Source organism: Bos indicus x Bos taurus, chromosome 4 (genome assembly GCF_003369695.1).
Source record: "Bos indicus x Bos taurus breed Angus x Brahman F1 hybrid chromosome 4, Bos_hybrid_MaternalHap_v2.0, whole genome shotgun sequence".
NCBI lineage: Eukaryota > Metazoa > Chordata > Mammalia > Artiodactyla > Bovidae > Bos > Bos indicus x Bos taurus.
The window spans coordinates 87,851,554-88,139,911 of record NC_040079.1 but is presented as its reverse complement, the minus strand read 5'-3'; the positions used below and the strand labels follow the sequence as shown (position 1 = coordinate 88,139,911).

The window sequence follows — 288,358 nt, the reverse complement described above, 5'->3', positions numbered from 1 at the left end:
GAACTTGAACAATTAACCCATGAGTAAACTGAAAATTAAAGAAATTAGGTCACTTAGAACAAATTATTCTAACTCCTGTCTCAGTACTTTCTATCACATCCCACTATCGGAACAACAGTATTAATATCCATTTTTATGACTAAAATATTGACAGGGATGAGAGGGGAAGCACAGAGCACAAAGTACAGTGACAGCTCAATACTTATTCTGTGCCAGACACACAGTTCTAAGCCTTCTGTACATATTCATCTCACTTAATCTTCACAATGCCAAGGAGTCCACAGCATCTCCCTTTTATGAATTAGGAAATGGAGACATAAAGAAGTGAAATTATTTAAGGTCACAGAAAAGGTAAACAGTGGAGCTGAGATTCAAACCCAGGCAGTCTCACCCCAAAGTTTATTCTCTTAACTATTCTACCATCATTAAAGAACGTATTTGCAAGATGATTTTTAAAATTAGAATAAATTAAACAAACTTTAAATCTGAATCTATGGCCTTGCAGACACAGCCACCCCGGAACCTCTCTTGCTGTCTAGCCATGGTCAACCCCACTGTGTTCTTCAACATCGCTGTCGACGGCGAGCCCTTGGGCCGCGTCTCTTTTGAGCTGTTTGCAGACAAAGTTCCAAAGACAGCAGAAAACGTTCATGCTCTGCGCACTGGAGAGAAAGGATTTGGTTATAAAGGTTCCTGCTTTCACAGAATAATCCCGGGATTTATGTGCCAGGGTGGTGACTCCACATGCCATAATGGTACTGGTGGCAAGTCCATCTATGGCGAGAAATTTGATGATGAGAATTTCATTCTGAAGCATACAGGTCCTGGCATCTTGTCCACGGCAAATGCTGGCCCCAACACAAATGGTTCCCAGTTTTTCACCTGCACTGCCAAGACTGAGTGGTTGGACGGCAAGCATGTGGTCTTTGGCAAGGTAAAAGAGGGCATGGATGTTGTGGAAGCCATGGAGCGCTTTGGGTCCAGGAATGGCAAGACCAGCAAGAAGATCACCATTGCTGACTGTGGACAAATCTAATAAATTTGACTTGTGTTTTACTTAACCACCAGACCGTTCCTTCTGTAGCCCAGGAGAGCACCCCTTCACCCCCATCTGCTCGAAATATCCTATAATCTTTGTGCTCTTGCTACAGTTCTTTGGGTTCCATATTTTCCTTATCCCCCTTCAAGGTTAGCTGGATTGCAAAGTTAAATTTATGATTATGAAATAAAAACTAAACAATTAAAAAATAAGTAAATAAATCTGAATCTATGCTTTATTTAGATTTCTTTAAAAACTAATTAACAGCAAGTAGGAAGATTTTCTTTACCCAAAGACAGGACACTTTCAATAGCATGTCACCCAGCTTTTAACCACACAGTTGTTTTATTTTGAGTGTTGTTATTTAAACCACAGCACATCCAAATAAGTGTAGTTTAGAAGAAAACATGATTATAAGGGGCTTCTACACTTTGTAAGAAGTACATTTTAATAGTGTCCTTTGTAATAGCTTCCTTTATCTTGGCTATCAACATTCAAGAACGTTTTCTAGCGAGAGTACCAATTGCACAAATACAGGGTAGGACAAGATCTCCAGCTTTAGGTTGGCAATTTGAATATCCCCTGAGGAAAATGATCCAAGTTTTATAAATGGAAGAAAAAATAAAGAAGATGCCAGATTCTTCAACTTAGCTATCTCTCCCTATCAGTGATTAGGTAATAATCAACAGTCACATTTGGGGATGAATTTTCTAAGTAAAGCAGAAGCATATCACTGACTAGAATTACGAAATCTTTCCACTGCTTCAAGATGCTTTTTATTGATAAAGAAATTTTAAGGAAATTTAAAAAGAGAAATCTTTCAATTCCCTTATTTTTCCAAGTCTAAAATGATCAAAGAACCTCTGTAATAATATATTCAGAGGTGTTTCTCTCCCAAAAGTACAGCCTATATATCCTTATGATAATAATGGTCTGATCCATTTCTTATGTGCTTTCTATGTACAGATATAGTGTTAAATGCTTTACAAATCCTGTATCTCACAGAAGCCTTCCCAAAACTGAACTGGTGGCAAGGTGTGTGTGTGTGGGGGGGGGTGTCGTAATTTCTCCCATTCTACAGACGAGGAAAATAAAGTCCAGAGAAGTTAAGTAATTTGCAGCTGGTAAGAGCTACAGCTAGTCTTAGCTGCATTCAAATCCAGTTTCTTTGACTTCAAACACCTTCTCTCTCTCTCTCTCTTTTTATTTTAATATTTATTTGTTTATTTGGCTGTGTCAGGTCTTAGTTGCAGCATGTGGGTTCAGCACATAGGCTTAGTAGCTCTTTGGCATGTGGGATCTTAGTTCCCCAACCAGGCATTGAACCCACATTCCCTGCATTGCAAGGTGGAATCTTAACCACTGGATCACCAGAGAAGTCCCAAAACACCTCTTCTTAAAGGCTACTCTACTGCCTCTCTCAAAGACCCAACTGTCTCATCAGTTGTGTTCACTAAGCCAGGACAACTTCTCAGCAGATTAGAGACCCGTGGTGATCCATTATGTCTTGATCCATTATGTCACCAGCCAGCTGGCCTCTGCTCACCTATGAGGCTCACAAACCATCCCTCTAAATGGTGATGGTCAGTACTGTGCTGGCTAGGTTCATCAAGGCTGCCAGGGTGGCCACAGCTGCAAAGTAGACCACCTACAGAAGGAAGAGAAAGGGAGTTTGGAACCCAAGAATGAACTGTCTTAGCTCATTGTAATTCATACAGTTATTTATCTGATAGCTTGAAGAACATCTAAATAAACCTGAAGACTTTTGAGAGAAAGCGTTTCAAGGCAGGTTTGAAGCCAAATGTTGCATTTATTCTAAGCATTTTCTTCTTCCACCCCAGTGGCACCAGATCCGGTGCTAATTTGTACCTTGCAGACAGACTCTGCTGTTCTATTGCCTTCATCCCTGGGGTATGTAGACTCTGATTCACAAATTAGGGGTGAGGAGAACACTAGTTAAAGTTTAGCTAGATCCCACATCAGTAGGCAGGGCCATCCACTGATGACTCACCAAAGGGCATGCAGTCTCATCTGTGACTTTCACACTCATGGCACCAGGGGGAGACAGTGACACACTTGGGGTGAGCCAGCCATGCCACACTTGCTCCATCTCCCTTCTGTAGGAGAATACCAGCATCAGGACGACATAGCAGATGGGGACAGAGGCATTCTAAGTGAAGAGCAAGGTGTGAGCAACTGCAGAGAGAAGCGATATTTCCTCTTCATTTTAAGAGACAGGTTACAAATATATCATTGTTTAATGCAGAATAACTGCATTTGACCAAATCCCCATGCCAACCAGGGCTCTTATTTCCATCAGCTATCACAGGCTGAGTAGGAGGCAAGGAGCAGGCTTGTGTGCTCACTAAAGGCAAAGCCTTTACAACCAAAAGAAGGAAAGAAAAGAAAAAAGCTGGGCTTTTCAAATAAATGAAAACATGCTTTGAGAGAAAGATGACATGAAAAGCAGGATGTTCAATAAATCAAAGCTTAAATTTTTCTGATTTACTTAAAATTTACTGATATATCACTCTTCTGGATTTAATCATGACTCAAATTATCAATATGGCCTAAGGACCAACAGTCCAAATTTTAAATAAGTTAACCTGTTCAATGCAATGGCTTCAGAGACTGCTTTATGAAGCCTCCTAGGTGGAATGAAAACAATCAGGCTGACTGGTAATCACAAGAATTGGAAAAATTTAGGAAATCCTATATTCTTCTTCAGTAAAAGAAGGTTAAAGATATATTAGAGGCAAAAGCTAAAAATAGATTGGCATTTGAACAAATAAGTCTCCAGATATTAGTTCCCAGTTCAGATAGATTACTTGGTACAAAAGATATCTTTTACACGCAGAAATTGTCTTTAATAAAAATAACATGACTATTATACACAGGTAATACCAGAGTATTAAAAAGAAAATATATTTTCAGGAATTTAATATTAAAAATCTGTGGTGGATAAAAAAATCTAAAAACCGTAATAAAATATTCTAAATATAGTACCAGGGAATGACAGGAAGCTGGATAAATCTTTTTCTAGCTCTTATAAGTTGTGCCCTATTGCTATTAAGTTCATATCTGTATTTTACTTTGCTAAACAAAAAATTCAAGTGCGGCCATAATTTACCATATAATTATTTATGTACTACCCTTTTATCCTTGGTTTCCTGTCAATCCAATCATTAAAACCCCAAATATTAATACAGATCCAGCACCACTAAGCCAAACACTGCTATTAGTAGAAGATGGTATCCATATAACTCTACCAGGAACACAGATATGGCAAAAGTGCCATATGTGGTCTCCCTGCAAGGCAGTATAAGCAAAACATGCTTTAATCATTGATCTAAAAGATGAAACAAAGTTAAAATCCAGAAAGATGCATTTCTCCCAAAGGACATGTATCAATATTATGCAGGATTTAAAACCTGAGTGTCCAAAATTATATTCTTATGCAGTACAGATATAACATTTTTAATGCAATACAGTTACACTTTAAAAAGCTGGATGTGCTAAGTGCATTCTAAGTAGCTTCAGTTGTGTCTGACTCTTTGGGACTCTATGGACTGCAGCCCACCAGGCTTCTCTGTCCATGAGATTCTCTAGCCAAGAATACTGGAGTGGGTTGTCCTACCCTTCTCCAGATCTTTCCAACCCAGGGATTGAACCCATATCTCTTACATCTCCTGCATTGGCAGGCGGGTTCTTTACCATTAGTGCCAACTGGTAAGCCAAAAAAGCAGGACAGAATATATTTTAAAATCTCAAAACACCAAAGAGCCAAGAAGCCCATGAGAAAATATCAAATGAATACTTGGAGAATTAGAATTCCAAGAATTAAGCCCAGGGGACACTGAGATATCTGCCGATTCAGAAGAAACAGCTGTGAAACAGAACTGCAGTTTTAGTGCCTTAGAAAGTCAGATGATGGAAGTCTATGCTCACCAAAAGACAAAGATAAAATAGTTCCTACTTTAAGCTGAGCTATAATTCTATCCTCAGGGTAAATTAGAGTAAACTAACCATTGCCTCAACTCTTAGTCCAGCTTTACTCCATCGGATGGTCTAAAAAACCTCAAGTCTTGAACTTGAGGCTTGAGATTCAAACCTCAAATTTAAACTGGTTCCAAGCTGGTCATGCCAATAGATTTCAGATATTTAAATTATCAGATACAGACTGCAAAACAATAATGCTTAATATATTTAATAAATGCAAAGTCTGACAATCTGAGCAAGGAATTGGAAACTATAAAAAGTGACAGAGGCAGTTTAAAAAGGAACTAAATACAAATTCTAGAACTGAAAAATATTGCAACAGAAAGTAAAAATTCAATCAATAAGTCCTATAGTAGATTACAACTAAAGAGCAATTAACTAACTACAGATATATCTGAAGAAAAACCCAATATAAAACACAGAAAGACAAATGCAGGGAAACATGGTAGGAATGAAAATGAAAAAGGAGAAAAAGAAATATAATGGATCAAACGGAAGACACAAAATAACATGGTAGGTTTAGCGTAACTATATCATGAGTTACCAGTAAGTACCAGTTCAGTTCAGTTCAGTTCAGTTGCTCAGTCGTGTCCGACTCTTTGCAACCCCATGAATCGAAGCACGCCAGGCCTCCCTGTCCATCACCAACTCCTGGAGTTCACTGAGACTCATGTCCATCGCATCAGTGATTCCAGTCAAGTGGGCCTTAGAAAGCATCACTACGAACAAAGCTATTGGAGGTGATGGAATTCTAGTTGAGCTATTTCAAATCCTGAAAGATGATGCTGTGAAAGTGCTGCACTCAATATGCCAGCACATTTGGAAAACTCAGCAGTGGCCACAGGACTGGAAAAGGTCAGTTTTCATTCCAATCCCAAAGAAAGGCAATGCCAAAGAATGCTCAAACTACCGCACAATTGCACTCATCTCACATGCTAGTAAAGTAATGCTCAAAATTCTCCAAGCCAGGCTTCAGCAATACGTGAACCGTGAACTTCCTGACTTCCAAGCTGGTTTTAGAAAAGGCAGAGGAACCAGAGATCAAATTGCCAACATCCGCTGGATCATGGAAAAAGGAAGGGAGTTCCAGAAAAACATCTATTTCTGCTTTATTGACTATGCCAAAGCCTTTGACTGTGTGGATCACAATAAACTGGAAAATTCTGAAAGAGATGGGAATACCAGAACACCTGACCTGCCTCTTGAGAAACCTGTATGCAGGTCAGGAAGCAACAGTTAGAACTGGACACGGAACAACAGACCGGTTACAAATAGGAAAAGGAGTACGTAAAGGTTGTATATTGTCACCCTGCTTATTTAACTTATACGCAGAGTACATCATGAGAAACGCTGGACTGGAAGAAACACAAGCCGGAATCAAGATTGCCAGGAGAAATATCTATAACCTCAGATATGCAGATGACACCACCCTTATAGCAGAAAGTGAAGAGGAACTAAAAAGCCTCTTGATGAAAGTGAAAGAGGAGAGTGAAAAAGTTGGCTTAAAGCTCAACATTCAGAAAACGAAGATCATGGCATCCGGTCCCATCACTTCATGGGAAATAGATGGGGAAACAGTGGAAACAGTGTCCGACTTTATTTTTTTGGGCTCCAAAATCACTGCAGATGGTGATGGTGACTGCAGCCATGAAATTAAAAGACGCTTACTCCTTGGAAGGAAAGTTATGACCAACCTAGATAGCATATTCAAAAGCAGAGACATTACTTTGCCAACAAAGGTCCATCTAGTCAAAGCTATGGTTTTTCCTGTGGTCATGTATGGATGTGAGAGTTGGACTGTGAAGAAGGCTGAGCGCTGAAGAATTGATGCTTTTGAACTGTGGTGTTGGAGAAGACTCTTGAGAGAGTCCCTTGGACTGCAAGGAGATCTAACCAGTCCATTCTGAAGGAGATAAGCCCTGGGATTTCTTTGGAAGGACTGATGCTAAAGCTGAAACTCCAGTACTTTGGCCACCTCATGTGAAGAGTTGACTCATTGGAAAAGACTCTGATGCTGGGAGGGATTGGGGGCAGGAGGAGAAGGGGATGACAGAGGATGAGATGGCTTGATGGCATCACTGACTTGATGGACATGAGTCTGAGTGAGTCTAAATGTTCAAATTAAAGGATAAAGAGTGACAAATTGGATTTTATAATACAACTAAATGCTTCTTACAAGAGATACATTAAAACAAGAGAATAAGAAAGATTAAAGAAAAGGACATATAATAACATCCATGCAAACACTAACTGAAAGAATCCATGTCACTAAATTGATATCAGACAAAGTAGACTTCAAGGCAAAAAAAGCATTACTTGAAATAAAAAGAATCACTTCATAATGATAAAGGCTCAATTCATCAGGAAGATATAAAAATTCTAATTTTGTATGTACCAAATAACAACGGATCAAAATACATGACTTGAAAATTGTGCAGAATTAAAAGAAGAAACAGACAATCATTGTGGGAGATTTTAACTTACCTCCTCCCTCTTGGTAACTGATAGAACAAGCCAAAAATAAATACATACTAAGAATATGTACTTCTTATTGTTTGTTGTTTAGTTGCTAAGTTGTGTCCAACTCTTTGTGACCCCATGGACTGTAGCCCACCAGGGTCCTCTGTCCACAGGATTTCCAGGCAAGAATACTGGTGTGGGTTACTGTTTCCTCCTCCAGAGGATTTTCCTGACCCAGGGATTGAACCTATGTCTCCTGCATTGCAGGTGAATTCTTTACTGCTGAGCCACCAGAGAAGCCCATATATTTATGTCATGTTTTATATATATGTATAATATATATTTGTGTATGTGTTTATGAGTGTGTGTGTGTGTGTGTGTGTGTATTCTACATGAAGGTTATGTTAAAAACAGTGTACTTGACAACTTCAGAATATACATGCTATGGTTTGAGGGTGGATCTAGCTTGGTCCACCATGGTCAGGAAAACCATGGGTTCGAAGGTCTTGAGAAAAGAGATCGCAAACTGCAAACAAGAAAATCCAGGGGTTGGGGTACAAAGTACTGAAGAGAGAGTAGGTAGTGGGAAGGATGAAGCAAGTCCAGTGGAGATTCTTTTTTTCCAGAAAGAACAGGAAAGAGAGGTGGATAATTGAAGCCACTGGGCTCCTCTGTGGATTACCAGCTACAGGGGCCTCATATCATATCCATCACATCCACTACACCCACTGAGGTGTGGGTCTGTCTCAGCTTGTCATCCAAGAACCCTCTCTTGCTTCCCTCCTGCCCACCTTGACCATCATCCCTTATTCTCACCTTCCTGACATCCTCATCAAAATAGCCCCTGATCCCGTATGTGCCAGCCACTGATGCCCCAGTCTTCCTGGCCTCCCCCATGCGACCTCCAGTGTGTCTTCCACATTTTAAAGAGCCCCATTGAAAGCCCTTTTCATCAGTTCCCACCAGCTTCCACTACTTAGCTGCATTGCCATGTCTTCTATAGAGGGTACTGCCAATTCAGATTCATCTTTGCAAACCTCATTCAGAATATCCCTAACAGAGTAGCAGGGATTCCTTCCTTCCTCCCTCTCTCTATCCTTCTCTCTCTCTCCTTTCTTCCCTCCCTCCCTCCCTTCCATCCCTCTTTCCTGCCAGCCCTCTTTTATATACTCATGCATTCAAAATTTAATGAGCATCTACTATCTTTCAGGAATTTTACCAGGCACTGGGGATAAAATGGTTAAAAAAAAAAAAAAGAAAAAAGTTCAACAGGGTTCTTGCTCTTCTGTTTTCCAGGGATAACGAACAATAGACAAGGCTTTATAACCTGGTATGATGAGTTTCTTGGATGGGGTTGGGTGTCATGCAGTCAACCCCACAAGGCAGGCATGGAGAAACTATGGCAGGTCACTTAGGAGGTTCTCTGGGACCCAAAGGGCAGCACAAAGCTCTGAGGAAGGACATTAAATTTGGACATACCTTCTCCTGACACAGGAGCACCACCCAGCCACCCACCACTGGAAGGAGGACTCAAGGAAGACTAAGACCTTGAGTCCTTCACACCTGTGGAGACCACCAACCCTGTGCCCTTCCCCCAGGTGCACCCACTCTGCTGCCCACATCACAGCCCAGCCCTGGACAAATCTTCCAGTGATGGCTATAGCATTGAAGAGCAAGGTCTTTGGCCAGTAGCACAGTCTGCTCCAGGCCGGCCCCACTAGCTCCCAGCTACTAGCATGAACTTGTTGGGAGCTGACCTCTCACGTGGGTCTTCCATCTGGCCCAGCCAGGGGATAGGGTCTAGCTAGGGGTATATTACCTGCCACTGGCTGATCTCACTTCAAATGCATATCACTAATTGTCCTTGGGGCCTTCGGGTGTCCTACCCTCGTACTGTTTTTCTTGTTCATTTACTTTCCAACTCTCCTGATTTCTCTTCTCTCTTGCAACATTTCCTACCCTCACTCTGAGCTAATAGCTTTGTTTACTAAGTCACTAAAGACGTTTACTCCTTGGAAGGAAAGTTATGACCAACCTAGATAGCATATTCAAAAGCAGAGACATTACATTGCCAACAAAGGTCCATCTAGTCAAAGCTATGGTTTTTCCAGTGGTCATGTGTGGATGTGAGAGTTGGACTGTCAAGAAAGCTGAGCGCTGAAGAATTGATGCTTTTGAACTGTGGTGTTGGAGAAGACTCTTGAGAGTCCCTTGGCCTGCAAGGAGATCCAACCAGTCCATTCTGAAGGAGATCAGCCCTGGGATTTCTTTGGAAGGAAAGATGCTAAAGCTGAAACTCCAGTACTCTGGCCACCTCATGCAAAGAGTTGACTCATTGGAAAAGACTCTGATGCTGGGAGGGATTGGGGGCAGGAGGAGAAGGGGACGACAGAGGATGAGATGTCTGGATGGCATCACCGACTCCATGGACGTGAGTTTGAGTGAACTCTAGGAGTTGGTGATGGACAGGGAGGCCTGGCGTGCTGCGATTCATGGGGTCGCAAAGAGTCAGACATGACTGAGGGACTGAACTGAACTGAACTGAAAGATATAAAAGCAGTGGAAGAGGACTTCCTTTAGTTCCGATCACCACAACTTCCCACCTGTCCACACCTGTGGCTCCAGCTTTACCTCCTGTTTCTACGGGCACCAGCAAAGCTGGCTCCTCACTCTCTCTCTCTCTCTCTCCCATTTCCCAGGACATTGATCCTTTTTTTTTTTTTTTTTAAGTGCTGTGTCCTTACTATAGTAAAGTTAAAATCACAAAGAGATGTTTCTTATAGAACACTGGAGAGGGATGCCCTTGGTGATCCAGTCATTAAGACTCCAGGCTTCCATTTCCAGGCACAGGTTTGATCCTTGTTCAGTGAACTAAGGGGCTTCCCAACTGGTTCAGTGTTTAAGAATCCACCCACCAATGCGGTAGACATGGGTTTGATCCTTGGGTCAGGAAGATCCCCTGGAGAAAGAAATGGGAACCCACTCCGGTATTCTTGTCTGAAAAGTCCCATGGACAGAGAAGCCTGAGTCAGATATGACTGAGCAACTGAGTAAGCACAGGGAACCAAGATCCCCTAAGCCATGTGGTGTGGCCAAAACACAAAAAACAACAACAGGAAAAATGGGGAGAATCACTCAAAATATTTATCCTAAGGGTTAAATGTAAGTTTGGAGGTAAAATAGTCACAAGGCTTCTATCAGCAATGGGACATCTCCCTGGGGTCACACAAGGAGACAGGCAAGCCATAGACTACAGTGCACCCCCAGTAAGATACTTGAATCAGGGGGCCTGGGGATGTTGCAGGTTGACATAGAGAAGAGGGGCTCTTGGGCCTGCTCTAAGCCAGCTCTGCTACAGAGCCTCTGTGTAGCAGTCAGTGTGACAGTCAGCCACATCCCAGAGGTTACCAAGAAACAGGGGCCAGCCAGCATTGATATACTTCAACACAGTACCAGCCATCAACACCAAATACTAAGTCATCAGACAAATGTGCGATTATGGTGGTGAGGGACTTTTAGACACTTACAGACTTTCTGGCCCAGGCCATTCAATTCTAGGCCTGCCTCCAAGGGCACGTGACTATGAATCCCAGTGATTGTTAGGTGGCTATTGTTAGTCTGGGAATTCATTTCAATCCATCCGCAACGAGCATGCAGCATTCTTTCTAAAAGAAAGCCTACTATGGGGCCAAGGCCTAGGGAAGGGGACAGGAGGAACTCTAGTAATGACCATCACTTGCTATGATCAACAAATGGGCTTCCATTTAAACAGCCCAGATGTCAAGATTATCTTATATTGGTTGGGAGAAAGCAGACATTAGAACAATTGCTGAAAGCTCTGAAGGCATTTTCTTTCTTTATTAAGTCTGATAACTCAGACTGAACTGGGGCTTTTTGTAATAGGCAGGCAGATCCTTATACAAATAAGAGAACATGTAATCACCTATTACAGAGCCTTGCAAACAGAGGACACTTGCTCAACTGTGGCTAAAAATACATTGAATGGTAGCATATATTCTATTCTGCTGCATAATGTCCATCACAGTGAGAACAATCTCTAAAAGTAAACTGTATATTGAAATGTACTACCAAACTCGAAAGGGAAAAAAAACCTAGTTTAAGGATGGTTAGAGTTTCTGTTTCACTGTGCAGACAGACAAGAAACCTGAAGTCTCTTTTGGGCACCATTTACCTTCTTGTTAAACAGCAACAGGATACAGTGAAGAATGAGTTTTAGCTCTACTCTCACTTAAAATCATTTTTGTCACCTAGTAAAAACAGAACCGTATCTTCTCTAGAGAAAAGGGGCATCTGTTTAGCAAATGGAAAGTAGCTGGCGTTCTCCCTTTTTCTCGTTAACAGAACATCAATCTTGTTCTAGGAGACAGCACATCCCTAGCCCCAGGGGATGAATCATAACTGATGTAGTCACTTATTGTGATGGCACGCCCCAGACTCCCTGCAGCTAGGATTGGCCTCTGTCTGTTCTAGCCCCTCAAGTGGAAATAGAAATCTGCAGTCTTCTGGCAAAGATTTTGCTTTTTCTTTTTTTGCCAACATCCATTATTATTTTTTAAATGATACACATACGAACAGGTGTGAGGTGACATTTCATTCTGTTTTTTTAATTTTTATTTTTCAATTGAAGTCCAGTTGATTTACAGTGTTTCAGGTATACAACAAAGTGAGTTAGCTCTCTCCATATATAAACGTATAAGTGTATATATATATATATATATATTATATTCTTTTCGATTATAGCTTATGAGAAGATATTCAATATAGTTCCCTATGCTATACACTAGGTCCTTGTTGTTTATCTATTTTACATATGAAAAGTGAAAGTGTTAGACTCTCAGTCCTGTCTGACTCTTTGCAACCCCATGGACTGTAGCCTTTGACTAAAGCCCTTGATTGTGCGGATCACAACAAACTGTGGAATATTCTTAAGGAGATGAGAATACCAGACCACATTACCTGCCTCCCGAGAAACCTGTAAGCAGGACAAGAAGTGACAGTTAGAACTGGACATGGAACAACAGACTGGTTCAAAATTGAGAAAGGAGTATGTCAAGACTGTATATTGTCACCCTATTATTTAACTTATATGCTGAGAACATCATGGGAAATGCTGGGCTGGATGAAGCACAAGCTGGAATCAAGATTGCCAGAGGAAATATCAACAACCTTGGATATGTAGATGATACGACTTTAATTGCAGAAAGTGAAGAGGAACTAAAGAGCCTCTTGATGAAAGTGAAAGAGGAGAGTGAAAAAGCTGGCTTAAAACTCAACATTCAAAAAACTAAGATCGTGGCATTCAGTCTTATTACTTCATAGCAAATAGATGGGGGAAAGGTGGAATTAGTGTCAGATTTCATTTCCTTGGGCTCCAAAATCAATGCAGACAGTGACTGCAGCCATGAAATTAAAAGACACTTGCTCCTTGAAAGGATAGCTATGACAAACCTAGACAGTGTATTAAAAAGCAGAGACATCACTTTGCCAACCAAGGTCTGTCTAGTCAGAGCTATGGTTTTTCCAGTAGTCATGTATGGATGTGAGTTGGACCATAAAGAAGGCTGAATGCCAAATAATTGACGCTTTCAAACTGTGGTACTTGAAAAGACTCTTAAGAGTCTCTTGGACTGCAAGGAAATCAAACCAGTCAATCCTAAAGGAAATCAGTCCTGTATATTCATTGGAAGGACTGTTGCTAAAGCTGACACTCCAATACTCTGTCACCTGATGCGAAGAACGGACTCACTGGAAGACCCTGATGCTGGGAAAGATTGAGGAGGAGAAGGGAGTGACAAAGGATGAGATGGTTGGATGGCATCACTGAGGTTGAGCAAGTGGACATGAGTTTGAGCAAACTCAGGGAGATAGTGAAGGACACAGAAGTCTGTCCTGCTGCAGTCCACGGGGTTGCAAAGAGTCAGACAGGACTTAGCGACTGAACAACAACAACAATGGACTGCAGCCCACTAGGCTCCTCTGTCCATGGGATTTCCCAGGCAAGAATACTGGAGTGGGTTGCCATTCCTTTCTCCAGGGTATCTTTCCAACCCAGGGACTGAACCTGGGTCTTTTGCATTGCACGCAGATTCTTTACTGTCTGAGTACCATATAGTAGTCAGTTTTTGTAAATCTCAAATTCCAAATTTATCCTTTTCCTACCAACTCCAAGATTTCGCTTCCTGATAAAAGAAGCAAGCAAAGAAGGAGAGCTGGCTTTTGTTATTCCTTGCCCACCCCCTTGGTTTTGAATGTGGCCACGATGCCTAGAGCTGCAGCAGCAGCCTTGCAATGATGAACTGATGCTGTCAGAAGCTGATGGGCTGAGGGTGACCAGACAGAGGGGCAGAACAGCCAGGACCTTGCTGCTGCTGCTGCTAAATCGCTTCAGTCGTGTCTGACTCTGTGCGATCCCACAGACGGCAGCCCACCAGGCTCCCCCGTCCCTGGGATTCTCCAGGCAAGAACACTGGAGTGGGTTGCCATTTCCTTCTCCAATGCATGAAAGTGAAAGTGAAGTCGCTCAGTGCTGGGAGCCAGCGTAAGGAACTCCACCTGTGGCAAAGGTCATGAGGAAGGAGGCTCGGCATACGCAAAGGCGGGATCGAGCCTCAGGAGTCCCCCTGGAAATTCTCGAGCATCTACCCCCAAAACCAGAGTCTGCCTACTTTCTGCTTTGTGCTCTCACCTACACCTCTGACTTTACGGGGGGCTGTCCCCCACTACCTCTCTCTGAAAAAAGAGTTAACTTACAGCTCCAGTTAATAAAGTTCCTGGGTGTGACAGTGTTTCAACCTACAAACTCCTTTGGAAGTCCTGTAGCCTGTCTGAATAGGTTTTTCCGGCCACATGTTATTGTTCAGAGCCTCCCAACTGTGAGAGGCATGAGATGTTCTAAACTGTCTAAATACAGATTCCTTTGAGCAATTAAAAGATTGATTAGAAATTGTATTGGTGAAGAGTTTTTCACTTGTTGGGCCAATGTTTGCTGCTAAGTCTCCATATCCCTTACCTGCTGTGTCCCTGGCAGTGTATTGATTGATATAATTGGTGTATAGAAATGTAAGTAGTAGCTTTAATGTTTGTAACCTTGGACCCTTGAGTTAATTCTTTTTATTGTTATAGCCCACCACACATTTGCCCTGTAGGAATGCAACTTTATCTAATGCTTTTGGAGGGTGGTGCCTGACTAATCACCTTTAGAGAAAAATAAGTTTTCTGAAGAAAGGGTCTTAAAATGTTAACAGGCCTCTGGGCAAGAAGATGATGCAAGCTTACTGCATGACTCTACCCCCTTCCCCCATTATCCTCTATGCATAACTTAAGGTATAAAAACTACTTTGGAAAATAAAGTGCAGGCCTTGTTCACTGAAGCTTGGTCTCCCCATGTCGTTCTTTCTCTCATCTTCTGGCTGAATTATTCAGCCTCTTTTCTCCACTGAATTTCCTGCTGAGCTATCCTTATTCTACTACTCTTTATATCCTTAATTAATGTTTAATTAAGCAATTGTTTCCTGATCCTCACAGATGCCGTCTCCCCTTCGAAACCCCTGACTCCACCGGGGCTGGACCTCAGCAGCTCAGTCGTGTCTGACTCTTCTCGACCCCATGCAGCCTACAAGGCTCCTCTGTCCATGGGATTTTCCAGGTAAGAGTGCTGGAGTGGGATGCCATTCCTTCTCTGGCCAGGACCTTGAGGGCATGACTAACTTGCTGGACCAACCCCAAATGGAAAACTTGTACGCTTCTTGTTTAGTAAGTAATGAAGGTTCTTTGAGATTCAGCCATTGTTGGCTGAGCTTTCTCTTGCTAGCAGCCAGAAACATTTCCAAATGATACACAGACACTTAATGACTGGTTCCATGACTGCCCATATGACAAAGGTCTGTCAAGTCAAAGCTATGGTTTTTCCAGTCGTCATGTATGGATGTGAGATTTGGACCATAAAGAAAGTTGAGTGCTGAAGAATTGATGGTTTTGAACTGTGGTGTTGGAGAAGACTATTGAGAGTCTCTTGGACTGCAAGGAGATTAAACCAGTCAATCCTAAAGGAAATCAGTCCTGAATATTCATTGGAAGGGCTGATGCTGAAGCTGAAACTCCAATGCTTTGGCCATTTGATGCGAAGAACTGACTCATTGGAAAAGTTGCAACTACTGAAGCCTGCTCACTGAGAGCCCATGTCCCACAGCAGGAGAAGCCACCGCAATGAGAAGCCTATGCACCTCTACTAGAGAATAGCACCCCTGCTCGCTTCAACAACTAGAGAAAAGCCTGCACAGCAACAAAGACCCAGCACAGCCAAAACTAAATAAAATTATCAAATTTAATTACTGCTTATATTTACCATATTTGCTTTATCTCTCTGCATATGTCTTTTCAGTATATATTGAAATTAAGTTGTCAATATCATTACTCACTCCTTCAGCATTTACTTCTAAAAGTAACCAAATTTTCCTTCATGACTACAATGCCACTCACTCTCCTAAAAATATTACTAATTCTCTGATAGTATCCGAGAATTAGTCCATATTCAGTTTCCTCTATTATACCCCAAATATCTTTCCATGCTGCTGCTGCTGCTGAGTCACTTCAGTCGTGTCTGACTCTGTGTGACCCCATAGACAGCAGCTCACCAGGCTCCCCCGTCCCTGGGATTCTCCAGGCAAGAATACTGGAGTGGGTTGCCATTTCCTTCTCCAATGCATGAAAGTGAAAAGTGAAAGTGAAGTCACTCAGTCATGTCCGACCCTCAGCGACCCCATGGACTGCAGCCTACCAGGCTCCTCTGTCCATGGGATTTTCCAGGCAAGAGTACTGGAGTGGGGTGCCATTGCCTTCTCCAATATCTTTCCATAGATGGTGAAAAATTCCATTTGAATGGTACAAATGGGACTTGGGGTTTTGTTTTACTTTATCTTCTTCTTTGAATCGATAAGGAAGATTCACCAACCCCTCCTCCTGCAACAACAGAGATTCATTGTCCAGCCCATGATGGTTTCTGAGCCCAGGAGATCCTGGCAAGACTTGAATAAGGCTTTGGAGTTAAGACTGTACCAAATAACCTTGGGCACACATCTTTCATTTGGAAACTAATTTGGGCTTGGGCTTCTGATGGCCTAACACTCTTCTCAATCAGATATGGAGGCAAAGGACTCTGGACACTGAGTGTGTTGTAAAGCTGTCGATGAGGCAAGCTGCTTGGTTTGGGGATCTACCTAACTTTATTCCCCTTTCCCCAAATGACACTCCACATCCCACTCCACAATTTACATGTAGCAGTGGGACAAAATGAACAAGGAGATGACATGTTTTACCCATAGTTGTAGTAACTACAATGCTAATTGTGCATTTTAAATAGTCAACTCCCTTTGTAGCTGCACTCTTTATAAACATAATTAGGATAGAATTTAGATGCACCTACACTCTGAGAGAGATGGGTAAACAAAGCTAATTGCTCTGTGACATGTAAATTAATGAAATCAAATGAGATTTTTGTAGCACATTCTTGCATAAGGGACGAATGCTGCTTAATTATCTTTGCTTATTTTTTTAGCTTCCTATTTTACTTAATTAAAACCATTATGCTCAGAGGAACTAGACAATTTCACATTGCTGATGTCAATGTGGCAGTTATTGCCTCCACAGGGGCAATGTGTCCCCGTCTCAAGTAGAGCTTACTAGAATAATGTCTAATTGGAGACCTACCTTAATGACTCTTCTCTCTCTTCATGTGCCTGGTGCTTGCAGTCCTAATCTGTTTCTCTTGATTTCCAGAATTTTCAGTGTCATTTAATTCTCTCACCATTAGTATATGCTGAGAGAAAAAGATTTCAAATAATGAAAAATGTATTTAAACTACTATAGTATGAACATAAAGTGGAAGAAGTCAATGTGTTTTAACTTAATTCCAATCAGATTTCTCAAAAACCATTAATATCTCATTCATTTCAACTGCAGAAAGTTAATCGTGTAATCCATTAGAAGTGCTTTATTGCACATGAAGAAAGTCATAGCAACTGCTGTTGAAAGCTATCGGTTTATGATTAATGCCCCAAACCCCATTATTTGGGGGTAAACCTTCAGCCAGCTATAATCAGAGACTCAAAAACTTATCACACACAAAAAATAGAGATACGTTTTGACTAAATTATCTGTGTCACCATTCAACCCAGGAACAATAGTATAATTTCTCCATCTTTAACAAGTTATTTTTTTTCAACTTTTTCAAAGGCCACGTTTCTTAAGCTTGAAATAATGAATGAAACTCATAAATAAAGGCTTTGTTATGTTTTCACAAACATATCCCCAAGAAGCAAATGTGCTTCTGCTAACGACTGTTTTACCTCTAGGTGGAGTGAAAGCAAGGCATTTCTAAAACCTTGACATTCTGCTTACCGAACAGGGACAGCAGGAAGCTGTGGTTCCCCCGCTGGACTCCCAGAGGCTGTGCAGAAAGATGAACCACAGAGCAGTGCCGTGAACAGCACGGGGACCACATGCCAGCATTGCTACCATGGGCTGCTTTGTGTGGAAAGTGCTAGATGTACAAATGTGTCTTGTGGGCTACGGAAAGAGAGGCCAGCAGGTTCTACTACCCTGGACCTCCCAGCACTGTATGCTCTGACAAGGCCCTTCTAAGCCTATAGGGTGCTACACCTCACCTCTCCTGCCTCAGGGGCAAGGACAGGAGATGTCCAACACCCTGTCTTAGAAAAAACTTAGGACACACGCAGGAACATTCGTTAAGATTCTTTTTGTTTTTGGTCTTGCTGAATGGCATGTGGGATCTTAGTTCCCTCAATAGGGATGGAACCCCTGCTCCCTGCAGTGGAATCGAGGGGTCCTAGCCACTGGACCACCAAAGAAATCCCTCGTTAAGATTCTGAAAGAAGAAAGTTTGATTTTGTGCTTTAAAACATATCAGAAATCACTTAATAGGGTGGGGAGTGGGAGGTAGGAGGGATGTTCAAGAGGGAGGGGACATAGGTATACCTATGGCTAATTCATATTGATGTGTGGCAGAAACCAACACAATATTGTAACCAATTATCCTTCAATTAAAAATAAATAAAGAAAAAAATCAGATAAAAAACAAGAACTGACTTTGTATAGAGCTGAGCAGCAACCTGTCTCCAGATGCTGTGCCTCTGTGTTCAGAGTGCTCTCTCGGGGCTGTGGCCCTCCGAGTCTCTCCAAATGAGGCTGCCCAGCATCTTTCTCTCTCTCCCTCCAGGCTTTCAAACAGTGATGCTCACCTGCGGTGCCTCATTCCCTGGCTTGGACCTGCACATATGAATCTTACAAAAGGTTAATGCCAAGCCCAAGTTTAGGGCTGGCTCTCCTAGATTGACAGGCCCTCTTTCCAAGAGCAATGCTAAGCTAACCGAAAGGATTCCATTTTTTTTAATGGGAATTTCAGGACTCAGTGCTTTTTCTTGGGTGGAGGTGGGTGGGATCAGGGGTGTTTCCAGCTCTTAGGTTCAGAATAGGTAACGTTTAGTAGCAGCTGTGGCCCAGCAAAGCCTCTTCTTTTTTTTTGTTATTTCTGTCCCAAGATCTTTGAGCATTGAGTAAAAAAATACTTGAGGTCCTGATTCACTTTGATAATGACCTATATAACACTTCTCTCAGACAGGTGCAGATTCTTGGCCCCATCTTCCTGTTTAGTTCATACATCTAGCTTGAAGAGTTAGTTGAAAAAAATCTAAGATGACAAAGCTTTTATTGAATAAATGTGCTACTGAAGAAAACCAAAAAGATATCACAAAGTGTTCAATCTGACACAATCCAGATAAATTATTTAAATTTTGCTGCAAATGCTTCAGCCTAAAATAAATGGCTTTGTTTGCAGAATGGAGCATGATACTGCACATTCGTTAGAACTTCTTAACGCATCTGAAAGTGCTGTTGCCCTGGTAACTGGGGACCTGAGTGATCCCGCTGGCAGCAGAGGTAACATAAGCTCCATGAGGGCAGGGCTCACATCCACTGTATTCACCACCCTCTCTCAGGTCCCAGGCACAGGGTCAGGCACAGAGCAGGCACTCGAGAAATGAACCTCTTTGCTGCATTTACAAGTGTAAGAACGGCAATCGGACCAGGCCCTGAGCTTGTAGGGCAAAGAATAAAAAGGACGTGTCACCACTTTACCTTTGATGCACACGTGTGTGACACCACATGGATGAGAAGGGGGCAGGGGGAGTTGTTCTATTTTGAGTGGAAAATATTCACAAGTATATGGAAATAGTAACACAACTTTGAGACCACAGGTGGTTTCCCTAAACAGGATTTGGCAGGAATCAGAAAAGCCAATTTAGCTCTCTTGGCAGAAACTTGATGGCACTTGGAAATGGGAGAAGAATTTTACAGCACTTCATCAAGTAGCATACCCATACATACTGTATTATTGATGTATACAAACACATAAGTATATGTTTGTATATTTCCAATAAAGGTCCCTGTGATCCACCTCAGACTTTTCATGAAGAATTGAGATGCTTTGGTCATCAACAGAGAAGTAACAAAACCATCCCTAAAGTCTGGGGAGAAATGGAGGGTGGAGAGAAAACCGTTCCTTATTTAGCAGAAGAAGACCAGTTTCCTAAAAATTACCTTTTTCTACATAAACTATAAGAATCATTTCAAAATTTACCACTTCATGCTTTCCACACCTTTAACAAAATTGACATATCCAAAGTCAATATTGGAAGAGAAAAGGGATTATTTACTCATCCCCAGGGAAGCAGCTTTTCTCTTTTAAAAGATGTTTCTTCTTATTGTTGTTGTTGTTAAGTAAAGGGAAAGGGTAATTGGGAAATCATTGTGAGATGGGTCTTTACTCCCCAAAGGAGAATATTTTCCCGTCACTGCTCATTGCTGATAGAATGATGCACCTGATTTAGTGACCCATTGGCAACTGAAGCCTTAAACGTTCAGCGGTGAACTCATAGAGGACAATTTAAAAAAATTGTAGCTTTACTCTTTTAAGGGAAAGGGAAGTCGCTCAGTCGTGTCCGACTCTTAGCAACCCCATGGACTGCAGCCCACCAGACTTCTCCATCCATGGGATTTTCCAGGCAAGAGTACTGGAGTGGGGTGCCATTGCCTAATTCTTAAATAATTAACCCATAAGTAGATTCTCCTCATAAAGCTACAAACAATACACGTAAGGACAAACTCCCCTTTGACTACTACCCCTAGATCTAGAGGCCTCTCCAGAGGTAAACACTGTTATCAGGGTGCAATGCAACTTCAGACTTGGCCCATGGAAAATGCACATGATTCATTTTGGTTTACATAAATGCCTTCATTCTCTCTGTACTGTTTGTCAACTCCTGTTTGAATTCATGTGCCTGGAATGTTGTCATGTTTGTGTGTGTATATATATGTAAATAGTTTTACCTTATTAATTCTCTTCAGTGCATGTCTATTCCCTATAACTGAGTGGATAGCTTACATGCATCTGAGGAGAACCCCTTACCCCTTCTGTCTTTTGCAGAAAGTTATCTTGTGGGAGGAAATGTCACTAGTTTGAGAGTTTGGAGAATGTTCTTTTGTTCTACCACTTCTGACTAGAAGTAGACCAGGAGAACTCAGTCTCCTTATCTATTAAATAGGAGAACTGGATCACATAGTATCTAAAGCTAAAAGGGAGAGCTACAATAATCAGTGTTTGGATATTGTGACAGCAAAACCACTTCTCTCCCAGCTATCGGAATGAGGAAAATTGTGTGAGTAGGCAAAAGCTGATGATTCCTGAAGAGGTTCTTCCTGCAAAGAGGTATATGCTTTCTATGAAGTTCAGCCCATTTATAAACAAAAGTCTGGCTTACCTCATTCTTTTTATGTTCTCAAAGTATTCAATAGTATGTGGGCTTCATTTGAAATTACAAGAGTCAAGATACTTTTGAATAGTCACAGATATGGAAATGTTTCTAGAAGAATTTAGTTGAAAAGAATTGCATCTGGGCTGTCCACTGGGTAAGGAGTTAGGATATTAGATGGAAGATTTGGGCAAATCTAAAAGGGAGAGATTTCAGTGCCCTAAGAAGGCTCATTCAATTGAATGAACATGCACTATGTCCAGCGGTGAACTCCGGGAGTTGGTGATGGACAGGGAGGCCTGGCGTGCTGCAATTCATGGGCTCGCAAAGAGTCGGACATGACTGAATGACTGAACTGAACTGAACTGAGGATACTAAAGAACAAAGACAACCAGCTTTTGTATTTCCAAATATTAGCCATTGTCTGTTCTCCGCTCAAAAGGTGTCTGCATTCTGGAGTTGTTCTCTTGTTCCAGTCCATTCCCCAGGTACTTTGCTACTGGAGATTTCAGAGGAAGCCCTGAAGAACTATTTGTCAGCATGTCAATATCGCCACCAGGAATGTTTTATTAGTAAAGGAGAGAGGGGTGGTTGACAGTAACCATTTCATGGCTCTCATTATTTTATTATTTTATCTAGAATGTATCTTAAAATGATCATTACTGACACCAGAAAGAAATATTCTTCAACCAGAAAACAGAAAACAGGGACCTATTATGGTGTGGATGAGAGTGATAAAATTTGGAGTGTGTGGGAGGTTGAATGTGAAGATTGCAGTGTGCGATGAGAAAGAGGGGGAGACCCCAGCAAACTGTCACCTACCTCCTTTCCTTTACCCTCAGAACTGCAGTAGGTGGTAAAGACTTGGGGAGTCTGTACTGTGACTGCCCACAGTCCCTGTTGCTAAGCCCTCAGCGAAGTTCTGCCCCTCTGCCCACACCCCTTCATTCTGTTAGACCAGTTCACATCCCCATCAGTTCAGTTCAGTCGCTCAGTCCGACTCTTCGCAACCCCATGAATCGCAGCACGCCAGGCCTCCCTGTCCATCACCAACTCCCAGAGTTCACGCAGACTCACGTCCATCGAGTCCGTGATGCCATCCAGCCATCTCATCCTCTGTCGTCCCCTTCTCCTCCTGCCCCCAATCCCTCCCAGCATGAGTCTTTTCCAATGAGTCAACCCTTCGCATGAGGTGGCCAAAGTACTGGAGTTTCAGCTTTAGCATCATTCCCTCCAAAGAAATCCCAGGGCTGATCTCCTTCAGAATGGACTGGTTAGATCTCCTTGCAGTCCAAGGGACTCTCAAGAGTCTTCTCCAACACCACAGTTCAAAAGCATCAATTCTTCGGCACTCAGCCTTCTTCACAGTCCAACTCTCACATCCATACATGACCACTGGAAAAACCATAGCCTTGACTAGACGGACTTTTGTTGGCAAAGTAATGTCTCTGCTTTTGAATATGCTATCTAGGTTGGTCATAACTTTCCTACCAAGGAGTAAGTGTCTTTTAATTTCATGGCTGCAGTCACCATCACCATCTGCAGTGATTTTGGAGCCCAAAAAAATAAAGTCGGACACTGTTTCCACTGTTTCCCCCTCTATTTCCCATGAAGTGATGGGACCAGATGCCATGATCTTCGTTTTCTGAATGTTGAGCTTTAAGCCAACTTTTTCACTCTCCTCTTTCACTTTCATCAAGAGGCTTTTTAGTGCCTCTTCACTTTCTGCCATAAGAGTGGTGTCATCTGCATATCTGAGGTTATTGATATTTCTCCCAGCAATCTTTATTCCAGCTTGTATTTCTTCCAGTCCAGCATTTCTCATGATGTACTCTGCATATAAGTTAAATAAGCAGGGTGATAATATACAGCCTTGACGTACTCCTTTTCCTATTTGGAACCAGTCTGTTCCATGTCCAGTTCTAACTGTTGCTTCCTGACGTGCATACAGATTTCTCAAGAGGCAGGTCAGGTGGTCTGGTATTCCCATCTCTTTCAGAATCTTCCACAGTTTATTGTGATCCACACAGTCAAAGGCTTTGGCATAGTCAATAAAGCAGAAATAGATGTTTTTCTGGAACTCTCTTGCTTTTTCAGTGATCCAGAGGATGTTGGTAATTTGATCTCTGGTTCCTCTGCCTTTTCTAAAACCAGCTTGAACATCAGGAAGTTCACAGTTCACATATTGCTGAAGCCTGGCTTGGAGAATTTTGAGCATTACTTTACTAGCATGTGAGATGAGTGCAATTGTGTGGTAGTTTGAGCATTCTTTGGCATTGCCTTTCTTTGGGCTTGGAATGAAAACTGACCTTTTCCAGTCCTGTGGCTACTGCTGAGTTTTCCAAATGTGCTGGCATATTGAATGCAGCACTTTCACAGCATCATCTTTCAGGATTTGAAATAGCTCAACTGGAATTCCATCACCTCCACTAGCTTTGTTCGTAGTGATGCTTTCTAAGGCCCACTTGACTTCACATTCCAGGATGTTTGGCTCTAGGTCAGTGATCACACCATTGTGATTATCTGGGTCGTGAAGATCTTTTTTGTACAGTTCTTCTGTGTATTCTTGCCACCTCTTCTTAATATCTTCTGCTTCTGTTAGGTCCATACCATTTCTGTCCTTTATCGAACCCATCTTTGCATGAAATTTCAAGAAAATCTCTAATTTTCTTGAAGAGATCTCTAGTCTTTCCCATTCTGTTGTTTTCCTCTATTTCTTTGCATTGATCACCTAGGAAGGCTTTCTTATCTCTTCTTGCTATTCACATCTGCATACCTGCTCCCTAATAGTAGTCCTAGGGCTCCAACGTTGAGGGGCTCCAGAAATAATTTATTTCATTCCCAGGATCAGCCTTGTCTATGGAGTTAGATATACAAGCACAGAACCTGCCAATCCCATCTGGCTCTCCAAGTTGACTAGAGAAGTCCATTTTTAGTCTTCAGTGCTTAGACTCCCTGCCTGCCTGCGTCAAAAATGGTTACAGTAAAGTAGGTATTGGAAAACCCTAGTGTTCTTTCATAGAATGTTAAACATAAATCCATGAAGGGCTTAAGCAAATCTCCTCACCCACAATCTCCCACCACCTTCCCCCAGTCTTTCCACACTAATCACAACAGTTTAGAGCCTACAGAAACCAGGATGAGTGGTCCTAAGGACAACTGTAATGCAGTTCCCTCGGTTTCCTTGCAGGTCCCTTTTCCTCGGCAGTGACTTCCCTCTGTGCCTTCCCACTGCCTCTGAGGCTAAGGGTCCTGATTCTGGGAATCCCCACAGCAGGAGAACCTTCTCAGTTTCACTACTCTTCACAGCGCCCCTTCCCAGGGTTGTTGTTAATGGTCTAGACCACAAAGAATAAGATGGTGTAAATATACACATCCTCATCTCTGAGCCTCAGGACCAGATGCCTGCCCTATACCTCCCAAAGAAATGACTTTGTATAAGATGGCTCCTGAGGGTAACAATGTTTTTTTTAAATTTGATTTTAATAATATATTTTCAAGCTCTATTAGATGAAAGGAGGTTGGTGATTTTCAGGTGGTTAAGTTTTTCCTACAGCACCCCAAATCACCCCCACATTACCCTGCTAATAACAGAAACTCATTATTCTATTTTCCTTAATATCTCTTTCATTCTGAACATTTGAGGCCTGAAATCAGGGGATGAAATTGCTGTATGCTTCCAATTCAGAGAGATAGAACAGATTACAAGTTATAAATCAACTTTTATGTAAAACAAGTTTAAATCATCAGTACATTAAAATTGGATTATATGGGCACTTTGGCAAAAACACTTTGGACTTTAAAAAGCAATCATTAAAACTACTATATCTGTGTTTGGCTGAAATTCTCAAAAATATTCCATGTATGCTGTTCGTGTATATATACACTCCTTTTCTCACGAATCATCCCACACATATTAATTGATTTCAGAAAAAGCATGACTAGAATCTTGAAATTACCCTTTTAAGTGAAAATATTTGAGTTATCAAAAAATCCATTCTAAATTTCATTTTAGATAGAGATTAGAATGACAATGTGTATTGTATACGGGTATGAATTTAATAAAGTAATTTCTTTCGAATTATAATTTGTTTCCATTGTGACCAACAGCCTTCTAGGTGTGGTGAAAAGATGAATAAGTGAAATTGAATTAGAAGGTCTAACATTCTTTCTTTCTCATCTTCATTCATGTGTAACCCTTTTCAGTAGTGGGCTCTATTAAAAATGTAGTTCTAATAGAGTTGTTTATTTGTAAATGCTAGTGTGTGGAGACATCCCCAGAGGTTTCAGGACCAGCAAGTCAGTCCCAACAAGTGCTGAAACCAGCTCATCCCTCTGGGAGCCCAAGCCCCAGAAGCCCGCAGGCATGAGGGATATCTCAAGTTAAAGGCCTCTCTTCCATCTGTACCTCTCCCCTGTGAACTGTTTTGCCTTCATTTTTGTTTTAATCAGTCTGTGAATTTCAGGCATTCTTATCACTTTTTTGTTGTCCTCACATAAGCCTTATTTCGGCCCAATAGAGGCAAATAATCCTGAAAAGTTCTGGAAGCATCATTTCTACATTGTAAGGAATCATCATATTTCTTCTCCTCAAATCCATTCATCACTACTTAGCTAGTCACCATGATTTAATTTTCCACCCCTGTAGAACTCTTTATTGCTATTCCTCTAATCAATAACACACAGGAAATGGTGCAGGGCAAAGAGAGCACCCAACACCCAAGGAAGAGAGGCTGTTTTTATTACTGTGATTTCCTTATGTTGAACACACTGTGATATCCTGCTAGCTGAGCTCTGTGGTTTCTACTATAATTGAAATGAAAAAAAAGATTCCAAGTTCTTCAAAATTTGCATTCTCAAAGGCTGTCTTCTTGAATTTCTACATTTAAAAAACAATCTTCTGACAAATAAGATCGTACTTAAATTGGCTTTGCAAATTCCAACAAGAAATTTGAGTCCATATCACTTGAGGATCTACTCTGTTAACTTCCCTTGCTTCCTCCTAGTCAAAAAGACAAACCATTTAAAAATTTGATATTATTAAAAAATATTATAAGGGTTCAACATACAGCAAGCTAGGCTCCCTGGGAGTTTTGGTACAGAAGGAGAAAGGGACGAAAGGAAACAATACTAAGAGCTGGAAGAGGAAAATGTCTATATTGAATACATGCCTGTAAAGCAAAGAAGCAAAGCAAGAATTAGCAGATGGACTGCAGTTCTGGTTTAGCAGTATGGCTCCTGTGGTAGCACTCTGTTACAGAAGATGGTTGTCCAGATAGTCCCAAACAAGTGTGTATTTTTTTAGACTATGAACAAAAGTAAAACATAAAATTTAAAATGTGATGAAAGAAAACGTGCAGTTTCCTCCCTCAAGAATACGTCCTTGAAAGCAGCCAAATTTGAGAAACCTTGTCCTGAGGGATTTTCTCCCTCTTTTGTTTTTCTCCACCCTGTGAAAACTTAATTCTTACTGTGAAGTTTGTTCTAGAATTGCAAGATGAAGTTCCATTCCTTCTGCAGTCTCTCTAGTGTGAATAGATAACTTCTTTCCTAATAAAAAGTACCCAAAGATGACACAGTGATTTTCTCAAGATTTTAAGAAATGGTAGTAAGTGCAAAACATACCAAATTATTGTTTGTTCCCTACCATTAGAAATGAACTAACTCTGAATTAATTTGTTCATAATGACCTCTACAGAGCTATTTTAAGGTCACATATTCAAGGTTGCATGAATTTCTTTCATATGAAAATTAAGTGTCCGGGCTAAGGCATGGAACCATCTGGCAAAACTTGTACTCCAGGAAGAGAAGTGGACTTTGGTTGCAGTTTACCTGCATACTCCTGACTTGAAGTCTCTGAACATGTTTGCACCTTAACTCTTCCTTTTGTACAATTCTCTTTAGTTACTGCATGTATTAAAAAAAAAAGTTACACTGAACATTTCCTGGCAGAAAAGAGAAAGAAAGACCTGTCTCATTCCCATCTCCTGTCCTAAGCTTCTCTGCCATCTATATATTTTTTCTTCTCAAAGAGTAGTCTTCTCTGACAGTCTGGGAGTTCAAAGTACAAATCTACCATTTGCTAGCTCTGAACATTAGGCAAATGACTTAACTTCTCTATGCCACAAGTATTCAACAAATATTGAATCAGTGTGTGCCAAGCCATTTCCTAAGGGGTGAGGAAGACAAAGCCCTTACTAAGCTCTCATTACTATGAAAGGAGAAATAATGAACAGATGGATAAACAGGCATTTAATAATGTCAGGTGGCCCTAAGTACTGTGCAGAAAAGTAAAGCATGGTGAAGGGAAGAGGGAGAAAGGGAAGCTATTTTAGACAGAGCCATTGGGAAGCACTGTCTGGGGTGTGAGGCAGGGTCAGAAACTAAATGAAGTAAGGGATTAAGTCTGACTTAAAGGAGAGAACAGTGACTGCAGACGGCAGCCAGCGGGAAGCCAGTGTGACTACAGTGATGCCATACTGGGCAGAGTAGGAGATGAGGTCAGGCAGGTACATGTGGCCAGGGCGTGTCTGCTTTGTGGCCACTGTGGGACTTCAGAATTTACTCAGTGTCACCAAGTAGTTGGAAAGTTATCAGAAGAGTGACATGGTCGGATTTCGCATTATAAAAATGGCTCAGGTTGATTTCAAGAAGAATGGACTATATGGGGGTAACCATGGAAGCAGCAAGACCAGAAGGGAACTTATGGCTGTGACAAGGGATGATGGTCGCTCACTACTCTACACCACGAGGTAATGGTGCTATAGTGAGAATAAAATGGGACAATACATGTAGGTGGCGTAACCTAGCACCTAGCGTGTAGTGATAACTCAGTGTTACCATCATCACTATTGTTATCATCACGATTTTGAGATGATTCTTCTCCCCCAACTGGTAGCTACTTTTCCAAGCGTTGGCACTCCCCTTGCTCAGGGGTACCATATACTCCTTAATCTCCCCTAAACATTTCTTTCTGCATTCTAGAGCAGACTTGCATATGAAAAGACATGGGTTTGGTCAAAGATGTTCAGAATGCATTGTCAAAACTATTGGGGCATTGTCAAAACTATTGTCAAAACTAAAAGCTAGTAATGGGGGTGCATTTCTGGATGTTGCAATGACTGGGGGCCAGTGCCAGTACATAGTGGGTGAGATCTGGGAATGCTAAGTGAATGATTAGTGCACAGTGAATGATTTCCTATCCCAACTGCCCATGTTAGTCCTCTGGAAAACATCTAGGTGGCAGGAAAGTCTTCATGCAAATTGTATATGGCTAACTCCAGGGAGGTGGTATACCAGCAGATGGGAGACCTGGGGATGCTGGGGCAGAAGAAAGAGCCTCAGGTTGAGGGGTGGCTCTGTTTCAACTCTAAAAATACAAGTCATGTGAATTTTGATCATTCATTCATTGTTGTCCAGGCTCAGCATCCTAATCCATAAACTGGAAGAATTTTTAGTACCTCCTTGGAAAGTTAAAAGAATTCAATAAGATAATGCCTGTGTATGCATTTATTAAACTGCAAATCATCATGAGGCTAAACAACCAGTCTCTCTGCACACACAAGATGCTAATACATTCTCTGCCCTGGAGAATTTATAACCCAATCATTATTAAAGGAGAGCTACAAGCTCCCATTAGAGAAGAAAGTAGGAAAAGTGCTTTCAAAATCACAGGCTGGGTTTTCATAAGGCAAACCTTTTAAATGTAATTAAGCTTTGTAAATGCCAATTATTTTTCCCTTAATGAGGCATATTTTCCAAGAATATCTATGGTGTGCTAAAACATATTAAGTGAAACATACTCAAATGCTACTCAGACTTTTTAAAACAAAATTACAAGTAACAATTGTTTATCACACTTACCATTTTTAAAAATGGAAAACAACCCAATAGCATAAATTAAGCTTTTTACTTTTCTGTTTTGATTTTAATTAAGATTCTCTCTTTTATGACAAAATAATTCTGCTAGAATAAAACTGAATTCTTTTATCAAATTTGATTTTTCAGTCAGAAAATAGCAATTTTAATGCATTCATTAATTATTCACTTACTCACTAATACATTATAATTATTACTACTGTAGACCCATTTTGTAAATAATAAAACGGAAATAAGAGGCATAGGGGAACAAACACTAAAAGCTAGACTTTATGTAGTTTTTTGAAGGGAATAGCTTTCATTGGTAAAATAAATTATTAATGACAAAAAAATGAAAAAACAAAAAGAATTATGCTAAAATATACTGAGGATGTGACAGGTGATGGAAGTAAAATCTGATGCTGTAAAGAGCAATACTGCATAGGAACCTGGAATGTTAGGTCCATGAATCAAGGCAAATTGGAAGTGGTCAAACAGGAGATGGCAAGAGTGAACATTGACATTTTAGGAATCAGCGAACTAAGATGGACTGGAATGGGTGAATTTAACTCAAATGACCATTATATCTACTACTGTGGGCAAAAATCCCTTAGAAGAAATGGAGTAGCCATCATAGTCAACAAAAGAGTCCAAAATGCAGTACGTGGATGCAATCTCAAAAACAACAGAATGATCTCTGTTCATTTCCAAGGCAAACCATTGAATATTACAGTAATCTAAGTCTATGCCCCAACCAGTAATGCTAAAGAAGCAGAAGTTGAACAGTTCTACGAAGACCTAAAACCTTCTAGAACTAACAACCAAAAAAGATGTCCTTTTCATTATAGGGGACTGGAATGCAAAAGTAGGAAGTCAAGAGATACCTGGAGTAACAGGCAAATTTAGCCGTGGAGTACAAAACGAAGCAGGTCAAAGGCTAACAGAATTTTGCCAAGAGAATGCACTGGTCATAGCAAACACACTCTTCCAACAACACAAGAGACGACTATACATGGACATCACCAGATGGTCAACACCTAAACCAGATTGATTATATTCTTTGCAGCCAAAGATGGAGAAGCTCTATACAGTCAGCAAAAACAAGACCAGGAGCTTACTGTGGCTCATATCATGAACTCCTTATTGCCAAATTCAGACTTAAATTGAAGAAAGCAGGGAAAACTACTAGACCATTCAAATATGACCTGAATCAAATCCCTTTTGATTCTACAGTAGAAGTTACAAATAGATTCAAGGGATTAGATCTGATAGACAGAGTGCTTTAAGAACTATGGACGGAGGTTTGTGACATTGGAGGCAGTAATCAAGACCATCCCCAAGAAAAAGAAATGCAAAAAGGCAAAATGGTTGTCTGAGGAGGCCTTACAAATAGCTGAGAAAAGAAGAGAAGCTAAATGCAAAGCAGAAAAGGAAAGATATAACCATTTGAATGCAGAGTTCCAAAGAATAGCAAGGAGAGATAAGAAAGCCTTCCTAAGTGATCAATGCAAAGAAATAGAGGAAAACAATAGAATGAGAAAGACTAGAGATCTCCTCAAGAAAATTAGAGATACCAAGGGAACATTGCATGCAAAGATGAGCACAATAAAGGACAGAAATGCTATGGACCTAACAGAAACAGAAGATACTAAGAAGAGGTGGCAAGAATACACAGAAGAACTATACAAAAAAGATTTTCATGACCCAGATAACCATGATGGTGTGATCACTCACCTAGAGCCAGATATCCTGGAATGCAAAGTCAAGTGGGCCTTAGGAAGCATCGCTACGAACAAAGCTAGTGGAGGTGATGGAATTCCAGTTGAGCTATTTCAAATCCTAACAGATGATGCTGTGAAAGTGCTGCACTCAATATGCCAGCACATTTGGAAAACTCAGCAGTGGCCACAGGACTGGAAAAGGTCAGTTTTCATTCCAATCCCAAAGAAAAGCAATGTCAAAGAATGTTCAAATGACTGCACAATTGCACTCATCTCACACGCTAGCAAAGTAATGCTCAAGATCCTCCAAGCCAGGCTTCAACAGTATATGAACCATGAACTTCCAGATGTTCAAGCCAGATTTAGAAAAGGCAGAGGAACCAGAGATCAAATTGCCAACATCTGTTGGATCATGGAAAAAGCAAGAGAGTTCCAGAAAAACATCTACTTTTGCTTTAATGACTATGCCAAAGCCTTTGACTGTGTGGATCACAATAAACTGTGGAAAATTCTTCAAGAGATGGGAATACTAGACCACCTGACCTGCCTCCTGATAAATCTATATGCAGGTCAAGAAGCAACAGTTAGAACTGGACATGGAACAATGGACTGGTTCCAAATTGGGAAAGGAGTACGTCAAGGCTGTATATTGTCACCCTGCTTATTTAACTTATATGCAGAGTGCATCATGTGAAATGCTGGGCTGGATGAAGTACAAGCTGGAATCAAGATTGTCGGGAGAAATATCAATAACCTCAGATATGCAGATCATACCACCCTTATGGCAGAAAGTGAAGAGGAACTAAAAAGCCTCTTGATGAAAAGAAAGAGGAGAGTGAAAAAGTTGGCTTAAAACTCAACATTCAGAAAACGAAGATCATGGCATCCGGTTCCATCACTTCATGGCAAATAGATGGGAAAACAATGGAAACAGTGACAGACTTTATTTTCCCAGGCTCCAAAATCACTGCAGATGGTGACTGCAGCCATGCAATTAAAAGATGCTTGCTCCCTGGGAAGAAAAGCTATGATCAACCTAGACAGCCTATTAAAAAGTAGAGACATTACTTTGCCGACAAAGGTCCAGTAGTCATGTATGGATGTGAGAGTTGGACTAAAAAGAATGCTGAGAGCTGAAGAACTGATGCTTTTGAACTGTGGTGTTGGAGGAGACTCTTGAGAGTCCCTTGGACTGCAAGGAGATCCAACCTGTCATTCCTAAAGGAAATCAGTCTTGAATATTCATTGGAAGGACTGATGCTGAAGCTGAAACTCCAATACTTTTGGCCACCTGATGTGAAGAACTGACTCATTGGAAAAGACCCTGATGCTGGGAAAGATTGAAGGTGGGAGGAGGAGGAGACAACAGAGGATGAGATGGCTGGATGGCATCACCGACGTGATGGACATGAGTTTGAGTAGGCTCCAGGAGATGGTGATGGACAGAGAAGCCAGCTTGCTGCATTCCATGGAGTCACAGCTTCTGACACGACTGAGTAACTGAACTGAGCTGATACTGATGTTAAAGTCTTGGTAAAGAATAATAGATAAAATTAATTACTGCCACAGACACTGATTCTTGTTTACCCTAATATTCAAACCCCTTCTTTGCTATAACAAATTATTGACTTATTCAGGTAGCAAGCAGAGCCCCTCTATTTTACTGCAGATGGATTTCTCCACCATTTCCAGAATATGAATCTTAATTTGTCTAACTTAGTCAGTGCCTGTGGACAACACTGCAATAAAGGTATGATGAGACACAGTTTGAGCCGACAAGATGGTAATAAACATCTGCTAGATATGCTCCAGAATAGCTTTTGATGTACTGAATTAAAAAGACATGTTCTGATTAGGAATGAACTCTTTAATTCCTAGAGCAGCCACTAAAAATAATAATAATATAAAGAGGTTACTAAAATACCAACAATTAAAATGCAATAGTAAGAAACATTTTTTAAGCAAAAAAGTGGGAACAGAAGAACAAAAAATGGAACAAATTATAAGAATGATATTATAGACCTAAATCTAACCATAGCAATATCATATCAGGTTAATGATCTCAACATTTTATTTAAAAGGCAAAGATTATTAGAGTGGAAAAGAAAGCAAGATCCAAATATATATTCCCTACATGTCATGGTTTATTTTATTTATTTTTTTGGCCACACTGCATGGCATATGGGATCTTGTTTCCCCAACCAGGGACTGAATTCAGGCCCTCAGCAGTGAAAGCATCAAGTCATAACCACTGGACCACCAGGGATTTCCCCAAAAGGCACAATTTACACAAAAAGACATATATGGATTTGAAAGAAAATGGAATTTTAAAAATGCCATGAATTCTGAAACAATGTTTAAGCAACCCAGACAAAGCCAGAAAAAAGAAAATGAAACAAACCAGAAGGAACTAATAGATAACACTGTCTACAGTGGATGTGGACCACTGGATAAAGGCCAGGAATGCTGCTGAACATCTTACAATGCACAGGATAACTCTTACCTATCCAACGAACAATTATTGGAGCCAAAATTTCACTAGTGCTGAGGTTGAGAAGCCCTCAGCTACAGGAATCAAGACAAAATGGTACTGGTAAAAAGTAGACATGTAGACCAATAGAAGAGAATACAGTCTAGAAACAGCATACATATATGGTTAACTAATTTTTTTTTTAAGTCCCAAGGGAATTCAATGGGAAAAGAAAATTTTTTTCAACACATGGTGCTGGAATAATTACATATATGAATGGGAAAAAATAAGTATCAGCTCTTTCTTCAAAGTAAAGTCAAACTGTATCACAGACATAAATGTAAAATCTAAAACTATAAAGCTTCTAGAAGAGAACAAAGGAGAAGATCTTTGTAATTTGGGGTAAAACAAAGTTTCTTGGATAAGAACACTAAAATGTGAATCACAAAAGGAAAAATGACAAATTGTACTTCAACAACTAAAGACATATAAGTGGTCAATAAGCACATAAAAAGATGCTCAGTATCATTAGTCAACAAGGAAAGGCAAATAAAAACCATAATAAGATACCATTTCACACATACTAGAATGAATGGCTGGACAAAAAAAAAAAAAAAAACAGAAAATAACAAGTATTGGTAAGGAAGTAAAGAAATTGCAACACTCATGAACTATACTGGAGGGTGTATAAAATAGTGCAGCCATCATAGAAAATAGTTTCTCAAAAGATTAAACATAGAGTTACCAAACAACTCAGCAATACTACTTCGCTATGGCCTGAATGTTTGTGTCCCCTCCCACCCCAATTCATACATTGAAATCTTAATGCCATGTGATGATATTAGAACAGAGATATACTCTGGAAGATCTTGGATCAAGAGGGTGGAACGCTCACGAATGGGATTAGTGTTCTTATAAAAGAGACCCCACAGAGCTCCCAGCCCCTTCCACCAGGTGAGGACACAAAGAGAAGTCTGAGACCATGAAGAGAGCCTTCAAATGACTATGCCAGTGTCCTGATCTCACAATTCCAGCTTCTAGGACTGCAAGAAATGAATTTTTGTTATTTATAAATTACCCAACCTGCGGTATTTTATTATAGCAGCCAAGGCTAAAACACACTCCTAGGCATGTATCAAAGAGAAATGAAAACATATTTGCACATAAAAATTTGTACACAAACGCTTATTCTGAGTTTTATTTATAGCATCCCCAAACTGAAAACAACCTAAATGTCTATCAACAAGTGAATGGATAAACACATTGTGGTATTTCCATATACTAGAATATTATTTAGCTATCCTGACTACAAAAAGAACAGACTATTGATTCAAAAGCTATGACAAACCTAGACAGCATATTCAAAAGCAGAGACATTACTTTGCCAACAAAGGTCCCTCTAGTCAAAGATATGGTTTTTCCAGTAGTTATGAATGGATGTGAAAGTTGGACCATAAAGAAAGTTGAGTGCTGAAGAATTGATGCTTCTGAACTGCGGTGTTGGAGAAGACTCTTGAGACTCCCTTGGACTGCAAGGAGATCCAACCAGTCCATCCAAAAGGAAATCAGTCCTGAATATTCATTGGAAGGACTGATGCTGAAGCTGAAGCTCCAATACTTGGCCACCTGATGTGAAGGGCTGATTCATTAGAAAAGATCCTGATGCTGGGAAAGATTAAAGGCAGGAGGAGAGGGGACAACAGAAGATGACATGGTTGGATGGCATCACTGATTGGATGGACATGAGTTTGCACAAGCTCCAGGAGTTGGTGATGGACAGGGAAGCCTGGTGGGCTGCAGTCCATGGGGATGCAAAGAGTTGAACATGATTTAACTGAACTGAACTGAATTTAATTGAACTGAATTGATTCACACCATAACATGGATAAATCGCAAATTAATTATGCTGAAAGATGCCAGGCCAAAAAAAAAGTATTATTTTATAATCCCATTTATATAATATTAGAAAATGGAAAAACCAATATTTAGTAAAGAAAACAGACAGTGATTGCCTAAAAATCAAATTGAAGGGAGGCATAGATTTTAGAAAGGCACAAGAAAACTGGTTTAGTTTTCCTTTAAGGAAAAGAAAAAGTACAACAACATAGCAACAATATTTAAGCTTATATAGGAATGTAATAATATGAATGCAGAGAAATTGATTAAAATAATAAATGTGATTTGGCTAAGCCTTTTAAAAAATGATAAATATCTGGATTGAAAAAGAAATCTAACAAATCTGATCCTTTCAAGGAGCATCTTAAGCACCAGAATACACACGAGTTTTTAAAAAAAAAACAGAATTGTATTATTTCAGAGGTTTCCAGTACTAAGAAGTAAAAAGAAACATCAACTGTGTTCCTACTTTAGATAAAAAAATAAATAAATAACTAGCAAGCCAAGAGAAAGTAAGAAAAGGGAAATAATAAAACTAAGAGTAAATATATACTAGGGAGAAGAAAAAATAAAATTAATTAACACCAATAGTTGATTCTGCAAAATCAAAACAGCTATTAGCACAAATAGTGAAAAGGGAAAAAGAAAATATTAATTAGTAGAATTTACTGATGCATAATAGATATTTGTTGAAGAACATGTTATTGAAAATAGAGAAAAATATGAGTTCAAAAACAGAACTATAATTTAGATGTGTAATATACATAAAGTAAACATGGCAAAATATTAAAAATTGTTGATTCTCCAAGTCAATATTTCTAAAATATTTAAAATTTTTACTTTAAAGTATTGAAGAAAAATTAGGGAAATATAATTTTCTTCTATTTCAACAAATTTTATTACTACCTAGGAGACAGCTATAAAAATACTAAAAATATGAAAACTGATAAAACAAAGGCAAAAAAATACATAATATAGTAAGATTAATAAGATATAAAATGTAAAAATTATAAAATTATAAAGAAAACTTAGTAATTCAAACTTTAAACAAACTTATCTTTGGGATCCCAAGTGCTTACTACTGGATGGTAAAGTAAAATTGGGCATACCCAGTATGATTTCAAGAGGAAAAGGGATTTACCCACATCTTAAAAGAAAATATTTTATGTAAGTCACCATCTTTAATTTCTTCACATAAGTATTAAGTAATATCTTTAAAGAAAATTTGCCAAAAAGGAAAAAAGAAACATAATCTTATGTCTTTATTTTATATAACTCTTTCTAATCTTTTTCCAGATGCAGCTATATTTTTATTGCATTATATGTTCTGGTTTTACACATAGGATATCAAATATGTTTCATTTCTATGTTTACATAATAAAAATAAAATTAGTTATGTAGGATTTTTTAACATGATTTTTTAACATTTTTACCACCTAACAGAAGAAATTTATTTATGGGGAAATTAAACTAATATAGGGGGGAATATAAATTTATGAAGACGTATACTTTGTTTCTGTCTGAAAAGACTCAAGTAAAACATTAACACTGTTCACTAAGTTAGATTAAATTAAATACTAGCTTCAGTCTCCAGCCCAATCTCTTGATAAATAGCGTTATTTGGAAAAATTAGTGAACAAGACCACCATACAATGCCTTTATTATTACTTGGTGATGATGACGAAGAATAGTAGAAGCAGTAATAGTATCATCATCATAATCTTAATACTGCCACTGTTTTTTTCAAGAATGATTCACTGACTTAGCTCAATTAATACTTCCATTTCTGCTGACTTCTTAGTCATGAAGAGAAAGTTCACATATCAGTGTAAACAAAGAAGCAGAGTGGGACAGGAATAAACCAGGAGGATGGGTGTGAGATTTCTAATACATCAGAATCTGATACATTAACTGTGAAAGTACAGCTGATCCTTGAACAACATGGAGGTTGCGGTGCTGACTCGTAAGTTGAAAATCCATGTATAATTTTAGTCTACCTTGTAGTACATATATATTGAAAAAAATTCACCTGTAAGTGGACATGTGCTGTTCAAGGGTCAAATGTAATTCCAAATGAACACTGAACATTATTTTAAGAGCTAGAAAAAATGGACTGCCATATTTATCTCAGTTATAGATTGATACATGACACAATGGACACACATATAAAGTATTAAAAGCAAAGCAATAAAGAGAGAAATAGATAATAAACTATTAATCATCGACAAACTATTTACACATGCAGACTTGCAAATATCAAATTACCAAAATGAAAAATGCACAGCCTTGCTAGGCTTCTTTGATATGAAAATGGACATTGTGGGGCACAATTACACAACAATTAAAACTTTTAAATAAATTAAGGCTCAAAATTAGAAGCACTGGTTGGTGGCAGTTGGGGTTGGAGGGCAGGGAGAGTAATACATAATTTGCAGCAGTGCAATTTTTATTTGATTGTTCAGAAAATCTACCTAGCAATGGGCCATTAAAGAATTAATGTCTTTAAATTGGTAATTCCATTTAGAGGACTATAGAAGAAATAATTTAAACCCGTATGTTCAAAGTATTGATACTACCTTGGAGAAATCATTTAACTGGTCTTGATTTTGTTGCTCTATGTGTGATGGTTTGGCTAAAGCCCGTGGTTCTCACATTCAGCGTGTAAGTAATACACCCGACCAAGGTTGGTCCAATCTCCCATCAAAGAATAAGATGTTTAGGAGAGGTGGGGAAAATTTCCTTTTCTCCTTACTTATTGTTAATTAGTTCAGGTAAGATACGCCTGGATTTAAAAAAAAAAAAAAAAAACACCTTTATTATGAAACAAAGATTAAAAATAACAAAAAAAAATCATTCCATAGAGACACCTAGCTGACGACTGGCTGAGGCTGCCATATAACCCTAGTTCCCTCCATGTATCCTCAGCACAGAGAACCCTCAATCTCTGCAATTAAACTCTTGAATCTAGCTGATATGTTGGAACAGGAGAATCAAAGACTACTTGAAAAATATTTATTGAGGGCTTTCTAGGTGTCAAGACACATCATTGAAACAAAAGTTTTCCTGCAGTTAATGTAAACAAATCATTGTAAGGAAATCATTGTGTATGCAAAACATTCTGGAGAAGGCAAAGTAGATACAGAGGGCTGTGCTTGCTTATTAAAATACAGATTTCTGTGCTCCACATGCCTCATCAACTGAACCAAAATTGCTTTGATGTGGCTGAGAAATCGGTCCAGAAAAGTTCTCATGCAGGCAGTTTGGGGGGCTATCCTTATGATAAAATGTGGACTTAAAGGAGTTTTAAGATCATTCTTGCTCCCAAATTTTGAGTCTGTAATTTTGTTTCTAATAATTTAAAGTGGAAATAATTTAAAATATTCTAAGTAATGAAAAGTGGGAAATGAGTCAGGCAGATTAGTGTACAATGGAGTAGCAGAAAGGTCCATTTGACAAATTTCTTTTGGAGAATTTGGTTTTCTTCATTAGATAACAAGAGCCTTAATAACCATAGTTTCCTCTTTGTTGTGACTTCCATTGCGTACTCAATTTAAGCAGCTTTCTTTGGTTAGTTATTCTGGTGTGGCACTGTTGAAAATGCATACCCCAGTGCTCCAGGACACAGACACAACTTGGCTCTGTTTTTTTGTTTTTGTTTTTTTTCCTTATGATTTTGGTTTTGTTACATCTTATCGTGGTCCTCCTGGTACAATGTGGAGGGAAGTAATGATAAAAACCACATTCCCTAAACCTGCTGGTTAATTCCATGCATGTCTTAGGTCTATATCTTCTGCTAATGACTTTAACTCCTTCTCCACTGTCACTGTATCAGTGATTCTCTTTTCTGCCACTAGCCACATTTTCAGCTTCAAATACATTTTGTACCCAAGCCAGAATCCAATCTTCATGCCTTGGGTAGTAAAGAATTGATCTCACCCACAAGAAAGGTCTGGTTTTTGCCCTGAGCTGCTGGGAGGTGATATCTAAGCCAGTGGAATGCCCTACCTAATGAGTGTCTTTGTTTACCTGGGCACCTTGGACCACACTGACAGGCTAATAGAAAGATTTTGGGTAGGAGCTTCTGGCCATGCATCATCAGCTTGGCTTCCAGAGGGACTGGAGACTAGAAGTTAGTCATGGTAGTGGTCCAACACATCTCCATGACTGAGCCCTAATAAAATCACCATACCAAGGCTCAGGTATGGCTTCCCTGGTTGGCAGCACTCCATCTGTGTTGTTATACATCATCACTTGGAGAAGCTGGTGTTATCCAGGACTCCACTAGGAGAGGACAACTGAAAATCCCACATGTGGAATTCTCTTGGACTCTGCCCCATGCCCTTTCAGAAGATTAGATACAGATGAAGATAACCTGTATCCTTTTCCTGTAATAAACTATGAGTTGAACAGCTTCTAGTGAGTTCTGTAAGTCCTTTTACTGAATTGCTGAGCCTTAAAATGGTCTACATGCTGTGTGCATGCATGCTAAGTCACTTCAGTTGTGTCCAACTCTGTGCGACCCCATGGACTGTAGCCAGACAGGTTCCTCTGTCCATGGGATTCTCCGGGCAAGAATACTGGAGAGGGTTGTGATTTCTTCCTCCAGGGGATCTTCCCAACCCAGGGATCAAACCTATATGAGCACTACTGCACAGTATGCTGGGATGAGTTAGAGGTAACTGTGGCACTACAGCCCCACTCAGCAATGGTGGTGGGGGACAGTTAGGAGAGGAACTCTTTACAGGGAGAATAAATCTGAGCAGTATCTGTTCTTCACAGATGGTAAAGATATCCCAAGGTGCAGATCTGCCCCCATTTTATGACTCATAGTTGGCCAGGAGGTGGACATGAAAGTAACAAGTTTAGAGGATGAGTGATAATAATTGGGCACTAAAATTATGGTCGGACTTGTCCCAGTGGGCTCAGATTGTAGGAATATTTCTTTCCTACATAAATACTCAACCAAGGCCCCATTTGAAGGAGATGCTAAGTAATCAGATGGTCAAGATAATTCTGAGGATGTCAGTTGATCTTTCTTTCATATCCCAGTTCTTGTTCTATCAGCTTATGAACAAAGTGGCTATACTGGAAGCATGAAGGGTATATATATGGACCTCAACAATATGGCCTTCCTTTCATCAAGGCTATCCTGATTACTGCCACTACTAAGAGTCCAATCTGCCAGGAGGAGTGACAAAGCCTAACATTTTATCCCCTAGGTTGACCAGGTAACTTCAGAAGAAATCTCTGAGAGCTTCTGTAGAACCCTAAGAAGTCATTAAAGACATGTCAATACACTATATTCATAGTACTGACTTACAATCTTTGAAGGGGGAGAGGAAAACAGACCTGAAACCATCAGTGTCAATATGGCTTAGATAAGACTGTAGCCCATCAACTCAATATGAGTTAATTGTTTATTCCAATAAACCTTTGCCCAGGAAAGGTGATAAACAAAACAAACCAAAAGACAGGAACAATCTAATTTTTTGCTTACGTAAGTAACTTTCTATGGGATGGAGACAATGATCTGCCTACCTGGCAAAGAGCTGGGTATCAAACAACAGTTTTACTTATGAAGACTCTTAAAGGCCCTTGTTTGCTGTGCCCACCAATCCTAAACCATTTTGTTAACTTTACCAAATCCAATCAATTCCCTATTTTGACAGATATGCCTTAAACCATTTGTGCATAGGTCCCAAAGCAATCAAATCACTTTGGGAAATAAAATATATCATTACATTTTCCTGTTGCTTTCCTAGCCAACTAATTTTAGCTAACTTCTAGTGAGTTACTGTAACAAAATATTTCAGAGGTATGCCTGTTCTCTCCAAAGTATGTTCACTCGGAAAAAAATCTGCGAAAGTCAACAGAAATTATGTTGCTCTCATTTTTTCATGTTAGTATTTATATTTTATCATTTTAAAGTAGCTACTTAATTAGGGCTTACCTGTTTAGACTTCACTTTTGAGTACCTGAGGTTTAATTTAATCAAAGACTACACCTGCTAACTTCTCATGGCAAAGCTAAAGTATTAATAGTAAGCATGCAACGTGCTTGTTTGCATGGATTTCGGCTTCTGGAACAGAGGGAGAATTTCATGACCCTTTGGCTTTTTAGGATAGCATGTGTGCTAAGTTGCTTCAGTCGTATTCATCTCTTTGTGACCCCGTACGCTATAGCCCACCAGGCTCCTCTGTCCATGGGGAGCCCAAAACTCAACAAATGGCTAATTTTCTGGTTCTGAGACACAGGTAAGTTTATGAAGATGGTGGGTGTGATGTCTTACTGCAATAAGTTTCAGTACTTAATTTTGTTTTATTAGGTCATCAGAGGATAGAGTCCAACAATAACAAAATTTGTTTTTTTGTTTTTAAGGATGTCTCATTTAATTGGCATGTACTATTCAGAAAATGAAGATCATGGCATCTGGTCCCATCACTTCATGGCAAATAGATGGGGAAACAGTGGAAACAGTGTCAGACTTTCTTTTTTTGGGCTCCAAAATCACTGCAGATTGTGATTGCAGCCATGAAATTAAAAGACGCTTACTCCTTGGAAGGAAAGTTATGACCAATCTAGATAGCATATTGAAAAGCAGAGACATTACTTTGCCAACAAAGGTCCATCTAGTCAAGGCTATGGTTTTTCCAGTGGTCATGTATGGATGTGAGAGTTGGACTGTCAAGAAAGCTGAGTGCCGAAGAATTGATGCTTTTGAACTGTGGTGTTGGAGAAGACTCTTGAGAGTCCCTTGGACTGCAAGGAGATCAACCAGTCCATTCTAAAGGAGATCAGTCCTGGGTGTTCCTTGGAAGGACTGATGCTTAAGCTGAAACTCCAGTACTTTGGCCACCTCATGTGAAGAGGTGACTCATTGGAAAAGACTCTGATGCTGGGAGGGATTGGGGGCAGGAGGAGAAGGGGACGACAGAGGATGAGATGGCTGGATGGCATCACGGACTCAATGGACGTGAGTTTGAGTGAACTCCAGGAGTTGGTGATGGACATGGAGGCCTGGCCTGCTACAATTCATGGGGTCGCAAAGAGTCGGACACGACTGAGCGACTGAACTGAACTGATACAAAAGAATCATTTTTCTATGTCAGGCCAATTTACTTTTCACTAACAGGTCTATGTTAATAATGTTAATCAATGTTAACTGGCTTTATCTTAGGGGAAGCCTCATCTAGAACACAAGATCTGTTCAAGAAATTTGTCCTTTCTGAAACAACCTAAGTGTCCATTAATAGATGAATGGATAAAGAAAATGAGGTATATACTATACACACACACACACACACACACACACACACACACACACGTGCACATAGGAATATCATTCAGTCATAGAAAAGCTGAAATACTTGTCATTTGTGATAACATGGTTGGATATTAGGGGCATTATATTAAGTGAAATAAGTCAGAGGCAGGGGTGGAGAGGTGGTAAAACAGGTGAAGGGAGTCAAAAGGTATAAGCTTGCAGTTATAAAAGTCATGAGGATGTAATGTACAGCATGATCACTGTAGTTAATACTGCATTGCTTATTTGAAAATTGCTAAGAGAGTAAATCTTAAAAGTTCTCATCACAAAAGAAGAAACTATGTATTGTGATGAATGTTAACTACACTTACCTTTGGTGATCATTTTGCAGTATATACAAATATTCAACCATTATGTTGTATACCTGAAACTAACTTAACATTATGTGTAAACTACACCTCAATTTAACAATTAACGTTTTAAAATATTTGTTTTTCCTAACTACAGACTAATAGCAGAAAGATAATCAATTCACTGCTGTTAGCTAGTAGACCAAATGTTAAGGTTGAATAAGAATCAACTGAGGAACTTGTTACAAATAAAGGTTTTCATGCTTGACTCCATGATTCTGATTTAGAGGGTTCAGCACAAGGTCTGAGAATCTCTATTTTTAAAAGCACCATTTTTTCCATGATGCAGGCTACCATTAGATCACACTTACAGAAATAATGCTTTTCTCCCCACATACCAGCAAACACACATGTGCTGTACATATGTACATGTATGTATATATAAATACATATATATCCACATTAAATGTTCTACACAAGTCTTCTAAAAATGAAATTGTTCTATGACATTTTTTCCCATGGAACATTATAATTAAATAATCTTTCTGAATCATCACATACAAATCTGCATTGTTTTTCACAGCTACATCATTTTCCACTATATGTATGTATGCACCATAATTTATCCAGTCCTCTATTAATGATTATTTAGACTGATTTTTTTTTTTTTTTGCTATTACAGGCAATGCTGCAATGAATACCTTTACACATTTATACTAAAATTTCCAAAAAATATAGAAAAATAAACATAGAAGAGTGGGGTTGCTAGCTCAGAAGACATATGCACTTTAAAGTTTGATAGATCCTGCTGAGTTGCTCATTATTTTAGTTGTACCAATTTAAGTCCTGCCAATGGACTTAAATTTTCCAACTCCTATATCAATACTAGTCTCAATCTTTTAAATCCTTATTTGACAGGTAAAAAAATAAACAAAATCTTAATTTATATTTTACTATGTTTTTAATATCTGACTGACTAGCATTCAGTTTACCACTGAAGGAAACACAATTACCTAAAGTTCTACAAAAATATCATAATTTATTTTTAGAAAACTTTTATTTTCACCTTAAAACTTAACTGTCACTTATGGAATGAATGAATATCAAATATATGTCTGTTATATAGTATCACTTAGTATCTTCTTTTACCAGGTGATAGAAAAATGAGTCACAAGACCTAGCTTTCCACCCAGCAGCTCTGTGACTTTGGGCAAGTCATTTGTCCTTTTGAGAGCTTCAGTTTCCTCTTTTTAAAATGGGGATTCTAATCATTTTATAGGAATGTTTTGAAGATTAAATGAGATCACAATTTTAATTACAAATATTAGCTATTACTACTACCACAGTAACAATACAAGGGAAATTACCAAGTGACTAGAATTATCTGTCAAAGCCTTTCTTAATAATTATAAAATAATTATGCTGGTATTACAGATTCTATGGAGTCAACTATTTATGGTGATTGTTAAGTCACTAGATGAGTTTCTCTTCCATAGGGCTAACATGTGATTTACAAAAATCACTTCTCTTGTTTTCTGTGAATGCTCCTCTAATAGTAGTTTAGAAAATATTTCCAAAATTACTCAGTTCCTTAGATGAAGTGGAATTATCCAAATATATAATCAACTATAAAACAGGACTTTTTTTTCAAGTTTCTAAGAGGGTTTTGTTTCTAAGCACACACAGTAATACTATTCAAGGTAATGTCATGAAGATTTCCTAGAGTCATTAAATGGAATTTTAAAATTTTACTGTAATATAATACATTGGAGAACTTATCCTTGATTCTTTCCCAACACTAACGTCAACCTAACTCACATATTCATTAAGTGTCTCAATATCTACAATGCACAAAGTCCTATCCTAGAGGCATATAATCTCTGCATTCAAGAGATAAAGACTCATACAACAGATAAAAGGGCAAAGCATTGTTATCTAAAGTTGCCTGTACTCTTGGTATGACAAATGTCAGTGGTGCATGACTCATGGAGCTCATCTTCTTTTTGATGAATACTAATGAATTTGTCACACATCTCATCCATAGGCCATGTAAAACATAAAGCCAAGAATGAAATGTCATTGTCCTATGGCTTACTCCCAAAAGCTCTCAATGACTCAACTCACCTAAGTCTTCTCCTTTAATTTCTTCCTCCACATGACTTTTGCAAAATTTTATGATGGTTTTTTAATGAGTAAAGTGATCTGGAAAAAAATTTTTTTTCTGTTTTTATTTCAATAAAACAAGAGGCAGCACTGTTGTAAAAAGTATTATATATGGAGAACAATTACACAAATATACAAAACGTCAAAAAACTAAACTCCAGTTTATTTCCATAACCTTAAACAGGTAGGGAGCACATAAAAATATCCAAAGTCATAATTTATTCTTTAGGAATGTAAACTCTAGGAATACAATTAGAAACAAGTATATTTACTATGAAAAGATTAGTACCACTACATACTTAGAAGTAAAGATTAGAGGTACACAATAACAGTATGTGAAACAAGATCTTGAGTTTACTAGTAGAAACTTTATATCAAGACATTAATATTCTAGACCTCTACTATTAAAAAACACAAAAGCATCTTCTAAAATGTTCACTGTTAGTCTCTTTAGATATGCACAAGTTACAAAATACAGAAGACAATATACTTATATTCTCTGATGAAGAATTTATCAATATTAAATATAAATGTGAATAACTCAAAGCATTATATATAATTTTACTAAGCAATTAATCTAAAAGTATAAATTCATGCTAATCAAAGGACTAGAGAGTTAATTTTTTTTATCCAAAGATTGGGAAGACACTATTAATACACTAATTTTTATCTACAATGCTTAAGTACCCATCAAATTATTCTTTTTAAATGGCTTTTCAAAAAATTTTTTTTGCAGTTACATTATTTAACATACATATTTTCTTGATGTGCTTCCCTTTAATAAAGTGTAGACTTACAGTGCCTATAGACTCAAATGTTAAATAGCCTTATTTTAAATATTTGCTGAAAATTAAGTCTGAGTGTATTTTTCTTTATAATTTAAATGTAAAGGTTTCAACACTTTAATTTTATTCTTCCAAACAGGCAAAATCCCCTAAAAATGGGAACATTTTTATCTATTTTGGTTTAAAATTTTTATTTCCCTTTATTTCAACTCTTTTGTCTTTAAATGAATAATCTTCGCTAAGCAGTTACTTCATAATTGAAGAGAACAATGAAATATTGCTTTTTCAAAAACCACTGAAATCATTTAAGGACTAAGAATTTCTACTCTTCAAATCTACAGAGTTGCCTTTAAAAACTCCATGGTGGTATAACAAGGGATTCCAGGGTGCTCACCTGCCCTAGACAATCCCCTTAAGTCTTTGTTTCTCTCTCCACTTGGATTCCAAAAGGCAAAATCTGGCATCCAGCTTCACTAGAATATCCTAGGTAGTTGGGTATTTGAAGAGTGAGAGGTTGGGTAATTCGAAGAATCTTTTAGAGGTTTAAAATGTGGAATGGGACTACAGGGTCTACTGAGATCCTCTGAGCTATGGGGTACAAGGCCCCAGTTTTGTGCAGACTCCTTCTTGTGATAAAAGATATTACTCTGAATATATAGAGGTCTGTGATCAAATGGTCACGTCAGCATCTTCAGAAGAAAATGACCTACAAAAGCCACCCCAACTTTCAAATTTGGAAAAGTAAGAGGGACAAGACTAGTAGAGACAATTACAATTGTTAGTTAGCATTACCCAGTATTTATAATTGCTATAAAAATTTTCAAATGTATAATCCTTACTTGAAATAGCATCAAAGATACTACAAAAGAATTTTCTCATTAACACAACTCCATATAATCCCACATTCCAAAAAATCAACTGGTGAAAATTACTTGGAGCAAAAATTCAGAACCATTCCTTTGAGTAATCCTTCAGGGTTTTTAAAAGAATAAACACATGCAGATTTGCTGTGCACTGTATAAAAGGGTGGTACCCTTTTCATACTTAAAACTGTAGAGCTCTGATTCCATTTTTAGTTATCAAAAAATACAAAATGTTAACCATTTTTATTGTAAAAACAAATGGGATTCATTAAAGATTTAGAATTAGGGGACTTAAGTGAGTCAACACTATAAAAAATTAATTAGCTGTTAAAAACAGTGAAGATTATAGTATCCAACATATTTGATCTAGGGTTGTGAGACCACTGAGAATTCTAAATATTAGGTAAGTAATTTGTTTGCGCTTTGATACTGTCTTTTCAAACTTTAATGTGCATAATAATCACTTGAGATCTTATTAAAAGGCAGGTTATGATTCAGTAGATCTAAGGTGGCTCTGAAATTCTGCCAATGCTCCTTACTGCTCCTCAGATCACAATGATCTAGAATAATACCAAAATGAGGTTCCATTACAACAGCTGAACATTAAAACCTGATCTCTTATTTGTGCTGGCTAATGTGTCCTCAAACTAATGTTTCCCAAAAACCTTCTACATTTCCTAAGCACCTTAACTTGCTTCCAATGCCAATCTTTTAAATTAGTTCTTAAGACTATTAAAGACTATTAAGATTGTTAGCAGCTATGCCTAGGAAAAATTCTTTGTTAAAGAATTACAAAAAGACAACACGAAATTCACAGTGATTGTACACAGGATTTAAATTGAACACAGGATTCTCAGTACATTAATATTTTGTCAACTTTCACTGTCCAGTTGACTTGACTTTTTTTTTTTAACTATAATGTATGCCAATAGATCTTACTTCATTTCTACCACTGGAACTAAAAATATCAAGTTCACTTATGTTAAAAACCATATTTTATTTAGGATTACTCAATGAAAACTAGTTAATGATTTTTGAAAAATTAGATTTAAAACAACAGCCAAAGTAGTTACAGTCAAAACTGTATTCATACTGTAAATACTTTAGCAGTCTTCAAGACATACAACTTTTTCACATATTTGAGCTCTGCATAAACAGGTACAAGATGAAAACTAGCATTTTCTGTGTGGCTATAGCTAAGGACTATGAATAAGGAAAACTGTGTACTAACCACTGAAAAAGGGACAGCTTCCTAGGTCTTCCTCCCCAGTAAACTTACTCTCTCATTCTCAACCCTGCTTTTTTCTCTCTTACTCTAGATTATAACTAAGCCTACTTGATTTAAAAGGAACCTCACCATAGCTGAAATTATCACCACTAGCAAATATCAAAATTTTTACATCCATCTGGAGGTCACATGATCCTCTATAGCTACATACAAGTTTGTTCAGCTTCTGTTAAATTAGCTTTTTGTTTTTGTTTTTTGGCTGGGGGCAACTATACTGATTATTCTTCGTATCTTAACAAGAACATTTAAAATAGGCCTGTTCAAAAAACAAGAAACACATTCAATATTTTTCATATTTAAAAATTTAAATTTAAGAACACAAACATAAATGACCTAAATTAGTTAGTACATAAATGTCTTTAGTCCATGTTTCACTATTTTTATTTTCTTTCAATGATATTTAATAGATGAAAAATTTACCTAATTTCCTTCATTTGTAGACAAACCATTCAATATGGTGAACACTGCTATCTTTAGAGCTGAGGTACAAAATTTACAGTGAAGTCTTCAATGATGTGTGCTCTCAATTATGGGAATCCAAACTAAGCAGTATTTCCAAAATCCAGCATCAGGGTAAGCCAGCTTTATGGCCTATTACACCTTAGGAACTGAAAAGGATTTTCACCTGCTAAATCCAGATCAAACACTTCAAAATAACACATCTACTTGCAACCTGATTTTTTATATAAAATGTTCCAAATAAATGACGGCAATTCCTCTTCCCTTTCCCTGGAATCACATAATATTTTAGGGTACTGAGTTATGAGGCATTTTCCAGTGCTTTATATTACTGTTCTACTAATCTTCAAGATGATCTGGCTACAAACATTTTTATCAGGCACTTTTCATAGGAATCATTTTTGTTTTTTCACATGCCTGTTTTTCAGAGTGGCTTCCTAAACAGCCAGCTGTAAAATTCTTGGAGTTGTACCTAGCCTCATTCTTGAAAAAACAGTTTCCATACATGGATTCCCTTTACATTGAAGGCCAAACATATAGCTACCAAAACAGGAGTTATTAAAGAAAAAGATTCACAACCTTACAGGAGATGTAACCAACCTGATCACACAACCTGTCAAAATGTACTATCACAATGTCAATCTTAGGGCAACAGAAACAAGATTAAAAAAAAAAAGACTCAAGCCAAGGGGAAAAAATACAACCCAAGAAATAGCAAAAACATATTTCAACTTACTACAACCTAGACATTATTCCCTTCATAAAGTCAAGGCAGCCATCAGAATTTAAGACATCAGGGCTCCCGTCAGGAGCAGGGATGAAAGACGACCCTGGGAACTTGCGTGAAGAAGCCAAGTTGTATTTCCAGATTCACTGCTTACATGAGGAAACCCTTACAAATTAATCTGTGGACAAAGTAATGCTAATACTAGGAGGTCTCTGCTGACCTGCTTGATGCTTCATTGGAAGTTCAGTCCTTTCAGAAGTGTATATCAGCTTTTCTTCTTGGAGACTACAAGCAGAAAACCTATTGGCATCTGTCCCAGCCCCACAGCCGACAGCAGATGACGGGTTATGCGGGACTGAGACACCACTGACTTGTTCAAAGGATTTACTGAAAACACTGGCGGCAGTCTTAGCCAAACCATGACTGCAAGGTTTAGGCAGAGATTGGCTGGTTGTCAGCGTAAGTCTCTTTAAGGAGAGAAGCTCAAGATTCTCACTTTGGGCTCTCTGCGTTTGTTTTCGAACAAAGTGATCTTTGCAAGACTCCCCTGTAGTTTCTTTCTCTTTTCCTCCAGTTTTGTTTCCTCCTGACCGTCTCTGAGTCTTTCCTATACTTGTCTTGTTACTACAATTTTGACTAATGTTTGATAAACCCGATTGGCTGGTACTAGAGGCAGCCCTGGAATAAAATCCCTCGTCAACTTCGGATATCTCCATCAGTTCTTCTTGACCTGTTAATTCTGTATTTTCTAAACAAAGAAATAACAAGGGTTAATTAATATTAAACATTTTCAGTAATTCTTTTTTTTCATGATTAATACCAAATCAAATATACTTTAAATAAATTTTAGAATAATTTTAGCATAATATGTAAAGCAACAGACTACTGACCAAAATCAAAGGATAAATCAAAACATTCTATAAAATGTCAATAGTTTATCATTAAAATTAGAATAATTTAAAGTATATTAAATAAAAAAGCATGCCATAAGCCACACCCCACTGTGTTTTTAGAAAAGTTTTATTACTATTCATGCAAAGATCAGAGACAATTAGAAAAATACCACACAGTAAAACTAGGGCGTAAACTCTCCCCTAATAGCAAAGCAGTGTAAAGTCAAAGATTATACCAAAACACTTAAAAAAAAAGTTATTAAAATAGTTTAAAGACTTTTTTTCAAGGTTGCACTGCATATTCTAGATTTTCTTACTAAAAGAAAAATATATAGACATAAATATAACTACAAACTTGTTAAAATTCTTTATACATTATCTTCTATATCAAAGATGGCAAAAATACAAGGATAAAAAAGTAATTTTAGATCTCAAAACACAAGCAGTAAATTATTCTGGAAGCCATTTTCTGCCTCATTTTCATAACAATTTACTCAGAGACAGTATAGATATGACCATTCCAAAGAGCATTAAGTCATTGAGAAACTGTAGTACATAATTCATGCATTTAGATTAGACGACATGCAAAATTTTTGTGGCTGTGCAACTGTTGCCTAAAACATGCAGCAGTGACCCTTTGCCATGAATACCTTGGAGTGCAGCTATAAAGTGCTCTGCTAAAACTGCACTCTGCCAGGTGAGTTTATTCCATCCTCCATCATTTTTCTTACAGATTTTTGCCTCCTGATCTCTGGCAAGCCTTTGCTCTCAGTTCTAGGATCTGTGGCTGTTTCCTGTACACCCTGTATATGCTGGGCATCAATCTCTCCTAGTGTTCTGCCTTTTTCCCCATTCCCGGTTCTCTCTCCGGCCACATTTGTGACACTAATCTCAGGAATGACAAGGATGCCCAATTCAGTAGTATCATTATTGTTGTCAGGTTGCTCTAGAATTGAAGATGATAAGACAAAATGATGGCTGAAAACAAAACAAAACAAAAATGCAAAGCAAGAAAAGCAAACGATCCAAAACAAAAATTGGACGACTGAATTTTAAGTATTAAGCCAAATATATGCCCTGATGGAACTCCCATAATTTACAATACTCTGACAGTACTGGAGAAATGGGGTCATGTTCTTTAATTTCAAATGACAATGAAAAAACTCAGAGCATCATTTTATGTTCTGTATTTTTTCACACACACATTTGACATGGACTGTGAAACAGAAATTTTTTTATAACTTAAAATAGAATTTTTACTATTTTAAGATAATATTGTGACCACTTGAACTTATGTCAAGCCTTACGCAAGTTTTCAAGGATTTACAGCCAAAACTCTAGTTCCTTCCTGTCAACATGAGGAACCAAGCCATTTAGGAATTCTCCTTGCATAATCATTTTAATTAGATTATACTAAGTCTGCCTTAATAAACCATGACGTTGGAAAAATGCTTATTCACTTATATCATGGTTAGTACTATAGGTAAAGTTTTTGTTTCACACACCAATCATCTTGTATATTAGTAAATATTAATGCAGGTGTGATATAATTAAAATCTATTCCTTCAGACATACTAATTCCATAAATTTAGGCTAACTTGTAACAGTTCGTTACTAAACTGGAAATAAATAAAAATGGATTTGTAAAATCAAAGTGGCTATTGGTCCGTTATTCTGAAAATGGTAATCTGTAATTGAAACAATGAAACTCCTAAATAGTTAAAACTTGTAGACATTGTTTTGTGTCTCAAATCACAAAGCCATGGTTCATTTAAAGTTGTCAAGGAAATATCTGTAACAGATGGAAAAAAATAACATGAATATATCTACCATGGACCAGTAATGAAAGTTAAAGTTCAAAACAACATAAGACTATGTAAAACAGTATGCACTCTTTAAAAATGTAGAACACAAATCTGAGTGAGTGATGTTACCCAATACTTTCAAATATGTTTCATGATAGAACATCGAGCTCTGTGAATGGTGCTACAGCATGTGAAACAATAACAGGTAGAAGAATGGAGGCCGAGCCACATATTCCTATGGGTCCCCACTTTGCTGAGCATCTTGAAGAACTACTGATGCCTGGCTTTCACCCTTAACATTCTGATTTAAACAGTATGAGCTATGACCTGGGCATTAGGGTTTTATAAATTTCCCACATGACCAATGTGTGGCAAATTCTGAAAGATGGATGCCCTGAGTACTCCATTACCGAGCAGCAATATGCACCTCCAAGGGTTTTCAAAGCTTCATGTTGCCCTGGGCTGGTAGGTCAATATGTTGGCATATTAATTTTCCAATTACCTCGTGCTTCATACGGAGAAGGCAATGGCACCCCACTCCAGTACTCTTGCCTGGAAAACCCCATGGACAGAGGAGCCTGGTGGGCTGCCGTCCATGGGGTTGCTGAGCGACTTCACTTTCACTTTTCACTTTCATGCATTGGAGAAGGAAATGGCAACCCACTCCAGTGTTCTTGCCTGGAGAATCCCAGGGACGGGGAGCCTGGTGGGCTGCCATCTCTGGGGTCGCACAGAGTCGGACACGACTGAAGTGACTTAGCAGCAGCAGCGCTTCATAAACTTTTGACTGCATATACCCTAAATGAAATCCTTTCCTAAACTGGCCAGAGGATATCAGTGAGGTATTAATGTTTAACACACTGCTGCTTCAGCTTCCCTGACAGAATTCCTAAATAAGCCCATTCCCCATTGCTAAAAGCTGTCTTCAAAGTGAGGGCAAGTAAGATCTAATTGAAGTAAATGCCAGAGGCCACTGCAACTGAGAGTAAAATCAGCATGGCACTTGGTCACTTGGATGACAACCAAGACTTGTCCATTTATGTTGTAGAAGCAGTTTCACAACGAAGATCTATTAACAGGATCATTGCTGCTGCTGCTGCTAAGTTGCTTCAGTTGTGTCCGTGTCCGACTCTGTGCGACCCCAGAGACGGCAGCCCACCAGACTCCCCCGTCCCTGGGATTCTCCAGGCAAGAACACTGGAGTGGGTTGCCATCTCCTTCTCCAATGCATGAAAGTGAAAAGTGAAAGTGAAGTCGCTCAGTCGTGTCTGACTCTTAGCGACCCCATGGACTGCAGCCTACCAGGCTCCTCCATCCATGGGATTTGGAAAATCCCTGGGGTCGCACAGAGTCGGACACGACTGAAGTGACTTAGCAGCAGCAGCAGCAGTGATCTTGTTAATAGTTCTTTGTGAAACTGCTTCTACAACATAAATGGACAAGTCTTGGTTGTCACCCAAGTGACCAAGTGCCATGCTGATTTTACTCTCAGTTGCAGTGGCCTCTGGCATTTACCTCAGTTAGATTTTACTAGTCCAAAATAATTATAAATTGGTTTCTTATCCAAATTTTAACAAAGCCAATGATTACTAAAATTTAACAAAACTTTAAAAGATAACCATAAGTGACCTAACAGAATAGAAAACAAAGCTACCACACTGATTGGCACTTAATAGTTTTCTTGAAAGCATTCACATGTATTATTCAATTATATTCTCAAAACAATGTGCTGGTGTGCCTCTGGAAGCAGGCATTTTGATTCCCATTTACAGACAAGGAAACTGAAGATCAGAAACAGTTACAACAACTACTGTTTGGAGGACCTAGACCGTAGAATCTTTTGTTGACATCAAATGTCCATTCTAACATACTATAAATACTAACTCTTCAATTCATTAATGTCAATTTGAGTTAAATATTCTCTGACAAACATTTTTTAATTAAAAAAAAATCTTATTTGCCTAGATTCCTGGTCATTTCATAGAAAGCAAACAATTTACTTTGAACACAGAGCAAGATAAAATAAATCTCTAAGAAAACCTAAAGAAGTCAGAGTCTTCAAGGTTAATTTATGTTTTAAATTGGTTTTATTTTTTAAAAGACATCAGTGAAAATGCTGCTGCAATGGTGAAAATTTAGAATTTTGCAAGAAAAACTAGAAATGACAAGAATATTATATAAAATAGCACAAGGCAGTTGGGTTAGTAATCACATTTACTGGGGAAATGTAAAGATCTGCAGGCTAAGAAACAGTAATACTAATTTTTAAAAATCATCTAATTAAATGCTAAGTGGTAAGTGAGATATGTTCTTCCACAGGCAAAAATCTTTAATAGATTTATGTGTGCTTAGTCACACAGTCATGTCCGACTCTCTGTGGCCTCATGGACTGTAGCCTGCCAGGCTTCTCTGTCCATGGAATTTTCCAGGCAGGAATACTGGAAAACTTCCTACTCCAGGAGATTTCTCTGACCCAGGGATTGAAACCCACGTCTTGCATCTCCTGTACTGGTTGGCAGATTCTTTACCACTAGTGTCATCTGGGAAGCCCCAATTTATGTATATTATCACTCAAAAATGGTAAAAACCACAAAATTTATAAACTGTTTATTAAAGTAAATTCACAGAAAGAAAACCTAGGAATAAAAGAAGTATATTTCTCAGGACAATTATAGGATAAAGAAAGATAATTACAAAAAAAACAAACATCTGTTACATGATCTTTCTCTTATTTCTCCAACTTCTTCCCTATATAATTCTGTGACCCACTCCTCCTACACACAACTACTTATTGGTCTTGTTATTCCCTAGGCCTGGAACGCTCTTCCCCACATAGCTACATAGCTCACCTTCTTACTTCCTTCAGGTCTTTTTTCAAAACTACCCTTCTCAATGAAATCTCCCCTGATCATCCCATCGAGTTTCAATATTACCCATGTTTCATACACTCTCTTCCCTACTTTGTTTTTCTTCTTAGCACTTCATCACTTTCTAACCTACAATTATTTATTTATTGTATCTACCAGATGGAAGCTCCAAGACGTCAGGGATTCTTGTTTGGTCACTGCTGTATACCTTGTTCCCAGGAAAGTACCTTGCATTAAGTAAGTGCCCAATAAAATTTGTTTGATAAGTTGAACGAATCTCCAGTTATGAGATGAAATTATTATTAGAATAAATCAAGGTGTGGTGGTGGTGGTTTAGTCACTAAGTCATGTCTGACTCTTGCGACCTCATGGACTGTAGCACGCCAAGCTGCTCTGTCCATGGGATTGCCAGGCAAGAAACCAAGTGGAGTGGGTTGTCATTTCCTTCTCCAGGGGATTTTCCTAACCCAGGGATTGAATCCACATCCACATCTCCTGCACTGCAGGCAGATTCTTTACTGCTGAGCCACTAGGGAAGCCCTAAATAAAGTTGAAAGAACACAGAAAAGACATGAGAAAGGTGAGAATGTGTTACTTGACTTGATAAAACAAAAAAATATCATACAGCTTAAAAGAATTTTTAGATGGCAAAGAAAAACATAGGCTCTTTGTTTTAGAAAAGTGTTGTATCTGCCTCTAAAGGTAGGTTTAAAAAAATGATTGTTCACATCAGAAAGTTATTTTTAAGTCTATAGTTTTAAGTCTATCCAGAGGATAACATAGATAGTTAAGAATTATTCTTTTTTGAAAAAGACTATAAAGGAGATGTTTTAAGGGAATACAAATGCATAAGAAAATAGAATCTGCTTAAAAGCCCAGAACTTAAAATTTTATGCAAAATGTGTCATGACTGTTCTATACCTATAAAAAACAATACTTACATTTGACTTCAAATAATTCGAAAAGTTCAAAAAACATCCAAATAAAAACTTCTCAGAGAATATTTTATTTGTATAACCTCTATAAATAGGTCACCTTCTCTCCATATACAGAAATGAGGAGAGTTAAGGGCATCGTTTCTCCCTACAAAATGTCTTCTGGCTTTGAGAGGGGGAAAAAGGTAAAAAAAATTGCAAATATCATTAAAGCTGATTATGAAAAGTTGTGATTTCTCTCATATACAGTTTTAGAATCTCAAATATCTATTCCATTATGTTGCTCATGAAACTCTTCATTTGAGCTTTAGGTTTTATTTTTTCATAGTTCCCCTTTTTACTGAAAGTGATAATTTAAATAAATGAACAATTTATTATTCACAGAATTTACACAAATCTATACCCAGACTGATTCACAAGTCTAAAGGAATCTGGAAAAAAACAAAAAAAAGAATCTGGTTATGCCCTAAGGCACTTGCAAATTTATTTGCAAAATCAATCAAAATCTGTACCTCAAATATCTGTATCATACAATTATTGACATCAATAAAGACAAGTATTTTAGAGTAGACCCCAGAAGAAAGTTATACACATTCTTTTATAAGATATATTTTAAGAGTCATAAAATACCTGAACAATTGCATACTATCCTGTCAGTTTAAAGTTTAAAATGTATTCTATTCAATGGAAGACAAATGTTTTCTATATTCATTAAGCTATTCATTGCAGTGTTATCTATAATAGCAAAAAGCTAGAAACAAATTATTTAGCATATTAAGGAAATGGTTAAGTAAATGATGGAATATCAGCTCAATGTAATATTATGTAGCCATTTAAATAACGGGACTCACTAGGAGAACTTGGGAAAATATTGGACAAGCCTAACTGAAGAAAGCAAAATATAAAAAATAATTTAAAGAGTATAACTATGAAAAATACATATACATATGGAAAAAAACTGTAAAACGTCAATTTTTTAAGTACCAGGACTATAAGTGAATATTCCTCTACCCAGTTTACTATCATGTTATTGCACTGTTTTTCAATAAAATAAGGAAAAAAGAAATTGCTCAGTCTACAGTATAAATTTATCATTTATTCACTCATTCATGCATTCAACAATTTACTGAGCCCCTATTATGTACCAGACACTGTTTTAGACTCTGGGGATACAGTGGCCAACCAGACAAAGACACTGCCCTCACAAACGGGAATTAAGCAAACAAGAGAATTTTAGATAGTGGAAAATACAATGAAGACATGAATAATGGAAAAGAGTAAGCAGGGTAGTAAAGAAGAAAGTCTACTTTAGATGGACAGTCTGGGAAGAACTTTTTGAGGAAGGGATGTTTGAGCTGAGATCCGAATGATGAAAAAGCACTGACTACACAATAATCTTGGTGCTGGCAGTAAAAAATCTGTCTCCCAACACAGGAGACGTAATAGATGCAGGTTCGATCCCTGGATCAGAAAGATCCCCTGAAGGAGGGCATGGCAACCCACTCCAGTATTCAATTTGCCTGGAGAATTCCATGGACAGAGGAGCCTGGCGGGCTATAGTCCATAAGGTGGCAAAGAGTCAGACAAAACTGAAGAGATTTAGCAGGCACACAACAGTCTGGAGGAAGACAGTTTAAGCTGACTCTTCTCAAAATCATCAAAGCTCAGCTCAAACGTCCCCAATTGCTACTATAAAGCCCCCAAGGTAGAAATGTCTTAGTGGGTTGAAAGGTTAGAAGGAAAGGTGAGAGTGGTCTTCAAGTGAGGTCACAGTGGGAGGTAAGGTGTCACTAGGGCCACCTATGCCATAATGTTAGAGCTTAGACTTTGTTCTGACTGCAATAGATAGCTATTGACAAGTATAGAGATAAATTACTTGGGTACTCTATTAGCATTCTTTATTAAAGAAGTCACATTTTACACAAAATATTGAGCACAAAGTGTGTCCTGGTTTAGAAAAAACAGCAATGTAAAAATCCACAGATTTGCAAGGCAGATTAGAGGAAAGGAGAGCACTGACATAGAACCACAGAATAAGGTGCTGGCAGTTAAGAAGGTGCTGCACTCTGAGCACGGACATGAATGAAGACTGAGATTTAGTAATCTTAGTCCTGAAGCCAGAAGAATTTCCAGATAAGAGAGCAGCCTGGGTTACACAGAAAAACACAGTCTGGACCACAACAATTTATTTATGGACACACTGGTTAGGAAATATTATCCACTTTCTTAAGTAAAGAATAGTCAAGTCTTTAACTTGTTTTTATAATTCTCCTTATCGAGGTAGATTCAATCACTCTCAGTAACTTTTTCTGTCATCTTTATTAAGTCTCAAGTATTAAAACAAAAAAACTCTGTGAGAAATGCAATACTGCTGCTGGATCAGGTGAGTCCTTCATGATTAAAGTTCCTCATAACCAGACAGGCCAAAAACAGATAAGGAATATCTACTACGAAACTACCTATAAAATCTTATTTCTTTCTCCATGTACTGCTTCTGCTGCTGCTGCTAAGTTGCTTCAGTTGTGTCCGACTCTGTGCAACCCCATAGACAGCAGCCCACCAGGCTCCCGTCCCTGGGATTCGCCAGGCAAGAATACTGGAGTGGGTTGCCATTTCCTTCTCCAACACGTGAAAGTGAAAAGTCAAAGTAAAGTCGCTCGGTCGTGTCCGACTCTTAGCGACCTCATGGACTGCAGCCTACCAGGCTCCTCCGTCCATGGGATTTTCCAGGCAAGAGTACTGGAGTGTGCACCAAATGCTACTTAAAAGGTGGGGGGAAGAGGTAGAGCTCAATAATAAATAACAAAATAAAAAATAAGTTCCTTAACTACAACAAGAATTATATAAGGCCTCCTTAGTAAAAAATGTAGAACATAATCGTTTACAAACAACCGTTTCTGTCTCATAAGACCAATAATTTTAAATACCCTGCTTCTCTGTATAGAAAATTATTTTACTTTATTTTATCTAGAAATAAATTAAGATTTTTTTGTTTTCATCTAAAGTTGGCCAGGATTCTAAGACTACTATCTTTCTCTTTAAGTCTAATTTCACATATGTCAATTGTTTTTCAGTTCTCTGGTTAATATGTCCTTTTTCCTTGTGTCACCTAATATTGCCCAATATGTTATTTTGTCTTTCATGAATAGAAGGTCAATATCAAAAATGTCAGTTAAAATTCATGCAATGCTAAGTCTGGTCAGAAGGAAATGCTTATTTTTGGTCCAAATGTTTTACCATCTACATCAGGAAAGCAAAGTTTGCTCCTCAAATAGCATTTTAGAATCTAAAAATAATAGAGTTTCTCAAAATGATTTCTTTTCTAAATTTCTTTAATAAGTATAAACAACTTTTAAAATAAAAACATAAGTATTATAAATATCTAACTGCAAATGCAGAATTCCAATAGCCAATTCATTAAAGTTTGCTACTTTTGAATTTAAAATTACCATTTCTGCATTTTTCAAAATGCTTTTATAATTATCAGCAACTTTGTTTTTCCCCAAATGATTTACACATAAAATCATAAAATCTGATTCACAAAATAAATGTTTCATTCCAAGATTTATGGCATTTACCTTCTGCACTATCTAGAAAGACCAGCTTAAATGTTTTAAATAATTTTTAATGATATTTAACTAAAGTATATCTTTTATAATTATTCAGATTTGTTCATTAGAAAGTTATTACTCTATTTTTATTAATATATAATAGAAATTTATTAACATTTTAAAAATCAATAACCAGGTTTTAAAAATAAATGGTTTTAAATAAACTATTTTCCAACATGAACTGCATCTTTTCTATTATTCCATTTCTTTTCTCATCTAATAAGTTAGTACTAAACCTCTGAGCAAATTGAAATGAATCACATTTTTTTGGTCATTTAAAAAAACATAATCATAGTTTATCTTTGAATTCTGGCATAATTTAAACTCATTTAAATACCTTAATATCCTTTAAATAGAAACTTAATGCTGGAAATGTAACAACATGAAACTTCACTTTCTTTAGATCCAATCTATGTGAACTGTATTGTGCTTCATTTTTCACATAAACATTCCATGTGTGTGTGTGAAGTCGCTCAGTCGTGTCTGACTCTTTGCGACCCCGTGGACTGTAGCCCACCAGACTCCTCTGTCCATGGGATTCTCCAGGCAAGAATACTGGAGTGGGTTGCCATTTCCTTCTCCAGGGGATCTTCCCAACCCAGAGATCGAACCCAGGTATCCCTCATTGCAGGCAGACTATTTATCCTCTGAGCCACCAGGGAAGCCATATAATAAACATTCCATATAATTAACTAAATACTCTAAAATTCTCAGGGTACTGATTTGATATCACTAAGAAGGCTTAAAAATAGACATCGTTCTTTCAGGTTTTTTTGATGTGGACCATTTTTAAAGTCTTTATTGAATTTGTTTCAATATTGCTTCTGTTTTATGTTTTGAAGGATTTCTTTTGGCCACAAGGCATTTGCAATCTTAGCTCCCTGAACAGGGCTTGAACCTGCACCCCCTGCATTGGAAGGTGAAGTCTTACCTACTGGACCACCAGGGAAGTCCCTCAATTCTTTTTTACTATCTAAAGCTTTGTACTCTTGGATCTCCTAAGTCAAAATAATGAAATTCAATATTATAAAAATAAATCACTTAACATGTGCCAGGACCAAAAGTAGGACAAAATTGAAAGAATCTAGACTATAAATATCACTTTTACTGTTATACTTACTTGTTGCAAACAGCTCTAATTGTACATAAATGAGAATATAAGTTCAATATATTCTATTTACATGTGAATTTGGAATGCAGACAGCAGGTATTGAAACAACATTCTAAAAAATCCTTACTGTAATGTGATATATTTCTGTAATGGTGATATAAATGTCAGATAATATGAGTTTGAGTACTAAACTTCAGGGTTATAGAAATTTAAAAAATATCATTAAACTGATTGTTACTATTATATCAGATATGTATCACATATTGTATCATATATGTATCACATATTTTTTGTCTGATAAACTCAACATGTTTGTCTCAAATTGAGGAAAGTCAATGAAAGAGTTAATCAATCACAGGATCATTTGAATAGCAAGCTTGCTAATAAAAGCTTATCAAGAATACTATTGTGCAGTTAATAAAATAAAGCAAATAGTTTTTAATTAATAAACAATCAGGCTTTATGTAGTGTTTTAAAACATACCAAAATGCTTTTCACTGACTTGTCTCATTTATATCACAAATGTACTAGTGGAAAATGGTAGGAAGTAATAAAAAATTAGGATTTCACTAGATAAGACTTCAGCTGATAACAAGCTGGCAAAAATTATAAGTACTCATTATTTGCAACTATAACTTAGTTAGGGGACTTCTATGAATGGGTATTTCAATACCATTTTAAAAGAAAGGAGGAAAGTTGATTGCATTGTTCCAAGTATAGATAATTTTAAAAAATGGAAGAGTGAGTCATAATGGTGGTGGTGGGGAAACAGACAAAAAAAAAAAGAAATTAAATTTGCTCTGGAAGAGGAGAAGGAATGGAAAAGTACAAGGAAATAAATAAGTATAAATTGTAGAGAATTATTCAGGGATTTAAGAAATAGGACTCATAGCTGAAATGGTAGACAATGAAAACAGCTTCAGAAGCAACATTTAAGAATAACTATAGACAAGAAGCATTATTATAAAGAAATACCTTCAGCTTTTCTTTTAGCTCTGTTTTTTAAAAGTAATAAGCATTTAAGAAAATAAAACTGCATTTTTATTATTAATTTAAAAAATTAATTATTTCACAGTTTTACCTTTATTACTGGAATTTTCATTTGACTCTTGTTATGCTCATAATCTACTCACATTCTTCTCTTACCTTACTTAATGCTTTTAAAAATCTTTTTTCTGTTATTATCATTCTCTAATTGCATTTTACTTTCAAATTATGACTTCTAAATAGCCCTCAATCTGTAAGTGGCTTGAAAATATAGGTTTAAAAATTACACACTAAGTAAAACACAGTATGTTTGAAAGAATGAATAATATATATAAATAAAGCTATTAATTATGAAACTATGACCCTTGAACGTCAAAAGCAGCAATTCTACATTATAATTTTAGTTTCCAAACATATGTATTGACATGGAATTATAAATTCATTAAAACTTTCTCAAAAATTTATACACAGAATTTCAAAAGTCTGAAAACACAGCATTAAGTTATGCCTCATCAGTACAATATCAAAGAAACTAAATGAAAAGTGGGGAAAATCAGGCAAAGATGCCAATGGTCAAACATGGTCTCTCCAAAATAATACATCAGCAGAAACTAACTTTTCTTTAAAAATCATTCTCTTTAATCACTGTCTCATCAAAATTAGAGTGACAGGGCCTTGCAACATCTCTCTTGCTTGGAGTGTTGATTGTTGGGAGGATAAAGAATGTTGATAAAGGGTAGTGGTCAGAGGGTATACAGGAACCTGTACTTTCTACTCAATTTTGTTGTGAACCTAAAACTGCTCTTGAAAAAATAAAATCTATTAATAATAATAATAATTTAAAAATTGAAATTGCCAAAATATAACTCTAGAAATTTGGGTTGTTATTTAACAATAATAAGGTCATGGCAAGAGATATATGTTCTGAAATGTGTGGAAATGCTAAAGCTAAAGCAATTTTTTGTTTTCCAAAAGAATGCTTTCCATTAATATATATATAAATTATAGATAAATTCTTAACTTTGGGAAGCTTCAGAGAATACTGAAATACATTCAAAAAGAGTGCAGAAAAAAACTTTTGAATGCAAATGATTAAAAATGTTCAAACTTAATGTCATACTAAAATATGAATTGGTTTTAGCTGTAAAGATACTTTTTATTTGTTGTTACAAACAAGAAAAAGAAAATATGTGATTAAGTGCTCCAATTTAATGTATTTGTTTGCATGAGCAATTTTTGGTGACTCAGCTATGCAAACAAACAAATACATTTATATGGCTTAATTACCTATATTTTTTAATGAAATAGGGAGATGTAAAAAAAAAAAAAAAAGAAAATTCTGACTGACCACTTCGGAAACCTTATTCACTCCTGCCCCTTTTCTCCCCAGCTAGGATGGAAAATGGAGAAAAAAGAAGAGAGGCAATAAAGAAAGACATAAATATGGAAGCAACCTAAACATCCATCAACAAATGAATAAATAATGAAAATGTGATAGGTTATTTATTCATAAAAAAGAAGGAACTCCTGTCATTTGCAACAATATGGATAGACCTTAAGGGAATTATGCTAAGAAATAAGTCAGAGAGAGAAAGACAAATACCATGTGAGCTTCCTAATATGTGAAATATAAAAAACAAACAAAAACTCTGAACTAGATACAGAGAACAGAGGTGGGAAATGGTAGTGGGTGAAATGGGTGAAAATGATCAACAGATACAAACTTCAAGTTATAAAAACATAAGTCATGGGATGTAATGTACAGCATAGTGATTATTCGTTAAAAATAATACTGTATGGTGTATTTTAAAAGTTGCTTAGAGAGTAGATCCTACAAGTTCTCATTATGATAGGGCAAAAGGTAATTATGTGTGGAAATGCATATTAACTAGATTTACTTTACTGATCAGTTCACAATGTATTCATATATTGATGCCTGTCTGTATACCTGAAACTATGTTACATGTCAATTTTATCTCATTTTTAAAATAAGAAGAAAAAGGGAAGAGATCCAAGAAAAGAAAAAAGAAAAAGAACAACTGCTTTCTTCTTTCCCAGCATTGGCAATAACAAGGGAAGAAGCAAGGAGAAAAAAAAATATTCCTTAACATTCATGTTTCATGTCCCTTCTCCTACCCCAACCCTCATCATCACTGAGTTAAAGTTGCATTCCATGTTCCTACCATGTGATACAGTTCAGGGTCTGAGAAGAAATCCTTCCTTCTGGGAGGGTTGGTGTTGGAAGGGAATGATACAGATATAGGTGGAACACAAAACACATTTAGCGTTCTAGAAACAAACTCTGAATGTGTTTTCACATAGTCATAAACTAACCTTACAGTCTACAGTGCTATGCTTTAGAACCATTATGAGACAGAAAGTCTTTTGTGGATCACCCTGGAATCCACAGGCCCTTTTACATTGTTTCTGTAAAAATTAATGTATAAATAAAATTCATTATAATTTATATATAACTCATATGTGAATATAATAAACATAATCTATATAAACACATTTAATTTAAAAATCCATTTACAAATTGAGAATTATCTACATATTTAATAACTATAGTAAAGATACCTATCTTCCCAACAAGAAGCCAGTATCAGCTAGAGCCAGAACAATGATGAGGTGTTCAGATAGGAATCAGGACCATGGTGATAGAAAACAGAAAGGCTTTCAACTCAGCAAAACAATGAAAAATACTGCTCTAGGAAGGAAAGCCAAGACTGCTCTAAAAAGGGAGAATGTAATCTACCTGTGGAGATAAACAAGGACCTTGGCCTAGGAATATTTTAGAGTCCACTGGATAAACAGAATTCACACTGAAGATGAATGGTCAACAAGACTAAGCTATATTGTTTCTGCTACATGCATCTGACTTGCTTTTCATAGTGCATTCTCTTCTAAATCCTCATCCTTGACTTTTTTGTTATCATAAATAGGAGTTGCCCAAGTGCTAGAGTTGTAAAGGTTGAATAAATGTAGTAAGAAAGGCTGGAGCCTATGAGGCTGGAGCCTTAAGACACTGTGCCAACCCTTCAAGTGGTAGCCAAAATAAAATCTGGAAGATATGTAAGAATCTAGTGCATACAATATATTCAAGTAGTCTTTTCTTGTTTTGGTAATTTACTGCTATACAATATTTCTGAAAAAATGGTTTCTATTTTATTGCTGGGTATACATCTTATTTCGTTAAATGCATTTATGGACACATATGCAAATCTTCTCTTTCACATGTACATATATACAAATACAATTAAGCATTAAAACTTCAATATTTCACATTTTTAACTACAAGACCTATATTTTTCCCCCCTAGTTCCCAATATGTCCACCTAAATAGAAAGAAGCAACAGTGGAAAAGGAATTAAAATTCATCCTTGTATTTCCTGTAGTGGTAGTTTTTGAGCAATTATGGCCACAATGGATCCATATGATCTGGTTCATCGCCTCTGTGCCTATTTTCACCTATTAGTGCCCAAACAAAAAACTGACCTCTAGGGTAACATGGTGATATCTAATTAAATGACTTTCTATTTGTAATCTAGTCAAACTGTAGCATAAATTTCACTGAAGAAACTGATGTATGTTTAGACCCTATATTTTAAACAACAGCAGAATTTGCCTTGATAATGGCAAACATATTTCCACTTTTTTGTGCCTTCCTAAAGGACCTTCAGGAATTTATCACACTACTTTAAAAAAAGAAAAGATTGAAAATGATCATTGGTTAAGTTGGAGAATTCCATCATCTTTTTTTTTTTTTTTTGGACATACAGCCTTCTAGATTCCCTGCATAGAACAATGGTGACTGCTATCAACTTTCTATTTCATAGTGAATCATGGCACTTTTGCATTTTCTCTATAGATATCATAGAGACAACTGGAACTATCAAATATACTAAAGGAGCTACCATTTTCATTGCAGTTTGTAGGAAGAAGAAAACAGAGAGTGGATTTTGTTTTACACCAATACATATGCTTGCTTGGGGCAAAGAAGCAGCTTTTTGTTTCCCATTCTGTGGTTAACTTCTAGGTAGGAGGAGGGTTATAAAAAGAACAAGAAATCAAATAAAAAATAAGGTATGAGAGAAAGTAGAGTGATGGAAAGCACTGAGAAGGTCATGGTAAATAGAATTAACTTCCAGTAGAATTTTTAAAGAATAAAATGAAGCAGTCAAGAACGAATACTAAAACAAATAATCTTGCAAGAAAATTAACTTCCAGAATATAGAAATATCTAGAGTTGGATCAATACCATAGGATTCTTTACTAAGACTTTCAGAAGAAAATGTTTAAGTCCCTATATTATAATTGTTCTATTCTAGTATAGAAGTATACCTGCTAAAGAGTTCAAAAATCAAGAACATTAAGGAATATTTGCAAGCAGTTGTGAATAGAAACCCAAAATATATTAATAATTGAAACATGTATTTCCTACCATCCTATTGTGTTGAAATAAAATTTAAAGCCAAGTCAACATTTAAATAAATTTTCATCCATACATGTAACATAAGGGGCTCTATTTTCTTACTGACTGCCATTCACGGATAGTAAATGAAAAGTTAAAGGTCAACAGCTCTTTCTTCCATGCCACCATAATATTATTTACTAAATTTAGAAGTTACAGCACCTTAAGTACAGAGAAGAAGAGGATAGTACTAACAATCCTCTAATCTGAAGAGTGTTTTATTTCTTACCATGTCTTTTCCACCTGTGACCTCTTATTGACATGCTGGTTACTGCATTTCTTGATATTCTAGAGGAAGTTGGTGTGATCTCAACTTGAATACACCTTGTACCCTCCTTACTAGATCTCATGGCACCGTGAGGCAACGAAGCTTGTATTGCATTGGCAACCTAAGAAGGAAAAATATAGTTTAAGACTGTCATTGAATAGATGTATTATTATACTCAGATAAAACAAGATGCTAAATTTTATTAGGTTTTTAAAAAGAATAACTCCTCCAAGATATATCATGATACATAAATCCTCTAAATTAAGGAGTAAGAACAAAATTCACAGTTAAAAATGTATGTGATGAAATTTAAAATTCCAAAATATTACATTATATTTCCTAATGCTAATTAATAAATGCAGCTCTAGCATGTTAAAGAAAGCATTCTTACATATATGAAAAGAACTATCAGGCTAAGAAGTTAGCTTAACGAAAATTTCAAATTATATATACCTTTTTCAAGTATAAAAGTTCTCTATTACAACAGAAGCATGAATCATTGAGTATTAATAATGTATTAATGCACTACAAATGGCTTCTTAATTTATAGTTTTAAGCTGAGAAATTTTAAATTATGAAATTTACATAAGTAAGTGAGGCACCTACCAGCAATGGCTCTGGATATAATTCTAGCTGGGCTCTGTATATAATATCATCCAATGCTTTTTGAGCTAGATCCCATTCTCCATTGTAACTATAAAATTAAGTAAAGTATAATTATTTTAAATTAATTCTATATGAATTAAGATATAATGAGAAACTTTATCTTTAATGAGGAAAATAATTGATCATATTAGTACACTTCTTAGCATTCTACCCTCATTAAAAATGTTTGTTTAATCTTTGAATTCCTTTCAATTATATCTGAAAGTCTATTAACAGAAAATTTTATAGATGTACATTTCTTCTCTAAAGAACATGTCTATTTATAGAACATGTACCCAAAAAGCTAGGCATTTCAAAGCATTTCATGCTTTCAACGCAAGTCAGAGCATAATAAATTATATACCTTGGAATAATGTTCAGAACACTTTATGGTCAAATTACTCTGTAACTCCCACAGTTTTTAATGAAAATCTACAACTACTGTGGCTTGCAGAATCCTAAGTAGTTACTTCTTTGCATTCACATAGTCAGTTAAAAGTGTATATGATATATGCTACATGTATCACAGAGATACTAGGGGGAAAAGTGTGTGCGGATTAATTTTCAGATATGGTGAAACCATTTCTAAAAATTGGCTCAATGATGGAATGGACAGGGAAATAATGGCTTCCTCATATGATAACAAAATAAGAGTGTGAATTACATCAAGAGTACAAGTGAGGCCTAAAAAATGGAAGGAGCATTGCTCTCACCCTAAACACAAGATACAGCCAAGTAATCTAAAAAATCATAACTTCTCATGAATGCAACAAGGAGCTATGGTCACAGGGCAACCAAGTAGCCCAACACTCAACAGCAGTCAAGTGCCCCTGAGGAGAGTCAGGCCACAAATGCAGGTGGGTAAGAGAAATCCAGCTAAACTTTTCAACAAATTCCTAAAAGCCAGGTGTGGGCCAGACAAGAATACAGAAACTCTGGAAGTAGATACAAGAGGATTCATACCCACTCATTAGCTCTTCTCCAAAAATCACATTTAGGCACTCATAAGAAAAGCTAAGCACAAAGCAGGGAACCAGAGAACGCTGCTCTTGGCAGTGTAGGCCTGAAGGAAAAGAATGGCCACCACAGTCGAAAAGGCACTAAGGGCCAGCCAGACCCTTTCAGTAGAACAAAAGTTTAAAGCCTTTAGGGAAGACCAGCAAACCATTTCACCCCAAGGGCAGAGGCAAAGACCAACTCTGGCTGTGAAGGGGAGAAAAAGAAAAAAACTCTACCTGCAGGGGAGAGTCAGGACCACTGAGGATCTCCTACCCTGATAAGCAAGGACTTAAGGCCTGCTTAGAAATGAGACTAGACCAAAACACCAGAAAATACCACTTCCTCCTCCCCACCGAACAGGCTAGTACATATTTAGAAACATGCAACAGCACTCTGCTGCTAAAGGAGAGGCAAGAACATGGAGAGAGACCCTCTCTGAGGTACAGACATACCGGGAAAGCTGAAAGGATAGAGCAAGAATATTAAGGAGAAACTCTCCAGCTGTAAGTACCAGGTAACATAAAAGGAATCTGAAGTAGATGGTACGATATAGGTAACCATGCTGCTGCTGCTGCTGCTAAGCAACAATGAAATCCAGTCCCAGCTCATTCCTGTCTATAATAACTCTACTAATATACTAGAAAAGAGGCATATCCATTTCTAGGCATAAATAATATTTACCTCAGTCTCTACTGTTCTACTCGTGAACAAAATGATGGTCAAATAGTACAAAGCACACAAAAAGCCAAAAGCAAAACAACCCACTGTCAAGAGACAAAGAACAACAGAACCGAATTCAAATGCTACAGTTACTGGGGGAAATGAAATAACTAAGATTAATATATTAAAGTCTCTAGTGGAAAAGAGGGGCAACATGCATGAATAGATGGATAGTTTAGCAGAGAGAGGAACTATAAGAAAAAGCCAAATGAAAAGGCTAGAAATAAAGAATGCGCTCAGTGGGCTTATTAGTAGATTTAACACAGTCAAGGAAAGAATCAAGGAACATGAAGACATATCAACAGAAATTACTCAATCAGAAACACAGCCAAAAAGAGAAAAAGTAAAATAGATCAGAACATCCAAGAGCTTTGGAACAATATTACCGGTCTAACACAAGTCAACAAAATTTTTCCTAAAGGGCCAGATAATAAATGTTTTAGGTTCGTGGGGTCAGCTCTGTCACTGTAACACAAAAGCAGCCACAGACAATACATAAACGAATGTCACTGCATTTCAATAAAACTTTTTTCTTTAAAGGGAGCAGATCAGATTTGGTCCAAAGATCATAAATTCTTCCTTCAGTTACGAAGCTCATAACCAGGACTTCCCTGACAGTCCAGTGGTTAAGACTCCATGCTTCCCCAACACAGGGGACGTGGGTTAGATTCCTGGTCAGGGCACTAAGGTTCCACAAGCTGTGTCGTGTGGCCAAACGGAAAAAAAAAAAAAGGAAGAAGTTTATAATCTACTGGGGAAAATTAGGGTATCAAGTGAATATAACATATATAGTAAGAGAATTATAAAGTAAAAGATCAGGTTCAAGGAAAAGTATTAACACCTAAAGCAACAAACAAGATATCGTTGATTTTAAAAATCAGCAGCATATTCATAATAAACTTTGTGATAAAAAAGACTTTAAGATGTCAATAATTAAAATTTTCTGGAAATGGAAAAAAGATATTCATTAGGGAAAATAATTAAAATTAATTTCTGGAAATGGAAAAAAGATATTCATTAGGGAAAAATGCTATTTGGAAATTACAGCAAAAAAAAAAGTAATGACGAAAGAAATTGTGAGTGTATTTAGGTATCAATAATTTTCATTCTGTCCTTTAATTAAAGACAACAAAGTGTTTAGTTGGTTACAAATTCTTTAGAATATTAAAAGATTTATTTTAAATAATAAAACTTATTAGGATATTGATTCATATTTTCACAAAAATATGCTGATTATTGAGATTATAATACAGTAACAATAAAATAAGACTATAGTTTTCCAAAGAGATTAAAGGTTAACTTTGTATATGAAATAAACTTACAAGGCAAAATAAATTCCTGTTAACATTTGCACCATGAATCCTGAAGAAACAGGTACCCTGCTACTTATACCTTTGTATTTTCTTACATGTTGCCGAGGATATCCACAAACACAGATTCTAGAAAGACCAAAATAAATATATTTGCAAAATTAGTAAAAATATAGATAATATATTTTTTAACATCTGTAAGTTAACAATGTACAAGGTATGCTCTCATTACAAACCAAATAGCAATGAAACAAGGAATCTTTCAAAACAGAACATTTGTCTAGAACATTTTCCTGAGGAAGTAAGACTAGAAAAAAGTGTAGAAAGCTAGGGGTATGTTAAAATATAAGTGAACTAGATTCTCAGAGTTAGTTCACTAATTCTGTTCAATCATTATTATTGATCATATTATTAATGATTTTTGGTTATCATAAAAAACATGAAACTCAGTGCTATTTAGCATGAATAGATCAGTGATAAGATCCTCTCTATTCCTGACAAAGTTCTTGACACAAACTGCAGGCTCCAAAAAATTATTCTAAAATTATACTCAAACTTCATACAGTACATCTTAATAAATTTCAGATGGACTGAAATTTGTTAAAATACCATAAATAAAACATAAAATACTAGTTTTCACATGTCTAAACATGACACCAAAGGTAGAATCTTACAGACCAATAGATTTTACTAACATTTTTGAAAGAATCTACAATAAGCATTAGTCTTTAGTAAAGAATACTTAAAGAGTATTTAGTTTAGTAAATACGCAGCCACCTCAAAGTCTAACCCTGGGGACAGAGAATAAACATGTTTTGAAAGTCAATTTAAATGACAGGGAAAAAATTATAAACACATGTATCCTATCCCATTTTGTAACAAACAAGTAGGTGAAAGGCATGTATCACTGTAAAATAATCATATACAAGGACACAGAGTTTTCTATTTTCTTCTCTATATTTTTATGTATTTTCTAATTCTATAATCCACATGCACTGCTTTTAAATAAACACTAAGCTTCTATCTCTAATAAAATTGGAAACCAGTTGTTTTCTCATAATATGGTGTGACTGATACAACACAGCCCTCACTTTTTTTTTTTTGCTTTATTATCTGATTTAATATTTACTTTATTATTCTTTCTTGAGATATAGCCATATTATTTCAAAGATATACCATAAAATGTTTGGATATTTGTATATATGGCATACTGATCACATAATAAGTCTAGTTAACATCCATCACACACAGTTACAAATTTTTTCCTGTGGTAAGAACTTTTAAGATTTATTCTCTTTGCAACTTTTAAACATGCAGTACAGTATTAACTGTAGTCACTATGATGTATATTACATACCCGGACTTACTTATTTCAAAACTAGAAGTGTGTACATTTTCACTCCCTTTACTCATTTTTGCCCACCTCTCAACACCACCCCATCACCTCGTCAACCACCAGCACAACCTTCACTTAATACAGTACTAGAAAACAGCCTGTAATTTACCCCTCCACTCAATTACTACTTGGAACTTAATATTCCGTCTACTCAATAAATCTAAGCCTTCACTTAAACATGTCCAAGTATACTACAGACAACTTCAAAAAATGCCCCCTTGACGATATCATTTATTCAAAGCAACTTTAAAGAATAAATATAAATTCATTTGATATTGACAGGATCTTAAAATTCTTTAGAACCAAGTGTAGGAGGGAGCAGGGATACTTAAAAATGGAATGTTTCCTTTCCCTCAAAATTTGTATGTTGAAGCCCTAATTCCCCAGTATGATGGTTTTGAACATGGGACACCCTGAGAGTAACTAGGTCATGAGGGTGGGGACCATTACTGGATTAGTGACCTTATAAAAAGAGTGAGAGAGGCCAGAGAATGCTCAGCCATGTGAAGGTGGTTGGTCACCTGTAAGGTAGGAACAGGGCCTTTGCCTGGAACCAAATCTGGCATCTTCACCTTGGATTTCCCAGCCTCCAGAACTATTGTTTAAGCCACTCAATCTTCAGTATTTTGTTATAGCAGCCTGAGATAAGCTCAGAAAAATCAACTCTACATGAAATAAAACAACTCAAATTTTGTTTTATATTATAAAAACAGATATGCAGATGACACCACCCTTATGGCAGAAAGTGAAGAGGAACTAAAAAGCCTTTTTTTTTTTTAAAGCCTCTTGATGAAAGTGAAAGTGGAGAGTGAAAAAGTTGGCTTAAAGCTCAACATTCAGAAAACGAACATCACGGCATCTGGTCCCATCACTTCATGGCAAATAGATGGGGAAACAGTGGAAACAGTGTCAGACTTTCTTTTTTTGGGCTCCCAAATCACTGCAGATGGTGACTGCAGCCATGAAATTAAAAGACACTTACTCCTTGGAAGGAAAGTTATGACCAACCTAGATAGCATATTCAAAAGCAGAGACATTACTTTGCCAACAAAGATCCGTCTAATCAAGGCTATGGTTTTTCCAGTGGTCATGTATGGATGTGAGAGCTGGACTGTGAAGAAGGCTGAGCGCTGAAGAATTGATGCTTTTGATCTGTGGTGTTGGAGAAGACTCTTGAGAGTCCCTTGGACTGCAAGGAGATCCAACCAGTCCATTCTGAAGGAGATCAGCCCTGGGATTTCTTTGGAGGGAATGATGCTGAAGCTGAAATTCCAGTACTTTGGCCACCTCATGCAAAGAGTTGACTCATTGGGAAAGACTCTGATGCTGGGAGGGATTGGGGGCAGGAGGAGAAGGGGATGACAGAGGATGAGATGGCTGGATGGTATCACTGACTCTACGGACGTGAGTCTGAGTGAACTCCGGGAGTTGGTGATGGACAGGGAGGCCTGGCGTGCTGCGATTCATGGGGTCGCAAAGAGTCAGACATGACTGAGCGACTGAACTGAACTGAACTAATAGGCAAATTAGAAAAGAGACTCCTCCTACTCTTATTACCTAAAGAAGCAAACTTAGAACAATTTCTTCTTACACTTTACTCCTTTACGATAGGGATGGTAGTAAATAACTGAGAACCACTATGTGAAAGATAAGATTTCTCAATTCATTTATTCATTCAATAAATACTTATTAAGGATTTATATTGTGTCAGACACTAGGGATATAGATAAAAGATATAGTTCCCACAGGGATTCATAATCAAATGAAAAAGACTGTAGTAAACAAATATTTGCAATGACTAAGTGACAGAGGTAGAAAAAGGAGAGAGAAGTAAATGCTAGTGGAAGAAGTAGAGGGTCAGAGAAAGCTTTCCAAAAAGAGATTTCTTTGAACTACATGTGTACTTAGTTGCTCAGTCACTTCCAACTCTTTGCAACCCCAGGGATTGCAGCCTGCCAGGCTCCTCTGTCCATGGGGATTCTCCAGGCAAGAATACTGGACTGGTTGCCATGCCCTCCTCCAGGGGATCTTCCCAACTCAGGGACTGAACCCAAGTCTCCCAATGCAGGCGGATTCTTCATCATCTGAGCCACCAGGGAAGCCCCTTGAAGAAAAAGCGGTATTTGGATTTCCCAGGAAAGAATACTGAAGTGGGTTGCCATTTCCTTCTCCAGGGGATCTTCCCAACCCAGGGACTGGACCCATGTCTCTGGCATTGGAGGCAGATTCTTTACCACTGAGCCACCAGGGAAGCCCTAGGTGAAAATACAGTAAAGGGCAAAACCAGAGAAAGATGAAACACTGTGATACTGAGGAGACTGGTAGAATTTTAGTAGGAATAGAATGCTAGGACACTAAAAAGTAAGAGAAGCTAGCTGGTTAGGAGTCAGAGCATTTTATAATTTGCTGCGCTTTATCATGAAGGCAAAGGGAAGCAACTAAGATTTTTGTTTTGTTGTTTTAAGCAAGGGTTTGACGTGATCAGACTGGTCTTTTGATATCACCCAGGCTATCTTGGGAGACTAGAGAGGAGAGTGTCAAAATACCCCATGAGTGGGAGAAAGGGAGCCTGAACTAAAGAAGTAATTGTGGGGAGAAGGAGAATCGGTGGGACTGGACTCACATCAATTAAGTATCAACAGGGATTGAGAAGGAAAGAATAAGAGAAATGTGTAATTAATTAGCCCTACATTTAGTTTGGATAGCTGACTGGCTGGCAGCCATTAAATCAATTTGGACAAATATCACATACTGTTTGGGAAGATGCTAAGTTTCAGATATGTTTATTTTTAGGTATATGATACAGGTGTCACTTTTGTCTGTCATGTTCTCTCCTCCACCTCCAGTATCTTCCATTAATAATCCCTTTTCCCTCTTACCTTTAGGAACTAGTCCTCCCCTATAAAATCAAGTATAGCCATGTGATTATGGTGAGGCTGCCAATAACACTGCCTGTGACAAGAGATCGCTACTCTAAGATCGTTCCCTTCTTCCTTCTAACAACGTATATAAAGGCACACACCCCTCCGCACTCCCCAGCCAGTTTTAGCTAGAACAACGGCTACCTGATGGAACCCATATTCTCTAGCCTTCCTAGCATAAGTCTGATCATGTGACTAGTTCTAGACAGTGGTTTGTTAACTGAAGTGGTGCGACTTCTGGGTTGTACCCTTAAAAAGCAGCTGCTTGCCTTCCACTCTCTCCCTACTTTCAGGATAGAAGGCAGATGTAATAGCAGTGAGCCATCACCATACAGACAAGAGGGACAGTGGAGAGAATGTAGAATCCCAAGAAAGAAGGAGCATGAACACTTTAGAAACAGAGCCAATCTGTCCTCAGACCATCTATTAGCTTGGGATTTTATGTGAAAGAAAGTGAATAGCTACTTTAAGTTACTGTTATTTCTGTTAAAACAGTCAAACCAATATTTAAACTGATACATATTCTTCCAACGATACTGCTACACAACTTGGCCCTAGAAGGGTTTACTCAAGCCTCAGACAGCAAGATCAGAAGCTTGGGCTGGACTGTTTTTCACAGTGAACCTGGGAGAGACGTTCTTTTTTCTGAGTTCACTAAAGGTAGACAATGTCAGTTTTTAGCTGCCTGTAGTCACTGCTCTTACCACACAAAAGAAGCCTATCGTCAGAAAAAAAAAAAAAAATGTACAATCCAACAGATGATAACTTAACATCATTTGAGCCTCTGAATCTAGTTGACCCTGAGGTCAGTTCTATCTCTGCTTTTCCCAAGTTGTTGTCATTCAGTTCCCCAGTCGGGTCTGACTCATTGCGATCTCATGGACAGCAGCATGCCAGGCCTCCCTGTCCCTCACCATCTCCCGAAGTTTGCCCAAGTTCATATCCATTGCATTGGTGATGCCATCCAGCCATCTAATCCTCTGATGCCCTCTTCTCCTTCTGCCCTCAATGTTTCCCAGCATCAGGGTCTTTTCCAATATGTCAGCTGTTCTCATCAGATGACCAAAATACTGAAGCTTCTTCAGCTTCAGCATCAATCCTTCCAACAAATATTCAGGGTTGATTTCCCTTAAGATTGACTGGTTTGATCTCCCTGCTGTCCAAGGGATTTTCAGAAATCTTCTCTAAGTACTAGGAGCCAAAAACTTTCCCGATGATATAATGCAGTTTTATGCAGATATCAGTCAGTTACAAGAGAAAGAATTCTAACTTTCATAAGGTATTTATGGAACATTTTAATGATGTTTACTGAATCAGATGCATAGGTTTAGAAAACGGGGAAAAGTATATGGTTTAGAAAAGAAAATATGGTCAAAATCATTTACTGTTATTATTACACAGTTGTTGTTTTTTTTTTTTTAAAACAACCTTGCCTTGGCTCTAGGATGGTCAACCAACTGTTAAATTTACTTCAGGTAAGAACTAGAGATCCAGATCTCTCAATTCAGGCAAGATATAGGAATCTAGGCCTTCTCATTTTCTCTACTAGCTACCCAAGGAGATAAGCAGTCATGTATTAGAGGGTTTATTTACTTCTTTATTCAGAAATGCAGACAGTTAAGTGTCTTAGTCCATTTGGGCTGCTGTAACAAAATACAACAGACTGAGTGGCTTATGAACAATAGAAATTTATTTTTCATAGTTCTGGAGGCTAAAGTCACAATCAGGGTGCCAGCATGGTTGGGTAAGGGCCCTCTTCAAGGCTGCAGACTTCTTGCCATATCCTCACATGACAGAAGGTGGGGGGAGATCTGTGGTATCTCTTGGCTAAGAATATTAACACCATTCATGAGGGATCCTCATGAATGACCGAGGAACCCCTCAAAGGCCCAACCTCCTAGTACCATAACATTGGACATTAAGCTTCCAACATAAGAATCTGAGGGTGGATGGGAATACAAACATTGAGATCATAGACATTAGGGGTTTTGGTTTGTTTTTTAGCTGATAGTTTTTAATAGCTACTAAAACTTCACAGAATTTTTCGTTTATCAATGAAAGATTTAAAACAAATTAAAACTGAATTATTTCCTTTAATTGTAACTGTACTTATCGGATCCCAAATCTCAAGTGGAAGAGATCATCTTTCATTCATTTACTGAACAAATAGCTACTAAGTTTTACTGTATGCCAGGCCTTTCTCTTGAACTCTGAGCAGATAGCAGTGAAAAAAATCAAAGTTCCTGATGTCATGATATCCCAGCAGTTGACAGGCTATGCCAAATGAACAAACAAGGTAATAACAGTGTTATAAGCACTAAAAGGAAATAAACTGGGGCAGATAGGAAAATGCTACTATATAGAAAAGATGATAATGGAAGACAACTCCAAGGAGATGACATTTAGCGACATCCAAAATAATCTAGTCCTAACAGCTGCAGCATTAACTGATAATGGCATCTGTTTACTTTCTCTTCTCCATTCTTTTTTTTAAAATACCTAAGAATTCTGATTTACTCTTCAGTACTCTGATTGCTCTTCAAAGATATTCTTTCTGCATAGATTTTATTTTATTTTTACTGAATTTACATAAGATATATAACAAAGCAAAAACCAACAATAAAGCTACATGTCACATGAATGCTTGACTCTTCTATGCATTATGCATTAGAGGGTTATCCTGAAGTTATGTGATTTCCCTTTACAAATCCAAAACATAAGAACTCAACCTTACAAAAGAACAGTTGAGTGACCTAACCCCTACTGCGGTATTAAACTTACTCTACGGTCACATATGGGCTTCCCTGGTGGTTCAATGGTAAAGAATCGACCTGCCAATGCAGGAGATGCAAGTTTGATCCCTAGATCAGGAAGATTCCCTGGAGAAGGAAATGGCAGCCACCTCCAGTATTCTTGTCTGGAAAATCCCATGGACAGAGGAGCCTGGTGGGCTACAGTCCACGGGGTTGCAAAAGAGTTGAACACAACTGAACGACTAAACAACAACAACATGGTCACATATAGATACCTCCCAAATTCATAAACCGTGATAAAATTAAATTCCTTTTGGAAGGCATATTTTGTCAACATATTTTGGGGAGAAGATCTAAGGATCAATTTGTCAGTGAGGGAAATTACTGCCATGATTCTCATTCTCTGTTGAGAGACACTTAGTATCTCATTCTTAGACTGAAAGAAAACTTGTGAGATTGTTGTCAACATACTGAATTACAAACCACAAAATGATTAGAAAGTCGAATTCCAGTGGGACTGACTGGAGAGACTATTTATTTAGAACTTAAAGTAGGAAAAAAAAAATAGATTAACTACCATCATTAGATCATCAGACCAATGAGTAGAAACTAGTTAGAAAAAAAGGGAAACAATAATTTTTCTATTTTTTAGCTTGAGAAATATTTAAAATTCTGTCCAGTTCTATTCCATATCTACTTGGATAAAACATAGACTATGACATAAAACTAACCAATTTCAAAACTTCTTCCTTTTCTGCTCTGCTTTTTAAATAGTTAGAGTGGAGGTGAAGAGAAGGCCAGGAGAGTAGAAAAGTGGAAGACTAAGGGAGAAAAGAGAAAATGGAAGAATTACCTATATAGCAATAAGCATTTTTCTTTTCTCATGCTCTTTGAAATTAGCAGCCTAGTAAAGGCTGCATGGCACCTTACTCCAGTACTCTTGCCTGGAAAATCCCATGGATGGAGGAGCCTGGTAGGCTGCAGTCCATGGGGTCGCTAAGAGTCGGACACAACTGAGCGAATTCACTTTCACTTTTCACTTTCATGCACTGGAGAAGGAAATGGCAACCCACTCCAGTGTTCTTGCCTGGAGAATCCCAGGAGTCGGGGAGCCTGGTGGGCTGCCATCTATGGGGTCGCACAAAGTCGGACACAACTGAAGCGACTTAGCAGCAGCAGCAAAGGCTGCATCTTCTCTCATTTTCCTAAAGAGAATACCATATACAAAACTAGTACTAAAGTTGTTGGAGGAAAAATTATTTCAAATCGGTTGTAAAGGAAGGATGAAGAAGATTTATAAAGGCCGAAAGGTTTACAAATTAAATAATAAGCAGTGAAAAGTCAACTGTAGGTTCCTTCAACAAGGAATGACCTAGTATAAGGTATGCTCTAGAACGAATATTAACTTCAAACAGGTGGGAAAAAAGAAAGCGCGTCTGTGCATCTACAATGAAAATGTGTGTTCATCACTGGGGCACAATACATAATAGCTGTCCTTAACTGAATGATGACAAAGTGGTATACACTGTGCTAGGAGCCTGTCCTCCCCCTCTCTCTTTTTATTAGTCACAAAAATTAATCCACAGGATGGTTTCTTTGCACAAAGGTGTCCTTAATAGACATAAAACAAGAACAAATCTATTAGGTGATCAGAAGGCTGACTTAGAAATGAGGACTGTTCATATAGGAAAAAACACACAGATCAAGAATCCCTAGCAGTACATATTCAAGTTACTCAGTGAGGTAACTCACTAAGTGAACAAAATCAGGACAGTTGCTGATTTTGGGGAGAATTTAACTTATAGCTTAGTATAGTTTTTCATGTTTAATATTTATATTCAACATCAAAAGTCAAGATAAGCCATTTATTAAACACACTTGTATTAAAAGAGATGCTCAAAGAAAAGAAAAATATTTTCACAAATTTACAAGACTTAGGCATATACTAATAAAACTTATCTGTAGAATTGGTGGCTATGTTGCTTTTAGGAGGGTCATATGTACTATTTGGGCTTCCTTGGTGGCTCAGTGGTAAAGAACTCTCCTGCAATGCAGGAGATGTAGGTTAGATCCCTGGGTCAGGAAGATCCCCTGGAGAAGGACATGGCAACTCACTCTAGTATTCTTGCCTGGGAAATTGATGGACAGAGGAACCTGGCGGGCTATAGCTCATAGGGTCGCAAAAGAGCCAGACGTGACTTAGCAACTAAACAAAAACAATGTAATATTTAGTACTCAGTTCAGTTCAGTCACTCAGCCGTGTCCAACTCTTTGCGACCCCATGAACTGGAGCACGCCAAGCCTCCCTGTCCATCAACAACTCCCAGAGATCACCCAAACTCTTGTCCATCAAGTAGGTAGTACAAGATAAAAACCTGTTGACTAAAACTCATTCAATCTAGCTCAATCTAGCCTCCTTTCAGATCTCCCCTTCCAGTGGTCTGTGCACACTACATATGAGGAAAACACAAGCATTAAACTGGCCATCAATCTGAATCAAGAAGCAAAGCTTAGAGTTAACTGAACAGATTTTTGCCCAGTAGAATAGATAAGTGGAGGGTGGGAAGTATCCAGGATTGTTTTAATTACACAACTCATTATAATCAGAAGGTTAAAAATAGAACAGAACACATCTGTCACGGAACCTACATATATTCCAAGAAATTTTTATGGCTGTATTATGAATCTGTCCTCTTAGATAGCCTAGTCAATCATTTTGCATAATCATCAACAACATCCAAACTAAGCAGCAATCTGAAACAACTGCTACAGGGCCAAGATGACTTGATTAGCCATAGCACAGTGTGATCACTTGAAAATCTGCATTAGGACTAAGATCAACAGGAAGCTCTTATACTTTAACTATCATAATCACTTAAAACTTATCACGTCAGTTCTATAACCAATTTCCCTTCCCTAGCTATAAACTAGGCTTTGCTTGATTAGATACTGTGTGCTTAGTCACTCAGTTGTGTCTGACTCGGCAACGCCATGGACTGTAGCCTGCCAGGCTCCTCTATGCATGGGGATTCTCCAAGCAAGAACACTGGAATGGGTTTCCTTGCAGGTGGACTCTTTACTGTCTGAGCCACCAGGGAAGCCCACTAGTGCTTTCTAACTTTTATCTATACATTTTTAAAAAATGTACACCTTAATTAGAATATTTGATAAATGATTAAGGAAATGAGGGATTAAGAGAAATAGATTTGAAATCATGCAATAATAGAGAATCTAAAATAAAAACAAAAGCAAACTAAAAAAGATGGAAATGATAAGTCTGATAGAGATCCTATTATGAATGTTCTGTGCCGTAAGAGTTAGCATTTTTAAATATTTTTAAGTCTTTTGAATTACATAAATCTCTTTCCTCCTTCATTTTCTTATAGCTGGTGAATATACATATGAGTTTTCTTGTGGCACAGAGTTAATCTAATACGTTTCTACTAAAATATTCTTTGGCCAATATCCTGTAGACAGTTTTAAAGTAATCTGTGTTTCTCTTTGTTTTCAAAATCAGCCCCATTTGTATTCTTAAAAAAGGTTATCTAATTTCCTGGTTAGGTAAACTTGATATACTAGCTATTTTCTATCCAGAAGATAAAAGTAATTATATTAGAAAACAGCCCGTTGGAGTTACACAGGACCTGTGACAGGAGAAGGTGATGGCACCCTACTTCAGTACTCTTGCCTGGAAAATCCCATGGATGGAGGAGCCTGGTAGGCTGCAGTCCATGGGGTTGCTAAGAGTCAGATACGACTGAGTGACTTCACTTTCACTTTTCACTTTCATGCATTGGAGAAGGAAATGGCAACCCACTCCAGTGTTCTTGCCTGGAGAATCCCAGGGACGGGGGAGCCTGGTGGGCTGCCGTCTATGGGATCGAACAGAGTCGGACACGACTGAAGTGACTTAGCAGCAGCAGCAGCAGCAGCAGCAACACATTTTTTTCCTAACTTTGTCATCAGTAATTTCAGTAAAACATCAACAGTGGATCTTATTTAGGAGGCTGTAGTAGAACATCTGTATGTACACACACGTGCACACACACACATCTCCCTGGGTCCTACCACCTAAGACACTGCTTTAGAATAGTGTGTTTAAGTTCCACAAGTGAAAGTTCCGAGTTACCTCTTAAGCCAATGTTTCTGAAGTGCTGGTTCTTACACTCATTTTAGTGTGTAACATTTTCACTGGACCATACTGAAATTAGAAATGAAAAGTGCGAAACATCCCACTTTTAACTTATGAATTTTTGTCCTTGCCTTCCACTCTACCCTTTTTGGGTGTAAAAATATTCTCTTTTCATTAAATAATGTTGATGTAAGATATTTATAACACAATGACTTGACAAAAGTTGGCAACATTATGTAAATACCCACTTCAGCTTTTCTGAAATTTTATAAATCTGTGAAATTCAAAAACCCTGGGCACTTCTGCCTTTAAAATGGTTAAAACAAGAAACATATTAGAAGAATAAGTAATTGAGAGCGATGGCACATTGGTACCATCCTCCAAGGGGCAGGCAATGAAATTATGCTTCACTTCAGGAAACAGTTGAACGGCTCTCTGCTTCTCTATCTTCTCTAATAATCCCCCTGCCTTGTTACCTTCCTCTCCCTCTTGACCTGCATGGTTTTCTATCCTAATCAACAGAATCAATTTACGGTTTTTGTTTTGTTTTGACTTGATTTTTAAGTATTGCTCTATGCACCCTCCCTCTAATTAACTGCCCAAAGCTACATTTTCTAAGTAAGTTTGCCAAATCTAAAATTACTTTACAAGTTCCTGAATTCTATATTTTCCCTTATTTACTTGAATTACAAAGGGTATTTTCTCTATCTTGTTTTTCTTAAAAAAAAAAAAGAAAAAAGGCAGGGTCTTCCTGGTGGTTCAGTGGTTAGGACTCAGTACTTTCACTGCTGAGGCCGTGGGTTCAGTCCTGAATGGGGAACTAAGATCTCACAAGCCTCACAGCACAGCCAAAAAAAACGGTAACATGTTCAACACAGAAAATTTAGAGAATGACAGAAAATCACACAGGAAAAAAATTACAATAAACTATAATTCCACCAAGTAGACATAACTACCATTAATACTCTGGTCATATTCAGTCAATGTTGAAATCACACCATATATACTATCATTAAATACTCTTTTAAATCAGAATTCTTAAATATTTGCATATATTAATACCCAATAATCATAATTTACTTAACCAAGTTCTTGGCTAAATTTTTTTTTAACAAGAAAAGTTTAAAACCAGTATCTCAAAAAAAATAAAAAAATAAAAAGCAGTATCTCCTACTTATTTCTTGGTACCAAATTAGAACACAATAAAAATAACTAGATAAGATAGGCAGATAAAAAGCAAACAAAACAGAAACCATGTCAAAAACTGAAAGGTCATAACAGTTCCATACTTTTAATTATATAGTATAAGTCTTTTCTCATCAAAATTTTCCACTGAATTGTTATTCAGTTTTACCCTCTTTGTTGTGTTTTTTTGCGACTTCATTGTGTCTTTAGGGAACTTTCTGTATGTTGACTAGGTGGAGCTCCATATTAACTTATTAATGTTTCAAACAAATGATTAAACAAAAAATAACATAGATATGTAACAAACAAGCAATACTAGATTCATATATTTCAACACTAAAAACATTTGCATTTACCTTGAACAAATTTGACACAGTGATTGAAGAGAAACACGGGGCATATAGGTTAAGGCAGCATTGTAACACAACAAAAGGAATGTCAACACTTCAAACCTAAAAACAAACCCAAAGAGTATTTACAAATCTTGAGAATTCCAAGAAGTCAACTATAATTAAGCAAGCACTGGGGAGGGATATTGTGTTACAGAACAGACCTGTCCAATATAATCACACCAACAACAATACAAAATCAAAAAGAAAAAGAAGTAACAGTTATACGAAAATTACCTTAAAAATTCAATGCTCCAGATGACATCTGAAGCAAAGTGTCTAAGTGACAAATAGGGAAGATGGGGTGTCTCTTGTATGAAATGACTCAACATTTTAAAACTTGTTATACATAACTCATTAAACATTATTTATAAATCTACTGAAATAATTTCTTTAGAAGTCAGCATGGTAGAATAGTAGGTTATGTCTCCACAGTATACCTATTCTGTGCTGTCAGCATCTCTCTTTGGGGGTGAGGTCCACTGTACACAACTTTTGACAAACCATGCTGGGAGAGGGCGCTCTCCGTCAGAGCCATGGACCCAATGCTGGAAGGCTAAAGACAAAGACATGTGAATAAAGAAAAAGCCATTCTGTTTAAGGTGTGGTATTTAGAATATATATACCAATATATATATTTAGAATGACTGCTATAAACATCATATATCTTAGAAATATTCAGATTGCCTACCAAGTATGCTGCTCAAAGATTTAACAAATAACTAAAAACAAACCACAAATAGAAATACAAAATAGTTTAACCTCAAAAATTCTACCCCAGAAATACATAATTCACACACACACATAAAATCTAATCTTATTCATCAGATAAAGGGAAAAATATTCAAAATTAATACTTTTAATAGATCTTTTACAATCAGGTTTTAGTTTAAACTTTAATGATTTTGATTTCCCATTTACTTTGGGAATAGCAACATACTTTGTGTGAAATTTTACACTTTTTAAGGTACTAGCGAACTGATCAAATTTTTCACCTCAATAACCAACCAAACCCTAATTTACAGCAACTGCAAATCTTAGGACCAATAAACTTACTTTGATAAAAATGTAACTTACTTCATGATATACAGATGGTTTGGATAAAGATGGAATCGTAAAACTCAATACTTTACTATGTCCCTGTTTGTCAACTATTTCCTACAAACAAAAGAAAGTAAAAGAAAATGTCTCACAATATTTATTTTTTACACATAAATTTAAATATTTATTTTTTACACATAAATTGTTACTGAAAAAAAAAAAGACCTGAAAAGAAAGAAATTGTAAAGTCAATTAAAATCTTAAACTATGATAATCCATTATTTATAAACATTAGGAGTTAACCTTCTCCTTAAAATGTAAGTAATGTAGTTTTAACGCTGAAATGCAGATGTCTTGTCTTAATTATCATTGATTTTTCTCATGTAAAAAGTTCCATTTTCTAAATCAATTAACACAGTCCTAAAACATATTACAAAATGACCCTTAAATTATTTTTCCATTTAAAAAAAGTACAAACCTTAAGTATCTATCTAGAATATTGTACTATTTAATATACAAACATTATCAGTAATGCAAACTATATATTAAATCAATGGTGTAAACTCTGGAGACAGTCCAGATTTTATACAATTATTAGTGGTAGATCTTAGTTTAAATCTTTTCTCCAAACTTTTTGTGACGGTCACAACAATTTATAGACAGTGGCTTTTAAGTTTAAAAAATTAAAAATTTAACACTGATATTTTCAAATATTTCCATAAAAGAATTTAAATGGTCTGATTTTTAGTCTCCAATCAGTAAAAAATGTGTATTTACATAATTGTATGTATGCCCATACAGGCTTTAGCCTCCATAAGGTTATTTTGGGGAGAATGAGGTATGAGTCATCTGATGTAATAAAAAACAAACATTAGCTCTACTAAAATGAAAAACAGTTGCTATTATGTATTCATTTTTGCTGATATTTAGATTTTAAAACATTTTGTTAACTCCATTAAATACAAACCAAATTGTAAACCCCTAGAAGAAGAGCTTCAATGCATCCGCTGCTGTGCACATTTCTGCTGGCGGAGACAGCAAGGTAGCACCAAATCAGTTCTGGAAGAAACTGCAGTGTAAATCGAAGCAACTGCTCCTCTCCACTGCGATAGAATTCAAAGAGCTGGTGACAGACAGGTTCCAACAACTGGAAGAAAGACAAAACATTAACTCAAGGATTGGACTATATTTGAATGACACTGATATATAAAACATAAAAGCATTTTCCTGATTGGTAAGTACTGAAATATGCAAACATTTCCATTTTTGGCAGCAAGACTATTCACAGCTAAGCTAGTTAGTAAACCTACGAATTCTAGTGGAAGGCCAAACTGCAAGGTTAAGTGTATACGCAAGTACTCTGTAAAGTTTTAAAACATTCTGTAACTCCAAAGTAGTATTGTTATTAAAACTATATCTTTTTAACTTCCTGAAATAAACAGGTTGTGAAGAATTTTCTTCCTTAATATCCTTCCAGATAAAACATGCCAATATACAAATGACTGAGTTGGAGAAATTGAAATGGGAATCCTAGGTAGTTACTGTCACATGGCCTTCCTGAGCTTATAATTAGGTAGCATCTGACTGCAATGACTGGTATGTGGAGTAGCTAAATAATATAAAGCCCCTAGATCTACTTTCTTACTGTAACCATGATTAATTGCCCCTAGATAATCTAAACACCTCTGTCATTTTGTTTTAGACATGATTTGGACTTACTGATAACCATTTTTCTCCCAACACCCCCACAGGTATTCAGTTAAGAGAGATGAGTGATCTTTAAAGCATATACAATAATCACACACAGGTCACTTACAAATATGTCAAGAGATTCACAGGGCTATTTTTCAAACAGGCTATTATTATAGTTCAGTGAATGGGAGTTCATTCGCTTCCCCAACTTACGCAATAGATTCACATCAACTTAAGAAACAGATTTTCTACTACAAATAAGTGGAATGAACAGAAACTGATTTAAAGTGGATGCCTTGATTTCAAAAAAGTTCAATATGTAAACTTGATACAATTAAAGTCAGAATTATTTATGCAAGGTAAAGAAAAAGTTATACTTTTAATAAACGTCGACAAAAAAAATAAACCGACAAAATTGGTCTTTCCTACTGAAATACTATCTTCTTACAGTTAAAGAACATTTTTCCACTCTGAAAATGGTTGTTAGAGGGCAAAAGGTGTCCAATGTGGCGTGGCAAAGATAACAGAAACAGAAGGGTCAGAGGCAAAGTAACGCCACTCAAAGACTACGAGAAAAGTTTTTAGGGTAGGAATTAATTTGCAAGAATGAAGAGGCGGGTAGTGGAAGAAAGACTGTTATGGGAATGTTTAGCTTTCAGACTGGAGTTTTTAAAATTTCTTTGTGGACCAGTGCCAATAATCTGGTAAATTATGGTGTGACATCACTCATCTCTAAATACCCAGGAAATCTTTGATTAAATCAACATAGTCTAACAAGTATTTGAAAATTTATAAAACTTTATGGTGAAAATTTATTTGATAGTCTGCATGAGCACATAATCAATTTTAATCAAAACACTCCAGTCTTTTAAATTCATTTAACATCTAAAACAGAGTTTTGATTTATGAAAGCAGAACCAAATGAAGATAGATTCAAAAGGGATGTAGCAGTTACACATTGCAATAAGATTAGATGAAATTAAGTATATCAAACCACTAGAGATAAATACCAATATTTATGCAGGGTTTTACACTTGCACAGTACTTTCATATATGTAAACCCATTCAATTCCCACAATACTAGGATGCAATGTCTTTACCCTAACAATGTATTCTTTCTACATAAGCAAATTGAGACAAAGAAGCTACCGAAACCAAAAATAATCACACAGTTCAGGAAGGCCAGACCGAAGCCAAGACTTTTTAACTACTTCATAAACATACCTGAAAAATGTCAGAAAAGAATAAGACAACATACAATGTGGGAAACACAGGCAGTGTTGGACTTATTTAACCTGATTATATTTGAGACAAATAATGGGGCATTAGAATATGCTGCATTCCTAGTGTCTTGCTCAAATTTTTTAATGCATTTTCTCAAGGAAACATTACTAAACTTGATTGGGTAGGTTTTACAATATTAAGAGAGAACTGTACTTCAAGTATTAGTATATTTTGATATGTTAAATGGTCTTCTATAGTCTAATCATCATGTACCTTCTTTCCCTTCTAAAATACATTATGAATTCTGTAACAACTGAGTTACAAATGAATTTTTACAATCATCCACTCATAAGTAAGAAGCTGTATCTTAACAGAATTTTAATGGTAATAAGAAATGTACCATAAAATGCCTTTAAATGACTAAAGAAGATGGAAAAAGCTAAGTTTGGGTAAATTTACAAGAGAATTTTCCAAACTTCTTTTTTTTCATTGAACAATTACTGAGACTATATGGATAGGACAAAGATACAGAGAAGTTGGAGGGGACTAATATTTAGGTGCCAGTAGCCAGGGAACTGACTTCTCACTCTGGGCTCCCTATGTTTAAAACACCAAAAAGATTTCATGTGGCTCTTTCAAAAAAAAAAAAAAAAAACAGCTGGCTTCCTAACAAACCTAAGCATTTTTAGCCTCTAATCCTATGCCTATCTTAAAGCTACAGTCAATTAAAAGCACCAGTCAAGGAAACTTCACTTTATCCATAAACTGCCTCTTGACAGTTTCTTGAGCCTGACTCGCATACCTACCTCAGAGCCTTTGCACTATTTCCTCTCTGGAAAGCTCTTGCCCCCAGTTTTATTTTCTTGCTCGAATTCATTCAGACCTTAATTCAACCATCACCTCCTCAGTCCCAACACATACTTCCCCTACTCTGCTTTATTATCTTCATAGTTTTACCACTAACATTTTATTATACGTTTAGGTATTTGTTTAATGTTTATCTCATCTACCAGAATATAAGTTCTAATCTATAAGATAAAGAAGTTATTCTACTTTGTACATTTCTAAGTGATTTCTGACACATTATATGTGTTCAATGAATATTTATCAAATGAATTTAACCACATAATGAAAAGGTACTACTTGTAAAAATCCAAATACCAAATTTCCCAGATTTCAAATAAAGTAGAATCAACATTTCAAAGTTCAAAAATGCCAACAGACAATGACATCAAGTTTTTAGGAATACTATATCTCCACATTAAGATACAAAATATTCTAAAGAGCAAAAGGAGACTCTTTGTGACCCCCATGGACTACACAGTCCATGGAATTCTCCAGGCCAGAATACTGGAGTGGGTGGCCGTTCCCTTCTCTAGAGGATCTTCCCAACCCAGGGATCAAACCCAGGTCTCCCACATTGCAGGCGGATTCTTTACCAGCTGAGCCACCAGGGAAGCCCGAAAGTAGATCACACAGTTATATCTGAGAAGTACTTCTGAGTACATTTTTTTAAGACTGAGTTTTCTTTTTAAGAATACAGGATACACACTGTCTTTACCACATTTATCAGGCTAAAAAATAGATTATTTGCTTTTATCTGCATCCCATGCATTTTTATTTTCCTCACCATTTCCAATCCTTATCTATTTCTACTTTGAATGGTGGGATTTATAAGCACCAGAATGTGGGAGTACAGTTCACTTTATCACTTTCAAACTAAATTTGCTATCTAAAAATGCAAAGGAAATGCAGGAGAGGGGAAGGCAGAGAAAAGAAGCAAGGGCTGGGAAAAACTTACCACCAGAACCAAACTACTAGCTACTCAAATTTCTTGCATTTTCTCAGGCCTCCATATACTATTCCCTTCAGCTTGCAATGTCCTTTTACTTTCTACAACTGGAAAATGTGTGCAAATCCATCTGGACTCAGTTAAGCATTGCTCTGAAAGTATGTATTTACTTATTTTCTCCATTTCCTCTTTTGGGACACAGGCCATGTACATCTTTGATTTTCTCTTGCCTAGCACTGCAGCTGACACATAACGGACACACAAATATTTGCTGAATGAATAAATGAATGCAGTGACCCAGGCTCTCCAAGGTTATCCCCACAGATGGAGAGACAGACAGACACATACATACATAATACACAGAAAGAGGAGCAGCAGCATGTTCAGAGATGGCTTTGGAATATGGTGATCCTAATTCTTGGCCTAGGAGATGATACATTGGAGCTCATTTTATCATAATTTTTTTTATTCTGCCATTTTTCTGAATATAAAGTATTCTTACCTCTCTATTCATTTCTCAAAAGGAATCAGTTAAACACTGCAAAATATATATTACAGTTTTTAAAACTCTACTTTTACTACTTTTTAAATATATGTATTATATTTCACAACAAGAAATTAAAAATCAATCAAATGAAAACTACTAGCATGATGAACTCTGAGAGTACTTACCTCACTTTGTGGCTCCTGGATAACTTTATAGAGAGATGAAACTAAAGAACTCTTTTCCTTCAAATTTGTAGCATAATTTGGTAAAGATGTTTCTGGTAGTGTCTAAACAAATTTAAAAAATACACTTTACTTTTATGAAATGTCCCAAATAGGTAAATCCAAATACAGAAAGCAGATTGTCAGAAACTGGGGGAGGGGGAATTGGGAAGAGGAAGAACTGAGAGTGACTAACTAGATACAGATTTTTTTGGGGGGGTGATGGAAATATCCAAGGCTTAGATGATGGTATTAATGGCACAACCTTTTAAAACCAGTAAAAACCTCTGTATTATCACCTGAAAACAGTGAATTTTTCATTATGTGAATAATATCTCAACAAAAAAATGGTAAAAATAAAACAAAAGATACAGTTAATCCTCAACATCAACAGGGATACAAATTACTATCAACACTGCATCTTTGATCATAGTTTGGAGTTGGAAATAAGAATACGAATCATTTGTAAAGCCAGAGATACATTTTTTGTAGCAACATACAACTTACCAATCTCATTAACAGTATTTTATCCTGTTTCTTAATAAACATGTTATATAAGGATCTAATGTTTCAAACCTTAAAGCCACAGACTGTATAATGTCTGTTAAGTAAGACTGTTCTCCTTTACAGAACTGGGGGGAAGTTTTTACTTCTTGGAATGGAGAAAAAGATAGCCACACTACCAACAAATTTTCCTAATGCCATTTAAAATATCAACAACTAACCACAGTTTGGCAGGGTCACCCTTTCAGAAAGGACACCATGACCAAAAAGGAATGGGAAGAGATAAAACTCCAGTAGTAAGCAGACAGTTTTGGGTAAAGGTAGTAGGGAAATCTGGAAAAACAAACAAACAAACAAAATAAAACTTCATAACAAATGATAAAAACCTATCCTTCTAGAGTATGGCCTTCTTTAACAACTTCTGTCTTCCAAGTCTTTATTTCTTCCTAGGAAAAGTATTTCTATCAATCAACCAACTAATCAACAATGTTTATCCTGCAGCAGATACAATGTCTCAGTTCAGTTCAGTTTAGTCCCTCAGTGTGTCCAACTCTTTGCCACCCCATGAATCAGCACACCAGGCCTCCTTGTCCATCATCAACTCCCGGAGTTTACCCAGACTCACGTCCATCAAGTCGGTGATACCATCCAGCCATCTCATCCTCTGTCATCCCCTTCTCTTCCTGCCCTCAATCCCTCCCAGCATCAGGGTCTTTTCCAATGAGTCAACTCTTCGCATAAGGTGGCCAAAGTATTAGAGTTTCAGCTTCAGCATCAGTCCTTCCAATGAACACCTAAAGGACTGATCTCCTTTAGGATGGACTGGTTGTATCTCCTTGTCTCAAGGCAAGAATACTGAAGTGATTTGCCATTCCCTTCTCCAGTGGACCATATTCTGTAAGACCTCTCCATCATGACCCATCCATCTTGGGTGGCCCCACACGGCATGGCTTAGCTTCATTGAGTCAGACAAAGCTGTGGTCCGTGTGATACCTTGCTTCTAATGTCTCAAGATACTGGTAATTGTAAGATATACATTATTTCTTCCATGTCCCATATCCTAGTATTTTATGATTTAAAATGGGTTATGGTTAGTATATATAGGTAAATGTGTGCATAAATAGACATAGAAAATTAAACAGCATATTTATAATAAGGATATTTGATTCATTTTAACTTTACTGTGAATTCCTCAAAGGCAAGACCTATCTTATCTCTCCATCCACAGTATTCAGCACAAGGTCTTGTACTCAAATCTTTGCTGCAGACATTATATAATAGATGAACAAAATAAGAAATAAATACTGTCACTGTTACTCTTCAGTAGATTCTTGAAAAACAGGTCACATTTCACCTTAGGATATATAAGTGAATAGACTGTTTTTTTAATTTAAAAGGACAGTTTTGTTTACCAGAATGGTTAAGTAAACGTGAACTATCTGGTAACCTTCCACCATTCTTTGGGTGGGGAGGAGAGAGTTTCACTGCAACTGCTTACATAAAGAAGAGATTAGGGCTTTCTTCAATATTTCAAAAGCATGTAACAAAAGATCTCCAGGCAACATTCCATTTCTGTTACTTGATCAACAGTAACCTAATACTGGTGGAATTTATATAAAAGGGAGTAACTGTCAAATAAACAACAGATGTCTAATTGCCTGGAAAATAATGAACCTAAGCTGTATATGTAAAACACATTAATGTGTGTGTGCACATGTGTGTCTAAACATAAAACTTCAAACTAAGTGAATTGAAAAATAAATCTTAAAAAATGATTAGTGAATAAAAAGATTTTTACATGCACTATCTAGCCTAAAACTGAAACAGTCATTAAAAGTGTGAATTACAATTTTTAGTTATGTACCAATTAACCCTCATGAGGTAAAATGTTTTTTGTGAAATAGCCAAAAGTAAAAAGACAGTTCTTTTCCAAAAAGACAAGTTCTAGAAAATATTCTAGGCCTAGGCTACTACTGTTAAATGAGAGGAAAGGTCTCCTAAAAATTAGTGAGCTATTACATTTTAGTACAATTCTGTCATTATTTCATTTTGTGAATGTGAAAAAAGTTAACTTTTGTCAACAAAAGGAGAGAAAATACAATTGCTGTGTTTATGAACAGTGCTTTGAAAACCTTAAGATCTAAAAGAGCCTATGGATTTAAATACCATTACAACAAACCTTTAAATTTACATTGTACTAGTTCAAAGGTACTGGCCCTTCTTAAATACTAGTTAAGTTTTCTCACTTTGAAGAATGCAGAACTAGAGACAAAAGAAGTAATAATGGGATAACATGGTAGAAATTAGTCTTGGCAAAATTTGAAGAAGACAGATGCTTCATATTAAAGTATCATTTGGCAGATGGCTTTTATAAAATGTAAGGAAGTGATACAGGTTAGATGGAAGAGAATTAATGAAGATGGACAGATGGATAGAGAACCAATAAATAAAACAACTCTGACTAACAACATTACATGTAAGACTAGATTTTGAGTCACATATTCTGATTCAGTGACTACCAGAAAATAAAAAAATCTGCTATATAAATCTACACATAACATTAAGAAAAACACAATACAATCTGTAAGATAACATTTTACAAATAAGTATTTGAAATATAGAAATTGAACTAACAACTCATGAAATCTTAAAATAATGAAGTCTGAGTCTAATTTGTTGGTATACTGCTGCTGCTAAGTCGCTTCAGTCGTGTCCGACTCTGTGAGACCCCACTGTCCCTGGGATCCTCCAGGCAAGAACACTGGAATGGGTTGCCATTTCCTTCTCCAATGCATGAAAGTGAAAAGTGAAAGTGAAAGTGAAGTCGTGTCCAACTCTTAGCAACCCCATGGACTGCATCCTACCAGGCTCCCCGGTCCATGGGATTTTCCAGGCAAGAGTATTGTAGTTGTTGGTATACTAAGAGAATATTAATGAAGGCCCAAAGCTGGAGTAGATGCTAGTTTGTCCAAAGGCAAAAAAGAAAAAAAAAAAAAAAGCACAAAGCAAACTACATTATCCTGTGCATTTGAGAGAATGCTGAGTGAGGTTATGAGTCTGGGAGTTCAGGCTGCACCCATGGAAAAGTGTAGAGCTAAAATCATCTTCACACACCACCTATTTAGTTTTCTTGGTGAGGATACTGAGACCCAAAGAAGTTATGCGATTTGTCCAACACTGTAAAACCAGAGGAAAATTTTGACTTCTCCGTCTCAAGTACCCTGTACCACTTACTTTATCAATCATGATGACCTTGGCTTATTAGCACCACGGTTATTAATTTAAACAACTGTTGGGGGCCAGAGTGAGGTACTCCGCCCGTGACAAAGGTCATGAGGAAGGAGGCTCGACATACGCAAAGGCGGGATCGAGCCTCAGGAGTCCCCCTGGAACTCCTCGAGCATCTACCCCCATAACCAGAGCCTGCCTACTTTACTACTTTGTGCTCACCTACACCTCTGACTTTATGGGGGGCTGTCCCCCACCACCTCTTTTGGAGAAGGAGTTAACTTAGAGCTCCAGTTTATAATAATTCCTGGGCGTGATAAGAGTGTTTTAACCTACAAACTCCTCTGAAGGTTCTCTGGCCTGCCTGACAGGCTTGTCCGGCCACATGTGATCGCTCACAGCCTCCCAACCGTGAGAGGCACAAGATGCTTTAAACCTTCTAAAAACAGGTTCCTTAGAAAAGTTAGAAAACTATTAGTATAAGTATAATGGACTAATTAGAAATTGTGTTGGTGAAGGGTTTTTCATTTGTTGAGCCAATGTTTGTTGCTAAGTCTCCATATCCCCTGCCCTTACACACATTAATGAATATATAGAATTAACCTTTGATATTAATCACGTTAGACCTTAGGCTAAGTAAATTCTTTCCTTAACTAAAACCCACTACACCCTCACCCTGTAGGAATGTAACTTTATTTGGGTGGCGTCTGTTTTGAGAATAATCAGCCCTGGAGAAATAAGTGTCCTGATTGACTGACCTCTGTCACAAGGAGAGGGTCATAAATTGTCAGCAGGCCCCCCCGGCCAGAAGATGATGTAACACCCCTAAGACCTCTGTATACATTTGTATGAAGCACCTGACTTTGATAAAAGTCAGGACTGCTGACCCCGCGTGACTTTTGCATAACATCTCAGTGTATAAAAGTAGACCATGGAAAATAAAGAATTGGGATCAGTTTCTCGAAATACTGGTCTCCCCATGTCGCTCTCTCTCTCACTCTGGTTGAGTCTCCATCTGGAGCGCGGAACCCACCATGCTTACTAATTATGCCTGGGCTTCTAAGATCCGACCGGGGAGGCCTCAGTGTCTCCTCTCCTTCGGGAGAACGGAAGGACGCCTGCGGCCTACGTAAGTGGTGCAAACTTCTTGTCTTGAAGTTTTATTGGTCTCCCGCGTAAACCAAGCTACTCAGCCTCTTTTCTCCACTGAATTTTCCTACTGAGCTATCCTCATCCTATTACTCTTTATATCTTTGATAAAATATTTAAATAAATAGGTCGCCGACGCCGTCCCCACTTCGAATACCCTGGATCAGCCGGGGCAGGACCCCGGCAAACAACCAAGCAGAAACTCAGAGAGAATGACAGATAAATAATCTCTAAATTTTATTTCTTAAATATTTTAACCAAAATATGTAACTAACATAACAAATCATTTCAACAGACAAGATACTTTAATTTTTAAAGTAAGAGATTTGTTCTTATGTACTTTCCTGTCTTCTATTATTTTTAGTATGTTGCTAACTTTGTCTGATAACCTTAACCTCTTTACCAAACATAAACAGAGCTGAATTCAATGCACATTCAGTTCAGTTCAGTTCAGTCGCTCAGTCATGTCCGACTCTTTGCGACCCCATGAATCGTAGCACACCAGGCCTCCCTGTCCATCACCAACTCCTGGAGTTCACCTAGACTCACATCCATCGAGTCAGTGATGCCATCCAGCCATCTCATCCTCTGTCGTCCCCTTCTCCTTCTGCCCCCAAGCCCTCCCAGCATCAGAGTCTTTTCCAATGAGTCAACTCTTCGCATGAGGTGGCCAAAGCACTGGAGTTTCAGCTTTAGCATCATTCCTTCCAAAGAAATCCCAGGGCTGATCTCCTTCAGAATGGACTGGTTGGATCTCCTTGCAGTCCAAGGGACTCTCAAGAGTCTTCTCCAACACCACAGTTCAAAAGCATCAATTCTTCAGCGCTCAGCCTTCTTCACAGTCCAACTCTCACATCCATACATGATCACAGGAAAAATCATAGCCTTGACTAGACGGACCTTTGTTGGCAAAGTAATGTCTCTGCTTTTCAATATGCTATCTAGGTTGGTCATAACTTTCCTTCCAAGGAGTAAGCATCTTTAATTTCATGGCTGCAGTCACCATCTGAAGTGATTTTGGAGCCCAAAAAAATAAAGTCTGACACTGTTTCCATTGTTTCCTCATCTATTTCCCATGAAGTGATGGGACGGATGCCATGATCTTCGTTTTCTGAATGTTGAGCTTTAAGCCAACTTTTTCACTCTCCACTTTCACTTTCATCAAGAGGCTTTTGAGTTCCTCTTCACTTTCTGCCATAAGGGTGGTGTCATCTGCATATCTGAGGTTATTGATATTTCTCCCAGCAATCTTGATTCCAGCTTATGCTTCTTCCAGTCCAGCGTTTCTCATGATGTACTCTGCATATAAGTTAAATAAGCAGGGTGACAATATACAGCCTTGACGTACTCCTTTTCTTATTTGGAACCATTCTGTTGTTCTATGTCCAGTTCTAACTGTTGCTTCCTGACCTGCATACAAATTTCTCAAGAGGCAGATCAGGTGGTCTGGTATTCCCATCTCTTTCAGAATTTTCCAGTTTATTGTGATCCACACAAAGGTTTTGGCATAGTCAGTAAAGCAGAAATAGATATTTTTCTGGAACTCTCTTGCTTTTTCCATGATCCGGCAGATGTTGGCAATTTGATCTCTGGTTCCTCTGCCTTTTCTAAAACCAGCTTGAACATCAGGAAGTTCACAGTTCATATACTGCTGAAGCCTGGCTTGGAGAATTTTGAGCATTACTTTACTAGGTGTGAGATGAGTGCAATTGTACGGTAGTTTGAGCATTCTTTGGCATTGCCTTTCTTTGGGATTGGAATGAAAACTGACCTTTTCCAATCCTGTGGCCACTGCTGAGTTTTCCAAATTTGCTGTCATATTGAGTGCAGCACTTTCACAGCATCATCTTTCAGGATTTGAAATATCTCAACTGGAATTTCATCACCTCCACTAGCTTTGTTCGTAGTGATGCTTTCTAAGGCCCACTTGACTTCACATTCCAGGATGTCTGGCTCTAAGTCAGTGATCTCACCATTGTGATTATCTAGGTCACAATTCAAAATAATTTTCAGAAATGACTACCATATTAACCAAAGAATAGGAAATATCTTCCCTTATACTTGACAAAAATGTATATCATTTATTATATCAAATTGACTATATTTACTTTTGGATGGTTAGGGGAAAGTTAAATAACTTTTCAGTTCATGGGGTCCAGGATTTTACTTCTATTCTCTCAATGAAAAAGCTTCCTTCCCAGGAATGGAAGAGAATAAACAAACAGATGATAAGGGAAGAGAATTAGCCATAACTTTCAATTATTTGCCTTAATAGTTGACTCCTCCCCTATGTTCTCCAACCTTCATCATGCCCTCTTGCCACAATTCCCATATTATAAAATGGTTTAATGGCTATATTTCCTTTTGCAAATTTTACTTCACCATTAAACATAAGAATATCCCAGAAGTGGTAGTCAGCTGTTAAACGACAATTTTCATCAACTTGCCAAAAAAATCATGATAATGAACCATATTAAACTCTCATGAAACAGAAACAAAAAAAGCTTAAAAACACAAAGACAACTTACGTAAGAAAAAAAGGCACACACCAGATTTATTTAAACTGTTAGAATATGTAGATGGCACTACATGCAGTCTGTACACAGTGCACTTCTATAAGTGCATGCATAACTATACCACTCTATGAATTAGGGGATCCACAGAAAGATAATTAATGACTACAAAAGCTGACAAAATGAAAATCTCTGTCATTCATCAGGATGAGATAACAACAACGGCTATGGCCAGCTACAAAATTAACAGGAAACATTTCTTCTCTCAAGGACATACTACAGCTGAAAAGTGTCATAAAAACCTCCATTAAAAAAAACTAATTTAGTTTTTAATTGAAGGATAATTGCTTTACAGAATTTTGTTGTTTTCTGTCAAACATCAATAAGAACCAGCCATAGGTATACATATGTCCTCTCCTTCTTGAATCTCCATTTTTGAATGACTTCTGTATTCTTACTCAGTGAGAAGCTTTGTTACCTAAAATCACAGATGTCAAAAGTTTTGCTCTTTAAACATGTATCAATAAGAATGAAACATCCCACGCTTGCCTGGAGGATGTGAGTCACCTAGATACAGAGAACCAGGCTTCAGATAAGGGGTTTCTGAACCCAACATTCCACCCAGATGTTAACTTTGTAGTTTCTAAAGACAACATGACCATGGGTCCACTTCACAATCCAGGTCTGATTTTACCCCATTACACATAGCTCTGCTTTGTCTTGAGCCTATCAAAATACTATTTCATTTAAATTTCATCTGAACACCTTAAATTTTTTATTTATTTTTTTGTTTGGTGAGATGCCTACACACTACCTATTGTATGGTGTTCCTCATTGAAACAAGCTAATAACTCTGACTTTTGTCCAAGGTCTTGGGCTAATCGAGCTGGACCAAAAAAAACAAAAAAACAAAAACCAAAGTGCCAGCCCAAACTTTCCATTCCTGTGGTTCCTGATAGGAAGCTCACATAATTATGTGTAACAGTGAGAAAAAGAGGACAAAAAGAAGGCTATTGTTTAGTCGCTAAGTCATGCAACTCCTTGGTCTACCACACACCAGGCTCCTCTATCTATGGGATTTCCCAGGCAAGAATACTGGAGTGGGTTGCCCTTTCTTTCTTCAGGGGATCCTCCCGACCCAGGGTTCAAACTCATGTCTCCTACATTGGCAGGTGGATTCTTTACCACTGAGCCACCAGGGAAGCTCCAGTTAACTGGTTAAAGAAACATAATTTTAGCTATCATAGAGAAGAGTTCATAAGATAACCAAACAGAGGTATTGTTTTTATTTTTTCATCCACTAACCAAAAGTTATATACCCCTTTACAGGCACTGGGTTAGCCAACTAAAGAAAGATGCATTAATAGAAAGTTGTGCAAGTATCTTCCCATCTTCTCCTCATTGTTGATCATGTCCATTTCCCCTGCCGCCCCAAATTGGGAGAAACATTTCAACCGTGAATTGTTCATGGTGGTTAGGGAGAGTGACATCAACTTTCAGAGACTTTAACCATTCTTGTGATGTTGCCATAAAAGGGAGAAGACAAACCTTTAAACCACCTGGCAAAAAAAGAGTCAATTTCCTCAGAAAGATTATTGCTGCTACTGCTAAGTCACTTCAGTCGTGTCTGACTCTGTGCGACCCCATAGACGGCAGCCCACCAGGCTCTCCCGTCCCTGGGATTCTCCAGGCAAGAACACTGGAGTGGGTTGCCATTTCCTTCTCCAGAAAGATTATTATGTGTTATTAATTCCCCAATAAGTTTTTTGGAATATTCTTTGCTTCCACAGATATTTAGCTTTTTAGTCATTAAAAAAGAAAGCCACTGGAATTTAAAACTCAGATAAAACTTCTTTGGAATATAGTTATTATAGTAAAACAGTAAATATTACCTTAAACTCCGACAACCATTCCTCCACAACCCCTTTCTCTGAAGTGAACATCTTTCCACATCTGTTCTAAATCTTCAACCTGAAAATTAACATAGAAAAACGCTAAAATTTTGAATACATTTTCTTTATAGTCAGATTACCAAGGACAGAAGTAATCCTATAAAATTTAGCTACTTTTTTATTGAGAAATTAAAACAGTTTCAAACATAAATTACTGAGTTAATATAAAAAACCAATGTGCACAAACAGTATTGAAATGCAAGAATCATGACAAAAGTTTAAATGATTATAACATGATGAAATTAGCTCTACAATTTTCACTCAGCTTTTAGTAAGTAATGTCAGCTGCAAAACATACTGGACATTTTTCCTTAGTTTAAATTAAATAATTCCAAAAAGATAATGCAACTTAAGAAAACATTTTAAAATTGTGAAAATATAAAAAGACATGCATCCAAACTTGACTTTATAGAAAACATTAAAGTAATTTAATTTGCTTATATTTCAGTTCTTTAGTACAATAACTATCTAGGCAAGCCACTTGGTTTCCTGGAAGCTTAATATTCATAAAACAGAAGTAAAAGTGGTAATATCCAAGATAATGACAATATGCAACAATAGCTATTCAGAAGACTGGAATTTACTTAAGTATAAATAAGAAAAAAAAGGAAGTTAAAGGAAATGCAAAACAAATTTATCTCAAGCAAAACTTCTGTCAATGTACAATATAGTTTTCTTCATACCTCCATCTATAAAAGAGTAGACTGTTTCTTGAGCGAAAACTTTATTAGTTCTATCTGAATTTGCTAAGTCTGAATTTGCTAAACTCCTAAGTCAGGCACAAACCCTGCATTAGAGTTCTTAATTTTCATCAGAATTATCAGGTAAGAAGAAACTGAGGCAAAATTGACAGAAACTGAATCTTGATTCTATTCTTACTTGTAGTATAAATTTGGGCAAGTTATTTGCCTTCCTTTCTTCATTCATGAAATGGGAAAAACCACAATACATACTTTCAAATGATTACTGTGAAAATTAAATGAAAAAATGTAAATAAAAGCACCTGGCAATAAAAGTGTTGTTTTACTATGCAATACTATTACTGAAGACTATCAACTCATACAACTTTTGCTTAGTTGTCTATCAAAGTATACAGATACATCTTAAATAAACAACACAGGTTTACAAAGAATACATTCTAATATTTCTATTGTCTAATTTCTATTAAAAATGGTTAACAAAATACATATATTCATTGATTCATTTACTCATATATGAAGAATTACTTGAGAGATATGCATTTTACTTTTTTAGGATTAAAAAATAGCCCTTTTATTATTCTAAATTTTATCCTTGGATCAAGCCAAACTATTAAAAAACCATATTATCTGTACCATATTATTCATTTTATAGTACTGTTCATTCACATAAACCAGGCTTTGAGTTTATGTCCAAAATGTTATGAAAACGCTGCTTGATCATGTGTTATCCCCTTTGAAATCCAAAAGAGCAAAAAATTCACATCTTCAGTTTTCAATACCATGAAAAAGTCTCCTTTAGAGTAACTGGTTTGCTTTTATATTATGGATACTGTGAATCTCCCAGCAGATTCTCTTTGCTTTGATTTTAATAAAATGGGAGTCAAAGTTTCTACCCTAACTCTCTCCACAAAAAAGCTGGCTAGGATTAATTTTATTTATAATATTATATTACACACATTCCCTTATTTTCTTCCTACCTAGATCTACTTTTTTTTTTATCCTGTTATACACATTTGTATATATTTGTGAAGAAAGGTAAATACAAATACACATGAGTTTTCTTTTTTATTTATCCATTGTTCATCTAGTAAATTAAGAAAGAAAGCAATCACAAATAGAACCAGAAGTTGCAAAGAATTGGGAAGGTAAAATTTTTACAAAAGTTCAAAATAATTCTCTAATTAAAATTAATTTTTAAAAGGTTAAAATCAAGAGGGATATGCAAAAGGATCAAGAATAGTCAAAGCAATCTTAAAGAACAGCAGTGCTGGAGGACTTGGACTTCTAAATATTAAAGCTTACTACAAAACTTACCAAAAGCATAGTAATTAAGCCAGTGTGGTATTATCATATTATCACTATTGATAAAATCCAATGAAACAGAGCAGAATGGCCAGAAACAGACCTATACATACATGATGATATGATCTATGACCAAAGTGACAATATAATTCAGTAGGGAAAGGGTAATCTTTATAAAAAATGGGGTTAGGTCAACTAGACAGCTACAAGGGATAGGGGGTAGAGAAAGAGAACCATAACCTACTAGCTAACACCATATGCAAAAGGCAGTTGCAGTTGGATCACAGATCTAATTTTAAAAAGTAAAACAAAGCTTTTAGAACATAAGAGAATACCTTCAAAACCTTGAGGTAGGCAAAAAAAAAATTTAAACAAGAGACACAGAAGCACTAATCATAAAGGGATTGTTATAAATTGGACTCCACTAAAAGAATTTCTGTCTGCCAACAAATGAATGCATAAAGAAAATACGACACACATACAAACATACAATGGAATATTATTCAGCCTTCAAAAGAAGGAAATTCTGCCATTTGCAACAACATGGATGAATCTGGGAATCTTATGCTAAGTTAAATAACCCAGACACATAAAGACAAATACTGCAAGGTCTCACTTATGTGTAGAATAAGTCAAACTCATGTTAAAAGAGAGTAAAGTCATGGTTTCCAGGGGCTGGGGCGGGGGGGCGGGACAGGGAGGGGCAGGTGCGGCGGCAGTGGAGGAATGTGGAGATGCTGGCCAAATGGTACGAATTTTCAGTTATAAGTAAGTTCAGTATATAATAAGTTCTGGTAACCTAATGAGCAGTATGGTAACCATAGCTAATAATAATGTATACTTGAAATTTGCTAAAAGAGTAGATTTTAAGTGTTCTCACTACACACATAAAAATTGGTAATTATGTGTGATGATAGATTTGTTAATTAACTTGATTGTGGTATACCAAAACATCATGTACACCTTAAATACATAATTATCTGGCAATCATATCCCAGTAAAACTGGGGCAGGGGAAGGGAAGAACTTACGAGGAAAATGGGGGCGTCAGACGATGAGATGGTTGGATGGCATCACCGACTCAGTGAACATATGAGTTTGAGCAAACTCCTGGAGATGGTGGAGGACAGAGGAGCCTAGCATATGCTACAGTCCAAAGTGTCAGGCACGACTTAGAAACTGAACAACAGCAAATTACACATTAGTAACCCCAGACCACCCTGGGCCTCTTATTTACTTGTTAGAGGTCAAATGGGAGCCCTCAACCATGAAATTGTCCCTCCCCATGCTTCTTTGCCTTCCTCTGCAGAGCCCAAAAGAACACCTCCTCCAGAACACCTCCTCCACCCTGAAACTTTCACAGCCTCACCACCACTTCCTGCAGCTGGTCCATCAGGATTAATGTCATTTTCCCTTCCCCCTGTTGATGTCAGGAACCACTAGAAACTACAGCTCCCAGGTTACACTTGCACATGTTCATAACTCTTTGCAGGCCCTCTACTTTACCCCCATCTCCTATTCCACTCTAATTCTGGAAGGAAGTTCTCTCTCCCTGAGCCTTCTGACATTAACAAATCTGTTACCAGCAAAACCCTCTAAATCTTCAACAGTTTTCTGAATGTCACTTTCTTCTTGTTCTAACAAGAAGCCTGGCTCTTCTCTGAAGATACCCGCTTTCCCTGAAAGCTTCTCAAAGAGTGACTGACTGCCTTTCCTCTCATAATCCTGGAAGAAACCACTGGTCCTAGAGGTAATATTACCATTTCAAATCAATCTCCCTCTCTCCCGTCCACCCAACGCTGTTCCGAAACACATGTAGCTGTCATCTATCAAGCAATCCCTCCCCTCCAGTCATCCCTCTCCTTCATTTCTAGATGATTTTAGCTCTGGCTTATTGTCATGCTTTCAAATTATTCATATTTAAAATCTTAGTGTTTTCTAAAATCTAGTGTTTTCTTCTCACTCAGTGAACTCTTAATTCCTAAAAATCTCCTCCAACAATACTGACTTCTTCCCTGTCTCAGCAACTCAGTCATATGATCATAACCTAGACCAAAAATTCAGGTCAGGACCATATTAAAAAATATTTTAAATATTAATATTAATTTATTGAGCCTACCGGAAAGAACACCCTACAGTCAAAGTTGGAACAATTTGAACAACAAAACAAACAACATAGTAGTGAATTATTATCCAAAGTATAAAATAAATATACAGATCCATATTGAAATAAATAAATGACTAAATAAATAAATATTAGAGAAGAAGAGACAAGCCTTCCTTTCAGATAATAAATGTAGATACATCCCCCTTCAGGAAGTTTAGTCCATGCCTCCCTATGGACCAAAATGGGCTGGTCATAGTGATTTGCTTCCAAAGAAAAAGAGTATTGAAAAGGGGAAAACAGTAACTTTACAGCAGAGAAATCTGATAAACACTGGCTTGACTAAGGTTAACAACACCCATGATGTCATGTGAATATCATGTACCCTTGATATGATGAGAGGGCACTTACTTTATCTCTGTGATATTCCTTCTAAAAAGCAATAAACCCAGTACGATCATGATACCAACATTAGAGGAAACTTAATTTTGGAGACATTTTACAAAATATCTGAACTATATTCCTCAAAACTAACAAGGTCATGAAAAATAAAAAATACTAAGAGACTCTAATAGGCCAGAGAGCCTAAGGTGACACTTCAGTTCAGTTCAGTCGCTCAGTTGTGTCCGACTCTTTCCGACCCCATGAATCTCAGCTCGCCAGGACTCCCTGTGCATCACCAACTCTCGGAGTTCACTCAGACTCATGTGCATCGAGTCGGTGATGCCATCCAGCCATCTCATCCTCTGTCGTCCCCTTCTCCTCCTGCCCCCAATCCCTCCCAGCATCAGGGTCTTTTCCAATGAGTCAACTCTTCACATGAGTGGCCAAAGTATTGGAGTTTCAGCCTCAGCATCAGTCCTTCCAAAGAACACCCAGGACTGATCTCCTTTAGGATGGACTGGTTGGATCTCCTTGCAGTCCAAGGGACTCTCAAGAGTCTTCTCCAGCACCACAGTTCAAATACACGACCATAAATGCAATATGGTCACTTGGATTGGATCATATTGAACAGAACAGAAAAGGGATAGTTTCAAAAAAAAAAAAAAAAAAGCCTTGGTGAATTTCTAATAAAGACTTAAATTTAGTTAACAGCAATGTAATAGTAATGACAAATATACAATGATAATATGACATTAGGAGAAATTGAAACTGGGTATGGAGTATATAGGAGTTCTCTGTGTTATCTTTGCAACTTTTCTAGAAATTTTAAATTGTTTAAAAAATTATTGAAGCTCTGATGTATTTCTATTCTAGTATCCAATCCAAATGATACTGTATTCAAAAACAAAACAAAACATTAAAGTACATCAACACACAAACACGTATTCATATCTTCTGACAACATTCTACACCATTCGTTATTAGAGCTTCAATTTCAATACTTTCATAATATTTCATTATACAAAGGCTTCTCAAACCTAAGGAGCAAATTCTCCTCCATTACACCTCACTCTCTGCACTAAACTGAGGTGACAAAAAAAACTAATTTATGAAGAGATTTCTTATCTAGTTGCTGAAAGTTAAAAAAAGGGAAATAATTATAGTACTGAATTATAAACATGAATGAAAATTCAAATCATGTTTACTTATCATTTGTTGTGTTTTACGGACAGTAAGAAACTCAAGCATTTTCGTTGTCTTTCCATGGGGTAAAAAATCCTCAGCACAATATAGAAATATTAAAAAAAAAAGAAATATTTTTAATTAAATTTGTAATTTCATAAAAATATTAAACTATACCATAAAATAATAAAAAGTAAAAATTTCCACTGGCATTCATGCAGTTTTAAATTACCAAGTCAAGCCAATTTGAAACAAATCTAAATATGATAAAACTTAAAAATTCTTTTAGATGACAAGTTTTTTAAAATTTCATAGAAGGAAAAGTATCTTAAGAAAAATAGAAAATGTACAAATATTAAAAATGAGACCGGAAACAATAATGCATTATATGAAGAAGAGGTTAATGGAATTTTATAAAATGTAGAATAAGTATCTAGAGAAACAGAAGATGAAAAAGCAATAGTGTGTGCCAGCTGAGAGAGTTTTTCTTTGTCCTTACCACACACTGCAGCACTCTAAAAAATCTCTCCATTAGTCCTGGCTTCCATGATGAATAACAGTTATGACTAAAGGTACCTCTAAAGACTAGGTAGGACAAGAAGCAAATGGACCACAAAATTGAAACAGTGTTTTAAAAACCATTTCTCTCTACCAGCACTCAGCAAGAAGCTCTCCACAGTTGCTATCTCACCCCCACATTTCGTATCTAAGATGTAATCTTTTAACATTTCTGGCTGTCTTGATTATGTAACATTGAAGTTTTACAAAACTAATTAGATATCTCAAGTAATATTTTAAAATATATTCTCACATTAAAAAACAACTTTATTCTTCTCAAAGGCAAAAGGAACAAAATTAGGTGTTTCATACTGTGTAACTAACTTCCTATTTTTCTCAAACATATCTTGGAAAAGAATATTTTAAATTGTATTAGAAAGCTTGCTAAGATTCAATGCAATATTTCACAAGCAGAGTTAGTCTGTGTGAAATTAATTTTTTATATTTTCAGTATGTAATAAAACATTTCTAAATCTCTTATTCTTTAGTAGCTGCATTTTAATTTTAACCCTGATAATGTTTCCTGAATTCCTCAAGAAACTTTCCAGAAAGCATATCATAAAAGTGTTGTCACAAAAGGTCTATACCTTATTATGTTTTACTTTCATCCAATTAAGGAAGAACACAAAAAGAATACTTATAATTTTCACTGCAAAACTCTAAAAAATATTTTTACTATTATTTCTCATGCATCATGAAGTATTAACTAGAAATTAATTCTGAATCTTCTAAAACCATTTGCTTTATATGTCATGAAAATCAAGTTTCTATAAATCTAAAGAATAAACAAATTTCTGTAAGTTGATAATAACATATCACAAAGTTTTAACTTTTCTGTCCTATGAAATAGGGCCATTATAAGTAAATTAAGTGCTATTAGAAGATTATCAAGATTCTTGGTTGAATTTTAGGAAAACAGAGCAGAAGGAAATGTTCAGATTATGATACAGAATAAACTTAATTTAATCTCAGTGATTTTACTGCTTAGAAAATGACCAGTCAACTGGAGAGGTCTATGAAACAGGAGTGTACCTGGGCTGTTGTTTGAAAAGAAGTGGTGCTGACGGCCTCACTGCCCACGTGTGTTCTCAAGTAAACAGTTTCCTCTCAGGGCACAGGGAGAAGGAATAGAATTTACAGCCAGTAGCAGAAGCATGGGAAATCTTTCCAAAGACCTATAACTTAGGCCTATTTTCCCCATAAATCAAAAATATCTGGTTATTAAAAATAGAACAGAGATTTTTACTATGGCAAATGTCTTTAGAATTCAGCATCTTTTGCCTATCCCAAGGACAAATACAACTGTGTTGGGATACCAAAGTATTATGGCAACCAGGCCAGTGTATTTCTTTTGTAAAAGGTAGGACAAATGGAAGAAAGGTAGCAATCCCTCTTCTCATTCCCCATTTCCAGCTTCCTATTCTCAAAACTTCCCAGACTTCAGAAGAATCTTTTGTCCAGGGAAAGGATATCTGATTTGAATTCAAATAATATAAGGGAGAAAAACTTTTTAAAACTATTTGTCAACAACAGCTTTGGTATCTAGATTGTCCCCATAAGCTGCTTTCACCAAAAGAATGCAGTGAACACATGCTGTGACTTGATCTGCAGCTTTCACTTTTTTTTCCCTAAATTGGGGAATAATTGCTTTACAGTATTGTTTTGGTTTCTGCCATACATCAACATCAATCAGCCACAGGTATACATATGTCCATACGTCCCCCACTCTTGAACACCCCTCACATCTCCCTTCTCATCCCACCCCTCTCAGTTGTCACAAGAGCACTGGGTTGAGCTCAGTTTACTGTGTTACACAGCAAATTCCCACCTGCTATCTATTTTACACAAGGAAAATGCATATGCTTCCCTGGTGGCTCAGACCGTAAAGAATCTGCCTGCAATGCAAGAGACCCAAGTTCGATCACTGGGTCAGGAAGATTTCCTGGAGAAAGGAATGGCAACCCACTCCAGTGTTCTTGCCTGGAGAATCTCATGGACAGAGGAACCTGGTGGGCTACAGTCCATGGGGTTGCAAAGAATCAGACACATCTGAGCGAATTTCACTTTCACTTTTCAAAGTATATGTTTCCATGCTATTCTCTCAATTTGTCCTACCCTCTCCTTCCCCAAGTCCACAAGTCTGTTCTCTGTCTAGGTCACCACTATGCAGCTTCCACTTTCATGTGTTTAGAATCCAGCCACCATACTATAAGAAGCCCAGACCATCATGAAAAGTTGCAAGGGAAAGAACCAAGACCCTGGCTGAGACTCAGTACCAAGTACCAGCCACAAGACTGAGCCATTTGGATATTCCAACCAAGCCAAGCCTCCAGATGACTATAGCTTCAGCTGACAACACGAAGCAGAAGACCTGCCATGCTATAATTAATCTAGTCAAGGTCAGATTTGTGAGAGATCAAAAATACTTGTTGTTTGAAGCCACTAAGTTTGGGGATGGTTTGTTAGGCAGCAACAGATAACCAGAACACCATCTTCATCAAATATCTAGGGTATACCTTTTTCGTACAAGGCAGTGTCCTCTTATTAGAGAATATCAGATTTTTCAAAACATGATCCCTGCCATCAAGGAATTCAATTTTTCTCTAAAAACGTGTAGTAAAACTTATTATAAATAGGACATAATCTATGAATGTTCAATAAATGTGTTTACATTCTGCTTATGTATACTTTTTGCCTATCCTACTGTTAATGATGAGACATTGTGATATGGTTGGCCAGAATTCAAAGTTTGGAAAAGTCCATAGCCACAAAGCCAAACAAAACTCAATAACTATCTTATCTTAAACGCTATGCTTGATCAACAGAGCGAGCTTATCAGAGTAATCATCACAGTCATCACTATGCTATATAAAAGTTGCTTTTATTCATTAGGTATAAACTATCTCATTTTGTACATATCCTGATACCAGCGCCTCTGAATTTTCCTAAGACATCAAATGATTTCACTTAAATTTTCAGTTAAAAAAATGATGTTGCATCTTGGTTTTCTTCTTTATAGTACTGTTTGTTGTTTAATTGCTAAGTTGTGTCTGACTCTTTTTGCGACCCCATGGGCTGTAGCCTGCCAGGCTCCTCTGTCCATGGGATTTCCCAGGCAAGAATACTGGGGTAGGTTGCCATTTCCTTCTCCAGGGGATCTTCCCAACCTAGGGATCAAAGCTGCATCTTCTGCATTGGCAGGTGGATTCTTTACCCATGAGCCACCAGGGAAACCCTCTTTATAGTATAGATCTTTGCCAGTTTTGAAATAGTAAAAAATTTTAAATGAAAAAAAAAAATTTTTTAATGATACAATAAGGGATTCAGGTTTGATAGAACAATTAATTAATAACCCTTATTATTGGAAGCTTCAATATAAAATAAGCTAAGAGGAAACTTAGAGGAAACTAAGTTTCCAAACTAAGAGGAAACATACAATTTCCAAAATTATTATAGACGGTGAGAGATTTTTCATCTGTCTAGGATTTTATAAACTCTCATGAAAAACTGAGAGGTAAACTAGAAAAATTCTTAAAGTCCCTGCTCATCCTACATCCATATATAGATTAATTATTCAAAAGAAAGTTTAGTAAAATGTTATAACAATGTACCATCTTAAAGTTACAGAAAGGGATATATGCATAAGACCACAAAACCCATGTGTCCAATAGCCACATCTCAAAACACAGGATGAACACAGGCTGCTTTCACAGTGATGATGTTCCATTCTGTATTTGCTGAATGCCTTTCTAACTAACTCATCTTGTCTATGTCCCCCATGGCTATCCTAGTCCTATCATAACCTTTATGCTCCAGACCCACACTCTCCTCCACACCACATCAGCATTTCTCAATTCCCAAATCTAAATTCTTCAAGTAATTCTCTGTACCAGTTCCTTATTTTGATCCTGACCACAACTCAAAGCCAACCTGGAAACTGGCCAATCTGAGGACAGATATCTCCACTTGGTCTAACGGTTGAGATCAAAGATATAGACAAATATAGATGCAAGTTTATTTTGAAGGGGCTTTGTGTGGGCAAAAAGAGTAAACGTATCTAGTAACTACTATAGATGTAACATCCCAGGAGAAATCTAACAAGCTGAATACCAGGACACAACATTTCAATCAGGAAAACCTATTTTTTTTTAACTTTCCTTTGTAATCCTGTCTCACAGAAAGATCTCATATGCTTAGAGTTAGCTAAACCTCAAGACTTTTTTCATACAAATTGTTTCCAAACCAGGTCACTCCTATTTTATACTTAACCAATCAACTCTTAAGAATCTAAGTGACAATTTAGCATTTTGGATTGATTCACACATCATAGATACATAAACATTTGCTCAGTGAATGAATAAGTGAGCAAACCTTTGAAACTTTGCTGATTTGGGCCCTGAATTCCATTGTTTTTAAATATAACATTTACCTTGTTATGTTAGCTCTCTATCATAGCTGACATGACAGCATACAATAAAAGTGATCCTGAAAGCAAGGAATTTTGTACTAGAGGAAAAGTAAGGAAATGGGGTTAGAGATATGTTGTCAAGCTATCTATATGTAAGAAATTATTAATGCAGTAACAATAAATAACCTTTCCCAAAGTAGACACAGGCTACGTACAGAAGGTGCAAAACTAAGTACATATCCATGATAAAAATCTATTTTCAGTGTTTAGAATGGAGAAGGAATAGGGGCCTAGGCTGAACAAAGTTCCAGATCAGCCAAAGAAATAGGAATCTCTGAAACAGATAATAGGAGAAATATCAAGGAGAAAATAAAAGTATACAAGAATTATAACAATGACTCTTATGACTGTCCAAGAAGACAACAAAGTAAACAAATAGTTCCAATGAAATGAAAGCACTGAAAGCCAGTGCTTTCATTGGGATCTAATAGAAAGAAAAAAAAATGACATAGGCAGTACAGTCACAGGATTTTTACAATTAAAACATAAGAAAAATTACTTTTGCCTGTTGTCAATGAAGACAATACCATTAAAATTGAAATTTTCCAGTCTTTATCATCAAGAAACTAAGTGAAAGTCGCAGGCATGTCCAGCTCTTTGGGACACCATGGACTATACAGTCCCAGGAATTCTCCAGGCCAGAATACTGGAGTGGGTAGCCCTTCCCCTCTCCAGGGGACCTTCCCAACCCAGGGATCCAACCCAGGTCGCCCACATCACAGGGGTTTTTTTTTTACCAGCTGAGCCACAAGGGAAGCCCAAGAATACTGGAGTGGGTAGCCTATCCCTTCTCTAGCGGATCTTCCTGACCCAGGAATCGAACCAGGGTCTCCTACATTGCAGGCAGATTCCTTACCAACTGAGCTATCAGGGAAGCCCCAAGAAACTAGGGAATAAATTATTTATAACATGAAGATTTACCTCCATTGCCTCACTCTGCCCTCATATTCCAACATACAAACCATTATGCATTATCAACATTACTTGATAAAAGGAAAATCTTCTTTTATCATATAAGAACGATTAATGTAGCTCTTTGAGTAGATTCACATCTACTTTCATCATTCTTTAGAAAGTGTGTTAATCAGTCGTATCTGACTCTTTGCGACCCCATGGACCATAGCCCACTAGACTCCTCTGTCCATGGCATTCTCCAGACAAGAACATTGGAGTGGGTTGCCATTTCCTTCTTCAGGGCATCTTCCCAACCCCGGGATCAAACCTGGGTCTCCCACATTGCAGGCAGGCTCTTTACTGTCTGAGCCACTAGGGAAGCCCCGTCATTGGCTTTAACCAGAGAAAATGACCTTGAACTTAAAGTATCAATGCTTTTCAGTTCCTTTTTAAATTTATTTATTTATTTATTTATTTTTGGCTGTGCTGAAACTTCGTTGCTACAAGAGGGCTTTCTCAGTTGCGGTAAATGGACTTCTCACTGCAGTGGCTTCTCTTGTTGCAGCTGATGGATACTAGGCATGCAAAGTCAGTAGTTGGCAGCACACGGGCTTGGTTGCCCCACAGCATGTGGAATCTTCCCAGACAAGGGATCCAACCTGTGTCCCCTACACTGGTAGGTGGATTCTTAACCACTGTACCACCAGGGAAGGCCTCAGTTTCTTTTAAACCAACAACCTACTTTAAGCCTTTTTTGATGCAGAAATCATACTAACAAGATGCTAGAAGTATGGCACAGTAATAGCTGGTATTACAAGGCTATAATGAAAAGAATTTTTATATACTAGAACATTCTTAGTCTTTACAAATATAAACATAAGCTTTCTCAAAAAATAAAGCCCTCTGGTTAAGAACTTTCCATTTGCCTGCCAGATGATTTCTTATATCTATAATTAAGTGGCTGGTTTCAATTTGTTAATCAAATAAAGTACAAATTATTTTGGAAGGCTAAGAAAAGGCTTTTGCTCTTCATTTTGTTCAGTTAAAAATTATGTCCGACTCTTTGTGACCCCATGGACTGCAGCACGCCAGGCTTCCCTGTCCTTCACCATCTCCCGGAGCTTGCTCAAACTCATGTGCACTGAGCCGGTGATAGCATCTGACCATCTCATTCTCTGTCACTCCCACCTTCTCCTGCCCTCAACCTTTCCTAGCATCAGGGTCTTTTCCAATGAGTTAGCTCTCCGCATCTGGTGGCCAAAAGATCTATAAGATTATTTTTTTTTAATTACAAATCACTAGAAAAGAGAATACTATGAAGAACTTCACCACTAGTGTACATAAATTTAAAGTTTAAGATTGTATGGTAATTACAGGCAAAGTTCAGTTCAGATACTAGAAGCAGGAATATATACAGTCAAGTACTCAATAAAGATTTGTTGAATAAAGAAATAAATTTAATCCTTCATAATGCCTGTCAAACATGCCATCTGCTCTCCATCTCTACGGCAACACCCTCAGTCTCAGTTTTTATTGCCTCTGTAGGCTCCAGTCACAGCCTTCCTGCTCCTGTTTCTTCTCCAGGGCACTATATACATTACCGCCAAACTAATCTTCCTAAAACACGGCTTTTCTCCTGAAACATACTATGACATTTTTCCATATCATATCTGTCAGATGTTCTACCTCAAGCTTCCCTTGTAATACAGCCACAATTTATTTACTGCTGTTCTCCAAAATGCATCTTGTCATTCCAACCCCCATGCCTGCCTATGCCTTTCCTCTCTACTATATCTTCCTTTTATGCCTCAGTTTTTTACAGCCTTCCCAGGAAATACTCAGGGCCTGCATTGATGAAGGGCTGGCAAGGCAAACGGTCAGGAGAGAACTATGGCACGACATCTGTGAGCCACAAAAGCATCATTTGATTGACTTATTTAAAGACTGATTGATTGACTGACCTTGACTTAGAAAAAATCTTACTAGAATTTTTTCAAGAATATTTTTACAAGAATTCTAGATTCCACTAACAGAAGTTATGCATTTCATTAAATATAAAAGTACTAGACAAACTTATTTACAAAAGAGAAACAGAGTCACAGACGTAGAAAACAAACTTATGGTTATCAAAGGCGAAAGGAAGGGAGAGATAAATTGGGAGACTGGGTTGACATATATACACTACTATAAAATAGACAACTAATAAGAACCTACAGTATAGCACAGGGAACTCTACTCAATACTCTGTAATATCATGGAATGATTACATGGAATAATAACATGGAATGTAATAACATGGAATGATGCTGTACATCAAAAACTAACACAATATTGTAAGTCAACTATACTCCAATAAAAAGTAATTAAAAAATAAAGTAAAAATAATAACAAAATAAAAGAATCAGAAACTGAATTATTTTATATTTAATACTGGGAAGAAATCTACAAGGGCAATTATTAGTTGAATTATGATTTTTCCAAAATGTTTGTAGCGTTTTTTACAAAACATAATTACAGTATACACTAAATGATTTAAGTATTACTTCAGTAAATCATAGTCCATGATACCCTGACACCTAAGACACAAACTATAAAGTTTATGTTGACAGATTATAAAAGTTTCAAACTACAAAAGTTACCTCAAAACCATTCACTGACGTAATTATTGTATAAGTAAGTAGTATAGTGATCAGTAATGCTTTTTACACATTCATTAGACCAGGACCTCAAGTTGACAAATTATATACCCATCCCCTGTCTAGCTTATACAATTTATCCAGACAGCAGCCAGGCAGGGCCTGAGCAGGAAGAAAAAAAGAGAACAAGGCTAGACAAAAACAGACATAGGATGAGAATTGGTCATGTGTATAATTTACTCAGTAATTTTATACATGCAAAAAATATAATATATTAAAATTGCAATATTAATAATTCAACAAGCCTTGAGTGCCTACTGAGTATCAGTTTAGTTCAGTTTAGTCACTCAGTCGTGTCCAACTCTTTGCGACCCCAGGAATCACAGCACACCAGGCCTCCCTGTCCATCACCAACTCCCGGAGTTCACTCAGACTCACATCCATAGAGTCAGTGATGCCATCCAGCCATCTCATCCTCTGTCGTCCCCTTCTCCTCCTGCCCACAATCCCTCCCAGCATCAGAGTCTTTTCCAATGAGTCAACTCTTTGCACGAGGTGGCCAAAGTACTGGAGTTTCAGCTTTAGCATCATTCCTTCCAAAGAAATCCCAGGGTTGATTTCCTTCAGAATGGACTGGTTGGATCTCTTTGCAGTCCAAGGGACTCTCAAGAGTCTTCTTCAACACCACAGTTCAAAAGCATCAATTCTTCAGTGCTCAGCTTTCTTCACAGTCCAACTCTCACATCCATACATGACCACAGGAAAAACCATAGCCTTGACTAGACAGACCTTTGTTGGCAAAGTAATGTCTCTGCTTTTCAATATGCTATCTAGGTTTTTTTTGATTACTACAGACAAATTGTGGTACTGTGTAAAGCCTGAAACTATTATGCCTCTAGCTTTGCTCTTTTTCTTCGGGATTGTTTTGGCAACTTTGGGTCTTTTATGTTCCATACAAATTTTAGGGTTATCTGTTCTAGTTCTGTGAAAAATGTCATGAGTAATTTGATAGGGATTGTGTTGAATCTGTAGATTTCTTTAGATAATATGGCCATTTTAACAATATTAACTCTTCCAATCACAGTCTTTTTTCATTTCTTTGAATCATCTTCGGTTTCCTTTATCAACATTTCATAATCCTCAGCTCTTTCACTCCTTGGTCAGGTTTATTCCTAAGTATTTATTTATTTATTTACGGGTGTGATTTTTAAAGGATTTTTTTAAACTTTTCTTTTATGGTATTTTGTTGTTAGTATAAAGAAATGCAACAGATTTCTGTATGTTAAAAATTATCTCTATTTGAGGACAGATTTTATGATTTTTTAAATAAGTTAGGCTACAAACTTATCAGAATATGGCAAAGTAATCTAAATCAAGTTTGTTTAAAAACAAAAATCAAATATAGAATTTGAACTTGTCAGGAACATAGCTCCTATCCATATAACTTATTTGCAATGCTAGCTGTATGACTAAGTTGGTATTAAGGCTGGAAAAAAGTTAAATCTAATAGGCAAGTCATTTCAGTGACAAATCTTTAACGTAACTAGCTGCTTACAATCATTTTTCTCATTTATTTTGTTACGTTTAAAGGGGAAAAAGATACATTCTTTGAAATCTCTGCAAAGCCCAATAATTCAGAATTTCTGAGGTAGAAGAAACAATTTTGAAGCTATAACCTCCCCATCCCCAAATAGGAAATCAAGGCACATATACAGGTTAAATACAAGATCACTCTTCTACGCAGTTACAGAAATACTAGTAGAATACCAAACCCCTGACTCCTTTCAAGTACACATCATATTCTTGTTGCAGAGTACAAATAATCAGGGAAAATAAAAAGATCACTGTCCTTATTAATGCACTGAACTAGGTAAATGCACTATAATTTAAGCAGTGCTTCCTAAACTGTTCTTAAAAATGTTCCAAAAGACATTAACAGTTGTACCAAAGAAGAAAAGACTTTTCCTGTGAAAATTTTATTCAAGAAAGTTAAAGAGTTTTCTTTCTTTTTAATCAAAGGATTTCTCAGCACCTTTTAATATGCTAAATCTGTGTTATGAACCTCCAAGAACAGTGTTTAGAATGAAATATTTTCCCAGGAGTATTTGACCATTAGATCCTTTATGGTCCAGATATAATTGGCATCATCAGGAATATAGTCTAGAAAACAGTGCAAGTCAAATGTGTCAACAACAGATGTCCAAGGATGATGTTGGGATAATGATTAACATTTCTCAAGCCCTTATGTATCTGGCACTTTGCTAAGTGCTTATGGGAATTTCCAGTTAATACTCACAGACTTCCTAAATGGTAAATTAAAATAATCTCCATTTCACAAAAAAAGGAAGATGAAGCTTAAAGAAATAACCTGTCCAAGGTCACACACTAATAAGTCGCTGAGTTAAGATCAGAATGCAAGCAGCCCAACTCGAGTCCCCTTTCTCAATCACTCTTCATGTTATCAACAATCCCAACCCACAGCACATAACAGTTCAAAGTTTATAGTACATTGTCTCTTGAATAATTTACTCTTTTATCCTTTACTTCTTCACATTTTTATACTAAACTGAAAACTAGAATATTTTCATTTCAAAATAAATCGGTGGGGGAAAACAAATTATATGTGTGATTCTGTTTTTGCAGCCAAGTTGAGAACTATGCTGCTGCTGCTGCTGCTAAGTCGCTTCAGTCGTGTCCGACTCTGTGCGACCCCATAGACGGCAGCCCACCAGGCTCCCCCGTCCCTGGGATTCTCCAGGCAAGAATACTGGAGTGGGTTGCCATTTCCTTCTCCAATGCATGAAAGTGAAAAGTTAAAGTGAAGTCGCTCAGTTGTGTCTGACTCTTCGAGACCCCATGGACTGCAGCCCACCACGCTCCTCCGTCCATGGGATTTTCCAGGCAACAGTACTGGAGTGGGGTGCCATTGCCTTCTCCGGTTGAGAACTATAGGGTCACAGAAAAACATGGTAGGGTGACCAAGCGAAAGTCTTCTTCATTTCACAGGGAAACCCACCTCTGCCACTTGGTAGCATCTGACTTTGAGAAAATTCTTGGTTTCAGTGCTTTTCTCAACAACTGGAATGAAGGAAGAGAAAGGGGATGAAAAAGTATATTACTGATAATTACCACAGTAACAACAGACTATTAATAAGGGTGCTCCAGACCGTGTGGATATGTTGTTGTTGTTCAGTCGCTAAGTTGTGACCCCACAGACTACAGCACACCAGGCTCCTGTGTCCTCACTATCACTTGAAATTTGCTCAAATTCATGCCCACGGAGTCTGTGATGCTAACTGAAGCTTAAATGCCAGAATTAAGTTACAATTTTTATTTGCCCATAAACTGCAGGTTTTTGTTGTTTGTTTTGCTAATAATTTTTTATTTTTTTTTTTAATCTAGGACTGAGACTTTTATTCAGTTTGATAATTTAGTTTACCCTATTCTCAGTACTCTGGTAAACTACTTCCAAATAATGAAAAAGCAAGTGTTCTTTTTTTTGTACAGGTCCAAGATTTTCTCTTTCAACCAAGTGTCTCAAAACACTATAAAAGACACAGTGCTCTGCCCTGCTGTTATTATAACAGGCAAAGTAAGATGGCTGAGATTATGTACAAGCAATTAGTTCAAATTAATGTCATAATAAAAACTATTTTATTCGGTCTTTCTCTTCCATCTCCATACTTTGAAAAAGCAACTAGGTTTTTTGGCAGAAGCTTCTGAACACTTAAAACATAAATAACTCATAAATACTTCCTCCATGCCAAATCAAACAAAATTCAGTTGAACTAGAGAATTAGCTAGCTGCTTGCCATTGACTATATTTTTAGGGAGATGGAAGGAGACAAATAGTTATCTATTTATTTATTTGAGACAAAGTTATTACCTTCTCCATTAAGCTATACAAATTTCTATCTCCCTTGCCTTGCCTAGGGGAAGATTAAAAAGTTCTAAGGTTTTGGCACTGAGTTTAGCAAATTGTTCCTTGGAGATGGGCAAGTTAAGAGTATCTGCTACAACCAAGCATTCAAACTAGCTGTATTAGTTCGTTACGGTTGCTGTAACAAAGTACCATAGAATGAGTGACTTAAACAATAGAAATTATTTTCTCACAGTTCTGGAGGTTAAAAGTCTAATAATCAAGGTGTCAACAGGGTTGATTCCTTCTGAGAGTTGTTAAGGAAAGGATCTATTCCAGGCCTTTTTCCTTGAAGTCATTTTCTCCCTGTGCTTTCACATTATCTTCTATCTGTAAAGATATACCTAAATTTCTTCTTATAAGGACACCAGTCACATTGGATTAGGAGCTATCCTAATTACCTCATTTTCACTTAATTAACTATATAAAGACCCTACCAACAAATACGGGGGGATTAGGACTTCGACATATGAAAGAGGGACTGGAGTGGGGGTGGAGGGACACGTAATCCAGCCTGTTAACACCATCAAAGCTGCACGCAATAAACTAGGGTTGCAGCAATTCATCTCTTGCACTAGAGTTGCTGAAATATCATCTGCTGCTGCTGCTAAGTCGCTTCAGTCGTGTCCAACTCCGTGCGACCCCAGAGATGGCAGCCCACCAGGCTCCCCCGTCCCTGGGATTCTCCAGGCAAAAACACTGGAGTGGGTTGCCATTTCCTTCTCCAATGCGTGAAAGTGAAAAGTGAAAGGGAAGTCGCTCAGTCGTGTCCGACTCCTAGCGACCCCATGGACTGCAGCCTACCAGGCTCCTCCGTCCATGGGATTTGCCAGGCAAGAGTACTGGAGTGGGGTGCCATATTTATTCATAAACTATTAAATGTCTTCTAAGTCCTAGATGCTAGATTTACAAAAATGAATATGACATAATCCCTGACTTGAGGGATTCATAGTCTATTAGGGGAAACAAGTAAACCTAAACAGCAGAAATGAGTGTCCTTTCATCCCTTTTGAAACAAATCAAGGCAAATCAGAGTATAAGCAAACAAAATAATAAAAGCAAACACCATGAGGAAAATGAGAAGGAATGTTAAAGGAAGTCCAGTGGAAATATTATCTTGCAATCATTTTGCTATCACTTGCCCCTCTTTCTCTTTCCCCAAAATAACAGCACATAGACACTTTCCAAAGCACAGCTCTACTTTAATTCCTTCAAAGTTTTTTGCATTCTCAACCAGCAGTTTTCCTTTTTCTAGTGTTGGAGAAAAAGAAGAGAGAAATGTTAAGAGAAACAAATTTCAAGTGACTCATGGGTTGGCTTGATGTCTTAGGGTGAGTCACTGCCCTTTCAAAAATTGGAATGAGATGTTCAACCATTAGTGATGCCTGCCAACAGAAGTTCAGATGCTCAATTAGAAACTGATGAGGACAAACGGGGGCCGGGGCATCGGGGAGGGAGGGGTTATAATGATAAAATGCAAATAAACACAGCTGATGGTGGTAATGTGTACTAACAGAGCCATAATAATAAAAGCAACAGATCTTGACTACGCTACAAAATCCTATTTGTCTCAATCAGAAACTCAGTGGATCTTATTAATACAGCTGCTTTTCCTTGGTTTAAAAAATTATAGTAACCAAAGATGAAAGAAACAGTTCAGTAAGATCATGTTGATTCACTGGGATAACAGTCAATTTGCTTTAGCAGAGGCTGAATTATAAACTTATTTTTTCAATAAAGTTTTTAATAATGTTATATGGTAGTATAACTGATGTTGCTTTACAGCTGAATGTGCAACTAAAATTAGTACAGCAAAAATTTCTATCTTGGTTCTCTCAAAAGTATTTGAAAGTCCTGTAAGAATGTTTAATCCCTAAAGTAGTTTAAGTATTTCTATTCAATTATGCAGTGTTTCTGAAGAAAGGGCTTATAACAGAAAATTAAATATCTTTGAGTTCTGTCACTAATAACCAATTCTTAACTGATAAATCCAAATTTAATAAATCACATTATATTACAATAAATTCTGGAGTTTTATAACCTGGTGTCATGAAAAATATCTGCCCTGATTACCATCCAACGACCAATTCAATATGATTTCCACGAAGAAGCTGGTCTTTCTGAAGTGCTACTGAAAACTGTATAACATATGTGTAGCTCTCACAGTGGAAAGAACAAGTTTTCCCCTTACTTTTCTTTACATTGTCTTTCTTGGACTGTCTTTCCTTTAACCTCAACATATTATTATCACAGATAAATTATCACAGATAAATATCATCTCCAAATAAAACTGTTAAAATTTAAATAACATATACATGATAGAAGAGTTTATTGAAAGGAATCCCTTTATAAAATATTTTAAATAGAAAACATATTAATAGTTGACACAAATTACAGCAAACATAACTAATATTTATCTTCCACTTCTTCCTATGAGGACAGAAATCATACCTTATATTCCTTTGACAACCACCCCCTTCTCCAAGTGTTTTAACACAGCTCAATAATAAGCAACATGACATAATGAAAAGATTCCAAAAAACTGGGAATCCCTAGGGAACCTGACTTTCAAGGCCAGAGGGATTTGATTTCAGGACTTCCACAGGACTGGGGAAAACAGAGACACCACTCTTGGAGGACACAAACAAAATCTTGCATGTACCAAGACCCAGGGGAAAGGAGCAGTGGCCCCACAGGAAACCAAACCAGACCTGCCTGCTAGTGTGAGAGGGTCTCCTGTGGAGGTATGGGTCATGTGGGTCAGCAGTGGGTCACCGTGGACACAGGAGCACTGGCAGAAGCAGTCCTGGATTGGTGCCCCTTGGCCTAAGTTCTCTTGGAGATCACCATTAACCCTACCATAGAGGTGGCAGACCCCAGAGCTGGGCGGCCTCAGGTCAAACAACTAACAGGGACAAACCTATCAGGAGCACAGCCCTGCCCACCAGGGCAAGATCCAGTCTTTCCCATGGCCAGTCCCTCCCATCAGGAAGCTTACACAGGCCTCTTAGTGTCATCCACCAGAGGGCAGACAGAAGCAAGAAGTACCACAATCCTGCAGCAGCTAGAACAAAAACCACATTGCAGAAGATTTATCAGCATGAAAAAGCAAAAAGTTATGTCCCAGATGAAAGAACAAGAAAAACACCAGGGAAACAACTAAATGAAATAGAGATAAGCAATCTTCCAGAAAAAGAATTCAGAATTATGATAGTGAAGACAATCCAGGATCTTGGAAACAGAAAGGAGAAGATGCAAGAAATGTTTACCTAGAAGACCTAAAGAACAGAGATGAACAATACTCTAGAAGAAATCAACAGCAGAACAACTGAGGCAGAAGAATGCATAAATGCCCTGGAGAACACAATATTGGAAATCACTGATGCAGAATAGAATACAGAAAAAAGAACAGAAAAAAAATAAAAATGAAGATGGCCTAAGAGACTTCTGGGACAACATTAAACATACCAACATTCGCATTATAGGGGTCCTAGAAGGAGAAGGGAAGAAGGCAATGATACCCCACTCCAGTACTCTTGCCTGGAAAATCCCATGGACAGAGGAGCCTGGTAGGCTGCAGTCCATGGGGTCGAGAAGAGTCAGACACGGCTGAGCGACTTCACTTTCACGCATTGGAGAAGGAAATGGCAACCCACTCCAGTGTTCTTGCCTGGAGAATCCTAGGGACAGGGCAGCCTGCTGGGCTGCCATCTATGGGGTCGCACAGAGTCGGACACGACTGAGCGACTTCACTTTCACTTATCACTTTCACGCATTGGAGAAGGAAATGGCAACCCACTCCAGTATTCTTGCCTGGAGAATCCTAGGGACAGGGCAGCCTGCTGGGCTGCCGTCTATGGGGTTGCACAGAGTTGGACACGACTGAAGCGACTTAGCAGCAGCAGCAGCAGCAGCAGAAGAGAGAAAGGACTCAAGAAAATATCTGAAGAGATAATAGCTGGAAATTTCCCTAACAGGGGAAAGGAAAGTCAACCAAGTCCAGGAAGTGCAGAGTCCCAGACAGGATAAACCCAAGGACAGAAACACCAAGACACGCAGTAATCAAAATGATAAAAATTAAAGACAAAGATAAAATATTAAAAGAAACAAAGGAAAAATGACAACGTACAAGGGAACTCTCATAAGATTATTAGCTGATTTCTCAGCAGAAACTCTACAAGTCAAAAGGGAATGGCATGATATATTTAAAGTGAGCAAAGGGAAAAAACTACAACCAAGAACACTCTGCCCAGCAAGACTCTTGTTCAGATTTGACGGAGAAATCAAAAGCTTTCCAGACAAACAAAAGTTGAGAGAATTCAGCACCACCAAACCACCTTTACAAATGCTAAAAGAACTTCTCTAGGCAGGAAACACAAGAAAAGGAAGAGATCTACACAAAATAAACTCAAAACAATTAAGAAAATGGTAATCGGCCCATACATATAATTATCTTAAATGTAAATGCATTAAATGCACCAACCAAAAGACACAGACTGGCTGGGTGAATGAAAACATGCATGTATGCACTTCCACTTACTACATCACTCTGCTTGACCCCCCAAATTTTATGTAGTTATTTTATATTGTTAGGTTAATCATGTTTTCATTATAGTTTGCAATTGTAATTATCTTTTATTTATTGTCTGGCTATTGATTGTGAAAATTGATAAACATCTTTTACTACTGTGATTATGTAACTATTATTCTCTTAATACCATTGTATTATGATTGGTCAGCAGAAAATAATAGAATTCTATATCACTAAAACTACCATTTAATAGGAAAACCTGTAATCACTTTTTAAAATCCAGATGCATATCAGAATTATCTTGTAATTTTTTGAAAAACACAAATGCCCAGCTATTGCTTTATCTCCAAAGCTCCAAATGTGTTTCTAATGAACAGTCAAGTTTAAAAACAACTGGATTATATGATGACCTTTTACTTTTATCTAGTTTATTTTTTGTATTCCATATTTAGTACTCCCATTTCATTTAGTTTATGTTTTCCAATTTCCTCATCTTTTTGTTGTTGCTGTTCTTTCTCAAGCCTTTATCAAGTGTAGTAGAAAATCTTTGTATACATATCCATATAAATAATATGTACAATATGTATATTTTAGAAAATTTGTGAATTTTTACCTATCTAAAAAGTTTGACATTTTTATTCCACTTGTTTGACTTAGTATGAATAGAATGCTATATTTCTAATACATATTCACTAAAAACTTTGATATAGTTCCATGTATTTTGGCATCTATGGCATCCCACTCCAGTACTCTTGCCTGGAAAATCCCGTGGGCAGAGGAGCCTGGTGGGCTGCAGTGCATGGGGTCACTGAGGGTCGGACACGACTGAGGGACTTCACTTTCACTTTTCACTTTCATGCATTGGAGAAGGAAATGGCAACCCACTCCAGTGTTCTTGCCTGGAGAATCCCAGGGATGGGGAGCCTGGTGGGCTGCCATCTCTGGGGTCGCACAGTTGGACACGACTGAAGCGACGCAGCAGCAGCAGCAGCAGCATTACTGCTTAAAGTCTAGAAAATTTATTTCCTTAGTGATTTTTAAAAAACTGAATGAAGCTTGAAACTTCTAATACAATTCTGAGAATGTGAAGAAACACTATGTTGTAAAAAAAAAAAAAAAAAACAGGAAATTAACATGTGATACAGTATTATTAACTAAAGTACAGATTTTGTTCAAATTTCACACATACACACATACAGATACACACACACACACACACACACACACACACACAAAGAGCCCAAAAAACCTATAACCACTTTCCAGCAAGTTACTTAAACTTTCCTCCCCTGTTAAAAGTAAGTAATAACATCTGTATTTCAGGAACGTTCTAAGGATTAAATATAAATAAAGCACTGGCACATCACTGATGATCAATAACCATAGCTCTAACTATCACTAACAAAATATTTTCAGGTGGACAATCTGCATTTCATTCAACTGAACAAAATGCATTTCAGGATCTGTGGAGAGCGGGGTAAGGGATTAGGATGGAATTGGGAGAGAAGTTTCACTAGCTTCTAATACCCTCCAGTTACAATACTTTGATCTTTATTTGTTCTTCGCTGATTAACTTTCTGATTTAGTAGCCTTATCTACTGCCACTGCCTCCAATTATTCCAACACCAGTTTATTCCTTAACCCCCTTTACAATATATATTTGGTTCTCATCATATACTCTCCATGACCTCAAAAATGACAATTCTACTAGTTCTGTCTCAGTACTCATTCTTTCTCTTTAACCTTGCCACAAGGATCTTCCTTTCTGAAACCCTACTAAGAAGACTTCACTGACTTCAATATTCTACTTCTATCATCCATGTAACCCATTCTTCTGATTTTCTGTACCCCTCTAATAGTCTATTTGATTTGCATATTTCTACTTTTCATACTTAATGGATGTGTCTCCTCTCACCTGTTTCTATAATACTTCCACCTTCCACCCCACTCCTTTATCCGAACTCACTCAAAGTTTCATAATTTCCCAAAAATAGTCTCTCCCTCTTCTAACCTACTAAAGTGTGCACTGTTTTGAGGACTATGTGGTCACTCCGTCCACCACAATAATATCTATGGATTAACAAAGCAACAGGAACTTTGACATTTAGATCAAAAGAGTATATAAATGCCAGGTCAGACTAGCAGATTTTCCTGCCTCTCATTAGTGAAAGGTAGTGACTATAGTCTGTATGTTGATTATAACCAATAATGAATTAATTAAACATTAATTACATCTAAATGGGAAAAAAACAGAGGAGCTCAAAAAGATAGAATTTACAACTGCTTGCCCAAATTAAGCATTTTTAAGGCTTACATTATTCTCTTAAATTTTCAAGCCTCTAAGTTCCTTTATAGAAGAGTAATGTATATCTTCCAATAGCTGAAACCTCAAATAATTTTGATTGTACAGCTTAAGAAAACTCATATATACTGTTTTCCTTAGATCTAGTGCAAATAACTGAATGTTTACACATTTATATGAGAAGTCAACTAACGTTCATCTGCTACTCAAAAGACTCTTTGTTCCAGAAAGCACACACCAAACAAGTATAATTTAACATTTACTACTAAAAGGCTACCCTGATGAAAGCTTCAATAATGACAAATATTTAAACTCGAATGGTAAAGTACTAAAGCTCCTTGATGTGTTATTTAGGAATGCAAACTGATCTTGAACATCCAACACATTAAAATGTGAATTACATAAAGTACATTAAATAAATACCATCCCATTCCCATTCCAGTATCTTCTATCATAACCATACTGGACTGTTTGTTGAAACAGCAGAAGATACGATATCAACATAGAACAGACCAGTCATAATTATGATAGGGTTACCAAAAACTGAAACTAACTGGGCAAAGAGGAAAACAGTAAAACACTTAAATAAAATAATTAAGCCAACTTCTCAATAATAAAGAATAAAGAAAGAGTCTTAATTAGGAAAACAATTAGGATATTGATTAAAAATCATGAGTTATGGCATCAGAGAGGAATTGAGTTTAAACTCTACCTCTACTTGTTGCTTTTGAACAAGTATCTTAATCTCTTTCATCTCAGTTTATCTGAAAAATAAGGATAACTAATACTTATCTTGCAAAGTTGTACACAGATAAATGAAATTAATTATGCAAAGTACTTAGAAAGTGGACTTCCCTGGTGGCTCAGACGGTAAAGCATCTGCCTACAATGCAGGAGACCTGGGTTCAATCCCTAGGTCAGGAAGATCTCCTGGAGAAGGAAACGGCAACCCACTCCAGTATTCTTGCCTGTAAAATCCCATGAACGGAGGAGCCTGGTAGGCTACAGTCCATGGACACGACAGTGACTTCACTCACTCACTTAGAAAGTAGCAGATATTAAAATATCAACAAACTGTTTTCAATCCAAAAAGACCTGGACATTTTCATATAGCTAAACTACCTCATTTGTGTGTGTGTGTATGTGTGTAGCAGAGTTTTATTAAAGTAAGAAAAGGGACAGAGCAAGCTTCTGACACAGACATCAGAAGGGGGACGGAGAACGCCTCCCTTGCTAGTGTTAGCAAGGAAGTTGTACTACTTCAGACCTTTAAGGAAGACAGTGCCAGAACTTATAAGTTCTCTCCCCATTCTCTCTATTTCACAAAGCTAGCATATTCAGAAACCAAAACCTGAGAAAGATAATACAAAAGGAACACTAGAGATCTTACAGAGCAATCAAATCTAGCTTTAAAGAAGTATGCTATTACCAAGTTGTTTTTATTCCAAAGAGACAAAATTGGTGAAATCTATTAGGAAAGCTTTTAATATGATTCATCAAACAATAGGCAAAGAAGAAAAGCCATATAATCATATAATATATTATGAAATTTATGTGATCCAATTTAAACTTAATTCTAAAAAAGGGGAATAGAAGACTACTTCCTTAACATACCAAAAAAAAAAAAAAAACTGTCAAAAAGAATACACAACTATGAAAACCCTAAAGGCATTCATTCAAATAAGAAATGAGCCAAAGATGCTCACTATTCATTAATATAATTTAACAATCTTCTAGACACTGTAATCAGTGTAATTTTTTTTTAAAAAAAGAAAAGGTTAAATATTGGCAAGAAAACAAAATTATCATCATTCACAAATTCTATAACTGCCTTATTATAAAATCCAATAGAAACTATTACAATTAAGCATTTCATAAAAAATAAATTTAAAAAATAGAATTTCATAAGATGATCAATTAGAAAATAGTACAACAAATCACCAACTTTTCTATGTTCCATCAGGAAGATGTAACCCTCTTTAAAATACAATGAAAAAGTATTTCACTCACAATAGCAACAAGAGGTTTTAAAATACCAAAAGTCAACTTTAAAAATAGGCAGAACCACATGAAGAAAACTACAAAACACTGAGTCATAAAAGATGACTTGAAGAAAAAAAAAAAAAAGATGACTTGAAGAAATGATGAAAATATTGTAAAGTATTTCATATCTATCTCTAAAATAGATCATAAGGTATCATAGCTATCTCTAAAAAATTAGTTTATATTTTCAATTAAATTCTTTCTTAACAAATTGGATTAAAGGTAATCTGAAAAAAAATGAGAAATTATGAAAATGTTTTGAAAAAGATAACAGGAATTCACACAACCACATAGTAAGATACATTAAAAAGTTACAGTAATTAGAACTGTTTGGAATTATTGGAGCAAAAAATATAGCAAAATGAAGCAGAACAGAAAATCTCTGGGGAAAGACAATTATTCAGTAAATAGTATAAAATAATTGACTTGCCACTCTACCTTAAAATACATTTCAAATAGATTAAAGATAAATTTTTTTTTTTAATTCTGAAAGTAATATAAGGAAAAAGAAGTAATTACTTATAGAATATGCAAACACAAGAAAGTCTAAGCAGGTAGATAACATAAAAGAAAAATTTGATAGATTTAGCTACACTAAATATAAAAAATCTGTTTAAAAATAAAAAATTCAAGCCAAAAACAAAATTAGGATGCAAATGACAAAGTGGAGAAATTATCTGCATTGCAATTTGACCAATACATAATAGTTTTATACACAAAGAGGTTTTATAACGCAGTATTTTAAAATCCAATAGCATAATAAACAAAGGACATTAATAGATAATTCACAAAAAAACACAAATATTTAAAGTCACTAGTAACAAATGAAATAAAGAAATTTATAGACTTTTCATATCAAAATAGCAGTTTTTTAATACGGAGAGATGGCTGGCATTCTCAAGCACAATTAATAAAAATGACTATCATAACTTTCTGGAAAGCAATCTATTAATATCTATCAAAAATAATTATGTGTATCTTTTAACTTTAGAATTTCTCTTAATAAAAGATATAAGCAATGATTAATCCATCAAATTATTGGAAAGAGCTTAAATTTTTAACAATTGAAATATTGGTTACATAAGCAATGGAAAATCCAAATGCTAGACTATTAGCCACACATTTAAAATGACGGTATGCTGTAAAAGAATAATGCTTTATTGACTCAGGTAAGCATTCATTCAATTGTGTAAAAATAACCTAGAAACAAAACAGTGTCAACAACAAACAAAAGAGTAGGTACAAAAAAAAAAAAAAAGGGTAGGTACAATATGCTGGGGGCAGGGGGAGGGGTGGAGAGGGGCAGTTGGTGAAAAAAAAAAAAGAGTAAATTCCATTAAAAAGGACCTATGGGATATTCACCAGTGTTAAAAATGATTATCAATAGGTGCACACACACTCACTCATTCATGTCCGACTCTTTACAGCTCCACAGACTGTAGCCCGCCAGGCTCCTCTGTCCATAGAATTTTCCAAGCAAGAATACAGGAGTGGGTTGCCATTTCCTACTCCAGGGGATCTTCCCAACCCAGGGATCGAACCACCGTCTCTTGCATCTCTTGCATTGCATGTGGATTTTTTTACCACTGTGCCATTTGGGAAGCCCATCAATGGATGAAGGCATTATTTATATCATTTAGGCTTTCCTGAATTTTCCAAACTGCCTACAATTATTACATATTGGATTAGTAATTAAGAAAATACAGAATGTTTACAATATTGCTTTGACTTTAGTAACAACAGTATCCAAAATCATGTTAACACTGATAGTTCTACTCTTTTAGGCTGCACCAAAACTAGGGAGGCCTACCCTCTCTATATCTGATCATATTTTTACACTTTAATCATAATGAAAGATTTTGTAGGCAAAAAGCAGAAGTGGGCGGCAGAGGGTAAAACGGTTAGATAGAATCACCAACTTGATGGACATGAGTTTGAGCAAACTCCAGGAGATAGTGAAGGACAGGGAAGCCTGGCATGCTGCAGTCCCTGGAGTCACAAAGTGTCAAACACAACTTAGTAACTGAACAATACAATGAAAGAAATTTCAGAACTCTAGAAAACGATCAGACAAAAGTTTTCACTCCCATCTTTATTTATGATCAAGTGCAATGTCAAGTAATATTTAGATATTAACTATTTGCTTTCAGCTCCTGCCAAATGTAGTAAGAATCAAGTGATGAACAAACCCTGGACCTCAGAACCAGCAGGGCTCAGCTTTCACCTACATCTGAAACTTGAGCCTGAAATTTTTTAAAAAGGTGGAAGGGACAGTGTGGAATATAGATACCACCTTGCTCGGGATACAAAGTATGGACCTTTGACAACTTCCAATCACAACTCTTCTCTGTCTCCCTTGGTAGAGAGAAGAATGATTTTTTTCCTCCAATGTGTTTAAAAGGCATATATCCAAAGGGCAAGTAAGCAGGATTTCTTCTGAACAAAGATGCTTTAAACAGGAGATTTGCAAATGTTAAACGTTCTCTTTCCCCAGTACAGATACGCAGCTTAACTCCAAGGGGGTCAAAAAGATTCTAGCAGTACTTGGCTCTCAACAGTAAGCAATAGTCAAACTGTTAATTCCATCTGCTCCCCTCCAAAAAATGACAAAGCATTACATGGTAGTACCAGGGGCTAGATTTAAGGGGTTTTTCTACAGGGCATTCATTTTCATAACACTAAGATGCTAATTATTTCTGAGCACTTCTGAGAACCAATCTTGATACATGATGACAACCTGGATGCTGATAACAAAAAAATACACTATCTTTAATATCATTTTCTTTGTTAAAGATGTTGTCTTCGTTTCTTTACTGGTCAAAGCTCTGAATTCCATCTACTATTTCCTCAGGAACGTAGTTCCAATACATATCTCATTTTTCCTAATCTCTTACTTCTCACTTTCCTTACACATATAAAAAAAAAAAAATCCAAGCATAATATCCCTTCAACTCATATCCCTCTGCAGCAGTTTCAACTATGTCTACGGAATTTCCTAAGGAACTGTGAAGTATCTATGCAACTAATCTACAGTAATAAAAAGTAGACCAGTGGTTTCAGGGATTGAGACAGAGATTACAAAGGAGCACTAGGAGACTTTTGGAGGTGATGGATATATTCATTATTTTTTATTGTGGTGATGGTTTAATGAATATAAACATGTTAAACATTCAACTGCACACTTTAAATATGTGTAATTTATTACAAGGCAATTATATTTTCATAAAGCTATTGAAATAAATACTGAAGTCTAGGTCCTGTTTCACTCTTCAAATTGGTATAGGGGTTCCCCCTTGAAATCAGGACTCAAAAACTCCCTCAGATGATTTGAAAATGTGTAGATAAGATTGAGAACCACTGCTCTAAGGCCATCATTCTCTCGTCCTTCCTCAGTTTTCTTAAAATACCCCATGCAAGCATGTCTACTTTTTCATCATCCACTCCTGATGCAAAGAGCTGACTCATTGGAAAAGACCCTGATGTTGGGAAAGACTGAGGGCCAGAGAGGGAGGCAACAGAGGATGAGATGGCTGGATGGACTCAACGGACATGAGTTGGAGCAAACTCTAAGAGATAGTGTAGGACAGGGAAGCCTGGCATGCTACAGTCCATGGGTCACAAAGAGTCGGACCAAACAACATTCTTTCTCAGTCTTCTGGAGACTAGTTTCTAAACCACTACTCAGCTAAAACTGTCCTTGTTAAAGTCACCTATGAACTCCTGACAAATTCACTGGTCCTGGAGTCATCTTCTTACTTGACACCTCTTTAAAGCCTTCAAAATTGTTGACCCATTCCTCCTCTATTTGAAAATTTCTCCACCCTTGGCATCCTTCTTGAAGTTCCTCCTATCTTTCTAACTGCTGCTGCTGCTGCTAAGTCGCTTCAGTCTTTTCCGACTCTGTGTGACCCCAAAGACAGCAGCCCACCAGGCTCCCCTGTCCCTGGGATTCTCCAGGCAAGAACATTGGAGTGGGTTGCCATTTCCTCCTCCAATGCATGAAAGTGAAAAGTGAAAGTGAAGTCGCTCAGTCGTGTCCGACTCCTAGCGACCCCATGGACTGCAGCCTACCACACTCCTCCGTCCATGGGATTTTCCAGGCAAGAGTACTGGAGTGGGGTGCCATTGCCTTCTCCGAATCTTTCTAACTAATACTAACTAATTCTCTTTCACACTATTCTTCCACCTATCTGCCTTTTATTTGTTTATTCTCCAATTGCTGCTTTTTATTATGCTAAAGTCTTTTCCAATCTGAGTCATTTCAACATACCCAAGTCAATACAGCTTCTTCAATTCAACGCCCCATCCTCCCTCTATTCCTGATTTCCTTTACAAGTTCCACATCCTACATTCAAACACCTATCTACATCTTCATCGGAATGTCCCACAGTTTCCTCAAATTCAAAAAACCCAAAGTAGAAGGCATCATCTTCCCTCTATGTACAACTCATTTCCAATCAATGGAACCAAGTCAAACCCTCAGGATTCATGATTCTTCCTCCCTTCTTTCCTGAGGTGACAGGATCTATCAGATTCTACCTCACTCTACCAGAATGAGCACCCAAAACACAAATCCATTACGTGGTTTCTTATTCATCATTTTCAATGCAATCCCCTTAGCCAAGGATACGGCATCCTGGGTTGGGCCTCTACCACCCTCACTGTTCTCATCTTCCACCCCATCTAACCCTCACATTCAAGTCAAGACCAATGTTCCTAACTTTGGACTTGTCACCGACAATGACGTCTCTAAATTGCTAGGGTTGCTCCTGCCTCCTCATTTTCTCACTTACTCTATTTTCCTGGAAAGGTATTCACTTAGTTCATGCACTTGGCAAAATTATACCATACTTTAAAGCTCTACTATGTGCCCCCAACTTTACATACATCCATGCTGAGTTAGCCATCTCCTACTCTGCTCACCCACAATGCTAGGCAAGTCTCTATTCACACTCATCACAGAGTATTATAATTGTTACTTTACTTACCTGTCTTGTATATGGCATAGTAAGTTCCTAGATGACAAGAGCTGTGACATTCATTTTGTATACCTATTCGGCCTGGGGTAATGCAAATTTATGTCTGACATAATTTCGTTTATTTACAAGATGCAAACTTGATAGGGCCAAAATAGTCTTGATACTAACATCTTTTAAAGATCTCCTAATACTCATTATAAAATAAATATCAGGCAACAGGATCCTGAATAAAACAGTTGACTACAAGATATATTTAAACTCTGACTGTCAAAACACCACTGCTCTAAAAATGCAATGGAGAGCAGATTTCATAAAACAGGAATACAACAAAAAAACGAAGCACAGCAGGGATAACACACTGACTTAACCAATGCTTCATCTGATGTCCATATCCAGATACTGTTAATTCTGGTAACTAAGAGGGCTTAAAACCCTTTGTTGTTATAACTATAGTAAATCAAGAAAGGATAAATACTCCAAATCCAGAATTTATTTTCTAAAACAGGCAATGATTTTCTCCCTTGCCACTTTGTTGAAATGAATTATTAGAACAGCCGACTTTGAAGCTACTATGGGCCAGCCAAGCATATCCTAAAGATTTTTTTTCTTTCTTTCTTGCCTGCACTTCAAAAATACGGTGCTCTGGGACTTAAAATGTGTTAACCTAAAGAAAAATGCTTAGAAATTGGGGGACGGGGAGGGGGGGCACGCAGAGTAGTGATCTATGGATGTTAGGAGAATGTTCTCATGGAAAACAAGCCTCCCAGGACTACTACATTGACTCAGGGTTACACCAATATTTATGACTTTATGCAGGTAAGGTTTTAAAAGCTGAAAATTTCAAACTGTAAAGTGATACACGAATCAAAGAGGCGGCATACCTGCTACAAAAACTACTGTGTGACCCAAAGGACAAATTATTTGCCAAAGGACAGCCTGGCCCTACAGCCGGTAGGACGGTCTCTGAAGATAAGCAGCAGCTGCCCGATGAACAAACTCCCCCTACCTGAAAAGCGAGCGGCTGCCCGGCGTGTGACAGAGTATCGGAGAACCGATTCTGTGCAGTACGAAACCACCAGAGCAAAATTTAAAAATTTCAGGAACATCTATACTCTGAGGGAACAACGCACACATGTACACACCGAAGGGAGGATACCCAGTTCTGCCAGAGCGTGCAAACTTCGGCGGGTCTTTCAATGCAACAATTTTCGGACAAAATCCTAACGATTCTCGAGTATATTAGAAGAGTCGGACACGACTTAGCGACTAAACCACCACCACCTGGGGAGGACTAACTCATAGTAAAAAGAGGGTAAGGGCTGATGAAAAGCTCACCAGTGTAAATAACAAAGGAAAGAATCGTGGCTGCTTTGTGAATCTCTCCGACTTGTGGGGGAACGGGGAAGAATGTTGCTTTCAAAGACGAGGGGGACGACACTGACCATTTTGGCCATTAGACTGGACGGGTAGTTGCAGCCTCGCTGAAGTGGGAAGGAGGAGTCGGAGGGGTGGGAGGGGTAGGAGAGGTCGGACCGGAGCATCAGCCGCTGCAGGGGGTGGGGTGTCCCACCCCAGGCAACCCAGCTGAAGGGCGGCTGGTCCGCGCGAGGCGGCTGCACCCAGGTCACGCCCGGAGGTCGGAAGGCTCCTCGCCGGGGAAGGAGAAAGACCCGAGTCCTCGCGCACAAAGCTGCCGCCGCCCAGGCAGCAGGCGGGCTGCGCCCAACTTCGGGGCGAGAAGCCGCCGGCCGCAGCCTACCACCGAGTTCCTCCCCTCAGACCCTTGGACGCCTGGGCGTCCAGCACAGTCTAGCGCTCATCCGCGGCGCCTCGCGCTGGAGCCGTTACCCCCAACGAAGCCGCCGCCCCGGGGACAAAGTCCCGGTCCCCTCCCCGCCGTCGCCTCGCCCCGGCTCCTCCCTGACAAAAAAAGTTATGGGTCACCGGCCGCCCTGGGGGCCCGGCGCGGTTCTCTCCACAGGACTTACCAGAGCGGCTCTCCAAGCTCGACCTCCAGAACCCCGACTTGTTTGGCTGGCAACGACAGCGACGGCTGCTGCTCCGAATAAGCAGCACCACCTGCCCCCGCCTTCTTCCTAGCAGAACGGGTCCTGGCGAGCCATCTTCCCCCTCCGCTCACTGACTGACAACCCAGTCCCGAGCGCCGCCACAGCCGCCAGCTACTCTGACGGGCAAGACCAGGGACCCGTCCCCAGGCAGCCAACCACCACCGCCCCACGCCAGCTCGGCGTATCGCCGCTCGCTGGGGCGGGATCAGAGCAACTTCTGCACCAATGAAGATCTTCTTTTGCTAGGCCCGGGGCGGGGCCATGAGGTGGGAGGGAGGGAGACTTGGTGGGCGTGGTCTGAGCGATAAGACGTGGTCGGCGTCCCCAAGGAGAGATGATTGACTGTTAAGATTGAAGCTGCATCTAGGCGATAGTGATCAGAGAAGGTCTACTGGACTCAGCCTTTAGTATTTACAGCTCTTCCAGAAGAAAACAAGCCTTTCGGAATGATGTTCACCATAATCGCAGAAGAGAAACTAACTGATATTTTAATTTATTTCTTGGTCAGGAGGATTTACTTCACAGTAATTTGAGTCACCAGAATTTCTCAAAACCTTATCAAATCCTGAAGTGGGGGATGGGGGGGGGGAGGGAAATGGTAATAAAATACGGTTTTTGCAAAATGGTAATAAAAACTCTTTTCCTCTTACATCATTGCTTTTGGCCTTAGTCTGGAAAAAAGTCAAACACAATTCCACAGTATCCGTTCCGTGAGCTGCTTTTTTTTTTTTTCCCTTCATCTTCCCTCCCTTCTCTTCTCCTAAATACTAAATATTTTATATAACGACTGGAACCTAAGCACATCCCAACTGTTTCCTACATATAGTTACTCTGTTTTTTACCTTGTCAGCTTATCCTACCACATCCCTCTCAAGTCTCATCAGAATTAATTAGAAAGAAAATGAACTTTCAACCTGAAAGATGGGAAGCCACTCTAGTTTTTAAGAAAGAAGAACTTCTAAAGCACCAAGATCTTTTCAAACATGGCAAACACATAAATCACAAGCCCACAGTAAGAAAACATATTACTTAATATTGAAAGAGCATCAAGCAAACCACTTCATTAGGGTATATCTATAGAACAATCAGGATCCACCATCCAAGAGAATAGACAGATTTATAAGCAAATAATAAAATATGGTGATAAGGGCAACAGAGCCAGGTTCAATGAGCCAAGGGAATGCAGGAAAAATTATTGTGTTTAGGAAAGTCAGGGAACTTCACAAACAAAGTAAGATTTGAGTTGGATCTTAAAAAGGTGAATAGGGAATTTCCCTGGTGGTCCAGTGGCTGAGACTCCAAGCTGCCAATGCAGGGGGCCTGGGTTCAATGCTTGGTAAGGGAATTAAATCCCACATGCTGCAACTAAAGACCTGGTGCAACCAAATAAATATTAAAAAAAAAAAAAAAAAAGTAAATAGGAGTTTGCCAGAGAAGAAAATTAAAAGGCGTTTCAGGAAGCAGGAACAGCAAGTTCAAAGACGCAGAGCTGTGAAAGGGCTCTGAGTGGCTGGGGGAACACTGAGAAAGTTGGTAAGCTTGAAAGGTAAAGTAGCAGCCAAAAATTAAGCTAGAACAAAGCATTATAGAGATTATAAAGGCCATACAAGCTACACTAAGGTATGTAGATGAGCACTGTCCAACAGAGACTTCTGTAATGGTGAAAATGTTCTATATTTGTGTTGTCCAATAGGATAATCACAAGTGGCTATCCAGCACTTGAAATATGGCACAGCGTGCATGCTAAGTCACTTAAGTTGTATCCAACTCTTCATGACCCCATGAACCATAGCACACCAGGCTCCTCTATCCAAGGGATTCTCCAGGCAAGAGTACTGGAGTGGATTGCCATGCCCTTCTCCAGAAGATCTTCCCAACCCAGGGATCAAACTATCTCTTATCTCCTGCATTGGTAGGCAGGTTCTTTACCAGTAGCATCACCTGGGCACAGAAGAAAAACTCAATTTTTTATCTGAATTTAGTAACTACTAAATTTAGCCATTGAACAGCTCAGGCTTAGACTTTATTCTACAGGCAATCATGAACCAATAGAAGCTTATAATCATGTGAACAATACAATCGGTTTTCTTTTAGAGGGTGAGAATCTTAAAGACAGTGCCTGTCTCTCCTTTGACAGGAATCTTGTCACTAGATTCCTTGTCACTTCCCCCTCCACTAGACCAGGGTACTAGTGGAGGATTGGCAGTATAATTTAGGTCGGCTGGGCTAGAGTCAGGGGAAGTGTTGGCTGAAGGAAGAAGGGTAAGAAGATCTGGAGAGTGTGTCGTACTCTGACATTCTCACAGAAGGCAAGCAGTCAGATCCCAGGAACTTGAATTCTGCCATCAAGTCCTGATAGCATAGGGAGTAGGAGACTGAAGGGTCAGAGAGGGAAAGAAAGCCAAAGCCTCAGCTGGATCAAAAAATAGAGAGAGAGCAAGGGTGAGCAGAGGAGTACACGCACAATCAGTTTTACTGGCAATCAGCCTTGTGGAACACTGGATATGTTGGCCTGATTTAAAGAGTCAGAGAGTCTGTTGGCAAGAAGGCCCAGGAGGAGCAGAGCAAGACTCCAGCAGAGACAAAGTGCCAAACCACACCTTTGGATGTGGGAAATGGAGGCAAATACTTACTGACTTCCTGCACTGTACACAGAACCGACTTGTCAAGCATACAAAGGAATGCCAGAAGCGCATAGTATAGGGCCTTGGGTAACAAAGAGGTGACAAGTAAAGCAAAGTTTCATCATTTGTCACAACAATAGGAGAGATGGCACAGAGCAGTACATGACTGATTCATTGTTCAGCGCTGGGCAATAACTGCTGTGTGACTTCAGATTAGGGAGCAAGCCTTCCAGTTGAGAGTGGTTGGAGAAGCCAAAGCGTCACAGGGGGAGGTAAAAACTGAGCCACGTCTTGAAAAATGGGCAGAAATTTGAATTCGGAAAGTGTGAGAAAGAAACTCTTGGAATTCCTGGAAAAGAGACAGAAGAACAGAAATACAAGCAGCTTACAGAAGACATGGGAAGCCTTTGAACTGGCCAGAGCCTGGCAAGCTAGGTTGGAGGAAGACAATAGAGGGCCTTGAAAGCCAACTCCAATGTTAGATTCTGTCAGTTTGCCTAGTAGCTTCCTGTCTGTTCCTTAGAGTTGCTTGGGATGACTTTCAAAAATAGAAATGCCCACATCAAATAAATCAGAAAACTGGGGTACAGGGCCTGGATATAGAGTTTATTTTAAAAGCTTTGCAAGTGAATCTAACATACTCCCAGGGTTGTAAACAGGGGAATGACATCATAACATTTCACTAACACTAAATCAAGATCGTACATAGGATGGATTGAGTGGCAAGAAACTGAGACTGCCCATATATATTTATATATTTGTTTCCTTTCTGCAAAAAGAGAGGAAGCAATTTATTGGCTGACTTCACTTCCTGTTTTACAGTGGTAAGATGATACAGAAGGCAATTTTAGTCACCTTCCCTCTAAGTCAGAGTAAAACCAAAACTCAAGTTTATGTTTGCGGTCCACTCTCCTGTCACAATTTGTGCATACAAAAACAATTTCCAACAGTAACACTCTGCAATTAACAGTTACACATAACCATTTATATTTTAGCAGCAAAGCACTAGGAAAATGCCCAAGAACATTCTGTTTCAAAAGGGAAATGCTTTTAACCTCTTTATGAAAGTCAGCATATTCCAAACCTAAACTACCCATCTTTGCTAGTCTCTAGTATCCACAGGCATAATTCTACACTATTAAAATGTTTTTATCTTCTTGCAAATAACTATATTAAATGCCAGTTGAACATTACAAAGCCAGTTGAACATTATATATTTTATGTTATTAAATTTCAGAAACTTGAAGAAAAATTTAGCTCAAATATATTTCTATTAAAGTTAACTGTAAAACATCTGGGTAATATGACAATTTTCTTCCAGGTTTTTGAGTTAGAGTTGACATATAGCATTGTGTAAGTTTAAGGTATGTGGCAGGATAATTTGATATACACAGACTGTGAAATGATTACCACAATAAGATGAGTTAACACTTCTGCTACTTCATATAGTTAACTTTTTTTTCTTTTTGGCTGCTGTTATGAGAACATCTAGGATCTACCCTCTTACCAACTTCCAAGTATACAATACAGTACTGTTAACTGTAGTCAGCATGCTGTAAATTATATCCCAGAACTTATTCATCTCATAACTAGGAATTTGTACCCTTTGGCCAGTAGTATCTCTCCATTTCCCCCAGTCTCTAGCCCTTGGTAACCACCAATCTATTCTTTGTTTCTATGTACCATGACTATTTTAAGTGAAAGTGCCAAAGAATTTTACCTTGAAAAAAATATGAAGAACATGTTACATTAGTGGCAAGTATGTTAAAACATTTTTTTTTTTTTAATTTAAAACAAAAAGAATGTGCTGAGAGCTCATTATGTCTTTACTGTGCCATGCCAGATTCCCCTTCTAAGAGTGCCTCCAGCAGGGGCACAGGCATGATCTATGCCACACAACCCCCTTCTTAGAACCTTGCTGGTCAAGGGAAGCCAGACCTAATGATGTGAACACTCCACCCAAACAGGGGCGGCGGTGACTACCTAAGCCCATCCTCTTTCAAGACTATGAACTGGAAATGGGAAGAGAAAATCAATCATGTGGTGGGTGCAGAAGCTAGGTGTAGAAAGAAGGCTTCTCAAGGTGTAGAAAGAAGCCCTGAGAGGGGCAAGCTCTGAGTAAACTGAAGCCATCAGGCAGAGAAGAGACGTACAAAGTAGGGGATGAAGTAATTGGTAACAAAGGAGCAGTAGAAATAGAGACCAAGTAGAACACGTCATCATAATAAAGATGGGGACCAGTGAAATCCTGCTACTGAGGGAACAATGAAATAACCCATTTTCCACTGCTGCCCTGAATCACTCCAGTTTCCAGTGTTTGTGTTCAACATCTGTAAGAACCAACTGCAGCCGTTTCCAGAGTCCTACAAGGTCCCCCTCTGCATCACCTAGGATATTCTAAGTAAATTGTGGGACCTGCCATGCTTGTATAAACCAATAAGCAGACTTCCAGAATCATGGATCAAGTGAAAGAAGCTGGATAAACTGCATTTTGCAAAGAGAATTTTATCCTCCAAGGTTGGTTCCAGGTTTTTCTAGGACTAACATCCTAGAAAGAAAACAATATTCTCTATATCTTAAAAAAAAATCATAAGCTAAAATTTCAATACCTTTGTAACAGATATTTTAAGGGGAAAAATCTTTTTTTCTCTTATCTTTTAGCAGTAGAGCCAATCTTGTTCATATTTCTAAAAAGTCATATATATAGGGGTGGAAAGCCTAATTACTAACTACTACCCTCATGATTAGAAATAAAAAATATCCACATATATCTTCTAAGACATTTTAGTAACCAGTGTTTTCTAGAAGAATTATTGTTGACGGGGTCTTGTTTTTCAGGTTTTATAAATCATGTTTCTGAAAAATATTTTATGACATGGGAAAAAGATGGGTACAAAACTCCAATATGACATAGTCACAATGATGCAAATGTTCATGTCTGCGAGATGTGTCAGTGATATGTAAGTACGGAGAAATTATGACTGAATTTTATTTTCTTCTTCACGTATGTTTTTAATTTACCAAATGTTCTATAATAAATAAGTGTTAGTTTTGCAACCAAAAAAAAAAATGTACATTATTTTTACAGTGAAGAGATAGCAGACTGTACATCATTTATTGTTAATTCTGCCCAAGCAAACCTCAGTTAAACACTCTTTCTTTTACTCTTAGCCAATGAATTATTCAAAATTCTTTAAAGTGCTCTCATAAATCCCGCAGAGAAGCTCTTGTTACTGCTGACAAGCAAAAGACCCCATCAGTGCTTATTTAATAGAGACGCATAAACTTGTATGCAGATTTTCTTTTCCAAATGAGGTCCCAGAAAACACAGAAAATATATATAGACAACTGTGACAAACAAAGCTCCCAGAGGAAGTGGAAAGGTGTTGTGCCATCTTTGGGTGCCCCACAGTAGTAAAGAGGAACTTCAGAACACAGAATAAAGGAGAACCTGAAAAGACAGGAGTTTTCATCCTCTGTCTCCATTTGGTTGATAAATCTTTTTCAGGTTTTCACATGTCCATACACCAACTGGAAACCTGATTTCTCTGCTTTTCAGCCTACTCACTGCATTCATCAGATGTGTATTTCAGTTGTATTCAGTCTAACACTTCATTGTGTATCAATTGTTGAACAATTGAACAATTTTGTTCCCAAACTGTTTCTCATGTGTTAATCTCTCACCCAGAGAATAGAGGCATCAATAGAGCCACATGCTTCCTTGGTTCCCTTGCCCAGTGGTACCACTGAAGCAATTTAAGAAGCACAAGTACTAGTTGAAGAGTAGATGAGTCTGGGAAGTCGAAGCCCAGCTGCAAGAAGGATAACAAAGAGAGGTAGGAAGTGGTGCATCCCCAAAGAGTTTTGCCAACCCGTTCACTCTGGTCTGTAACTCTTGAGTTAAGAGAGTCCAATGTAAGAATAATACTTCTATTTTTCAACTTTGCTCTCATTTACTTAGTCACTATCACCACACCCTGATATTTATGCAAAAAAAAAAAAATTCCAGTGAGCAAATTCAGCATCATAACCAGTGTTCAGTAAGGACAAGCCCATCACACTTTCTTCCTCTACCATCATGTTAAAGTGATTCAGTCCTCTGTCAAGCTGTTCTCTCTGGATACCCATTTTGTCAGCAAAAACAAGGAACACCTTCTCTAGACTTCTCTGTTTACTCGAGGCACAGGTGTGGGACACGTGTCCAGGCCCAGCATCCTCGTGTCTTTTAAAGGGTATCGTCCCCCAAAACCTCTACCTCTACGGTTTGAATCATGATACTAATCCTTAAAGTCACTCTCAAGGATTTTTTTCAAATTTAAATTACACCAGGAAGAGAAGAAAACACATTTGTCACAAATAAACTAGCAGAGTTTGGGGTCTGGCTCTGTGGGGAGGTACGGCGGCAGGACCAGCCAGGAAAATGCCAGTGGCAGTGATGGTGGCAAGTTCCTTCAGTTTCAGAAAGTTGCTAGATCAGTCGGACAACTAGGAGCTTGAGGCTCCGGGCGAAATTGTTATACCCCCAGTGTATGGCCAGCTTCTAAATTTATATCTGCTCCATAATAACGTGAATAATGCAGGAAACTTTTGAAAAAAGATATTACATGCTATAAAACCTGCAAATTCTGAACTTGGTCAGTAGGACAAAGAATTTGGCAGAGAGATTTCCCCAGAATCTATTTCACCATCAAAGCTCACCAGTGGTCTGAGATGGTCCAGCCAATCGTGGAAGTGCTTAGAGATGCAACCTGGAGAGGAGCCTTCTCCCTGATCTCTCAAACATATACATCTATCGTCATCACCTGCTATTTTGCAACCTTTGTTGGACTTCCAGTGGAAGAGGCTGTGAAAGGTATACTAGAGAAGGATGGTAGGCTGATTCCACCACAAGGATGGTCATGCCCACAAAGCCACTTGCAGGGGCCCTGGATATTTCCTCTAACAGGTTTATTGCTTTATCACAGCCTGCCCCTGTTCCACCCATTCCCAGTGGGCAGCAGTTAGCCTGACTCACCGACTATGTGGCTTTCCTTATCATTTATCATTCTGAGTTCAAGACCCACCTTCCAAATTCTGAATACTGACAAATAGAGAAATGTAAAGTGTTTATTTTCAATTTTATCAGATGGATTAAGCACCTTAGCATTCCTAAATATTTGATAAAATACCTATATATAAACTAAATTATAATGGTTGTTGAAACAATTCTCATTTTTTAATAGTTGACAATTTTGATGGAGCCCATCAGTCAGTTTATATTTCCTACTGACTCATAAAATACTGCCTTCCTGCTTCATGTAGAACAGTGGTTATCAGTTGTTTTTTTCTGCCCCGGCGCACAGCACACTCCCATCTGTACCATAGGTTGATAGCTGCACTGACAGTTTGAGGAGGACTATCCCCAGGGGCAGTATCTGAATTGCTGAGGACCCTAATTCATCCTCTTTGGAGAATATGCTCTTTTCCTCTCACCTCCTGAGAATCACAAATATAAAATACTGAGAGCTGAGGAAGAAAAGATCATTTCCTTAGTAAAGCAATTTGTTAACTTTAGATTTTTTTTCTGAGAGTGTGACTACATCTATTGCCGGCAGCGGAGGACTTGCCATGAGAATAAGCTTAAGACATTCATGGGAAGTATTCATTTGTATTATTTCCTTTCAGAAGAAGGAAAATGTACGGGTGGAATGCATAATTTGGGAAAGAAGCTATTAAGTGATACACTTTGTACAGCTGTCCTGCAGCCTATTGATTGCTTATATTCATCCCTTGGGTCAAGTTCTGCCCTTGGGAGAGATACTGAACAAATCTTTCATTTTTGTGTATGACAGCTCTCTGAATATTTGAAGTACAATATTTGAAATACAATATTTAATTATTGTATCTTCAGGCTTCCCTGGTGGATCAGACAGTAAAGAATCTCCCTGCAATTCAGGAAACCCGGGTTTGATCCCTGGGTCAGGAAGATCCCCTGGAGAAAGGAATGGCAACCCACTTCAGTATTCTTGCCTAGAGAATTCCATGGACAGAGAAGCCTGGTGGGCTACAGTCCATGGTGTTGCAGAGTCAGACTCGACTGAACAACTAGCACTTCACACTTCACTTCATTGTATCTTCAGGTTAAAACCACCTCACCTCCTAGTTCATTTATTCTGCACTTGTTCAATAAATATTCAATTTAATTCTTCAACTAGCCTGTCCTCCTATGAATGCATTCTAGTTTGTCATTGGTCATTGTCTCTGTTAAAGTACAAATGTCTTAATTAAAAAGAAATAAAATATGTAATGGTAAAAAAAAAAAAAAAAAACTTAGCAGAGATTGGGAATTTCCTGACCAAGTCCAGTGGTTAGGACTCTGCAAGAATATTGGAGTGGGTTGCCATGCCCTCCTTCAGAGGATCTTCCCAACCAAGGGATTGAACCCAGGTCTCCTACATTGCAGGCAGATTCTTTACCATCTTGGACTCTGCACACTCACTGCGAATGGCCTGGGCCAATCCCTGGTTGTGGAACTAAGATTCTTTAAGCCTCAGGGGCACAACCAAAAAAAAAAAAAAATAGAGATTATTTTATCCTATCTCTAAGACAAAGCAAGGCGTTAGGAAAGACAATGGGGAAGACAGATGGCAGGAATGTAGATATCTGAGACTGGGACAGTATCTAGGAAGCTCCATGGGCAGTAAGATGCTATGTGGAGATGAGAAGAATCAGGATCATTGATGAAAATAAAATATGCTAAAGGGGTCAAGGAGGGATAGGATATGTTGACTTGGACCAGTCCTGACAGCTCTGCAATTGCAATTTTGCTGTAATTGAGGTACAACATACATACAGAAAAACAGAGAAAACAAAAATATGTTGCCTCAGTGGATTGTTGTAGGTGAACAATGCAACCACTGATCCAGGTCAAAAAAACTGACAATGATTCAGAAGCTCCCATGGGCCTGTTCCCAATCACCACTCACTCCTTCCTTCCCAAAGATAGCCTCCTTTAAAAAAAAAATTAATTTATTTATTTAAATTGGAGGCTAATTACTTTACAATACTGTAGTGCTTTTTGCAGAACATTGACATGAATCAGCTATGACTGCACATGTGTTCCCCATCCTGAACCCCCCTCCCAACTTCCTCCCCATCCCATCCCCCAGGGTCATCCCAGTGCATCAGCCCTGAGCACCCTGTCTAATGCATCAAACCTGGATCGGGGATCCACTTCACACGTGATAATATACACATTTCAACGCTACCCTCTCAAATCATCCAACCCTTGCCTTCTCCCACAGAGTTCAAAAGACTGTTCTTTATATCTGTGTCTCTTTTGCTGTTTCATATATAGGATCATCGTTCCCATCTTTCTAAATTCCATATATATGCATTAGTATATTGTATTGGTGTTTTTCTTTCTGACTTACTTCACTCTATAATAGGCTCCAGTTTCATCCACCTCATTAGAACTGATTCAAATGCATTCTTTTTAATGGCTGAGTAATATTCTGTTGTGTATATATACCACAAATCCCTTATGCATTCATCTGCCAATGGACATCTAGGATGCTTCCATGTCCTAGCTATTGTAAACAGTGCTGCGATGAACACTGGGGTACACGTGTCTCTTTCAATTCTGGTTTCCTCAGTGTGTATGCCCAGCAGTGGGATTGCTGGGTCGTATGGCAGTTCTATTTCCAGTTTTTTAAGGATTCTCTACATTGTTTTCCATTGTGGCTGTACTAGTTTGCATTCCCACCAACAGTGTAAGAGGGCTCCTTTTTCTCCACACCCTCTCCAGCATTTATTGTTTATAGACTTTTTGATAGCAGCCATTCTAACTGGAGTGAAATGGATAACCTCCATTTTGACTTCTATTACTTTAATGTAGCTATGTATGCTTATTAAATTTGATGTAAATGGAATCATACAGAATCTATACTCTGGAGTCTGGCTTTTCTTCCCTCTCCATCTTGTTTGTGGGTTCCATCCATGTTTCTTGTTGTGATTATAGCTTACTCATTCTCATTGCTATATGGAATTCTACTATATGAATATGTCAAAATGTATCTGACAGTTTTGCAGCTGATGGACATTTGGGTAGTTGTCAGAAGGTGGGCTTCCCTGGTAGCTCAGCTGATAAAAACATCAGCATGCAATTCAGGAGACCCCAGTTCAATTCCTAGGTCAGAAAGTTCCCCTGGAGAAGGGATAGGCTACCCACTCCAGTATTCTTGGGCTTCCCTGGTGGCTCAGATGGTAAAGAATCTGTCTGCAATGTGGGAGACCTGTGTTCAATCCCTGGGTTGGGAAGATCCCCTGGAGGAGGACACGGCAACCCTCTCCAGTATTCTTGCCTGGAGAACCCACATGGACAGAGGAGCCTGACGAGCTACAGTCCATGGGGTCACAAAGAGTCAGACACAACTGAGCGACTAAGCACAGCAGCACAGAAAGGTGGGGGGGGCTATTACAAATAATGCTGCTGGGAACATTCTTATACTATGTGACTCTCAGTGCACAAATACGTGTACTTTTGTGGTAAATACGCAGGAGTGGAACTTCTGGTTATAGGGTCAGCTTATGCTCGCCTTCACCGTGACACTATCAAATCATTTTCCTAAGTAAATGTATCATTTACATATCCAGCAGTGGAATATGAGAATTCCAATTATGCCACATCCTTGTCAATATTTGTATTATCAGCCTTTTAAATTCTAGCTATTCTAGCAGATAGATAATGGCATCTCATTGTGGTTTTAATTTGCATCTCCTGAATAACTAATGCAGATCTTTCCATGTTCAGCAATTTTAAAGAATCTGCCTGTCTGTTTCATTGCAAATCACTGCTCAGTCAAATTTGGATTCAGAATCAAAAATCTTTTTTCAGTTCAGATATGTTTGACATGTGAGTATATGTTAAGTGGCTTCAGTCATGTCCGACTCTTTGTGACCCCATAGAATATGGCCTGTCAGGCTCCTTTATCTACAGGATTTTCCAGGCAAGATTATTGGAATGGGTTGCCATCCAGGGGATCTTCCCAACCCAGGGTCAAACCCACATATCTTACATCTCCTACATTGGAAGGTGGGTTCTTTACCACTAGTGCCACCTGGGAAGCACATATTTGACAAATAACATTGTAAATTTAAGTTGTATAACATGTTGATTTGATACATTTTTATATTGTAATATGATTACCATTGTAGCTATAGTTAGCACCTCTGTCATGTCACATAATTATTATTTCTTTCTTGCTGTTGAAATAATTTAGATCTAGACTTATCAAGTTGGATGATTATAATATAATACTGTTGTCTATATTCCCCATACCATGCATCAGATCTCCAGGCCCTGTTTGTTGACTAGTTGCAAGATTGACAATCATTCATTGAGTCCCTACTCTGAATCTGAGACTACATGTGTTAGCTGCCTCCAATCACGTGGTCAGAAGATGGTGGTGAGAGGTTTTTCTGGAGTAGGTTATTTCTGGTCCTATCTGCTGGCTTAGCTCCAGTGTGTTTTCGCTGACATTCCAGGGAGAACATTACTGGAAGAAGAATATGCCAGCAGGGGCAGGGAAAGAGAAAAGGAGTTGAATATAAACAGTGAAAACCAGCTGGTTTTTCAAATTTTACAGCTTGAAAATAGTTGATGACAGTTCCCACAATGAAATAATTTAACCTATCAGCCATATAATCAGATGATTATTAATATTGATACCTATTATACCAGTCCTCATGAGCAAAGGAAAAGTGAACTTTGACAGGTGTTTGATGGTATTAAGAAATAAAAATCTCCTAGAAAGATCTTTATTTGATTGACTCACAGGACAGGTTCTCTAAAAATGTGAGTGAACCTCCAGGAACAGGAGGTTTTTTGAAGGCCAAGGAAAAGTTTATCTGGCTTCAAATTCCACCTGGCAATTCCTTCCAGAGCTAGCAATAGGGGCTGGTGAGCTTTTTTCTGTTCTAGAAAAAGAGACTGCAAATTACTTTCCTCTGCACCTCAATCAAAAGGGGGTACTAGATGACCTTTCCTTGCTGCCTGTCACAGGGTGACTTGAGTGTATGAATGCGACACTCTGCATGTCCATGTTCGGTTGCTCAGTTGTGTCTGACTCTTGGGACCCCATGGACTGGAGCCCACCAGGCTCCTCTGTCCCTGTGATTTCCCAAGCAAGAATATTGGAGTGAGTTGCCATTTCCTTCTCCAGGGAATCTTCCTGACCCAGGGATTAGCAGCCGGATACTTTACCACTGTGCCACGTGGGGAACTCTTACCACTGTAGGGTCTGTTTACAATTGGGATGCTGTCTATGTGCAAACAGTGGAGAGGAATGAGAACGTGGGGAGAGTATTCGGGAAGAGAAACACGTGAACAGGCTACACAACAACTGGAACAGTTAGACATACCTTTGTTTAGCAGATCTGCTGAAGAATCACTGAAAGGAAAACCCTAAAGGACAAAGCAGGCCCCAAAGGCCAAGACAGTCTGAAACTCCAGAACATTTAAGGGGACAGGTAGATCAGCTCCTGACTTAGCTGGTAACTAGTTTTTGACCGGGAGTGAAGGGGAGGAAACAACCTGGTAAGGGGGAGTGAGCATGAAGCAACTTAAGGCAAATGTCAACCATTTCCCAATTTTCCCTAAGGCTGACCCTGAAGTATTGAAACTTAAGTGGCCTGAATTCCCTGCCACTGAACCTAAAAACAGACCTGGCATTTGGGCCACCTTAATTATCCATTTAGATCTCTCTAGAACACTGACAGTGCATTTGGAAGGACAAGTTGACGAGGTGAGCCAGGTTTTTCTTAGCCACCCAGCTTACCCAAAGGCCTATGCTGCTGCTGCTGCTGCTAAGTCGCTTCAGTCGTGTCCGACTCTGTGCAACCCCATAGACAGCAGCCCACCAGGCTCCCCTATCCCTGGGATTCTCCAGGCAAGAACACTGGAGTGTGTTTCCATTTCCTTCTCCAATGCATGAAAGTGAAAAGTGAAAGTGAAGTCACTCAGTCGTGTCCGACTCCTAGCGACCCCATGCACTGCAGCCTACCAGGCTCCTCCATCCATGGGATTCGCCAGGCAAGAGTACTGGAGTGGGGTGCCATTGCTTTCTCCGCAAGGGCCTATAGTTGAGCTTAAATATAATCACATTTTCAATTCTATGCAATTTGCACTTTATCCAGGTGAATAACCTAGTGTTGGTGGCATATATCTGCCCAGAGATGAAATCGTCATCTTTCTTTTCCTTCTCCAGAAGACACAGGAGAACTGAGAAACTATATTTTGAGGGAGAAATAAGATAATGAGTAGGCCCAGAGGGTCTGAAGGATGCAAAGTGGCCAGGTGGAAAAGCTTCATCGTGGAATTAGAAGGCAGGACTGGGCTGAAACCTCATAGTGATCTTGCGCGGCTTTGAACAAGCTCTGTGGTTATCAGTTTTCTTATCTGTAAAATGAGGGGATTGGACTCAGAGCTAAAAGTAAAATGTTCCTTTATTTGACGTAGTAGGGTTTTGCTCAAAGTTTTTACCCAGAAGTTAGATTGTGGGAAGAGATGCCTGGTTATTCTCCATTTTCTCCCCAAAGCTTTGTGTGCTGTGTTTTCAGAAAGGCTCTCACTACTCACGTTGCATATCCTGCACTATTTTGCTCTCTGGTTCTGTCTGGGTTTGGCCAGTAGGAGATAACCTGCAGGAGAACTGAGAGCTGAATGAGATAGAGTTGTTTTTTCCCCTACTCCTTCCTGCTTTGATGTGCTGGGTCCGCAAGTCCAGCTTCTATGGGGCACCTTTACTCTCTTTGCCCCCTCAGACCTACTAATGGTGATAGATTCCCCCTGTCACTAGTCCCTGGGTACCTTATCATATTTGCTGGCTCCCTTAACCTTGCCCTCATCACTGTGAACACTCCTTTTACTAAAACCTCTTCCACTGAACAACTTTGAGTGGAGAATTCACTTTCCTACCAGGATCCTGGCTCATATGAAAAGTTTTTCTTCAAAAAAGAAAGTTATGAATTACACAACTCCCTATGTCTCCCCTCTCCCCACCTGATGCTAGCTATTACTCTTTGTCATTTCTGGAGAATGATGAGGTCTGATAGATGTATTTATCTGAAGGAGAGAAAGGTATACAGAAATAAGAGGTTTCCTTTTTTTTATTACTTCCATAATTTTTTTTCCTATTTATTGAACTGTAGTTGATTTATAATATTATGTTAGTTTCATATATGTTGTATGTATATATATGTCTATATATACATAAATATATATATTCTTTTTCAGATTCTTTTCCATTATAGATTTTTACAAACACTGTTGTTTTTCAAGTGGACTTCACCAGCACAGCAACTCACAGCAACATGCAGTCTCACGCTTCACACAGAAGAAATCCAGGTAGGGAAATGGTTAAGTTATTTGGCTAACATAAATGACAAATTACATGGTCCAGGTTCCAAAGACCATCCCCTCCCTCTCCCCATCTTCTCCAACAAGAATTATTGGACTTGACTTTGAAACGTGACCAAATTAAGCAGGCAGTTTCCAAGTTTTCTCTTTCACTTTGCTTCCAAGATAAACGCAATGCATAACTCTAATTTGTATACATTTTAGTTTCAGTCAGGAGTTGGCAGTTTTTCAGAAGGGCTGTGCCAAGTTTCATCTATGTACTGAAATTTACAGTTTTTTAGCCTTTCTGATTATAACCTTTTCCCCTATGTCCTCTTCTTCCCTCCTTCCCCATTCCTTGTGGATTGAGGCCATGATATCATCCAGGAATGAAGAAATTTGAGAGGCTAAATGTCTTTCATAGATATCTCAGATTTTACTAGAAATGTCTGTGAGTTCTGAAAAACTAGAAGTCTTGAAGACATGTAAGATTGTCAGGGAGGTGGGGGAGTTTGCATTTGTGGAGAAAAAACCTGGAACTTTGAGAGCACTAGAGAGATTTGAAGTAGAAGGAGGAATGAAAAAACTCTTAGTTGAAGTAGAAAGAGGAATGAAGAAGCTTTTAAAAGCAGAAATAACTTACAAGAGTCTTTTATAAAGTGTGTGCCAAGGAGCCTGAACACTGTGCCTTCTGTGGGAGTACAGGTTTGGGGACATTATGATCAAATAAGTTTGAGAAATAATGCAAAATGTGGCACCTCTTTGGAAAGCCCCAAAGCATACTAAAGGTACTAAGAACTCCTCTAGTAAAGAAATCTGTTTAATGATTGAGTTCCCACATTTCCCCACACTATTCTTGGTCATGGAACTTTTAAAAATCACTCCTATTATCATCTTCTTATGGAAATATCAAGGAACAAACTTTGGAAAACATAGTCTATCATACTGGGAACAGAAACTCAGGGACAAGGGAATTCCAGTGGTTAGAACTCTGCTCTTTCACTGCTCCACTGCAAGGCGGCATGAGTTCAATCCCACAAGCCACGGGACACAGCCAAAAGAAAGAAAGAAAGAAAAAACGTGATTTATATCATCTTCATCTCTTTCTTACTTCCTGGGAAATAGGGCTCTTACCCTAGGATTTGAAGTCAGACCACTACTCTTTTTCCAACCTGATGAAAAAATCTAGCTGAAAATGGTCTATATAATATACGGCACCAGATTGGCAAATGTGAAGTGTTCCACAAATGTTTGTTGAATGAATTCATGATTAAATAAAATGAGCTAGTCCCTATAAATGATGCAATGCCTGACACAGAATAAGTAGCAACAGAGGTTATTATTACTATTCATCATGATCTCTGGTTTAAAGGAAACAGAAAAACTCAAAACTTCTTATGTAAAAAAAAAAAACTTGCTCCGCTTCAAAATAACTTAAAGACTTAGATGGGCTCTGTCATTGGGTAACGTACATTTTCTGAAGGAGAACTGAATGATTAAGCCACAATAAAATGACCCTTCACACAAAGAAATCTTATATGGAAATGTATCATAATCACAGATAAAAATATTGTTTGCTTACAGTCACAAGCAATGAATGGCGTGTTTCTACAAGGAAGAAATAAACTGGATAAACATATATATATATATGTGTGTATATATATATATTTTCCAGTTTTGTGATGTCAGAAGGAAGAGCTAGTTTGTTGAGATTTTTTTTTTTATTTTTAATATTCTTACCATAGTTGTAATTACAGTAACAAGATAAAACATGAAGGAGATTTGAAGTCATTCATTTCCCTTCTGCTCCTACTTCAGCTTATAAACAGAATGGAGTTTCTAACAAACTGCAATTGTTAAGATTATGTGAATAATCTTCTAAGCTTCCTTAGAGGAAATTTATCTTCTCTGAGAATCTCAAGTGTTTCCTAATTTAGAGATGTACCAGAGTTTGTTTCTCACTGACAACTATTAACTAATCACATCAAATCTTGTGAAAGAGAATTGTCTTTCCTGCCCACAGTATATCATGAAAGCATTAAGAATAGAATCGTGCTTTTATTGAGCACTTTCTGCCATTTAAAGCATAGAAATAGATTTGTCTTTACATATGCATTATCTCATTAATGAAAGATAAAGTTATCAGTTATTTGGAAGAGGAAAAAATTGAATAAATTAAAATGTTAAGGATTTCAAATGCATTTAGTATCATTTTAATGAGTTTTAGGAATATATCTGACATCGAGTGGTTAAGCATGGGGAAAGTAACAGACGATGTGATTTGAAGTTGCTTAAACAAGGAAATTTGCACAACCTCACATGCCAGGAGGTACAGAGGAAGATCAAGTCTCTGACTTGGGTAATTCAGTGTCTCAGTGATTTCACCAGTCTTGGGCCCTATCCCTCTCGCTGCTCTGCCATCTGCCCCACTGTCTGTTTACTGAGACTCATAGTAAGATGCTTGGAGAAGGAAATGGCAACCCACTCCAGTATTCTTGCCTGGAGAATCCTGTAGCCAGAGGAGCCTGGTGGGCTGCTGTCCATGGGGTCGCACAGAGTCAAACATGACTGAAGTGACTTAGTAGCAGCAACAGCAGCAGCAGCAGCAGCATGATAAGATGGGTGTCAGCAACAACTGTTCATTATTCAACTACAACAAGAAAGAGTAAATCCAACCAAGGGATATGCTCCTTTGCCTTTAGTCTGACTGGGGCAATTTACTGTGCTGTGCTTAGTCACTCAGTCATGTCCAGCTGTTTGCCAGCCCACGGACTGTAACCCACCAGGCTCCTCTGGCTACGGGATTTCCCAGGCAATCCCAGGCAATGGAGTGGGTAGCCATTCCCTTCTCCAGGGGATCTTCCCAACCAGGGATCCAACTGGGGTCTCCTGCATGGCAGGCCAATTCTTTGTAGCTGAGCTACCAGGGAAGCTTGGCCATTCCCAGAACAGGGGAATGACTGATTGTCCTAAACCAATGATTCTCAAAGGACAGTCCCCAGATCAGCAGTTTAAGCAGTTCCCAGCTGCTGGGAACCTGAAAACCTACTAGAAATGCAAATTCTCTGGCCTCACTCCAGCTCTCTTGAATCAGAAATGCTGAAGGGAGGGTCCAGCAATCTGAGTTTTAACAAACATGCCATGTATTCTAAAGTTTGAGGAGCACTGCTTTAGACTAAGAAGAATCTCTCCTTGAGATGGGGAAGGAGTGGACACCTGGACCAAGCTGGGATTATGTTAAGAAAGAGGAGGAGGAAGTTATGCCTATTGAACTACTAACAGTGTCCACATCCTGGATTTCTTAAAAACAACCCTGGTTTCAACTATTTTCTTCCATTGGGGTTGTAAAACATGATCATTTTTAAAATGACTATTTCAAAACTCTCTCGAAATCCTCTGGTGAAGGTACTGTGTCCTGGAAAGACAGTAAGAATATATCAGAATTCAAAAGAGCTGAGGTCTAATTCTGTCACTGTTTAAGCCAGTGTCATTGAGAAATTAACTTGGGACTCTCTGAAACCCAGCTTTTACTTCTCTAAGGATGTTGAAACAAAGTCTTCAAATTCTTAAAAGCAAAAACGACTGTAGCCAGCAATTACTTAGCACTTACTCTGTATCACACATTGCCAAGGATTTTATTTAGCATGCTATCATTGACTACTTAAAATAGCCTCAGGAATGATGAGTGGATGGGGGAATAGATGGGCGGGTGGGTAGATGGATAAGTACATGAGTGGATAAATAAATTAACAAATTCAAAAAAAGAAAATCCCCTATAAAGTCTGTGGTGGTGGTGGTTTAGTCGCAGTCATATCCGACTCTTGCAATCCCATGGACTGTAGCCGGCGAGGGCCCTTTGTCCATAGGATTTCCCAGGCAAGAATACTGGAGTGGGTTGACATTTGCTTCTCCAAGTGATCTTCCTGACCCAGAAATCAAATCCAGGTTGAATTCTGTAAGCAGATTCTTCACCAACGGAGCTATGAGGGAAACCCCAGGCTATAAAGTCTGTAACTTGCCCCCAATTCAGTAGGCTGCTGAGTGAAAACTCTGAGATTCGGGTCTATCTGACCTCACAGTACACCTGCTAAGCCACTATTCCACATATACTGGCCCACTTTCCCTAACTGCCATCAAACTAATTCTTTGTGATTCTGTAATTTATATGGTTTCTTATGGTTGAGTTCATTATGCTTTTTAGGAAAGACAAATTTTAGCATAACGAAAAGAATGTGGGCTTTTCATTTAGGCTATATTGGAATCTTGGCTTCACCACTCTCCTGATATATGACTTTGGGAAAGTTATGTAACTCCTCTGAAACTTTAATTTCCAATCTGTAAAATAACATTTTGCATAGCATTTGTGAGGATTAAAGGAGATAATACATTTAAAGTTCTTGGCACAGAGCCTGGACTATAATAGATACTTGATAAATGTTCATTTCCTCCTCTGCTTATTGCCTTGTGGGAAATGTTATCTGCTGAATGAATAGGAAATATTTTAGAACATTTGTTTATTAATTTCCCCAAATATTTTCATTCATAAGTGTCCTTATTAAGTTATACCAGAAATGGAAAAATTCTGCCTGTGCCTCTTGGCTGAAATTTTTCTAGATATAAAAACCCAGAAGATATAAGAACACAGAGAGAAGACCGTATCCAGGACAAGAACAACGCAAGACATTCTATCAGTTCCCCTATATCCACACTATCCTAACAATCTCTTCCCAAAGTTTTTTCAAGTGGGCTGTGTGGGTCTACATTTGAATTTGGAAGACTATTTCCAAATTTAGAGGAGTAGTCCTCCTAACCTGTGTTAATCTCAAAATAGAACTATTTTGAGGTAAGGAGTCCATTCTTTCCTTTCACAGTGCTCCCCCCAAATGGAAGGGTAACAACACCCACAGACAGAGTTTGGGGAAAGCTATTTGATTCATGACAAGAAAAGCCATGGCTCCCAAGGAAAAACTGCTCCCTTTGAATCAGCTACGTTAAGGAAAACAGAATTTTACCCTCCGAGCTTAGAAGGGTGTGTGTAGTTAATAGTTCATGATTCATTCCTATGGGATTTGAAGACTTGTTTAACTGACAAATTTTTTGTGGCTCTATCATCACATCATTTTTAATGGTGAAAAGTGATAGAATTAGAAAACACAGCCCTTTCAAATACTTGAAAAATAAGAAGTTCTGATGTTTGCTTTAAAATCTAATGTTACTGTTTATGGTAGGCTATTTAATTTTGCTATCTTGAAGAATAACAAATTTGGGATTTAGCCACTCAGTGGTGTCCAACTCTTTGCAACTCCTTGGACTGTAGCCCACCAGGCTTCTGCATCCATGGGATTCTCCAGGCAAGAGCATTGGAGTGGGTTGCCGTTTCCTTCTCCCATAGTAGTAGCAGTAGTAGTGGCAAAGTTCTCTGTTCTTTTTCCAAATGATATTTCCTTCAGACCCAAAAAATGAGACTGAATAAAGCATAACATATAGGACACAAGTTCTATATGTTCTGAACACAAGAAAGGGAATACCCCTTTCTCCATCATCATCGGGACCCCAGGGCTCCCCAAAGTGCCATTCTAAAATCTGCCTCTCAGAGCCTAGAGAACTTGGCTGTCTCACTTAGCAGTTACTGGAAGAAGACTCATCTCCGGTGTGCCAGCAAGGGCCCCAGAACAATGTGCTGAATTGTACAATAAGAAGCTCCACCCAGGCAGTCCTGGCTCAACCTCTGCTTGCCCTTAGCCTGGCTACAAAACACCAATAACTGTGGATATTTAGAATGTTTTTCCTCTCCAGATCCTGGTATGGACAGTCCCAGGCACAGTACCATGTGCTCCCCTCCCTGCTGTTCCCCTGCCTCCGAATCTGGGAACATCCTCAGGGACCCAAAAAAGGGCTACCAGTCATGAAAGGGCAGTCCATGGCCATAAAGGGGAGTGTGTGGAGTTAGGAAGGGCAGTTTTGCCCACTTAGCTTTCTTGATTTGGCGAAGTGGTTATGGGCAGATGGCATGAGTTTGGTCTTTGTCAAAAACAAAAGAAAACACAGAAAGGCTGACTGACAGTGTGTTCTCCGTCTGGCCACCTCTGTGTCTCTACCACTAGTATTTGTATCCACTGAGCCCGCATCCAGGGCCTGGGACCTGGACTTGGTTGAAGACACTGTCTGAAAGTTATGGGCTTCCCTGGTGGCTCAGATGGTAAAGAATCTGCCTGCAATGAGGGAGACCCTGGGGAAGGAAATGGCAACCCACTCCAGTATTCTTGCCTGGAGAATCCCATTGACAGAGGAGCCTGGCTGGCTACAGTCCATGAGGCCGCAAAGAATCGGACACGACCATCACTTTCCCTTTTACTTTCTTAATGTTCCGTGCCTGCCAACAACCCAAAGGTTAATATTTGTTTTAATTCTTTTTTTATTTGGCTGCGCCAGGTCTTAGTTGTGGCTCATGGGCTTTTCTTTTTTTTTTTTCCAAGTTGCAGCATGTGGGATCTAGTTCCCTGACCAAGAATCAAACTGAGGACTCCTCTATTAGGAGAATGGAGTCTTAAACCACTGGACCACAAGGGAAGTCCCTCCAATGGGACTTGGTTTTAATTGGTTTTAATATTAAAACCAATGCTAAAGAAGTTAACCAACTTAGCCAAGTTCAGAGTAGTGGAGATGGGATTCTGCTCCATGACTGCCTAGTTTCAAAGCTCATAGGCTTTCTACTGCATTTGCTTGTTCTTGAGGAAAGGGGTTTTGATTGGAGGATATGGCGAAAGATGGACAGTTTTAGAGACAAGGTGAAATTGGGGTCACACCAGACCTAAATAAATGCTTTATTAGAAGTCTCTAGGAAGACACGGGGAACACAGATCCACAAGGGAATTGGGGAAGAAAGACAAAGAGAGGGAGGAAACTAGAGACGAACATCACCTAATCCAAAAACTGAACACGGTGAAGCCAATTCTGATACTTGAGCATTATTAGATGTTGTGTAGGAACTAAATCTCTTACATTTTTTACTGTGTGACATTTTAATCTGGTGGAAGATATACCTTCAACTTCTGCTCTCATTTAATTCTTCATCTTGTTTCTGAGGCAGTCAGGAAAGGGATCCAAGATACCGGATCTGGTCCTAGTCAGTCAAACACTGTGAATTTTTTTTACATTGGCTCAGGTGATAAAGTAATGATTCATTTCGCACAGATAGCCAATGGGATTGATTTCCAATCATGTCTGTCTTGGTCTATATCAGAAATAGGTAAAGGAGATCAAAAGGTACAAACTTCCAGGTATAAAATAAGTCCTGGGGATGTAACATACAGCCTGATGACTACAGCTGATAATAATGTTTTGTATATTTGAAAGTTGCTAAGAAATTAGATATCAAAAGTTCTTACCATAAGAAAAAATTTTTAACCATGTGTAGTGATAAATGTTAACTAGACTTATTGTGATGACCATTTTGCAGTACATACAAATACAAAACCATTATATTGTAAAAATATAATGAAACTAATGTAATGCTATATGTCAATTATATTTCAATAAAAACAAGAGAAAGAGAGATCTGCAAGTCTGAAAGTATTGTAAACTTACTGTAAATGATTCCATAGTTCATTTACAAACTTGCCAGGAAGTTCCTGCTCTGTCTGTGGGTGTGATGATAGATGGACCGAATGAGGCGGAGTTTTAACTAGTTTAAACAATGTACCTCAAGTAAAATTTATCTCCAATCATTCTAATTCAAACAACCAACTGTTAAAAAGCAATACTTCGGATAATCAGGGAAATATGAACACTGTATATATGATGATGTTAAGGAATTTATCACCTACTTCTTTTGGTGTCATAATGGTATTGTGGTTAGTTTTTGTTGCCATTGTTTTATGATATCTCTTAAAGCTACATCGGAGAAGGCAATGGCACCCCACTCCAGTACTCTTGCCTGGAAAATCCCATGGATGGAGGAGCCTGGTGGGCTGCAGTCCATGGGGTCGCTAAGAGTCGGACACAACTGAGCGACTTCACTTATGTACAGATGAAATGATAGGATACTTGGGATTTGCTACAAAATAATTTGGTGCTAGAGGGAGGGAGTGGAGAAAAAGTAGATGTGTAAAAATGAAACTAGATTGGCTGTAAATTAATCATTGGAGAAGCTGAGTGAAGAGTAAATAGAAGTTTGTTTTATTATCCCTTATCCTTTTGTTAATGTTTAAAATTTTCCATTAAAAAGTTTTGTTTTTCTATATATAAATTTTATCAGTGTAACATATGGAAATTTCAAAGGCTTTGGAGGCAGGTGAACCAGAGTGCAAATACTGGTTCTTTTCACTAACCAGTTAGTAAAAAGATTCTTAAACTCATGGAGCTTCTTTCTCATCTTTAAAATAATTAACTTTACCTCATAAGAATATTGAGAATTAAAAGAAATATTATCTCTAAAGTACCTCACACAGTGCCTGATACATAGTAGACACTCAGTAACTATTGTTATAATTGTACAAGATACTGAAGACACAGGCATTTCAAAGAAACTTGGAACAACATGTTTTGAGATTTCAACTAAGAAAACAAAAGGTGGTACCCTTTCATCAAGAGCTGGAGGTTAAAACTTTTCCTAAGCAACAAGACAATTATCCCAAACACAAAAGAAAACAACTTTCCATTTATCTCATTTCTAAGGTAACCATTGCATCACTAGTAAAATGACCCAAGGACAAACTGGACATGGTTTGCAAGGTCTCAGATTCCATTCTGCTTCAGCATTTGAATGAAAAGGGGGAAAGAAAAATGTCCTTGGCTGGGAATAGGAGAATAGAATCCAGAATTTTTTTGTTGATACATTTCTCTGGTTTACAGTCGCACTTAAATTTAGTTTAATTATGTGTGTATTCGAGTCACATAAATCTCCTATGTGAAAAATGATTACTATTAATAATAATCAACAAAAATGATTATTGTCATCATGTTTGTTGTCATGTTTATAACTTGCTCCTTTTTCTGTAATAACTTAACCCAGTTACTGGCTTTACCATTCAGCTACTCAAACCAGAACTCTGGTAGACATACGCAATTTCCTTTTTTCCCCTCACCACTTCTCTCCCACACACTTTTAACTGATTCCCAGGTCATCAGTTTTATCTCTCTGATGCCTTAGGCAAAGTCCTCAGCATCCTATAATTAAATTTTTGCAGCAATCATCAAACTGGTTTCTTTATATCCAGTTTCTTCTTTAATTATATTGCAAAATGCTGGCAAAAATGGCATTTTAACACTCAAATCTGATTGTTTCATTACTCTGGGTAAAATATTTCTGTAGCTCTCAATTTTCTACAGAACAAGTTCAAATGCCTTAGCTTGGAAACAACCTTTGTCCGCACTTCTAACCACATCTGCTCTTCAACTGTGCATTCAAATGCTCCCTGTCCCTCGCTCTCAAGCTTTGCTAAATGACTTGCCATTTTCTACAAGTTCCATGTTTTCTTCTGCTTCTGTGTTTTTGCACATGCTATTCCCTCTGCCTTGCAAGACATTCATTCCCTGTCTATTTGACAAACCTTGCTCATACTTCAATATTCTTTTGGTTGCTTAGCTTTTCACCATCAGTTTCTCACAGACACCATGCTGAGTTAGACCCTCTATTCTCAGAGCAGCTTGCACATGCATGCATATGCTGCTGCTGCTGCTAAGTCGCTTCAGTCATGTCCAACTCTGTGCAACCCCATAGACGGCAGCCCATCAGGCTCCCCCGTCCCTGGGATTCTCCAGGCAAGGACACTGGAGTGGGTTACCATTTCCTTCTCCAACGCATGAAAGTGAAAAGTGAAAGTGAAGTCGATCAGTCGTGTCCAACTCTTTGCGACCTCATGGACTGCAGCCTACCAGGCTCCTCCATCCATGGGATTTTCCAGGCAAGAGTACTGGAGTGGGGTGCCATTGCCTTCTCCGATGCATGCATATACCCCTGTCTAAAATCTTATAATAGTAACTTGTGTATGTGTGTGTGAAAGAGAGAGAGATCCCCTGAGCTCCTAGAGAACAGAAACTAGAGCTTAAATGTTACCCAGTACATGGCACGAAATAGGTGTTCCGGAATATGTGCAATAATTGAAGGGAACAAATTAAGCAAGAGAAAAGTTTAAAAGTGCAATATAATGAGTAACTGTACTTCAATCTTTCAAAAATACCTATCTTTCCATGAAGACTTCCCTATAGCTCAAACGGTAAAGAATCTGCCTGTGATGCAGGAGGCCAGAGTTTGATCCCTGGGTCGGGAAGATGCTCTGGAGGAGGGAATGGCAATCCACTCCAATATTCTTGCCTGGAGAATTCCATGGACAGAGAAGCCTGGCGGGCTACAGTTCATGGGGTCACAAAGAGTCGGACACGACTGAGCAACTAACACACACACATTCTTCTATGAAATATAAAGCTAAAAAAAAAAAAAAAAAACTATCTTTCCTAGACGATGCCTTCCTCCCTCAAGCCTTAGTTCATTAGGTTATTCTTTCTGTCTAGACTGCCTTTCTCTTCAATTTTATCCTTGACTCATCTTTTAAGAGGGCTTCTCTAGTAATTCAGATGGTAAAGAATCTGCCTGCAATGCAGAAGATCCAGATTCGATCCCTGGGTCAGGAAGATCCCCTGGAGAAAGGAATGGCAACCCACTCCAGTATTCTTACCTGGAGAATCCCATGGACAGAAGAGCCTGGTGGGCTATGTATAATCTATGGGGTCTCCAAGAGTCTGACACAACTGAGCGGCTAACACTTTCAGTTTCCTTTAAGAAGCTACTGAAGAGGTAACATTATCTCTACTAGGGTTTTCCTGAGCCTCTAGGGACAGTTACCAACCTCCTTGTTGCTGCTGCTACTGCCAAGTCGCTTCAGTCATGTCCGACTCTGTGCGACCCCATAAACGGCAGCCCACCAGGCTCCCCCGTCCCTGGGATTCTCCAGGCAAGAACACTGGAGTGGGTTGCCATTTCCTTCTCCAACCTCCTCCTTAAATGCTTGTAAATCTCTCATGTGAAAAATAGATTCTTATTAAACTCTTGTACTTTATAGTATATACCGGAGCCCCTTGATATTCATAAGGTATATGTTGTGAGACCTCACATATCCAAAAGTTTGACTATACAAAAGTTTATACAGGTTTCTGAATTTCTTCTAAATTAACTCTCTAGTTTGAATTTTGAATTTCCTCCCAACACAAGATAGTCAGCTTTTTGACTTTCACTTGAAATCCTTCATTTACTTGATGGCCACTTTTAAAAAAAAATTTTTTTTTTGGCTGCCCTGGGTCTTAGTTGGAGCATGTGGGATCTAGATCCCCTACCAGGGATCGAACCCAGGCCCCCTGCTTTGGAAGTGCGGAGTCTTAGCTACTAGACCACCAGGGAAGTTCCCTGACAGCCATTTTTAAGAGTCAGACTTACTGGAATATGATTTACAGACAGTAAAATTGACTTTTGCTTTTGGCAGCATCTCAAGGCTGGCTGCCGTCTATGGGGTCGTACAGAGTCGGACATGACTGAAGCGACTTAGCAGCAGCAGCAGCAAGGCTGAAAGCAGAGTCCTAACCACTGGACCTCCAGGGAATTCCCCATAATCACCTTTTAGATGTATGATTTTATGAATTCTGGAAAATATATCCAGTCATATAACCACTATCACAATTTATGATACGTTTCTACCACTCCCAAAAGTTCCCATGTACCCCTTTGTGGTCACTCCCTGGCCTACAGCTATCCCTATGGTTTTAACTTTTCCACAGTGTCACATAGATTGAGACAGATAGCATGTGGCCTTATAAGTTTGACTTCTTTCAGTTAGCGTAACGTTTGACATCTGTCCCTTGTACTGCTGAGTCATAGTCTATGGTATGGAATTCCATCGTATGGAATGCATCACAGTACGTGTGTACACATTGCAGACATACTGTTATTTACTCATCCTTTCACATGTAATGAACATCTGTGTTGTTTGCATTTTTTTTTCTGGTGGTTATGAATAGGCTTCCATAAGCACTCATGTACCAGTCTTTTGTAAACATATATTTGTATTTCTTCTGGGTAAAAACCTGGATGATGAGTTCGGTCATGTAGAAAGAACACGTTTAACTTCATAAAAAACTGTCATGTTGTTTTTTCAAAGTGGCTGCACCATTTTTCATGTTACCCGCAGTGTATGAGACCAGTGGCACAGCATCCCCTCACCGACACTAAGAGATCCGTGATGATATCTCACTGTGGTTTTAATTTATGAAATGCATGAAATTTCATTATGTATGAATTTATGTATGAAATGTCTGTTCACATATTTTCTCCATTTTTTAAATGACTTTGTTTGTAATTATTGAGTTGTTAGGGTTCTTTACACGTTAATAATGGAGAAGGCAATGGCAACCCACTCCAGTACTCTTGTCTGGAAAATCCCATGGACAGAGGAGCCTGGTGGGCTGCAGTCCATGGGGTTGCTAAGAGTCAGACAAGACTGAGCGACTTCGATTTCACTTTTCCTTTCATGCATTGGAGAAGGAAATGGTGACCCACTCCTGTGTTCTTGCCTGGAGAATCCTAGGGGCGGGGGAGCCTGGTGAGCTGCCGTCTATGGGGTTGCACAGAGTCGGACACGACTGAAGCGACTTAGCAGCAGCAGCAGCAGCACATTAATGAAATCAGTCTTTTACTAGATAGTGTTTTATAAATATTTATTTCCAGTCTGTGGCTTCTCTTTCATTTTCTTAATATTGTTTTTTGAAGAGTGGATGCTTTTAATTTTGATCAAGTCCTGTTTATCAACTTTTTCTATTTTGGTTTGAATTTTTTTGGATGCTCTTTACAAAAGTTTTGCCTAACCCACGTTCACAAAGATTTTCACCTCTTTCCTCCTAGAAATGTTATACTTTAGGTTTTACATTTAGGTCTGTGGTCTATTTTGAGTTAAATTTTTACTATAGTGTAACGTATAAGTCAGCGTTCAGATTTTTTGTACATGTATGTCCAGCATCTGTTGTTGCAGCAGCAACATACTGAAAGCCTAGAATTTCTACATCACATGATTGCATAGTCTTCGCAGCATGTTCGTCAAAAATCAATTGATCATGTATGAGTTGTTTTATGTTTGGATTCTGATCTAGGGTTTGGCCAACTTTTCCTGTAAAGAAATGGATAAGAAAGATTTTAGGACGCCAGGCTACAATCTTCCCTGTAACTAATCGACCCTGTCATTACAGCATAGCAGCAGCCATGGACAATATGTAAACAAAAAAGCCTGATGATTTTTTTGTGTCAACAAAACTTTCTTTTCAAAACAGAGAGCAGGCCAGATTAGGCTTTTAGGCTGTAGTTTGACAACTCTTGGTATAGTCTGCTTCACTGTTCTGTGTCTATACTTTTGCCGGTACCACACTGTATTAATTACTGTGGCTTGTAAGTTTTGAAATCAGGTAGTGATGTGATTCTTCCAACTTTTATCTTTTTTCATAATTGTTTTACCTTTCATTTAGTTTAGCCATTTTTCTGCAGAATTGTTTTGACTATCCTTTTCGCTTTCCTATATAAGTTCAAGATATGCTTGCCAGTTTCCAGAAAAGAAAAGAAAGAATGCTGCAATTTTTATTAGAATTACTCTGAATCTACAACAATTGGGAATAACTGGAATCTTAACAATATTGAGTCTTCCAGTCCATGAACACAGACACTTCTTTCTTTAGAGATTCTGATTCTACTATCAGTATTTTGGACTTCCCTGAAGGTTTAAACAGTAAAGAATCTACCTGTAATGCAAGAGACCTGGGATTGATCCCTGGGTTGGGAAAATCCCCTGGAGAAGGGAATGACTTCCCACCCCAGTAGTCTTGCCTGGAGAATTCCATGGACCGAGGAGCCTGGTGGGCTACAGTCCGTAGGGTTGTAAAAGGTTGGACATGACTAAACTACCAACACTTATCAATATTTTGTAGTTTTCAGCATATAAAACTGACACAAAGTTAAAGTATTTAATGGTTTTAGTTCTATTGTAACATGGTACTTTTTATTTCACCTTCCAACTTTTGCTAACATATGTACACAATTGATTTTTGCATATTGAGCATGTATCCTACAACCTTGTTAAATTCACCTGTTAGTTACAGAAGCTATTTTGTAAATTCTTGGGGATTTTTTATGTAGTCATGTCACCTGCAAATAGAAACAGCTTAATTTCTTCTTTTTCAATCTCTGCATTTTTTACCTTTCCTTCTTGCACTGGCTACAACCTCCAAAAGGTAGTAAATAGCAATGGTGGGAGTATACAATCCTCCCTTTTTCCTGAAAGTAGAAGAAAGCATCTAGTCTTTCACTGTTAAGTATAATGTTAGTTATAGCTTTTTCATAAATCTTTTATTAAGTTGAGTAAGTTTCTATTTCTAGTCTGCTTAGAGTTTGTATCATGAACGAATGTCAAATTTTGTTTAATTCTTTTTGTGCATCCATTGGAATGATCATACAGTTTTTATTCTTTAGTCTATTGATAGTGTAAATTACATTGATTTTGTTACAATATTAAGCCAACTTGCCTTCCTGGGACACACTTCCTTAAACAGGATGCTTTATCCTTTTGGGATATGCATTATCCATATTGTTGGATTTGATTTGACAATACTTTGTTGGGAATTTTATGCAGAATATTAGTCAGTAGCTTTATTTTCTTAAAATAATTTTGTCTGATTTCGGTATCAGGATAACGTTGGCCTCATAAAAACAGTTTCCTGTGTCAACCATCCCAATACAAATTAGACAGCTTTTCAATTCACACCCATTTACTTGACAAACATTGAAAAACAAAAGAGCCTCTTCAAAGTGACTCCCTTTTCTCTGTTTTAAAATTTTTGGCCATACCCTGCAGCATGTGGGGCCTTAGTTCTCCAATCAGGGATTGAACCCCTGCAGTGGAAGGGGGAGTCTTAATCACTGGACTGCTGGGTAAGTCCCCCAGAGTGACTCCTTATATGAAAAATAGTGTGCATCAACAAAGCTTCTTTAGAATATGGATGACAAGCAGTAATGTAGACACATACTCATTGGTTCATTAACTGAATCTAGAACCTCAGACACTTAGTATAAAAAAAATTCTAAGTCTCAGCACAATTGTATATTAGTATACCTCATTTGTCTCTTACTGGCTTGAGACTAGCCAAAAAACACATGTTAAATCTAATTGAGTCTGCGTCTCTGTAATTGCTACTCTAATTTTTGTTTTAAAAAAATTATTTCTCACTAGAATATCTCTTTATGGACATGGCATATACTTTATTATCTTTGTATTTGCAAGGCTAGTGCTAGGCTTGGAAAATCTTGGGCATTAGCATAATTTATCTAATGAATGAATGAGCACTAGAAAAAGCTACACTTTGTACAGCTTTTCCTTGTACATAACTCTTATTTCAGAACAGAATAATACTCTCTGAAACAACATATATGTCATAAACACTAAAATTAAAAACTTTCACTTTGCTAGAAGTATTCCATTTGTCTTTGGGTCTTACAGGAGAATAGCCAAATTGTATTAAACATAAATAATGATAATCGTTGCTTTCTTTTAATGGAAGCTTTAATAAACCTCAAGATCATATTGAAATCATAATAGTCTCAAAATACCAGCTACATTACACTATGAGTTACAATAGTACTGGTTATGTATATCCTTTTTGCAGAAATATTTTTTAGGCTTTAACATCTCCTTTAACTTTCAAAATAACCACAATTTTGTACTTATGGCACTTCTATGTCTGTGTCAGTAAGAGAAAGAACTCTACATGAGAAATCTGCCTGAAGACTTTTATATATGTACCTCATGAATCAAGACAAAAAAGAAAAATCTGAATTCCTTGTCTTTGAGGTAGCTGATCAGTGAGCTGGCCTATACTACAATGACATCTACTGGCGCAAGTAGGACTGAACATCCAGCGATAATTGTAAACGACATAGCAGTCTTTGAGTCTCCCTTTATGATTGCTGGCTGGTAACATGAGCTGCACCAGCCAGAATTTCTTAAGAACAAAGCTCATATGTTTTTGATCTTTGACTCTCTGGTACCTAGTATTGTGCTTCTCACATTAAAAATGCTCCACAAATGTGTTGGAAGATCATGAACATAATAGCTGGCAGTAACCTTTTTAAATGGCAACCCACTCCGGTATTCTTGCCCAGGAAATTCCACAGACAGAAGAGCCTGGTGGGATACTGTCCATGGGGTCATAAAGAGTCAGAAATAACTGACTGACTAACACTTTCACAACCTTTTAAAAGCATGAAATCTGATAATATTGTAACAGTTATTTACATTTTTTAAAAATAATAGAACATAATGGTAGCCCTTCATCTTTGTGATTGATAAAGCTCACAAATTCTAACAATAAAAATAGATCCCATGTTCCAGAAAATTCACACACAATTTTACAAGCCATTTCACAAAGGTCCTGAAACCCATCTCTCAACTCCAGGTTAAGAATCCCAGTTCAGGAGGGAGCAATATGCTTTAAGATATTTCAATATGTATGTGGACAAATTAAAACAGCAATGAGGGCTTCCTGGATGGTCCAGTGGCTAAGACTCTGCTTCCAATGCATAGGGCACAGGTTCAATCCCCGGTCAGGGGACTAGATCCCACATACCACAACTAAAGATCCCAAATGCCACAATTAAGATCAAGTGCAGCCTAATAAATAAGTGAATAAATAAATAAAACAATCAGATGTCACTAGGTACCTACTGCCGCTGCTGCTAAGTCGCTTCAGTCGTGTCCGACTCTGTGTGACCCCATAGACAGCAGCCCACCAGGCTCCCCCGTCCCTGGGATTCTCCAGGCAAGAACACTGGAGTGGGTTGCCATTTCCTTCTCCAATGCATGAAAGTGAAAAGTGAAAGTGAAGTCGCTCAGTCGTGTCCAACTCCTAGCTTCCCCATGGACTGCAGCCTACCAGGCTCCTCCGTCCATGGGATTTTCCAGGCAAGAATACTGGAGTGGGGTGCCATTGCCTTCTCCAGGTACCTATTAGAAAGGCTAAAACCCAAAACATGGAAAACACCAAAGACTAACAAATATGTGAAGCAACAGGAACTCTCTTTCGTTGTTGGTAGGAATGTAAAATGTTACAGTCACTTTGGAAAACAGTTTTGCAGTTCCTTATAAAACTAAACATCCGTTTATGTATGACCAAATACTCATGCTCCTTGGTATTTGCCCAAATGGGTTAAAAAACTATGTTCACACAAAAATTTGCAAACAGATTTTTATAACAATTTTATCCATAATTTCCAAAAGCAACGAAGATGTCCTTTAGTGATAAAGGATGGAGAAACAAAAGATAAACAAATTGTTGGAATTTGTGCAATGAAATATTACTTAGCAACGAAAATAAATAAACCGTTACGTCATGCAAAGACTTGGAAGAACCTTAAGGACGAAGGAAATTTCTTTTGTTCTTCTAGGTTCTTCTGGCTGGTCTGAGAACTAAATTGACTTGAGACAGATTAATAGGAGAAAAATCACACAAAAGTTTAATAACGTGTACATGGGACAGACCCAGGAAAACTGAGGATCTCAGCAAAATGACTGAAACCTCACTGAAATGCCCTCTGTGGCTAAATACAAGCGTATACTGGGGGTAGTAATTTGGGACTTGAAAGCAGAGGAAGGCAATTCACATGAAGTTGGAAGAGCAAATGTTTGGTAAACAAATGTTTGCTGGGCCACTCAGTGGCAAGGGGACACAGAGTGGACTCTGATCTTTAGGCCCTGCCAAATTTCCCCCACCACACCTCGCCCATGTTCTTTTCATATATTGCTAGTGATAGCTCTATTCTGGGAACACCTCTTTAAATGCTTTAGACAACGAACGCATGCATGCTATGCATCCTAAGTCGCTCAGTCGTGTCTGACTCTTTGCGACCCTGTGGTCTGTAGCCTGCCAGGCTACTCTGTCCATGGGTTTCTCCCAGGGGAGAATACTGGAGTGGGTGGCCGTGCCCTCCTCCAGGGGATCTCCCTGACCCAGGGATCAAAAGTGCGTCTCTTATGTCTCCTGCATTGGCAGGCAGGTTCTTTACCACTAGTGCCACCTGGGTCAAAGTTTCTTCCTAAGTCTCTTGGACCTTGATTGTTTTCAGCTCAAAAGAAACCACAAGCCAAAGAGATATTTTGGGCTTGCAGAAAACTATTCTGTAGGATACTGTAATGATGTCATTCATTATCATTAAACATTTGTTCAAACCCAGAGAATGTACAACAGAGAAAGTGAATAGTATTGTAAACCATGGACTTGAGTCAATAATAGTTGATGACTATTGGCTCACTTTCAACAAGTGTATCACACTAATGCACAATCTTAAGAGTAGGAGAAACTCAAGGGAAGGGAAGGCAGTGAAGGAGGTGTATAGGACCTCTGTGCTTCCTGATTAATTCTTCTATAAACCTAAAACTATCATAAGAAAAAAATACTCTGAAGGAGTGGTAGGGAGGCTCAAGGGAGAGGAGATATATGTATACATATAGCTGATTCTCTGTGTTGTACAACAGAAACTAACACATTGTAAAACAATTATCCTCCAACAATTAAAAAATGACCTGCCTCTTGAGAAACCTGTATGCAGGTCAGGATGCAACAGTGAGAACTGGACATGGAATAGACTGATTCCAAATCGGGAAAGGAGTACATCAATGCTGTATATTGTCACCCTGCTTATTTAACTTATAGCAGAATACATCATGAGAAATGTTGGGGTGGAAGAAGCATAAGTTGGAATCAAGATTGCCGGGAGAAACATAAATAACCTCAGATATGCAATGACACCACCCTTATGGCAGAAAGTGAAGAGGAACTAAAGAGCCTCTTGATGAAAGTGGAAGAGGAGAGTGAAAAAGTTGGCTTAAAACCCAACATTGAGAAATCTAAGATCATGGCATCCAGTCCCATCACCTCATGGCAAATAGATGAGGAAACAGTGGAAACAGTGGCTGACTTTATTTTCTGGGCTCCAAAATCACTGCAGATGGTGATTGCAGCCATGAAATTAAAAGACGCTTACTCCTTGGAAGGAAAGTTATGACCAACCTAGATAGCATATTAAAAAGCAGAGACATTACTTTGCCAACAAAGGTCTGTCTAGTCCAGGCTATGGTTTTTCCAGTGGTCATGTATGGATGTGAGAGTTGGACTATAAAGAAAGCTAAGCGCTGAAGAATTGATGTTTTTGAATTGTGGTGTTGGAGAAGACTCTTGAGAGTCCCTTGGACTGCAAGGAGATCCAACCAGTCCATCCTAGAGGAAATCAGTCCTGGGTGTTCCTTGGAAGGACTGATGCTAAAGCTGAAACTCCAATACTTTGGCCACCTGATGCAAAGAGCTGACTTATTTGAAAAGACCCTGATGCTGGGAAAGATTGAGGGCAGGAGAAGAAGGGGACGACAGAGGATAAGATGGTTGGATCACATCACCAACTCGATGGACATGGGTTTGAGTGGACTCCAGGAGTTGGTGATGGACAGGGAGGCCTGGCGTGCTGTGGTTCATGGGGTTGCAAAGAGTCAGACATGACTGAGCAACAGAACTGAACTGAATTAAAAAAAGGAAAAGAAAAAGTAGTCTATTAATTTAAAAAATAAAAAGAAATAAACTACTATCATACTGACATATGATTTGTTACAGTGAAGAAAGTGCATGTGGTCCTATGAGGGATGAATTGAACAAGTCTACCTTCTAATGTTATTCTCCACTACAATTTTAAATGATACATAATCTGTTGGAGTATCGGGGTTTGCTCAGTCATGTCTGACTCTTTACAGCCCAGTGGCCTGCCTGGCTTCTCTGTCCATGGAATTCTCCAGGTAAGAATATTGGAGTGGGGTGCCATTTCCTACACCAGTGGATCTTCCCGGCCCAGGGATTGAACCTGTATCTCTTGCATCAACAGGCAGCTTCTTTACAACTAGCACCACCTGGGGAGCCCACATACTCTATGCAAAAAGTTTACTTTATACATAATCCTGTAATCAAGTCTGTCTAACAGAAAGCTATTATAAACACTACAGAGAAAAAGATGTTGTACTTAATTCCTGGGCTGATGAAATTAAACACTTCATTTGGTGTGCTTTTCATTTTGATGTCCCTTAGGACTGAGACTTGCCTTTCTCAGAAAGTATTGTAAATCAACTGTGGTTTGCTGATGTGATAGAGGGAAGAAGGATGATTTAATGATGGCTTCCGCCAAGAGCTCTCAAGCCCATCTAGCAACTTGCTGCCAAGAAATGTTTAATCGTGTGGTAGGGAGTTCTACTCCCTGGATCTTTGTGAAAAACTGAAAATTGCTTTTGGCCTGTCAGTTGCATTGTAAAAAATCTTAGGCTTAAAAACTAATCTTCACTTTATCTTAGAAAGCAGAATGGCAGTCTAGCAAATCATGATTCCTACAAGTCCTCTTCTGAACTCCTGGTGCTTACCGAAGTAGAAGTATTTTTAATCCTTCCCCATCAAGTTCAAAGGGAGGTGGACCTTTGGGCCATAGCTTGAGAAATTTCAAAACAGCAGTTTGTCTTCTGACCTGAGTTACTTGAAGTTTGGGTCTATTATTTTTAAAAAAGCCTTTTTTTTTTTTTCCAAAATGCCTTCATGTCTTCACCAGGGAGAAGGCCTAACCTTAGGTAACTGGGAAAAAAGTAACTAATAGTAAGATAAGCTTGGGCTTCTCTAGTGGCTCAACAGTAAATACCTACCTGCAATGCAGGAGATGAGGGACATGCGGGTTCGATCCTTGGGTCAGGAAGATCCCCTGGAGGAGGAAATGGTTACCCACTCCAATATTCTTGCTTAGAAAACTCCACGGACAGAGGAGCTTGGTGGGCTACAGTCCATAGGGGTCACAAAGAGTTGGACATGACTGAACACACACACAAGTTAAGCTTATAGCTATAACTGTTCATATTATTTAGGTTTAAAGATATTATTTTGCTGTGACTAAATGTACTTGGTTTGTGTCTAAGGAAAAGACCCTGCCCCCAAATGAAGAGATAAAGCCAAAGGAAGTGAATCCCTGCACTCCCACTGGAGTCCTAGCTTGTACTTAGCTTGCTGGGAGTGCATATACAGAAGTCTAGTCCACCAGGGCCAGGGGAAGCTTTCTGATGGAGAGCAGACCATATGAGATGTGACCAGCTTCAGACAGTCTTCTTTAAGACCTCTATCTACATTAACATCTCTACCTTCCCAGACTTCTGTTAGAAATGCATTTATCTTGTTTTGTTAGTTGCAGTTCTTTCTGCTCACTCTCTATAACACTCTGGAACGAATTCATCTGTCAGATTTCACTCTTGTAGCATTTGGCCAAAAAAACAGGACTCTAAAGAAACTAATGTACTCTTACATATCTATTGAAGATAGGAAGGAGGAATGATTTTGGAAGAAGAAAGTATTGGGATTGCCCAAAAGCACTGTCACAGCAGCACTTCTGCTTAAAAGTATTTATTATAATCTGCAACAGCAACTAGGCAGGTGTGTTTGCCTCCTACTCAGTATCTAGATTCCTTTGCTGAGAAATTCAGAGGGTGAAATAACTAGCTGATAACTGTTAGTGATGTGGGAGATAGATGGGCTCCAGGTTAGACATTCACAACTGGCCTCCTGTTTACATCTCATGGGCATGAAGAAGTAGGCTTCAGGCTGAATACTTAAAACTGTTAGCATTTTCTGAGACAAGACATAGGTGGGCTCCAGTTAAGGTATTTACAACTAGCCTCCTGTTTGCTCTCCAAAATGGAAGTAACAGCAGAAACAAGGTAAATAGTCAGTGTTTGTCTCTTGTAAGCACCTTAAGGTAATTGTCATGGCAAGTACAAAGAGGGGCAAAACTCTGAGTAAAGGATTAAGGGATCTCCGCTCTCCCCTTGTTTGGGACAAGGGAGACACTATACATGCGCAGAAAGCTCCTTGTGGGTCAAAAGTCAGGGTATAATGCCGCCATAATGAGTCTTGCTCCTCCCAGAAGCCTTTACTTCCAGATCCATCTTGGCTGAGGGCTGCATGAGCAGCCAGGGGAGGGTCTCAAATAGGTAAGGTATAGAGAAAGAAACCAGATAATTGGGCTGAAAGAAGACAAAGACTCGGAAGAACTGACTTACATAAATGACTTTTACTGCCTCTTTGCTGCATTCCTCCTCACTGAGGAGGACACTCACACCCTTTCTCTCCAGGTGTGCATCTCTGCCTCGCTCTGTCTTAACTAAAAAAACCATTTCTCTGTGTGTTCTCCCAGCGGTTGTTGTGCTGTCTCTAATAATAAACTTTGTACCTGCTTTTATAGTTTCTGCTTCTGTGAATAATGCATGTTTCACTGGGGACAAAGCTCCAGGGAAAAAATAGCTTCTAGCCTCTAACTCTTGCTGATCTGGTGACTAGGATTCCTGGTTTTCATCCAGGCTACCCAGGTTCAATTCCTGGATCTCACTTTACGCCACTGCTCACTGCTGCCTCGCCGAGATCATTGGTACATTTACTAACATTTCCCCTTCTTTTGAGCACTAAATGTTTACCTCGTGAAAATCCTTTGGCCAGACATTAATTTGAGATACTATCTGCTTATCTTTAAGGTAGAGGAATCTGAGTTGTTATACTCAAAGCAGCTGCTGCTGCTAAGTCGCTTCAGTTGTGTCTGACTGTGTGTGACCCCACAGATGGCAGCCCACCAGGCTTCCCCGTCCCTGGGATTCTCCAGGCAAGAACACCAGAGTGGGTTGCCATTTCCTTCTCCAATGCATGAAAGGAAAATTGAAAGTGAAGTGACTCAAGTCGTGCCTGTCTCTTAGCAACCCCATGGACTGCAGCCTACCAGGCTCCTCTGTCCATGGGATTTTCCAGGCAAGAGTACTGGAGTGGGGTGCCATCGCCTTCTTGGACTCAAAGCAGTATCAACCTGATTTTAATAAGTCACTTGTTATTAATTAGACCTATCAAAATAGGAAGAAATGATCATAGGGAAAGCGGTAATGTTGTAAACATACTACTAAAACAGGTCATATTCTTAAAATCTATTTATTAACATAAACCATATATTTGATACTGAGAGCCTGATATTTTGGCCTAGGTCACACAATTGCTAAGTAACAGTCAGGATTCAGACTCTAAGCTCATCTGACTCACATTATCTCCCCCATTATTACATCTGCTCAATGACTCATTAAATTTCAGTCACTGTTTTACATGCTTTGTGTCCATTAACTCTTTAATCATCACTGTAGTTCTATGAAGTAGGGACTATTATTATCTTCATTTACACATGAAGACCCTTGAGACAGTGACAGCAGAAATAATCTGCCACAGGCTCTGCAGCTAGTAAATGGTAAAGCTTGGATCTGACCCCAGATAACCTTCCCTGGAGGTGACGGAATTCCAGTTGAGCTATTTCAAATCCTAAAAGATGATGCTGTGAAAGTGTTGCACTCAATATGCCAGCCAATTTGGAAAACTCAGCAGTGGCCACAGGACTGGAAAAGGTCAGTTTTCATTCCAATCCCTAAGAAAGGCAATGCCAAAGAGTGCTCAAACTACCACACAATTGTGCTCATCTCACATACTAGTAAAGTAGTGCTCAAAATTCTTCAAGCCAGGCTTCAGCAATACATGAACCATGAACTTCCAGATATTCAAGCTGGATTTAGAAAAGGCAGAGGAACCAAAGATCAAATTGCCAACATCTGCTGGATCATCGAAAAAGCAAGAGAGTTCCAGAAAAACACCTATTTCTGTTTTATTGACTATGCCAAAGCCTTTGACTGTGTGGATCACAACAAACTGTGGAAAATTCTGAAAGAGATGGGAATACCATTCCACCTGATCTGCCTCTTGAGAAATCTTTATGCAGGTCAGGAAGCAACAGTTAGAACTGGACATGGAACAACAGACTGGTTCCAAATAGGAAAAGGAGTACATCAACGCTGTATATTGTCACCCTGCTTATTTAACTTATATGCAGAGTACATTATGAGAAACACTGGGCTGGAAGAAGCACAAGCTAGAATCAAGATTGCCAGGAGAAATATCAATAACCTCAGATATGCGGATGACACCACACTTAATAGCAGAAAGCGAAGAACTAAAGAGCCTCTTGATGAAAGTGAAAGAGGAGAGTAAAAAGTTGGCTTAAAACTCAACATTCAGGGACTTGAATGTCTCAAAATGGAGGATTAAGTGAACCGTGTCACATTCATACAAGGGATTATCCAAGGATCATTAAAAGTTATGTTCTTCATACAGTGGGGAAATGCAAGCCTTGTTACGAGGGAACATAAATTGGAAACAAAATTCTATCATTATAATGATTTTTTAATCCATAGTAAAAAGCCTGGAAGGAGAGACATCAAATTATTAACAGGGATTGTTTCTGAATGTTGAGATTGTAAATAACTTCCTTTTTGTCTTTTGAGTTGTCTGATTGTCCATATTTTCTATAATAAGTGTAGTATTTTTATCACAGAGGTTAAAGTAAACCTTTAAAAGCAAAAATCAAGGTTTGAGTTCTAAAAATTCAATTTGCAAAACTTTTCAGAATTGTCACTGGTGGGGTGTGCCTGTGGAGGGGGGTCGGAATTTCAGGACATCCGTTTATCGTCTTCAGCTAATTCCCCTATTTGCTTAAAAATAAATCTATAATAATTCAGTAACTATGGGAGAGGAACCGGGGGAAAAAATCAACACACACACACAAAAAAAAAAACTCAACATTCAGAAAACTAAGATCATGGCATCTGGTCCCATCACTTCATGGGAAATAGATGGAGAAACAATGGAAACAGTGACAGACTATATTTTCCTGGGCTCCAAAATCACTGCAGATGTTGACTGCACCCATGAAATTAAAAGATACTTGCTCCTTGGAAGAAAAGCTATGACCAACCTAGACAGCATATTAAAAAGCAGAGACATTACTTTGCCAACAAAGGTCTGTCTAGTCAAAGCTATGGTTTTTCCAGTAGTCGTGTATGGATGTGAGAAAGCTGAGTGCCAAAGAAGTGACGTTTTTGAACTGTGGTCCTGAAGAAAACTCTTGAAAGTCCCTTGGACTGCAAGGAGATCCAACCAGTCCATCCTAAAGGAAATCCGTCCTGAATATTCATGGGAAGGACTGATGCTGAAGCTGAAACTCCAATACTTCGGCCATCTGATACAAAGAACTGACTCCTTGGAAAAGACTCTGAAGCTGGGAAATATTGAAGGCAGGAGGAGAAGGGGACGACAGAGGATGAGATGATTGGATGACATCACCGACACAATGGACATGAGTTTGAGTAAACTCCGGGAATTGGAGGATGGACAAGGAGGCCTGGCATGCTGCAGTCCATGGTGTCGCAGAGTCGGACATGACCGAGTGACTGAACTGAACTGAACTGAACCTTCCCTGGGGGCTCAGCGGTAAAGAATCCGCCTGCAATGCAGGAGACGTTGGTTCGATCCCTGAGTCAGGAAGATCCTCTGGAGGAGGAATTGGCAACCCACTCTACTATCCCTACCTGAAGAATCCCACAGACAGAGGGTTACAGTCCGTGGGGTTGCAAAGAGTTGGATATGACTGAAACAACTAAGCATTCACACACAGCCTTGACAATACAGTAATGTTTCTCTAAAACTCCAACTTGAGATTTGTCTTCTTACAAATGAATTTTGAATTCCCCCCCACCATGGTGATCGGTTTCAGCCTATATAAGACGTCTCGCTTCCTACTTCCTTTCCACACTCTCATTCTTCACCTGTAGCTGGTGAGTTTAGTGACAGCAGCACACCGCAGACATTCAGCAGGCTCGCTCTGAGTCAGTGGACGGGATTCAGAGCCTAACTCCCGGCTGTGTAGACATGGGCACGTTCCAGAACCTCTCTTGTCTATAAAATGAGGATGTTCAACCTTATCTCATGTAATGTTATGAAGATTAAAAATATATATCTGCATGCACCCCAGTGTTCATAGCAGCACTCTTTACAATAGCCAAGACATAGAAGTGACCTAAGTATCCATCAACAATGAATGGATAAAGATGTGGTACATATATATACAATGAAATACTACTCATCCACAGAAAAGAATGAAGTGATTCCATTTGCAGCAACATGGATGAACCTAGAGAATATCAAATTGAGTGAAGGAAGTCAGACAGAGAAGAAATATACCATATGATATCACTTATATGTGGAACCTAAAAATTAATAAAATGAATTTACTTACAAAACAGGAACAGACTCACAGACATAGAAGACAAACTTATGGTTACCAAAGGGGAAAGCAGGGAGGGGTAAATTAGGAGTATGGGATTAACAGAAACACATCACTATATACAAAATAGATAGGCAACACAATACATATATATGTGTATGTATGTATATAGTATATTAATATAGCTAAATCATTTGGCTGTACATCTGAAATTAACACAGTATTATATATCAATTATAACTGTACTTCAATCAAAAATGAAAAAAATCTACGTGTGTGAAAATATTCTCAGACCAGTGACTGGCACCATTCAGTAACTGGTAGCTATCATTATTATTAATCATTACTATTGTGATTATATTACTGCTCTACTACTATACCAGGAACACAAAATGATGAATGCTTGCCATTTTCAGTTACATATTTGTGTGCTGTTTCCAAAGGAAGGTATTCACATTTTCAATCCTGGGAAAGATGACTCACATTATTCTTTCTTCAAAAACTTTTGAAGCAAAGCACTAAGAATTTGGAACAATAATATGCTTTAGGAAAAACATCATATACCAAAGAATGACAGTTATTTCTCACAAGTGCAAAGTTAGAAACTTGAACTTAACTTTTTGCATTAAGCAAACAGATCAGGGATGACAGAGAAGCAGTAGTTATTAAGGTGTATCATCTCCAACCCATAAGCAACAGTGACTCAGCACAGTGACACTGCCCACGCAGATCTGCTGTCATGAGCCTTTCACTGGTAGTAGGCTTTAGCATACGACCCTGTAGCAGACACTGGATCCAGCTGCCCTTCTTCCTTTCTCCATCACTAGCAGAGAGCCAAACTCCATTAAGCATCAGGGAGCAAAATGCTCAGGGAAGTTCAATTCTGCCTCTGGGAATCAATCATAATTGGCCTAAATCAGTACACTGATAATCTCATTGCCCTTAATTTCACTGGCTTAAGGATGAAAGAGTGACACAATTGGGGTCAATTAATTATAATGGGAAATAAACTGAAGGTTATTTGTTTAATACTCTGATAAAAGAGTCAAAGGAAAAGAAAACCCTTCCCTTTTGCTCATGTCTGATGAGGGCATACTGTTTAGAATGTTAGCAATTATCTCATGAGCATGAGGAGAAAAACAAAAAAATTGCAGTGTAGCTGATCAAGAGCTCAAGAATCATTAATTCTGAGACTTCCCACTTCTAGAGTTTTATATAAGATAACAGACTTCCATTGTTTAGCCATGTTTAGTCAGTTATTCCTGTTACTTGCAACCAAAAGCTTCCTAATTAATTCAAACTATAATCCATTCGGTTCTAAACTAAAATTTATGGGTGAAGTTAGAAGAGTTCCTAAAGCTCTCTGTGAAAGTGATGTATTATGGAGAAATAAATAAAACAATTAACTCTGGCTTATAATAAATATCCCAAACATTCCTCATACATTAGGATGGAAAAAGAATGAAAAGAAAATGAATTTTAGGATGAGACAGATATGGACTTGAATGGACTCTATCATTTAACAGCAGTGTGATCTTAAGCAATTTATTTAACATCTCTGAGCCTCTCTCTTTTGACCATGCGGATACTGGGACATTGTTGTTATTCAGTCGCTAAGTCATGTCTGACTCTCTGTGACCCCACAGACTGTAGCCTGTCAGGCTCCACTGTCCATTGGGTTCTCCAGGCAAGAATACTGGAGTGGGTTGCCATTTCCTTCTCCAGGGGATCTTCCCAACCAGGGATCAAACCCAGGTCTCCTCATTGCAGGCAGATGCTTTGCCATCTGAGCCACCAGGGAAGCCCATTGTATAGTGGGTTATTTAAATCAGGACTGTGTTTAGTGGTTCACTATATTGTGCCCCCTTTAATATACGTAAGTGTCATGGTCCCAGAGCGGGTTGGAAAAGAATTTCCAGACATGAGACAGAACAAGAGGGAAATAAAGTTTGTTAGAGTGGGAGACGCTGTTAGAACAGCGGGCCAGCTCAAGCAAGATCCGATGATGAACAGGGGTCCTTAGTCCACTTTTATAGCCCGGGTACAAGGAGTGGGATGGGGTCTTGCGGGTCATTTGCTGATTGGATTGTTGTAGCCACACATTTTGGGAAACAAACTCACTCAGAAGGACAATGCAGATAGTGGAGTGCAGTTTATTACACTATTACACCTGCGGGCCCAAGGCAGAGTCTCCTCTTAGCCAAGGACCCCAACCAGTTTTTGTGAAAACCTTATATACCCTAAGTGTACGTACCCAAACCCACCCCCCCAAATTCCCTGAAACTAGTCTGAACAAAGGAAAAGAAAGATACAACCAAAGTTAACCCGTGATTCATATGCCTTAAGCCTAGGTAGTTAACAGTGGACAATTATCAATAGGTCTGTGGTCATACCCTAATAAGCATAATAGAATTTATGATTCTATTCAGTTAAACAGATAATTAGGGTGCTTTTTTAGCTGATGGAGAGTCTAGGTACGAGCCCTGGGGCTCTTCCACGGGGTGGGGGGGTGAGGGGGTCTGGTTTTCCAGTTGGTATGTCGTTTCCATAGATACTGGGCATTTAGCTCAAACTCCACAGTCCAGCCCAAGATGGAGTCCTGCTTTCAAGATGGAGCCTGTTCTGTCTGTTTTCTCCTTCAGGATGAGGCGTGTAATACTGGGTAGGGGAAAAGTAGGGCAAATACCTTCTCCCTATGGGGTAGGAGGGGAGACAGGTTATACTGTTCCATTAATAGTTACAACATGGGGGAGGGAAGGATGATAAGGGTCTGGTTTTTCCATTCCTGCATTTCAAGACCCTCCTTGGTTTTATCTGCTCTTTCTTCCTTGGGTCACCACAGTAAGTATCTCAACTCTTTCTGTAGCTTGTTTTAGGAAAAATATATAAAATCTATATATTAAAATTTGAAATTATAACCAACGTACTGAGCAACTGAACAACAGCAATTGAACCCAGACTCCACAGCGGGCAAGCTAAGAACAATATAGTGTTTTCTCCCCACTGCCCTTGCAGATCCTCTCTGATTGTTCTTTTCTGTCCCTTGGATAAAAGCTTTGGCAGATCTCAAAGCTTTTTCTTGCCATTCTTGGTAAGAAAGGAATGTTCTCCTTATTTTCAGGTCTTAAATAATTCAATTGAGTGAAATATCAAAACTGTAAACTCTCATCCAATTGAAAACATCTCTCCTGCCTCCTCTCGGCTAGGATGGAATCAAGACCTGCAGGAGTAATGCCTCTTCTTCTGTCTCACATTATCATTTCCTCCACCTGCTGGCTGCCATATAAGATCTCTTAAAGGTTTGGAGCAGGGGTGAAGGAGAAACATAAGGCACAGGAACAGTCCTTGACCAGTAGTTTTAACCTGACTGTGCTAATTTCCAAAAGCACCCTCTTTCCCTCTGGGGCACCATCTTGGGATCGCTGGTGAAGCCCCACCCTTACCTCCTCTGCACCCACCTACCTCTGGGACCAGCTGTCTCCACATCTGTTGATGTAGGCAATGCATCCTCAGATGGCCCTGACTTTGCTTCTGAAAAGTTGTTGCTGAACCACAGAAGACATTGGGATTCTTGGCCTCCGGAGGAGAAGAATTCAATCTGCGGCCAGGGACAAGGCTTGATCGCTCAGAGCTTTTGTGTAATAAAGTTTTATTAAAGTATAAAAGAGATAGAGAAAGCTTCTGACAGATATCAGAAGGGGGCAGAAAGAGTGCCCCCCTGCTAGTCTTTAGCTGGATGTTATATAGCTACTTGCTGCTGCTGCTAAGTCACTTCAGTCATGTCCGACCCTGTGCAACCCCATAGACGGCAGCCCACCAGGCTCCCCCGTCCCTGGGATTCTCCAGGCAAGAACACTGGAGTGGGTTGCCATTTCCTTCTCCAATGCATGAAAGTGAAAAGTGAAAGTGAAGTTGCTCAGTCGTGTCCGACCCTCAGCGACCCCATGGACTGCAGCCTACCAGGCTCCTCCATCCATGGGATTTTCCAGGCAAGAGTACTGGAGTGGGGTGCCATTGCCTTCTCCTTATATAGCTACTTACAGTCTGCTAATTATAGAAAGGAGATGTCTCAAAACTCAAGAGACTGGCACAAGGCCCCTCATCCACAACATGCATTTTTAGATAACATTGGCACCAGGTTAGTCATCCAGGGCCATAAAATGATTGACATGAATCTTAAAGAAAGGCATGTTTCCAAGCAAGTACAGTCTCATTAACATAGCTTAAGAGAACATTTGCATGAGCAAAACATACTAGTTTGTCAAGGCGGTTCTGAGTCTTAGGTGGAACTGACTTAAAGAGTCTACATTAAGTACATAGTTCATTAACATAGCTTAAGACAAACATTTCCATAAGAAAAACGCATTGGTTAGCTCAAGGTCTGAGAAAAGTTAAGTTCAGGTGGAACCAGGTGTCCTCATTGCAACAAAGAATTTTAAGAGAAACCTCTTTTTAAATTTGTATAGAGAAGGGGAAAAAAAAATCTAATGTTTGTTTCCTCCTGCCGCTTGAGAGAGAGAGAAAAAGATGTCTGACACTTGCAGCCTGTTTCCTCCATTTGGAGACCCCTGACCTTCCTGCCTGTTGCCCTCTCACTTCCGCATCTGAAAGTTCATCTGTAGCTTCTTCCCACTATGGTTCCCTCTCCTTTATCGGGAGGTTCTCTTGGGCATGGCCAATTTCAAGATAATAACCCATGCCCAGATTTAATCTGCAGCATCCACTCTGCTGCTGCTGCTGCTAAGTCGCTTCAGTCGTGTCCGACTCTGTGTGACCCCATAGACGGCAGCCCACCAGGCTCCCCCATCCCTGGGATTCTCCAGGCAAGAACACTGGAGTGGGTTGCCATTTCCTTCTCCAGTGTATGAAAGTGAAAAGTGAAAGTGAAGTTGCTCAGTCGTGTCCGACTCTTTGCGACCCCATGGACTGCAGCCCACCAGGCTCCTCCGCCCATGGGATTTTCCAGGCAAGAGTTCTGGAGTGGGTTGCCGTTGCCTTCTCCGAGCATCCATTCTAGCCTAGAGGAAATATGCTTGTATTTCTGACCTGCTGAAACGCTGTCTACCCTGTCAAATCCAGGTGCAACCCATCAACTTCAGGATTTTCAGGTATGAGCCCAGCATCAATCGTTGTGTCTGTGCCCCAAGTCCAGGGACATATGCCAAGTTCTTCAAGTGGCTCCACTATTGTGCTGGCTTCAGATGAAGGTTCAGTCTCTCCCTTCTTCATCCCTCCTTCTTAGAGGCAAGAAGAAATGTACAGAATCCCCCCCTCCTCCCAAATCTCTTTCACACTTGAGTGCCCCCATCTTCTGTGATAGCCTGAAGTGGGACATGGGCAACGGCAGCAGTGTGGGGCCATACTGATGTAGCCTTCCCTTTTCTTCAGGGTGTGAAAGTTATTAATACCTGCTGTATTATTTTTGGCCTTTGAAACTGAAGGGATTCAGAACAAGCCTCCCCAAAATATGCCAGTGTGGCCAATGGACTATCTTGAGTTGAAGACAACAGAGGCTCAAAAGACTTAGGAAGAGTTTTTTTCTCTCCCCCTCATCTGCCTAAAATAATTTAGATAAAGGGCCTGATCCAGGAAGAAAACCATCATCAGAGGTAACTACAAAGAACTTGGGCTAAGTGTGATGGGCTGGGAGGAACTCAGGAGGGCCCATTTGTTCAACTGCATGGCCAGGCAAACATTTGTTTACCTAACATTTGCTCTTGCCATCTTCTGGTGAATTGTTTTCCTTCCCTTAGAAGTACCAGGACCCTACCCGCATCTTCCTAGCTCAGAAAGGCATCAAAACCTCAATTGTCTAACTGTCAGGAGCTGTCTCACTGTCTTTGTGGGACTCCCATTATATGTAATTAAATTTGGTTATCTCCTATTCATCTCTTATATGTTAATTTAGCTGATAGGCCAGCTGAAAGAACCGAAGAGGATAGAGAACAATTTTTCCTCCCTTACAAAGCTTCTGCTAAAACTTTGAGATAACAGGAAACGTTCATTTAATATCCAGTTCCCAAGGTATATTATAATATTAAATGAACGTTATAAATGAATATCTTCTCTTGGAGATTGTTTAATACCCCTTCCAGGGCAATGCCCACCCCTTATATAGTTGAGGAAGATCACTGTTTTATACATGCTCACGCTTGTGTTCAGTCATGTCAGACTCTTTGTGACCCCACTGACTGTGATCCCATGGACAGGCTCCTCTGTCCATGGGATTTTCCAGGCAAGAATATTGGAGTGGGTTGCAGTTTCCTCCTCCAGGGGGATCTTTCCAACTCAGGGACTGAACCCACGATTCCTGTGTCTCCTGCATTGGCAGGCGGATTCTTTACCACTGAGCCACCTGGGAAGCTCTGTTTTATTCATAAAAAATACTCAATCTTCTTGAGGTTCTTCTTGGGGCACAGGCATGTTTGAATCCACTCAGATTTGGTACCTGGAATCAAGGATCAGTAGAGACCTCTGCCCAGATAGAATATCCAACTTTGGTGAGCTGTAATTGGTGGGCTGAATTTAATGAGGTTTACAACAAAACTGAAAATGCTGAGACTCTTCAGCCTGGTAATGACCAGGGTTCCCTAGGTCATTAGAACTGGAAAGACTCTGTCTAAGGGATCAGTAAGATCTGAGCTTTGAGACATCATTTCAGCCATTGTTTCCTTTTGCTATGATCAGGAGCATCTTGGGGTTGGAATGCTCATATAAAGCCATGAAATTGAGTCAAAAATGACTGGAGATGTGAACACATAATTTTATCCTCACTGGTTTCATGGTCATGGCAACTGAGTTCACATTGCAGAGACCATTCCCTAGGATGCTGTTTCTCATTTTGCCCAGAATGGTTGCAAAATATTTGCAGTTCTGCTCTTGACTAGATAATCTAAGAGTCTGGATTTTCCCATAAAGTCTATATCAATATGATTCTGAGTTTTGAAAGGATTTTAAAGGCCCAGAGATATGGATAAAGGAGAAAATATTCTACCAAGAAGGTTATAACTCTCAGAGTATCATTCCATAGGACACAATGTTATCAAAGTGTTGTTGTTTTTTTTTTTTAATCAAGGTATCTCTGCTAACCCTAGGTGTCAGCACAGTAATGGAACAGACACAGTAGATATGGCATTTCCTCATTGGAGGAATCAGTTCATTTCCCAGATCTTATCAAGTCCTGATGGAGTTAGAAATTGGTTTGGAATCTCCTCTAGGAGTTTCTACAACACTCATCTCTGGATAGGAGCCTGTATGAAGTGATTTCCATTTCTTAAAAGCCCTGAAGAGGAGGAACAGTATTAATTCTGTGAGTTATGACTCCTGTTGGGATTCCCAGGTGGAGCAGTGGTAAAGAATCTGGCTGCCAATGCAGGAGATGCAGGAGACTCAGGTTCCATCTCTGGGCTGGGGAGATCCCCTGGAGTAGGAAATAGCAATCCACTCCAGTATTCTTGCCTGGAAAATTACAGGGACAGAGAAGCCTGGTGGGCTACAGTCCATGGAGTCTCAAAGAGTTAGACACGACTGAGCGCGCGTGCGCGCACACACACACATACACGCACACACACGCACACACACACACCATAAGGCTCCTGTTAGAACAATGCTTCTAATCTTCCCAGATGTCTGTCAACCAGGAGAAGAGGCAGTATCCTTCTGAGATGACAAATGTCACAGTGAAGCAACTCATTGTCCTAAAGTTGTGTATCCCAGAGCCTGACTACCATGGGTCGCACAGGAAACATAACAATGCAAATGAAACTTCTTTTGATCAGAGATTAAGGATGGGTGATAAATAAAAATGATTCCTATTGCCTAGCCAATAATAAGTAATTTGGAGATAACTAATTTTTCTTTCGTATTCCTAAATAAGTCTCATCACTCCTGGCTGCCACGCAGCCTCAAAATACACAGGCACTTAAAAGTAAATGTCAACCTTCAGGTCATGTATATCCTAAATTGTGCTCTACCATGTTGCCTAAGAACATATGAGACCTAAGAGTGGAATACAAATATGATTTGCTAAAATATTATTCAACTTGAGCCCTGACAATGCAAAGTGTCAGTGTAACAGCAGCTGAACTTTGAAAAATCCACATATTCTTCTCTTTTGCTTTTCCTAGTCATGACCTTCCCTTTAAAGAGCTAAAAGCACCCATCTTCCCATCTTTGGGAAAGGGTGGTAAGTAGGAATGAAAGAAATAACAGGCAGCTTCTGACGTGGAAGCTAGGATTTTACAATGAGAAACAGTCAAGGTGAAGAAGATTTTTTTTTTCCTACTTCTCTTTGACTCCCATTTAACATGCTAGGAGCTAGACTTGGCAAACCACATCACAGAGGTTTCCCTATTTTGCTTAAACACTGTGCCAAGAAACTTCTTACTCTGTAGGTGGGTGGAAAGAGGACGTGATAGAGAAGAAGTAAAAGAAAACCGTCCTCTTGGCCTGGGGGATGGTGAGAAGGGAAAGAGGGACCAGAGGAAGGGAAGGAGACAATGAGAGACTCACACTCCAAGGTAGTCATCTTGTCCATGTAGGATCCTGGGAGAGTTATGCCGAGTGGCTCCACTTCAACAGGTTAGAAGGCCTCAGTGCTGAGGTCCCTCCCTGGGAGAAAGAAAGAGAGAAAGCTTAATTTGCACTCCAAACCCTCCCGTGGTACCCATGACATGGACACAGAGTTGGGAGCCAGAAGCTAGCCATGGAACCTGTTGTGGCAATGGGATCGATGATCCCACAGTGCTTTCAGGATGGAGAGCCTGGCCAGGGGCTGAATGGGGAAACACCCAAAAGGTCTGCAGCCAGAGAGAGTCGAAGGGAGGCCAAGCAAATAAGGAAGGATGACCAAGCCCTGACAGAATCGGGGGAAATAGACCACTTTAGGAGCCACTGAAGTCTGTAGACAAAACTTGGATGAACTGACCAGTACACAATCAAGAACCAGGACAAGGCTATAGATCCCCTCTCCCTACCCCACACCACAAGAATACAATAAGCTGTATCCTTCCCCATGTACTTTCAGGCAAAAGGGCAGTGAGAAGTGAAAATGTGAAAAATCTGAGAACCGAAAAATTTTCTAATGAGGTGGTTAAATTATTGGTTGAAATATGAAACCAGATCAGCCAAGTTAGTCTTGTTTTATTTTTTCTTTCCCACCACCTACCAGGCCACAAGACCAGATCAGCTATAGACAAAATAAAGAAGCTAATTTTTTTCTAAATTTCTGTATTTTGAGTAATTCGCAATCCTGCTACAAAACACTGAGATCAAGTAATAAGTTCACATCAGACTGCATTTAACCCCACAAAAATAGTCTTTTATTCCTCAGGACTTTGTTATTAATAAAGATTTTATTTATGAGAGATTTTAGTACATGAAATTGGCTTCCCAGGTGGCACTAGTGGTAAAGTGCTAGTGAGAAGATGCGAAAGACTTGGGTTCAATCACTGGATTGGGATGACCCCCTGGAGCAGGAAATGGCAACTCACTCCAGCTACTCTTGCCTGGAGAATCCCATGGACAGAGGAGCCTGGGGGCGACAGTCCACAGGGTTGCAACAACTCAGACACAACTGAGCACACACGCACTGTTACTACTTAGTACATGGAGAATGGCCACTGCTATTTGTACTGTGGTTAATATCCAGTATTTTAATCTCATGGATATAATAAGAGTGGTAGACTATGTTACTTGCTCACAAGTCTTCCTTTCCTCCCCCCCTTTGCTATGGTTCACTGAAGGCAGAGCATTCCTTGCCTTTTTGATGTTGGCCTTGGCCATGTGATTTGCTTTGGCAATGGAATATGGGTAGACAAGAGAGCCTGTCAGTTTTGAGTCCAGGTAATTACCCATTTCTACTCTCTTCCCTTGTACTTCAGTCATCTGACTTGAAAAGATCCTTGAGTATTCACTGATCCCACAATAGAAACACATGGAACATACTTCATGCAGATTTGAAGGAGACTCACCAGTCCCCACCTACAGGCCGTGAACATGAAATAAGAGATCTGGGAGTTGTATTTTATACATCAGTATTATTATACCAGGAACCTGATTGATGCATTAAGCAATCAGCATTTCTTTAATTACTAAACAATAAACATTATCCAAAATATTCATACATTCAAATTCCCAATAAATCACAGATTTAACAAGTCAAAATTTCTCAGATACTCAAGCACTGATTACAAATTTATTTAAAATTATAGTGTCTAAATAATGGCTTAGGGACTTCACTGGAGGTCCAGTGGTTAAGAAACCACGTTTCCAATGCAGGGGACCTGAGTTTGACTCCTGGTCAGGGAACTAAGCTCCCACAGGCCACATGGTCAAAAAATAAAAGTAAATAAATGATTTAAAATCATAAATTAACATATCAGATTCTTATAAATGCTTTAAAAACCTATAATGAGGACAAAACATACACACATATGCTGATTATTAGCACTGAAGGATTTGGATAGGCAAATTGTTGCTTCTCAATTGGATTTGGAATTCAATTATACAGTTCTACTGCAAACCAGTGATCCTACCCCAAACCACAGGCTACTAAATTAAACCTCTATTATAGTCAAAACTCACTCTTACTTTTAATTAACTGCTTACTCCTTGGAAGAAAAGTTATGACGAACCTAGATAGCATATTGAAAAGCAGAGACATTACTTTGCCAACAAAGGTCCGTCTAGTCAAGGCTATGGTTTTTCCAGTGGTCATATATCAAGTGGTAACACAGGGCTGGTTCCTTCATTAATTACTGAGTCACATAGATTTTATATCTACATAAGAATGTCATATAGAAATAATGGCTGCTTTTAAAAATTATCCTTTAGCAAGACATAGAAATTGGAAAGGAAAAACTACCTGTTTTATTTACTATTTAATATCATTAATAAGTAAAAATTGAACAGATCTATTCATCTTCATCATTCTTTTGTCTTGTATCCATCTTTTTTCTTACATTTTATTTTAATCTTTTTCTTTTATCATTAGAAACTTAAAAAATAATAATTTGTGAATTTTTCAAAATTTTGACAAGTGCTAGTTGCTCAATCATGTTTGATTTTTTGTGACCCCCCCTGGACTGTAGCCCACCAGTCTCCACTGTCCATGGAATTCTCTAGGCAAGAATACTGAAGTGGGTTGCCATGCTCTTCTCCAGGGGATCTTCCCGAACCAGGGATCTGATCCAGAAGAACACAAGAACACCTTTAATATGGTGCCTATGCCCTTTTAGCACTAACTCAAATGTATTTTAAAGAATTCTTGTTTTCTGACAATAGAAGGATATTTTCTGACCCATTTCGATTTTTTTTCCTGTTTCTTATCTTGGAAACTGCTACAGTCCAAGGAGTCCAGTCTCCTTTTTGGTGGAGAAAATATCAAAGACCCAAATACTGGCACTGTAAGTACACACGAGAGTTAGTGGTGAGTGAGTGCTACTGCTGCTGGGGCACTGGAGAAGTCAGTGTCAGAAAACACGTTTTTGAAGTCTTGAGTTCATGCTCATTTCCCCATGTATTAAGTTGCTATGTCAGACTTTTCTTATAGGCTGGGGTTTTACTGACCCCTAAGACTCTCTACCATGTTTCTGCTAAAGAAAACATGCTAAACCCTAGAAAAACACATAAACTTAGCTTTCTAGATGCACAGAAGGTGGCTTGGTGGGAAGCTGCAAAACAAATATTTGTATGTTAATTCTAACTTATTTCCTTGTCCCAATCTTCTACATACAGTTATTCACATATGGCCAGAGAATGGAAGAGAGTCGGAAATCACAAAAATTTGGGAAAATCACTCAGAGACAGAATAAGGACAAGATATGAATCAGGAACAAGAAATCAAAGATTCTGTCTTAAACAATCTCCATTCCTGAGTTCGAACTGGGTTCCAACATTGGATGAAGTGAAATATTCATTCTAACCTCTCCCTTGGTGGTGACAGAGAGTCAGTGTTCTCTGAGAACACTGTAACTGTGGCTTAGGCTCCCCTGGAGCTTTCTCTAAAGCAGGAAACACAGTTTTCTTTTTTACTGTAGGAGGTTTTTCGCTTTGGCTATGAGAACCAAGTACCACTTGATTCTAAAGAGTTTTCCGCTTTTCAGCTCATTCCCCACTGAGCTTCCTTCCCTTAGTTGCACTTTCAGAACAAATTGCATCCTGCCTCACCCAGAGAACTGGAGCCATGACTAATGTCAGATCCTTGGATCTAAGCATTAAATACAGCTGCATCTGAGTTCAGAGTGAGGCATCCTCTTAGTCCCCATGTGAGGCAGCCCAGAGGGTGAAGGGAGCATAGTACCTTCCATGGATTGGTTGTGCCTTAACACAGAGCTCATGTGACTTGGGACCAATCTCTCTCTTAAAATCTAAATTATTTCTCGGACAATTGAATCAACATTTAAGTGCCCACCTCTTTCATACACATACACACGGACACAAACACGCACAAATACACGCACAAACACACCTCAAATAGTTAAATGCTTTTGTGCTATAATAAGATTCTTCCTAAAACTATATCACAGATTACCAGGTAAAGAATGGACTTGAATGACTTCTATACACTTTGTGATAATACTGTAGGGTCTATCAACCAATAATGATATTTCTGTCTTGAAAATGACTTCCTCTCTCCTTTTCTCTGTGAAGCAAGTCACAGTTAATGCCCATTAAGTAGAAAGTATGAAGTGTTCTATTCATTTCCCATGGCTGAGAAATCAATATTACCCCCAAAGAGAAGTTGTCCTTTAAGAACCACAAATGAACCAAATCTGGGGACACATTTGATTACTATTTCTTTGAATGATTTGTGGAAGACAAAATTTAGAGGACTCAGCCTCACAAATGGAGGAAGATGAGGAAATGTATAGAAGATTTTCACTAATCAAAGACATGAAGGTGAGGATTACAGGATACCTTACTGCCTTCAGTTCAGTCACTCAGTCGTGTCCAACTCTTTGCGACCCCACGAATCGCAGCACGCCAGGCCTCCCTGTCCATCACCAACTCCCAGAGTTCACCCAGACTCACGTCCATCGTGTTAGTGATGCCATCCAGCCATCTAATCCTCTGTCATCCCCTTCTCCTCCTGCCCCCAATCCCTGCAAGCATCAGAGTCTTTTCCAATGAGTCAACTCTTCGCATGAGGTGGCCAAAGTATTGGAGTTTCAGCCTCAGCATCAGTCCTTCCAATGAACACCCAGGACTGATCTCATTTAGGATGGACTGGTTGGATCTCCTTGAAATTTGAACAGGCAATTCACACACTCTGTTTAGTGCTAGGTAAAGTTTATAGACAAGAAGCATTAATGTTTATAGTCTAGTTAAGCTTGTATATGCTCACTTCATTTTACTGAGTGTTTGCCATGTTAGGACTAAGGATACAAAGGTAAGAAGGAAAAACAAAGCCCTGCCACCAGAATTTCACTTGGTCCTGACTTTACAAGCAGTTCTTTGACTCATTTCTTTTAAAAATTTATTTATTTTTAATTGAAGAATAATTACAATATTGTTTTGGTTTCTGCCATACATCAACATGGATCAGCCATAGGTATACATATGTCCCCTTCCTCTTGGGCCCCTCCCACCTCCCTCCCCATCCCACCCCTCTAGGTTGTTACAGAGCTCGAGCTGGGTTTGAGTTCCTGGAGTCATACAGCAAGTTCCCACTGGCTATTTATTTTATACGACTCTTGAATTTAAAAGCAGCAGCTTTGGTTGTGAAGGCAGCTAGAAGGGAACGATCATTTTGCCTAAAGAGCTCTCAATGGGGAATTACCTGGTGGATAATAGATGTTTCTGAGCAGCCAAAACCAATTTCACACGTTCCAAGTACTGAAAGTCACAGGATGAATCCCTAGGTGTGCCTCCTGGAGCCTTTACTCCTATTTTATATACAATTCTAGCCATGATGGTACGTGAAAATACTGGCTCCCTTAAAAAGACACATTTTGAGAACTTTCAAAGTTAATACTGGAGGGAGATTCTTCAGTATAGAGATGGAGTGGAACCATGCAGTCCTGGTTTACCCTCATCTAATTCTAGTAGCTTTGTTTTCAAGGTATATTTGACCAACACCCACAGCTGATAAAAGAGCAAATGGTGCCATAGCCCTAGAAAGTTGGAGGTTACCCTGAAGGATTTGATAAGGTGTTATGATTGTATAACCTTTAGAGACATTAACCCAGAAGATACTATGGTGTTATTACCCTGTAGAATGTTACCTGGGCTTGTATCTCACTTAGCCACATTTCCTTTTGCTAACTGTATACACATTTGTGTGTGTGTGAAGCAGGAAACCAACTCTGTTGTCTAATTGCTTAATTCCTGATTCCCTCACTAATAAAAATTAGATGCGTGAATGCTAAGTTGTTTTAGTCATGTCCAACTCTTTGTGACCCTATGGACTGTAGCCCTCCAAGATCCTCTGTCCATGGGATTCTCCAGGCAAGAATACTAGAGCAAGTTGCCATGCCCTGCTCCAGGGGATCTTCCCAACCCAGGGATCAAACCTGCATCCCTCATGTCTCCTGCATTGGCAGGCAGGTTCTTTACCACTAGCACCACCTGGGAAATCCAAAAATTAGATACATTCTAACAAATAACTTTGTTCAAGAATTTTGCTTTTAAAGTTCTGTATTCTCGTAGCTAAGTCGGTAAAGAATCTGCCTGCAGTGCAGGAGACCTGGGTTTGATCCCTGGGTTGGGAAGATCCTCTGGAGAAGGAAATGGCACCCCACTCCAGTATTCTTGTCTGGAGAATCTCATGGACAGAGGAGCCTGGCAGGCTACAGTCCATGGAGTTGCAAGAGTCGGACATGACTTAGCAACTAAACCACTACCATTGGCTTTTAAAGCTCTGTCGCACGCATAATCTGAGATACTTAGCTGCTCTTCAAAGACTGAGAGAATTTCAAGGATATCTCATCTATGTTACGTCTTAGCTCCTACCCCATCTACAGAAGGAGGCAACCATCTCAACATTCATCCCAGAGTATGTTTTATTGGTAGTTTTGATGGCTTTGTGGTTGGGACCAGGAGAGATGCATTCTTAGCTCATGGCAGCTGCTCAGGCCTCTCCTTCCCAGCCTCTCATCAGTTGACTGGCTCTATGAAGGACCTGATCAGGACCTTTTAGATACTTCAGTGTAAGTATCTAAATGTAACAAAGTGCCAAAACTCTGTGCCAAGAGACGTGTATCCAGAAGCATTTCTTAAAGAACACTGTAATATTTGTAACTCCCATATATTTGCTGTTTCTATTAGGGCTTCCCTGGTAGCTCAGATGGTGAAGAATCTGCCTGCAACACAACAGACTGGGTTCAATCCTTATTTGTTTCCCTAAAACAAATGTTAAAACTTCAAATAAGAAGAGCTTATGTTGAGGGATCATGAGAATAATTTTTCCTTTTTAATTTATGTTCTTCCTCTATAAATAAGCACTGTTAGCAGTTTGATTTATAGTTTGGTTTCCAGACAGTTTTTCTATGTATTTTCATTATGTTCTGCTATCTTTCCATATCATAGGCTGTCTCTTTGAACCACTTCCTCACAGTGATGAAAGATTTTTGCAAAAGACTTTGAATGTTGGTACAACAATGGGTACTTGAAAATTGTGCTCAACCTATTTGGGGATTTAGAAAAGAATTGCTTGTAATTTTTCTGTTTTGTCTATTGTTGGAGAGATTTATGGAATATGGGGAAAGGCTGGTGAAAACATGGAGAAGACGATAGAAAAGAGAGAAGCTGGCAAGAGTTACTTAGAAAGTCTGGTCTGTAAGTCTCCAGTGAGAAGGGGGTGTGGAAGCAGAATTCTCACTGACTTTTTAGGGTCGCTCCCATCTGTGTATTTGTCAGGGAGAGGAGAGGGCGGTGACAAATGGTGAGGACAGACAGAAGTGCAGGAGAACACAACTGTCCTTAAAAACATCAGAGTGAGTGCAGCTGAGAAACTGAGAAAAGAGTATCAGATGGCTATTCCAGGTGAGCTGGACGAAGATGCTTGTTACCAAACTCAGCTTTGGGTGTTCACTGCTCTAAAGCCAGTACTGGAGAGGAAAGCGTTGATTGGAAAAGGAAAGCTTGCCTTTATTTAGGAGGCCAGCAACTTGGGGAAAAGGCAGACTTGTATCCCAGTACCAACTCCAAAGATTCTGCTTGGCCATGAAAATTTTTCACTCAGAAGACCTGAGTGATGGTCTTTGATGGATTTCAGGCAAGTACCTGTGCGAATTATAAGCATTTGAAGGTGGTCAGGCCGAGTCATATTGGGTGCACATCCAGTTAGTGTTTATAGCAGAGAAAGTTTATTCATGAGGCAACCAAGCAAGGAGATGGGAGAACAAGTCTTAGATCTGCCCTCTGGAAGGCAAAGTATTTATGGGATATTAAAGCAGGGTGGGGCTTGCCTGGTGGCTCAGTGGTAAAGGATCCACCTGCCAATACAGGAGACATGGGTTCGACCCCTGATTCCAGAAGATCCCACATGCTGCAGAGCAACTAAGCCTGTGAGCCACAACCACTGGCCTGTGTTCTAGAGCCCAGGAGCTGCAGCTATTGAAGCCTGAGCACCCCAGAGCCCATGCTCTGCAACAACAGAAGCCACCACAATGAGAAGCCTGCAAGCAGAAACTCGGGAGTAGCCCCTGCTGGCCTCAACTAGAGAAAAGCCTGCTGAGTGAGCAAGGCCCAGCACAGCCAAAAATAAATAAATAAAATAAATTTTTTTAAATAGCAGGGTGGTTTTAGGGGTGGGGAAAGGTGATTGGAGGTAGGGAATCATTCTGCAGAGGTGTTTCTGGGTTACGTGCTTCTTCATGGGATACATGTTCAAAAATGGTGCAGTTTTTAGCCTCCTGATGTCAAAAGGTCATTCGCTGGACACCTGAGCAGGCCCAGTCTGGGGGCTGGTGGTCCGAACCACTCTTGACCAGTTTGAACTGGGTAAGAATCAACTCTAGGTTTCTAGAAAACAACTTAAATCCACTTGTCACCATAGTGACCCATACATTAGAGACATTATCTATAGGGGTGGTTAAGGAGCCCTATAATATATTATCTGGGTTACATGAAGCTTGGAGGGTAGACAATTAATAAAAACAACAACAACAAAAAAGAAAAACAACTCATTTACTAATTAGTGAAGGGAGGTTACAAACAGAGAGGGTTTTAATAAGCTATTCCCTTATCTACTGTTTTGTAAGACACACTTGGGGTTTAAGATGCCAGTTTTGGTTAACCCTATAGGGTACAGTTTCAATTTCACATGACAACAAATTGTGCATTTCTCCTTTGTACAAAGAGAACAGCCATCGCCTGGGCTAGGGTCTGTGGCATAATTACAGCCACTCTGTTAGGTTGGCCTGGGTCAGTAGACAGCAATCCTGAGGTTCAGGGTCAGCAAGAGCAGTGACAGTGCCGATGGTCTCTGGGTAACAACAGCTTGGGCTGGTCAGGGCATGCCTTCGGTCTGCTCGGGTTTCAGAAGGCTGTGTACCAGGCATTTCAATAAACAAAGCAACAACAGCACATTTTGGAGTGTTATAGCATCAGGGCCGTTCTGTGGAATCTCTGACCTCAAGGGGGCACACTGAGTTTTGGGTTTAAGAAGGAAGAATAATAGCTAGACAGACAAAATATTTGGACATGAATCAGAATGCCTGGGGCTTCTTGTATATACAGTTCTTGGGGAGTAAAACTCAAAAAAAACTGGACTTCCTGCAGTCATGCATGCCACACTAAATTGTATAATACAGGGAAGCATGACTGGCAAGGATCATATGAGGCCATGCTTATCCAGATCACTCTGAATACTTCATTTTTTGCTTCTGCTGAATTCTTTTCCTCCTCAGGGTCAAATCTGTATTTTCCCTAGTTGAGTATTCTTTTCTTGTTGGCCTTGTCCTGTGTCTTCAATGACTTACTGGATATTTTATGCATATATTATCTCACACTTAATTTGCCTAAAACTCACCTTAACAAACCATGCTTGTAGCTGAAATTCAGCTTCTGTAACCTAGTACCAAACTGAATCTCAGAGACAGAGCTTCGGGTGAAATAGAAAAGAATAGCTTTATTGCTTTGCAAGGCAAGGGAAAGCAGAGCAGACTAATGCCCTCAGAACTATGTGGTGGCTCCAGAGGAGGTAATGAGTTTTATAGTAACTGTTCAAAGAGGTGGGTGTGATCAGCTCATAGCCATTCTTCTGATTGGTTGGTGATGAGGTAATTGGGAGTCAGCATTGTCAATCTTCTGGTCCAACCAATCTGGGATCTACATGCTTCTGGGATGCACACGGTTAACTTTTTCTGGTAGGGATTTCAGTATCTGCAAAATAGCTCAAAGATATTGCTGTGTATATTCATTGAGGGGGGAAACCAGGATCCTGCCACAAGGCTGTGCTATTGTTTCTTGATTGTTCTTTTCCTGTTTCTGCATTTCCTCCCTTCGTTGATTAGCAACTCTTTGAACCTGCCCCTAGATGATGCTGTGAAAGTGCTGCACTCAATATGCCAGCAAATTTGGAAAACTCAGCAGCGGCCGCAGGACTGGAAAACGTCAGTTTTCATTCCGATCCCAAAGAAAGGCAATGCCAAAGAATGTTCAAACTACTGCACAATTTGCACTCATCTCACATGCTAGTAAAGTAATACTCAAAATTCTCCAAGCCAGGCTTCAGCAATATGTGAACCATGAACTTCCTGATGTTCAAGCTGGTTTTAGAAAAGGCAGAGGAACCAGAGATCAAATTGCCAACATCTGCTGGATCATGGAAAAAGCAAGAGAGTTCCAGAAAAACATCTCTTTCTGCTTTATTGACTATGCCAAAACATCTCTTTCTGCTTTATTGACTATGCCAAAGCCTTTGACTGTGTGGATCACAATAAACTGTGGAAAATTCTGAAAGAGATGGGAATACCAGACCACCTGATCTGCCTCTTGAGAAACCTGTATGCAGGTCAGGAAGTAATAGTTAGAACTGGACATGGAATAACAGACTGGTCCCAAGAAAAGGAGTTCGCCAAGGCTGTATATTGTCACCCTGCTTATTTAACTTATATGCAGAGTACATTATGAGAAACGCTGGGCTGGAAGAAGCACAAGCCGGAATCAAGATTGCTGGAAGAAATATCAGTAACCTCAGATATGCAGATGATACCACCCTTATGGCAGAAAGTGAAGAGGAACTCAAAAGCCTCTTGATGAAAGTGAAAGTGGAGAGTGAAAAAGTTGGCTTAAAGCTCAACATTCAGAAAACTAAGATCATGGCATCCAGTCCCATCACTTCATGGGAAATAGATGGGAAAACAGTGGAAACAGTGTCAGACTTTATTTTTTGGGCTCCAAAATCACTGCAGATGGTGACTGCAGCCGTGAAATTAAAAGACGCTTACTCCTTGGAAGGAAAGTTATGACCAACCTAGATAGCATATTGAAAAGCAGAGACATTACTTTGCCAACAAAGGTCCGTCTAATCAAGGCTATGGTTTTTCCAGTGGTCATGTATGGATGCGAGAGTTGGACTGTGAAGAAAGCTGAGCACTGAAGAATTGATGCTTTTGAACTGTGGTGTTGGAAAAGACTCTTGAGAGTCCCTTGGACCGCAAGGAGATCCAACCAGTCCATTCTGAAGGAGATCAGCCCTGGGTGTTCTTTGGAAGGAATGATGCTGAAGCTGAAACTCCAGTACTTTGGCCACCTCATGCAAAGAGTTGACTCGTTGGAAAAGACTCTGATGCTGGGAGGGATTGGGGGCAGGAGGAAAAGGGGACGACAGAGGATGAGATGACTGGATGGCATCACTGACTCAATAGACATGAGTTTGAGTGAATTCTGGGAGTTGGTGATGGACAGGGAGGCCTGGTGTGCTGCGATTCATGGGGTCGCAGAGTCGGACACGACTGTGCAACTGAACTGAACTGAACTGAACTGAACCTTCCCTTGGGAACTCAGGGAAGGTGATGGAAGCTGTATGAAAACTATTTCCTACAAACAAGAAATGCACAGAAAGACTTTTGTGCCCTGAAGACCCACAGGGTCCTGCTTGGTTTCATGCTTAAAAATCAATAAGAAAAAAAATATCCAAAAGAAAAATGAACAGAGGACATAGACAATATAGAAAATGCATGAAAGAATAAATATAAATGACCAATAAACATGAAAAAATGTTCAATCTCATTAGGAATTTCTAAAACAACACACACAAAAATCACTTTTTTGCCTGTCATACTGATAAAGGTTTCTAAAACCTAGAGTTCCACTGTCATAATGTTGCAGAGAAAAGGAAAAGAGGAATGAGGTTTTTTTTTTCCCTTTCCTGAGAACAAAGAAGATAAAACAGTGAGCAGGCCTGAACATCCCTAGTTTTTTAACTTCTGCATGTCTTTAAGTTTGCTTTTCTGCCCCCTAACTTTGCAGGAGTTACAATTCATATTTTCTTCTTTGATTCTATGCTAAATACACCCCCTATCTGGTGTTTACCCTTACAACCCTTCCCCTTGTAGTTACCACAGAGCCACTGAACTGCCAGACTCAGATGCCCGGTTATTGACACCAGTTTACGACTATCTCTGAAACACTGCAAGAGGAAGAAATCAAGATGCTGTCACCTTTGTTCCTCATCACTGATCCTGAATGCGAGCCCTTGCCTTGTATAAGCCCCTAGACTCCTCGTGGAGGGGGAAGCACAGTTCTTGAGGCATGAGTCTACTGTGTTCCCTTCTCTGCAGGCTGAGAATAATAGCCATCTTTCTATTTATTCAAACTCTTGTCTCCGCATTTTTCATTTGGCCTCAGTGGGCAGAGAAGGCAAAGATTTTGGCTGGCAACAATGATCCAGATTTAAAGCTCTTTTTTGATTCCAACGTCTCCAAGCCTGAAGTCAGTTTTCTGGTCTGCCTGGGATTCTTCCCTCCAGGTGAATGATCCTTCCATTCTTTACAAAAGAAACTAAGGAGGTTTTCAGACATTTAGAAAAGCTAAGAAACTTCAAAATGACATCTACAATAGCAAATTATACCTAATCAAGTTTCAAGCAATAGGGATAAGCCTTCTCCAAACACTTAACATATAAGTATACTTGAGATTTTTCTCTGAGAAGGACACATTACTTATTTCCCAAAGTAGTATTGCCAGGGATCCTATTTCAGGAGAGGGCAGGGGGATGGTTTATAGAACTGGTTTCTGAGGAACACATTTTGGGAAATTCTGGATTAAATAACAATAGTTAATATTGTCAACTCAGTAAGTAATACTCTTTGCCTTGCTCTGGCACCAAGCTAAGTGTTACAAGAAGCACATTGACTAAAACCACCCACCCTGGCCAGGCACCATAGTAACTATTTGCATGAGTTATTTTACAGCAGGAGGTCCTGATAAGGAACATGGAAGTAATAAGCCACCACCAACCAGGAAAATGAAGTGAAAGCCACTCAGTCATGTCTAACTCTTTGTAACCCCATGGACTGTAGCCCGCCAGGCTTCTCTGTCCATAGAATTCTCCAGGCAAGAATACTGAAGTGGGTCTCCATTCCCTTCTCCAGGGGATCTTCCTGACCCAGGGGTCAAACCTGGGTCTCTTGCATTTCAGGCAGATTCTTTATCATCTGAGCCACCAGGGAAGCCATATGAGACACCAGGGAAGCCCCACCAACTGGAAAAGTTCGGGAAAGGTCAAAAGGATACGCCACTATGACCTCCCAGAATACTTCTCACTGACATCCATCTCGGCTGAGCAATGCACGCACCATCAGGAAGGATTCTGAGTCAGAATGATTGGCCAAAGACAACCCGGAAACTAACCCCATCACCATAAAACCTGAGACTGTGAGCCACGTGGCACAGCAGTTCTCCTGTCTTCCCTTACCCTACTGCTCTCCCCCCGGGTACCCCAATAAAATCTCTTGCTTTGTCGGCACATGTGTCTCCTCAGACAATTCATTTCCAAGTGTTAGACAAGCGCCCCCTTTCGGGCCCAGGAAGGGGTTCCCCTTCTCACAAAGTAAGTATCTTTGCAAACCTTATAACAGTTCCATGGTAAGTTTTATTTTTACAGATAAGGAGACTTAAACACAAGAGAGGTTAAGCAACTTGTTCAAAGTTGGTAGTCTAGAGAGTGGCATACTTGACTTTGCATCCAGGCAAGCCTTCTACCTAACCTCTGTGCTATATAAGTTTCATGGTCTCTTTAAGCTCTCAATCCTAAGGCTCTTCCATGACCTTCAGTGTTACGTATTCTGCAGAATATGAAAGGACTTTTTCCAACATCAAGTAGAGAGGATGCTATTCCTTGTTTCCTCTGCCTTATTACAGAACAGCATTCTACTTCATCGCCTACATTTCTGCCTTTGAATCCAGAATCCTTGGTGTCTTCCAAGGCCTTAGAGTAAGAAGACAGGTTTCCACTTACTTTCAATTACAAAAAATGTTTAAATATACTCATTCTTCACTATTCTAGGTCATTTAATAAAGTAAACAAAATTTTCCTCTAATTCCATTAGGGGATAAATGGTTTCTATGTTCAGGGTCCACTCTAAAGTCTCAAATTACAGTTGATTCTTTAACAACAGGGGTCTGAACTGAGTACTTACACAATCATTTTTATTTTAATAAGTATATGCAGTACTACGTGATCCACAATTGGTTGAATCACCTGTTGCAGAACCACGGATATGGAGGGTTCACTATGGGATTCTGAGCATTTGTGGATTTTGGTATCCCAACAGCTTCTGGAACCAACCCCCTGAAAATACTCAAGGATGACTGTCTTGACTAGTTAAAACAGAAGATCTGAGAACATTTAGATTTTAAAAAAATTACAAGGTACACAGAGGTATAAATGTCTTATTCTTTTCTAAGAATGCTTAGAATTTTTTTTTTTTTTTTGGCTGCACCTTCATCCACCAGGGATCCAACCAGCACCCCAGGTGGAAGCAGTGGAAGCACAGTTATAACCATGGACCACTGGGAAAGTCCCTTTCTAAAGCATTTTTTTGCTTAGATTTTTGTTTGTTTTTGGAGGGCCTTATAAGCCACTTGCTCTTTCATTTGAGTTATACTATATTGCTTTCTCCTAATCAAGAGAAAGTATAATGCTTTGATAGAGTCAATTATTTTACTTAAAGCATGTTTCTATGTATTCCTATATGCATGCATGCATGCTAAGTCGCTTCAGTAGTGTCTGACTCTGTGCGACCTTATGGACAGCAGCCCATCAGGCTCCTCCGTCCACGGGATTTTTCAGGGAAGAATACTGGAGTGGGTTGCCATTTCCTTCTTCCATATTCCTATATTGACCTAGGTAGAAAATTAAAGGGATATGTATAAGTTTTCAAAATGTAAATTTCAAATCTTATATTACAGATATTATATGCTAGAAATAATATGATTTATTGCTACAAAAAGCATCTCATGAGTTTTATGATTTCTTGAAGTGAAGTGAAGTGAACTCGCTCAGTCGTGTCCGACTCTTTGCGACCCCGTGGACTGTAGCCGGCCAGGCTCTTCTGTCCATGGGATTCTCCAGGCAAGAATTCGGGAGTGGGTTGCCATTTCCTTCTCCAGGGTATCTTCCCAACCCAGGGATCGAACCCTGGTCTCCCGCATGGCAGGCAGATGCTTTATCCTCTGAGCCACCAGGGAATTCCCTTATGATTACCTGGGGAAGCCTAATTGGAGATTTCTGGAGCTGACACCTGATCTTAGTTTCAAACACTGAGAAGTAAACCAGCCTAAGCAGGCAGGCATTCCACATCAAGGAAACACCGATAGGGACTGTGTATCCTTGCTTTATGACTCCCAAGCAAATAAACTTTATTCTCCATGCAATAAACCTTTAACTTGCAGTACGTGGTAGTCTCCTCCCATTTAATATTGAGCGCATACAGCATGTCATCTTCTGATACAGCAGTGAAGAAACACCAATGCTGGTCCTTATGGAGTTTACGCTAACGGGACGCTGTTTAATGCCTTCACACGCTAGTAAAGTAATGCTCAAAATTCTCCAAGCCAGGCTTCAGCATATATGTGAACCGTGAACTTCCTGATGTTCAAGCTGGTTTTAGAAAAGGCAGAGGAACCAGAGATCAAATTGCCAACATCCGCTGGATCATGAAAAAGCAAGAGAGTTCCAGAAAAACATCTCTTTCTGCTTTATTGACTATGCCAAAGCCTTTGTGTGGATCACAATAAACTGTGGAAAATTCTGAAAGAGATGGGAATACCAGACCACCTGATCTGCCTCTTGAGAAATCTGTATGCAGGTCAGGAAGCAACAGTTAGAACTGGACATGGAACAACAGACTGGTTCCAAATAGGAAAAGGAGTACATCAACGCTGTATATTGTCACCCTGCTTATTTAACTTATATGCAGAGTACATTATGAGAAACGCTGGACTGGAAGAAACACAAGCTGGAATCAAGATTGCTGGGAGAAATATCAATAACCTCAGATATGCAGATGACACCACCCTTATGGCAGAAAGTGAAGAGGAACTAAAAAGCCTCTTGATGAAAGTGAAAGTGGAGAGTGAAAAAGTTGGCTTAAAGCTCAACATTCAGAAAACTAAGATCATGGCATCCAGTCCCATCACTTCATGGGAAATAGATGGGAAAACAGTGGAAACAGTGTCAGACTTTATTTTTCTGGGCTCCAAAATCACTACAGATGGTGACTGCAGCCATGAAATTAAAAGACGCTTACTCTTTGGAAGGAAAGTTATGACCAACCTAGATAGCATATTGAAAAGCAGAGACATTACTTTGCCAACGAAGGTTCGTCTGGTCAAGGCTATGGTTTTTCCTGTGGTCATGTATTGAGAGTTGGACTGTGAAGAAGGCTGAGCGCCAAAGAATGATGCTTTTGAACTGTGGTGTGGGAGAAGACTCTTGAGAGTCCCCTGGACTGCAAGGAGATCCAACCAGTCCATTCTGAAAGAGATCAGCCCTGGAATTTCTTTGGAAGGAATGATGCTAAAGCTGAAACTCTAGTACTTTGGCCACCTCATGCGAAGAGTTGACTCATTGGAAAAGACTCTGATGCTGGGAGGGATTGGGGGCAAGAGAAGGGGACGACAGAGGATGAGATGGCTTGATGGCATCACTGACTAGATGGACGTGAGTCTGAGTGAACTCCGTGAGTTGGTCATGGACAGGGAGGCCTGGCGTGCTGCGATTCATGGGGTCGCAAAGAGTCGGACGCGACTGAGCGACTAATCTGATCTAATCACCCAGTTATCCCCAAAAGATAATCTCGCCACGTCAGCCAAATTTGTAAAACCTGTCTTGGGCAAAGGGAAAGGAACGCGCAACTGCGGACCAGCTAGAAACCAAACAGCCGGCGCACGGAAAGGACGTTCGGTACCGGCCTCCAGCGGCTCGGAGAGGCGCGCGGCTCTGACGCATAGACCCCGCCCCCAACTCCTTCATAGCGGCCCCGCCCCCTCGAGCTAAGTGCGCAGGCTCCTCCTCCGGGCTCCGGTTCTGCTGGAGACGCAGCCCAGCGACTACATCGCCTTACAGAGATCTTCTGGAGCGGGTCGTCTGGCCTTGCCCTACTGCAAGGGCTGCGGTGTCCCCGCGCGTTCGCAGGCAAGGTGGAACAGCCAGCCACTCTCCCAGCCTCGGTGGTTTGGTGAACACAAGCCCCAGCGTGCCTGGAGAGTGCAACCCCTCGCCCGGCCCGGCGAGTCCCGGGCGTGAGCCGCGCTGACCGAAGGAGGATGGCAGCCTCTGGGGTAGAGAAGAGCAGCAAGAAGAAGACCGAGAAGAAACTTGCTGCTCGAGAGGAAGCCAAATTGTTGGCAGGTTTCATGGGCGTCATGAATAACATGCGGAAACAGGTACCGCCTCTGTGGGAGTGACCGTCGGCGTGGGGGAGGTGGTCCGGGGCTTGGGCCCCTGACGGACCCGGCTGAAACCCGCGCCCCGTGGATCGCGACCCTCTTCTTCCTCTGTCCTCGCCCTTCCTTGCATTTTCGCACGCCCGCGAAGCAGCTGCTGGTGGAGGGTCGCGTTAAACAGCTCTCCAGCAGAAGTGCCTCGTTGTCCGCCGATGCTGTGGCTCCCAGGTCAGACTCCTAGGGGACCTCTCGGGCTGGCGTCCGGCGTCGGGTATCGGTTGTATAACAGCTGTGCCCTAGTTATCTCTTTGTGAGCCGAGCATCCCTCCATTGGCCAGCCGTTTTTAGATGCCGTGAGATCTCGTGTGAAGAATCCCATTGGCACAGCCCAAACCGAAGCCCTCGAGGAAGGGAGAAGCATTGCTGGCCCTGACATCAGCTCCTCTTAAATAAGGATCCCCGCCTCCCTTCTGTGTGTTACCGGGGTGGAGCTAGGAGAAGACAGAGTCTCCTGTACGTGTTAATTTAGAGCAGAAACAGTCGTGGATAAATTCCGTGCCATCCATTAAGGGTCCCTTGCGCCTCTGTTATTTAAGAGGAGTCTTTGTTCTGTCTTTGATGTGTGGCGTTTTAGTGACAGTCGTCAGCACGTCGGCGAAAGGTGGGTTGTGAAAAGAACGGGTTTTAATGCCAAAGAATGTAGACCAGAGAATCTGTTTGTTTATAAATGCCTTTTAGACCAGAAAAGTCGCTTGGTCATTTTCTCATCCTGGAAGCTTTGTTTGTAGAAATGTGCGTCCAGGGAGATCTGTGGGAATGTTTCAGTTTTGTGTCTGTGGTCCTGTTTTTTTCATGACAAAAGCAGGATGTGAGTGTAACTGCAAAACCTAGCTTGCTCATTTGGTGGTGCTGAAACTGCACAAACCAGATTGGGACTTGAACTTAATTGAGAGCATACAGCTGGTCTCCGGACTTTATTGAAGGTCGGTTTCTTTTTTCCTGCGGCTTTGTAGGACCTTAGTTCCTCAGGTAGGAATTGAACCAGCGCCCCCAGCAGTGAAAGCCAAGAGTCCCAACCTCTGGGCCTCCAGGGAATTCCCAGAGCTCAGTATCTTTGTCTTACGGTGGAAGGAATTCAGTGAAGTGATAGGTAAGAAGTGGATTTATTTAGAGATGCACAACCCATAGACAGAATGCAGTCTGTCTCAGTACCTGAGAATGCACCTTGAATGTGGTTAGTTTTCCTGGGCTGGATAATTTCATAGGCTAATGAGTGGGAAGATTATCCCAACGGTTTCAGGGGAAGGGGCAGAGATTTCTGGGAACTGGGCCATCACCCACTTTTTGGCCTTTTATGGTTAACCTCAGAAGAGTCAGGGCACTGGTGGGTGTGCCATTTAGTTTGTGCTAATGCATTACCGTAAGTGTGTAATGAGGCTCAAGGTCCACTGGAAGTCGAATCTTCCACCATCTTGGACCAAGTTGGTTTTAACCAGTTTTTGTCATGTCGTGTGGCTGCGCCACCCTTTTAAAGGTTGTGCTGTGCCTCCTTTCCTACCGTTTCTGTTCTGATGGGAATATGGACAATAATAGAGGAATTTGAAGATTCTTTTTTTAAGATAATAATTGCTGGTGTCTTTGAGCAGACTCTGCTGGCATCTTGTTTTTGTTCATTAGCTCCTGACATTGTGCACGAGTGCAATAGATGGTAGTGGGAGTGCATGTAAATCTTGCCTGGTCTTTGGGCTGAAGTAGCTGTGAATGCCTGAATTCAATATTTTATGTAACTTTCATGCATAAATTTACATGTATACATTCATGTTCCTTTCATGTGAACCTTTTTATATTTACGACACCACTGACTTCACATTACTGGTGCATTTAATTAGTGTCTGCCTCTAAAAGGTAAATGAGCCCTAGTTGACTAGCTCCCAGATTTGTTTCCCACAATCCTCCCATTCCCCCAAGTGCGTGTTTTCATATGCAGACTATAGCATTGTGAAGCATTGCCTCATTCCATAGATATGGTGCAACTGGGGTGCAGCATCAAATGTCTGCTTGAGAGGGAGGGGATTGTCTGAGACTATGTTTAGCTTTGGGGGTTTAAAATTGATTCATAACCATTTCTTAGACTTAGCCTTAAGCAATATTAGTATCTGTTTATTTATTGTTACAATAGAAATACAGTTACTAAAGTACCAGGATTCTGTTACTGAGTGGGAAGGGGAAAATGGATGCTGGATGAGCCATCAGGAATTTCTTCCACAATGGCCTTAATCTGCCAGTTTCTGCTTTTTGTCGATGGCTTTGCTAACAGTTCTCCAGTAGCATTTTTACCAACTTCTTGGAATCCTGCATCTTTTGTAAGATGTGTAGTTTTGACTTTTGCAGTTGATTTACGTTGTACACGTATTGTTCTATTTGACATAACACAGAAGAGGCTCACCAAGAAGGACTGACAAGGGCAGTTGATGGGAAGTGGCAGAAGGAGAAGCTAGTGTAAGCTAGAGGAGGAATGTTGGAGTGAGGACCAGTTTTTAAATTGTCATTGTTCTCTGGTGAATACTTTTGTGTTATTACTATTTTTTGCTTTCCCTCATGTCATTACTTTGAAGATGGGATGACAAGGGTCCTTCTGTACACACCCAGAAACATCCCTACAAGAATTGAAGACTACTGTGAACTTAGAATTCCTGAATCCCAATTCCTGCTCTATCATTAAATAGTTCTGTGATCTTAGACAAGGATTAGGTCATTTCATCTCTCCGTGACACTGCAGTCAATCTATACGTAGTGGTGAAAGGGGATGCTGCTGAGCCAGCAGCCTCGGCTTCCTGTAAAGCCTTTTCTTCCATTATCCTTTCAGTCATTTCTGGCCTCCTGTTTTTAAGTAAACTTGACGATAAAGTGTAAGATTCACAAAAAGGGTCCAGATCATAAATGTGCAGCTCAAAGAATTATTGCAAAATGAACATACCCCCTCCAAGAAAAAGAACATGACTAATACACCAGAGGTCTCCCTCTTATGCCCTTCTCAGTTGCTGCCTCCTCAAAGGTAACCGCTGTTCTAATTTCTGCTGCCACAGACCTGTTTTTCCTGCTCTTGAACTTGTGTACATGGAATCATAGAGTGTATATTCATGTGTCTTGGTTTCTTAAAGCTCACATCTTCTTTGTGAGATTTATATATATTGTCGTTTGTTGCTCTAGTCCATCTTCAATGTAGTTTGCATACATACAAACTTGCATGAACACACCACAATTTATCCCTTCTATCATGTTGGGTATTTGGGATTATTAAAACTAGTACTACTTTGAACATTTTTGTACATGTCTTTGGACTTCCCTGGTGGCTCAGATGGTAAAGCGTCTGCCTACAATGCGGGAGACCCGGGTTCAATCCCTGGGTCAGGCAGATCCCCTGGAGAAGGAAATGGCAATCCACTCCAGTATTCTTGCCTGGAAAATCCCATGGATGGAAGAGCCTGGTAGTCTACAGTCCATGGGGTCGCAAAGAGTCGGACACGACTGAGCGACTTTCTTTCTTTCTTTTGATGTGTGTACGCGTGCCTTTGTTGGGAAATACCCAAGAATGGAGTTGCTGAGTCATAAGGCAGGCTACATTCAACTTTACTCCGTATAGGAGTACAATTTCTGAAGTTGTGCCAGTTCACACTTCAGCCAGTTCTGTATGACAGAGGCTTTTGCTCTGTCTTAGCCAACACTTGGTATTGTCAGTCTCTATGATGTTAGCCATTCTAGTGGCTGTATAGTAGCATCTTATTTTATTTGGTGGAGTGCCTTGTCATTTTTCCAACTTTTTTGTTTAGGTTCACATTACCTGTTACACTAGAAAGGGGTTCTTCAAAGCAGGGCAGGGTCATTAGTCACTATTGCACATATCCAGCGCTGATGCTGTTTGTTAATGCAGTCCAGAAGATCCTTATCAATTGAGAGATGTTTTGAGAACTTTGAGTACCACTAGAGTTCAGTTTCCTCAGGTTAAATGAATTAAAGAATAATTAGAATGTAAGAGCTTATGTTAAAGCCCCATTGAGAGTGAAGTGAGAGAACCGCAAAGCTAATTTTGAGGATTGGATGCTTGCTGAGCAGTCACCTCAGTGCTCTTACTATTACTAAAGTAACTCAGCCTCTGTAGGCTCACTTCTCCAAGACTGTCAGTTACTACACGTCGGTAATCCTTAGGGTCTCCTGCAGTGATCTAAGCCTTCTGCATCAAATCCTCAATAATAGAAACACTTCTCAAGCACTTACTTTGGATATAGCAGCCATTCTGCAAAGTGTTTTATAGGCTTTTCTCATTGAATTTTCTTAGCGCCCATTGACAACTCCCTATTATCCAGACCTCCCTATCCTTAACTCTTCTCAATTTTCTCTTTTTGTCTGTCTGGTTTAGGAGATATCTCTCTCTCTGCTCTCTTTTCAGTGTCCCAAGCTTTCTTGGCCCTCTGTCCTTTTTTTCACATCCTTTGGGCAAACAGCACTGATGACTGTTCACCTTTGTGCAAGGCTTCCAAGCACAGCTGAAGAATGTCCCATTACTGGGCAGCCCTCCACTGGGTGAGTCCTGACTTCACCTGGCCTGGCAGTGCTACTTACTGGTGAGCAATCCCACTTATCTATCTATTTTACTATTTTCCTCTAACCTGAATCCTGTATCCTCACTTTCAGTAGATCATCCCTCTTTTGACATCACAAATAAATATAAGTCATTAATCTGGAACTATCTAGCTTTCATCTTTCCACCACCAAATCTGTAAACTTGTTTTGGCACTTTTTAAAAATTCTGCTACAGTGACTAAGGCCATTGAAAGCCAGTACTTCCATCTGGGCCTTGCCTTTCTCAGTACTAGTCTAATCAGAAAAGTTGCTGCACCATTGATTACTCTATCCTTGTTAGGCATCATTAACTTCTCCTCTGCTGGATTCTAGCTATCAGCATTTAGGCATGTTTTAACCTCTCTAGCTTGTAAACCAACTAAGAAACCAATCCCACTTATTCTTTGTCTCAGTAGTTCCCTGTAAATACCTCTCTCCCTCTGTGGCTCACTGGTTATCTATTCCCCTATTTCAGTTTGGCTTTTTAACTCATCCGTTCAGGTGAATATCTGTTGCGAATCCACTGTGTGAGACCTTCTTAACATAAAATGGCAGGTCCCAGAGACTGGTAAAAGGCCAGTGTGACTGGAGCACAGAACACAGTGGGAGGATGGTGAAAGATGAAAATGGACAAGTTGTTAGAGATCTACCCAGGTATAGCCTCATAAGCCAAGTTAGTGGGTTTTGCCTTTTTTCTGATACCCTTTCAAATATGTCTGTGAGAGGAGGAAAAGGTGTTATCAGCTTTTCTTTTGACAAAAATAATTGACTGCTCTGTGAATTAAGTGAATTAACTCAGTATTTGCTGACAGACCAAACAGAAGTTCCCAGTGAGATGGTCCTTTGGACAGAGGTGAGAGCAGCAACAGCAATATCAGTGAAGTTGTTCAGCCACTAAGTCTTGTCCAACTCTTTGCAACCCCATGGACTGCAGCACCAGGCTTCCTTGTCCTTCACTGTCTCCTAGAGTTTGCTCAAACTCATGTCCATTGATTGAGTCAGTGGTGCTGTCTAACCATCTCATCCTCTGCCGCCCCCTTCTCCTTTTGCTCTCAACCTTTCCCAGCATCAGGGTCTTTTCCAGTGAGTCGGCTCTTTGTATCAGGTGGCCAAAGTATTGGAGCTTCAGCAAAGGTGATACATTGAAGAGATTTAGGAGGTAAGATCAACAGGTTAGTGATAATAACCATCCTGTGTGGTTGTGATGACTAAATTAGATAATCAAGATAACTTAAAACAGGACCTGATAATGAGTAAGTTCTCAATAAAAGTTGGCTGCTTTTTTTGCTTTTGTGAAGTGGTGATTGAATGCTGAGGATTTCTGTACAGGATGTCATTCATGATCCCCAGGGTTCTATCTAGAGTGCATAACTAAATGGATCATGACACTGTTTACTAAGAGAGGAGATACTAGAAATGGGCCACGGCTTTTCTTTTTTTTTTTTGGATTAAGGCTTTGAGGAAAAGGTAATTTGCATTTTAATTGATTCACAGTGCTGCTGAAACATTGAGGTATCTGAGTTGACAAGTCTGGAGAGTTGTGGGTTAAAAATATGAATTTATGAATTACCTGCAGATAGAAGATAACTTCACTGAAGCTGTGGAGAGTTAAGAGACTAGGATAAAGGCTGGATCGGGAATGAGCCTGTAAGGAAAACAAAAAAGGAATGGCCAGAAGAGTAGGAGGAAAGTGAGAGTTTTGAGACTCAGAGAAGAAATTGTTTCAGAAAGAAGATGGCAAATTTTGAAGCCTATGAGAAGTCAGTAAGATAAGATCTAAAAATGCTTGTAGGATGTAATAACAAAGAGGGGTTTATTGACTGTGAATGGAAGTCAGATTAGTGTGAGTAGGTTATCAGAAAATGGAGACAGTTCATTTGAGAAATTTGACCCTAACGGAGAGAGGGAGTCAAATGAAGGCTTTTGATGTTATTTGTTTAAATGGGAGATGTATGTGTGTTTGAAAACTAATAGGAAGAATTCATTTGAGATGGAGAGGTTGAGTTCTTGTGAGACAGAACGGGTAGTTGATAGATAATTCCTGAGATGAAGTCCGAAGTAAAGGTGAGTAATCTCATTTGGAAGGAGGATGGTCCCTCTTCCATAGGACTAGGAAGGAAAAGAGGGTTGGTAAGTGTGTAGGTGGGTATGTTTGGAATCAAGAGACTGAGGGAGTTTCTGTCTAGAGACTTCTGGGAGCTTTCTGCATTCACCGCAGGCTGGAAGCTGAGCAGGCCTGGCAAACGGGGAACAAGGGATTCTTTGGTAACTAGGCTGCAAAAACCCCAGAGCCAAGGTTACAATGCAGGGACAGTCTTGACGACTAGCTCGTGCCACTATAAAGACGTCTCCATCCCCAACACTCTGCCCTAGTGTTCCATCATTCACTCAGGTTTCAAAATCCTGAAAGTAGGTGTCTAATTGGCTGGGCTTTGATTGTTTGCCAGATTAGGTCTTTGCTACGGAGTGAATAGAAGAACTGTCTGACTTATGGGTTCCATAATGAGAGGCAGGCTCAGAGAATTGCCCTCTCTCCAGGATAGTTCATAATGAGGATTTTTTTCCCCCAGAAATGAGAGTTTGGAGTTCTAATAGGAGGGGGAAATTGGAAGCTAGATTGCCAGAATCCACAAATACCCACCATGACCTCTGCCTTAGGCTGTCCAGTACAAACATGCATGCTCTTATTCTCATTCCTATAATTAAAAATATGTATCAGTTCAGTTATATATACCAACAAAATTTTTTTTCACTTATAGTGTCTAACTCCAGGATCACTTAGTGATATCCGTTCCTTCTAAGTCACTTGAAGATCCTAAAGGCTATATATGATAATTGATGGTTTATATGATCTTAGAGGGGAAGGGCAACTATTATGTAAATATTTTATAAAAAAGAAAAAAGTAGAAGCCACATTCATTGTTTGTCATGGTTTACTAATTGTTGTATTTGTGACTTCTCTCTTCACTGGCCATCCTATTCTTTGTCTTTAGCCAGCCCCTCAAGTTTCTTTATCTGATGGGGTGGTAACCTGATCTTTTCTTCCTAGGTATCTTGAACCTTCGGACTTCCCTGTATAGGATTACTTTAGTCTTATATTTACTGCTACATTTGGCAGCTTCAGTGTTACCTCTGGGATCTGATTTTATGTTACTTAAAAGCTGACTAAGTTAGCCTGTTACTGTTGGATGGATGCTGGCAGAAGACGTGAGACTCCTAGGCCAGGGGCCATAGACCTGGCTATTCGCCACACAGCGTCAGCAGCATCAGTGTGTATGCACCAGTTCCCCTTGCCCCGGAAGTACTATGAGGGTGACGTGGTGGGGCCTGGATGGATATTACACACACAGTGGGTTTGTGCTGGAGCTAAGAAATGAGCACTGAGTTTAAGGAATATGCCAACTTTATAGCAAACCATAGACAGGCTTGCTTTTTATCCTGGAAGGGAGACATTGTCTCACCGTCATGGTCACTTTCTGCCAGGAAAACCCTGAGAAATGGGGGCTTGGGTAAAAAGTGACAGAACCCTGCATTCTTAGCATGTCCAGGAACTCGAGAACCAAAGAGGATTGTTTCTCCCAACAACCAGAAGGAATCCAATGGGGGTCCCTTGAGTTCCAGTCATCTTTTGTCTCATGGAGAAGAGCAACAATTTTTTTTCTTGATGGCCAGGATCAGGCACCTACCCCACTGTAGTAACTTTTTACCCAGTGGCACGAGGAGGCCAAAATGGCCAGGTCACAGTTTTAACTTTGAATTCTATGGAAATGCTGTTTTATCACTTGATTAAATGATTCTTTTTCTGGGTCCCCAAATCTCTAAACTGCTACCGCAACCCACCTCCAGAAGGACTAATTGCTGAGATCAGAAACAAAAGTTTTGTAAATGAATCATTAAGCGTATTAGTGAGGGGAGCCTCTTCCATACCTTGGTTGCCAGGCTAGTTCTGGCCAGAAACCATTCTGTCTGTACAAATTAAATGAAATCAAATCACTTGAAAATGGATTCAGCTGCTTAAAGAAAAAGCTTTGAAAACCACTGATCAAAGGTTTTTCCCCGAAAAAAGAATAAACTGTGTGTGTCTGTCTCTCTGTGTCTACGTGGTATTGAGAACAGAATATTTCTGATCATCACTTCTCTCAAAGGAAAGGCACAAGGTATCTTGAGTTCACATCTGTCTTCCTAATTTTACCCAACAAGAGCGAAGTTGCTAGTAAAATTAAATTAGAACAAAAGACATTGCTGTTTTATTAATGATGAGATTCCTCACATACTTCTGCTTGAGTTCCCCATCTACTCAATAGGACAGGTAAGATGTGTCTTACGGTGGACTCTGTATGCTGGACTTGGGCCCAGCCGTCTTCCCCACTGCCCCTCTTGCAGGACACATGAGTATTCAGATTATAAAATTTAGATTATTGGAATTTACAAGGTGTTCTTCTCAAGCAAAGCCTCGTCTTCCAACTTTATTTCACTAGAGAAGCGCTGCCTATGGGGGATTACTAGGTAGCTGCTCGTCTGTCAGTAGGGTGTTGTATTATGTCTCATTTGGCTGTTGATCTTCAGATAAACTCTCTGAGTTGAGAATCTTAGAGAGCTGAACCAGGCACCAGCTCTCTCACAGACGTTAACTGGACACAGTACTGTGAGTTCGTATTCCCAGGTTTGCTTTGTCTTCTAGGTGTTCTGTTACTGGCACAGAGAGTGCTTTGTTCTCAGATGCTGACAGGGCATCCTCTACCAATTGACTGTTCCTTTGTGTAGCCTCTGAAGAACGGTGAATGGTGCAGGAAGTTATTTAATTTTTTACTCCAGAAAGCTGTGGAATGCAGAAAGGTGTGGAATGGGTAGATATCTGTTAACTCTAGACTTGGAAGGGCACTTCATTTCTCATCTCAAATTGTTCTCAGCCAAGATGTCATTCATAGCTCTCTAGATTGTCTGCAGTGAACAAATGACAGTACTCTAATTCCATACTAAAAACAAAATCCCCCAAGTCTGTCTGTTATGAACCCCCTTATTGTTGAATTCCCACATCTGTAATCTCCCTGTCAGTTAAAGCAGTTGAAATGCAAAAGTCTGCTCTCCCTATTTTCTTATGCTGCTGAGTGTCAGCCATAAGGCATTCACTTAAGTGTTAAGGTCAAGTCAGGATAACTTCTCCAGCACCTTCAGTGTAGGCTGTCTTCCATCGGAATAGACTGTTAATTGAGCACTTCCAGAACTTCTCCAATTTCAAAGTAGTTTGTGTCACGTTTTCAGTATGGCAGAGGGTCTTCAGGACTCTTAAGATTAGCATAGTGTCACCCCCATCCCCACAAACTTGAAACTATACAAGCACATCTCCCATCTCTCAATAAATAGAAAAGATGTTGACACAATATAATATGGTCCTAACCCACTGTTATTGTTGCCAGCCAAAATCAGAGCAGAAACTTTGTTTCTGGTGAAACAGTTTTCAAAGAAAATCTTGGCTTTGATTTTGACAGACTGCTAGCCTTTGTCAGCTGTCTGTAATTGATAGACCCTAAGACTAAACTCAGCCTGGAGGAATCACTTTGATGAGGAGGCTAATGGGCACACTGTTTACTGGAGAAGGAATTTCATCTATGCATGATAATGCTTTGTTGGCATAGGATACATTGTTTTCCATGGAAATTTGCCAGCGGAGTTTCTCAGCTGCTGACTCTGCTAGAGTTTCTCTTTTCTCCTTGTGGTCCATCCTGCACGTTTAGGATTAATTTTCATTTATTTGAACCTTGTGTTCCTGGCAACTCGGTGCCAAAATAGTTGAGCTTTGTCTAGTGACAAAGTCTTCCCTCCTGTTTGGGAGGAGAGGGATTCGAATTCGTAATGGGCGGTTGTGCAGAGCAGTTTGTGGCAGTTCTGATCCTCCTGGTTGTTCTGCACCTCTGTGTCATTACAATCCTCACCTGCTGTGAAATTCCTTATATATTCACATATATGTGTGTATAAAACACATTGAAGTATAGTTACTCTACGGTGTAGTTTCAAGCGTACAGCAGAGTGATCCAATCTCCTTCTATGTATTAATCTTAGTTCATGGAAGAGCCTTTTCTTTTTTTCCCCTCCATTTGTCTCAGCTGGATCGTGACCTTTAACAGACTCCTCTAAGGCCCGTGGCCCTTTACAACGTGCTCCTCGAAACCTTGCCTTTCTTCATCTTTTGTTTGCCAGGCCTGGAAAACTTGGTGGTAGCAGACGCATTCCTTTCTGTTTCCTATTTGTGTCGAAGTGGGCGGTGTCTTTGTGTCCATTTGTTCCTTCCAGACAACCCCAACTGAGTAGCTAACCTATTTAAGCTGAATATTTTCCTATCCTGTAGAGCTAACATTGCTGAGATCAAATGCCTCTTTTCCTTTTCATTTTGGCCCCAGATGTTTTGCTAACCTACTTCTAGTGCCTTTCAAAGTCTATAGACATCGCCATGGTAGAAAATATAAGAGGTCTGTGTTAGGTTTACTGCCAACCCTTAACCACCCTCAGTAAGGTAATTTTAATTACGGGAAAGCCCGGCATCTAACAGGTCTGAATTATTTGGCTCCCCTTAATGGGACCTAGTACTCTCCCATAGTCTTAATTTCCAGGAACTTCGCAGATATGTTTCACTAGAGCATTTACCATTCCTGTCTTCTGACCAGATCACCTTGCAGATTATTTAATAATGCATGCAGTATGTTATTGCTGATCTTCATTTCCCCTTTTCAAATCAATCTGAACTTACTGTAATCACCTACTACAACTGTCCCAGTCTTTCGAGGGCAGTCCTTTAATTATGTGTTTGATTTCTTACCTTTAGCTTTAAAAGAAATCTTATTAAAAATTCCTAGGTCAAACTTCTTTCTGAGAGAGATTGTTTAGTCTCCTGAATTCTTTCTTCCTTTGTTATATATCTCTTTGGTCCACATCACCTTCATTGAATAAATAACAACAAAAGTAACCTTTTTTCCCCTCTAATCTCATCTTTTAAAGATCAGTTGCACCAAAATTTATCTGCTTTTCTTTTCAAAGCTGTTTGAGCTTGTCATATATTTCCCTTAAGGAAGGAAATCTTCTCCTTTATTAATCTAGGTGTGTTCCTTTGTTTTTCTTTTACTTTCCCACTTGCCTTATCCTGATTATACATGTATTTAAGCCCAGTGCTGTTTTTCTGAACAAAAAAGATTTCTAAAGTCATGTAAATTATTTTTTTCTCTTAACCTTTGGGTTTATTATTGCTTTGTTGAGGCTTTTCTGGGCTTCCCTGAGGCTTTTCTAGTAAATCTCAATCCAAAATGATGATTTATTCCTGTGTAATAAGGGTTCCATTTTCATTTATCCTTTCAGTGATTTAAATCCACCACCCAACTATAGTTGAATCTACAGTCTACTCAGGGATCTGTACCCAGGGTCAACTTGAATTCACGCTGGGAGGGACTGATTGCAGAACCTTGTTGACAAGCCACATAAATCCAAAGGTTAGTCATTCCTCAGTCCTCTCCTTGGGATACAGTGAAGAACAGAATTTGGGACTGCTGCTTGCATGCCTTCTCCTAACGCCAGCACATACCGCAGAAAGCTAGAACCTCATGCAATGCTGTGGAACTTACAGGAACCTAAAGTGCCTTTTTGCAGTCCTGTCTGGCAACTACCTAAAGAGAGCAAAAGGTCATTCCACAAACGCATGTCTAAAATGCTTGCCTTTAGGGGAGTTTTGAGGGGAGTCTTTTCAAGCCAAAGGACTTTCCCCACAAAAGTGCCTAATACTTGCAAACCCTAAAGCAGCCCCAGAGTTGCTGTTTGCCTTGGTTTGAGTGTCTATCCATAGTGGTTTGAGGGACCCTCTTCTTCTGGTTCTAAATATTTCAGAAATAGACACAGGAGACATAAATTAATGGCGAAAGACTAGTGAGCATGGCCTTGACTTGAGCATAAAGTGGGCTTCCTCCTCTTCTCCCCCTTAACTAAAAACTTTCCCACCCAATCTGAGGCAGAGCAGCTGAGGAATGGAAACAGTCCTCTCCTGCCACAGACGGAGGCAAGCCTGTCCCAGTGAATTCAGTTCTGTTGGGGGAGCAGATTCCTGGAAGAGTGAGCTGGGAAACCTGGCTCCGTGTGGTCAGTGACCTCTGCTATGCTCTTGCTCATCCTGCAGTCACTCTTCCACCAGCGATGGATGGAGAAAAGGACTGAGACTTCCTTCCCAGTACTTACCTTCACCAGAGGAAGAGAGAGCACTTTATGAGAGAGAAAACTATTATTTATTTTCTCATAAATTGGTAACAGCCACTCCAATACCATTTTGTCAGTTATCAAATCTCTCACCACCTTTTTTAAATTAAACTTAATTTTTTTTAGAGCAGTTTTAACAGAAAAATTCAGCGGAAAGTACTTTCCATTTACTCCTTTCATCCCCTTGCCCCAGTTTCCCCTCTTATTAACATCTTGTCTGAGTGTGAGGCATTTGTTAAACTGGATGAGGCCTTGTTAAATTATTAACTATAGTGTATCTTAGAGTTCGTTTTTTGTACATTCTGTGGTTTTGACAGATGTATAATGACATATATTCATTGTTAAGAGTATCAAGCAAAATAATTTCACTGCCTTAAACATTACCTGTGCCCCACCTCCTCACCACATACTTGAAATGGTATCTTTATCATATGCCAAATTCCCATTAATGTAGGTCCCTCACATTGTTTAGATTTATTTCTCGATATTTAATTATTTTCTTACTGCTGTGATTAGGATTTTTTTTCTAATTTGTGTGGTTTTTTTAATGACATATTACATCTAATTGCCTTTTCATATTTATCTTCTTTGTCTAGCTACTTTACTGACTTTCAATATGAGTTCTAGTGTTAAATTGATTTATCTTTATTTCTGTACTGATATGGCTAAAAATTCCAGAAAAATGTGACAGGATGTGTGTATATGTGTATATATATATTTCAAACTTTAATGAGAATGCCTCTTCTGTTTCACTATTAAATGTGATGTTTGCTGTTGATTCTGATGAATGACCTTAAGCATACAGACACATCATTTTCTTTATTAAAGAATCTTAGGAAATGAATTTTTAATATTATCACACACCCTTTTGCCATATATTAAAGCTTTTCTATGTGAAAAATTTCTCTTTTAACCCATCAGTATGATGAATTACATTAATAGATATATTGTTCTTGAACCCTTCTTGCATGCCTAGAACAATACCCTGCTGGACTCAGTTTGCAAATACTTGACAGACTCTATGTAAGTCCCTGAAAGAGGAAAAAAAGCAAAGAATATGTGACCAAAGTAACAACTGACAGTTAAAAAAAAAAAAAAGATAGCAAGGAAATAATAAATAGCATTTAAAAAGATAGCATATGTAAAATGAAATTAAGTTATTAGTGATAAACAGGATTATGTTAAACTCTATTAAAAATTATCTTTGTGGGACCCTCAGGCAAAGTTACACAAAAATTATGCTTTTATAAGAGACTTAAGATTCAAAAGCTGAAAATAATAAATACAAAGATCTAACAAATATGGGAGGACATAAACAGAAATTGCAAGGTTTTTTGGTTTGTTTAATCCAGTGAAGATATGTTGTTCAAAAGGTAGTTTTGTTTAAGTTTCTGTTCTGTTCACTTCGGGCTTTCATTCTCCAGCTTCCTGAGTCTCTGTCTCTTCCCATTTCCTATTTGTGCATACCCTTCTTCCCCAAGGATAGATAGCAGGAGGGACCTCTCTCTTTAGGTCAGTCCCATTTCTTGTTGAATAGGACCTATTAATCTGTTGTAGTCCAGTCAAATAAATGGACCATTTGGATGTAAACGATTGCTCCCGTTTCACCTCCTCCCACTTGCTGTACACATTTATATCCAGCTAGAGATTAATCTTAGACTAAGACTAAATTGTACAAAGAGCCCTCTGATTTCCCTGACTTCTTCTGTGTCTGTTAATTCACTGCACTAACATTTCCCATCCCCAAGTATGCCTTGGGAAGGTTTTTTGCTGCTTTTCAGTTTAACCTGACATTTTCTGGAACTTCCCGTCAGCAGCCATAGGTCCCTCTCCTATCTAATTTGCTTGCTATTCTGTCAGTATTCTTTCTTCCTCTTTTTTTCTTTCCTTCCCTCCCTCACTTCTCCCTGTCTTTTTCTCTTTCTTCCTCTTAAGCAAACTTGATCAGCTTGTTTTTGATGGTAACCAAATAATTGGCTTGGTTTTGCAACCTAGTATTTTTTGGTGCAGCAAAATCACCTGCAAGCTATGCCTATTCTGTACGCCTTCCCCAATAAATGGAAATAAAAATGTAAGACATTATTGGAGTAACAGTGGCTTTAATTATGATCTGCATATAATGTCTAAGCAATAGTCTGTAGTTCCCAGTAGTGTTAGTTGCTCAGTCGTGTCTGACTCTTGGTGAACCCATGGACTGTGGCCCACCAGGCTCCTCCATCCATGTAATTCCCCCAGACAAGAATCCTGGAGGGGATTGACATTTCCTTCTCCAGGGGATCTTCCCAAACCAGGGATCAAACTCTGGTCTCCCACATTTGCAGGCAGTTTCTTTACTGTCTGCACCACCAGGGAAGCTTAAAAAAAAAAAGTCCTTAAGTAAGCTGTAAGAATGAAATGTTCATTTCTTAGCCCACTAAGAACCCATTTTTAGGGTTCTAAAAAAATGGGACCCATTCTTTTCTCATTCTAAGTGCACTATCTTATTTGGGTTTTTATTCGTGGAATAGTAATGTAGGAAATAGTGATTTATCTATCAGAAACTATTATCAGTAGTTTTAGTAAAATACCTAAATTTGCAAAATTCCATATCTTCTGAGCTATTGGGCCATTATTGAGATTTGTGAGTACTATTACTCTGAAAATATTATTTGCCTCGTATTCCCAGTGCCTAAGAGAGTGCTTTACATATTTTTTTCTGAGCCAAATCTATACATTATATCTTTAACTTCATTAAGAAATTGAAATTTTATTTGATAAATAAGACATTTCTTTTTTCTTGAAACTCATCTTTAAGTAAGTAAAGTAAATCTTAAACTTTAATGTTCCCCATGTTTCTAACACTTTTAAGTATACAATCTAGATTTGCCTTCTTTCAGTAACCTACAGTGACACATTTGCCCTTGGTTAGATATCACAATTTAAAAGTGGCTGCTCTCCAGGTCTTATCAGAAGTGCATATTAGAGAAGTGTTATTTAAGGAAAGAGTGCTCAGTGGACACTTGGTTCATCTACTCTATGTTCTGAGTTGTTCCTGTTTCGGGTTAGGTCTGTGAAGGCAACTTTCTTGGAAAATGCAGTGTGTACTCTACATTTTATCAAGGACAGTTTTTTAAAAGTATATTGTTTTGTTTGAAAAACCACCAAGGACGTTGTCATTTAATGTCCCCGTAAAATCTCGCTATGAGAAACATCTTAGAATTAGTGTCAGATTAAAAATAAAAAATTGGCTTCCCGCAAAGGTTCATACTTTTTTTTTCTGATTTTAAAGATCTTTTTTTTTTTTCTGATTATTGGGAGCTTTAGTGCCAGATTTTGATACACCAAACTCATGACAGCAACTCTGTAAGTCCTTCGTAAATAGATTTTACATTATAAACAAGATCTGTGCTGGGGAAATACTGGATTTAATTGGAAAATAGAGATAAAGCATTTGGTCAGCACCTGTTTTTTCCTTTGCCTAGCCATTCCCATTGAGCCCTTTTTAATTGTATTTATTTCTCTCTTGATTAGAAAACGCTGTGTGATGTGATCCTTATGGTCCAGGAAAGAAAGATACCTGCTCATCGTGTTGTCCTTGCTGCAGCCAGTCATTTTTTTAACTTAATGTTCACAAGTAAGTATCTGAAGATGAAACATAATATTTTTTCTGAGATTTAGGTGAAGTCTAAATGGAAATATGCCATTTTCATATTTAATATGCCAGTTTTAAAAGCACTTAAGGCCATAGAACAGTGAAGAGATTGAAGAGTGGTCATGGTGATGATTGCTCGAAGGAGACCTGTCCTTTTGTTAGCCCTAAAGGCCCCTAAGTGTTTATTAATGAATGTACAGCTTCTAGTTGAATACTGGGTTTTTTTCTTAATCTCAGATGAAAAGGCAAAGGAGCAGATAAGTCTTATGGCATTTTATCTAGCAAGTTAAATGAAATAAAATGAAAAATGAAATATAACATACTAAAAAAAGCCATATTTTGGAGTTGAGAATTGGGTCCGAGTCCTGGTTCTTCTACTTAGTACTGCTTATGAGCTTGATCAAGTTATATAATATATCTGCCTCAAGTTTTCTCTTTAATGCCCTGGCTACCTACTAGGGTTTTGGGGAAGAATGAGAGAGAGCCTTGCTGTTGAAAGCTGACTATGTATATTTAATTGTCATTGTTTTTATAGGTCTGTTCCAGCTGTATCAGAGGCATTTTTCCCATAGCAATTTAAGAGAATGCTACCAAATTAATGTAGGAGTTGGGGAAATACTGAATCTAGATTTATGTCTTTCTGTTTACTTGGCCTTTTTTTTTTAAGTACACTAATTGACTAATATCTTATTTTAAGGCACATCTCAAGTATGGAGAATTAATTTGCATTTATTATAGGGCAGTGGTGGGTGGGCTTTCTAGGGTGTTTTCTTTCAGAGAGGTGTCTGTCATGCTATTTTTCTCTAACATTTAACACAGCCTAGAATGATCTGGTTCTTCAGTTAGACTCATGGAAGTACTTATGCCACTTATGTTTCTTCTCTTTGTATTAGCTAACATGCTTGAATCAAAGTCCTTTGAAGTGGAGCTCAAAGATGCTGAACCTGACATTATTGAACAACTTGTGGAATTTGCTTATACAGCTAGGTAAGTTAAGGATCATTTCTGCTGTGGAGAAGTAAGGTCAGGATCTGCCATGGAAAAGTATTATTATAACAAGTTGGTGTGTTCCACATTCTTCAGAATGAAAAACTATAAGGGTGGTAGGGGTGGGGTTTGAGGATCCTATGCTATACTAGTTCAAAGGCTGAAAAATCTTAATTTTTTTGTTTAATTTTAGGGGCCAGTAGGATACATTTTACCACAGCATTATTTAAACAATAAATTGTAGGATATTAATATTCATTTCACCTTATTTACAGAATTTCTGTGAATAGCAACAATGTTCAGTCCTTATTAGATGCAGCAAATCAGTACCAGATTGAACCTGTGAAGAAAATGTGTGTTGATTTTTTGAAAGAACAAGTTGATGCTTCAAACTGTCTTGGTAAGAAATGAGATTCCTATTAAAAAAAAACACTTTAAAAAAATAATAAAATAAAATAAACACTTTAATTTGTATTTTAATAAAGAAAAAAGGCATGGTTTTAAGTATCCTTGTTTAATCTTCTTTTTTCCTTATTTAATCTTGAGATGTTCACTAAAAAATTTTGCAGGAATATATTTTAAGAGGAGATTCAGTGGAGTAGACATGAGCAAAGCACACCCTCCCAAGTTGAAGAAATTTATGGACAAGAAGTTATCATTAAAATTAAATGGTGGCAGACATGTCCAAGGAATATTGTGGGGATTTGATCCCTTTATGAATCTTGTGATAGATGAATGTGTGGAGATGGCAACTAGTGGGCAACAGAACAATATTGGAATGGTGGTAATACGAGGAAATAGTATCATCATGTTAGAAGCCTTGGAACGAGTATGAACAATGGCTGTGTTCACCAGAGAAATCAACGCTTCCATGTGTCCCCTCTCCACATTTTACTACCAGAAAAATTGGGTTGTGTACATTTTCTTACTTTTTTGTTACATAAACTTTTGTAATAGCCAAAAAAAAAAAAAAAGAGGAGATTCAGTTCAGTTCAGTCACTCAGTCATGTCCAACTTTGCGACCCCATGAATCGCAGCACACCAGGCCTCCCTGTCCATCACGAACTCCCAGAGTTCACGCAGACTCACGTCCATCGAGTCAGTGATGCCATCCAGCCATCTCATCCTCTGTCGTCCCCTTCTCCTGCCCCCAATCCCTCCCAGCATCAGAGTCTTTTCCAATGAGTCAACTCTTCGCATGAGGTGGCCAAAGTACTGGAGTTTCAGCTTTAGCATCATTCCTTCCAAAGAACACCCAGGGCTGATCTCCTTCAGAATGGACTGGTTGGATCTCCTTGCAGTCCAAGGGACTTTCAAGAGTCTTCTCCAACACCACACTTCAAAAGCATCAATTCTTTGGTGCTCAACTTTCTTCACAGCCCAACTCTCACATCCATACATGACCACAGGAAAAACCTTGACTAGACGGACCTTTGTTGGCAAAGTAATGTCTCTGCTTTTAGGGAGAACCTATTAACCTCAGCAGAAACAAGCCAGAAAATACTGTATCAGCATTTTCCAAAATAAAAAATAACCTCAGCAATGATTTTTTGTGTGTATAGGAAGAGGAGCAAGGATTTACTTTAGAAATGCCAGAATGATTCAGTGTTAAAAAAACAAACATAATTTACTACGCTAACATGCATTTGAGAAGGAAATGGCAACCCACTCCAGTGTTCTTGCCTGGAAAATCCCAGGGACGGGGGAGCCTGGTGGGCTGCCGTCTATGGGGTTGCACAGAGTTGGACCCGACTGAAGCGACTTAGCAGCAGCAGCAGCAACATGCTATACTTATATAAAAATACTTAAAGCCATAGCAACAGATGCTGAAGGCACTTTTGTATTTCAGTACTCATTCCTATATTTATGAAAACTCTTAAACTAGAAATAAAATAGTTAATCTATATGTATCTGAAACTGATAGCAAATATTCTTTGCATGGAAACATGCTAGTGTTCAATTTTGTGCTGAAGGTTTCCATCAGTGCAGTCAAGAAAAAATATGGTAACAATAGAAATTTCCTTATTTGGTGCTGAAGGTTTCCATCAGTGCAGTCAAGAAAAAATACGGTAACAATAGAAATTTCCTTATTTGGCATAATCAGAACAGTAGTTAGTTGGCTAATTTAAATTTCATTAATGTAGTAAGTGGTTAAAGAAGGTTTTTATCAATTGTAAAGATTGCATTTTCATGTAATATAAATATAGCAGTCTGCTACTGTTTGATGCTAAGCCCAACTCTATAAATACTGATTTTACCTAAATCTGTCTTACATAAGTCACACCAATAATATATCATCTATGATTTTTTATTCTTAATTTCCTTAAAACAAATTGATAACTCAGCAAGAAGTCTGATGACAGAATCCTTCTAGAATTTTGCAGTGTTTTCTTAGATTTTATCAGTTGTCTTGGTCATGCTTGATGTGAGCTATTTCAAGTCTGTCTTAACACCTTAGAATTAGTCTTCATAGAAACAACTACTTTTCACATTCATATTTTATTGATCCACATGATTATTTGGTTATATAATAACCACAAATTCAACTGCCAAAAATTAATTAATAAATAAATACTGGTTTTTGGTGATAGTATCATTTCCCTATTGGGAGCCTAAACATTCATATGTAGCCGACTGCTTACCATGAGTATATAGCACGCCATCTTATTGGTTAGTACATTCCCCTCCTTCTTTCTCTCCCCTACTCTCCCTTTTTTCACAACCCTTTAAAAATAGGAAAAATATTCTTAGCTGCTGACGCTACAGCTAGAGGTGAATAATTTGGCTCATGGACAGTATTTTGCAGATTCCTGATATATAACATTAATAATCAATTAATTACATTGAAGATCACTAAAAAAATCTAAGTGGAGATCTGTCAACTGTCCCTAAAGTAATCCAAATATTTAGCAACTCTAATTGAAGACATATTAGAATTTTTAAAAAGTAGAACATTATAAGCTTATTTTAAAATTTATTTGCAAGAGAAAATGTTTTACTTGTAGCCAAGAAAAGTTTGAAAAAACATTGAAGAGGGTCTGTCCTACCAAGTACCAAATTCAGCCACATATAAGATGATATCATGCTGGCATAACAATAGACAAATCAATGGAAAAGATTTATGAAATTTATTATCTCATTTTCCTAGAGTCAATTACTGTATCTTTAAGGTATTTTGGTTCATTTATTTTCTATCTTCAGGTATAAGTGTATTAGCAGAGTGTCTAGACTGTCCTGAATTGAAAGCAACTGCGGATGACTTTATTCATCAGCATTTTACTGAAGTTTATAAAACTGATGAATTTCTACAACTTGATGTCAAGCGAGTTACACATCTCCTCAACCAGGACACTCTGACTGTGAGAGCAGAGGATCAGGTAACTAAATTGCCTTCCCACATTATTCTTAGTAAAAATGTTCCTATGAATTTCTTACACTTCATTTTTGAATACATGACAAAGAAAAAAATCATATTAGGAGAGACAGTATTTACACTAGAGTATTCCAAATTCTGTTTCATGGCTGCTGGATGTTAGGAAAGTCAGGAAAATGGTTTCGCCTCTAGGCCTTCAGGCAGCCTTGCTGACACCTTGATTTTTGCCCAGGGTGTGACCCACTTTGGACTGTGATCTCCAGAACTGTCAGATAAACTGTCAGAGGTGTAAGCTGGGTGCAGCGCTGGGAGCTAGATGGGGTAATGCTTTAATATGCAGACATTTAATCTCTGTTTTCAGTTCCCCATCCTTCTCTGTAATTTAAGTCAAAAAGTTTGTGATAATGTATTATATAACATGGAAATCAGTGATACCATGTTGATAGCACATACCCTTAATATAATGAGACTAGCATGTCATCTCTGTCTTCCTCCCAAAAAAACTATAGCCCCAGCCTAATCATGAGATAACCTAGATTGAGAGACAGTCTATACTGATTAGAACTCACAACTATCAAAAATTGTCAAAAACAAGGAAGGTCTGAGAATCTGTCATAGTCTAGAAGAGCCTACAGAGAAGGCGATGGCACCCACTCTAGTACTCTTGCCTGGAAAACCCCGTGGACAGAGAGGCCTGGTTGGCTGCAATCCATGGGGTCGTGAAGAGTCGGACAGGACTGAGTGACTTCACTTTCACTTTTCACTTTCATGCATTGGAGAAGGAAATGGCAGCCCACTCCAGTGTTCTTGCCTGGAAAATCCCAGGGATGGCGGAGCCTGGTGGGCTGCCATCTATGGGATCGCACAAAGTCGGACACGACTGAAGTGACTTAGCAGCAGCAGAAGAGCCTAAGGTGATATGATGACTAAATGTAATGTATCTTCTTTGGAATTGAGGAACAGAAAAAGAAAAGTAGACAAACTAAAGGATTTTTTTAAAGTATGGACCTTAATGTATCAACATTTATTCATTATTTATGATGAGAGTTTTATACTAATGTACCAGTTAGCATCTAAGTGCAGGGTATATGGGAACTCTCTACACTATCTTTCCAATTTTTCTGTAAATCAAAAACTATCCCAATAAAGAACTTATTTAAAAATAAAAGACTAATTCCTATAAAAAAATTTAACTGACTCATGGGGAAATTAAACTTAGGCCTTATTAATATGACCTAAAAGTATGTGGTATATGAAATACTAGACTTTTTTCAGTGTGTTTAAACTAGTGATTTGTAGATCAAATTATGTTAATAAACTTGGCACTTTTTTGGTAGTTAAAGGAATTATTTATTTTAGAAAGCAATTCTTACATAAATACTCTAATTTCCTTCTATATGTATAGAATTTTTATATCATAAAGTTTGTGGAAAGCACATAGGTCTATCAGTTCATAATTCAGGAATATTAGATTGAAACAAAATCTTAGATGACCTTCATATCTCTTGGGGTAGAAGGCCTCTGAGGAAATAACACATTTTCCTGGTACCATATAAGCAAATATTGAAACTAGCATTGATCAATAGATTTTTTTCAGTGGGAAATGTATATCATATCTCCTTCCAAAACAGAAGTTATATTTTGTTTAAAAGCAATTTAAAAATATGTATTCAACATCCTCCTTATCGTTACATTATGCAGTAGTAGTAAGTTCTATAAAGCATATTACCTAGAAGAATCTCTAGAGCATTGTGTAAACTGTTCTGAAGTAAAGATGGGTATTTGGGGATGAAAACAAGTATCTGAATAAGATATTTGGGGTAAGCAGTTATGTCTTAATGAGATTCTTTCCCTTCACTGGGAGAGTAAACATAGATAATTGGAAGTGCTGCTGCCATCTGAAAATTTTACCATGCTGTTTTTCTCCCCTTAGGTTTATGATGCTGCAGTCAGGTGGTTGAAATATGATGAACCTAATCGCCAGCCTTTTATGGTTGACATCCTTGCTAAAGTCAGGTTTCCTCTTATCTCAAAGAATTTCTTAAGTAAAACAGTACAAGCCGAACCACTTATTCAAGATAATCCCGAATGCCTTAAAATGGTGATAAGTAAGTTTCCTTAATATCCATTTATAACCTGATCATCTAGCCAGTTTCTCATGGACTTAAAACCCTTCAGATTGGACCAGATGGGGCAGCCAGGGAGAAACACTTGAGACTTAGCCCTTCTGTATAGTTAATCTATTGGGATTCTCAACTGTCTATCTGGAAGGAACTTAGCCCCATCCGTTATTTTATAGGAACACCTGGGATAGAAGGTAAAAAATTAGACTTTGTCTCCTTTCATGTATAGCAACTTTCATTTTATGTGTTTTATTTCCTTTTAAAATAATTGAGCTAAGTAGTGTACTGTGATCACATTTTCTTTTTTGAAGAAAAATGTTGGTTTGTTGCACCTGGAGCACATTTTTTGCCACATTCTTTTTTGATGCACTTAATTTTTCTTGACTTGCAGACTTGAGTTCCAACCCCTCTGTAAAATGCCACTTAATAAAATTGTACAATTAAACAATCTGTTGCTTTTCTTTCTTTGGCAACACTGTTGATAGAGCCTTCTTTCTGCCTGTTTCAGTATGAAGTGTTTGCATTGTAGGTGTAAACTTAAGACACAGTTCTCATCCTGGGACTTCTCTGCCATCCTGGGATGTTCTTTCACTCTTTTCCTAAGTTAGATTTCACTATTTTCCTCAAACGCACGTCTTCCCCTTCCTAAATTCTGTTTGATTGCACATATCCTTAAAAGCTTCCTGAGAAAGAGTATATGATCAGTAAATATTTGGAAATTTGACAAATCACATCTTTATTTTATCATAAAATGTTGAAGGATAGTTAAACTAGGTATAGAATTATGTTGAAAAATCATTTCCAGTTAGAATTTTAAGGCATTTTCCATTGTTTACTAGCTTCCAGTGTTACTTTTGAGAAATCTGATGCCAGTTTATTTAGTATGCCTCCTTGTAAGCATGTAACACTTTATTTTCTTTTAATCCCTGGTATTTTGAAGGGTCACAGTAATGTACCTTGGTTTTCATCTTTTTTTAGTTATCACACTGGCATTCTCTATCTATTCAGCCACAGATTTCTCAGTTCTTTATTGCTGATATTGTGATTTTTTAGGGATTGAGTCTGTGATCTTTTCTTGTCTCTCCTATCCATCTTTGCCTTTTCTATTTTCTTGGAAATAGCCTTTTCTTTTGGCACTTTTATTTCAGTTATTTTGTATTTCTGTGAGTTTTATTCTCTTATTTCATGGCTATAATATCTTATTCCAGAGTAGCATTATAATGCCTTTAATATTTTCTTATCTTGCCTGCATTTCCTGTATTGCCTTCCTTTTTTCTTTTTTTCTGTATTGCCTTTGGTTTTTTTTTTTCTTTTTTGTTGTTGAAAACAAATATTTCATATCATCTGTGAATCATATTTATAAGAGTGTGTTATTATAAAATTGATAATACTATGTATGTGAGTGGTCTTCTCATTTATTGGACTAAACTGTAGGATAATCAGGATAGCCAGACAGTTTTTAAATTGGGGACCCCCAAAGGTCATTATCTGTAGTTATTTTCTCAGGTAGTTGGGTTGGAGGCATTTGGGAACTGAATGGGGGAGCATTTTGACTTGAAGGCTTTCACTTAATCCCTGTTTTCAGTTTACACCGCTTGCTGTGTGATTCCCTGAATCTGGACATCTCTGATTCAGAATCTCCAAAGACCAACCCTTCTGTCTCCTATAGTGGGAAAAGCATAGGTATCTGACTGCAGTAGGGAAAGGAGACCTGGCAATTCAGCGGTCATTTATTTTAGAATTTTAGAGTTCTCTTGATTTCATCCCAACTCCAGCTTTTGGGGTACTCTGTATCATTCCAGGGTTCTGCAGGATCATTTGGCTTGCTTCTCATTGGTGTCTCTTGCCATAACTATTCAGGTTTAACATTCTGTCTGCTAGCTGTCTTCATTAACTGTTTTGGGAGTTGCAAATCTTCTAGCACTATCAGAGGTAGAGTTTGTTTACTTCTTCTTTCCTTGTTTTTGGAGAGTGGCTTTCAAGAGAGAGGAAAGAAAACGTCTTGAAATGGCAAGTGTAATCTCAAGTTGTTTTTGTATTGATAAATCTTAATCAGTCTTTTCCTTTATATCCAGCTTTAGAAATATGTTTGGAAGGGTCTTTCTTGGTCCAAGATGATTTTTTAAAATTTCCTAAATTTTCCTTTTGTGCATTTATGGATTTCTTTTTTTTTTTCCTTAAGCAACTGAGATTGATTACATATGAAATAATCTCATGCCACCCAGAATAAATAAGAGCCTAGCTTTATTTTCCCTCCTAAATGTTTGGCAAGATTCTAACCCAGTATCATTGTTGAATGATTCATCTTTGCATTGCAGGCAGATATTTTACCATCTGAGCCACCAGGGAAGCCCTTAAATATTGTTGTACTTCATTTAAATTGTTGTGTGTCCCTAGAGAACTTGTAATTTTATTACATTCTATATTTCTTGAAAAAAATTTTTCAGATATTTTTGTTGTTGCTATTGTGATTGTATTTTTTTTTTTCTTTAGTCATTATTGATCTTTTTTTTTTTTTTTTTAATTTCAGTGGACTTCTTTTTTCTAGGGAAATAATTCATGATCTGCAAATAATGATTTTAGTTTTCTCCCTTAATATTTATACTTTTTTCTTTTGTTATATTGCCTAATTGCATTGAATAAGTTTTTAATTGAATGGTGTTCAATTAACTATGGTGGTGATAAATATTAGCCTTGTCTTTCCCTTACGCTGATGGGAATACCTTTAGTTCTCACCTAGAGCCATGGACCTGGCTTTTGACATTAGTTGGATACATGTGTTGGGGTATATAGGTGGATATGAGTGGAGTAGGTAAGAGATGTCTATAATTAAGAAATTACTTTTGTTTTCCTGAATTTTAAACTTATTTCTAGCGGATACTGATAAAAGTTACTGCTTTTTTCCTGAGAGTTTGAGGATTTTGACAAATATTGCTATAGTGCTATTTTAAAATTTAGTATGTGTATTTAAGCTGTACCTAAATCTATAAAGAAGAATAATGCAAACAGTAAATGTTTTTTGTTCTGTATTTTAGTGTTTTTTTATTAACTTCTCAAATGGGACTTAATTTTTTTTAATAGTATTTAAATTTATCCATATTTGTCCATCTCTTTGCACACCATTTCTTCTTTTATCTTAGACCTTCTCCCTATATTCCTGAAGAGCATCCTTTATAAAGTTCATACACTGACAGTCTATTGATTTTAAACTGTTTCAGTTACTGGTTATATAAAAATCTTTTTTTTTCTTTTACTCTGTTCTTAAAGGTGAACTGGGCATGTAATTCTAAGTTGAATGTATTTTCTCTCAGTACTTTGAAGATATTCCACCCCACCTCCATCGTTACTATTGATGTCTCCTGTCAGTGTAGTTGTCATTCTTTGTAGACAATGTGCATTTTTGCCTGTGGCTTTTTAAAAGGGTTTCTGTTGGTTTTGATGTTTAGCATCAAATATAGCTGGACATTTGTTTGTGTTTATCCTGCTCAGTGTTTGTTCATTTTCCCAAGTCTGAGGAATCCATGTTTTTCATCAAGTTTGGAAAATTCTCAGCCATTTTCTCTTCAGTGTCAACTGAAGTGTCAACTTCTTTGGGAATTTTAATTAAAAAGGTTGTCAGTTCTCCACTCCATAATTTCTAAGCTTTTCGTTGCACTTGGGGTGATTTCTTCAAATCTATATTCCAGTTCACTAGTTCTCCTTTCATGTGTATCTTTTCTGGTTGGCTGAGCGGTGTCTTCATTGCTGTGGGCAGGCTTTCTGTAGGTGTGATGAACGAGGACTACCCTAGTTGTAGCACATGGGCTTCTCATTGTGGTGGCATCTCTTGCTGCAGAGCACAGGCTTTAGGCACCCACCTGATTATTAAATAGTATCACTTTCCCTTGATTTGGAAGTAAAGTAAAATTTCTGTTAGACTTATCCCATGGCTACTAGTTAATAATATTACGGTTTTAGGGTAAGTTGACCCAATACTGTTCCCTAGTTTGGGAAAGTATTATGATATGTCCATACAGTGGAATGCTCTATATTTACTAAAAATATCTGAGATGAATATCTAATAATAAACATTTTTCGTGAGTGGCAATAGCATAAGACAGTGCATGGTATAATACCTTTTGGTTCTAGTTATGGTGTCGAGGGGAAAAAAGGGTATGAATCAAGAACATATCCCTTAAGGGGTGATGGGAAAAGAACTGGAAAAGGAGAGTTCACCCAAGCTGCTGTCTTTGAAACCAAGGTGTAGGGAGTTTAAAGAAGTAGATCATAGGTAGTCCCTAGTTTCTTTAAATACAGGGAGGTGAAAGAAAATCAAGACCAAGAAGACACCTTTAGATTCGTGCTTTCATTATGTGGATTTCGTACATGTTAATATCGGATTTTTTGTTATACCCCTATTTGCATGCTGTGTCCTATTTCTGGTTTCACTGGGTGGAGACTTGCATCTGTTTATTCACACATGGAGTAAGCTGTTGAAGATAAACTAGCCAGTCTAAATAAAGTATAGTGCTTAGTTCTTATGTGGATTCTGAATTGACTTAGAATATTGGCATTATTCCAGAAATCCAGCCAAGTGTGGGGTTAGGCTCTTGAGCAGGAATCTTTGCTACATTTTCTTTTTTTCTTTGTTTTGTCTTGTTCTAATAAAGAACAGTTCTAAAATTCCTTGACTAGGCACATGCAGCTTTGAAGCCTGAATAAAGCTCAGTGGAGAGAAGGCCTCCCTTCCTCAGACTGTCAGTTACCTTCCTACCATCTGACCTAGAGGCTGCCTTCTGAGCGTAGAAGAAAAACAGAAAAGATGATAGGAATGTAGACTAAAACTAAACTGAGAGAATTTACAACTAAAGCAAATGAGTCCTAAAATGAAGATCATAGTCAAAGCCACCACAAAGGGTCAGACCAAGTTCTTACTCAGAATCTTCAAATGACAGTACCTGCCTCTCAAAGGACTAACTCCCAAAGGAATCAGCCTAAGGAGCAAGGGGCTTCTCAGGGAAAGGTCCCAGAGAACTTGTCCTCAGCCCTGTCCTGGGAGAGAAACAGCCCCTCAGTGAAGGAGCCACAGTCTGTGCTTCCTCCAGGGGTGGACACAGTTGGCCAGAGTTGGCAACTGTTGTACAGTCGCACCCATGGCCTGTTGTCTGGAACCTTCCCCTCCTGAATCTCTCCTTCCCTACTGCCTATGTTCTGTTGTTGGGAGAACTGTGTTCATAGATTCCGCAGGACACATCTGCCCTGTGTGAAGCCCTCCTAGAGCAGTGGCTCTCAAACCCCGTAAGATCTGTTCTGGAGTAGCATTCAATAATTGGGATTTCTAACAAGTTTCCAAGTGATGCTGCTAGACAGGGAGCTACACTTTTAAGAACTACAGTCTTACAGCTAGAGTGGGAGAGGAGGGGATGAGGAAAAGTGGTTTTTCACAGTTGTAAAGGATTGTGAAAAAACAAATCAAAAATATATGACAGAAACCAAATGTGACTTACAGAGCCCAGAATATTTGCTGTCTGGCCCTCTGGAGCAGGTTTGCGGACCCCTGACTGAGAGTAGGCATCTGAGTCTTGGCTGCTGAGTGTGCCAGCTGTTCTAATGCACAGTGCATCTACTAATGCTCTAAAGTGGAAAGAAATGCTAGAAATATTGATACTGATTTTCATTCATTCACAACCTGTTATCCAAAACGGTCTTCTCTCTATACTCCTCTTATAAAAGCCCAACACAGCATCATGAACAGAAGTGTTTTCTGGATGTATTGAAAATTGCTTACATTATTTTATTTTTGGACCAGTAATACTGTACATCATACACAGTTCAAGGGTAGATAGTGAAAAGTCTGACTGGAGGTAACCATTATTATCTAGTATATCCTTCTAAAAGAAGTCTTGAGTCTGTGCATACACAGTCATTTATTGACACATGCTTGTATAAATTATGTATAAATATATATAAATAAAGATATAAATTTTTAAAATAAAGTCACACTCTGTGTACTCTTCTATGTCTTTCTTTCTCCCTTGCCTGCCTTCCTGTCAGCTTGTGGGATCTTGGTTCCCCAACCAGGGAATTTTCCCATCTTGCTTTTTTTCATTCCACATTATTTCTTGGAATTCATCCTGTGTGTACATATTACCCTTCCTTGTTCATCTCAATAACCATATTTAGTGTTCTATTGTGTGGATAACCATAATTTTTAACCACTTCCCTGACAGTGAACTTTAGGTTGATAAAATCCTAAAGGGGGAAATTTCTGGCTAAAAGGTATGAAATAACAATTTCACAGATAATTTGCACTCATCAACGTCTCCACCAGGAGTGTAGGAGACTGCTGCTTCCTTTATCATACCGTGTTCTAGATAGTTTGATCTTGTGCAGTCTGATGTATGAGAAACTTTGATTTTAATTTGTATTTCTCTGACTAGAGCACATGAGCATCTTTTCATATGTTTCAGAGTTATTTGTAATTAGTTCTTTTTCTATGAACTTTGTTCAGATACATGATCTAACTTTCTGTTATTTGATCATCTGAATATTATTGAGTATCTTTTATATGTCTTTTATATGATTTATAAATTCTTTTCTAGTTTGTCATTGTCTCTTTCGTTTAACATTTACTTATTTTTTTGACTGCACTGGGTCTTATTTGCTGCATGTGGGATCTAGTTCCCAGATGAGGAATCAAACCTGGTCCCTCTGCATTGGGAGTACAGTCCTAGCCACTAGACCACCAGGGAAATCCTGTCATTGTCTTTTGATTTTTTATTTTTTCTTTTTGCCATAAAATAATTTAACTTAAAATTTTATGTAGTTCTAATTTTTTTTTTTTAGGTTCTGTGTTATTTGTCTTTTCTTAGGCTTCCTTGGTAGCTCAGACGGTAAAGTGTCTGCCTGCAATGCAGGAGACCTGGGTTCATTCCCTGGGTTGGGAAGATCCCTTGGAGAAGGAAATGGCAACCCAGTCCAGTACTCTTGCCTGGAAAATCCCATGGACAGAAGAGCCTCGTAGGTTACAGTCCATGGGGTTGCAAAGAGTCGGACACGATTGAGTGGCTTCACTTTAACTTTCAGGCTTCCTCATTCTGGGCCTATATTTTTTTTAACTTTAACTGTTTTTCTTTAGTTCATTTATAAGGCTTTAAAACATTTAAAAATATTCTATTGATTTGGAATTTGCTTTAGAGTAAAATATGAAGTTAGGTATTTTCTTCATATCACTGTCTATCATCATTTATTGAATAATCTACTTTTCCCACATTGATTTGAAATGACATCTTAAAAGTTTTTAATTGTTGAATGTCCCTTGACTTGGCAAAATTAAGTAATTGCTGAAAGATTTTAGATCACAATAGTTATGAATCCTCATTGCATTTTAGGATCATCTAAGCAGTAAGTACTTCTCCAAGTTTTATGTGCATCTGAGTTACTTTCGGATTTTGTTAAATATGCAGATTCTAATTCAGTAGCTCTGGGATTCGGATTTCTAACAAGTTCCCAGGTAATGAAGTTGCTGATCTTTTAACCACATATACGGAGAAGGCAACGGCACCCCACTCCAGTACTCCTGCCTGGAAAATCCCATGGATGGAGGAGCCTGGTAGGCTGCTGTCTATGGGGTCACACAGAGTCAGACACGACTGAAGTGACTTAGCAGCAAGGGGCAGTACCGGTGCTTCCACCCTTTCACCAGAGGTTTCGATTTAACTCTGCTGAGGTAGGCCCCAGCGATAGTTTCTGAGATTTTCTAGGTGACTCTAATGTACAGTGAAGATTGAGAACTGCTGGGTTAGGAGATCTGAATTTCAATAATTAATATTATGGCTGCTGTTGCTTGAAAAGCCAGATGATTCACTGATATTTACTAAGTGGGTAGGACAATCTTAGCATTAAGGTGATGATGGAGAATGATAAATTGATTAGCACTCAGATTATTATACATTTCTCCTGCCTCATTCCCCCTCACTCTTTCCATAAATGTTAGAGAGATGATAGGAAAAAAAAATGGTTACAGAAATAAGAGCACTGTTTTGTTTGTTTCCTTTTCAAAGTAAGTATTAAAGTGCCTGAAGTTCTTGAAGAGTTGTCATGTATTTTTCTATAGGTGGCATGAGGTATCATCTCCTTTCTCCAGAGGATCGAGAAGAACTGGTAGAAGGCACAAGGCCCAGAAGGAAGAAACATGACTACCGCATAGCCCTGTTTGGAGGCTCCCAACCACAGTCTTGTAGATATTTTAACCCAAAGGTAACTAACTTTTATCCTTGTTTTTGTTTCTAAAAGCACTGAGCAGATAGACTGGCACCTACCAGGGATAGTAATGACTCAGAGATGTTATAATTTATGGTGTTCTTTCATAGATCTTATAAGATACAGAGTTATATCTCATTTTACAAATAAGGAAACTGAGGCTTAGTCAGATTTCAAATGTCTCTGTGACTGCTCTGGAGTGCTACATAGTAACCATTATCAAAGAAAAGGGAAAGCAGTTCTTCTAATTTGTTGGGAACTCCTTGCATTCATCTCAACTCCTTGCTTTACTTATGTGCCATTTTCAATGAAAATCTGCTTCTGGAGCTATGGGTTTTTTTTTTCCCCTTTAGTAATTATGTTTGAATATAAAATAATACAGTCTTTCTAGAAAATGTGAAAAATGTAGACCATCATGAGGAAAAAGATAAAATTACCTTTCCCCAACCATCTAGATATTATTCCAATTTTAATGTGTTTTACATTATGCCATTTGGGCAGCAGAGTTTGAGTCATAGGTCTAGGAACACAATTTTTAAAAATAGATTATGAGAAAGTCCATTCATATTTCTACCTCTTGTTTCTTAGACCTGTGATTTTTGGCTATTGGAGAGATAATACTATATTTTGCTATTGCTACATATACTGGCCAAGCAGAACACATAATACCATTATCCTAAAAAGATAGCACCTGACCTTGCAAGATGGTACCCATAACTGATGTTGAGTCTCAGCACTTAACGATCTCTTTCATCATCTTATAGGCCCATTTTTTTGTCGATGATAGATACCTGGATGAGTCCAGAGCATCCTTTTTACATCAGGATACTTCTGATACTACTTTCTCTGAGAAGTGGGTCCTTGGAGGCTTTCTATATAATACGATAGTGGTGATACACATAGGGTAGTGTTGTCAAGAGTGCAAAAGACAGCGTGGGCCAGTCCAAATCCAGAATAAATATCAATTCCAATGAGGACGGAGCTTTGTCCCTTCAATAATGGGACGGTTCCAGTGTAGTTAGCATGGCATTAGGTAACTAACTGGTTCCCTCAAGGTATGATAACAAATCAGCTTCTTAGAATCGGTCAGTATTGCCCACAAAGTGGGTGCTAGCCAGTAGTGGATAGCCACGTAGGCTTCAGGTAAGGAAGGGCCATTAGCTGTTTTTTTTGTTGTTTTTTTCCTAACTTTTTATTTTATATTGGAGTATAGCTGATTAACAATGTTGTGACATTTTCAGGTGAACAGCAAAGGGACTCAGCCATACATATACATGTATCCATTCTCATAAAGGCTCACTAACTTCTGTAGCCACTGACTTATGTAGATAATGCATGCATCTATCACTGCACTGTAGTCACTCAAGCCCACTGAGCAAGCATCACACTGGGGAGGAAAGATGCAGACACAGTCCTAACCACATGATTACTGAGACTTTGCTGCAGCTGTGGGCACTCCAGTAAGAATTCATGTGGGACTCAAATTTGTTTCCTTTTGGGAGAACGGGGTGGGGCGGGCTTCTACATTATCCTTTCTCAAATCTCCTTGTCAGCATTTTTTTCATTTTTGCTTATTTCAGGTGTAACCATCTGGGTAAACCATTAGTCACTGTCTGACATTTGATAAAAAACTGACCTGAGGCTTCCTCTACTGAATGACATAATGAACAATTAAAGGAACTGCTTGAAAATCTGCCATATCAGGATATGTCTTTTCTGTATTATGCCTCAGTACCATTCCTGAAGGGACTATAATGCTTAAGCTAGTACTTTTGGCTAGTACTGTCACAGATGAACCAAGCTCAGGTCTCTCAAATTTGTCAGCTGATGTGGAAAGACCACCTCCAAGAAGACATAACCCTGGGTGAGGGAGAAGCCTACTGAGGAAGGGTTGTGATTATCCCATTTGGATGTTCTGTGCCTTTGAGACCTCCAAAAGCCCAGTTCTGTGTCTAAATACTAGATCATGGATCGAAACCATGCTATTGGTGATGTGGTAGGTCAGGTAACACTATTCAAAATGGGTTAACGATATGCTCACCTGGTTTCCCTTGGTGCCAGACATTTGCTGTCTGTCAGACCCTAGTGGCCAGCCAGGAGCTATTTCCTGAAAAAATGGTACCTGCCTAAAGTAGGTTGGCCCTGCTCTAGAATCCCAGGGGTGTGCTCTGTGGTCATATTGGGACATGCCTCAAGTTATAAGCAGCAACTCAATGCCCTAGGGTCACAGGCTAGCCTGAGCAGCTGAGCTGTACTTTTTCACCTGTCCCACTTAGAAAGCTGCTCCAGGTTCTGCTCACAACTGGCAGCTTTTTGGTTTGCCCAGTTAGAGTGTAAATGTAGGACACCCAAACACAGGATATGTGTCATCTGTAAAGTGTTAGAAGATGCTTGGGGCAACAAGCTGTCCTTCATTTCCAAGAGGTTATACCAAAATGATATAGATCAGGGCTTGGCTAACTTTTTCTAAAAGAGATAATAAACACTTGAATTTTATAGTCTACATATTCTTTGCTATAACTGCTCAACCTGATGCTGTATCCAGAAAGCAGCCATAAATAATACATTAAAACATGGGTATGGCTGCATTCCAATCAAACTTTATTTACAGAAACAGTCAGTTGGTTGGATTTAGCCTGCAGTTTGCCAACCCTTGCTGCAGACCTGTGGACATCTAGGAACTCTGTTGCGAGCAACACCATACTTTAGGATAACTTTTGTTTTGAGAAACACTTGTCTTCCCAAGACATGTGGGATCCCTTCTATTTTCCGTTCATTTCTGTTTCCAGAACTGATCAGTGTTATAGGCATCCACATAGGAGACCTTTGGCAAGGTGAGATAGACCAGGGCTCCTGCAGCTGAGATCATAGCATAAAGTTAGTCTAGAGATCTTGAAGTCAGACTATGAAATAACTTTATCTTTTCTGTCAGTTGAAAAGAAATTCCATCTAATGATCTTGGGTAGATAGTAACAGAAATACACACTAGCCAGAGTGTAAGCTATAAACCAGGTTTTAGTGGTTGCTTCAGTCTGGTCCAGTGAGGAGACCGGAACCTGGCCCTGATGCAACAATCAAGAGTCACCAGTCAGTTCAGCTGCTCAGTCGTGTCTGACTCTTTGCGACCCCATGGACTGCAGCACGCCAGTCTTCCCTGTCCACCAACTACTGGAGTCTGCTCAAACTCATGTTCATTGAGTCAGTGATGCCATCTAACCATCTCATCCTCCGTCGTCCCCTTCTCCTCCCACCTTCAATCTTTCCCAGCATCAGGGTCTTTTCCAATGAGTCAGTTCTTTGCATCAGGTGGCCAAAGTATTGGAGTTTCAGCTTCAGCATCAGTTCTTCCCATGAATACTCAGGACTGATTTCCTTTAGGATGGACTGGTTGGATCTCCTTGCAGTCCAAGGGACTCTCAAGAGTCTTCTCCAACACCACAGTTCAAAAGCATCAATTCTTCAGCGCTCAGCTTTCTTTATAGTCCAACTCTCAGATCCATACATGACTACTGGAAAAACCATAGCTTTGACTAGATAGATCTTTGTCAGCAAAGTAATGTCTCTGCTTTTTAATATGCTGTCTAGGTTGGTCATAGCTTTTCTTCCAAGGAGCAAGCATCTTTTAATTTCATGGCTGCAGTCACCATCTGCAGTGATTTTGCCGCCCCCAAAAATAGTCTGTCACTGTTTCCATTGTTTCCCCATCTATTTGCCATGAAGTGATGGGACCGGATGCCATGATTTTGGTTTTTTGAATGTTGAATTTTAAACCAGCTTTTTCACTCTCCTCTTTCACTTTCATCAAGAGGCTCTTTAGTTCTTCTTCACTTTCTGCCATAACCCACAGAAGATATATGCTGCCAGATACCAAAAAGACCTCCAGGGAAGGAGTGGCAGGTTAGTTTGGTTAAATATCATTATATTTAGACTGCCCCTGTGACTGGCTTTTGGGTCATATATCTACAGTCAGAATATAGGCTGATTTTTTTTTTACCTGAAGACATTTAGTTTCCTTCCTTAGTAGAAGACTGAGTGAATGGCAGGTACCATAAAGCTTGATGGCCTGTGCAACACAGTGCAGTAAGCACAATGTCAGTGTGCTTAACAGGTTGATACACCTACACATCTATTTCATACAAGTAATGTTAAGACTGTTGACATTTCAGTGGCTATTTAATTTCATTGCTTTTTAATTTTTCAGGATCCTTCTGAGTCAGGAGCAGGAAACTTACCAGTTCTTTTTTTCCCCAAGAAAAATCTAAAGTCACAGGAGCTTAAATTATAATTCTATGAACCACAGCTTTCAGGTGTTGATGATAGTTACACCCTCCTAACTTTGGTGTCGATTTTGACAGTTAAAAACCCAATTAAAGTATATTTTGGTAAATACTTTATCTTTTAGTAGATGTCTGTTTTGATGTACAGAGGTACAAGGAGAATACTGATTTCACTTGGGAGACAGCATTGTTTTTAGAGTAAGGCAAATATGGAATGACTACTAGCACTTGTTTCTGGCCTGTAGTTGTAACAATTTCCTTGATTCTTTTTTTTTTTTTTTTATTGAACAGTTGAAAAAAGATGAGTGTGCTGCACAAGCCTGGAAATGAGACTGTAACTTCAGAAATCTCATTTGATGTCTTGCTTTGCTCTTATAAATGGCACATACTTGGTGCTCTTCTGTATACTCAATCACAAGTTCTTAGATTTATAGTGGAAATATTTAAATAATTGAGGATATAACTACCAATAAAAACATTCTTATTCCATCAATTATTACTCATTTCCTAATGTTAACACTGTTAGCACCCCCATTATAATATTTATTAAATATTTCTGTTGGAAGTTCCACCCTCTCCTTTCTTTTTACTAAAACTACATCTTAAAAATTTTCACCATTTACTCTTATTTAATATTTTGATATAAGTTGATTATTATTTGTAATATTAAAAGTCAGGAGGCTGATTTCTCTAAGTTATTATTTACCTTGAATCTCCAAAGTGAACATTATTTCATTTTCCATTTCAAGTAGACTGCTTAATAATAAATACTGTATAGGAATTGTTTTAAAATTCTTGAATTTAATATTTTCAGAGATGTTAAAATGGTTTTAACTATCCTTAATGGAACCCATTGATATGTGTCCTATACCTGTCCCAAATGATTATTTTCACTGAATTGATCTCCTTCAAAGAGACAATTTAAGCAGTACTACTTAATTGAATTATCTAGAATTAAGCAGTATCCCTATAAAGTGTTGTCTTTAGATATTCCTTGGATATCACTCATGAGAAGCAGCAAATATTTATATTAATTGCTGATTGAAAGATGATAAGAAAAAATATTTTTTTTCTAGTAGATAAGTAGATAAAGTAGTAGAAATCTTGGGTTGCTATATATTGAATTGAAATGATACTGTTCTTGTCATCCTTTGAGAATTCTGCTGAGTCTCCTCTTCCCCTTCCCCACTGTCCCTGTTGATATTTATCAAGTGTTTAATGATTATTGAAGAGTTATTTGTCTGAATCCAGTGCTCTGTTCTCAGAATTTGTGTTCTCAATTGTAGCATGGGAATGTTTTATAATACTGATGCCAAAATAAAAGTTGACTTAATTGACCAGATTATTTGGACTATTCCTGTCAGTGAAATGATAAGCTTTGAGGGCTTAAAACTTTGTAGGGGTCTTGGCTCACCACTTTCACATGGTGGAGACAGAGACTCTGCCTCAGAGAAAAAGGGATTCTGCATAAGACCCTGCTAAAACCAGACAAGGAGTAAGAACAACACGGTGAGGACCAGGTCTGGTTGCAGAGGCAGAAAACCAATGGTGCCATGTTTTACAGAATCATCAGATTCAAAAGGTTTATGCTGTGTATCTTTTTCTTTTGGCTTTCACCGCACAGCTTGTGGGACTTTTAGTTCCCCTACCAGGACCCTCGGCAATGAGAGAATGGAGTCCTAACACTGGACCACCAGAGAATTGCCTCTAAGTACCTTTTCCTGCTCACAACTCTGAAGTAGACTCATCACTGAGCTTAGTGTCTGGCCCAATGCGTACGGAGACGGTCCTATACTATCATCAAGGTGGAACTTGGCGATTATATGTTGCATATGATTTTAAAAGACTTGTGTGTAAAAGAAGTATAAACCTTGTACTACTACTACTACCAAGTCGCTTCAGTCGTGTCCGACTCAGTGCGACCCCATAGACGGCAGCCCACCAGGCTCCCCCATCCCTGGGATTCTCCAGGCAAGAATACTGGAGTGGGTTGCCATTTCCTTCTCCAATGCATGAAAGTGAAAAGTGAAAGGAAGTCGCTCAGTCGGAAAATGTTATTAAAAAATTAGAGAAGTTTTGTAAGAGTGCATCAGTGGTGTTTGTCACCAGCAGAGTGTTGTACAAGTAGTGTACTGAAGTCCAAGAGGGAGTGCTGCTGAAATGATCAGGAGCATCTGTCAGAACAGAATCTCCACAAAGGACAGCAGTAATCCCAGGTGGGTTGGACCCATAGCTGTATCCCCCAGGGACTGACATTGCTGGAAGACAAGTATGGGTCACCATGGGTGTCCTTTAAACGTTCTTAGTTGTCAGTATAATAGGTAACAGTGGTAAAACCAGTGTTCTTTGCAGCTTATGCACGTTAGGTATTTCTCACACCTGCTTGTTTGCAGGCAGTTTGGTGGTCCTCAAGTTCAGATAGAAGAGACTGGAACACATTCTGAGGTGAATTCTCAGTAGAGTGCCTTCCTAGAATGTTTTCCAAAATGGGAATATTGATAGCCTCTTTTTTTTTTCCTTATAAGCATCTCCATAACATACTTTTGTAGTTTTGTTCTAAAGTCAGCCTCACAGCCCTTGTACCACACATAGGTGTGGTACCTGAAGTTTCCCGCTTCAGGGATCAGTTCCTTTTGTGTTTAATCACTGTGTCTGCAAGAAACCTTGGTGAAAATACGACTCACCATGGGAGGGATGACTTCAGAGTCACTCTCATAAGCCACAGTCAGCCATAATTATTACCAGTTAACAGAGGAGTCCCCTTAAAAGACTGAGAGAAGACAGAAACAAAGTTGTAGGCATTTGATTGAGGGCCCTAGGTGGGAAAGGATAAGGAGACTGGGGAAGATAAGTCTATGTGGTGTTTTGAAGGATTCTAGTCATCCTGGAATTAGCTAGAGGGTAGTGGGTACATAAATGCAATGCTAGGGGGGCAAGAGTCAGGCTGAAGAAAGCCAACCAGGAGTGAAAGAAATTATCACTATTTTTACTATATCTTGTCACTTGGAAATTACTATTGGCTACCTTTGGTAATTGTTCATATGATGATCCCAAGGCACAGTAAGAACTATTATTCTAAAATCGTGCTCAGATAGGTTTCTTGTGATGATTTTCTTTGAAAATCGGTAATCAGTATAAGAGATAATTAACTTCAGTTGTTATAAATGACAACAGATTGTACGACAGTGTATTGTACAGTCAGCTGGTTGTAAAGTGCAGTTTAACCAGAATTTGAAATTTTGGGGTTGGGCAGCAGCGGGGATTGTGAAGGATATATATCAGTCCTGTCCCTCACACTCAAAGTGTATGAGGTGTACACAACCTTGAAGCAGTTAGAGAAGACGGAGGCTGAGGTCACTGAAGCAGCCACTGAATGTAACTACTTAAAAGTCGTGATACTGATAGCTTACCTTGAACCGTGTCAGATTCGTGATCTCTGAAGAAGAGAATTTAGCTTCTGGACCAGAGACGAGGCTTGATCACTCAGAGCTTTTGTGTAGCAGAGTTTTATTACAGTGAAAAAGGGATGGAGAAAGCTTCTGATATAGACATCAGAAGGAGGCAGAGTGTCCCACTCAGTCTTATCAAGACCTTATATACTTCTTCAACTGGTTGCTAACAATAGTCTTACCAGGCCCACTCCCACAACATAAGTCTTAAAATAACATGATTAGTCAGAAGGTTCCTAGTAAGAAGGAGAAATTGTCCTCGACAAGATACATTGTTGTTATATAATCATTCAGTTCAGTTCAGCTCAGTGTCCCACTCTTTGCAACCCCATGGACTGCAGCTCGACAGGCCTCCCTGTTCATTATCAACTCCCAGAGCTTACTCAAACTCATGTCCACTGAGTCGGTGATGCCATCCAACCATCTCATCCTCTGTCGTCCCCTTCCCCTCCTGCCTTCAATATTTCCCAGCATCAGGGTCTTTTCCAGTGAGTCAGTTCTTTGTATCAGGTGGCCATAGTATTGGAATTTCAGCTTCAACATTAGTCCTTCCAATGAATATTCAGGACTGATTTCCTTTAGGATGGACTGGCTGGATCACCTTGCAGTCCAAGGGACTCTCAAGAGTCTTCTCCAACACCACAGTTCAAAAGCATCAATTCTTCGGCACTCAGCTTTCTTTACAGTCCAACTTTCGCATCTGTACATGACTACTGGAAAAACCATAGCCTTGACTAGACGGACCTTTGTTGGCAAAGTAATGTCTCTGCTTTTTAATATGCTGTCTAGGTTGGACATAGCTTTCCTACCAGGGAACAAGCGTCTTAATTTCATGGCTGCAGGCACCATCTGCAGTGATTTTGCCGCCCCTCAAAATAAAGTCTGTCACTGTTTCCATTGTTTCCCTATCTATTTGCCATGAAGTAATGGGACCAGATGCCATGATCTTAGTTTTCTGAATGTTGAGTTTTAAGCCAACTTTTTCACTCTCCTTTTTCACTTTCATCAAGAGGCTCTTTAGCTCGTCTTTGCTTTCTGCCAAAAGGGTGGTGTCATCTGCATATCTGAGGTTATTGATATCTCTTCCAGCAGTCTTGATTCCAGCTTGTGCTTCATCCAGCCCAGTGTTTCTCATCATGTACTCTGCATATAAGTTAAATAAACAGGGTGACAATATACAGCCTTGACGTACTCCTTTTCCTATTTGGAACCAGTCTGTTCCATGTCCAGTTCTAACTGTTGCTTCCTGACCTGCATACAGATTTCTCAAGAGGCAGGTCAGGTGGTCTGGTAGTCCCATCTCTTTCAGAATGTTCCATAGTTTGTTGTGATCCACACAGTCAAAGGCTTTGGCATAGTCAACAAAGCAGAAGTAGATGTTTTTCTGGAACACTCTTGCTTTTTCGACGATCCAACGGATGTTGGCAATTGATCTCTGGTTCCTCTGCCTTTTCTAAATCCAGCTTGAACATCTGGAATTCACGTACTGTTGAAGCCTGGCTTGGAGGATCTTGAGCATTACTTTGCTAGCCTGTGAGATGAGTGCAATGGTGTGGTAGTTAGAGCATTCTTTGGCCTTGCCTTTCTTTGGGATTGGAATGAAAACTGACCTTTTCCAGTCCTGTGGCCACTGCTGAGTTTTCCAAATTTGCTGGCATATTGAGCGCAGCACTTTCACGGCATCAATTTTTAGGATTTGAAATAGCTCAACTGGAATTCCATCACCTCCACTTTGTTCACAGTGATGCTTCCTAAGGCCCACTTGACTTTGCATTCCAGGATGTCTGGCTGTAGGTGAGTGATCACAGCATCGTGATTATTTGAGTCATGAAGATCTTTTTAATATAGTTCTTCTGTGTATTCTTGCCACCTCTTCTTAATATCTTCTGCTTCTGTTCAGTTCAGTCACTCAGTCGTGTCTGACTCTTTGCGACCCCATGAATCGCAGCACGCCAAGCCTCCCTGTCCATCACCAACTCCCGGAGTTCACTCAGACTCACGTCCATTGAGTCAGTGATGCCATCCAGCCATCGCATCCTCTGTTGTCCCCTTCTCCTTCTGCCCCCAATCCCTCCCAGCATCAGAGTCTTTTCCAATGAGTCAACTCTTGGCATGAGGTGGCCAAAGTACTGGAGTTTCAGCTTTAGCATCATTCCTTCCAAAGAAATCCCAGGGCTGATCTCCTTCAGAATGGACTGGTTGGATCTCCTTGCAGTCCAAGGCACTCTCAAGAGTCTTCTCCAACACCACAGTTCAAAAGCATCACTTCTTTGGCACTCAGCTTTCTTCACGTCCCACTCTCACATCCATACATGACCACGTACAATTTCTGTCCTTTATTGTGCCCATCTTTGCATGAAATATTCCTTTGGTATCTCTAATTTTCTTGAAGAGATCTCTAGTCTTTCCCATTCTATTGTTTTTTTTATTTCTTTGCATTGATCACTGAGGAAGGCTTTCTTATCTCTCCTTTCTGTTCTTGATATAATTTGGCCTGGAGTACAAAATGAAGCAGGACAAAGGCTAAAAGAGTTTGCAAGCACCCTCTTCCAGCAACATAAGAGAAGACTCTACACATGGACATCACCAGATGGTCAATACCCAAAGCAGATTGATTATATTCTTTGCAGCCAAAGATGAAGAAGCTCTATACAGTCAGCAAAAACAAAACTGGGAGCTGACTGTGGCTCACATCATGAGGTCCTTATTGCCAAATTCAGACTTAAATTGAAGAAAGTAGGGAAAACCACTAGACCATTCAGGTATGACCTAAATCAAATCCCTTATGATTATACAGTGGAAGTGAGAAATAGACTCAAGGGATTAGATCTGATAGATGGAGTGCCTGAAGAACTATGGATGGACACTGTACAGGAGGGGATTAAGACCATCCCCAAGAAAAGAAATGCAAAAAGGCAAAATGTTTGTCTGAGGAGGCCTTACAAATAGCTGTGAAAAGAAAAGAAGTGAAAGGCAAAGGAGAAAAGGATAGACCCATTTGGATGCAGAGTTCCAAAGAATATAATCATTACAGAGCTTAAGGAAAAACATACCATTGAGCAAGGTGAGTTGTTTTGTTGTGTAATCATTAGTTCTGGGCTTGAATAAAGTTGGTCTTAGGTAAAATAGATTGTTGCCATAACAACTCAGATCTGAAGAAAAAAACCATCTTATGTGATAACGTGAAGGAATGTAGAAAAAGGAAAACATTTGTGTAAGGAGGGCCCCAGACTCCTTATCAATGCACCTCAGAATTAACTCTCTCAGTACAAAATAGATAATGACAGCAGTGGTGGTCTGAAAAGAAGAGATCCCTCTGGGATGGATTTGTCCAGCAAGCTTCATGGAACTTTGAGGGGAACTTACTGATAGAGTTTAGATAGATAGAAACAGAAAGAAAAGAATATATTTAATCCTAAGTATGAATATATCTTAATTGTTAAATTTTTTCATAAAAAGCAAAAGCATACAAAATATTAACTGAATGGATTCTAACTTTTTCCTTTAAAAAAGGAATTTAGATATAGGTGTACTTTTCATGAAACTATGTCTAGGAATGCTGTGGCATCTGGCATAAACCTTTCTCCCCTAGTTTTGCTTGATTTTCTCTCAAAATGATACAAAATAAAGTTCTCAAATCTTTATTTTTAAAAAGTTTTTTTCATACTGCATTTTGCATATCTTATTAAAATTTACATGTGTAGTGTTTCTGTTATTTGAGGATTCATGTGTTTTCAGAATGCAGATTATATAAAATCAAACTTTTCTTTTAAGGAAAATATCAGGCTGATATTTTTGCCTTAAGGCATTTGAAGAAAAATACTACATCCTATCAACTCAGGAAGCTTTTCACTTCCTGTAGCAGTGTCCTACAGCTGAAAAATCACAACATGTAATGAAGTGCTCTGTCGTCAACTCCAGACTTCAGTGTGGTAGGAATTCAGAAAAAGGTAATCAGAGAAGCTTGCAAAAAAAGTCTTGATCCTGAAAAAAGTCTAGAATGTGATGTATCACAGCAGAGGCAAGAAAGGTTGACTGGGACCAGGAAAGATAGGACTTTATACTTGGGTGTATCTCTATAGTATGTGGGGATGCATGCATAGGCGATTTTTCAAAACTTAAATCCTTCTGCTTGTGTTTTTTCCAGTTTTCTCATTTTCATATCTTCTCAGCATCTAAGCATAGAACCTTGCCTAGTTCAGTTCACTCAGTTGTGTCCAACTCTTTACAACCCCATGGACTGCAGCACGCCAGGCTTCCCTGTCCATCACCAATTCCCGGAGCTTACTCAAACTCATGTCCATTGAGTCAATGATGCCATCCAACCATCTCATCCTCCGTCATCCCCTTCTCCTCCTGCCTTCAATCTTTCCCAGCATCAGGGTCTTTTCCAATGAGTCAGTTCTTGCCATCAGGTGGCCAAAGTTTTGGAGTTTCAGCTTCAGCATCAGTCCTTCCCATGAATATTTAGGAGTGATCTCCTTTAGAATGGACTGGTTGGATCTCCTTGCAGTCCAAGGGACTCTCAAGAGTCTTCTCCAACACCACAGTTCAAAGGCATCAAATCTTCGGCGCTCAGCTTTCTTTATAGTCCAACTCTCACATCCATACATGACTGCTGGAAAACCATAGCTTTGACTAGATACATCTTTGTCATCAAATTAATGTCTCTGCTTTTGAATATGCTAAGTTGGTCATAACTTTCCTTCCAAGGAGCAAGCGTCTTTTAATTTCATGGCTGCAGTCACCATCTGCAGTGATTTTGCTGCCCCCAAAAATAAAGTCTGTCACTGTTTCCATTATTTCCCCATCTGTTTGCCATTAAGTGATGGGACCAGATGCCATGATTTTAGTGTTTTGAATGTTGAGTTTAAGCCAACTTTGCCTAGAATGGATAATAAAACTTAACTGAATTAAGTTATATTTTTAGGGTAACAATTTCCTGCTCACACATATACAGTGTGACTCTAGTGCTAGTCATCCATCTGTTGCTAACATGAAAGCTCCATGTGCTTTTACCTTGCCCACAGTCCATGTGTGCAGAGAGCCATAAGTAATTCTTCCTCCACCTACAGGATTGGGAGTGGTCCCGTCAGTGCAATAAGACCTGGCACTCATATCCACTAAGCTGACAGGCCTGACTTCCCATCTGTTGTTTTCCCCTCTCTGCTTGCTTCTTCAACTACGCACATCTCCTAGACAGTATATAACTTATATAGTATAAGTTATTAAAGGGCAGATGTTAAATCACATTCTCTACTTTGGATGAAGCGTAGATTGAAGGAATTGGGCATATTTCCAAGGGAGGTTGGCCCATATACACCCAGGAAAAAATACCATAAACTCCCCTGCATACAATCTAAGCCAGATGATACAGGTGCATTTAACACCTGACAGATACATATAACGAGCCAAAGTATAAAACATTACTGTTTATGTGAAATGAAGTCTTATTTTTCATTGTAGGTAGAAATTCTTGCAAAGAAAGATCATTTCACTTATCTGCCTAGAAGATGAACTATTAGGCAGAATATTATATATGGCTAATATTTATCAAGCATAGTGTTTAACATGTATAGTGGAAGAGTTAGAAAAGATTTAAGAACTTTGAAGACTTCTAGAGAAATCAGAGCCCAAATTGCAAGTAGATAGAAGCATGTGCCTATTCCTGTGCCTCACACACACCCTGCATACACACTAGCTAATCAGTTCCCTTGGACTTAAGAGTTCTGAGAGAGCAATTTATTTTAATTCTTGAGTATGAAGCATAACCTAGCCCTGTATGACTTAATGATCATCCATTCCCTACTCAGGTCCTTGAGTAGTACTGGAAGGTTAGAACTATTGTTACCAAGCTCTTTCAAATTACTTCACTCTTCTGAACCCCATGTCGTAGTATCTATGTAGTTCATTGAGCTAAAAGAAGTAGCATTTTTGTTTTCTTAGTTCGAGCATCTACATGGGTAGCTCTTTTTATTTTGAAGAGTACCAGATGTTAGACACCATTTCAAAGAATGTCTGACCAACTTTCTCATCCTGAAATTAAGGAAGAGCTTCGAAACATGTTCTTAAAGATATCTTTGGAATCGTTTGCATATTATTTTCTAATATCAAATAAATTGGGTATAAGAGTGGCAAGACTTGAGGTTCACTAAATATAACATCATTAATAAAATTGTATTTCTCTGCTATTCAACCTGGTCAGGTAGGAATTATGAGTAATTTGCATAATATGTAAGAGATTAACTTTGTTTGCTTTTGAGATATTGCTCCCTGTAGAATATTCTATTGCTTACTTTTTTTCATTCTGTACTATATAGTTTCCCTAAGGAAACAAATTTCTAAAATATTCTTCCTCAGTTTTTCAAATCCATTGAATAAAACTGACATTTCAGGATGACGTTTATCCTACAGTTTTGTGTGCCTACCAATAAACATACCACTGAGTAGCCCATGGGGACTCAGTAGACCCTACTTTGAGAATAAAAAAGGGATTAAGGCTTTGTTTCTCTAGTCACCTAAGAAGCAGAATGTTTATCATTACTGGGAGTCAAGATACTCTACATCAGGTGCTCTTTTTCCTGAAGAGATCATTTCTTATGTCCTATGATGCTTTGATGAGCTAGCATAATAGCTATCAGTCAGATTTTCCCAAAAGGAACTCAGCATTAATCAATCACACACAGTGCTTTGCTTGATAAGATTGGGAATTGTCTGGATTTCAGTCTGACCCTGATTATTTTCAGCCATTTTCAGAATGCAGCCAGAACACTGTAGCTTCCTTGCTTTAAAAGGGGGAGGATCCAACAAGCTGTAACTTTGGAAGCATTCCCCCACATATTTTCATAGAAGACAGGCACGGGCTTCAAACAAAAAGTGGTGGTGCTGTGAGCAGCCTTTTTTGTGAAGTGCTGATAGGCGCTCATTTCTTCTCATTGAGAAGGAAAAGTTTGAGCTTCCAGATTACTCAGATTATCCAAGTATATCACAAATATCACAGCTTTAAGAGTCTGGCTGACTATACTGACTCAACTGAATATTTACAAAAAATATCTCTCAGAAGTCTACAAAATGCCTTCTGTCTTTAGACATCAGTAAGCTAATGGCAGTTAAGCTTCAAATTATCCACTCTTTACATCACTATACATCTGGCAAAGAAGGGATGCACATATTTCTTTTTTTTTAAGTCTTTAACAAAACTACTTATTTTAGAATTTTCTTGTGTTATTATCCTCAGTAACAGAAGGAATAGAAGACTGGGTGGTAGCAATGAATGCAAATGTATTATAGTTTATTTTAGAGCCAGAAAAGACCCAAAGCCATCTCTGTCTTCCTCTTGCCTTCTGCCACAATTAACCAACATTCTGAAGAAGAAATCACACAAAATTAGATAATAGTTTCAAGCCCAACATTCTTATATATACTGATAAACTAACATATTCTTATGTTTTGTATGTTCTCAACTGTATCTTTGCTTCCTCCTTTTCAGTTATATTTTTCCGTCATTGAAAGCTTCCTGTCCTTTCCTATTACAGGATTATAGCTGGACAGACATCCGCTGCCCCTTTGAAAAACGAAGAGATGCAGCATGCGTGTTTTGGGACAATGTAGTTTACATTTTGGGTGGCTCCCAGCTTTTCCCTATAAAGCGAATGGACTGTTATAATGTCGTTAAGGATAGCTGGTATTCCAAACTGGGCCCTCCAACACCTCGAGACAGCCTTGCTGCGTGTGCTGCAGAAGGCAAAATTTATACATCCGGAGGTTCCGAAGTTGGTAAGGACTTATTTAGTATTTGTATTTGTGCTTTAAAGCCAAGTGTATATATAGGCTTTTATATCTAAATAAAGAGTTGGTATTATTTGTCCAGATACTTTTTGACATAATTGAAATACATAGCTGTCATATGTTAGAGCACATTTCCTTAAGGTTTACCTTAGTCTATATAAACCGTTAAGAGAACTTCATCTTAAATTATGTTAATTATCCAATTTCTGTCATGATAAAGCTTTCGTTGACGTCATCTGGATTTGAACTTCATTGGTGCCATGTGGATTAGTTATTTTATATGCCTAATCTTGGAGAAGGGAATGGCAACCCGATGCAGTATTCTTGCCTGGAGAATCCCATGGACAGAGGAACCTGGTGGGCTGCGGTGCATAGGATCACAGAGTTGGCCGTGACTGAAGTGACTTAGCATGAATGTACACATGCATACATGTTGTTTGCTTTAAAGATTTCAGAGTTTGGCTTACTTGTAGACCCTTTAAGATCTCTTTATTACAGTCAAGCTTTTAAAATCTATTATCTTTGCTTTTTTTGTATCAGGAAAAGGTAAGACAAAACTTTTTCATTTGCTTCATGCTTTCACTTTTTAATATAATGACTGGTAATGGTATCTTGGGCTTTTTGATCAGAATGGGGTGTGTGTATGGGTATAAAAGCCATTCTCATTGATAATTTGCTAGTGTCTACTAGTGTTCCTTTTCTAAATGAAAAAAATTTCTAAATGAATATTCTACATGCAGACTAGATGCATATTAGCTTTTATATGCTTTCATCTTTTCAAATAATTTCTTTAGCTAAATAATGGGCTTATAAACAAAACTAGGAAGATCAAGTAACTGTAAGATATGGAATTTAAATGTTAGTCTTTTTATTTTCTTTGATGATTTTTATATTAGCCCAAATAATGTTTTAGTTTTGGTCAGCATATTTATTTTGTACTCCCCACCCCCAAATGTTTGTAAAATGAATACAAGAAAGGTTATATTTTCTAAATGTGACTTTAGGAGGTGACCTTTCCCCTCTTTAAAAGCATTCTTCACACAATGTCTAATACAGCATATTTGAAATAACAATAAATCCTAAATATAGTAGGAAGTGTTTTATAGATATACTTTTTGTAGAAAATATAGTAGATAACTTCATTTCTTCATCATTTACTCTACTTAGTTTTTCACTTAAATAGTAACTTTTTTGGTATCTACTATATACTGTGTATTTCCCTTATGTCAACTGACTGAATCTACTAGATTGGAAGTGTTTAAAAAGTTAAAAAGAAGTTATTGTTAGTCATGATATTACTTCTTCCATTTGGTATTCTTTGATCTTTGCTCTTTGTAGGCTTTGGTTTTGATAGAGAATTACAAGGGTGCTGTTGTTTTTAAACATTAGAAAAGTCAAGAAAACTTGGAGATGAGCAATAATTTCATTAAGTTCTAACTTCTTTTTTTCTTGGGAAAGAAAAACACACTTGACCTTTAATAGTATCATTTCTTAAAAAAAAAAAAAAAACTCTTTACTGAGCTCCTGTAATGTACAGAAGTTGTAAAACAGGATGAGTGTGTTTTACCATTAAAATGTATAATCAAAGAGCACCAGAAACATACAACAATGCTATGAGTGTATACTTAAAAAAGGACTGGCATGATTTCAGAGCCTACTTATACAACAATATTCTCTACACAGCTGATAACAGTGAGGGAGAAGTTTTGTTAATGATGCAGTGACTATTCTAGAACATTACATGACAATCCTTAGGATACTCTCAAATAGTAGTTTTATAATTTAAGGTATGGATTTGCCATCTGTAAATAGCTGTTTTTCTCCTTTATAGAAACATTTGAGGTTGAGTTAATTCCTATCATGCATAACTGGGCTGGAAGACATACATTACGTTTCTTACTTAATTTGAAAATCTTTTGAAATCAAACCAGTTTCTTTTCTCAAAGTTTAATTACCAATTAACCAATTATCAATTACCAAGGATCTCCAACAGATCCTTTTTTAAATATTTTCCAAGGTCTATACAAACAAGGATAGCTTTTTCTTAAACTATTTTTCTGTTTGGCTGCTGTTGTTGCTTGAGAATAGAAGACTCTACAACCCTCAAATCTTTCCTGTAGGAATTAATGATTCATCCTCAGTCAGCTCACTCCAAGCTCCCTCCACCACCACGCCCTCCCCCCCACACACATACACACTAAGCTAAGCTAATCAAGACGGGGTCCTTTTCTTTTACAGGAAACTCAGCTCTGTATTTATTTGAGTGCTACGATACGAGAACTGAGAGCTGGCACACGAAGCCCAGCATGCTGACTCAGCGCTGCAGCCATGGGATGGTGGAAGCCAATGGCCTGATCTATGTTTGTGGTGGAAGTTTAGGGAACAACGTTTCTGGGCGCGTCTTGAATTCGTGTGAAGTCTATGATCCTGCCACAGAAACGTATGTATCATCAATTTAAAAATCTTACTTCACTATTAACTGTATTCTTTAAGCTCCAAGGAAGAAAATCTTAAAAGGCAGAAGGAACCCAACAGAGGGATTTTGTTCTTATATTAAGAGTGTATTAATACATACACTTTAGAATGTGCTAGGTTCAGGGGCATGTGTATAGGCTGGACCCTTCCTCTACACCTTAAGAAATGGCTTGACCTTGTATCTTGTGGGAGCCCCTCTCTTTCTTTCCTGCTTGTGCAATAAATAAATGCCTGAGGATGAGCAAATATGACTGATTCATCAGATTCAAAATGCCTTTTTTTTTTTAGATATCAGGAAGTGTAGAGAGGGGAAAACAATGTATAATCAGTGGTAAATTTGCCTTTAATTATAAATATTATATACTGGTTCATAGCTTTAATGAATGATAGTCCTAAGTATAATGTCTTTTTTTTTTTTTTTTTGTAATTTGCTTACTAAGGTATGTTTGGATTCACATTTATTAAATAAAATTATTCTTCATCAACTGGGAAGTAAACTCCTTTTTAAAAAGCAAAATATAAAGAAATAAATGGTTAGCCAGTTTTTCTGATCTTGTTAATGACGGAACCCATCCAGTACAGCCAAAGGAAATGCGCTAGTTATTGAATAGTGGGAGTGGTGGTAAGTATAGTGTAATTGACTAATGAGAAAATGAACACAGGTGATGATACTCCAGTCAGACCTTCTATTAATAATCAGAAACATACATAGACCTTTAATAAGCAAATTCACTTGTTCATTTGAAAGGATTGTTCTTCCTTTACCAGAAAAAGTTATTGGGTAAATATGTTCAACTTAAATGTTATGCTAAAGAACTGCACCAAAACTCTTGTGCTCAAGGTTTGTATTTAGAAAATACTGCTGGGCTACAGAACATACAAGTCTTCTGCTCTAGCTATTGCTTTTTTTAAGTTAAGAGTAAGCATTTAATTATAAAATATGATTGTCATTTGCAGCTGTTTGTTTGTGCTTCCCTTCTACTTTTGAAGGATTTAAGGAAGCAAAACCATCAACTCTTTTCCCAGACAGAAGTGCAGCTGCAGTTGTTCTTTTCTCATTTCTTGCTCTACTAGTCTCCCATGTTAGGAACAGTATTGAAAGAAGCTTATCTTGAAACTGGGGGCTTCCTTAGTAGTTCAGACAGTAAAGAATCTGCCTGCAATGTTAGAGACCCGGGTTCGATCCCTGGGTTGGGAAGATCCCCTGGAGAAGGGAATGGCAACCCACTCCAGTGCCTGGGAAACCCCATGGACAGAGGAGCCTGGATGGCTACAGTCCAAGGGGTCACAAAGAATCGGACACGACTGAGCAACTAGCACTTCTATCTTAAAACTTATCTTTTGCTAAAGTGTTGAGACTAGGAAATCTCTTGAGATTATCAAACTTAATACTTCTCAATGTTTTTAAAAAATGTACCTTTGTTCTGGCCAGGGCTCACTGAGGATACCCCTTATCCTAATCCTATCGTCCATCCAGCCAGTTAGCTATCCAGCCCCTCTTGTCCTAAACAGTAGGAGCAGGGTGTATACAGATGGTCCTCTCTCCTGTATCAGTCTCTACTTTGCCTCCCATAAATTCTATACTCAGAAAGCATACAGGTTGGAAAACTGTAATCTCATTCACTCTGCTGCCTAATTATTTCGTTTCTTAGAAAGGTCTTAAAAGTAAAACCCATACCATATAAACTCCAGGCTTCTAAATTTTGAGATCTGTATTTAGGCAGTATCAGTGTAAATCAATATATTCTTGTTCATAGTAGTGGGGGAAAAGTATAAAGGAATCTACAACATTAATATTTTTTTAAAAAACTAGGTGAAATAATCAGTTTGGGGAATATTTTTAAATTTACACAACTTATATATTAAGCTTGTGTATTAAATTTGAATTCTGTATATTTTCTATTATATTTAAATTCCCTAAATTTTCCTAAGTGAAAAGCTAGTGTAAATTCTCTTGTATCATAAAGAAGAAAGGGGTATGTGTATTGAATTTTTCCCAGATACTGTTTTATGCGCTTTGACAGCTCACTGAGTGCAGAGCCTGTCAGAGGTTGAGTACAGGCTCTCCCACTTCTGAGTTGTACACTGACCTTTTCCCCTGGGGGGCCTGTGTGTTTATCCTGAAAAAATGGGAGGTCTTTAACCAAATGCTCGGAAAATGAGAGTAGTGACTGTCAGAACTATTTTTAAAATAAACCAGAAGTATGTAAATATAAGGCTACAAGAGTTGTTGATATTTCAGAGTTCTTCATTATGCTCTAAAAAGAAGAGTTACAAATACCATATTAGAGAGTTATACTTATGCCAGATTCCACCCCCCCCCCTTTTTTTGTGGTTGTCTGGAGCCTTTTGATTTATATCACCTGTTAAGAGCACCACCTGCACAATCCCAGGTGTCAGTTATGTGTCTGGGAGTTTAGGCCAAGAGATTGAATCTCATAGAAAAAGTAACAAAATGGTGTGTGTAAAGCTACCTGAGAATTATTCTCTGACATGTGTCCACATTATATTCTCAATCTCATTCTTTATAGTAGAGCCTGTGAACACAGCAGTGTGCTAATAAGTTATTAAATGTGACAGAATGATAGTAGTACTTTAGTTACTGCTGCTGCTAAGTCGCTTCAGGCGTGTCCGACTCTGTGCGACCCCATAGACGGCATCCCACCAGGCCCCGCCGTCCCTGGGATTCTCCAGGCAAGAACACTGGAGTGGGTTGCCATTTCCTCCTCCAATGCATGAAAGTGAAAGTGAAGTTGCTCAGTCTTGTCCGACTCTTAGTGACCCCACGGACTGCAGCCTACCAGGCTCCTCCGTCCATGGGATTTTCTAGGCAAGAGTACTGGAGTGGGGTGCCATTGTCTTCTCTGACTTCAGTTACTAGAGCTGCCTAAAAGTTCTAAGTGTTTATTTAAAGATGGATGTGTGAATCCATAGGCTAATTTGCTGATTGCTAGAGGCCCATGATAAATTGTTTTACTTATGTAAATATTAATTAAAACCACATATGACAGTATTAATGCCTTATATTTCCTTTCACATCTTCCCTTTCTTGTTTGTTACTGTTTTACAAGTTATTGTGAACTATAGGAAGTGGATTTCTTCCAAAAACATGACAGAAGTCTCCAGATAGCCTCTACTTCCCATATTTTATTGGAGTTGAAAGAAGAAAATCTCTTTTTACCCCACCTGTAAATCACTCAAAACCAGTTAACTTTTGTTTTCTAGCTTTTCAGATGTGCATATTTGTGTGTGTATACACATATGTGAGCTGTAACTGAGCACTTACTTGGGATAACAGACCTTTCCTGTAAATTCATATAAGTCCTTTTACTTCTTGTAAACAAGTATACTAAACACTTTCCTTAATTTTTTTCAGGTGGACTGAGCTGTGTCCCATGATTGAAGCCAGAAAGAATCATGGGCTGGTATTTGTAAAAGACAAGATATTTGCTGTGGGTGGTCAGAATGGCTTAGGTATGTGATGTTAATTCACTGTTCAACATTATCAGTGAATTTGCTGCTGTTTCCTTATCCTAAATTATAAAAATGTTTCTTGAGATTTTGATACAAGCATTAATTACATACATCATTACATTTATTTTTATAGTTTCTGGGCACTAACATTTTATGCAACGTCATAATACATTAACATTCCTGTCCATGAATGTAGGTAGTAGCCAGCAGTCATTGTGACAGTCTCAGATGGCTTTTGTCTATTTCCAAATACCGTCTGGAGAATGGCATCACACTAGCTTAAGAACTGTTGAGTGACAGAAATATTTGAACTTTAATACAACGTTTAAAACTTTTAATTTAACTTTTAGGTCTTGTATCCAGGCTCTGAACAGCGCTGTTTCCTAAACATTTTTAAACACTTCATGAACATATCAGTATTACTCTTCTAATTGATTAAATTTGATATTTTAATTTTTATAAATAATGTTGTACTAAAGAATCTTAAGTTATTGCTTTAAAAAAATAATTGTATTTATCTGTTTCTGGCTGTGCTTGGTCTTCACTGATGTGCCGCCTTTTCTCTAGTTGTGGCGAGTGGGAGCCAGTTTCTAGTTATGGTGTGTAGGCTTCTCTTGTTGCGGAGCACAGGCTCTAGATCATGTGGGCTTCAGTAACTGTAGCTCCTGAGCTCTAGAGCTCTGGCTCGTAGTTGTGGCACACAGGCTTACTCCTGGATCAAGGATCAAATCCATGTCTCCTGCATTGACAGACAGCTTCTTTACCATTGAGTCACCAAGGAAGTCCAAGAAATTGCTTTTAATAATGTAGAATTTGGACTGAATCTACAGATAGATTCCACAAAGCCTATTTTAGTCAGTACCTTCAATCTTTAAGAATAACAAAGAAATAACTTCTTTTCCTTCTTCTCTTTCCATTGATATTTTTCATAAACTGCTGACAGATAAATGGTAGAAGGAAAAAGAACATTTGAATAACTGTAATCAAACTTAATCAGAAAGAAACTTCATTGAGTGGTTTCCTTTTTAATTTTTCCACAGCAGATAGCACATTTTTAGTTTTATAGAATAAATTTTAAGTATTTATGGTCTAAAATGATAAATAAAAAATTAAGTTAAATTCCTATTGTGTTAAAATCAGAATAAGAATTTAGGTAGTAGATATGTAAGGATTCATTATAAAATTGTTACAACTTTTCTGTATGTTTGAACTTTTTCATAAAAAATGTTTGGAAAAATATGAAGAATTATTACTTTAAGAGATTGTAGAATTTTTCACATAGTCGTTCATGTTTTATTCTTTTGAAGGTGGTCTGGACAATGTGGAATATTATGATATTAAGTTAAACGAATGGAAGATGGTCTCACCAATGCCATGGAAGGGAGTAACAGTGAAGTGTGCAGCAGTCGGCTCTATAGTTTATGTCTTGGCTGGTTTTCAAGGTGTGGGTCGACTAGGAAACATCCTTGAATATAATACTGAAACAGACAAATGGGTTGCCAACTCCAAAGTCCGAGCTTTTCCAGTAACAAGTTGTTTAATTTGTGTTGTTGATACTTGCGGAGCAAATGAAGAAACCCTTGAAACATGAGAAACTGAACCTCAAGATTCATTGGAGACTCAAAAATATGGCCACCCGTGCTTTGTTCCAAGAGTGCAGTCACAAAGTTTTAGTTTGGTGTTTTGTTTTTTTTTTTTTTCAAGGAGTTTTCAAGTAAAGTAAGATTCATGTAAAATAGATTTTCTTTTATATGGATTTCCTTCCTAATTGAAAGACTGTATTTCCACTGGCCATGTAACCAAGAACAAATCTAGCAAACTTGTAAAATGATAAGCACTTGGTGAAAACATGAATTCTTAAATGAATTTCACATTTGTAAGTATGATTATAGCAGAATGGGGGACTGACTCATGATTGAAGCAGTCTCATGTTAGCTCTAGATTCTATTTTCATACATCATAGAAGTGCTATGTAGTTATGTCTGTTTCTCTTCAGTCAAAAACTAAGAAATAGTATGAATTGTAAGTCAAAGATAGTTCTGATGGAGCAGCTTAGTCTCATGTAATTTTGCTTGTCTTCATTTGTTCCATTTAGTGCCAAATGTATTCCATTTTAAAAGCAAGCCAGAGTGAGTCAAACCATACACTTATATCTCATAAAAACATTTTGGGAGTTAAAATGTAATCAACTCCTCATGAACTATATTCAGTACAATTAAATAATTCCATCTTTTTAACACAAAACGTCAAGCTTAGCACCCATCATTAATTTACTTCACTTTTTTAACCCAGGGATTAAAAAAGGATTATACCTCTTCAGTGCTCACTCTGTTAATATTACCTAGCAAAAGAAAGCTACTTATAGCAAATTCTAGGTCACTAGAATATCACTGATAGTGATACACTGTCAATGTTGAATTTTAACTTCTTATAGATTAAAAAGGTACATAATTTCTTTTCCTTAGCATAACATATCAGCAAATTTGACCCAGTTGTCTCTAAAAGCTTTGTAATTGAGTTACATATTTGTCATATTACTTATATGTGCTCAGTAAATCTTTTACAAACCCAACTGTTCATTTCTTTCCTAGTAATGTTTTGCCCTTTTACATTATGAAATGTATGGAATGAGCCATGTAAAGCTGTCACCATCAATGTTTTTAAACCTGATAATATTAAATATTTTTAAACTTCAAGCAGACTGCTAAGTTCATTCTTCACTTACATGTGTTAGGTAGTTTTTAACTTGTGAAGCAATGTTTCTTTTTAAATTTTTATTCTTTATATGAGGGTTATAATCTTAAGACCTAAAAATGTTTAAATGAAAAGGGAATTATAAAAGATAAAGGTAGATATATTTCCATTTATGTAAGGTTTTATGTACATTACAGTTCTATTAATTTATGAGTCATACAATTCACTTGTTTAAAGTGTACCACTCATTGATCTTAAATATGTACAGAGTTATGCAACCATCACCCTAATTAGGGAACACGTTCTTCACCATAAAAAGAAACGCTATACTTATTAGCAGTTACTCCCCATTTTCCCTGTATTACTTCCTAATGGCTCCTATAACAAGTTACCGTAAACTTCATTGCTTAAACAACAGAAATTTACTCTTTCACAGTTTGGGAGGCCAGAAATCCTAAATCAAGATATTGAAAGGGTTGATTCCTTCTGGAGTTTCTGAGGGAAAAACTTCTCTTGCCTCTCCTGTATTTTCTGGTGGCTGCTGGCAAGCCAGGTATTTGTTGACTTTTAACTGCATCACTCCAGTCATTGCTTCTGTCTTCACATGGCCTTTTCCCTTGTGTGTGTCTGTCTGTCTTCTGGTACTGTTAAAAGTCATTGGATTTAGCTCACCCTCCTCATTGGTGGAGGGCATGGCAACCCACTCCAGTATTCTCTCCTGGAGAATCCCATAGACAGAGGAGCCTGGAGGGCTCACAAAGAGTCGGACATGACTGAAGCAACTTAGCATGCACGCATGCACCTCTTTGTATTTTTTCAATTAATTTATTTTTTAATTGAAGGATAATTGCTTTACAGAATTTTGTTGTTTTCTGTCAAACCTCAACATGAATCACACACCTCTTTATCTTAACCAATGACTGTCTCCAAAATAAGGTCTCATTTTAGAGTTTTAGGGAGACATTACTCAACCCAGTTTTATCTCCCAAAGGACTCCATCCCTAGGTAACCATTAATCTTTCTTTTTCTAGACTTTGTTATTCTGAACAATTTTATGTTGGGTTTTGACCTTTGCTCTCTGTTGGGAAAAATGTGTAATATTTTTGAGGGTAGAATATTGATTTGTCATATCTCAATTTGGTTATATATTATGTAGTTACTTAATATTACTTAAATAATTTCCCATATGGAATATACAACTGTTTAAGGTATTTTAAATAGATTACCCATTTCTTTAGGTTATATCTGCTGACTAGAACACACTGTGATAATGCAGATAGCTTTGATGTAGGTTATAACGACGGAGAAGGCAATGGCACCCCACTCCAGTACTCTTGCCTGGAAAATCCCATGGACGGAGAAGCCTGGTAGGCTGTAGTCCATGGGGTCTCGAAGAGTCAGACACGACTGCATGACTTCACTTTCACTTTTCACTTTCATGCTTTGGAGAAGGAAATGGCAACCCACTCCAGTGTTCTTGCCTGGAGAATCCCAGGGACGGGGGAGCCTGGTGGGCTGCCGTCTATGGGGTCGCACAGAGTCGGACACAACTGAAGTGACTTAGCAGCAGCAGCAGCAGGTTATAATGAAATGTGTGTGTGTTTTTCCTTAGTAATCTTAGTAATTCTAATTATTGTCTGTTTTCTGTCCTGGAAGTAGTCTATGATATTGTTGATATCAGGATAATGAGTATAATATGTTGGTAAGTATATTTTCTATTGCTTTCCTACTCAAAATTCCTATCCTATTTAGTAAACATGTTAATATTGTATTTTTTGCAGTGATACTATTTAGATGACATGACAATTCAGTTTATACTTTTGAAAATCACAGTGTGAACATGAAATTTTAATGTCTTGAAAAAGTTGTTGCTATCAAAAACATTTAGTCATGAAAAGGAGCCACTTTTAAAAACCAACAGTCTGTATTTCTGTTGAAATGTCACTCTTACTAACTAGAAAGCTTTTTTACTTTCCAGAGCTTTAGCCTCTTCTGATAACAAAGCTGTAAAATGGGATTCAAGGTCTGGTTTATTCAGTTCTTGTAGGGGATTTCCCCGTCTTCCAACCACCCACTGAATTTGTTAGCACTATCCATGTTTAATCTCCAAGAGCATTTTTCTTTTTATGATTGTCCTTTTCTACAGCATGTTGGTCTTGTTTCAGGTTGTCCTTAGGACATTTTAGTTTGCTTTTGTGTGTGTGTGTCACTCAGTTGTGTCTCTTTGCACACCCATGGACTACAGCCCGCCAGGCTCCTCTGTCCATGGAATTCTCCAGGCAAGAATACTGGAGTGGGTTGCCATGCCCTCCTCCAGATTCAGGGGATCTTCCCCACCCAGGGATCAAACCCAGGTCTCCTGAATTGCAGGCAAATTCTTTACCATCTGAGCCACCTTAACATTACTTTTGCTATTGGTGTGTTTCTCTTTCTTCTCACTTCTTTTTCAATTGCTTTGATCTTTCCTGTTGGAATCTGTCCTCAAACATCTGGTCCTTGACTGTGCATTTATATTTAAAATGAGATGTTAAAAAATTGTGACCTTTCGTGTACAAGCGTGAGCTGAAGTGTCAGAGAACTTCATCATATGATAAGGAAATGGCTGCCTATTTTTGTTGGAGATTGGTAAAAGATCTCATAGATACTTTTCTGGGATGTCTGATTCTCCAGAAAATAAAACTTCCAAACTCCCACCTTTTGCAAGGGGGAGGGCAAACTAGGAAGAGACTGTCCTCCTGGCTGCAGGATCTCTGAGCTCAGGCAAAGCACCACTCAACAGGCATAGTTTGGTTCCTCTTTGTCAGTATCATAACTTGCCCCTCTATATTTACGTCCTGGACTCTGAAGCCTCTCTCCTTACATTTTGTCAAGAAAAACACCTATCTCCCATCAGGTAGGTGTGAACGGTTCACCCTTTTCCAATGCCTGGTGGTTCTTAATTCTTGAGGCCTCTTAATTTTCAGCCTTCTTTGGGGACACCAGTTGTCCACCTTAAAGGCATATGACTCTTCCTCTAAGAAATTTACTATGTACTCTTATATGTACATTCAGTCTTCATAAATTGTGGTTTGAAATTATGGTTTTCTCCTAGTATAATCAAAGACAAAGTTTTTGCTTGTTTTCCCTCTTATTTTGAGATTTTTCAAGCGGAAAGGGAGGCAGAGGTATTTTTATTGTCACCTTGAAATTAGATGTTTTCTTCCTATGGCCCCACTCTCTTGATTTCCATCTACTCCTCCCCTATCACTAATGAGTTCTACATTCCTCAGTCCTTGACTCTCATCATCTCACACAGCACTTTATCTTCTCCACCCTCACCCTCATTTAAAGCTTCAGCCTAACTGGTATTATTTTAGGTCTTTGATGCCAGCAAAGTCCTTATACATGCTGGCATCTGCATGGATGAGAAGTCATTGGCCACAAAGAGAGAATGGTTACCACAAGGGGACTGCTCAAAATAGATATGTTAAGAATAATGGGAGCCAAGTTTCTCACTGTGAAAGAGGAAAAAAAACAGAAGGGAAATAAAATTAATTCTGTGATCTTGGATTGAAATTGGAGGTTATCAAAGTGTGAAGTCATACATATAGAAACCGAAATGTGCGTTGATGTAAATGTGTCTGTCTATATTATATGTTCTCTAGCAATGCCCATGAAAGGATTTGGGAACAAAGATATCACAAAAGCAATGAACAAACTTAAGAGCTCAGATCTTGGCTTCTAAGTACCACCAAAACAGACCCAGATCTCCTTGGAGAGCAGGGGAAGTGTCAGATGACCCTGGAGCATCTTTTAGGCCAGGAAGTGAAGTGCTCAAAGAAGCATGAGATGTTTCAATTGGGAATGATTTGCACATGAAAATAAATGATAGTAACAAAGAATAACCCAGTGAATAAAATTGGAAACTCTCAGTCTATACTGATAGGAATAAATAAATGAGTGAATTAAAAGTTTGGTGAGGAATGAGGTTTTACATACTTTCAAAGTCTCTCCCTTTTGTTATTAATAACAGAGGAAAAGAGTAATTTTACAGTGGAGCAGCTTGCCAGATAACACCTGAAGTGATCAAAGTGAACATTACAATTAATGGGACAAACTGACGTGCACAACTTGACAGGTGCATTGTGAAGACCATGGATGCCAAAGATGCATAATCTAAATCTAACGAAACACTTAGGTCTGCATTAAGGAAATTTTATAAAATAGCTGTAAGCCAAGGTAATGAAAGTCAAGGAGGGACTGAGAAAATATTCCAGAATGAAGAAGCCTGAAGAAATATGAGTAAGGCAATGATAATTTTGAACTGCATCCTTGTCACTTAAAGGACATTATTGGGACATTTTTAAGGCAAAATACGAATAGAACCTAAGGATTAGTAGTATGGAGCAATACTAATGTCCTAATTTTGGTTATTATATTGTGGTTAAGTAGAATGTCCTTGTTTGTAGGAAATAAAATAATTGGGTGGTGGGGCATCAAGTCTATAATAAAGTCTCAAGTGGCTCAGGAAAACGTTCATGTAACTCTCCCACAGTTTTTTTTTTCCCCCCAAAAGAAATGAAAGGAATTTAAAAAATATATATACTAGATTGCACCAGTTATTCTCAGCGCTCTGTAGATTCCACTGTGTTCAAAATCCAAAGTATATGAGCAAAAACAATGGCTAATCTTTTTATTTTAAACTACCAGGGACAAACCTGTAATCCAACAGATCTATCGACTCACTGCAACCAAGAAGACGGCACACTAGAGGAACTGTAGTGTGTTTCACCACACAATGGAAAAGGTAGTTGTAGGAATAGTAGGAAAGGTGGAGTCCAGGTAAAATCTAAATGAAACAGTTTTGATACTCCCAAAGCATAGCAGAGCAGTGTAATGATGCATCAACACCAGATCTGGAGTGAGAAGTGGATGTAGGGTCATGTTTCTTTGGAAACCACAAAGTTAAGACGATATGAACTTGTTTTTTTCCAGGAATCCCCCTATCCGCAGCTCTGCACCTGGTTAGAAACAGAAGCTGCTTCTCTGTGTCAGGTGTCTTAGATCCTCTAGGCAACGAGTGGAATGTTTCATTATTACTGATAAAAGTTCACATAGCAACGTTCACGTGGGTTTTCAAAGAACAAAGTTTCTCTGTTTAAGAATGTAGTACTCACCCAAAGATGCCGGTTGTTATGATACTTTTTAGTTGCACTTTGTCCTTAAATCTGTTTCCTGTAAACGTTACTACTGGCTTACATTGTTACCCATCCTAATGAACGGCTGGCCAGGTTTTAATTAAGCAGTTACAAATGAAAATACGACTATGCTTCTCAAATCACAGCTAATACTCCTCCCAGGGCTGAAGTCCTTAGTTTGCCTGACCAACTTTCTTTCCTCTCATTTGAGATCTCAAGCCTACATCGAACAAGACCCTGCATCAAGCTCTTAAGCGCCTTTCTCCGCAAAACCGTTCAAGCATCCCGCCCTCTCAACGTTGCGCTCAGGGCGTGCCGGGCGGGCCCACTCTTCTCAAATCTTATTGGGTAAAATCCTCGCCTCTCATCACACTATGGGCGGGACAATAGAGAAAAGGCCTTTACCAGGCGCAAGAAGATGACATCACAGTAGCGGAGCCGGGACCGCCGGTGGCTCTGGGCTCTGCTCGCTGAGGGTGCCAAATGAAGACCGCTCCGTTCGCGACACCGTCGCCATGACCATTTGTCAGTTCTTCCTTCAAGGCCGCTGCCGCTTCGGAGACCGGTGCTGGAACGAACATCCCGGCCCCAGGGGTGCCGGCGGAGGACGGCAGCAGCAGCCCTCAGGTAATGTTTTCCTCAATCCTTCGCAGCTAGCCGAGCAGGGGAAGGCCTGACGTGGGGCCGGGCGGGCGAGGATCCGGCGTCCCTCCTGGGGCCGGCCGCTGGGCACAGCGCCGCGGCGTACCAGTCAGGTGACGCGGACGTGCCCGCGCCGTCCCCTCGCCCGCCCCGCCCACTGACGTTTTCGCCCTTTGATTAGGAATTACGGCTGATTTTGTTAGGCGGGCGGCAGCTTATTCATGGTTACAGTGAAAAACAACGAATTTTTAAGTCGTAATTACGTATTAAAACTACCTAGTCTTTGCACGGCAGTGGTTCCAGAATTGGCGTAAGTCGACCTAGACGCCTCCTTGCTGTAACATTGTACTATTCCGGGTACTTGTTTTTCCCGTTGATGCTTTTAATGTAATTTTTTTTCTAAACTTATTTCTAGGGAGAGGCTAGTAAGTGGGGCCAGAGTCACGGCTCTTTGGGGAAGCCGAGAACTCCTTTGAAAATCTAATAAAAGCTGCTGCTGCTGCTGCTAAGTCGCTTCAGTCGTGTCCGACTCTGTGCAACCCCATAGACGGCAGCCCACCAGGCTCCCCCGTCCCTAGGATTCTCCAGGCAAGAACACTGGAGTGGGTTGCCATTTCCTTCTCCAATGCATGAAAGTGAAAAGTGAAAGTGAAGTCGCCCTGTCATGTCCGACTCTTCGCGACCCCATGGACTGCAGCCTACCAGGCTCCTCCGTCCATGGGATTTTCCAGGCACGAGTACTGGAGTGGGTTGCCATTAGGCTACAGAGCCGTAAACCTCATATAAATGCACATGCTTATAAAATTGGAGGTAAAATCGGGAGAGTGGGCTGCTCAATTAAGAACTCTGAGCTCTAAGGTAAAGGTATGCAGGACTATGGTGACCTGCCTTCTGGGCCTAAGTCATTGTCGAAATTGGAGTATTTCACTAAATCAATTGTGGGTAATGCAACTGTCTTCAAGGAGAGGAGGGATCCAATGTGAATCTACAGTACAATGCAAGGTTTTAGAGGTCAGATGAATAGTTAGACTTTCTTAGAACTGAGACTTAGTTCTTAAAAAGTACCACAGGATACTGATCGCCTCTCCCTTCTCTTTTCTCCTGTACTGCAATTCATCTGACGTTTAAACCTTTTGTTGCATTGTGGTTTCACTTTTATAGCTCTTCCAGATGACAGTCTTTTTGAATTACCCACAATTAGTCTAGTGAAATACTCCAAACCAAAAATTAGGACTCGGGATCAGACAAATGTGAGTATTTCCAGGAACAACAAAATGTAATATTTAACATTCTGTGGAGACTTATTCTAAATATAGTACAGAATAAATGTTGAATGGATAGATTTATGGGTTTTAAAAGAGTAAATAAAACTAGTTAAATAAACAGTGTACCTAATGCCCAGAAATAAATAAATGCTTGCAGAATCAGGAAGTATGAAGGCCAAAAGCTATATCCAAATGATGGAATGAATTTCTTCAGTTGTGAAGGAAAAAAGATCAAACTCTAGAAAAATACAATATTGTTAACCCTTACTTGCAGGATCTGGTCTAGCAATGTTCCCCCTTTCCTCTTTGGTTTTGTTAAGTAGTTTTAGAATTGGGAGATGAATTTTTTAAAGTAGTGTATCTCCCATCACTCCAGTTTTATTGTACATATTTAATAGTATATCTCCTAATTCAGTTAGAAACATGGTGAATTATCTTGGCCCCAACTGAGAAGTGATGAATAAATGATATAGTTGAAGTGATAAGATTTTTTTTTAAATATAGAGACAGAAAGGACAAAGTCCTGTTGGCTCATTTTGATAGTTATAAGAATACTAAAAATATGGTTATAATAGAGGAAGTCAATGCAGTTTATTCATATGTAAACTACCGCTACAATTCTCATATGGAAAATAGGAGGATAGGTTTTCTTTCTCAGAATACTGAGTCAAATAGATTTACCCTTCTATCAAGCACAGAAGGTAGACTCTAATTTTTTCAATAAACTTCTTAATACATTGGTCTTTTTTTTCAGATTTTACTACTATATAGGGCCCAATTGGGGAGCAAAGAATGATACAGATACAGCTTTTTATCATGAAGGAGCTTATGATATAGGTTACATGCCTCTGTCCACTCCATTATCAAACAATTGTTTAATAAACTTACATCATAATTTTTCTGTGGATTTACAGTCCTCCCAGTCTTGTTAAACTAGATCATTGTGTGATTTGTTGCTACTGTGTGTGTGTGTTTGTGCGCTCAGTTGCTCAGTCGTGTCCGACTCTTTTGCAACCCCACAGGCTGTAGTCCTCCAGGGTCCTCTGTCCATGGGATTTCCCAAGCGAGAATACTGAAGTAGGTTGCCATTTCCTTCTCCAGGGCATCTTCCCGACCCAGGGATCAAACCTGCATCTCCTGCACTGCAGGCAGATTCTTTACTACCAGCCAAGCCCCTTTGTTGATATTACACTTAATTCTATAAATTGAAAATGAAAAGTTTTGTAATTTAAAATGAGTGGGCATGTAGTGCCTGTCGAATCTTTACATAGTATCTGCATATAATAAGAAAAAATATAATGAAATTTTTAGAGATTGAAAACATGAGTTGCTAGTAAAATTATTTATTTTGTTGTTTATTTCAGGTAGTAACAGAAGAGGATGGAATACCACCAATCAGAGATATTCCAGTGTTATCCAGCCATCCAGTTTCTCCAAGCCTACACCATGGGGGGGCAGCAGAGATCAAGAAAAGCCATCTTTTGCTACTTTTGATTCTGGAGAGTCTGCTAGCAAGAACAGGGGATTTGGCTTATCTCAGAACCCATTTGCTTCACCTGGCTCTGATGACCAGAAAGATGATAAGAAGCTTCTGTAAGTGAAAACCTTCAGAAAAATTACCACCCATTTGCTTATTTTTTTCCAAAAGCACCTATAATATTTCCTTAAAAAGAAGTGATCCTATTACTTTATTAAATTGTTATAAAATCAAAATAAGCAAAAGAAAAAGCATCCATGATCAGAGGTAATCTCTGTTTTGCAGGTGTCATGCTAGACTTTATTTCAACTTAAAATGTGATTCTTCTATATCAGTGCAGTGTCTTCTTGGGGATAATTACTCTTTTTCCACTTTTCTATCAATGATACTATACTGTGAATATCTTTCTAAGGTAATCCTGCTTATGTTAAATTATGAGTTCTTTACAAAGTATGAGGTGATTTAAAGCAGTTTTTGATTTTTGAGGTCACTTACAGCATCTTGTATTTTTCTTTCTATAATAAAACTTTTACTTCAGTTACTTCATGCAAACATTTGACTTCATTGTTGTGGAGTACATTTCTTATCATTTATTAAGAACATTTGTAGTTCTCAAAATTCTACATTTGTAGAATTTATGACTGGTGCTGAAACAGTGCCTGGCTGTATATAAGTAAGTGTTCCCTCAGCTTCCAGCAACTAGGACAGTGCTTAAATATATTCATTAGTCTTTTATATCCCATAATTAAATTAGAACTAGTTGTAAATGTTTTGAGCCATGTATCATATACAATTGAGTAAGTAAAATAAGACAAATGAAACATTCCTTCCTATATTTGATGTTATTGTAAAAATCTGAAATTTTAGTATTATTTTATTATCAACTACCATTCTTACTTCATTAATTGTGCCATCCTGGGTAAGAGGGAAATATTTAATTTAGAGCTGAATATATCCATGACTCTGCTAACAAATTAACCATGGACATGAGTCTGTTCCGTTTTTGCAAAATGTGAGAATTAGACAAAATGATCTCTGAAGTCCTACCTACTTAAATATTTTATGATTCTTTATTACTTACTGGTTCGTTCTTTCTCAGTTAAATGATCATTGATGTTAATTATAATGAACAGAGAAAATTAAAGGTAATATTGTGTATTTTAAAATGTTAAGTTAGTATTGTGTATTTTATATTTCAGTTCTTTAAGATGTATATAGTACTATAGTAAGTTCTCAATAAATATATTGGTTAATGGTTCAGTGTACTGGAAAACCAAAATTATAAATGTCTTTGATATTATAATATTTATAATCATGAAGTGCAGCTCATATTTTTGCAAACTTCTGCTTTGAAGGACACTTCAGAAAATATAGTGGAAAATCTAAAATTATATATTTTCTATAACAGTCACTGAAAATTATCAATGATAAATTTTACCAAGCAAAAGAAAAAGATCTTTTGCCATTTTTATTTTTTTAGGGAAGGAATTGTTAAAGATATGGAGGTTTGGGAATCATCAGGGCAGTGGATGTTTTCTTCTTATTCTCCGGTGAAAAAGAAACCGAATATTTCAGGTAACTAGAAATTATGTGTTTTTAAAATGTGTTTTACCGCTATTATTTTCTAAAACCAAGACCAGATCAAAAAAAGAAATTAACGAAAAATTTAGCTACAGTTAGGGGAGTTTGGACATTGTTTAAAATACCTGAATATTCTACCAGAACTTTGTAATTCAGAGATTGAGGTTGGAAGATATAGTTCAAGATATATTGATCCCTTGGGAAAACCAGTAAAATGAGGACTTGCCACTTGCCACATTTCTAATTCTGTAAGCCTAAGAAGAGGCTCTACTTCCTTGGTTCCCTGTAAATGCTACTTCGGAACCTTTAGCTGCCTGCAGAGAATAGAAGAGTCATATTATACCTGCCATTGGGCTTTGACTCTGTTCTCTTTCTTTCCTCTTTTTTTCTAAGGTTAGTTATTTTTAATAAAGCATGTTGATACCTCTTCTAGAGGTAATGTTTGAAGTTAGGGAGCCTTAGAATGCTCCTTTTTTCCCCACTTTTTTTTGTCCATAGCTCATCTGGGGCTGAAAGCTAGACCACCACAGTTTTCTAAGCCTGCTCTGAGTGGTCCTAGGCCCTATGAAGTTGAACAGGAAGTCATTGGAAAATGAGGGCCCTTTCAGTCTCTCAGAACTCTGGAATTTCTGTCTCTGCTCTACCTGCTCATTCTCTGTGAGTATTTGTGTCACACCACTCCTTAGTCATTTATTTACTAATCATTCAGCAAATACTTATTGAATTTCTTTTTTGCCAGGCCTCATTCTAGGTGGTAGGGATATAGCAGTGAGTAAGATAGCTAAGATCCATCCCTCATGAAATTTATGTTCTTGAGGGATGGAGGCAATAAGCAATACAAATAAATAATTTTAAATAATGATTTTTCTGTAAAAGTAATAAGTGTTAAGCCTTTTTTAAAAAGTTCAGAATTGGACATGATGCCTAATGTCCTAAAGCGGTGGTTCTCAATGTAAAATACAGATCCCTCAGCAGCATTGTTAGATAAAATATAGGACATCCAGTTAAATTTAAATTTCAGATAAGTAATGACATTTTTAGTATATGGATATCCCATGTACTATTTGGGACATACTTACACTTTTTTGTTTTTTGGCTTTGGCCTTACCATATGGCTTGTAGGGTGTTAACATTCCCTGACCAGGATTTGAACCCAGGCCCATGGCAGTGAAAGCATGAAGTCTTAACCCTGGACTGCTAGGATATACTACCTTTTGAAGTATTTGTTTGTCAGAAATTCCAATTTAATTGGGCATCCTTTTTTTTTTTTTTTTTTTTGCTAAATCTGGCAACCCTATTCCTGAGATCCTTTTTAGGGGCTATACAAGTTTAGAAATATTTTCATAATAATACTAAGACATTAATTGCCATTTTCACTGTGTTGACATTTATACTCTTGGTGTAAAGCTGTTGATGAGGTACAGGCAACAAACTACTAGTAGATTATAGTAGTCAATAAAAAAATTTTTAATGACATTCACTTAAGAATGTCCCTGATGAAGAGGTAAAAGTTATTAATTTTATAAGCGTACACCTTTTAAGTATTCTGTGTGCAAATGGGGAGCACACATAAAGTAATGTTAACAAATACAAATTTTTTTTCTAGTAAGATGACGTGTGCTAACATTTGGAAATTCTGGATAACTCAGTGAACCAATATTTTCCAAATGACCAGTGTGTGAAGTTACATGGTTGAAAAATGCATTCTAAGTGAAGTGATGTGAAAGGCGCTCAGTTGTGTCCGACTCTTTGTGACCCCATGGACTATACAGTCCATGGAATTATCCAGGCCAGAATACTGGAGTGGGTAAACTAGTTAATAGTTTGGTTCATTAATATGATATCATTAATATGATTTGAGTCCACATTATAGCTAACCTTTAAGAAACTGTTGCCTGTCAAGTTTTGGTATTGTACCAAAGAAGAATATCCACAATTATCTAAAAAGACCATTAAAGTCATCCTTTCCCAGCTACATATCTGTGTGAGAAGTTTTTCTTTATATACTTGAACCAGACAATGTACTGAAACAGATTGAAGCAGATTAAATAGCAGAAGCAGATATTATAATACAGCAGTCTTCCATTAAGCCATGCATTAAAGAGATTTGCAAACATAAAACAATGGCACTTATATCACTAAATTTTTATTTTTTGTTTTGGAAAATAGTTTTTTTATTCATGTTGACACATTGATTTCTTATTTTTAAATGAATTAATATTTTCTACACTTTTCAGTTTTCATTTCAAATATGGTGAATATTGATTTATGTAACCTATGTAAGCAAAAGGTCTGGAATCCTTAATTATTTTTAAGAATGTAAAAGGGTTCTGAAGTCAGAAAGTAGGAGAATCACTGTCTTTATAATGAATTAATTTTTCCTTTGCCACTAGAATGATACTGTATTTATACTTATCTTTGAAAGAATTGAGAAAATAGTCACCCACATCATTTTCTGTCTTTGTGGTTCACCATGAGTGACTGATGGAAGGAAGAGAAAGTAACCAGAGGGACAGTGTTTCTTTACTTAGAGTGGTTATCTCTTTTTAGGAAGCAGTATTGAAACTGAGTCCTGAATGAAGAGATGTCTCTTCTGGGAAGATTTGGGGGGGAATGTGCAGAGCCCCTTGTGCAAACCGGACTGGCATACTTGTAGATTAGTGAGGCCTGAATAGCTGGAGGAGAGTAAACAAGAGAAAGAGTAATATAACATTGGGCCAGAGAGAGGCAGCCAGGGGCCAGATCATGTTGGGCCTAATTGCACTAGGAAGCCACAGAGAGTTTTGAGCAGGAGGAGGGATGTGATCTGATTAGAAAGAGCTCACTTAGACTGTTAAGTGAAAAGAAATGGTTTGCTGGGAACAGGGGTTGGGGGCACAAAATAGAGGAAGGGAAATGAGTTAGGAGACAGCTGCTGTTGACTGAGAGTTACTTGCAGTGGAGACAGAATGGGTCAAATCCATGTTTTGGAGCTAGAACTGGCAAGAGGCTTATTAATTAGATATGGGCAACAAGAGAAATACAAGGTGATTCTTGGTTTTGTGGCCTGAGTAGTTTGTAAAGATGGTAAAGATAAGTTGTTAGAGAGCATCGAGGGATCTGATTTGAATGTTTTAGGTTTTTTTATTCGAAGGTAGGAGTCTTTGGAGTTAGTGGTATCTGGTTACCAGTAAGTCTCTGTAGAAAAAAATTCTGAACATTTTTCTTTCTTCTTTTTTTTTTTCCTCAAAAAGTTTTCCTATTATGAAAGTTATTATCTGTTGCCATAGAAAATTTGAAAAATACAGAAATATGTAAATAAAATAAAGATCAACTGATCTCAGAGATAACAGCTGTAACATTTTAGTGTATTTCTTTCAAAACATGTACGCACTTATTTCTTATTATATATATAATTAGCAGTCATAACCTAGTGTTGCAGAAGCCTTGTTGTTTTCAGTGTGTCTATTACTAGAAATACTAGAATGAACATCTTTTTTATGTAACACCCTTTGTTTACATGTTCAATCATTTCCCGAGGTCAGATTCTAGAAATTCTGTTAGAATCAGAAGGTATGAGCATTTGTAAGGCCTTTGACATTTATTGACAATTTTCCTCCCAGAAAAGTTTTACCATGATTTCCATAATGGCAACTTAGAAGAATGTCCATTTCACCACATCCTTAATAATGATTGTCCATTTTTAATTTTTGCCAATCTGATAAATAAAACATTGTGTCTATTTTAAGTTGTATTTTTATTAAAAAAATTTTTTTTTATCTACTTATTTTTGCCTGTGTTGGGTCTTCATTACTGCACAGGGGCTTTCTCTAATGCAGTGAGTGGGAGTTATCCTCTGGTTGCGGTGCATGGGCTTCTCATTGCAGTGGCTTCTCTTGTTGAAGAGCACATTTTCTGGAACATGCAGGCTTCAGTGGTTGTGGCGTGGAGGCTCAGCGGTTGTGGCGTGGGGGCTCAGTGGTTGTGGCGTGGGGGCTCAGCGGTTGTGGCCTGGGGTCTCAGCGGTTGTGGCGTGGGGGCTCAGCGGTTGCAGCTCAAGCGTTCTACATCTTGGACTCAGTTGTTGTGGCACATCAGTTTAGTTGCCCTGTCTTCCCTGACCACCAGGGAAGTCCTAAGTTGTAATTTTAAATTGAACTTTTCAATTTCATTTATATACTGGCTACTTGAGTTATTTTGTGAATTGCTTGTTCATTATCTTTGCCCATGTTAGCTTATTTTTCTTACTGATTTGTAAGAGCTAATTATACATTCTCATTAACTCTTCTGTCATATATGTTGCAGTTATGGTATTCCTAGTTTACTGTTTGCCTTTTAATTTTGCTTGTTACAGTTTTTGACATACAGAATTTTTTTATAAGTTCAAATGTATATGGAATCAACTCTCTTTTTCTTTTCTGTATTATTCCTTCCACTCCGTTTAGGAAATTTTGCCCCTTCAAATATTAATAATGAACTATATTTTATTCTAATTTTATACTTTATCAAGTAGAGTCTAGTTTTTTAATTCTTTCCTTATGATTATGAAATTTTTCTAATGATCAAGATTAGCATATTTTCCTATCTAGCACCTCTCATTTTACTATACTATCAAAAGTATTGGTATTTAAAGATTCCAATTGATTCCTCACTTCAGGTTTTACAGACATTTCACCAGAGGAGTTGAGACTTGAATACCATAACTTCTTAACCAGCAATAACTTACAGAGTTATGTAAGTTTGTTTCCTATTCATCTAACTAACAGATTAGCTGTTAATTATTGTCTTCTCTATAGTGGCTCACTTGTGTGTTGGCAAAGTGGATGAGGTCTATTTTTTTTTTTTTTCAGAAAACTATATTCTAAATTATTTTCTTTACAATTGGTTGGTTATCTAAAGTGATGAGAGTATACTTTGACTATAGTAACTACCAATGCTTTTATTTTTATTACCAATTATTCAGCAATCAGTCCCAGAAATCATACCCTTTCATCATTTGACATTTATGGTGCATCTCGTACATGCAGACACCATGATGAATGCTAGAAAAACAAATAAATGCAGTGTTGGGTGCAGATTAGCCTTCTCATGTATCAAGTATCAAAAAATCGAGAAACTGGGTGAGAATAAGTTTAGTGCTTAAAGGAAATGACATAAACTCTGTATTTTCTATTGTCTACTGTCAGTATCATATCAACCAGTACACATGTTTGTCTCCCATCCAAATATAACTATTAATAACTCTGTGCTGCCAGGTACTTGGGATCTTAACTAGGTTATACAAGGAGCTGGAGAATAGGGAAAGGGAAAGGGGTCTACAGCAGGAGTGTCTGGCAAGTAGGGGTAGGTCAATGAAAATTTTACAAGTTATGGGCCATAAAAATGTTTTATAATTTTATTGTGACTTTGGAAATAAAGACATGAAGTTGTTGAAGAGCTTACCTTAAACACTCAATACTGACACGTTATTTTTCTGTCATCTTTCTTCAGCTAAATTCTGTCCAGCAGTTGATAAATCAGTGGAGGAACAGGGTGAATGAACTAAAAAGTCTAAATACATCAACTGTAATAGCTTTGGTGAGTATTGGAGAATCTTCTACAAGGAAGTATCTTATGTGTTGCCTTTTTGAAGAATTTCATTTTGGATTTGTGAAACAAAGCTAAAGAATTATGATACACATTCTCAAGAACCATAATATATTATCATTTAGAGTCAAGGTTCTGGAATTCCTTTCTCTCTGTTCCTTAGTCAGAAAAGCACAGATAATTATGCTTTTCTAAAACTATTCTTAGGATTAGGTTCTTAATTTTGGTAGTACTAGTTTTGAAAATTGGGAAATATTATAAAGAAATTGCTTTGAAAAATTATATGAATGCATATTTATTTATTTATTTATTGACTTCATTGGGTCTTAGTTTTGGCACATGATATCTCCATTTCAGCACGTAGGCTCTCTGGTTGAGGCATGTAGGCTTATTTGCCTCATGGTGTGTGGGATCTTAGTTACCCAACCAAGGATCGAACCTGCATCCTCTGCATTGGAAGGCAGATTCTTAACCACTGGACCACCAGGGAAGTCACATATAGACTAGTACACACTTTGGTGACTAGAGGACACTTACCATATGTTCCTGTCTTATACAGAAATGCTGTTAGGAGGTATATACGCACTTGTCCCCAAAGATACATGATACTACTGCAGCATATTCATTATCTCTGTTGATAAAGTTTATTTTTCTGCCCCCAAAAAGTGTTCTTAAGAGCATTATTTTTAAATAAAATATTTACATTTGGAATTTAATATTTCCAGTTTCCTAGGTGATTTTTCTTTGTACTTTCTGAAAAAGCTATAAGAGTAGTAGCTGCCTGAACTTAGTGAATGACTGAAAGTCCTAATACCCTACTCCTTAAATATCTGCTTCTAAATGACTAGACTCTTGTGCAAGCTAGTTTCTTCGCCTTTCAGTTGTTGTCATGCCATTTGAATTCAGTAGGACTTCGGAGAAGGCAATGGCACCCGACTCCAGCACTCTTACCTGGAAAATCCCATGGATGGAGCAGCCTGGTAGGCTGCAGTCCATGGGGTCACTAAGAGTTGGACACTACTGAGCGACTTCACTTTCACGCATTGGAGGAGGAAATGGCAACCCACTCCAGTGTTCTTGCCTGGAGAATCCCAGGGACGGGGGAGCCTGGTGGGCTGCCGTCTATGGGGTCGCACAGAGTCGGACACAACTGAAGTGACTTAGCAGCAGCAGGACTTCTTGGAAGTATTTTTTCTCTAGATGAGAGGTGGCCCACTATCACCAATGCTAATGTGTAAGGGGTAACTGAGTTCAGAGAACTACGGAGCTTCCTTCAAGATTGGAAGTTCTGTGTTCTTTGACAGCTTCCAGGGGGCCCTTCTGTAATTGAGAATCTTGGATAGCCCACCTACAACTGGCTTACCATGCATCAATTCTTTATGTCCAATTATTCTTTTAATCCATTATATGGATATAATATGATTTGTTTATCCACATTCCTTATATGATAATTTATCACACAAGCTGAGAGAGAGAAGCTAGCCCCTCCCCCCCCAAAAAAACAAAAACTGTATACTATATGATTCTATTTATATGAAACTCCAGAAAAGACAAACCTCATTTCTAGTAATAAAAAGTGGATGAGTGGTTCCCTGGGACCAGAGGTTGGAAGAGGGTTGCCTGGAAATGGACACACGAGAACTTTTATGGGTGATGGAAATATTCTAAATTTTGATTGTAGTGATGGTTATAAATTTATGAAAACCCATTGAAAAACAAATTTCTCAATGGATGCGTCTTATTTTATGTAAACTATACCTCAATAAAGTTGAATTTTAGAAAATGCTGGGGACTTCCCTGGTGGTCCAGTGGCCAAGACTGCATTCCCAATGCAGGCGGCTGGGGTTCTATACCTGGTTGAGGAGCTAGATCCCACATGCCATAGCTAAAGGATCCTGAGTGCCACAACTGAGACCCAGTGCAGCCAAATAAATAACTATTTTTTAAAAACAGTGCCAATAGGGTTTTCAAATGAGAGAAATAATATATGCTTGTATTAATGAGGAAGGACTTATTAGAGGTCAGGATTAAGTGAAAAGTTCATTGAAAAGGAGATTAAGATTTCAGTAAGCAGAGATGAAAGATATTTCTACAGCAGAAAATAGCAAGAACATAAAATATTTTAAGGGAATAGGGAATGTTTAATAGAGTTTACTGGTAAGCTTTTAATAATGTAATTGTGAATTAACTTCAAGTCAGGCATTTGAGTAAGTCAACTGGGGTAGCCTCTAAAGGTCCCTTACCTAATATCTAGGTTTCTTGGTTAATGCAGATCAACCTGTAGACACTGAAATCTAGAATTAAAAAGTATTTATGATTTTAATATGTGTTTATTGAAGAAATTTAGAAAATGTTTTAAAAGCATAAATAAAATTAAAAACACTCACAATTCATCAGCCAGACCATCACTCTGAACTCCTTGAGAACTCAGGGCCCATTTTTTCTATGCATATTCACTTGTGGGCATTTTTCTATGTTAAGCAATTGAAGACATTTTAAAGTGCACATTTGAAAAATTAAATTTGGCTAAAAGTGTACAGAAAAAGTACTTGAGTTATTCACTTGCCTACCTCTTTTTTAATAGCTGTCCGATTTACAGGATGGAGTGAATCAAGCAACACCTTCATTTGGATTTGGCAATAGGCAAACAGTAACATTTGGGTCACCAGGTAAGTGAAAAGTCATGCAAGACTTGATTGATTTAGAAAAATGGGATTTTATGGGTTTCAAATACAAAGCCTGAAGGTGTCTCTAGTGCCATGTTAAGTCACCCTTGCAAATTTTACCACCTTCCATAATAGAGCTTCAAAGAATTTGGCTCATCTAGCATTGTGAAATGGTGTTCAGAATGGGCACGTTCTTTGAAAGACCCTATGGCTGAGGTTTTAGATGTGTATTTTAGGAATGGTGTTTCTAGAGTTTCATAGGACTACATAGCTGTGGTAACAGTACCTATGAGGACTTTCTTGTTCCTGTACATAACAGCGTAGTTTTGTTTTCAGGTGACAGCTCCAACAAGAGTAGAGGACAAGCTGAAGTGAAAGTCCACTCCCTAATCCCTGAGATTTCTCAAGAGCTACCTTCTTAAGTGAAGGTAAATTAGAGTGCAGATGAGATCAGTGTAGCAGAAAGACAGGCCAACAGGGTTTAGTGAGTTTGTCCTAACTTCTCATTTTCACTTTTCTTCCTTCCAATAAGTTTCTCATCATCTAAACATGGCAGAAATAAGAAAAAGAAAAGGTGGGGGCAAGGTAGTAATATAGCTACATTTTTTGACTAATAGTTTTTTTTTTCTTTTTCTGGTTTTTGTAGGTTTTCCTGTGAATAACAGCAGCAGCAACAGTGCTCAGAATTTTAGTTTTAAACCAAGCCCTGGATTTGCTACAGCCCCTTCTGGAAGCCCTCCTGTGTTTGGGAATACTCCAGCGTTTGGAGCTGTACCCGCTTCCAGTTCTGCCATTGCTGCTGCTACTCCGACTTTTGGCCTTAGGAAACCCGAAATCACATCTGCTGCTTCATTTTCATTTAAAACCCCTGCAGCTTCTGGTTTTGGATCATCTGGATTTTCAGGATTTTCACCTTCTATGGCAGCAAGCCCTGTTGGATCTCCAGTGGCCCCAGCCTTTGGAAGTGGCAGTTCTGTAGCTGGTTTTGGTAGTCCAGGCTCACAGCCTCACACTGCTTTCTCTAAGTCATCCAGTGACACCTTTGGAAACAGCAGCATACCTACTTCTCTCTCATTCTCACTTGGCAGCACCTCAACAGATAATGCATTATTCACACCCAAGGATCAACTAACAGCAGAAGAACTGGAACAGTTTCAATCCAAGAAATTTGCTCTGGGAAAAATTCCATTAAAGCCACCACCTGTGGAATTTCTAAATATTTAAAAGGGCAATTTTAAATACAGAAAAAAACCGGCTTTTAAAATTGTTTTGAGTGGTTCATATGAAAGAGGAAGTATATATATATATATAATAAGTATATATATACACACACACATACACATGTATATGCATATATATTGCATATATATTTATAAGAAGTATAAATTTTCAATAACATTAGGAGTTCTTAAATTTAACATTTTTCCTTGAGTCGAGCTATTTAAGTAAAACAACAAAAAATAGCAGCAGATTTTTTTCTTTTTTTTTACTGTAATGATGAATGGAACTGAAAAAACTGTTAGGGTGCACTGAATAAAGTATTTTTCTCATTCTGTATCACTTTATACTGTCTTACCATTTAAAATTTTACCTTTAAACTTTTTTTTTTTTAAGGAAAGAGGTAATTTCTAGAACCAGTAGGGAAAAAATGCTAAAGTGTTTAGTCTACCTACTGAATAAACATCAGTAGCATGGTGACTTTCTTTCGTGTACAGAAGATTCTCTTAAAGAGAGAAATATAATTTTTAAAGGGTAAAAGCTTTTATTTTTAGTACCTAAGAAGCATTTTCGCCTCATAATTTTTCCTCCTCAGTTTTGGCCATCTCATGAACCATTTGAGTTTTTGTCAACAGTTTCATACTAGTTTTTATCTTGGCCTAATTTTTATGTAATTCTGTTTTTTCCTCACATTGTCTCATCAAGTGGATGGATTGTAAGAGGACTAGAAATTATGATCTCATGTAGATGAAGAGCATTTGTATATATATATATCCTTTGTAGATGCATAAGACATTTCTGGAAGAATAAGAAACTTGCTAATAATGACTACCTCTGGGAAAAGAATTGGTGTCCAAGTTAGGAGAAATATTTTATATACCATTTTGAACTGTTTGAATATTTTACCAGGTACATGTGGTACTTTGTTTTTTTAATTAAAAGAAGATCACAAAAAATTAGGAAGCTTTTTCCAACTAAACATTATTGACAAGTTTAATGATACTTATGATCAAGCTAGTTTTTCAAGATGCATTTTTGAAAAGCATTTTTTTTTAAACAAGTATTCAAGATGCATCTTTTCTAGGCTTTTTTCTTTTCAAGTAACGGAGAAGTAACTTTATAACTGGAAAAAGGTCATTGAAGAGCAAGTCTAGGCTTTCTTCCACCTCCATTTACGTTATTAAGGTATGCTCATTCCTTTTGGTGTATTTCTTAAAACCTTTTTATAAAATGTTTATTATAACAACTTTGGAAACTTACAACAAGGAAATGAAAATTATCAGTAATCTCTTCCTCCCCCAAGAATAGTGTATATAGAGGGATGAGGACTCACCAGCTGTTTCTAGAGTTTGTATTAGAATTTTCAGATATGTTTGGGTCTCCCTGTGCCCTCAGATTGAAGGAGTATCTTATATATATGGTTGATCCAAACAGCCAGAGACATCATTAGTTGAAGCATATGTGTCAAGAGTTCTGTGTTCCCTTTTGAAACCTCAGAAAATTGTATAACTAGCACTGTGAGAACAGTTTCTTTACACAGATCAGGTATTGAACTGATTTTTAAGTGAAAATCTTACCTATTAAAAGATATTTGCTCCACATGATTTTAGCATATATGCAAAGGATTTGGTCCTCAGAGGATCCAGATTCTCTGTTACACTTTTTGAAGAAATTTATGACTCAAACTAAGTTTTGGAACCCCAGCATTCCAACTAAGAGGTGTATGTTTGAAACCATCCTTGGTATAGAGATGGTAAATAGACCCTAAGTTCCTGCTTTGATTTCAAGTTCTTTATAAGGACTTTGCAGTGTTTTTTTTTTTTCAACTTACAGTTGACTCCTAGAGTTCTCCTACCCTAATGGAATGAACCCTGTATAAAGGTAGATAAAGTTTCAAGACCCTAAAAAGGAGTGGAAGGGAAGAGGCAACCAAAAGGTGCAAGAGCAAGTACTACCATCTAGATTTATTCAATGAGGCAAGAACCAATTCTGACAGAGCTGGTCATATTAAAAGTATACTCCCGAATAAGCACAGACAACGCCATTTCACAGCTTCTACAACAGCCGCCTCTTTTCCCTAGGACTTAGAGGAAGGGACAGAATTGCATATAAGGTTGATATTACAAGTAAAATTATCTAACTAGCTTGATTATTTGATCACAGAAGGATAGAGGTATAACAGCTGAGAGCTAATTAGAAAGGGAGAGAGAAGCTGATATTAAAACTATTTAAAAGGTATAATATGATTTAGCTACAGAGTATGTATTGTTCAAGTATTGTTCATAAAAGTAAAAGAATCCAATCTGTTGTCCAACAACAGGAAATTGGTTAATCTGGTAGATTCATATATTGGAGTACAGCTTTTTTAAATGACCTGGGTTTTCATTCTGTAGTCAATGGGCAAAAGCTCATTATTTATTTATTATTTTATTATTATTACTCTAATTGCACTGACTGGGACACTCAGTACTGTGTTGAATAGTAGTGGTGAGAGGGGGCATCTTTGCCTTGTTTATGATCTTAAAGGAAAAACTATCTTTCATGATTGAATATGGTATTAGCTGTGGCCTTTTCATGTATGGCTTTTATTATGTTGAGGTAGTTTCCTTATTTTCCCCAGTTTGTTGAGTGTTTTTATCATGAAAAAATTTTTACTTTGTCAAATGTGTTTTTATGCATCAGTTGAGATGATCATATGGGTTTTGTTCTCCATTTTGTTAATGTTGTATATTTATACTGATTGCTTTTGTATGGTGAACCATCTTTGCATTCCAGATACAAATCCCACTTAATCATGTGTGAATACTTTTAATGTGCTGTTGAATTCAGTTCACTAGTATTTTGTTGAGGATTTTTGTATCGTTACTCATCAGGAATATTTGTCTATAGTTTTCTTGTGTCTTTTTTTTCTGGTTTTGGTATCAGAACAATGCTGGCTTCATACAGTGAGTTTGGGGATGTTCCCTCCTCTTCAATTCTCTGGAAAGATTGGTATTAATTCCTTAATTGTTTGATAAAATCCTTCAGTGAAGTCATCTTGTCCTGGTTGGGCAGTGTTAGATTACTGCTTCAATCTCATTATAGGTCTGTTCAGATTCTTTACTACTTGATGATTTAGTTTTGGTAGTTTGTATGTTTCCAGGAATCAATCCGTTTCTTCTAGGTTATCTAATTTGTTGATATTTAATTCTTCACAGTAATCTTTTATAATCCGTTTTTATTTCTGTGACATCAGTCATAATATCCACTCTTTTGATTCTAATTTAGTTATTAGAATCTTTTAGCTCTTTTTCTTAGTTAATGTAGCTAAGGATTTGCCAATTTTTGTGGTCTTTTTAAAAGACCATGTCTTAGTCTGCTCATGCCACCATAATAAAACACCATAGACAGGGTGGCTTAAAAAACAGACATTTATTTCTCTCAGTTTTGGAGCGTTGAAGTCCATGTCAGGGTGCCAGCATGGTCAGTTCTGGTAAGAACCCTTTTCTTAGCTTGCAGTTGCCTTCTTGGGTACTGCTGCTGCTGCTAAGTCGCTTCAGTCGTGTCCGACTCTGTGCGACCCCACAGACGGCAGCCCACCAGGCTCCCCCGCCCCTGGGATTCTCCAGGCAAGAACACTGGAGTGGGTTGCCATTTCCTTCTCCGATGCATGAAAGTGAAAAGTGAAAGTGAAGTCGCTCAGTCGTGTCAGACTCCTAGCGACCCCATGGACTGCAGCCTACCAGGCTCCTCCGTCCATGGGAGTTTCCAGGCAAGAGTACTGAAGTGGGGTGCCATTGCCTTCTCCATTCTTGGGTACTGAGATGGCCTTTTCTTGGTATATGTGCATGAAGAAATAGATTTCTCTCTCTTCCTCTTCTTACAAGGCTACTAATCCCATCATGAGGTTGCCATCCTCATGACCTAATTTAAACTATCTCTCAAAAGACCCCCACCTCCAAATACCATCACTTTGGTGGTAGGGCATCAACATATGAATTTGGGTAAGGGACACAAACACTCAATTGGTTTTATTAGTTACTGGTTTTTTTCCACTTTTTCTATTCTCTATTTCATTTACTCTCCTTTCATCTTTATTATTTCTTCTGCTAAATTTAGTTTTTTTTTTTCAAGGTATAAAATTAGATTATTGATTTGAGATCTTCTTTTTAATGCAAGCATTTATCTCTGTAAACTTCTCTCTTATCACTACTTTTGCCTAGGTTTTGATGTGTTGTATTTTGTTTTCATTTGTGTCTAAGTATTTTCTAAGTTCCCTTGTAGTTTATTCTTTGACCCATTGGTTGTTTAAGAGTGTGTTGTTTAGTTTTCACATATTTTGTATTTTTACCTTCTGCTGTTGACTTCTAGTTTCACTCCATTGTGGTCAGAGAAGATACTTGGTATGATTTCAGTCTTCTTAAATTTATTAAGACTTGCTTTGTGGCCTAATATGTGGACCGCCTTGCAGAACGACCATGTGTACTTGAGAAGAATTTGCATCCTGCTGTTCTTGGGTGAAGTGCTCAGTATAGGTTTGGTTCAATTATTCTGTAGTGTTAAGTCCTCTGTTTTTTTATGGATCTCTTTGTTCTATCCTTAACTGAAAGTGGAGTATTGAACTATCCTATTGTTACTATGTTTCTGTCTATTTCTCCCTTCAGTTCTGTCAATGTTTGCTTTATATATTTGGGAGTTCTAATGTTAGGTGCATGTACATTATAATTGTTATATCTTCCTGGTGAATTGACCCTGTTACCATTATATAATGTCCTTCTTTGTCTCATATGATAGTTTTGGTTTTAAAGTCTATTTTATCTTAGTATGTCCACTTCTACTCTCTTTGGATTCCTGTTTTCATGGAATATTTTTCCATCCTTTTAGCCTATGTGTATCTTAGATGTATAGCATGCCTCTTGTAGATAACCTATTAGTTGGTTCTTATTTTTTATCCATTCAGCCAATCTGTGTCTTTTAATTAGTATATTTAACCTATTACATATAAAGTAATTACTGACAGGAAAAGACTTAATATTGCCATTTTGTTCATTGTTTTCTGTATATAACTTTTTTGTTCTTTTATTCCTGCTGCCTTATTTTGTGCTTTGCTGAGTTTTTTATTTTTTTTATTTTTTTGTAGTGACACATTTTGATTCCCTTCTCATTTCCCTTTGTGTACATTCTATAATTTCTCTGTGGTTACTGATGTAATTACATCAAGTGTTTTAAAGTTATAGTATATTTTAAACGTAATTTAACTTCAGTCACATAAAAACTATTTCAGTTCTGCCTCACCCACTTTATGTTTTTGAGACAGATTACCTATTTTAATATTGCATGTTTGTTAACATAGATATATAATTACTTTTTATGCTTCTTTTGTTTTTTAAATTCTGTACCAGATTTAAAAGTGATTTATGCACTTACATTCGAACACTACATAATTCTAAATTTATATTTTTACCTTTACGAAGGAGTTTTATGTTTTTGTCTTGTTTTTGTTGCTCTTTATCATCCTTCTGTTTTAACTTGAAGGACGCCCTTCAGCCTTTCTTTTTTTTTTTCCAGCCAGTTTGTTTTCTGTTGATACCACAATGGTCAGATCTTGACCATGTACTTCCACGGTGGTCACAACCATTCCTTTCGTTGCTGCTGTGTGGTTTTCAAATTCTCCTCATACATGTTGAGCTGGCAATGCATAGCACATATTTTCTTGGGCTGCAGTTCCAGGGGCTTGTGCTTTGTGCCCTTGTAGAATTTCCTGATTCTCTTTCTGAGTCTGGTTAATGGCAGTGAGAACAAAGGCAATAGATTTGCAAACAACTCGAGTCTTAGAGAGTTTGGATGCTGTGCTGCCTGGCAGTTCAGAGACATGCAGCTGGTACAGCTCCACCTTCAGGTCATCCATCTGTTTCAGCAACTTGTCTTTCTAGCCTGAAAGTCTCAAGACTTTAATCTTGGCTATGGCTGTACAAGGTTGTTTTTAAAGTACAAAACAGAAGAAAGAAGACGTTTTCTTTACCCAGACATTAGTTTATGTTAAAAATTATTGCAGAAGAAACTCAGGAGGTCAGACTTCAATATTATTCATCAGATTAATATAATTTGATCAAATCAATAATACTCGGCAAATTAATATAACAAAATACCACTTCCTGTCCATTAAATTGGCAAAAATCAGAGTCTTGCAATGATGGTGTTAATGAAGATGTGGTATTTTGGAGACTGTTGTGAGCTGCTGACAGGAGTGTGGATGGGTGCAGGCACTTCAGAGGCAGTTGGACAATATCTAGTAACATTACAGATGATCATCCACTACAACCTAGAAGTTTTTACTCCTCTGCAAGGCCCTTGCTCCTTGAAGTGTAGTCCTAGGACCAGCAGCATCAACATCATCTGGGAACTTAATACATATGTAGAATTTCAAGCCTCATCCCACTGCTATCAAATCAGAGTCTCCATTTTTGTGAGATTTATGGGAGGATGGTATGCACATGAATATATGAGAAACTACTACACGTGGGAAAAGGAGACTTATAAAACTAAATAGTAGTATTCACAATAACAAAATATTCAAAACAACCAGAAGTTCATGCACAAGGTAGCAGATACACTTTGGTATACTGTGATACATCTGTGCAACTCGAGTTACACATATACACAGCCAAAAAGCACAGGTGGTATAATACACCCCTGAAAGTACAGAGTGTAAAACAATGCTATATATTGTTTATAAACTTATAAACATAGTAAAGGAATAACAGCCTGAGAAAATGAGCACCAGATTTAGAATAGAGTTTGTCCAGGAAAGAGGGAAAAAAAGAATGAGATTAGAAGGCATATATAGGGAGCATTATACCTGTGATTCTTTAAAAATTTAAACATTTTGACAATAGTAGAATTTTATAGAGTGGGTGATGAGTACATAGCTATCCATTATATTATTTTCTATGTTTTTCCATATACTTTAAATAAATTTACAAATTTTTAAAGATTTAATTTAGAAGAAAGTCTTCTTTCCCACCCTAAATTGTATTATAAAGTAGCTTTTAGATTTCTGAAGTAATCACTATGAATTGGAAAAGACTCTGATGCTGGGAGGGATTGGGGGCAGGAGGAGAAGGGGACGACAGAGGATGAGATGGCTGGATGGCATCACTGACTCAATGGACGTGAGTCTGAGTGAACTCCGGGAGTTGGTGATGGACAGGGAGGCCTGGCGTGCTTCGATTCATGGGGTCACAAAGAGTCGGACACGACTGAGCGACTGAACTGAACTGAACTGAACTGATGATACTTGTCATTCTAGTACTAAAGTACAAGGAGTACAACTGTTCTAAAGAGCAACCAACTGTGGATGTAGACCATGTTATTTTTGCTGCTAATGAAATCCTGAAAGTAATTAAAATGTTTGTGGAGCAAAATGGAAATCATTTTTTATTTACTTGTTTGGGAAAGAGTATGTGTTTGTCTCTCTACTTATACCTGATGAGGAAGATAATCTAGAATCAATATGATAACCAGTTACCTTAAGGTTCTTTTCTCAACCACATGTTATCAACCAACTGGAAATCTATTCTTATTTACTTGGTCATGTATAATGTAAACAGCATTTAACCCTGTCAGGATTGAAACAGAGAAATAGAGGAATTATAATATTTGTGTGTGTGTGTGTGTATTTGTGTGTGTGTAAACACAGTAAGTATCAAGCTTTTTCATTTGGAAACCTTCTAGTGATTCTATATGACTCCACACCTCCCCTACACTAAGAAAAAAAATCAAGAGAAGACATGACTTTACTGGAATTATTCAGAAGCTACTCAACTGAGGGACATTTATATACATAATTCAGTAGAGAAAACAGAGTGCTGTGTAAGAAAAAGTTTGCTTGATTTACAGGAATTGATCATCAATATTAATGACCCACCAAATGCAAGTGTTACATTAAGGATTCAGTCCTAAAATCTATTGAGAAGGTTTAGAAACAGGCTATGAACGATTATCATAAGTTCTAAACAAAGTGTCAAGTTCCTCACCTGGAGCTCATCCTCAAAGATGAATGAGAATCAGTTCAGTTCAATCACTCAGTGGTGTCCTACTCTTTGTGACCCCATGGACTACATATGCCATCCAACCATTTCATCCTGTCATCCCCTTCTCCTCCCGCCTTCAGTCTTCCCCAGCATCAGGGTCTTTTCCAATGAGTCAGTGCTTCACATCAGGTGGCCAAAGTATTGGAGTTTCAGCTTTAGCATCAATCCTTCCTATGAATATTCAAGACTGATTTCCTTTAGGATTGACAGGTTGGATCTCCTTGCAGTCCAAGGGACTCTCAAGAGTCTTATCCAACACCACAGTTCAAAAGCATTAATTCTTTGGTGCTCAGCTTTCTTTATAGTCCAACTGTCACATCCATACATGACTACTGGAAAAACCGTAGCTTTGACTAGATGGACCTTTGTTGGTCAAGCAGTGTCTCTGCTTCTTAATATGCTGTCTAGTTTGGTCATAGCTTTTCTTCCAAGGAGCGAGTGTCTTTTAATTTCATGGCTGCAGTGACCATCTGCAGTGATTTTGGAGCTCCCAAAAATAAAGTCTCTCACTGTTTCCCCATCTATTTGCCATAAAGTGATGGGACCAGATACCATCTTAGTTTTCTGAATGTTGAGCTTGAAGCCAACTTTTTCACTCTCCTGTTTCACTTTAATCAAGAGGCTCTTTAGTTCTTCACTTCCTACCATAAGGGTGGTGTCATCTGCATATCTGGAGTTATTGGTATTTCTCCCAGCAGTCTTGATTCCAGCTTGTGCTTCATCCAGCCCAGCATTTTGCATGTAAGTTAAAAAAGCAGGGTGACAATATACAGCCTTGGTGTACTCCTTTCCCAGTTTGGAACCAGTCTGTTCCATGTCCAGTTCTAACTGTTCCTTCTTGACCTGCATACAGATTTCTCAGGAGGTAGGTCAGGTGGTCTGGTATTCCCATCTTTTTCAGAATTTTCTACAATTTGTGATCCACACAGTCAAAGGCTTTGGTGTAGTCAAAAAAGCAAAGGTAGATGTTTTTCTGGAACTCCTTTGCTCTTTTGATGATCTAACGGATGTTGGCAATTTGATCTCTGGTTCCTCTTCCTTTTCTAAAACCAGCTTGAACATCTGGAAGTTCACGGTTCACATACTGTTGAAACCTGGCTTGGAGAATGTTGAACATTACTTTACTAGCTAGTGAGATGAGTGCAATTGTGTGGTAGTTTGAGCATTCTTTGGCATTGCCTTTCTTTGGGATTGGAATGAAAACTGACCTTTTCCAGTCCTGTGGCCACTGCTGAGTTTTCCAAATTTGCTGGCATATTGAGTGCAGCACTTTCACGGCGTCATCTTTTAGGATTTGAAATAGCTCAACTGGAATTCTGTCACGTCCACTAGCTTTGTTCGTAGTGATGCTTCCTAAGGCCCACTTGACTTCACACTCCAGGATGTCTGGCTCTAGGTGAGTGATCACACCATCATGGTTGTCCGGGTCATGAAGATCTTTTTTGTATAGTTCTTCTGTGTATTCTGTGAATGAGAATAGAACCATGCAAATTCAAATGGTAGAAAATGAAAGTGAAAGTTGCTCAGTCATGTCCGACTCTTTGCAACCCCATTGACTATATAGTCCATGGAATTCTCCAGGCCAGAATACTGGAATTGGTAGCTTTTCCATTCTCCAGGGGATCTTCCCAACCCAGGATTGAACCCAGGTCTCCCGCCTTGCAGGCAGATTCTTTACCAGCTCAAATGGTAACATATATGCAAAAGCACAGTGGTGAGTACATCAAAATGCTACAGAGAAGTTAATGAGCCAGGAGTCTGTGGTAACTTCCCAGAGGAAATGAATTTTAATAGTTGTGAGAGGAAAGTGAAATCACAATGGGAAGGAGAAATAGCCAGAGGAGCCAGCTTCTAAAAAAAGAGAAGCTGAGCCTGGCAAGACTATATTAACTTTATGACACAGTTTGAAAAGATTATCTCTTTAAATAAAGAATCTAAACTTTAACTTGGACAGGTTAACTTTCCTAATCATCTTATCTATAGAATAGGTAATATACACCACCTACTCATTGTGTGACCAATAATTAATGTAACATGCTTAGAGAAATTATGTTCAAAAATTCCATTAGTCACTAAAATTATGCTTGTTCACTATAGAGAATTCAGACCACATAGAAATACATAGAATGAAAAGTATACTCCACATTCCCGATAACATTGTCTTTAACACTTTTGTGTACATTTCTTCAATCTTTATTCCTTATACATAGTCTAATATTAACTATTGTTATCAATGCTATAATACTGTTTTGCATCTTTACACTGAACAGAATGTTGCGAAGAAACTTCCGTGTCAGTACATATAGGCTTACCTCACTGGTTTTTTTTTTTTAGATAAGAAGTAGGTTTATCAATATAGGATACTTGTGAAGGATAGAAGCAGGCAGGCAAGAGAGCTCCTCCCCAAGAACTAAGTGGGCTACATTTTTATAACAAAAGGAAAAGTGGGGAGGGAGAGAAAACCACCTTCTTCTGCTTCCTTTGTAAAGCTATTGCAGGAAAATTGGTCCCAAGGGGATGGTCATGTCCCAGGTCTCTGACAAGTTCCTGGGATGGGCCCCCAAGTGAGAATCCTTGGCTTTACACAGGAAATAATTCAAGAGCAAGCCATAGAAAACAAAGCAGAGATGCACATTCCATGGGCAGCATGTGGGCCATCTTAGAAGGCAGGAGCAGCTTACTTCACTGTTTTTAAAGGCTATATAGTGTTCCATTGTGTGTCCATTCCTTAATTTACCTAACCAGGCCCCTATGTATGAGCCAACAGTCTTTTACTAGGACATTCTAGAACATACATTTTTGCACTGTGAGAGTATTTTGTAAGAAATAGAAATGCCGAGTTGAAAGTGTGAAAAGTTTTCATTTTAATAGAGTTTGCTAAATTATTCTTTGAAATTTCTTATTGATTTATCCTTCCCCACTTTCCTTCCCACAATATAGGCCCAGAAAACAGAAGACAACCTATTCACATTTCAAAGCATAATAGATGATGTATTTGTTATCATTGAAAATGCACATTGATAAGAGCCATGAAGACTGGGAGCTTGATCAGCAGTGTTTCTGTAAGTCCCTTCCAGTGAACCCCTGGACCAGTCCAGTATGGACATTGCTTCAGGTCTTACATGCTTTTTTTCATTGAAACAAGAGCTCCATATATATATATATATGTGTGTGTGTGTGTGTGTGTGTGTGTGTGTGTGTAATATACATGCATAAGCATACATTATCAGATACATTATTGGTATTATTATTTTGAACACACTGATATCTGTTAGATCAATTAACAATAAGAAAAATAATTATTTTACTTCCAAAAACAAAGCAACTGGGAACTTCCCGGATGGTCCAGTAGCTAAGATTCCATGTTCCCTATACAGGTGGCCTGGGTTCCATCCCTGGTCAGGGAACTAGGCCCCACATGCTTCAGCTAAGACCCAGAGCAGACAAATAAATAAATGAATAATATTAAGACATACAGACAAAGAAACAATCCAGAGACCCAGAGAGACAGGATTCCCAACTATTATGAAGATGCCATCTGCCCTGTATACTATTTTTTGTGCTTGACCACAGAAGCTAAATCTCATCAAAATGAAAAAAAAAAAAACAAAAACACTTATTGGCAGGAAGTACCACCTTAGGGAGCTCACTGGTGGGGGCAGAAGTGGACAGAGGTGGCTTTAAGAAACAACTCCAGCTTTCTAACTGACTAAGCAGCTTCTAACTAGCCCAACCTGAGACAGAAATGAGTGAAGGCTGTCAAAGGGTGAGAAAATGAAATTGTCAGGGAGGAGAGAACTATCCCCAAGTGACTGAGGCACCTTCTGGCCTCATGTACTTCCTTGTCTAGCTTAGATCCCAGGGCCCATCAGTCAGTCACTTTTTCTTTATTTTTTTAACATTTTTATTTATGTATTTGACTGTGCCGAGTCTTAGTTGCAGCATGTGGGATCTAGTTCCCTGAACAGGGATCGAACGCTGGCCCCCTGCACTGGGAACTCGGAGTCTTAGCCACTGGACCACCACGGAAGTCCCCAGGCAGTCACTCAAAGATATGTACCTCTTCTGTATCCCCTTCCTCCAGGTGCTTGCGAGGTCAACCTGAACCCCTGGGAGCCTGCCTTCTGTGACCGTCACACCAGCAGACAGCTGCACTGTGAGTCCCGACCTGCGATCTCAGTGACACTGCCCAGGAACCCACACAGTTCCTCTTGGGTGTTGGGCACCTGTTCCCACCTAAGCTGTTCTCCACTGTCCCTTAATCTATCTTCTCTCTGAAGGAGGGATCCCTCCTCATGCTTCACAGAGAGTTTGAAGCCATCCAAGAGGACATCGGTCATTTTCTTCTGCACTCCAAATTCAGTGCTTCACACATGCTATGTGACACCACAGTTATCCACTCCCTTGCTTTCTGAAGTCTCCCAGAAACGTCCCACATGCTATAGCATCGCCTTGCTTGAGAGGGTGGGGAACAGATGCAAATGCTCTCCATCTTCTCGCCACCACTCCAGCTCTCTACTCCCTGTAACAGCCATGCTTCTCTGAATGTTCGATTCACTTGATCGCTCCCCTCCCCCACCCAGTCTCGCCTCACTCTTCAACCCAGTCTGATTTGCCTCCCACCCACCATTCCTCTGAAACTGATCTTGCTAAGGTCTTAACTACCAGTTAGGCTTCTTCTCAGACTACCTTTACATTTAACAGCATTCCTGCCACAGCTCCCAGACTCTACCTCTTCTTTGAGAGTCAGTGAAGAAAAATGATCCCCAGGATTCCCAACAAAATTCTCACAGCCTCTGATCCTGGATCAGTCACGGAACACACAGGCTCTTCTGATATCCTGGCCAGAGAGTTTCATATGTACATATATGTAACTTTTTAACAGTTACCTAGTATTCCGTTGCATGAATGTGTCATAATGTATTCAACTTCTCCTTTGATGATGGGCATTTAGGTTTTTCTAGCAATTTGCTAACATAAATAATGCCAGGATGCACTTTCTTGTACCTTGACCACCCACATACACTCTCATACTCAAACTATTCTTTCTTCACCAAACTCATCAAGCTCATAACTGCTGAATTGTGATTTTTGTGTTTTTAAGGAACTTTCCATCACACCACCACCGTGTCACATTGTATGTTCCTGTGACCACTTTGAGGAAGGGAAGGGGGGAGGGGACACCGGGGTCTGCAATATCTAGACTTTGTCTTCATTCTCTTCCGTTCACCAAATATAGTCCAGTTGTAAAAAGACATGAGCTCTATGAAGTTTACCCTAAAATTAGAAGAAAGAAAATGTTCGATTTTCTATAGAAGCCCCACTTGCCTTCTCATCTCCCTGGGCCACCTGGGAGTGCAGGAGGGGTACCTTTCTCCTAATCTATTCTTCCTCATAGCCTCTGCTTCCAGCCTGTCAATTCACAAGAACTGTTAAAAACCTTGACATTTCCAATTTCCCTTCTTTTTCCATTGTCTAAGAGCTGCTATGCCCCAAGCCACAGAAAGTTCCTATCACAACCCTCCAGCCTCAAAGAGGTAACATTGCCCCCAGACCAATGCCTGACTTCTTAGCCCTTGTCTTGGTCTTCTGCTGGATGGTCCTGGCCTTCCCCACCCATACTGCCTCTGTCCTGCGAATCCATCACTCTGAAGCTGTAAGTCAGCACCTCTGGCTAATTAAATGTGGCATCTCTCAGAGGAATGTCTGAGAGATGTGTTCTTTCTGCTTCTGATGCCTGATATTTTAAAAATAATGTCATTTATAAAAATAATGTCTTTACAAACCTCTCTGGGCTAACTTTGT

General features: G+C 38.5%; 3 protein-coding genes, 1 long non-coding RNA gene and 3 pseudogenes across 14 annotated transcripts; 6 read left to right on the top strand and 1 right to left on the bottom strand.

Moving 5' to 3' along the window:
- The first annotated feature begins 502 nt into the window (after positions 1 to 502).
- On the top strand, positions 503 to 1,061 carry LOC113891897 (annotated as a pseudogene). Its single transcript, XR_003510901.1, has one exon. The product of XR_003510901.1 is annotated as a peptidyl-prolyl cis-trans isomerase A pseudogene (transcript).
- A 44,144-nt stretch (positions 1,062 to 45,205) lies between these two features.
- Positions 45,206 to 260,544, bottom strand: FAM126A (family with sequence similarity 126 member A). Of its 5 annotated transcripts, none has more exons than XM_027539937.1 (12): positions 260,473 to 260,544; positions 182,199 to 182,297; positions 98,330 to 98,408; positions 89,008 to 89,109; positions 84,595 to 84,774; positions 83,664 to 83,744; positions 83,027 to 83,142; positions 82,554 to 82,649; positions 69,823 to 69,939; positions 66,743 to 66,830; positions 66,098 to 66,257; positions 45,206 to 49,933 (listed from the first exon to the last, which is right to left on the bottom strand). In XM_027539937.1, exons 3-12 carry the CDS (start codon positions 98,378 to 98,380, stop codon positions 49,359 to 49,361), a joined length of 1,566 nt encoding a protein of 521 aa, XP_027395738.1. In that variant the 5' UTR covers positions 98,381 to 98,408; positions 182,199 to 182,297; positions 260,473 to 260,544; the 3' UTR covers positions 45,206 to 49,358. The 5 variants fall into 5 exon arrangements, with proteins under 5 accessions (XP_027395738.1, XP_027395739.1, XP_027395741.1 ...); XM_027539938.1 differs by lacking the exons at positions 182,199 to 182,297; positions 260,473 to 260,544 and adding exons at positions 115,634 to 115,695; positions 132,380 to 132,584; XM_027539940.1 differs by lacking the exons at positions 182,199 to 182,297; positions 260,473 to 260,544 and adding exons at positions 50,729 to 51,024; positions 132,380 to 132,584.
- On the top strand, positions 139,505 to 140,168 carry LOC113890917 (annotated as a pseudogene).
- Positions 199,145 to 254,892, top strand: KLHL7 (kelch like family member 7). Of its 4 annotated transcripts, XM_027539933.1 has the most exons (12): positions 199,437 to 199,526; positions 211,494 to 211,624; positions 215,889 to 215,991; positions 216,903 to 216,996; positions 217,272 to 217,396; positions 220,198 to 220,373; positions 222,303 to 222,477; positions 230,588 to 230,730; positions 245,995 to 246,235; positions 248,486 to 248,687; positions 252,099 to 252,196; positions 253,504 to 254,892. In XM_027539933.1, exons 3-12 carry the CDS (start codon positions 215,913 to 215,915, stop codon positions 253,785 to 253,787), a joined length of 1,617 nt encoding a protein of 538 aa, XP_027395734.1. In that variant the 5' UTR covers positions 199,437 to 199,526; positions 211,494 to 211,624; positions 215,889 to 215,912; the 3' UTR covers positions 253,788 to 254,892. The 4 variants fall into 4 exon arrangements, with proteins under 4 accessions (XP_027395733.1, XP_027395734.1, XP_027395735.1 ...); XM_027539932.1 differs by lacking the exon at positions 211,494 to 211,624 and having other exon boundaries at positions 199,145 to 199,526; XM_027539934.1 differs by lacking the exons at positions 199,437 to 199,526; positions 211,494 to 211,624 and adding an exon at positions 199,555 to 199,754.
- LOC113891628 lies at positions 217,586 to 217,950 on the top strand (annotated as a pseudogene).
- On the top strand, positions 234,501 to 236,355 carry LOC113891631. Its single transcript, XR_003510827.1, has 2 exons — positions 234,501 to 234,630; positions 235,302 to 236,355. It is a non-coding gene; the product is annotated as an uncharacterized LOC113891631 (long non-coding RNA).
- NUPL2 (nucleoporin like 2) lies at positions 259,769 to 286,709 on the top strand. Of its 3 annotated transcripts, none has more exons than XR_003510824.1 (9): positions 259,769 to 260,694; positions 263,339 to 263,567; positions 264,932 to 265,026; positions 269,669 to 269,745; positions 270,502 to 270,588; positions 273,182 to 273,266; positions 273,910 to 275,666; positions 285,494 to 285,615; positions 286,638 to 286,709. XR_003510824.1 is itself a non-coding variant. In XM_027539941.1 (7 exons), exons 1-7 carry the CDS (start codon positions 260,583 to 260,585, stop codon positions 274,485 to 274,487), a joined length of 1,263 nt encoding a protein of 420 aa, XP_027395742.1. In that variant the 5' UTR covers positions 259,769 to 260,582; the 3' UTR covers positions 274,488 to 277,430. The 3 variants fall into 3 exon arrangements, 1 of the variants encoding a protein (XP_027395742.1); XR_003510825.1 differs by having other exon boundaries at positions 260,527 to 260,694; positions 273,197 to 273,266; XM_027539941.1 differs by lacking the exons at positions 285,494 to 285,615; positions 286,638 to 286,709 and having other exon boundaries at positions 273,910 to 277,430.
- The last annotated feature ends 1,649 nt before the right edge of the window (positions 286,710 to 288,358 follow it).

What these genes read in the sequence shown, in the direction of transcription:
- KLHL7 (XM_027539932.1), top strand. Translation starts at nt 199,407, where the DNA reads ATGGCAGCCTCTGGGGTAGAGAAGAGCAGCAAGAAGAAGACCGAGAAG. An exon ending in TTTTAACTTAATGTTCACAA is followed by an intron (nt 215,992 to 216,902) that starts GTAAGTATCTGA and finishes TCTTTGTATTAG; the next exon opens with CTAACATGCTTGAATCAAAG. An exon ending in CTGTGAGAGCAGAGGATCAG is followed by an intron (nt 220,374 to 222,302) that starts GTAACTAAATTG and finishes TTCTCCCCTTAG; the next exon opens with GTTTATGATGCTGCAGTCAG.
- FAM126A (XM_027539937.1), bottom strand. Translation starts at nt 98,380, where the DNA reads ATGTTCACTTCAGAGAAAGGGGTTGTGGAGGAATGGTTGTCGGAGTTT. An exon ending in AACCATCTGTATATCATGAA is followed by an intron (nt 83,143 to 83,663) that starts GTAAGTTACATT and finishes CTTTGTCTTTAG; the next exon opens with CCTTCCAGCATTGGGTCCAT. An exon ending in TATATCCAGAGCCATTGCTG is followed by an intron (nt 66,258 to 66,742) that starts GTAGGTGCCTCA and finishes TTTCCTTCTTAG; the next exon opens with GTTGCCAATGCAATACAAGC.
- NUPL2 (XM_027539941.1), top strand. Translation starts at nt 260,583, where the DNA reads ATGACCATTTGTCAGTTCTTCCTTCAAGGCCGCTGCCGCTTCGGAGAC. An exon ending in ACGGCAGCAGCAGCCCTCAG is followed by an intron (nt 260,695 to 263,338) that starts GTAATGTTTTCC and finishes TGTTTATTTCAG; the next exon opens with GTAGTAACAGAAGAGGATGG. An exon ending in CATCAACTGTAATAGCTTTG is followed by an intron (nt 270,589 to 273,181) that starts GTGAGTATTGGA and finishes CTTTTTTAATAG; the next exon opens with CTGTCCGATTTACAGGATGG.